Here is a 278,817-nt window from a genome sequence, read left to right on the forward strand (position 1 = left end):
AAAAGACAATAGCGAGACAAGTAATCCAACTCCTGCTGTTTCGGAGACACCCGTCATGCTGAAACCGCAGCTACCGGCAAAGAATCCAGGCGCTATAAAGAAGGTGATTGAGCCCCTTGTCAAAAAGAAAACAGATTTGAAAGGTAAGCTGCTGGGCAGAGAGGAGGGTGCCACGGCGAAAGAGCGCATCAAAACGATAGAAAAGTCAGCGATCCTTAAAAATAAAAGCAAAGGGACCCCTCTTAGGCAGCCCACCCTACCAGAATCGTTCACCCGCCCAGGCAACTCTGACGGCGGAATTACCAGCAGGAGTCCAGGAGTCCCCGGCGTTACAGAAACAGAACTTGATTCTGAAGTAAGTCAACAGAACGTCCTCGAGGACGCAGCGGCAGTGGCAGTAACGGGAACTGAGAACGTGATGGACGCCGAGACAGCAGTTGCCAAGCAACCGGTCGCGCTGACTGCTCCGCTCTCTGTAAACCTCGAGCAGGACGCCAGCAGAAGAAAGCAGGAGGTAGCAGATGGGAATGCGGGACAGAGGGCTGTGACGGGCGCTGGAAAGGAAGGAGGGAAGGAGATGCCACAGAGGGGATTGCTTGCAGAAAGGACTACCATGGATAACGAAAATGGTAAGGGAGAGCAAAGAGTGCCAAGAGGGCTGAAAAGACAAGAGAATGCTGACATGTTGCAGGCAATTATGCAGGTGGAGGCAGAACTAATGGCTAAATCTCCTAACCCCACATGGGGAAGTTCGGTTAGCTTGGTGGCAGAAAAGTCAGCACTCGGTCACCTCAAGGAGAAGGAAGATGTATGCTCATTGGCGGGGGGAGCGCTTCTTCTCAGTAGATGAGGATTCCGACTCTGTTCGGCAGGAGGGAGAGATATCAGATTTAGAGGAGGAAGAAGAGGCAGAGAAGGAGGAGGACGAAGATGAAGAGGAGGATGATTCATGGACGGCCTCTACCTCTTCTGAAACTGACATAGACAAGGAGTCTACACTAAAAAAGAAACAGATAAGGCGCCGTAGGCACGAAAAATCGCCCACAAGGGGTGCTGAGAGGAAACTGGATTGGGATTATTCGGCGACATCGCAGACGTACCAAGAAGAGCCAGAAACAGGTCCAAATCAGGATGATGCATTAGGAAGAGTATTTAACATGCTGAAACAAATACAATCCGTAGCGAGATCTACAAGTCGAAAAACAAGACAAGACTTTAAGAAAATTCAAACGACGCTCACGAAGACAAACAAACTATATGAAGGTCTGGCAGGGAGAGTTTCCGAGGTCGAGGAGAGAACAGGCAAGATGGAGGATGACTTTCGTAGCTTTAGCGAATTTAAAACACAACAGGAAAAGAAGGCGGATGATATCCTCTGGAAGATGGAGGATTTCGAAAATCGCCAACGACGCAATAATGTTCGCATTTTGGGAGTGGCGGAAGGGCTTGAAGGGCAAGATCCTAGGGGTTTTGTGGTCAAGTTACTAAGGGGTGCTTTCCCTGAGTCCCAGTGGCAGTGGGAGGCAGAGGTACAGAGGGCGCATAGGTTCCCCTTTGTCCAGCGAAAGGCATACGGAGCTGAGGGGGGGTCCAAAGCGCCTCTCCCCCGAGCAGTATTAGTGTACGTTGGAAACTTTCTACTCCGAGAGGAACTTATCCAGAAAGCCAGACCAGACAGTAAAAGAACGGTGGAGGGTGTTACATTTTTTACTAGACCTGACTTTTGTCACGTGACAGTAGAAAGGAGGTGGAGGCTCAGGAAACTGATCTCGGAGTTTCAGGCTTTAGGATCGGAGGCGTATCTGCTATTCCCAGCTAGGTTGAAAGTGGTCACAAAGGGCAAGGTCAGGATGTTTATGTCGGAAGTGAAAGCACAGGAGTTCATGCAGGATCTGGAAAGGGCGAAGAAAGAGGGTCACAGAGAAAAGGTACTATGCTGAAGAGAGGGGGGGCACACTGGAGATGATGGGAGAGGGGTGCGACTAACACAACCAGGAAGCGCCCACACATAGGTCATTTCTGACCTATTTGCCTGCAGGGAAGGGGGAGGGAGGGAAAGACAGGGGAGGGGGGGGGGGAGGGGGGAGGGGAAGGCAAAAAACAGTTGAAATGTATGGTTTGGATATGGCAGTTAGCACACATTGATTATGTATTTTGTTCATTGACTATATTTTTGAGTAAAGAAGGAGGGAGAAAGTTCGGAAGGGGGGGGGGGAGAAGGATTAAGGAAACAGCTGGGTTAGGAAGAGATGGCTTTTTTTCAATACACAATGTCATGTAAGATAGTCTCTATAAATGTATGTGGGCTGAATGATCCAAGGAAAAGGGCGAATGTAGCAGCTTATATAAGAACTTTACAAGTGGATCTAGTATGCTTACAAGAAACGCATATAGAGGAAAAGCAAATTTACTTAATGAATCAATTGGGCTTTGATGTACTTGCAGCCAGTAGGCAAGGATCTAGGACAAGAGGAGTTGCTATTCTGGGGAGAAGAAGAGATGTGATAGTTAAAAGAAAGAAAGAGGACCATTGGGGGAGATGGGCCATGGCGGAACTAAGCGTTAAAGGGCTCAATGTAACATTAGTAAACCTATATGGTTCCACAGAGGATGATCCGGAGATATGGCAGTTTTTAGATATAGAATTAGCACAGTGGCCCGAACCAGTAATATGTTGTGGCGATTTTAATATGCACGACCCTACAAGTTCATTTATGAGTACAGGAGTGGTGTATAATGGTAGAAAGAGAAAAGTAAATAGGGCTATTGCCAATATGGTTAAAAATAATCTTTTGGCAGATCCCTGGATAATGCAACACCCACTGTTAGATGGTAGCACTTTTTTTTCGGCACCTCATCAGGTGTTGGTGAGATTGGATTATTTTTTAGTCTCAAGGTCTTTGGTTTTGGAGACACAGATTGAAAAGCAACCAAGGACTATTTCTGACCATAGTCCGCTAATATTGACAGTTAAGGTCCCACAAGCACAGAGCAAGAGGTCTACATGGACGTTTGAGAGGAGTCTTCTTCAAGACCTCGAGTATAGGAAACACATGGATGGGTGGATTAGGTCCTTCTGGGAGATCAATCATGGAACTGCCTCTGTAGGGCAAACTTGGGATTGTTTTAAAGCAGGTGTTAGAGGAGAAACACTGAGCTATGTGTTGACCAGACGCAAGAAAGAGAGGTTAAAGAATGAAGCTACTTGTCAAAAGTTGATTATCGAAGAAGGAAAACTAGCTGCTGCAGTAAAATCCAAATCTAGCTTGGAAAATATATTATTAACACTAGTAGCATTGAAGGCAGACGCAGTAGAAAGTTTCTCGAAAAAGCTTGCTGAAAAATACCTGGTTAAGAAAGAAGAGACCTATGAGTGCAGCGAGAAAGTGGGCCACATACTTGCGGTTAAAGTTAGACAGCAGAGGGCAGCTGCGGAGATAAAAGATATTGGATCCAATGGGTGTCACTGTCACAGACTCAGATAAGATCAGAGATGTCTTTAGAGGTTTTTATGAAAAATTGTATACACAGGGAGACACAGAGGGAATAGTGGAAATTAGGAACTATCTTAGAGATATCTGTCCATCTTCTGTCACAAAAGAAGAAGAAGAAATGTTAGAGTCTACCCTAGGTCTGGAGGAATTTATCGATGCACTAAATAGTTTACCATCAGGAAAGGCAACCGGACCTGATCAAATCCCGGTTGAATTTTATAAAGTATTTCGTGATTGTTTGTTGATCTATATGTTTGAGGTTATGCTATATGTACAACAAGGGGGGCAGACACCGGATTCATGGTGTGGGGCAGATATAATTGTTATTGCTAAAAAAGGGAAGCCCGTAACTCTTCCTGGATCTTACAGACCCATTACATTGATGAATTCAGATAGCAAGGTATATTCTAAAATGTTGGCAAAGAGATTAGCAGGCTGTATTGAACACTTGGTGAGCCCATCACAGCATGGTTTCATACCCGGGAAGGGTACTACACAGCATATTAGGACTCTGATCACTATGATAGACGTGGCAGAAGTCACAGGCGACCCTATTTCAGCACTTTTTTTAGACGCCGAGAAGGCTTTCGACAGGGTCGCCTGGGAATATCTTTGGGAAGTTATGAAGTGGTGTGGTATTGGTCCAGGGTACATACGAGCGATACAAGCCTTATATAGAGATCCGGTTGTTAAAATTAGAGTAAATGGAGGGCATTCGGATCTAGTACATATACAAAGGGGGACTCGCCAGGGCTGCCCGTCTTCTCCATTGTTGTTTGCCCTGTATATAGAGCCATTATTACGCAAGCTAGAGGGAAACCGTGATATTCAGCCTATGTCATTAAATGGCTGCACTGTGAAAACTCTCGCCTATGCGGACGACGTGGCTATATTGTCTCCAAATCCGGATATAGCTATGGTGGGAGTAGAAGCAGAAGCGCATGAATTTGGGCTGATTTCAGGATATAGTCTAAATAAAACTAAAACCCAGATTATCATGAATAGGTTTGCAACAAGTTTGGATAGCAGGGTGGTCAATAACGCAATATACCTAGGGATTGATATATCTGCAAAATTGGAGGAGTTAGTCAAACGTAATATGGAACCACTGTTAGCGAAGGTTAAAAATGACCTGGAAAGGATAAACAATTTACATCTTTCTCTGGTCGGATGTACTAATGTGCTGAAAATGATGGTCCTGCCTAAATTTTTGTATTTATTCAGGTCAATACCTTTAATTTTTGAGAACAAATGGTTCAACAGGCTGGAGAGCGTAGCTAACAGATTCATCTGGGCACGAGGAAAAACGCGTAGGGCTTATAAATTCATCACTTTGCCAAGGGATAGAGGGGGCTGGGGTGCACCAGATTTTAGGTTATACTACTTGGCTGCTGCTCTCCAGTACATGCAGGGAATAATAGGAGGAGGCGAGGGGTCATCAAGGACCATTAATATGTCAATCGAAGCTTATACAGCGGTACTAGGAGAAAATACTGTAAATTGTTTCCTGTACTTTACAGATCTGGGCTATCTTAGAAGGCAGACATACAAGACTCTTAGGGCGGCACTTAAAATCTGGAGCACTTTTTTGAAAAAGACAGGTATGGGTAGATTTAATAGGTACACCAAAGTCTACAAAAATAAATCCTTCCCTGAAGAAATTTTTGCGGATTCAGTAATGGCGGACTGGGAGGATAAAGGGATACATCAAATTGGGGATTTAATAAATTCAGAGGGGATTGTACAATTTGAGGAATTGGTTAAAACATATAAAATAAACAGAAGGGACTTCTTTAAATACCTTCAGATTAGTTTCCTTAGAAATAAACAAGGGGGGCCGTTGGGCTTTCACTCAAATGAACTGATGGAAGGGCTAACTACGGGGGAGGAATACTCCATTAGGCTAATATGTGCTGCACTGGCAAAAAATAGAACAGATGATCTGGATAAGCATAGGGCTAAATGGGGGGATAGGATAGAGGCTACCCCTGAATCATTTAACGAATCACTGGAATTAGGCCGGTCCATGCTATGTTCTGCCCCCTTGCAATCCCAACACTACAAAATACTATTCTCGTTGTATCACACTCCAGCCAGGATTGCGAAATGGGGGGTACCGAGGGTATTACATGCCCCAGATGCAATTCTACTGAGGCAGATATTGTCCACATGTTTGCCACATGTCCTCAACTATATACACTAATTAAGGATATTGAACAATTTTTAGTCAACTCATTAAGGATAAGGATAACCTTTACAGTAAGCTTAATTATGCTGGGGGTAGACGCAGGAAACGTCCAAATGGATCCAGGTGATGCAATGTTTGTGTTTATGGCAGCGGCTGTCTTTAGATTAATGTTAGCCAGAGTATGGTTAGATAAGAATCCCCCAACCATGCAAATATGGTTATCAAATCTTATTGCTATACATAATTTAGAGAAATATATATATGCAAGGAAGGGTAGGATAGGGAGAGCTCGAGGTATTAAAATATGGGGACCATTGGAGAAATGGAGAACAGGAATAGGATGATCCAATTTTCTTTTTTTTTTTTCCTGATGACTTATGATTGTGTTTTTTTTTTCAAAATGTTATAATATGATATTATGTTGCTTTGGCCTCCCCTTTGGGTGTTTAAATAGTTTTGATTTAAAATTTCCGGTTATATTGTGAGACGAACAAATGTAGGAGGAAAATTTTGTATTCTTTTGAAATGTGTGCTTTTTTTTGAAGTTTAAAATAAAATATATTTTAAAAAAAAAAATGAAAACATACTTCCCACTGGATGTCTATTAAGCAGGATAAAACCTGTATAGAATTTGGGAGAATGTTTGATACTATAATATTACCTTGTTTAGGCAGTATCACTGTCTGAGTAACTACGTGAGCTGCATTGATCACAGGAGGAGCTCCACAGGGGCAAATTTTAAATTTGCACTCCAGTAAGAACTGAGAAAATATTTTTTTATTTGAGCTTTTCAAACAATAATGCTCTACAAAAGTTTGCAAGCAGGAAACACTGAGGGGGGGGGGGGTATGAACCAGTGGCGGTACACTGCAATGTAGTAAAATAAAAATTACATCTTATATACTCAATACAAATGTATACATGAATGCCCTTCAAGAAGGCTATGGGGACCATTTAAAGTGTAGTAGATTGACTGCAAACTCACCTGTTCAGAAGTGGGAATGGCCTCCAACATATATGCATAAGATCATCCGTCATGCTTAGAGATCCCCACAAAGCAGGGGCTATCTCTCTCTCTCTCTCTCTCTCTCTCTCTATCTCTCTCTCTCTATCTCTCTCTCTCTCTGTCTCTAAAAATAACATTTCATCCTGCAATCCTTATATCTAGACACCCCCTGATTTGTTTTATTTCATTGCTAGCTTTCTTCATTCTGAAAAATGTAATCAGTGCATTACTGTTTTTATTATGTTCATAAATTTTTCTGGCCTTATCTACAAGAAAGTGACTTAGTGTGGCACAACACCCACTTTGCACATCGATACATCATATTTACAATAATATGTTGAATCCCTGTGTTTTCCCCTGTGCTTGTGCACAATTGGCTGGCATTCACCAGCGCAGGTACCCGGGTGTCTGCGTTTTAGTGGAGATTGTTTTTGTGCACTAAACCAATCACAAGAGGTGATTTCCTCTTTATTTGTGTGCTGCAGAATGCAGCATGCATAGAGAGAGGAAAAAACGAGGAGAAAAGAAAAATGTTTTGCTCATTGTTCCTCCTTATGCCTCCTCTGGGAGGCATAGCTTTCTAATGCATTCCAAGGTGTATGCAAGGTTGTAAATCTGGGAATGTGGCAGAAACCATGAGTGTTGCGTGGGAAGACCCACAGTGAGAAGACCCACAGCAACACCCATGGCACACTCCTTTCACGAAAAGTGCTGCGTGAAATAGGCCATATTTGCAAGGACACAAAAAGCCACGCAGGGTGACTTTACGTGTCCTTGTAAATATGGGGCAGCAAAATGCGCTGCCGGTGCACCACAAAAAGTGCAGCACCTGCAGCACAAGGAGCTTGTAAAATGCCCCACTCCGTTTCTTTTTTATTTTAGTTTACTTTTATTAACTTATAGCAAGAGTGTCTTTTGGAAATTGCTGCTCAGACAGTGTTTGGTTAACACAACAGACAGTCCTATATGATAATTTACAGTTGTGAAAACGAGACCTTCCTATATGTTTCTTTCTTCCTCCTTTTGGTTTCAGTTTCCATCCAGACTTAATAAACCAAAAACAAAGGTTCACACTGAAAAAAAAAAAATAATAAGCAAAATGCCAAGCCATCGCTCTATACGGGGCCGGTATCTGGGGACACGCTGACGTTGGATCTCTCCAAATAGCTGAGAACTCGTTCATGAGATTTCTTCTATCTGCCCCAAAGTGTTCTTCCATCTACGCATGTCACGCGGAACTGGGAATCCCCTACATAGAGGATTTGATAAAAGTTCAGCCATTGTTACTCTGGAGACGCATTTGGTTATCGGACAAGAACATGCTGACTTAAAACATCCTAGAGGACTCAATGGCATTGGACCGTGCGCACAAAATAGCCTGGCTTACCTATGTCAGGTGATTTTTCACAGACCTGGGCCTGGAAAAATACTATCTCACTCCAGCAACTCTAACTGAGATAACTAAGAAAGAGTTGAAACAGAAAGCCATGAGTCATCTAGAGACTCTCAGAATTACTCTGCTTTCAACTAAACAATCTGTACAACATGCAAATATGGTACAGCTTACTCCACAAATTCAGCCCTATCTCACACTGGAAATCAGCACATATGCCAAGATGCTCCTGACTAGATTCAGACTCAACCTTTCCAACAGACTAGTGGCCTTCCCACAAAAGAACACTTGGGACTCAAAGCTGACTTTATGTCCATGTGATGAGACTTCTCCACAGACATGTATGCACACGATACTGTTTTGTAAATATTTTCACTCTCACAGAAAAATTTGGTTATTCCCATTGCTAAAGTCTTGGGGTTTCAGACAATGTCGCCCGGCTATGCTATCCCTACAGATGCTAGACTCTGATCGCACCTGTTACCATGTACTGAATTTTTTAAAATGCATTATCAGGCATCGGAATAATCTTTAAATTTGCGCGAACTTACCTCTCTTTCGGAAATCTTCTAAATGTACTGTGCTGCAAAAAAATTTTATTGTTGCTTTTATGGTTTTACTATGATAAAAACCGAATAAAGAATTTATTACTTACTTTAATTACATCATATTGTATAGCTAACTGCCCGTAGTGCGCGCTCGCGGTTGAGAGCGAACCTCGTGATGGCAGCAAGCATACATATGCCTCAAGTCGTCCCTCGTGGAATAGCGGTGAACCCCGGGATGGGGGAGGGGGGAAATAGAGGTGGAAAGGGGGGGGGGGAACTACCTCTCCTATATAACATCTTTGGGTCGCCAGCTGATTGTTCATAGGTCGGTCGTTCCACTCTGTCCGTCTATTGCAATTCCTGCCCCATCTGAAGCAGGAGAGGTCGCCCTGGCACGAGCCTATTGGAGAAATGGTTCCCAGATATCTCGGGGCTGGGACGCAGCAGGTATCAATTCCCAGTATGTTCCTAACTGTGTATGTCCGTATGTCACATCAGCTAACCAAGCACTGAAGGCAGGTAATTTCTTCCGCCCCCACCTAAGAGCAATCCGTCGTCTTGCGTACATAAATAACAATGCATGCAGTTTTCTAACCTTGGGCTCTGTAGCGATAACCAAACCCAACAGGCCTAAATGTGGGGAAGGGTCATCCGACCTTCCGACTATTTGGTTTACTGCCTCAAATATTTATTGCCAATAGCCAGCGAGTCGTGGACAGCTCCAGGCCTTATGTAGAAAGGTAGCATTCTCACTACTGCATCTCCAGCATCCAGCGTCCTCACGCAGGTGCATGCGGTAAAGACTCACCGGGGTTCGATAGTAGCGATGCAGGAATTTAAAATGTATGAGACGCAGCTTATAATTCGGGGATAGTTCTAACAGCTGTTTACAGCAAAACAACCATTGGTCGTCGGATGAGGGAGGGTCGAGCTCCTCATTCCAGAGTAGCATAGACTTAGGCTTCACAATCGGGGCTTGTTCTTGCATCTCATTGTACAATCTTGTCACCAGCTTCTTTGGGGAGGCAGGGGCCAACACATTTTGTAGGGCATTTAGCGTAGGAAGGGCCTCTGGAAATCCCTCCCAAAGGGACCTGCAAGCCGCTTTTAACTGGTGGTAAGCGAAAACCTCCCCAAATGGGATTGTCGTCCCCCTCCGCTGCCGCCTGCGGGCCCCGGAACATCCCATCTGGGTATAGATCAGCGAAAGTGTGAACCTGGGTGCCACCCAGAATCAACTGTCCTCCACAACTCTCTAGGCAGGCTAGCATCGGGTTGTTTTTCAAGGGTATGGCAGGTGCATAGAGGAGTGGGAGCCGTGCACGTTTCTGTAATTCGCGCCATGCCCATCGCAGAGTATTGGCAGAGTCTAAGTCGGTAGTAGGGCGAGGGCTCCTCTGATAGAGAGCAACCGCCAGGGGCAAGGGTGCCAGCGAGTCCTGTTCGACTGCCACATGTGGTTGGTATGGTGTGGGATACGTCCATAAGTGCAGAAATTGGGCCTGCGCGCATAAGGCGTGCAACTGCATATCCGGAGCGGCCAGCCCGCCCTGTCTTAGTGGCAAGGTCAGCAGGGCCCAAGAGACTCGAGCCTGTCCGCCCGACCAAACCAGAGATATCAAGTGGGAGTGAAGGCAATTAAAAAATTGCTTGGTGAGTGGAATTGGAATGTTTGCAAATAAATAAAGAAATTTTCGCAAGACTACCATTTTGGACAGAGCCACCCTCCCGGCAACAGACAGGGGCAATTTAGACGATATCGCCACTTTACTCTCTAGCCAATCCACCGCACGTCCAAAATTTAAAGTCCAAATGTCTTGGAGATTACGGCTTAGCCAGATCCCCAGGTATTTGACCTCATCAGCTGTCCAACGCAAAGGGAACTCCGACTGCACCTCAGGGTGTACCGTCCGTCAATGGAAAAATCACGGATTTGGCCCAATTGATCGATATACCCGAGAGTCCGCCGAATTTTACGAATTCCCTCAGCAATGGGTCTAGATTAGCTGAGGGGTCCAAGACGTATAGGGTGACGTCATCCGAGTATATAGATATTAGCAAGCTGTGGTAACTGAACCCAATCCCCCTGGCAGTGTGATGTTCCCTTACTCTCGCTGCAAGAGGTTCCATTGCAATAGCGAAGAGTAGTGGAGAGAGCGGGCAGCCTTGTCTCGTTCCCCTAGTCACCTCAAATGGTTCCGAGATCATATCGTTCACGCGCACTCGCACCGTCGGGTTCACGTACAGTAGTCGGACTTGGGCTATAAATAACGGGCTAAAGCCCATGCGTTCCATTATCCGGAACATGTAGGGCCATTAAAGTGAATCCAACGCCTTTGTGGCGTCTAAGAATATGGCTGCAGTGTGCACCGACGGGTTGAGGTAGTGCAGCCCCGAAAACAACGTCCTGAGGTTATGGGTCGTGGAACGACTGAGTATGAACCCTGATTGGTCCGGGAGGGCCACCATCGGAAGAAGAGGCTGGAGGCGTTCAGCCGCAATTTTAGCGTAGATTTTGACGTCGACATTTATTAAGGACAACGGCCTGTAAGAACCGAGTGTTCATCTTTGTCCGGCTTGAGAAATGTCATGATTAAGGCCTCCCGCATGGATGCAAGTAGGTTCCCCATCTCCGAAGACTCTGAATGTACTGCGTGTAATCTTGGCGCCAGCTCCTCAGAGTAGGCTTTGTAGAAAGCTGTCGTCAGGCCGTCAGGCCCAGGGGCTTTGTTCAGGGGAAGGCCATTTATCACTTTTCTGATATCCTCTACTGTTACCGGAAGATTCATGTACTTACGATGGGTGTCATTAAACCATACTAGCGCTATGGATTCTAGGAAGTCCTCTAAATGCTCTGGAGCCTTGGGTTGCGTGGTAGTGTACCGGTTGGAGTAAAAGTTTTTAAACACTTGTAGTATCTTCTCTTGACTGGATAAGTGTGGCGCACTGGTTAGAGGAGGCAGACCTGGATGCTGAGATCAGGCCTGGGACCAGGGTTCAATTCCTGACGCGGCAGGGTCTTGAGCCCAAAATGTCCACAGACTCGGTAATTCTCGCTTCGGTGCCTACTCGAATCACAGGTTCACACTCTGCAACTCTGGGCAATAGCTTGCTTAATCTCCACAACGGCCCCCTGTGGCGGGATGCCTGGCTTTCACCTTGGGGATACCAAGTAGGGGCTATCTCACAGGGAAAAACCAGGATGGGTTCCCAATGCAAAGCGCTTTGAGACCTGGCGGTGATATTGCGCTATATAAAAACCCATCCAACCAACCAACCTTGCCCTGTAACGGTATCCCCCTCAGAATTATGAATCGTGTGAATAAAGGGCGTAGTCCTAGTTTTCCTAATGAGTCCCGCCAGCGTTCGACTCGGCCTATCCCCTTCTCTGTACCTTCTAGCCTCTGCCTGTTTACCTAAGAATTTTAGTTCTCGCTGCGCCTCCTCTGCAAATTCTAGTAATTTCTCTTTAATTGCGGCTGCACTCTCGGGGTTAGGGGTGGTGCAAAAGGCACACTCAAGGTCTTTAATTTGCCCCTCCAGTACACTCAGAGTGCCTCTGATGGCCTTGAGCACGCCTGCCTGTCTCGCTATACATTGCCCGCGGATCACTGCCCTAAATGCCTCCCAGAGTGTGAATCCGTGGACACAGAGCTAGTGTTTAGGGTGAAGTATTCAGCAATGTCAGCTCTTATCTCCTCTTTAAAGGCAGCATCCAATAGGGCATGCAGGGGGAGCCGCCAGCTAAACGCCCGTTGGATTGCACTTGGGGGCGTCAATTCCAGGAGGCATGGAGCGTGATCCGATAAGGACCGGGCAAGGTGACTAACTTCCGTGGCCCAAATGGCAATATCAGGGGACGTAAGCCAGAAGTCCAGTCTGGGCCAGGCCGCGTGCTGGCTGGAAATGCATGTACCCTCTCGAGTACCTGGGTGACGCACTCTCCATATATCAATGAGATTCCCATCCAGCACTATGTCCCGGAGCGCAAGGCTTTCTTGTGGGTGTAGCTGCCTAGATGTCCCCTTTTGATCAAGTGAATCGTTCAGTACCACATTAAAGTCTCCCCCCCAAATAATTGTGGAACATCCCATTGCCTCAACTCGAGCCCAAACCTCCCTGAAAAAATCTGGAGTGTCCGTATTTGGGCCATACACATTGACTAATACCACTGATCTGCCACACAGCTGTCCATGAGCCACAACATACCTCTCCTCTGGGTCCACATGAATTAAAAGTTCCCTCCAGTCCAGCCCCCTGCGTATCATAATGGCAACCCCCCTTGCATAGTTGGAGTATATTGCGGAGTAGACTTCCCCCCACCTGCTGTGCTTCAACCTCACGGACGGTTTTGAATTTAGATGGGTTTCCTGTAGGAGGCAGATATCTATTGTGTGTCTCTGTGGATAGGCATGCATCAACCTTGCCTTTCTGCCATCATTCACTCCCCTTATGTTCCATGTAATTATCTTAATCACCTCTCTAGTCGCACCCATGGATTCTTTGACGTCAGCTCTCGTATTTCCCCTCTGGGACATTCAGACACATGAGTTTGTAGTTCTAATAGTAACCCAACTTATTGCCATCACAAACCCTCAATTAACCCCCCCCCCCTCTCCCTCCAACCCCCCAATCAGGTTGTGTGATAATCCCCCCGCTAACACGCCATGCGAGTGTGTAACTAAACATTGGGATACACCCCAGATGGGAGAGGATCCCCAGACATACACCCCTGTTTGCACAGGGTGGTCATGGAATGATTGTAGGCAGCTCCATTAGCCCCAGTCGGCGCCCTGTACTCTAACACTGTGTTACATCGTTCTGCCCAGCTCAGTCCGCCCTGCTTCAGTATAGCATCTCACTTTATGTCAGTTAAGTAGCATTTAAGAATATAATTACCCCCCGGTACATACATAGACACCCACTCCCTCCAGACCAATCTTGGAAACAACCCCAACAGATTTCAGTATCATCACAACAATATTTCAGTCATTATCACTTAGCTGATCTTCTGGACTCTGCCTCGCATTTGGACTTTTCTTTTTTGTACCGCATATGTGTTTAGCAAACTTAAGGGCGGACTTGGCGTCCGTGAAGAAATGTGCCGAACCTTCGTGCGTTACCTTCAGTTTGGCTGGGTATAGGAGCGCATAGGGTACCTGGGCTTGTAATAGCAATTGTTTAGCAGGCAAAAACTCCCTCCTCCGAGCTTGTACCATAGGTGTGAAATCCGGGTAAAATGAGACGTTATTGCCCTTGTGAGATATTTGGCCCTTCTCACGTGTGAGGTTCAGTATGAGGTCCCTGTCCTGATAGTTGAGGATCTTTGCAAGAATGGGCCTCAGCGTACCGCCCACCGGCGGTTTCGGGCCCAGCGCCCTATGCACCCGCTCCACCACAAACACTGGGGACAAGTTCGGGTCAAAGAGGTCATGGAGCAAGTCAGTGACATACGCTTCCATCTTTCCTATGTTGGTCGTCTCTGGAATTCCCGTGATTCGGAGGTTGTTCCTTCGGGAACGTGCCTCCAAATCATCGTTCTTTGCCTTGATGACCATAAGCAGCCTGTCCATGTGCAGGAGTTGTTCCTTCGTCTCGCGTTGAAACTCTACGCACTCAGTGTGTCTATTTTCAAGCCCATCTAGTCTGGTTTCATGTGTAGAGACTTGTGTTTTGACCTGATCCATCTGGGCGGTCAACATGTCTAATTTCGCACCAATATTCCGTAGACTGGAGCGTACATCCAACATCAATGTACGAAGGTCCTCCTCCCGATCGACTCCGAGTTCTTCGCCCCCAGTAGCCCCGGTCTCCACCGTCGATATCTATTTCGTAGGTCGGGCATTGTCAAACGATATCTTTGTCTGTCTCGCGTCGTTTCTCCCCATGTTGGTCGCTGGGTAGGGTACTCTCTAGCCTGGTCACCAGCCGAATCTCGGGCAACTTCCTACAGCTTCAGCTCTATCAGCACAAACACCCTCCCAGCGCTAAAGCAAATGGCCAGAAGGAATCAACACCTCGCTTCGGATATCCAAACCTTGTTGGGAGAAGGGGTCAACTACGTCCCATGTCCTCTCCTCCACCTTCTTAATGTCGGGGAAGCAGGGTATTAATGTGGCTCGCCGCTGGTACGGCAGGGGGGAAGGGGGACCTCCAGTACTGCTGGCTCTTTGTCCCCAAATCAGTAACCGCCCCTCCACCACCACACTCAGCCCTTCTGCAAGGGGAACAGCTATAAGATGGCTCTTGTGTGTCCTCCTATTATTGGATTGGCAAGATGGTGGCGCTAGTCCCAGCTGGTTGGCACGGGCCGTTTATCTAGATCTATGCGCGACCAAGTCTCCTTACTGCAATAATCCCGGCCACTCAGTCAAGCATACGGACCGTCTGGTGCAATATTGAATTGGCGCCCCAGCCACACAATGGTTACAGTGCTCCCGGGAGGAGCGCGACCTGCGGTTACTCGCAGCACCCTCAGACGGCTTCACACGGGGGGGGCGAGTCGCGCCGCACCTCCAAGAGCCCAGCACCGCACCTTCCTACCTTCGTCTGGCATCTGTTCGGTGCGGCAGTCAGATCTCTGCCCCCAGCTCCTCCGACGTTTTACCCGGGTCCGTGCTTCAATTCAAGATGGTGCCTCCGGTTGTCTCGGACAGACAAAGTCCCTCGCCCCTGCAGTTCACTGCGCTGGCGGGTGTTATATCGTCTTGCCGATCCCGCTCATGAGGGACACTGCCTTACTTTGTCTCTGTGGCCCTGCAACTCAATGGGGCAGTTCTCGGGGTCGCACTCTGAAGTCGGCGTAGGGCCCACGCGACTGCATGTTTTATTTTATGGCCTCACGGAGGAAGGGGGTTCTCCACTCCGGCCGCCAGCAGGGGTTTCACTCCGGGCGGTCTATTCGAGCTGAAATCTTCGCCGGAATGCACCGCCAGGGAGCCGTGAAGCGCTCGCCTCACTCACCAGGCAAGCAGGTTGCACAGGAGCCGACTGTAGTCTCCGGAGCCGCCAATTTGCAGGATTGTTGAAGGATTTTCTTCCATGGCCGGCGGAGCTCGCTCAAATGGTGGCCATCTCGCAGTCTGGCTAGCCACGCCCCCTCACTACACACTTTAACTCAAAAATGACAGAGGTTTTAGACCAAGTAGCTCCACTCAAACAACAGAGGCAAAACAAATCAAAACCCTGGTTCAACGTGGAGCTAAACGATGAAAGGCGCCAACTCAGACAAACGGAAAGTGCTTGGAGGCTTAACCCCTCGACCTTACACCTAACAGAACTTAGATCTGCTCGGCAGGCATAAAAAAACATTTTTTCAGGGAAAAGGCGTCCTTTTTCCGCAGCCAATTTGATCTGGCGAAAAACAGACCGAGAGAACTCTTCAGCATTGTCAAAAGCCAAACTAACGGCACCCCCTCTCAAGATATCGAAGCCACAAAAGAGCTATGTGAAGAAATTGCCACCTTCTTCACTAATAAAGACTCGAAAATTGATCAATCCTTCATACAAACCGCAAACACTCCTACCCTCATTATCTGCCCCCCGACTACTTCCCCAAGCAAAGAGTTCTGTACAAGGACAATCAGACCGGCCTCCAGCTAAAAAACAATGCGCACTGGTCCGACTTTGAGCTAATGGTGGAAAACGAGGTCTTCAAGATAATTTCTAATCTCAAACCTTCCTCCCACACCATGGACCCCCTCCCTTCCATAATCATAAAAGAACTCAACCACACCATTTCCCCTTTCTGGACAAAAATAATCAACGCCTCTCTCACCTCAGGCTGTGTCCCAGACTCCCTTCAACTAGGACAAATCACACCCATTCTCAAGAAACCAGGGGCCGACCCTAATGATCTGAACAACCTCAGACCTATCTCAAACCGCCCAATACTTGCAAAAACATTGGAGTCATGTGTTCTCCACCAACTCAAACACATTGATGAGTTCAACCTCCTTTACACCTTTCAATCAGGATTCAGGAAAGGCTGTAGCTCTGAAACAGCCATAATCAACGTCTCGGACGACATTCGTAAAGCCTTAGATGATGGTGATGCCAGCCTACTCATCCTTATTGACCTATCTGCGGCATTCGACACAGTTAATCATCCAGCTCTTCTAGAGACCTTGTCAAAGCGCTCTGGCATAAATGGTACTGTACTCAAATGGTTCACCTCTTTCCTCCAGCATCGCTCGCAACAAATTTAAATCAAACCCTGTCTCTCAAATCCAACAAAAGTCACACTTAGGGTACCACAAGGCTCAATCCTCTCCCCGTCCCTCTTCAATCTCTTCATGGAGCCCCTCACAATCATCTTGAAAAAAGCTGGAGTGAGTTACCACCTTTATGCGGACAACACCCAAGTCTATTTCAAAATAAGTCCCCCGATGACATCCAACACCTCAATACCACTCTAACGGAGATCCAAGCTTGGTTCAACATCAATCACTTAAAGCTCAACCCAGATAAAACTGTTGCATGTTTATCTAGGTTCCTGATCGATACTGTGACCTTATGCCCCTATTCGGCTATAAATCCATTTATTCCCTATATTGGCATAACCGTTCAAGTGCGATTTTCTGAAAAGTCATCTCTGGCCTCACACGAACAGAGCCACATTCCAGCATAGTTCCCTCTGCCACTTCCTTTGCGACCAATTAGTGCAATGACAGAGCAGCAGTCACTATCTGATATTCCTAGATAACACTCCGAGTTCTTCAACAAGATAAAAACTCAGCAAACCTGGAAATCCCCGCTTGCTATGTTTTGATTAGTAATGGAACTCTAATGAGCAACTGATAACTATCACTTCCTAGTGACATCTTTAATTGACGTCTTATGTCCAGCAAACTTGCGTCAAACCCGGCACCTGTCAGGTATAAATATTACCAACGTTGCCTTAAGCAATTGCTGTTGTGAGAGCTGTAAGCTGTGAACAGTGAGCTGCAAGACCCCGTGTTGGTAAATCTAGCACTCTGTCGCTGCAGCCTGCTATCCTGTGGTGGTGAAGCTGCTGATACCATTATCGCTGCCAAAGTGCGAGCTATGGTGCAGTACGCTTAAGGAGCTGAACAGCCGTCCCTCTGCGAAGACATCCAGCAGATTCCAGCTGCCCGCGGACGCTGTCCCCCCTCCTTCCTCGACGCGCTGAAGAGAAGCCGCTGCCTTTCTCGTGCAGAGAAATCCAGTCCCGGCGCTTCCGGTTTACCCTCGCGGGTGACTGGGATATCGAGAGAGACCCCTGAAGGAGATGCCAATCCTCCATCATTCTATTCAGAGGTATGGTGTTGACTAAACCCTTAGACGAGAATTCTTGAAACAAACCTTGGCAAAACCAACTTAACTTAAGCTACTTACTTACTCCCCTTTTCACGTGTTAGGCTTAGGTCAGGCACACTGGGGTAGGCTTAGTTAGAAGCACCAGTTGAGTATGTTAGCCTAATGTATATATGACTGTATATATGTTTTATTACTTTTAAACCATTGTATGGCTAAGAAACCATATCAATGCTTTTACAGTTCTATTTCGCAATACGTATCTTACTGTACGTACTTTTTATAATAACAATTATTACAATTGTGGCAATACATTTCTCTTGTACGAGAAGAAAGACTGTTCAATAAATGTTAACCCTTTATTGACAAACGCCCGTCTCTCTATTCTCTACATCTCGTGAAAGTAAACTGCACTAGACTGACTGAGTGAAATACAGGTCTATTGTTTCACACGACCCTAGAGATTGACTCTTGATCTGAGGAGCAAAGTTGTCATGTTGCACGGTTGTTGGAAAACTGAATCCCTTCTTGTCTGTGCCAGGGAAGCTGATCACTTCCTATGCAGAGAAGAAAGTTTCCAGTGACCTCTGAGCTAGTTGGTAACACAACCCAATTAAGTTTAGCATAGTCAGTGGAGGCCTGGAATATCTGCAGTTCCACGTCGATACTACTGTTTATGTTATTCCAATGCGCAGGACCTAGTGGGAAACTAGGAACTACACTACATGGCGCCCAACGTTTGGTAAGGCGATAAACTAACGCAAGACAGTAGAGTAACTCAGTCGTGCATATTTCACACAGACCCCTTTCTCCCGTAAATACTCCAATAGACGTCTGGAGTGGGTGAAAGGTTAAAATCCGCCCGACCTTAGTAGGAAGAGATTCCTATGTAAAGCTCCGGTTTGTTCAACGTTGAAGGATACAGTGTTCCAAAATATTGTGCACCTAATCTTTGTCTCCTTGGAGACCTACTCTGCAAACCTTGCATTTTTACAATGCCAGAAAACAACGGAACCTCTGGGGACGCAGTAGATGCGACTCAGCAAGGTCCCGAATACACAGACCCGGATGCTATAATCATCCCGGTCAACTTAAGAAGATCTATAACTTTAAAACTTATAGAAAACGGACTGACACCTCAAGGTGGTACAGTAATTTTCGTGATAGAGGCTCACGAGTATCGGCAGACAGAGGTATTCTATTCATGGATAAACTTTCCAGCGGCAAACGCTACAACACAAGAGTTTCACTATTACAAAATAGAGAAACCTCCGGGAGAGTACGCTCCTTTCGAGGAGATTGAAATCCGACTTAAATTTCAAGAGCACCTGCTCTGGTTTAATGGCGCCCTAAAAAACAATGATCACATAACTAGGCTCGGTCCTCTAGGTAGACCAGGAGCAACGTGGCCGGTTCTAGCCAGCTACACACCACATCCTGACATTGTAAGAATGTCAAGAGAAGAGCTGTTAGTACAGCTAAACACATTAATAAAAATACATAGGCAATTCGTCCAATATGTAATGCGGACTGCAACAGTCCAGCCAGCTGTTAATTCACACCAGCTGACCCCTCATCAGGGGAACACAAATAAAATTACACCACAGAACATACAGTCATGTCTTGGTAAAACACCCGTAAAACGGGAACAAATTCCTTTCTGGTTAGCACAGAAAATCACTCAAATAGAGGCAGTATTTCCTGATACTACCCCTATTGAGAAACACAGAATCTTGACCATCTGCCTTCCTATGGGAATCGCACCACACGTGGAGGACTGCGACACTTGGGGTACAGTCTTTGCTTCCATTTACACAAAAACACACGGTGTTCCTTCTATGGCGGTAATACCAGAAGTGCTAAAACAGATTCAAAATGAATTTGGTCCAGAGCCCGCTTTAAATCTAGGTATGAAATTACTGAAAGACTTCAAGCAGGTCTCGGCTATATTATTAGCCAACATTAAAGGAGAAGCAGCATCTGTGGCGATTCGCCAGAAGGTGAGGGAAACAGATATAAAAGATCCTGTTGAGCTTGCAAAAATCATAGAAAAATGCTATGAAGAATTAGGTAGAGACAGCTTGGGTGGGAAACCAGTAAAACCCCAACTGCTCGAAAGTCCTGAAAAATTATTTATTAAAAATAATTTAAACACTCCAAAAAAGAGCTGGGATGGAAATAAACAATCCACTCCCAAGGAAAAAGTTTTCCAGTCCAGAGGAAGGTCTCCTCGACGGAGGGAAAGAACTCCGACTCGAGAACGCCAGTCTCCCCAGCGGGAACACTCTGAGAAAAGATATAACCTTAGAAATAGGGATAATCTGAAAAAACCTGATAGATATCAAAGTATTGATACACGTCCCTCTCGATCTCTTCCACAGAATTCGGAAAGAAGAGGACGGTGAGACCCAGGAGAGCACACCAAGTCCAAAGACAAGGAACCTGCTCAGAGTAAAAAATCTCAATTTCCTAAAAAGAAGGTAGCCAGTATTAGAGTAATCAACCATGCCGAGAATACTGAGTTCACAGTTGAAAAACGGGGAGTGGGCATTGACAATGTTGGACAGTGCAGCAGAAATCAGTATAGCGCGCAAGAACTTGATGAGTCATCTGGAGACAGTGGACACGAATGAGTACATTCAGGTTGAAACTGCCGACACCAGACTTAGCGAGCCCCATAAAATATACGAAATAACATTGCGTATGGAGGGTGATAAGACTAGGAAAATTAAGGGTCTATTTTGGGATAAGCTCTCAAAAGGCTATGATATTCTGTTAGCTGAAAAAGATTGGCCCCCAGAGTTTGTCAGGGAGTGCCCTCGTGGCGAAGAAGTGATTATGCCTGCCTTCTCGAATCACATTCCGATTCATAAAAAATATACATATGTACGGAAATGGGCAGTAGCACAGGCACCTGCATTGTATAAAAATCATGTAGGATGGGATGAGGATTCACCTCCTCACAAAATCCAACTAAAAAGTGAACCAACTGCCCAACGGCAGTATCCCATAAAGCAAGAAGCTAAAAAACAGGTCAGGGAGATCTTAGATCAACTTGAGTACCAGGGGGTGATTGAAACATGCACCTCTCAAATGAACAATCCTTTGTTTCCTGTCTCCAAGCCAGACAATTCATATCGTCTAGTTTTGGACTACAGACATCTTAATACATGTTGTAAAACTTTTGCAGTACAAAACTCGCATAATGCAGCCCTAATGAATAACATAGTTAGGAAAAAATATAAAACGACATTAGACATATCTAATGGTTTCTTTTGTCAAAACATTGCACCAGAAAGCAGATATTTGACCGCTTTCTCCGCATTTGGGTCGCAGAAAAATTCTGTCGACTCCCACAGGGGTTCAAGAACAGCCCAGGACTATTCTCAGCTAGGGTAACAGAGTTACTACAAATCTATGATGATGAAGCATTATCTTACGTAGATGATATTTATCTCACAGACGACGACTTGGATACTCACTTGAAAAGAGTGAACACCATTATACTTGGGTTCGCAGCAGAGGGTTACAAATTCAACTTTAAGAAGTCCCGAATTGCCCATCTGACAGTACTATTCTTAGGGTACGAATTATCAAGTGAAGGGAAAAGCCTAGCGGACAACTTCTTAGAGAAGTGCGCTGTACTCCAAGCTCCAAAAACGCTGAAGAATTTACAATCCATTCTAGGTTTTCTGAATTTCGGAAGAACTTACATTCTAAATTACGCAGAGAGGGTTAAACCTCTCTACGAACTAATTAAACCTGATTTTAAACAAATCAATTGGACTCAAAAACACACAGAAATTTTGAGATCACTGCAAACAGACATGTTAGCAAAAACAAAATTAGACACACGTGACAACACACGTGATCTTGTAATCCGAGTCATCCCAGGAAGATGCGGATTCACGTACCTAACCTCTAATGAGGGAGAAAAGGTACCAATAGCTTACAAATCACATTTGTACACAAAGGCTGAAATAAAATTCAGTTCAACGGAGAAAATTCTAACTGCGGTTCAGACTGCTGTAGCGAAAGAAAGGCCCCTAGCACAAGGTAAACGAATAATAATCGTAACTCCTATACCGGCTTTAGAAGCGGTGACTAAAGCAAGCATTCCTAATGCTAAAGCTTTGCATCCGAGATGGATTCAGTGGGTTAATTCTCTTGCTGCAACAGACGTAGTTTACGAATTTGATCCTAACTTAAAAACACAGGAATTTTTACAATATGAATATGAATGTCCTCTGCCAATTGAAATCCTGCCTCTCGAAGAATACGGAAGTATTATATATACTGACGGATCAGCACAACCCGCAGTTGGGGGTAAGCAAGCTTACAGTGCTGCGTGCGCGATTGTAAAAGGTCGCTGGCACAAAGGAAAATTTAGACCACTGGTCACCAAAACACAATCTCTAGGAGATTGCTCGGCTCAACGAGCTGAATTAGTAGCATTTAAGATGGCGCTAGAAAATACCGATCGCGAATTCCCCACACTAATAGTGTGCGATTCTTTTTATTGCGTACAATCTTATAATGAATATTTGCAGAATTGGGTGGAAAATGGTTTCAAAGATGCAAAAGGTGGCACAATAAAGCATAAAATGCTTTGGGAACAGGTAGTTCTTTTACAAAAAGAACTACAAAAGACTCACGTGATACATACACTGAGTCATCAACGTGATGGCGTTCACGTTGCAGGGAATTCATTGGCTGATGAAGCCGCGAAGGCAGCTGTGCAAACGGCTTCCGTAGCTGCGATAACTCGGTCACAAACAAAAATAGACAGCGATATTCTACAAGCTGTCAGTGCGTCAGTAAAAAATGATAAGAAAACACTCCCAAAAGGTTTTCCAGAAAAGTACTTATACTTGACGGATACGAATAATGTTCCTTTTGCTCGAATCCCTGGAGTGGGGGATAGAGTAATTCCAAACAGGGAACACAGATTAGGACTAATCAAAGCGGCACACGAAGGGCTTGCATCTGCACACGCTGGCGTTTCCGCAACAATATCACTATTAAAACAGAGATATTGGTGGCCTCGCTTGGGAATACAAACTAAAACGTATGTATTAGAATGCGACATATGCCAAAGGATAAAAGTTTCAACAGTGAAACGACCAGCGCAGACACCCCTTCTCATCTCGGATAAACCATTTGCATGCGTTTACCTGGACCACTGTGGTCCCCTACAAAGGGACGGCAACTATAGATATATCATGGTAGCAGTGGATTCCTGTACGAGGTTCATATGGATGTGGCCCCAGCGCTCGGCTGACGCTAGAACGGTTATAAAAGATTTGCGAGTCTTTATCGGCACATACGCAATTACCACGTTCCATTCTGACCAGGGTCCCGCTTTCAGCTCTCGAGCTTATAAGGAGGCCATGGCTAGCATGGGAATTGGGTTGCGGTATTCTTGTCCGTCGCACCCCGAAGGGAACAGTGTGGTAGAAAGAAAAAACCGTGACATAAAGCAATCTATAACAGCGAAGGTATTAGGTTCAGGCGCTGGGTGGGTCAAACATTTAATAAGTGTCCAGACTAGTCTTAACAACATGCCAAGAAATTCTCTAAAAGGTTTCAGCCCATACGAACTATTGTTCGGAATTAGAATGCGAGTTCAGGACCTCGATAGTCAGATGTCAGTGGTACAAGAAGAAACAAAGCACTTTGATGTAAAGGATCATTTGGCTGTTTTACAGGAACTGAATGAAACAAGAAAATCATTAAGCAACATAAAGTTAAAGCAACAGCCAAGTACCACTGACGAGGCACCACCCGCAACAGCCCCAGCAAGGCCTGTCTGGATTCCAAAGATTGGGGATCTAGTCAGAGAAAAGATCGCGGTTAAGAAGGAATTTGGGCCTTCTTACAGAAAAGCAGTACCTGTCTTGGCAGTCACCGGAACAAGATCAGTTGTGCTACCGCCCCTTGCTGGTAAAAAGGAGAACAGAGTTGTGTCTATCGATCTGGTAAAACCACAAGCATGTGGCCTATAATCAACAGTAGGCCCAGTGGACTCCCAAGAAACAACAGAATACCCAAACTTGCAACAATCCAAGAGGTTCAAACTGAAAGACTCATCACATTCGATCAGCCTGCAGTGCACAATGAAGGACTATGCAATAATGCCATGGAACTTGTGCCTCTTGAAACACAGATTGAAACAGTTCGTCAAGAAACAACACCAGTCTACAATGATGTGGCATCAGAAAGTGCTACCGAGAGACAGATTGAAAGAACAATCCTATCAATTGACAGAACTGCCTCTGGTTATTTCATCAACTTCGACAACTTCTCTGAAGACCAAAACGACCCCGAAGTGATGCCAGACACAAAAAAGTATTCTAAAGAAAATACAACAGGACTCCTTCAACAAATCAAAGAATTATATCTGGATTCACCGTTGATTGAGCATTGGATTATCTCAGGGGTATTTATACTCCTACTATGCCTAATTTTAGTTTTAATTTTAGGAAAAGTTCATTACAATTGAATGGACACAGCAAGTCAGAACATCAACCTAGTCCTGAAACCACACAGATCATCCCACGTGAAGAAAAGAGAACTGTCAACAGTAAATGTCACAGCAATTCCAATACCTGGTGGGGTTGTATGGGAGAAAACAGACTATGAGATCTATGGTCCGGTCGAAATCCTGAAGTATCCTCATCAACTAAAGGTTTCCTTAAGTGACTTTGTGACACCAAGTACATTCTCTGATGATTGGGACTTTAACAGTATTAATGACATGATATCTGATTTAGTAATGTCAGCTAGATTCACAGATCATGATTATTTACAAGGTTCATCTAGTTATGAGCAATTATTCTGTTACACCCACTATGGGGATCATTACTTGCATAAATCTGCACAGCCTAGAAATGTTTTTTTGTATAATCAATGGGAACATTGTTCTACACCACCTAAAAGCAGTTCTAAAGCATTTTTTGAGAAATTCAAATACTTCTCAGGGTTTAACACCAGTAATGCAGAAACGTTTTATTACAAACTGTTAGATAAAACAGGAATGAAAACAATGCTGACAAATTCTAAATTGATATATTCAGAAGCATTTTATGACAAAATGATGACATTTGGTTTTGATTATTGGAAAAATAATATTGAAACGAAAACAATTTGGGGTACAAAAGGTTGGCAGGTGCAAGGCATTGAAGCACTATTTAGAACCTGCATGATACCAGAACAAATGTTATTTTTAAATGACACAATACACCAAACATCTTGTCTTGGCCTAGCTAAGAACAAGGACTTTAAAACACCGTCTATACCAAAGCCAATACCTGAAAATGCAACTGCAGATATTGAGTTAGACGTAACACAAATTTTAAATTTGAACAGAACACATCCTGATTGGAAAAAGTGGTTAATCTGGCCTACTGACACAAACAGCTGTCAAGATAGATTCCTGAATAAAACACAGGGGTTAAAAATGACCAGATTAGACTCGAGATATCCCCAGAGACAACATCCTGGGATTATAACAACATACAGTGTAGGGAAACTCTGCCTCAAATGGCTTACAACGTCCACACTGGCTGAAATTAAGCAACACTTGTCTTTACTAAAAGATGGTGCTGATTTGCGCGATTTCATTCTTGGACCACGCAAACAGCGTTACAAGCGTTTCATAGCGACCAGTATCTATGCTGCTTACAACGAGGCTTGGAAAGTAAAGCAAATTGAAACTGCTGAAAAAATACGAGAAATTGATCGTATTAATTTGGAGAAATCACTTTCTGTGGTAGACAATGGGTTAACGACTCTGTCTTCCAGAATATATTCGTTGGACAATATTGTATCCTCTGCCTTTGATGTGATAGACAGAGATTTGCTAATGTTACAACATGGCCAGTCTCAATTACGCTCTATTATAGAATTAGGCTGGACGCTGCAAAATCTTCGTTCAGGCTATGTGCCTTGGCGTTTAATCAACACAACGTCATTATTTTCCAGTTTTAACCTTACTGATAAACAGATCAGTTTGGCACAGAAAGGAGCAGACTATACAATCCTGAGCATCGAAAAACTCGAGAGATTACCATTGACAATGTCAGAGAGTCCTGTCATTGAATGGATAATACACGGAATTATCACAATTCCGATAACAACTTTCCGATTTAAAAAGTGCCTTGAGTACATACCTGCTGGCCAGTATGAACAATTGGGTAAAGGATATGTAAAATCCGAATGGAAATTACCATACACTCATTCTTGCTATAGTGACAGCGACAAAAATGTATTTCTTAGTGGTGAGAACGGTAAACACGCACTAAGTGGTATACTTTTGTGTCAAGGTATTAATTTACACGGAGCATGTGATGGAAATTCAAACAACCTTTCATGCCACCAGCTAGTCACACCTGCAACTCAGATAGAGCCCTTCTTTATGCAACTCGCAAACGGGAGTTACATTCTTAGAACGGATCACAGATGTTGTGGCCTCACGCCAGGGAAAAGTTATCTAGTAGAAGTAACGTCCATGGTCAAATGTTGTATGCAAGCATTGTTCCCGAGTGGGCCTCCAGACATAGTAACTCCCATCTGGCCTCATCTGAATCTCTATTCTATACGAATTGATACATTAAGCAAAATTAAATCTGTACTTTTACAGACAACAGTGCCTATAACGTCATCTAAAGAGACGTATGATCTTCTAGTTGCAAGGACAGCTACTGAAATTCATGACCTTTTATCAACAAATTGCCCCGTGCATTTCGTAGAAATGTTCAGCCAACTCCTTAACATGTCTAGTGCAACAAGCATCCCAGGCATATTTAAGACAGTCTTTACGGGACTGCTAACACCCTTCCAGGCAATTTTGGGAATATTTCCTAATTTTGTGCACTCCATTTTTGGCGGCATACCATTATTTTTGGGACTTGTCGCAGGGATTCTATTTTTGACCCTCCTGCTACGTTATGGCAAGCCTCGGCTCAGACATAGCTCCCATGGGAATGGAAGAGACAATCCTAGCAATGCGCTACCGGGACAGGATAACTAACGTCCTTGGATTGGCCAGGCTGAGAGATCTAAACATGACCTGGTTCCTTTCATTCAGACCGATATGGCAAAATTGCATTTTACCTGTGCTACGGTGTATGCTTTGCGGCGATGAATGCGTGTTGGACATCTGTCTTTCACTTCCATCAGCAGTACCAATGGACGTCGATACTTTGCTCGGTCCAATAACGGCTCACGCATTGTGTTGTCCCCAGCGGCTACCAATCCTGATGACGGCATTTGTGGAGACTCCTGTACTACAGCCAAGTGGTAACAGTGGAGCGAGTGACAAAAGCAACATCACCCAGGTACAGCGAGCTGTGAGCATTGCTGCTCCCGAATATGATGACAGCAATCATTCTCACACCTGCCAAGTTACAGCGCTATCTAATTTGGTTGAACTATCACCTGAATTTGTAGACCAATTCTTTGAGAGCCTGTCTGATACGATGTTCTCACCCATAGAGAAACAATAACTTTTAAGAAGCTTTCCGACACACAGTGTTCCCATGAACTCTGAATTCGGCCTTCAGTTTTGATCAACAAAAACTGCAATAAGCTTTGGAAATCTATTTTTCCCTGTTCAAGCAATAATTCTTTGAATTGGACAATTTTTCTAATATTGACCTTTTTTTGGCACGAACAATTCTTTGCTTAATGTAAAAACTATTCTTAGAGAACAGAAGCTTCACACTTCTATTTCTAAGCACATCTAGAGACATAACAACATTACACCAGCCTCTAGCACACATGTTATTACAATGCATTTTTATGTGATGATTTATCTCGCTTTTCTTCTGTCAGAGATACTTCATGTGTAATTCCTTATGCATAATCGTTCAATGATTTTATATGCAATAATCCTGTGAATGATTTCTATGCTTTTAAAAAACGTACAGTACCTATATTCCATGTATTACAAGTACGCCTATTTCGAATGCATTTATGTATTTTGGGGTGGGCAATGTTACACATGCATCTAATTGCTTAGTTTTAGTAATTTTGATGGACATTAACCCGTGGAGTGGGTGTTGCGTGTTTATCTAGGTTCCTGATCGATACTGTGACCTTATGCCCCTATTCGGCTATAAATCCATGTATTCCCTATATTGGCATAACCGTTCAAGTGCGATTTTCTGAAAAGTCATCTCTGGCCTCACACGAACAGAGCCACATTCCAGCATAGTTCCCTCTGCCACTTCCTTTGCGACCAATTAGTGCAATGACAGAGCAGCAGTCACTATCTGATATTCCTAGATAACACTCCGAGTTCTTCAACAAGATAAAAACTCAGCAATCCTGGAAATCCCCGCTTGCTATGTTTTGATTAGTAATGGAACTCTAATGAGCAACTGATAACTATCACTTCCTAGTGACATCTTTAATTGACGTCTTATGTCCAGCAAACTTGCGTCAAACCCGGCACCTGTCAGGTATAAATATTACCAACGTTGCCTTAAGCAATTGCTGTTGTGAGAGCTGTAAGCTGTGAGCAGTGAGCTGCAAGACCCCGTGTTGGTAAATCTAGCACTCTGTCGCTGCAGCCTGCTATCCTGTGGTGGTGAAGCTGCTGATACCATTATCGCTGCCAAAGTGCGAGCTATGGTGCAGTACGCTTAAGGAGCTGAACAGCCGTCCCTCTGCGAAGACATCCAGCAGATTCCAGCTGCCCGCGGACGCTGTCCCCCCTCCTTCCTCGACGCGCTGAAGAGAAGCCGCTGCCTTTCTCGTGCAGAGAAATCCAGGCCCGGCGCTTCCGGTTTACCCTCGCGGGTGACTGGGATATCGAGAGAGACCCCTGAAGGAGATACCAATCCTCCATCATTCTATTCAGAGGTATGGTGTTGACTAAACCCTTAGACGAGAATTCTTGAAACAAACCTTGGCAAAACCAACTTAACTTAAGCTACTAACTTACTCCCCTTTTCACGTGTTAGGCTTAGGTCAGGCACACTGGGGTAGGCTTAGTTAGAAGCACCAGTTGAGTAGGTTAGCCTAATGTATATATGACTGTATATATGTTTTATTACTTTTAAACCATTGTATGGCTAAGAAACTATATCAATGCTTTTACAGTTCTATTTCGCAATACTTATCTTACTGTACGTACTTTTTATAATAACAATTATTACAATTGGGGCAATACATTTCTCTTGTACGAGAAGAAAGACTGTTAAATAAATGTTAACCCTTTATTGACAAACGCCCGTCTCTCTATTCTCTACATCTCGTGAAAGTAAACTGCACTAGACTGACTGAGTGAAATACAGGTCTATTGTTTCACACGACCCTAGAGATTGACTCTTGATCTGAGGAGCAAAGTTGTCATGTTGCACGGTTGTTGGAAAACTGAATCCCTTCTTGTCTGTGCCAGGGAAGCTGATCACTTCCTATGCAGAGAAGAAAGTTTCCAGTGACCTCTGAGCTAGTTGGTAACACAACCCAATTAAGTTTAGCATAGTCAGTGGAGGCCTGGAATATCTGCAGTTCCACGTCGATACTACTGTTTATGTTATTCCAATGCGCAGGGCCTAGTGGGAAACTAGGAACTACACTACAAAACGGAACTGATCCTATTCTCTCCAAAAAGCAACCATCGTCCTATCCAAGAGTGGCTCAAGAAACTGGTTGCCCTGAACTGCCCCCTAGTTCTATCCAACTCGGTTTAGTCTCTAGGCATCACCCTTGACAAGAACCTATCAATGGAGGACCACATCAAAAACTCTGCAAAAAGTGCTCTTTTCTCTCTAAAACACCTCAAGAAATTGAAGCCTTTTCTTCCCCATGATGACCTCAAGACAGTAGTTCAATCTCTGGTTCTCTCTAAAATAGACTACGGGAACGCCATCCTTACAGGGACTCCAAAAGCTCACCTAGCCCCTCTAAGGGCAGTGCTGAACATGGCCGCTCGACTTGTATCTGGAGTAAAAAGATTTGATCACATCACTCCAGCTCTCAACTCGCTCAAATGGCTTCCCATGGAAGGGAGATGTATTTACAAGTCGGCCTGCATCACACACAAAACCCTCCACTCTCCGGCCCCCAACTACCTGAACAACAAACTGGTAAGAGCAGGTCAAGTCAGAACACTGAGAAGTTCCAACTCACTCCTCAGTCCGCCAAAAATGAAAAAGAAAACCAAGCAATACCAATCGTTTTCTAGCAACGCTCCCAGGATATAGAACGCTCTCCCGGGAGTCCTCAGATGCAACCCCTCCTCTTGTTTCAAAAGAGACCTCAAACTCCATCTCCTTAATAAATACTTTCCTGAACAACGTCAACTAACCTAGACCCCAATATCCCGAGTTGACTCCCATTCAAAGATTGTTGGCGAACGGACTATGCCAATCACCTTGTTTTTCTTTTTTCTCTCTCCCCCTCCGTTGCACAGTTATTTATTGTTCATACTGTATTCTTTATCCATGGTTTGCTTACTTACTGTTCAGCCTTCTAGGTAATGTAAGGCCCTTCGGCTTTGCACAATATGTATGTGAAGCGCTCCGATACCTACGAGTCTAGCTAGCGCTTACAAAACTTAAAAAATTGGTTACAAGATGACTTCATGTTGCAAAGGAACAGGGAGATAGATCGGGTGTTTCTTCTAACAAAGTAATGCATTTTGGAATTGTAATCTTAGGTCACGTCAGTGGCTCGGTCTTCCGAATCGCGTCCGTGGTTACAAACTCACATGGTAACAGTACCAAAAAGACGCCTTTCCTTCACAACGCTCAAGGCCGAGCGAGCTATCCCAATCACCCCCGGAACTATCTATAGCGGCTATACAGTCAGCGCAAAACGTTACCATTGTAGTTCTGATAGAAAATGATTACTTTAAGGATGGTGTGGACTCACAACTACACAGTAACACTGTTGAAGAGAACACTTGTTAGCCACTAGATTTTCCTCGTAACTCGTACCTTTCGCTGACATCAACTATCCTATCCTATTATCCGGCGACAACTGAACGCGTCAGTGGATGCGTCACCCTGTTGTCTTTCCGCTTCCGTTGGACTCCACGCATAAAATGGCTCCTGCCTATAAATATACTGTAGCCGTATAGTTTCGGTTTAAATAAATGAAGGAGCCCGGTCGTGAACGTTAATCGATCTAACAAGCTGCGCGATCAAGTACAGTCGTCGATATCCGACGTGTACGCGCGAAGGAATACAAGTTGTCCCACTCCTATTGAACTGGTTGCGCGTTCACAAAGAATTGTTCAGCCTCTCCCTACAGGCCGAGAGCGCGCCTCCTGATCCTTGTTTTATTCGGTGTAGGGTATGCACCACGCATGCGCACGTCCTATACAATTTGCAACCTAGTTGTGTCATTGGCTACGCACTAGCCTTGCCTAGATTCGTCATTTGCCGAGAACGCGCACGTCGCTCTCGCTCTCCCCTCCCCCTCTCCGGCAGTTCTATTCGTTCAGCAGCCTCAAACGAAGTCAGAGTTGTTTCCGGCAGGGACGGTCTGAGGAGGGGGAGTGAGGCCCGGGCCGGGAGTAAACGGTGGGCCTGGACACCGGCTGGTGAGCAGTGGTAAGTATAACGTTCTCTGTACAAGTTAGTTGTGTAATTGGCCTGATCTGAAGAGGCCTGGGCACGTTAACGTCCTAACTGATTGATCCGGAGGTGAAGTACAGCTGAAAGAGGGTGGGAGCTAGGAAGCCACTGTGAACGTGGGTGCTATGTTTTCAGTGGTGACTCGGGGGAAGATGTAACGCGTATATATGCTTCGGGCCGAAGAGACTGTAAGGAGCGCTAATTGTAATATTGTTTTTGCCAGACTTTGAGGGTTTGGAGAACAGGAGTGTGCAGGGAGTGGGTTATTAGAGTTCACTATTTGTTGTTGTCCTGGGAAATGCGATGGTGGACAGTGCGAGCGAATCCAGGGGCATTCGTGCGTTGTAGATAGTATAGAAACTGTGTAAGGGGCATCATGCTCACATAGTCTACCTAGGCAACGAAACCTGACATGTCACAGCTTATTTTAAGGGGTGGAGTCTGCTAGACCCCCCCCCACCCACCATCCTACTGCTGTTTTCAGGTGCACGGCTATGTGTGGACAGTGAGAAATGGAAAGAGAGACCCAAAGCTAGTGAGCAGTAAAGCAGTCTGTGCTGGATTTCATAACAACTTATGTAAAAACCATGTCTTCTTAACCAAAATGCAGCTTTCCAACAACATTTCTTCGTAATGCAGTTTGCACAAGTGAGTTCGCCCCGCTGATAACCCCTACATGTGCGGTTTCGTGTGCATTTCCACCCCCATGACTTTATCCGTCTCTGAGTGGCCTCTAGCCACAATTCATCTATGTAATTTACCATTCTAACATTATACAAAAGATTCATAGCTTCCCTTTTAAGAGAGCCCCTACACCCGCACCTAGTTGCCAGACTTGTCCGAATCCGAAAGCATTAGGCCATGATGAAACCTGCCATGTTTCCGATATACTAGCTTGAAGGTGTCCCTTAACTATCGACCACTCTCCTTAGAGAGATGCAGATTATTTGTATGCGACCTGCAAGTTGTCTTGAGCATACGTGGAGGTATTAAGCTGTTTGCTTTCTGTACGATATGTGCATTAAAGTGTTATAGATGTTTTGATAGTTTGTTGTGGGTTATTCGCTTTGCTCTTAAAAGAGAGTAGGCTTCGAGAGTCAGTGTCTTCGGAATGTTTACAAACTTTCGATGGGGTTGTCCAACTTTGATGTGTGGGAGTACGGATGGGTGACTGCTATTCTCGGCTGCAGTATTTGGAAGCTAAACATGTATTTAGCTCGGTGTTATTTCGATCCCAAATTGTTTTAAAGTTGTAACACTACTCTATGCTTTTCATTGTTGCAAAATTCAAGGCATCTCGATCGGTCTGGATGATGTGTGCTAGGTCCTCCTTTGTAGAAATTGGCCTTTTGCTTGGTAGACCACTGGGATCCTTCTTCCTTTGTTGTGTTTTTTATTTTTAGGAGAACTGTGTCAAAGTTGTATGCAGATTCGGCCCGGTTCCAAGAGTTGTTTTTAGACAACAGAGTAACGTGACATAATCTGTTGATTTGGCTCAAAGTATTTTACGTGTAACTGATTGCTTGGTTGTTTGATAATTCTAGATGTGTGCAGTTGCTTAAAGAGAGGCGTGCTTGTTCATGTGCATTGATTTATTGTTCAGACTGCAGGAGAGCTAGCTATGTGTGCACAGGTGGGCAACAGCTTGGTTTCTGAGTAGTGGTTCCTGAGCCAGGTATCTCTGGGAGTGTGGTGCTGAATTAAGTTGCTTATTCCAAGAACATGGCACCTACGATAGCCTTTCTAGCAGTGGAGAAGTGTGAACAGGCAAATCAAACCACACAATTTGGAACTCTCTATTATAATTAATTCCTAAAATTGACAGTTGTTTTCCCAGGCTAGAACTATTCACCACAGTTGAACGTGATGTGTGAGCAATTTTGCATGTTGGTATTTCCTAAAAGGCATTTGCATATTCTAGCTATAATTGAACAAATACTTGTTTCAGTTCAAACTGGGCGCAAGGTGTCTTAGTCATCCTGGACTGGACTAGGAGTATGTGGTACCTAAAACTACTGAGTGTTGTGCTTCGGTCAGGCTACCAGTTCGAGAGGACCTTCTGTCTCAAAACACAGGAGGGGCCTCTTGCATCTGAGCTACCAAGTATGACTTGTGCTCCAAAGTGGTTGATGATCAAGCCCATCTGTGCTGGGAGAAGTTTATCACCTGTGATGCCTGAAATGCCTCCACCCTTACAGACCACACTCTCAGATGCTCTTTTGCTGGTCTCTCTCTAGGCTGACATGGTCGTGTTGGTACTGTGAAGGGCTATGTGAAGGGTTGCATTTATACCCTCTTGGCCTCTCTCAGAGCTTACCAAACCATTTGTTCTTCTTAATGTCACTGTTTGTGATGTTTTTCATTAAAGGCTTGACCCATATGTAAGCCATATGCACCCTTCAACTTTTTGAGATGCCTCAGTGGGACCTGACACTGGTCCTGACATTTCTTATGTACACACCATTTGTGTCTCTGCTCAGCTTCTCTTAAGAGTTCCTGACGCTGAAGACTCTTATTGCCATCACACCGGCATGCCATGTAAGTGATCTACAGAAGTTGTCAGCTATTCACCATACACCATCTTCTTTCCGGACAAGTTGGTGTTTAAGACACGTGTGACCTTTCTTCCCAAAGTTGGTGCAGCCTTCCACGTTGGCCAATTAATCGCACTGCCACTTTTCTTAGTCTCACCTCTCGTTGCACTGGAGGAAGAGGGACCCAATGCCTTGATACAAAAGGGTGTTGAGTTTTTATATCTGCTTCACGAGAGACTATTTGGTCGATCAGCTCTTTTTCATGTTTTTAAGGATAAAGAAAGGTTAAGAGCTGTAAGAGTACTGTCAAAATCTCGGGGCGTATTCCATGAGGACCAGGGCTGCTACAACTGCATTGGCAAGGGGGGTGCCCGTCCTAGACTTCTGCTAGGTTGCAATGTGGGAGAAAGTACATATGTTCATGCAATATTACTGCCATGCTAGTCGGGTCTGGTGGAAAGGTCCCTTTGCCTGCTGTGTTGAGAAGTTTTTTGTTTGATTCCACTCTCCAAATCGTCCACCTTTTGAAGTATTGCAATGTTATCTATTCTAAAGGTGGTAAATCAGAGTTAGAAGTATCCATCAGAAGAATGTAATTGTTTTTTCTCCTCCTGGCTGATGCTCTTATCTTCTTTTAGATTCCTTACTGTCCTGCCACCTCTGTGTTCTTGTGAAGTGACATCCTTGTCACCTAAAAAGGTCTTAATTTAGGGACTGGCACATTCTCACATGCAGTTTGTGCAATGTTCTGTGCCTGAAGATGCGGAATGCAAAGCATAAATGAAACGTGCATCCGCATGCATTAGTAGCACTGGGGAAAATCTTTGGATCAAGTCAATTGCCTTGGATAAAGATGAGCAGTATGTGATTCGATACATTATTTACAATAAAGAAATTTCTCTCTGGTAAGTTAATCGTTCTTTTATGCCATGTTTTTCAAACTGAAAAAAGATTGACTGGAAAAAAGCAGAAGTAACAGTGACTGCTCCAGAGAACTGACAAAGCAGCCCCCTTGCTCTGCAGCCCCATTTAATTCCAACAGTACAGGTCCTTAGAATTTCAAGTTTGGTCTGTAAGCCACAATCCTTTCTGCCAACCAAAATGTTATTCTTGGGTAGTACTATGGTCCAGTGACTGACCTGAAACATTTAAGAGCCTGCTCCCAAAAAAATAATGTACTTTTGGGTTTTATGCTTGTGAAAGCATCCATCCTAATTTGTTAAGGCTTTATTCTGGGGAAGAAAAATGATGTCGTATAGAGAGGGCCTGTGCCTGTCAGCTGTCATCACACCACTTACAACTGTTTTGCCCTAAATGTTAGCTATTGGATTTGTATGCCAAACACAAGTTTGCCATTGTTACTGTTGTGCTTTGCAGTAAGTGGAGATAAAGGAGCTGAGATAAAATGGACCAACGTATGCCACTGTCAATCCTGCCGAACGTCTTTGAACCATCTCTTTCTGGCTCCTCGTCTCCTTATTTGAATAATTTGCCAGCTGGGCAAAGTAATTATCATGCCACAGGCAAACTTGCAAGCAATTTATAGACCAGAGTCTTCATAGATTTTTATGATCTTTCACTCTCTAGTTCACACTGGCAGCCTCCTCCTTGCAGGCTAGGACAAATTGCTCCAGGTATTTGTGGAATTGGTCTTCTCCCTTCTGACTAAACAATTTTTGTGAGCAAAGCCTAGCTTATCAAGTGGGTACACATTTCACTTAGAATCGTAAAGCTTCTTGAGAATTGCAACAGAGCTTGTGTTGATTTTTGTTTGCTACCCACCAGTACCAAACATTATCCAAAAGTAGTAGTGCCCTGATATAGGGCTCGGTTACATTGTCCCATATCCAGTTGGTAGGCTTTCTCTTGAAAGGCTTAGCAAAATGAGGCTTGTATGATTTTCATCATTTGATGGGAGACTGCTCCATTAAGATTTCTGCTTGTGGGACCCTTTGCACATCCCTGCCACAACAATCATTAATTCTGACTAGAGAGCTAAACATGATTTAAAGGAATGAAGCCCTCAGTCTGACCTGGAGTAATGCTATACTGCCTCTAGCTACTATCTGGAAAGAGAAGAAATAAAGTTGAGGAAAGTAGGCTATTGGAGGAAGGGCCACAAAGAAGAGGAGAGTCTGAGAGGTGAGGAAGGAATGTGAGAACAGGGAAGAGGAGAGGGCGAATTGAAAGAGGAATTTAGTAGCTTAATTTATTTGCCCTTGGAGCATAAAAAGCGGTGAATGTGTATTTATATAGTACTTCGTACAAATTGTGTGCCATTTTTATTATTTAAATGCGGTAATGGGTGTTCCTACCCATTCTCATGGTAGCTGTGAAGGTTACAATAGGCAGGAAAATAGGCAGAATGCAGAGAATAATGCAATTGGAAGAAGTATTAAATTAATCTGACAAAAGGGAGTGGCAATAAGGGGGTTTGTAATTGTGGATGGCTACCTTTTACGTGGACCCTGAACTATGGCCTTTCAACAAGGCTGCATGTGTGCTTTTGTGCATACTTTTTACAAATGTAAGTGGATCTTATGCTTACAGATAAACAAACCTGTCTACAGAAATTTGCGGATTCAGTCTGTATTGATGCACTTGAAAAGTCAATGTGATATGTTTGCTATCTTGCTTGCTGGATGTTGACACCCATGGCAGACCAAGGTTGAAGTAGGCTTCGGTGTGGCTTCCCACACTCTGCCAGGACATTGGGGAGACTATATTCCAAGAGACTTAGTTGCCCTTGGTACAGGTTGCCCGCGCAAAAATTGTGCCAACAATTACCTATGGCTGCGAGGCAGAGAGAGGAAGAGATGCTAATATACTTGATACTACAGTAACAGCTGCTTATAGGGTCATCTTTGGTCTGCCCAAATACACCTCGTCTGTGCAGATCAGGCTAGACTTTGGCATATAAAAACCATCTATTGCAAGACATGGGGCATTTATTATCACCTGGGACGAAGTGCGGAAAGCCGCTCCAGGAACTTTAAACGAATATCTATGGAATTGCCTCACCCACTGCCCTATATATGAAAAGCAGCCTGCATAATATAGGGCTGAATCAGCTCTGGGAAACACCTACAACTACCACCGCGTTTAAAAACCTGGTCTGGAAGACTGCCAAACATTTCTCATAGGTGGAGGATAATGCATCTCTCTCAAAGGGCACATGGATGGATGACTTTGAATACCTATACGGTGCCTGCCACTCAAAATTACTTTAATCTGGGGTATGCTAAAAACTACAAAAATCTAGTTTTTGAAGTACAGGCCTGGTCTGCTACCCTGTATACAGCACCTTCTTCCTTGGCAAAACAAAAAGCGGGCTTTACCTGCCGGTTATTCGGCTCGGTGCCAGAAGACTGCTGCACCTGCTATGGAAAGAACTCCAACAAGAACAGTTTCTAAAATGCCACTTCAATCAGCGAAGGGTATGCACCAGGAGACTAGCAGTCCTGGCATGCTTTGCACCAGACGATCCACAACTGAACTGCTGTTTAGTAAAGTTCCTGAGGTCATGCAAAAAGAAAAGGCCAGCACAATGGTCAATAATCATCTTCAGTCGTCTAGAACAAGCCGTAAGTCCAATACCGAGGTTCAAAGTGATTGCTCCCCACCACTTACTCTATTCTTGCCACTAATGCACGTTATACAACTCCAAAGCACTTCTCTGAACTCTAGCATAAGTATTGATGGGAAGTATGGACTCGAACTAAGTATGTTGCACCTAACGACCCACAACCGAACTACCATCTAGTAAAGGTCCTGAGGCTATGCGGAAAGGAAATGCTAGCATAATAGCTACTAACTATTTTAGTTGTCTGGAACAAGTAAAAGCCTAATACTATGATTTGCAGTGGATGCTCTCACAATTTACTTTGTCTTGGCACTGAAGCACTTTATTGAAGTTTATAGCACCTCTTTGCACTTTTACTGATGTCCGACATATGTAGTGAAGTATGGACCGGTAGGTAAACTTGTTTTACACTTGTTTGATTACAACATAGATTTAAAGAATTATAAATATAAGGTGTATAAATTGTGAATTCTTTTATGTGTATATTTGCTTTTTAAATTGAAACTGTATTTGTATTGCAACGGTATTAATTAACTATGCAAATAAAATAAACTGAAACTTGTTGTGAAACTTAATATGACCGAGAATGGAACAACAATATGAGGATCAGAATCTTCTGAGGTTTCATAAATATGTATGTGATCTACACAATGGGCAATATATTAATAAACTTCAAAGTTTGAAGTGTGGTTCGAAGTCATGAGTTAGTCCTCTGACAATTACTGAAGCAATTGAACTAACAGCTCCATGTTGAAATATTTCAGCATGAATGTGGTGAAAGCTGGGGCTGTCATGGAGCGAAAATCATGTTTGTAAAAGATGCAATAGTTTGAGAACAAGACATTGAATTTCCTATTACGATACCATTACCTGTTAAAGGATGCCCTCTTTACCTACACCGGAGCTTTGGTACGGCGAGAATTCAAATGCCTATTTGTATTGTATCATCTGAGTAGTAATTTAATAACCTAGTTACTGTCCCTTAACAGTTTTTATCATCCAATACTCAGCCTGGGCTTTTCCTCTACTAGCTGTCAGATTAATTACTTCCAAGACAGTGCTTCTTAACCTGGTTTAACCACAAGAAGCATATTTTCGAATGGTAACACGAATTCACCAACAGCGCAAACCTTTTTAGTTGTGGCATCCTGCATACAGCTAGGTCTTTCAGGTACTCTCCGTGTGTTTTATGACACTGAAAAGGCATGATAAAATGCATACTATTGAAACTCGAGGCCCCTGTTAACCGTTGCCATCAGGACACCATGCTATCTTAACAGAATCAGCATTTGTCCGTCAGTTCCTTAAAGGCTTCCAGTTTAATCCTGAAGAATGAGGAACAGGGGTGATGCATTCACTCGTACCTTAGTTTACTGGGAAAATAATTGCCTATATTGTGCTACCCTTGCTCATCCTTCATTTTTTGGGGTAAATAATGTGCCAAAAAGTACTAGGCATACCCCTTGATACTGAAATATATTGAACAAACTTTTATTTATTAAAAAGTGGGTTAAACCTAGACTATTTTGAACTTGTGGGAGAATTTTCGCGTCAATGAAAAATGTAATGTAATTCTGTAAGTTCCCCCCAAATTTATGCTCAGCCCTGCCTCCTACTCAAATACTATTAGGGCTGTCACATGTACTTAATCCTCATTGGCTAAGTACAGCAAAGTTGTACAGAATAAAGATGACACAGTGCGCATTTTCATTGGCATGTCGGAGGCCTGGCTCTGGGGACATGTCGTGATGTACTGTGAATAATGTCTTGGTTGTATACCTGTTAAGAGACCTAAGGGGTTCCCTACTTATCAGTGCCTTTTCTTTTAAATGGTCGTGCTGATAAATTTTACTTTATCCGTTCACTTTTTTAATTTCTATTTCTCTCGAACTCTGTAAAGGTCGTTTAATGGATAGATCAGACTTCATGAGTATTGCTGGTTATATCCATCCACCCATAAATTAATGAGTTTTGTTTTGTAATCCAAGTGTAAGCGTAACTGTGAGATGTCTGTCAAAACTGTCAACTCTACCCAGCACTACATATATTTACCCCATAGTTAAAAAGGAAGAGCATTGATGTATGTATACAGACATATAGATGTACATTTTAAATCCAAATCATAGCTGTATACATACGTGTCATGTATATTTGTGGCGAGATTTGGACAGAAGAAAACCTAATGGCAGAATTTACATATTGAAGTAGACTTCGTAGCATAGCACCAGAAAAAGAAAAAACTGTTATTCTGGAAAACAGTCTGCAATGTTTTGCCGGGTCCTGTAAACCAGTAACCAAACACTCCCGCTTGCGTGCATATTTCCCCTCTGTCATTACACCAGAGTTCCGGGTAAATAGTCCCTAGCAGTCTGTGGTGCACCCATTCATAAGTCGGGGTATCCTCCGCTCTCACCACCAATGATGTATGGGCGCAAGGATCATTTCACTGGCATCCCAACCCCAGGATCGGCTGCCACCCGTAGTTCCTTTAAATCAGATAAAATTGCAGACCAGGCTCACAAGTGGTCCTCCAGTTTACCATCTCTACGAACATGTTATTTGCACCTCTTCTGCAGCTGCCCATTCAGACCCATCAGTTAGCCATTCTGCATAGTGGGTGGCATCGTGCTAAGCCGCTAAATTGCTATGCGCCGCTTCGCCAACAACAGGCCTAGGAGGACACGTGTTCTGCTCAATTTGTCTTTGTGGGAGAGCGAATCAAGCCCAACACCTGATGGATCTCCAATGGTATCGCCCATCCTGAAGCTCTATTCGTGTTTTGCGGTGCCTCCCACCAATAAGGAGACAGAAGTACAAGATCATACCATATGCATGTATAAAATCTGCTGTCTGGGCCCCACAGCGTGTGCAACTGGCTCGTTCAGTAGCATAGAGAACATGCAAAGCTTTATATTGCAACAGCTTGAAGCGGGCATTGGAGCGGACTACTCACTTCCTTGTGCACCCTTAACCATTCCCCAGCGGTTGAAGGCCCGCCCCCCCCCCCCCCCCCCCCCCCCACCCACCCTATATCCTCCCATTTGCCCTGCGTGTGGAGTGTCAACATCAGTAGATCATCACGCAGCTACCTGTAAATGTGGGAGATCAGTCTACTGCCTTGAGCCATATCTAGTAGTGTCACCAGGGTGTTGGAGCAGACTGGTGCATCAGGAAAGCCCAGTCACAGCTCGCGAGCCGTTGTCAATATTTTGACATATTGGCGGTATTGCCCTGTAATGAATGAAAAGGATTCTGTGGCCTCAACTCTTGCAATAAACTTCCCTCCAAGGTTAAGGTTCTCGGTAGTATCACAACCCTGTCTTTCCATGTCTGCACTGACATGGAGTCGGTATGTCGATGGGAGGGGTGCACCATCCACAATGCCATTTCTGGGACGTAAGTTGCCTCCTGAACCACACGTTGGATCCACTCCCCCGCCCCCCCCCCTCCCCCCCCCCCCAGCCCCCACACTGGCACTGCTCACTAGTCAAACAATATAGGGGAGTGGACCCACAAACCTTTCTTTAGCAGGACCTGTAAGGAACACCATCATAGGTGCACCATAGGAGCTGTATTTCCCAGTTGTCCTCCGGTTCAAGCCAATGAGCCACATGCTGCAGGTGTGCCACCATGTATTAGAGTTCAAGATGTGGAACTTCAAGACCTCCCTGCCCCACGTCCTCTTTAGTGTGGCAAGCTTAACACAGGAGAGTGCACCCTTGTCTAGTACCCCTACTTAATCTCGCAGAGACCACTCCACTGGAATGCACCCTGGCGCATGGGCCAGAATAAAGGAGACTAATTAGTTTGACAAATCTTGGGGCGAGGCTCATTTTATGCAGCAGACGTCATAGGTAGGCCCAATTTAGGAAGTCAAATGCTTGCTCGTTGTTTAACCGTGTCGTAGGCATGGGCTAACAGTCGTATTTATATTCTGAAGGGTATTACGTTGTGGGATAAAGCCCGTATAACTGAATTCCATTAACTGAGGAAGTAGGCGAGCTTCAAGCAAACTGCTAAGAATTTTAACATCGATGTTAAGTAGAGATATTGGCCTAAGCTGCCATTGGGTCTCTACCGGTCTATAGTACCATTACAGTCTAAGTCTCCTGCATTGTTGCCAGTAGGCTACCGATGCGCGGAGCTTTTTTAAAAAACTGCCAGGAGTTTGTCGGCAACAATGTCAGCATATTTATGATAAAACTCCGGGGGCAGGCCGTTGCTACCCGGAGTTTTTGCAGTATTGAGGTGTCTGATAGTGGTAAGGATCTCCTCAAGAGAGTGGATCATCTTGGGTTTCCCTGGCTTTTGGGTCAAGACTCTGGAGATAGGTGTCCGCTAGAAATTCCTGTAGCCGTTCAGAAGGAGGTATAAATGTTCACTATACATGGGCGTGGAATACCTCCTTGATAGCCCTCTGCTTGCAGACCAAAGTCCCTGTGTCAATATATTAAGTTAGTATGGGGGACCTAGGGGACTACTGTCGGGCCTGCAGTGCTCCGGTTTTCATCACTCTCCATGTCGAATCTCTAGCAATAAGCTTGTTCCACGTGGATTTGAGGTCAGTGAAGCATATTGTTCGAGAGATTGGGAAAGAGGGGTGACATATATGAAAGTGTGCTTGTTCAATAACAACATTCACTTTTTTCATCCTCCCCTCATTCGGCTCTGCGGACCAGTCTCTCCTTCAGTTGCTGCGGCGATCACTGCCTGTTCACTTCAGCCAAAGAGACAAATCTTCTCTAATCCAGAAGAGATCTAAAAGCCTGGCTATACCCCCTTCCCCTAAATTATAAGCGGTGTTTTTAAGCTGTAGTATCTCTTACATTAGAATGTTTTCTAGTTTTGTTTCCAGTATACCTCTTTTTAGAGGTGACAGTTTGAGCTATATACTTAATGTAAATCTAATCTAGTTGGGAGCGGAACCTAGATTGAGTTTGAGCTGGGAGAAAACCAGTGATTGAACTCTGGCGTATTGCGGTTCTGATCGGGATTTATTGTAATTGTTTGAATGCTCTACTTTGTTACTGAGTAATCGTTCCTCAATCTGCTGTTGTGGCAGTCTCAGTTAAATGGACATAGCAATATCCAACTGTAGGAGCAGTGTCATGGAATCAAGGTAACCTGGATACATGTTCATCATCCTTATTATCACCATATTTACACCTGCTTCCACCTGTGATGTACATTCTTGTGAATCCTAGTGATTTAATTAAAGGTTGTGTACACAGACTTGTTCATTAGCTGTCTTTTAGCATCATCTACAATTAATTCCGAGTCACCCTCCCATCTCCTCTGGCAGTGTAGACTGACTTAACCTGCATGTCCTTCCTGAAGCTTCATCTTACCTCGAGTTGCTGGTGATACATTCTTGGTTAGCAGTGTATCCTGATGAACGTGTTCATCTTGGTTATATTGGTGCCCCTTTTGTCACACATAGTTTAATTGGCTAGATCGAATTCAGTTTTGTGTATTGTATCCGAGCAAATTATTTAATCATTTAGATTAACTATCACTTTGCAGCCATAGCAGAATATTAATATGGTCAATATTATCTACATTGCTGACTTTTTAAATATGACCATTGATGGCTTTCACTTCTAAATGGCGATATCGCATCAGTTTAAAAAAGAAATGCAAAAAGACATGAGAGAGTGGGCTTTAGATTGCCTCCTTTGGCTTTCTGGTTTGCTATTACTTGGACCTGCTGTCCATCCAGGATATGTAATTTCAAGATGCTTGCATTGGCCCATTTGGGTTCCAATTAGGCTTTGCGGGATGTTGGACCACATATCTATGTTGTCAAACTAGAGCCACTGTGCCCTCCTTGAAGTATTTACTTTGCTTACACAATGATATTTGAATTGGTTGTTAATATATTCTTTTTGTTTACGATTTTTGTGTTTGGAGGTCTTAGCTTTTATCAAGAGGCAGTACTAATCTCCCGTTTTTTGCATTCTTTGTTTTACTTTGCTGTCCTGTTTTATGTTATTGGATTCCCCCCCCCCCTCCCCCCCAAAGTAATCCACAAAAAATAGACCTGATTAGTACCACCCAGAAACACTGGAGTGCATCTTGCTGAGATTTTCGGTAGAACAAGTGATGGAGGAGATCAATTTAAATTAGTTTTCTGAAGATAAGGTCGTTGTCGGTGGGGTGGGGGGATGCCAAGTGGCGCACGACCAGCATGGCTGCATGCCTGTGAAGCTCCGGCTTCCTGGCTTAATATATTTCACTTGTGCGCTACCTTTGCAGAGATAATCTCAGGATTTCAGCTGAAATTGAAGCCTCCTCAACACTGCGCTGCCTCCGGTGCTGTTCCTTTGCTACAGACAGCTGCTTGAAGTGGTGATCTGAGCCGGCAGAAGTGAGCTGCGGAAGGTGGAGTTCACTGATCTGGGGCGCTGCCCGGGGCCGACTGCCACTTGAGAGCCGAGGCTCCACATGTGCGTGCAAGGCCGCCCGACCCGCACTGTGGCGGACACTGACGCTGAGCCCCGCTGATTTGCCGACCCACTGCAGCACAGAAGTCTGTTAGCTGGTGGGTGTGAGTGTCTAGTCTGGGTGTGAGGTGCACGGACCGAGCTGGCGCTATAAGCCCTTTATCGCGCTCCGAGGCGTGAAACTGATGACGGCGGAGACACAGCGGACATTAAAGCACGGCAACCGTTTACACTGGGATCAAAGCGAGGAGGCTTACTGCTGCTGCTGCTGCTGCTTGGGCATACTGCATTGAGGTCTGCTGTGGGGCGAGCGAGACTTAAAATCATTGAATACTGGCATGACCTCTGACATTGCCGAATTTAGGCCTACAATCGATATTGGCCTGGACTTTTATTGCGGCTGGGCGCTGGAGTTCATGCATACTGTACTATAATACGGCACACGCAGAGCTTGAGGGAGTAAATGGTACATTTGCCCCCCCCCCTTCCTCATCTGGAAGCGTGATCACGCTGCAGTGCCTTGCAACTGGGTGGGAGATGGGGCTAACACCTACCCTGCGATGTAGACAAGCCGACGAAGACAATTACCAATACCCTAACTGAATGGTGGCAGTCCAGTGTTCCTGATATCCTAGGCCGCACGACAGAAGCCCCGTAACGTGACAGCCCGGAGTAGAATCTGTGCCTCCTAGGCAATGGGCAAGCTGGATGGTAGACAATCGAAGCTGGTCTTCGGCAAGAAATTAGTCACACACTCCACTTCCGAAGATACACCCCAGGTTGCGGGAGACATGGATAACTCTCAATCGCCAGGGCAGGAGGACGAGGTCAAATCCTTACTACTAGCCCTGCAGCACAGCATGTCAGACTTGTCCGGCAAGATGGACACCATGAACACGCAACTGGATTTGCTGGTATAGAAAGTTGATAAACATGATGGCCAGCTAAAAGAAGCAGAGCGTCCCGTATAAGAAAATGAGGACTCCACCATAAAGCTGCAGCAACAGGTATCGCATATGTACAAGTTGCTTAAGGTTATTGCAGCAAAAAGGAGGACTTGGAAGCCCGTAGCTGAAGAAACAACATACAAATTATGGGTATTCCGGAAAGTACCAACACGGGCCGCATGGAGGACTATGTGGAGAAGCTGCTCCGCGACGCCTGTGATGAAGACCCCTTCTCTCCTCACTTCATCGTGGAGTGGGCTCACCACTCACTAGGCCCCAGGCTATCTCCCGGAGGACCACCTAGACCAATAGTGGCACGACTACTAAACTACCGGGACCGCGATGCTGCTTTGAGGGTGGCCAGGGAACACAACAATCTTCAGTATGATGGTGTGGAGTTAACTATCTTCCCTGATTTTACGGTGGCAGTAAAAGAAGCCAGAAGCAAATTCCTGGGCGTGAAAAAAAAACTCCTGAAGGCACAGATGGAATATGCTCTACTCTACCCGGCACGCCTGCGTGTTACCTATAGGGGGAAAAAAAGCATCTTTACGAATCCACACCAGGTGGAGGAGTTCCTCAAAACAAACCAATGTCCCTCTTGTGGAGGAGAGTCAGCTCCGTGTTCGTCCTCCCCATAAATGGGATTGACGCACTGTGAAAGACCTGTATGAGGAGAGTAAATAAGTTAGTCTCTGCAAGTAGCCCGAGGCGTCCTGACGGGAATATGGCACGCAAGAAACATTGAACAATGTACACGTATGTATTGCGTTGAGGAGGTCAGGTCTTAGAGCAAACATGTGCGTTAAACGCAGTGGACTACGGTTCAGTGACTACACTAGCAGTTGAATACGTTTCCCGTACCTATGCTTACTAATGACACTCATGCTTCAGCACGGCAGCTGGTAATGTTAATTGTTTAGCCAGGTGACCTCCCTCCTCACCTTCTTAGGCCGCTTTGACCCTCTATCGTAACACCTGTTAACTCGGCCTTCGACGGAGACAGGAGTGGGTTTGCATTCCGTGCTGCTCTGGTGACCCCCTATATGGGCATTCCCCTTTATTGGTTATTGGGTTTAATTGTCTCATTCCAGATATGTTTTCATGTCTTATACTGCAGCCTCGCTGATTTAAGACAGGAGTTGGTGGGTTGTTCCCCAAACGATTGGGGTGCTGAGGTGGGGGGGGGGGGGGGAAATGTTCGTAATGGTACTTGGCTAGTTCCTACACAGCACATCACCAACTCAGCACACAATCACATAAGCGTATATCAACCCCAAACTCCTCACATGCTATCCTACATTTGCTGTACAAAACATACACATGGTGTCAACCGCTGAACCCCAGAGAATCAATCTACTAACATAGAATGTCAGAGGGGTTGAAATTCCCCCGCAAGTGCCGAAAACTGCTATCTTACCTAGACAGGCATCATAATAATATTACGGCATTGCAAGAAATGCACACCACTACTAATGGGAGCACCTGCTTCGGCAGTAGGTGCGCATCCATGCGGATATTCTCCTCTTACTCGAACCCACGAGGCACTGTGATTTTAATTGAGGTTTCCCCTTTGTGTTGGGGAGTTCGGAGGTCGATGCTTCAGGTAGACAATGCTTATTGTGGTGCCAACTAGGTGCGCAATCATTGACACTGTTCTCCTGCTATGGGCCCAATGTGGATGATCCTAGCTGCTACACTTCCTTATGGGACCGGATCATACAACTAGGATCCACTCACATCCTTTGGGGGGTGGGGGACTTCAACACGTCATTGTGCCCAGCCCTAGACAGATCCCACCCTCAACTGCATCATTACACACTGACACAGGAGACGCTCTCACAACTCCTTAACGCTCATGGTTTGATAGATGCGCAGAGATATTGGCATCCAGGACAAAGAGAGGGTACCTATTACACGACAGCCCATGCTACATGGTCGCATCTAGATTACTGGCTGCTTAGCAGAGGGGTGGCACCCTGGATTCAGTCACTAACACATATGGCTAGAACGTTCTATGACCAGGCACCAGTACTACTGCAACTAACACTCCACCCATGCACAGTCGCTTCCCCCTTCAGTTGGAGGCGGATCCCCGAAGCGCTATTAGACACAGTATTTCAGACCGAGCTGGGGGAAGAGGTCTCCGAATTTTTTACCCAAAATAAGGGCTCAGTTCTAAGCATAGGCACAGTGTGGGAAGTTTTTAAAGTAACTATTTGGGGCTTCTGCTTGGCGAAAAGCTTTTGGGTGCTTAGACATTAAGCATAATCTATGCAAATTGGAGGGCGAATTGAAACAATTAGAAGCAGGCATGTGGCGAGACCTATCGGGGAAGAGCAGGGCCACGTCCCGGTCCGAACTTACTGAGTACACCGACCCTGCCGAAATGGGACGCGCTTTCGGGGAAAACACTTTACTGCACGCCGGTATGGGGAGGGGTGAAAGGCCGGGAAAGGCGCTTGCTCAGGACGTTCAAAAGCCTAAACTTTCTAACTATATCCTGGACATACTAGACGGAGCGGGCACCCACCAAAAAGACAGCCGAGCCATCCTTGGCGCATTCACCTCTTACTACGAGACACTTTATACCTAGGCATGTGGAGCCCCCAGATTTTGCTCCCTTTTTGCAGGATATCACCTTGGGTTGGCTGGGGGATTCCCAAAGGGAGTTTCTTGCAGAGCCTTTCCAGATGGACGAATTTCGAGAGGCGTGGATGCACTTGAGATCCGGTAAAGCACCGGGCTCAGACAACTTACCTGTAGATTTTTACAAGACTTACCTTGATCAATTTATGCCAGTCCTATGTGAGGTATACGAGGAGGCGCTGGAGTCTCAAGTTCTACCTCAGTCAATGAGAGAAGCCCTAATTATTTCCTTGCCAAAGGCAGATAAACCCACAGACTGCTGCGACTCGTATAGGCCCCTATCCTTGAATAATATTGAAGTGAAGATCCTGGCCAAGCTTTTGGCGAACAGACTTAGTCTGTTAGTGGAGAAACTGGTGTTACCAGACCATGCGGTCTTCATACCTGGGAGGGCTACCTCCCATAACCTACGCACTCTGTTCTCGGTCATGCACCGTGTGGACCCACAACTGGCGCTTGTGGCAGTCTTTTTAGACTCCACGAAAGCGTTTGACTCAGTGGAGTGGGACTACCTGTTCAGGGTGCTACGGTGTATGGGATTCCCGGTTCGATTCCTGTTGTGGATCCAGCTTCTTTACACATCCCCCACGGCCCAGGTGCAAATTAATGGTCATGTCTCGGCACCTATTAAGCTTACGAGGGGCACCAGACAGGGTTGTCCCCTCTCCCTGCTAATATTCGCCCTAGCAGTCAAACCCCTTGCGGCAAGACTCCGTCAACATCACCTGGAGAAAGCCCTCAAATGTTTTTTACGACCGGTCTTAGTCTCCCTATGTGCAAATGACGTCCCCTTTTACGTAAAGACCCAATACACAATCTCAACCCTCTGCTGAGGGAATTCATACGCTTTGGCGGACTGTCGGGCTTCACTATAAACTCGTCCAAGTAGCAGATTTTCCCGCTCATCTCGGTGCCGCAATCAATTGCCATTGATAACCCTATAGAGTGGTGTGATGAGGGGGTGAAATATTTGGGCATACAAATTACCAACGACCGCGATGAACTCTTGTGTAGCAATTATGGGAGTACCCTAGAGCATGTTACAAATTGTATAACTAGTTGGATAGCCCTCCCTCTTACCATGGTGGGCCGAATAGCACTTATTAAAATGGTCATTCTCTCTAAGTTTCTATACTTTTTTTTTCTTCAAACCTGCCTTTCCCAGGACGCCCCTTTTTAGGGCTCGCTGCCGTTCGCAGCGCGAAGCGCTGCCGCCGGCAGCGAGTATTATAGCTGCTACGTTGGCAGGGAAGGGAGTATAGACCAGCTACAGTTCGGTGCACGAGCCGATTCACGTCCGTGAACGCGCTTCCCGCGCTTCACATTGGAATCCGTGAACGCGCTTCCCGCGCTTCACATTGGAACAGCTTGTGTGCGTGTGCTCGTCTCCGGAAGACGTAGAATGGAGTGCGTCATCTTGTTTTTCTTTTGCAGCTTCAGTAAGATCTTTGCTGGCTTTCATACTGTACGGTATTTCTTATATCTTTCTTTACCTGTGATATTAAGTGCTTCTTGTTCAACATGAGTGCTACATAAAATTAAGAAAATGCACATAAAATGAAAAAAGTTTTCAGTTTGTAGTGTTTGGAATGATTTACTTGGGGCACTTTACCTTTTGTGTTAAAAGTAGAGATCACATTTACATATCACATTGGTGTCTTCCATTTTTTCAGACCACAGGCCTTGGGGTCAATGCAGCTTTCAGGTGAATGGGTTATTTCATATTTATAATTTTCTACTGACTTTGTTGGAGAAATTACTAAATGCACCTTTCTCATTCACGCTTCTTCACACTTGTAATGGACTTCACCGGACAATTTCTTTGATAATAATGCCACCTTCATTATGGCTGTTACTACCAATGTCTGTCTTTCCACATCGGTTAATGAGGCTACACTTTTTTCTCCCCATTTGCTATTTTGGCATACATGCTGCAATTTGGAGGTTCTTCTTCAATTTGCTGTAGTATTTCTTATGTAGCAGGAAATTACTTCCTAATGTGGATTGCAAACGTTCTTGTTTTTAAATTAATGGTAGGCGTTTTGTCTGTGCTTTTATTAGTGACTTCCCCCCTTCCACCTTAAATGCTGCTAATTGCTTATCATGGCATTCCTGGGCTGCTACAGTCAGTGCAGATCTAATGGCTTTTGTGAAGATATGTTGCTTCTGGTGGAATAGGCTGCTGCGTTCAAACAGTAATCTTCGCAAAATTGTTTGATGCTCCTCTGAAAGAATGCTGTTGCTGTAAACATGTAACCCACCACAGAACGAGCTCACCATGGCGCCTGTGAATGTGAAGCTGTTTGTGTAGATGATCACGCATCCCTGCATACCCCGCACAGTCAGCTGTCCTGCCTATGCTGACGGTAGGAGAGCAGGAAACAGGACAGGTTTAAAAAGAAAGGCGCAGCACCATGAGGTGAAACATGCCGAGGATCGGCCTTGCAAAACGACCTGCGTTACGGGACAAATATTTTTTTACGGATTCTGGGCAACTTCATCAATGAAATTACACCATATAAAGTATTGTATTAATAAGGATAGCAAAGGTGCTATATTTGATCAATGTATTCCCTGAAATAGCATTTAACAAACCACATATTACATGATTTGTTCACTATGTGGTTTCCCCACACATCCCCATATATTTTGGTTAAAACATCTTGCATGTGTGAACACCTTTCAAGCAGAGGGCTGCCAGCTTCTTCAGTGACACTATAGTTAATTTGTAGCCAGTCACTTCCGTTCATATACATAGCAATACCCAAATTGCTTTGCTAACATTTGCGTACATGTTTTGTTCATTGGACTATACCATAATTCTCAAACTCCGATTGGACTATACCATAATTCTCAAACTCCGAACGTTGCAGAATCTGCAATAGCTGTAAAGTTTCAGATTACCCACCTCTCCCGGTTTGCTTCTTTGCTCTCTCCTGCTTTTGCCTAATTCTTTTTTTGTTTGTGAGCACTGTTTTCTTTAATGAGTTTCTCCTACTGCAGGCACGGCATGCTTTCCTGCAACATTCAGCGCGCCATGCACATTTTAACTTTTTGAGCAGCAGGGTCAATGGCGGCCGCTTCTTTGAACAGGTCTCGCATTTACAAGTATTTGAGCGATTGGCATTGTAAATGTAAATGACAATGCCTTCTATTTATGTGTTAAGTAGCAAAACAGATAAATAAAAGGCATTGTCATTTACAATGCCAATAGCTTAAACTCTTGCAAATGCGAGACCTATTGCATTGCAAATGCTTGTTTACCATGCTTAAGTCCGAGCTCATTCGGTTAGTCTGGGGAGGCAAGCCGACTCTGTTGCAATGGGAGATACTGACCAGGCCCTATTCGCATGGCGGCTTTGATGTGCCAAATTTCGAACTGTATTACCTTTGCGCGCATTTAGCAAACTATTGGTTTCAACCCCCTAGATATACGCCTCGGGTTGCCACTGAGCATTGGCTTGCGCACCCCATACCACTAAACTGGGTCATTCTTTCTGAGCCTGAAAACATACCCGCAGCCCATCAGCTGTAGATTGTGCTGTGAAGGCCTGGCAATTTCTCCTCCGTATACTGAAAGCTCCAATGCTGTATTCCCTGCTACTCCCCCTTGCATATCATCCGCAGATGCCGGTGCTGGCAGAGGGACTATTCTCCAGAACTAAATCCAAATTTCATATCCAGACCTGGGGTGACCTTTATTTAAACAGTAAATTTAAAGACCTGTCACAGCTTTTTCAAGGTACATCTACCTCCTCCATGGACATATTCTTGTATTTGCGCTTACGGCAAGGGGTGAAGGCATACACGCCGTCCTACCCGCTAGAGCCCCCTACTGTTGCCTCACTGCATCATATGCTGCACGCCCCTATAGCCTCACATTTAGTGTCGACACTGTACCACAGTCTATACACGGAGACGGAATACAAACCATGTCCTGCTCGGGATAAATGGTGCACAGAGTTTGTGTGAGATCACAGATCAGCAGTGGGAATATTGTTGTAAACAGACTGAACTAGTCTCCTCAAATACCAGATTGCGTATTACACATGACAAATTCTTACATCGTATGTATTCTACCCCTGCCAGACTACATCGCTATGAGTTACGTGCGGTTGCGAGATGTGATAGATGTAGAGTGGGTGGCGCGGACTTTCTACACCTTGCAAGGCCCTGCCACACAATTCATAGATACTAGTAACAGGTGTTTGAAGCGCTGACGCTGATGACCTTACTGGAATTGCAGCCATCCCCTATAGTAACGTTGCTGGGGTATGTGGAGAAGATCCCGGTGGAACACTGTAAATTTGTCACCTTTAGTGTGGCGCTGGCTCGGCGACGGGTGGCGTGCAGATAGGGCAGAGAGCGGGCACCAAAATTTAAGGAGTGACTGGGTGACCTGATCTTGTGGCAAGAGCATTTTAACACATATGCAAAGCTGCTTCTAGACCTCTGGACATATGGGCCCCTCTCACAATGTATCTTCTAGATCACCCACTCACGTAATAATTGTGGTCTTCCGAGCACTCAATCTTATCAACAAAAGAGAGTCTTTATGTAGTTTTCATTCTTTTAATGTTCACTCTGCATCATCAAATCCAATTCTCCATCAAAAACGATTGCTTGCAGCCAACGCGCGTTTCGTCAAGTCCGTGTAGGACAATCTGACTTCCTCAGGGCTGCAACCCAAAGAATTACAATAAGTCTCATTCTTACAAAAACAACGCAAAGCAATTCATACATTGTTTGCATATTAATGTAAATCATACAAAACAAGTACCGTTCTAACCTAAGTTTAGGTCCAGTGTATATTCACTGCATAAACATATTATTATCCAAGAAGGACTATATTTGCCAAAGACATAAACTCAATATTACTATAGAACCAAAACTATTTCAAACCATCAAGTTATATACAAGTCACGTATACAGCGTAATAGGTATTAGGATTGTGGTTCCCGAAACCGCCAATGGTTAACAGGTCATATGTAAATAACTCACCTAGCTAGTAGTAATTGTCTACCCTCGGACCATCCAATTGATATTCCTCAGGAATTTCGGTCAATTTCCTCTCTACACGTTCTTAATCTATAATAGAGATTATTACGCATGTAGTCTTATTCACAATATTAAATCAGTAACAATAAATAAAGTTTAGAAGCTAGCTGGTGCAGATGGGTCCACCTATTCAATACATGAACTCACCATATAGTGGTAGGATTATTCTATGTCTCTCCAGCGCGTATAATATTGTCCAAATCCTCACTTGTAGTATTTCAATGTATTTTTCAATCAATTCCTAAAGTAAAATGATAACTGTGTAAAAAGTAGTCTCTACGAGTTATTTAGCCCAAAACATATATTTATTATCTATGCCTCACCTTATCTTGCAGTGTCTGTATATGTACGTTTTTATCTCACTGTATCTTCAAAATCCTCCGTGTTAAAAAGGATCAGTGACACGAGTCCGTGTCTAATAAGAGAGAAATTACAATAATAAGCTTCACATTATCCTCATCTATTAATACTAAAGTTACAGCAATATCCCGGCATTGCATCCGATATGCTCACCGTGTAGTCAGTATCGTTTTCCGTCTCTTGCTCTGGCGTTCAGCGTGGGCGCCATCTTTCAATAGCAATTTATAGTATAAGACATGGGCGACATCTTGTAGTGTCAAATGTGCCCGCAGTTCGGCAAATATTTTAAGGTAGCACTAGACTCGCTATAAATTGAATATTATTATAAACGTTAAAGATATTGTCCCTATTCCTTGTCCATATGCGCATCGTTCTTCATTTTATAGTTTGCTCATTCGGCGTTTCCGCGCGGGCGCCATCTTTTAATGGTAAATCGAGGCGAAGTACACGGTAGACATCATGTAATGTCTACGTATACCCGGCAGTATATTAACGCGATCCTATGCTTGCCATGGCTAAGATATCGCCAAAACTTGTTATTTGCTGTTAATCTTCACACATATTGTAAAATTTCAACTAGGGCGATCTGTATAAGAGCCTAATCGGCGAATTCATCACAACAGACGCCATCTTGTAATGTCTATGAATACTCATAAGCAAATAGTTGTGGGCTAAGTAAACACTAGTCCCTCCTTGATCATATAGGTACCCTTAGTACATTTAAGTCAGTATTCCTACTACAATTATTCAAAATCAGTCCCAATATCTTTCAGTCACTAGGGTAATTTCCACCCTTTATGGCAAGTTGCATCCCAATTTTATATTTTCTAGTCCTGTGAACCGCTGTTGTTCTCAGGTTGACCACAATCTTTTCCCTTTTTTTCAGTGTTTATCAAAAATCATGCATTGTCTAGCAAGTCTGCTCACTCTAAGCATAAGACATAACGTAGGGGCAGTGGGTTCAACAGTATTATTTTTAAGATTAAGTTACAACTTACTCTTGGTGGAGTACTGGGTTCATGTACTCAGTCAAACAAACCTTTTTTCTTTAATCATTTCCTTTTCAACAGAGTATGCAATGTTAGAAAGAAAATGGTAAATACTAGACATAAAACAGAGATATAGGCACCAACATTGTCAATTGCATTTTTCATTTCTACTATTCAAAAGTCTTCCCTTAGTTACCAAGGTAGAACTCATACTCATGATCTACATTAAGCCCACATTCAACCGCCTTCAGTCTAATCAGCCAGAGTACTTCTCGTTTTCTCAGTACCAGTACCCTGTTACCTCCTCGTGGGTCAGGTTTTATATGATCAATACCATGGTATGAGAAAATATGTTGATCCTTATTTTCAAAATTCTGGATTATATGCGATGCAATCGGATACCTTGTGTCACCATTCTTCAATGCTCTATAGTGCTCGGCAATTCTGTCTCTGAGCCTTCTCTTGGTACTTCCTACGTAGATTTTACCACATGTACAAGAAATCACATAAATCACGTATGTTGTATCTCAGTTAATGAACATGCCAATAGTATATGCGAGAAAACGAGAAGTACTCTGGCTGATTAGACTGAAGGCGGTTGAATGTGGGCTTAATGTAGATCATGAGTATGAGTTCTATCTTGGTAACTAAGGGAAGACTTTTGAATAGTAGAAATGAAAAATGCAATTGACAATGTTGGTGCCTATATCTCTGTTTTATGTCTAGTATTTACCATTTTCTCTCTAACATTGCATACTCTGTTGAAAAGGAAATGATTAAAGAAAAAAGGTTTGTTTGACTGAGTACATGAACCCAGTACTCCACCAAGAGTAAGTTGTAACTTAATCTTAAAAATAATACTGTTGAACCCACTGCCCCTACGTTATGTCTTATGCTTGGAGTGAGCAGACTTGCTAGACAATGCATGATTTTTGATAAACACTGAAAAAAAGGGAAAAGATTGTGGTCAACCTGAGAACAACAGCGGTTCACAGGACTAGAAAATATAAAATTGGGATGCAACTTGCCATAAAGGGTGGGAATTACCCTAGTGACTGAAAGATATTGGGACTGATTTTGAATAATTGTAGTAGGAATACTGACTTAAATGTACTAAGGGTACCTATATGATCAAGGAGGGACTAGTGTTTACTTAGCCCACAACTATTTGCTTATGAGTATTCATAGACATTACAAGATGGCGTCTGTTGTGATGAATTCGCCGATTAGGCTCTTATACAGATCGCCCTAGTTGAAATTTTACAATATGTGTGAAGATTAACAGCAAATAACAAGTTTTGGCGATATCTTAGCCATGGCAAGCATAGGATCGCGTTAATATACTGCCGGGTATACGTAGACATTACATGATGTCTACCGTGTACTTCGCCTCGATTTACCATTAAAAGATGGCGCCCGCGCGGAAACGCCGAATGAGCAAACTATAAAATGAAGAACGATGCGCATATGGACAAGGAATAGGGACAATATCTTTAACGTTTATAATAATATTCAATTTATAGCGAGTCTAGTGCTACCTTAAAATATTTGCCGAACTGCGGGCACATTTGACACTACAAGATGTCGCCCATGTCTTATACTATAAATTGCTATTGAAAGATGGCGCCCACGCTGAACGCCAGAGCAAGAGACAGAAAACGATACTGACTACACGGTGAGCATATCGGATGCAATGCCGGGATATTGCTGTAACTTTAGTATTAATAGATGAGGATAATGTGAAGCTTATTATTGTAATTTCTCTCTTATTAGACACGGACTCGTGTCACTGATCCTTTTTAACACGGAGGATTTTGAAGATACAGTGAGATAAAAACGTACATATACAGACACTGCAAGATAAGGTGAGGCATAGATAATAAATATATGTTTTGGGCTAAATAACTCGTAGAGACTACTTTTTACACAGTTATCATTTTACTTTAGGAATTGATTGAAAAATACATTGAAATACTACAAGTGAGGATTTGGACAATATTATACGCGCTGGAGATACATAGAATAATCCTACCACTATATGGTGAGTTCATGTATTGAATAGGTGGACCCATCTGCACCAGCTAGCTTCTAAACTTTATTTATTGTTACTGATTTAATATTGTGAATAAGACTACATGCGTAATAATCTCTATTATAGATTAAGAACGTGTAGAGAGGAAATTGACCGAAATTCCTGAGGAATATCAATTGGATAGTCCGAGGGTAGACAATTACTACTAGCTAGGTGAGTTATTTACATATGACCTGTTAACCATTGGCGGTTTCGGGAACCACAATCCTAATACCTATTACGCTGTATACGTGACTTGTATATAACTTGATGGTTTGAAATAGTTTTGGTTCTATAGTAATATTGAGTTTATGTCTTTGGCAAATATAGTCCTTCTTGGATAATAATATGTTTATGCAGTGAATATACACTGGACCTAAACTTAGGTTAGAACGGTACTTGTTTTGTATGATTTACATTAATATGCAAACAATGTATGAATTGCTTTGCGTTGTTTTTGTAAGAATGAGACTTATTGTAATTCTTTGGGTTGCAGCCCTGAGGAAGTCAGATTGTCCTACACGGACTTGACGAAACGCGCGTTGGCTGCAAGCAATCGTTTTTGATGGAGAATTGGATTTGATGATGCAGAGTGAACATTAAAAGAATGAAAACTACATAAAGACTCTTTTGTTGATAAGATTGAGTGCTCGGAAGACCACAATTATTGTCTGGACCTAGGTTTGCCTTGGGGACTGTGGTAACCAGCCCCCCACCTCTTCCTGAGCACCTACTCGATAATCTGTTTTGCTACATAAACCTTGACGTTGTGCTGTGCGCTCCTTATAGCCGTTACCATTTCACCCACTCACGTATCTCATGGCCAGAGATTCATACTCTAGAGGAAGCGGACACCCACACAATACTGGACAAAGTCTAGTATAATCTGCATGCCAGTTAAGGCTTAGTAAAGCTCATTCCCAAAGTTCACAAGGATTGTATTCTTATCTGGGGGCCAACTGTTTTCAGGAAATGTATAGGATTAAAAAAGGTCTATTGTTTAATGCGGCCTAGACATATGACTGCGGAGAACTGATCTTGATGCATGTGTAATTTTGTGTGATGTATTGCAACCTTTACATGTTGTAACTGTTCTGGAACTCTTCATTTAACATGTGAATTGATGCTGTACCAAATTTGAAAACTAATTAAAAAAAAAAGTGGTTGTCGGTGGATCTTATGTTGGGGGGGGGGGGGGGGGTTGAAGAGTTCTATAGTTTGGCTGCTTGAACAGAGAAGGATGTGCCACCCGTGGGTTTTTTTTTTTGTATCTTGGGATTTTGAGGCGAGATGCTCCTTTAGAGAGGAGGTTCTTCTGTTGAATATGTTTGGTGGTGTTATTCCTGATGAATAGCGGTCCCATTCCATGTATTGCTTTGTGGGTGAGGTAAAGCAGCTTGAACATGGATCTTCTGGCAACCGGTAACCAATGCAGGGTTTTCAAGGCAGGGGAGATGTGGTCTTGCGGTTTGATATGCAAGAGTAGTCTGGCAGCAGAGTTCTGAATCCGTTGTAGTCTATTCATGGTTGTTAAAGGTGATCCGTGGTAGGGCCTTTTGGAGTAATCGAGTTTGGACAGAACAAGAGAGATGGTATCTTGGACATTGTGTGGAAATCCCAAATAAGGGAAAAAAATGTGCAGCCTTTTTATAGTGACAAAGCTTGATCTTGCTAGTTTGTCCACTTGGTCATTCATCTGACACCTCTTTTACTATACAGATCCCCTAAAACAAACCTTTCTAAACTCTTCCCTCTGACTTCTCCCCTCCAAAACTCCTTTATACTCCTCCAAAAGCATCCTCCTACTGCTAAGACCATAAAAATCCTTCACTTTTTTTTTTTTTTTTTCATCCCTCCACTATCCTTTTCAATCAAAATTAAGACTAACATGTTCACTTCTCAAATTCCATATTCAACTATACTAATTCACCTCTAATCCTTTATAGGTTCCAGAGTAGCATGCTACTCGACTATCAAGCGTTTCGAAACCCCATCAGGGTTACAAGCGCTATATAAATGCAAACCTTTTCACTTGTCTACCCCTCCCCAACCCTTCCCAATCCAAATAACTGACTAACTTATCCACCACTAAAATTACTTTCATGTTTCACCATACTAATTCAACACTAATCCTTATGGGTTCCTGAGTAGCGTGCTACTTGCGCTTCAAAACCTCATCAGGGGTAGCAAGTGCTATATAAATACAGACCTTTTCCCCTCTTCTATCCACCCACCTACCCTCTCTACCCAAATAACTGAATAACATATCCACTACTCAAATTACTTCATATTTTACTAAACACATTTTCAACACTAATCCTTTATGGGTTCCGGAGTGGCGTGCTACTTGCCAGAAAAGCGCTTCAACAACCATCAGGGGGTAACAAGTGCTATATGAATGCAAACCTTTCTTCCCCTTTCATCCCTCCGCCATCCTTCTCACTCCAAATAACTGACTAATATCCACCACTGAAATTACTTTCATATTTCACCATATGAATTCGCCTCTAATCCTTTATGGGCTTCCTGAGTAGCGTGCTTCACCACCCCATCAGGGGTAACAAGCACTATATACATACAAACCTTTTTTCCTCCTCTATTCTTCTGCTATCAATCCAAATAACTGACTAACCTATCCACCACTTAAAAGGTACTTGCATGTTTCACTATACTAATTCAACACAAATCCTCTAAGAGTCTACTTTCCGAGAAAGTGATTTGTCGCCTCGTCAGGGGTAGTAACAATACATATACCTCAAATAAGGGCACTTTAGTGACTGATCTCATCTTCTACACAAACATAAGGGCACAGTGGAGAAAGGCCCTCACCTCTATACTGCGCTCAAAACAGAACAAAACTCCACATGGTTTCCGTTTAACCACACTCCCATCCACGGCCCTTATGGCGGAGCTGACTATCTCCCTTTACATTAATGTTAATGTCCTTATCCAAGCGTCAGATCTGAACCTCAAGCGTTTCAATTCTGTCTTTTTGAGGTTCAAGAACTCTCCAACACCTCCATTGACAGTCAAAATGTGCTAGTCAATGGCTCTGATACAGAAGCGATTGAGGGCCCCTCCTCCCCACTGCCCTCGCTCATGTCTGCTAACACGATCCCCTCAGCTCAACCCAAGTTAACAGATCCTATCTCAACCCCCCCACACCACATACTTGGAAAACCCACGTCTATCTTGTGCCGATGAAGGTTTAACTAACCAGATTACCCCCCACCTTGTTGGTAGCCGTACCAACGTTGCTCTTCTACTATGCCTCACTTCCCACCCTCAATCCCTGGTTTCACACACTATTCGTTCCAAAAACTGAAATGATGACCACCCTAACTATCAGACAGAATTGGATACTCCTCTCTTAGGCCCTGAATCTTCCAATCTCATGGCCAGGAACCTTGTTGATGTTTCCTACACATTAAACAATAACAGATACTCCCCATCACTAGCACCACACGCTTCACCACCCTCTACTCCTCGTAACACCACTCCGCCTCTCCCTACTCTCACTCCAAAGTCTGAACCCTATCTCTGGTATGACCCTATCTCCTTATGTAACTATGCCAATGGTCCTACCCAACCCTCTACTAACCATACCACAGCAGAACCTATCTTACCTGAGCTAGCGAATAAGTGCTTAAACAATCAAGGCCTTGAGAAGAAGATTGATGATATATCGGTAGTCAAAGAGCTGGTGCTAAACATTCTGCAGTTCTCATTGAAGATGGAGAAATGTAGGGTTTCATCCCCGCACAGAGATATGATCGCTTCAATCCTCAGAAGCTGTACTCTACCAAAAACATTACCCCATTCTGCTCCTATTTTAGCTCCAGCTGGAGCTCGAGGCCTCTGCCTACCACCTCTCTCTGCCCCACAGATCCCTACCTCAGTTATCTGATGGACATTCTCGACCTACACTGAACCAAAGATGATCTCCCAACCCAACTTTATTCTTAACATCCCCTCAATCGTTGCTAACTCTGATGGGAAACCAAGCCTTAATCTCAAAGTTGAACACAGAGAACCTACTACACATAAACACCTCGACTCAAGCAGTGGTCAATTCCAACCGGCACATCAACGCGATGCTAATCAATTGTTGATCAGCTGTGAAACACGCAGCTGATATTTCTGATCTCACCATTGCGTGTCATTTGGAACTTCTGATCATCACTGAAACCTGGCTCAGTAATACTTCCTCTCCAAATCTTGATATCTTAATCCCTCCTGTCCACTCTATTCTCAGAAGTGATCGCCTGGATAAAACAGGCGGGGCATTGCCTGCATTCATCGCTCCAACCTCACAATAAAACAATCCTATTGTACTGTCTTATCCATGTGTGAGCAGCTCGTCTCTGAAAACTGGAACAAAGACAGGAAGATTTGTGTGCTGCACTCGATATATCACCATACTGGTGACAATCTAGTCTTCACTGAGCAAATTATGGAGGTCATCAGCTCGAACTCAGACCAACTCTGCCACATATTCCTCGGAGACTTCAACCTTCATTGCAATGGCACAAATGATCCAATTGTCCATTCCTTTAAGACCTTCCTCTCTGAACTCCATTTCTCACAGCTCTGTAAAGGCCCTACTGACAATAAAGGCGCCACTCTAGATCTCCTCATTGACAAAGGCAACTTCATACAAATAGGGGAAATCCTACCCTGTGATTGGTCTGATCACTTTCAAATTCCCTTCCTCATCTTAGACAATAGACTGGATCGACAGGGGCTACCCCTTAGAGCGAAACACATTATCTGCAGTATGAAGGACCTCGACATTAACTTGATAACCTCAATCACCAAAAATAAACTGCAGCCCCCCTCTAATGTGACCAACCTTGATGACCTTTCTGAGCACTACTTTAACCCTTTTTCTAACATTCTTAACTCTGTTGCTCCGAAACAGCGAAAAAGGATCCCAGTCAAACTCTCTAAACCATGGTTTAATGTTGCCCTAAATCAAATCATAAACCTAAATCAATCTAAGGCTGTCGGAGAGACTCTGGAGAAACTCGCCTTCCATGACAGCACTCTCTCAATTGAGAAAGGTGAGAAGCGTTTACAACAAACACATACGCTTGGCAAAAATAGACCACTTCAGATTACAACTGGATGGAGCTAAAAATAAACCAAGAAAACTCTTCTAACTCCTTAAGGAACAAGCTATCCAATCCTCTAACCAGAGCTCTGCTCTGCTATCCCTGCTCCCTAGTGGTGGTGATTTTACAGCTCACTTCACTGAAAAAACTACAAAAATAGAGCTGGGTCTATTACCCACCGCCCCAACTTTATTATCCAAAATACCACCTGCAGAATCGGGGGAGTGGGCTGAAACCATGACCATTTACCACCGGCCTTTGGCCAGCTCTCTCAAAAACGCTGCTTCTTAGAGCAGTTTTCTCCTAACAGACTACACTGAGATACTTTGCAACATGCTATCCATCAAACCCTCCAACCACTTTGGAGATCCACTACACGCCAAGCTCTATAAAGATTTAATCTCAGCCGTTCTCCCTCTTTGGTCCAAGATCATTTATGAATCCCTTGTACAGGGAAAGATTCCGGACTGCCTAAAAGTTTGGAAAGTTACTCCCATTCCTAAGAAGCCCAATGCGGACCTATCAGATCCTAACAACTTCTGACCTATCACCAGCAGCATGACTAAAAATGCGTTCATTCACAGCTGTACAAACATATTGAGAAATAGAATCTCCTGGATCCTCACCAGTCAGGATTCAGAGCAGGACACAACACTAACTCACATCGTTGATGACGCCGTAAGAGCCCTTGACCAAAATGTCCCTGGCCTCCTGATCCTTCTAGACCTGTCCTCAGTCTTTGATACCATCAAACATGAAAACTTGATTGATCTCCTACAAAATAGGATGGGATTGTCAGGCCCGGTACTAAATTGGTTTGCCTCCTTCCTTCACAACGCAAAGGATCAAAGTTAATCATGCCCTATCTTCCAGTACCCCTGTCCTGATTAGAGTCCCCCAAGGCTTAATGCTCTCGCCTACTCTCTTCAATCTATTTATGGAGCCTCTTGCAGTCCTTCTGAACAGAGCCAACATTCAATACCACATGTATGCGGATGATACGCAATTGTACTCGAAGATCTCCTCACAGGAGGACATAAAAATTTTAAATGCTGCACTTCCACAAACTCAACAATGGCTATCCCAAAACAATCTTACTAAATACTCTCAAAACTGAATTTCTTTTGACCACCCCACCTAATCAGTCGGCTCCTACCCTTGACTGGATTAAACAACTAACTTCTCTGAACTGCACACCTCATGTTGTAGACTCTGCCAAATCTTTAGGTGTCACCTTGGATAAACATCTAAATATGCAGGCACATATCCGCGCTACTACTAGGGGAGCCAGTTTCTAACTCAACACACTGAAGAAAATCAAACCATTCCTCCCCCCGAAGTCCTTAGGCCGGCGGTACAATCCCTGATTACCCCTAGATTAGAATATGGATTGGTGACCCTCGCAGGACTTCACAAAGCCAGCTTAGCTCAACTCGGAGCTCCCTTCAGTCAGGCTTTTAACAGGATCTAGAAAATTTGATCACATTTCACCCGACCTGTTGCAGCTAAACTGGTTATCCAATGAAGCTAGAATCTGGCTCAAGGTTGCCTGTCCAACTCGTAAAGCCATACACCACAATACTCCACACTACCTATCAAATAAACTTGAGCTATCTGGCTCCAGCAGGACCCTCAGAAGTACGTCCGCCCGTCTCTTGAAGCCGCCAAGATTAAAAAAGAAAAGATCGTACAACTGTGCGTTCACCGGTCTTGCTACTAAAATCTGGAACTCCTTACCATCCGAGATCAGATCAAATCCTTCTACTACTTCCTTTAAAAAAACTGGTCAAATGACTACTAATGAACAAACTTAAATCGCACTGATCATGTTCGGGTGTTTTGTTAATAACCACATTCTTGACGTATTCTCACTGATGTTCTATATGGTTTTACCTTTTTTTTGCATTTGTTTTGTCCCAATCTTCGATAGCTCCTTTAACTGCATCATTTGTTGATTTTTGCTTGATCCCCATTTGTTAATATTCCTTGATGCTCATCGCACATCTTGGTTCCTTCTATTGTATGCTGTTTTACTCTGAGTGCTTTATGGCGCCTCTGATACACCCTACTCTTGAATGTTTTCCCATAGTTTGTACTCACTTACCTCCTTTATGTTTTGTGTAATGGCTGAAGACTACTCTGTACAACGCTCTGGTACCCATTTGGGTCTTGTTCATGCTCTATAAAACTTTTCAAAATAAGAAAAAAATTGTCCCTGTCGCATATGATCCTTGATTATATCCAGCGGTGTGGTAGAGAACCAGTGTGTGCTCTTGGGCCAAGCCGGGATCTTCACTGGTAAGGTCTCCAGACCTTCAGCAGCAAGATCTTGTTGTCCTGAGGAGACATTTAACCTAATGGTGTATTATTGTGATACCCGGTTGTTTTGGAGTATATATGTATATACTGTCGTGCACAGAGGACTTTCTTGCAACTTGCACAGTCTGCACTATTTTATAGCATTTGTTGTATTATAATTTTAAGAATAATGCAGTATCGTCAATCATGCTATGGGGAATCATGTTGAAGTCATTCTACTACCATGTTTCATTGTGATTGATTTATCTTTAGATCAGCAAATTCATTTAACCCATGGGACCATTAGACAATATATACCATGGTATTTGTGCACTGCAAGTGAAAATACTTTGCATTGTGTGCATTGAAATTTCTATCCAGCTGTTTAACGTTCGCTTTCTTGTGGTGATGCAACTTCATGTCTGACCTATTGCATGCAGTATCACAAATTGGGAAAGGTATTCGGTAGACTTCAACTGAAACATTGCAGTTATTACAATACTGTCCTATGATGTAATTGTTGCCATGCAGTATGTTACAACAGTGTCTCATTAAGTTGCAGTGGAGTGCACCATATTCAGAACTGTCCTTTTTGCATTGCTTAAGTCAGTACTGCATGCCTTCTATGCGCATGGTAAAGATGGCATTTTCCCCGATGTAGTTCCATCTGCATGTATCAAAACCGGCTCTTCAAAGCGAACTTTAACCTAGAGTGTCTGAGATTGCATAGTCCTGCTGTGAGATCAGTGAGTCCTGATAAATCGCTACAAATAGACTATACCTGCTTTTGTCAAATCAACTTCTAATCTGGAATCCGTTCTTGATATTCTTGTTTGCAGTGTTTTGTTTGGTGGTGCCTGGATAAGGGGCTGGGCACCAAGAATGTGTCAAGACGATTATAACTTTAAACTACTGATGTATTGCTTTTCAGCCTAGAAACACCATTTTAATATTATTTCTATTGTTGTAGAACACTTGCCGGTTTGCAAAATTAACGGAGTTTTAATCCAGTGAGAAGGGTCTCCTTTTTTGTTTCAGGAAGATGGTGACCTTTTTATTTAGCAAGTTGTAATAGTATTTATATAGCACTTATTACCTCCGACAAGTCATTGGAGTGCTTTTCACCCAGTAGCAGGCTACTCTGGAACCCAAAGGATTGGTGGTAGATTAGTATAGGGAAATAAAAATTGTTGATTTGTGCTGTGGACATGCAAGTCTGTTAGTTTGATTGAATAGGATAAAGAAGGGAGGGAAGAGTCTAGACCGTGATATTAGGGAGCTCATAGTAGTAAAATGAGGTTTGGGGGGAGTCAAAGGAGGATAGAGTCTAGGACTTGTTATTTGGCAGATCATAGTAGTAAAATGAGGGGAAAGGCCTTTACAACTAGGTCAAGTCAACTTACTTTTCGGTTAAAATTAATAATCATAAAAGCATACAACATAAAATGTCATACAACGTAGTTTTACACATAATTCCCAATCCAAATCTGGGATCCTTGTGAACAAGCAATAAGAAATCGATCCAACCAAAGGGATTTAACAATTTAAAAACAATAAAAAGTATGAAAGGCATGTAAAGATATGTTTAATCTAAAAAGAACATTTGGCAACATCAGTTAAAAATCGAGTTAATTGGATTTGGGATCGCCATAAAGTACTTCATACGGGAAAAAATAGCTGTGCTTTTTGGACAGTAATTGGGACGATATCCTTATCCTATCAGTTCAGCATATGTAAGCCATAGAGTAAGTCATAACGGTTGAAGGTAGGTATCCTGTAACTGCTCGGTCCAGGACCTCTCCCACCCTTCGAGTAGTTTTCCTCTGCACTCCATCTTGAGGGTGGCGGGTAAGCGATTCTGGGATAAAAATCGCACAGTTCTCTTGTTGCTATTGGCCAGTCTCCTGTTTGTGGCTGCCACCTACGAAGAAATGGGACGACCTGGTTATCCCTGAATTTTACAATTACCAGGTCTCCAGCTAAGTCCTTGGGACGGGGTCCTACCCACGACACCCTTCTAACATTTAGGATACTACCATCAATATTAGGTGGAAGGGGTCTATTTTTGGTTAACTAAAATGATACCTTGTTTTTAAGGTCCTGATAACCTTGAACTTTCCCGATTGTAAGCTCGGGCACTCCCGAAAGGACACACACAAAGGGTGCTGCCTCTGGAGGTAGGTTTATACAGTTAATTTTTCTTTGCATGATACCCTGATTAGCAAAAGACCCCCTCAGGAGACGTAGCTACTTTAATCAGCCCTGTTCTAGGAGCAGAACTCAGTACTTTTGGTGACTCTGTGGGTACTTCCTTGGCTTTTGAAGCTAATAATCTAGTAGCGACTGGTTGGCATTGGGCTATTTTGCTAGGCATATTTGAGGCAGCTAAATTCTGAGTTTGCTTGTGCCCTGACATTCTATTTGTAAGCATGTTTGCCTTGATGGATTCTTCTATCATCGTGACCTTTTTCCCTATTCTATCCATCCTTACTATCAGCTGGGATATTAAAACTTTAACCAGTTCAAGCTGGGCCAATAGTTTGGAGGATACAATAGATACAGGAGTCTCCAGTGTTGGACATGCCTTGGATATTTCTGGAGTGGAGGCAATGACTGGTGGGGGACTTGAGTTTATTTTCTGTTGTTTTGCTAGCCTCCCTATGTCTTCCCACCTTTACGCTTGTTGCGAAGAGGGACCTGAGGGAGTACTATCGGTTGATTGTTGACTTTGTCTATTAATTGGAGGTGGGTTTCTAGAGGATTTTTATGTAATTGGGGGAATGCACTAAACTGGGGGCTTCTATTCTCCATTGAGCTTACTGGAGCTCCAGATTGCTCCTTTTCCTGTTCTATTGAGGTATATCTGCTGTTACAGATTTCATTTAGTTCCCTCAATAAGGAGGAGTTAGCTGAGTCTGTTGGCATCGTGCGGGATCGTTAACTGGGTGAAATTTCTGTGGCAAAACCATGTTCTACTCTCTCTATTGCTGATGATACTCTCGTTAGATAGTGGTCCAAAGTCCCCTTAATTGAATCGTTCTGAGACACAATTTGTTTAGCGGCACCTTTAGAAGACCTGGTGCAACTAACTATTGTGCAATACACCTGAAATAGTCAGTTGGGTACCTTAATTACCAGTATTTAGTCCCTTGAAGAAACCAAAAGAGTTCTTAGGTAGTCTCTAGGTGCGTATCCCTTGGGTCGTATCCTTTGTCCCGCAAAACAGAGAGGTTACCCGACCTCCTCTGACCTCTGATGGCCTCAGATGGCCCGCCCTCTGCCCGGGCTCAGCCCGGCGCCGCCCGCGTCCTGCGACGCGGAGGTTCTCGCTGGACTTAAGAGCAGCTCCGGGGGCGGGACAGGGCGTGTGCGACTTCCGGTCGCGTGGGGCGCTGGGAAATGTAGTCCGCCGTGCCACGATGGCCAGGTGGTGGCAGGCGGCAGGAAAGCAGGAAGGCTGGTGGTCTCCACAGAAGCAGCACGGTAGGGCTGCGGCGCTCCTAAAACCCTCCAGGACTCCCAGGTCGCTGTCAGTGTCCGTGTCGGTATGTCCCCCAACTAGGTTTTTACCACGTTGTGACTTTACCACACGTTTTTAAGCATGAATGTTTTTATAACATGTTTTTACAATGGATTCCTTTACCACACATTTAAGGTAAGTTTGGGGTCTCCCCATACAAATACGTTGTTTTTAAATTAATAAACAATGGGTGGTAATGGCATCAGTTGTAAAAACATACACGTAAAAATGCGTGGTTATAGCTTGCAACCTATTTCCCTGCGTTGTTACATCGTACAACCGTAAAGTAGGTTTGGAGATAGTCAAGAAAGAATAGAGTGGCGGAAAAGTCTAAAAAGATTTAGAAGGGCTATCCTAGTAGTAGGGTGAGGTTTGGGCTGAGTCAAAGCGGGCTGCTATCCCTCAGTTTGGAAAAAAGCTATCATAAAACCCCTGCTTAAAAAAACTACCCTCGACCCCGCAGCCTCTGAAAATTACAGACCCATTGCCTGCCTGCCATTCCCTTCGAAGATTTTCGAAAAAATAATGATTAGACTATTATCAGAGTTTATTGATCACAACCACCTACTGGACTCAATTTGGGTTCAGGAAGGGCCACGGAACTGAAACGGCTCTCATCAAGGCAGCAGATGAGATCAGGATGATCTTGGATCAAGGTGGTGCGGCAGTCCTCATACTACTGGAATTGTCCGCCGACTTTGACCCGATCGACCACGTCACTCTTATCGACTGTGTCTCTTCCCTTGGCATTAACCACACTGCCAGGGCCTTCCTTGCCGATCGTACCCATTCAGTAAAAATAGGCAACTTCTACTCCCCATTCTTCACGCTCCCATGTGGCCTTCCACAAGGATCCTCGCTAAGTCCGACCTTATTTAACATCTACGTGTCTGACTTATCCAGGATCATGAAAACACATGGGATGAGGCTAACTTCATATGCCGACGACACCCAATTGGTGTTAGCAGTGCACAATGACGGTGAAACAGTGGCAGCAAGATTCCAGGAGGGAATGCTAGCCGTCAGCTCCTGGATGATGAACAATTGCTTAAAGCTAAATTCCAATAAGACTGAGGTAATGACCTTCGGATCCCTCACCCCAGGCTGGTCCCCCACCTGGTGGCCTAACGAGCTAAGTCCCCCTCCAGAACCCGTCACTAAATTCAGAAACCTAGGGATCCTGTTTGATGACAAACTTGTTTATTCACCACGCCAATGCAGCCACTCGGCAGCCAGAATCTTAGCAGGTATCCCCAAGTTCCAATCCATCTCACCCACCATCCGCGAGCTTCATTGGTTTCCCATCAAAAGCCGGACCAAATTCAAGGCACTATGCATCGCATATAAGGCAATCAATAATACGGGACTACAGTTCCTAAAACAATCACTAAGTTTATACACCCCCAACAGACCACTACGCCGCTCCTCAGCACACCAACTTCCGGTCCCTCGCAACAAGAAGGCCTCCTGGGGAGACCCGCATTTCCTAGTCGCCACAGCTAGACTCTGGAACACCCTTCCACTCCCCATAAAAACTAGCCCCACACTTTTCAAATTCAGGAAACCATTAAAGCCTTGCCTGCCAGTAGTCCCCACTCTCAACGATTATCCTCTGAATTTCTCCTGAAGCGCCGAGACACCCCAGGGTATTTGCGCGCTATAGAAGTTGCATAAACATAAACTAATGAAGCAAAAGTCAAGAAAAGATATTAGGGTGAGCATAGTAGAAAGAGGTTTGGGATGAGTCCGAGTAGAGGATATATTGAGAGAGGTAAAGGATGAGATGTAGAGTAGTGCAGTGGAGGGAGTTTTTCTTACCCTACGGTAGGAGTAAAGTAATGTATACATACCTACATAGATGCTATGTTATGTCAGTTGGTACACCTATTTCTGTAACCGTCACAGTGAAACGTCAACAATCTTGCAAGCCTATCATTAGTTAAGTCTGGAAAAAATAAGATTCCCTAGATTTTCTGAATTTGTGTTTTTTTTGTATTACACAGACCTTCCAGCTGGCTAGTTTACATTTTTGTCTCCAAAGACTTTAATAGACTACTCCTCCAAGCGCCCTCCTCACCCTCCCTGGAGCTTTTAAAACCTGTGGCATATATGATCAGACCTTGCACTGAGCTAAGACTAACATCCACCAACCAAGTTGGAAGGGACTCTCCTATGTAGTGAGGGACCATTTGATAAACAATTTTGTACACTATGTTTAAGATCTTGTCCCTTGCTGCCATGGTGCACAAATGTATCTTGGTTGCTGTCAAAATACAATGATTTTTCTTGAAGACTCTGAAATGGATATTGGCTTTGAATTGAGACACAACCCTACCAGTTTATAGGTGAATTGGAGAATGACCATGGTTGAGAAATTAATTGCTACTCATACAGTGTTCCTTCCTTTCTCTGCTAGCTCTGTTGTTGACTTAAACTAAAACACATGTAACACATTCATTGGGCTTGTATGGTTATAAGTCTCACTCAAGGAATAAGATGTGGCTGCCCAGAAAAGCACACAAGTTAGGATAGCTCCGCTTACCAAAGCAAATCATAACTTTTGTTCCAACAGCAGGCAATTGACAGCTGTTAACATTCTCTTTTAGATCATGGTAACAGCTGTTTGCGATCTGAGTGATTGCCACTAAGGCTTTATTGAAGACCTGCTTTAGCTTAGCTGTGTTTGAGTTCTTTTTTGCATCATAAAGCATTTTTCACTACTAGAAGCCTGGGATCTTACAGTTCTGATACTGGAGCAGCCTTTTCAAGACACCTTCTTAAGAGAAGGGGCAACCCTCTTTAACCACTGCCATGGGATTTCAATAAAAGTAAGTTGACATTTTCTGACCTTGTCCGAGATTTTAAAAATCGTGTGATCTTGAAGTCTGGAATCTCATCTAACCACTGTTAAGATGCTTGAGTCTCCTCTGGACCCAGTGCGCTAGATTTCCATCAGGCTGACCAACTAAAACATTCATAGTTTCATTAGACCTGATGATCGAGGTTTTATTAGAAAAACAGCCATGTAGCAGTAGTCCTTTTTACCAAGATGTTTGAGTAGCTGCTTGTGGCCTTGCAGCTATTTTTAGAGCTGTGCTTGTCCAATTTGAATGTCAAAGATATTACAGTAGTAAGACTGTAACTGATTGTGAGACTTTGACCCTATTCGATAGCCCTACCTACAGGGTGACCATTTAATCCAGTCTGAATGTTAGAGTTGCCTTGCAAACCAGTATTTGGGATCTAACCTCCAGGTCTCCAAGACATTCCGAAACTTTGGTCCCCCAAGTCTGCCTCATATCTAGTCTTTTGTAGGTTTATGGAGTACTAACCTTTGATGACGGAGAAAAGCTTAAGCTTAACTCTTTGACCACCGTCAGTCAGTGGCAAGCTCTGTAGACTTTTTATGTGGTGGCGCTTGCGGCAATTCGCTTAGTCTAACTGCCTGAAATTGCAATTGCTGCTATATTACAGTAGCAGTGTTCCTTTCTAACCAAAGATCTTGATTGCCCCACAGGTGGATTGGGTGGATGAACTGCGTGATCCCTTAGAGCAATCATGACCTTTAATAACTGGTGATTCTCCCCTGGGATCAGAGGAAGACAAACTTTGGGACATTCCCACACTTGAGTCCCCCCCGATAACCAGATGGACAGCTGACATCTTAGGTCTAAATGCCATGTGCTTGGAGCACAGGTTACGCGCCCTGAACGGCCGAACCCAATCAGACCGTGTACCCGCCATGACATTTAATAATGGTCGAAGCAAAAGTCGTATTGACTACGTTATTTGTAGTACATCGCTATGGCCATCCCTTATTGATATGGTAGTCACTGCCAGAATAGAAAGTGACCATGACCCGTTATGCGTCTTACATAACTGGTGGACATCTAATGTAAACCCCCCAACTAATTGTCATTTACTTGTGCCACCAACGATCACGCAATCCAATAATATGCGTAGGCTAAGATGGTCTGGTGTCAAGACGGACCAGCAGGCCCTGGAAAAGATAGGTGCAGCTGCAGACAAGGCCATTCGGGCTCTGGAAAATATCACTGATTTAGTAAATGGACAAGGTGAGGTTAGAAATGTTCATACGTCTCTTTTTGACGAAGTTAAAAAAAAATTCTTAAAGCCCGCACGAAACATCAAGGCTTGTCCATTTAAAACAGCAAAGTGGTATAACCAAGATTGCAGGAAAGCAAGATCGAAACTAGGAGCTGCAATTAAAAATAACATTCTGACTGAGACTCGGTCTGCTAGAAAGCACTATAAAAATTGTATCGCCAGGGCAAAAAAAGACTGGGACGAAGATCATTGGCAGAGACTGAGATGTGCTAGTGAAAGTAAAAATTCTAGACAATTCTGGCACATCGTCAAATGGGGACATGATAGACCTCCAGAGCCTCCTAATAATAATGTCCCTCACGATGCCTGGGTTACATTTTTTAAAGAGCAGTATTCTTCCAGGGGTCAGCCTGCAAGTAATGTTAATCCCACTTATCTGTTCGCAGACGAAGATGTTTTTATGTTAAGCGAAATCCTGTCTGCTTTGAAATCCGTCCATAGGGGCAGAGCCCCGGGTAATGATGGTGTTCCGGCGGATGTCTTCTTAGATGACATCGACCGGTGGAGTAAGTACATCTGCCTTTTGTTAAACCTCATAGCCAGAGGCGCTGAAATTCCGGTTTCTTGGAAGGGTGCCGTCATTATACCAGTATATAAAAAGGGGGACCGGGCGCAACCCTGTAACTATCGCCCTATCAGCCTAATAGATACGGTCCAAAAGGTGGTAGGACGTGTTATCATCAACAATCTGCTTGATTGGGCTGAGGAGCAGAACATTTTATCCCCTTTTCAGGCGGGCTTTCGCAAAGCAACAAGTACTGTAGACCAGGTTTTTCGCTTCCAACTTATACAATGGCGGACAGTGGTACTGGGTGGAAGCAGCCTGTATGCAGCTTTTGTTGACTTGCGGGCTGCATTCGACCTGGTGCCAAGGGCAAAATTGTGGGAGGTGCTGGCTGCCCTAGGGGTCCCGATGATTATCCTAACTTTGATTATGAGACTCCATGAGGGTACTTATGCAAAGATTCAATGGGGGGGCTATGGCAATGACACTATTGACTTCCCTGTCGAGCGGGGGGTACGGCAGGGCTGTTCAATGGCTCCAACACTGTTTACTCTTTTTATAAATGGAATTGTTCCCCTTATGCAAGCTGAGCCTCTAGACGCTCCCTCTCTTGCTGGTGCAAAAGTTCCAATTTTAATGTTCGCAGACGACCCCCTAATTTTATCAAAATCCCCAAGTGGTCTGCAAAAGGCATTGACAATCTTTGATAAATTTTGTTGTGATCATGGCCTGGAGGTAAATGCAGCGAAGACAAAGCTCATGGTCTTTAATCCTAGTAGGAAATTCAAACCCAAAATTACCTTGAGTGGGCGCTGCCTTGAAGTCGTGAACTCCTTTACTTATTTGGGGATACATATCTCAAATAATAACAGATGGAACCACCACTTAGACTTAGCCATATTAAGGCATAGACAGCTTGCTGGTACCATCATTAAGGAGCACGCGAAATCCTTAACTAAGCCAATTAAACCGCCACTGATCATTTATGAGGCTAAAGCAATAGGGTCTGCACTATATGGGGCAGAACTGTGGGGGCAAGAAAATCTCCAGGAGTTACAGAGGTCAGAGAATACTTTCCTCCGTAAACTAACTGGTACCCCACAGAGTACTCCCCTTCTGCCACTCAGATATGAACTTGGTAGAAAGGAAATTTCTGCAATGTGTAAACTTCGACCAATATTATATTGGCGCAGAATCTGGACCACCCCTGAACTGTCACAATATGCAGAAGGATTTGCTGATGTAATCAAGGCAGATCGATTTCATGAAATTAAATGGTTTAGATCTCTGAGAACTGCATTAAGTGAGTTAGGGTTGAGTGAACTGTGGTCGGATCCAACCGGGTCCTCCTTTCCACCTAAGTTGCTTATAAAAAATCTCTACTGGGAACATGTTGCAAATAAGAGCCTTCTTAGTAATAGTAATGGGTCTATGACGACTGCCTTCCTCGAAGCTAAGCTGTTTCCAATGTTTGAGATGTACTGGGATATTATATCTAAATCCCTGGATAGGAAACTGTTTTTCCAACTGAGGGCTGGCTCTCTACCTCTTGGGAATTTAACATCCAAATGGAGAAATAGAGGCCCAGCAACTTGTTTAGCATGTGGGGAAGGGAAAGAGACTCTGGGGCATTTCTTGTTTGTCTGTCAAGCATATTCTGTTCCGAGACGAGTCTGGTTGGCTCCCATGTGCAGGAATTTGGGTACTAAAAGTTCTATGGTAGCCTTACGTATCATTAAAACTACCCCTTTAAATTGGATTGTCATAGCAACTGCAAAGTATTTGGGGTGGGCGTGGGTAATTAGGCAGAGATTGCTAGTAGAGTGACTACTCTCTGCCTAGTTGTTCAGGGACTGCTAGTTTATCTATTCCCTGTTCCCATGCCTGGTGTCTTTCTGACGAAATCTTATTCAAATTAATTTTTAATCATGTATGTTTTTATAATATGAACTTTGCACCTTGATGTTTAAAACTTGATGAAATCCCTTTTTAAAAAAAAAGGGAAAAAACTTCCTTTTTAATGTGTCTGTGCTTAAAGTCATGCTGACTCTGTAATTTAATTGTATTTTATTATATGTTTGTTTGTCGCTTTTATGAGTAATTACTCGAATAAAGCACTTTTGACTTGACTTGACTTGCATATTGATGATTTTGTGACGTGACTGAGATGTTGAACAGAGCTCGCAAGATTCTTTGATGTAAGAGGTGGCATTCACAGATGTTGTTCTCTTTTGACGGGTAGAGCTACTCTGTGCTCGTCTGGGCTTTTGTAGGAAAATGGCAGATCGGAGAGGGGAAATTATTGGTCAGGCGCACAGCTGCCTTTAGTAGATGAGTGATGATGGCCTGTTTCAGTGGCTTGAATAGAGAACCTCTGTGAGAGATGCATTAAACATGCATCAGGTCCAGGACTTTAACATGTGGCTGCAAGTGTTTTTTAGTGTGGCACTGACATTTCTTCGATATTAAGAGTTAGAAGGGGTAGTTGGTCCAGTACCAGTGTTTTGGGTGGTCTCTGATGTAATACATGTTCTAATGTACTAGGGGCCTTTTAGGCTGGCGCCAGTTTCAATTTAAACAGGACTCTGCTTAGTAGTGGGCAACAAGGGCAAGCTCTGCTGGAAGGGGTCATGTCCCCACAAACCGGTGCTAGCAATAGCACAGCCAGGGGGAACAAGAAAGTGGTGTGCTGTTAAAAGATTGGAGTGTTCGGTGGTTGGGTAACGGGTAGAAATAGAATCTTGTATTCGAGTTTAGTAACTTAGATGAGAAAGGGGGTGTCTGGGTTTGGAGATGGTCGAAGAGGGGCAGGGTCGGCCGTCCCAGATGGTTCCTTAAACCTTGGCTTTCATGTGGTCCCTCAGTTCACACAGTCATTTTTGCAAACATGTCGTTTTTATTGGGGTTTTAGGAACGACATTTATACATCTGCCTTATGTTATATGTTCACACATCTTCTCCAGTGTTTCATCTCTTTAATCTCCCCTTATTCCCCTTCTCTAAACAAACCCGGACATTAAATAGTTTTTTAAAACTTTTATTTCAGGATGATCTAGTTCAAAACAAACTGATTTTCGACTACAATGGCACATTTAATTAGCAAGTGTCGCACAATAATCTTTCTTTATCCTACCCCACAACACATCTCCATATCTTAGGTTGATCCATGTTGCGGGTAGTAATCATGCTAATCTTTATTATTTTATTCACATCATTGCTTATTTACTTCCCTTGAGTAAGTCAGTGTGATTCATTCCCTGAGCTCTATGGGGAAGTAACAGAAGTAATCCCTGGGTTGTGCATGGGGACATGAAATCTGAGGCACTTTTTTTCGTTTACTGAGATGGCTCTGTGTGTTTGTGTTTTTTTCCCCTCCAATTGTAAAACTGAATTAAGATTTTACTTTGCCCACCGTTTTCAATCTGCACGGACTTTGTGATTGTGATCCCAGTGGCACCTAATTGCTCACTTTTTAAAATGTGTGTATGGAATGATGCCTCATTACTCTTGTTTATTTGAAACCTGGCGAGGAAAAGTGTGGGAAGTTTAAAATGCATATGAGCCTAATTTGATTTCTAAACATGAACAAATGATTCAGTTCCTTTAAAATATTAGCCAGTGACCTTGAACATCTGGAACTTCCAAGCCAAAATGTAGTCGGTGTTCCTCTTAGGCTCCTAGCCCTCTTATTCTCCTTGCCATTGTGTAAATGACTGACGTTCTTTTGTGTGATAGGCAAAACTTCTTTTCCTTCCCTTAATGAGATAGTAGTGTCTTGGGAGAGATCTGGATGGGGGAGAGTGGAGGACTGTTCCGATTCCCCAGCCACTCTTTTCCAGGCAGCGATTAACGAGGTCGGCTGAATCGTAGGAGGACCTCTTTGTAGCTGCATCTTCTCGATCACACACTCCTCTTGTTTTTCAGTGGTGCTGTCTGCCGGCTGAGGGAGAATGGCTGATATCAGTGATTTGGACCGACAAATAGAACAACTGAGACGCTGCGAGCTCATCAAGGAGAGCGAAGTGAAGGCGCTGTGTGCCAAGGCCAGGTGGGTGATTGTTGGCTCTCATTCAGCAGGGAGGTACTGCAACTCTAGCAATTTGATGATGGCTGTGGGATGCGGGGGTCGGGAGTGGGAGTTTAGGAGAAGGCAGAGGGAGTGCTATCTGTGGTATGTGCCAAAGGTAGGCCGGAGGGGTGATAGTTTGCCCACATTCAGCAGGAAGAGACTGCAAGTCTAGCAATGTGATGGCTGTGGGATGCGCAGTCAGGCTTTCGGGTTTAGGAAGAAGCAGGGGGGAGTGCAATTTGTGGTCTGCATGTTTAATATCTGGGAATGATGGCTAGGATGAGTTGCTTCCTGTGTGTGTGTGTGTCACATGCTGATAGGCGGTAAAAACGTGGAGGATTTACTAGCTGTGTCAGGAGTAGGGGGGTAATACCTCTGGGCACGAGCAGACTGTGGCTAGCAAACATCAACGGGATCAGGGTTGGTGAGCGTTAATTGGCTCTCGCTGAGCAAAGTCTGGGGTCCAACAGTTTCAGTATCAAAATGCTTGTAATCAGTAGATTATGACCCATCCCATATTTCAGAACCAATCCCTATTTTATCGATGTTTGTTACAAGGCTATTATGACTGTTATTTTTACTCTCACTTTTCATATGTCATTCCAAATGCAATGATCTTTCTGACCTTTTTTTGGGCCAAAGATAACGCGGCCTATTTGTATGCCCATGTAAGATCTGATCGTATTGTTATAGAAAATAGTGCGAAATCACTGTGCACAGCGGCAGCAGTTCTCCTGCATTTATTGTGATCACCTCCTGCTAACCTATCCTGATTTTTATGACCATTTCATAGGTTTCTTAATAAATGTTTCAAGTGACAATACCCAAAACAGAAACCAAAACTGACAGCAGGCGCACTTCGAAAGAGGACCTTGAAAACATTCAAGGAATGTAAACTTCCAGATGCTGAGCTAGTCGTTTGTGAATTCTCGCTCAGCCGTGTCAAGGTGAAGTTAAATGTCAGAAGTGGGAAAGTAATATCATCAGTCCACAACATGCACTAACAAAGTGTCAGTAAATAATCAACACAGTGTTGGTTATTATGGTGATTTCACAGCAATTTTGAGTAAGTTCCTAGTGGTCGTTTGGAAAAGTGCCCATCTCTGCGTTTATAGGCAGCCTTGGTCTGGGGAGTCTTTGGTCTCATCTGCGGTTCCAGTTTGTAAGTGTGCGACTGCTGTGTGTTATTGTTGGGAACCGCAGTTCCTCGGTTTCCATCGAGGCTAGTGGCAGCCGGTGTCACTTTGAATGGCCTTTATAGTGAGCCTTTCTCTGCATTGTTGTGTTTCTGCCCCAGCTCTAGCAGGAGTATTTGGTGTCTTCATCTTTGTGCAGCTCTAGCAGGAGTATTTGAGCGTAGTTCTGGTGCTCCTGCCTGACATCTTGGAAGTGTCTAGCTGAGACAGGAGGAGGGTGGAGTAGCTCTACAGAGTGGGTTGTGTGATGGGTGTCTTTGGTAATAATTGTTCTTGTGCCGTCCCATGCCTATTATGTGGGGAGTGTTGGCAGCTGGAACAGGAACATGATCCTTTGTGTCCCCGATGGACTCAGTAAAGTTGGCACCTGCTTCAGGTAATGAGCGATTTTTTGTTGTCTGCTTATCCAGAGGTCTGTGCTAGATATGAACATTAACTTAAGCATTGCTGTATTGTGTTCCTGCAGCAGCTCCGAGTAGCCTTTCTTACAGCCTCAGTGCTATGGCCCTAGAGCGCTTCTAATGCACTTCAATCATGTGCTGCAGCACTCTACACTCAAGTCCTCTGCTGCACGACCTCCACACGTCTTCCTTGACACCTAGGCCGTGCTGTACTGGGATGTGGCGTGCTGCATCATAAGACGCAGAACTCAGTGAGAAATGACTCCAGCATCCTTTTACTCTGCTTCAGGAAAGCAGTTCAATATCTGGTATCGCCTCTATCCAAAGAGGTTAAGTTATAGACCTAGTGATCCCGATTTTATGGTATTTATGTTGTTGACATTTCTGTCTGTATTTATCCATCTTTATTTTGTGCTTAGAGAAAAAAAAATGAAGTGATAGTGGGTACATTTCCACATTATTTAACTGTCAAATGTTTACTCATGTTTAAATGTCCAATGGATTGTAGCATTTTACAGTGAAATGAAAACATCATTTATAAGGCGCATGGTTACCCGGAGGCATCCCAGCGCTGCGAGCATTATCAGGCAGCAGCGACGTTATTCAAAGAAGAGCCCTGGTGTTATTTAGGGAAAAGCAAGGTCTTAAGCATCCTACGGAATGCCATATAATTAATTGGGTTTCTTTCTCAATTGAAGCAGGAGAGAGTTCCAAAGCTTGATTGCGTTGTATGAGAGAAGGCAGCCCAGCTTCTAGCGTTCTTGATTCTGGGGACGAGAGCCAGCCGTAGGTCATTTGAGCGTAGTCGCCTGTTTACATGGTAGTGCTGGATCAAAGAGGAAATAATAATTGGTCCTTTTCCTCCAATCAGCCTGTGGGCAACCCACAGGGCTTTGAATTGGACTCTTTTACGCACAGGGAGCCAATGAAGAGCCCTTAAAGCCGACTTGGCCGATTGACGGCTCCGAGTGCCCAGGAGTGTCCTGGCAGCACAATGTGCATTGTTTGAAGCTTAGCCAGGACCGAGCATGCGGCGCCTACATACAGGGCGTTTCCGTAATCCAAGCGAGATAGAATAAGCGCTTGGACTACAAGCTTTCTTGCTTGAGCGGGAAGCAAAGGGAGTATTTTGCGCAACATTCTTAGTATGCCAAAGCAAGATAAAACAACCCTTCTAGCTTTAGATTTGAAGCCAAGCTCAGTCTAGCCAGAAACCAAAGCTCTATCTCCGGTTTGGGGTCCTGGACGGGACCCATACATACTGGCCACGAGAAAGCTACCTCAGAAGGGGAGGAATTGCCAAAGAGTATGAGCTCGGTTTTCTCTCCATTGAGTTTTACAATGGAACATTGCATCCATCTAGTCACTTCTTCGAGGCAAGGGCAAAGACGAGTGGGGGCTGTGTCCTTCTCGTTTAATGTGACCACCAATTGTCATTTGAAAACATTTGATTTTTAGAACCGCTTAAACCGCTGTACTGCTGCAGTTATTTAAGCTTAATCAGGATTTGGTTTTTTTTAACTCCCATACCTGTCAATCTACACAGTTATTGTCCTATCACTCATGATTGACATTAGTATCATCCAAAAGAAAACCTGTGTTCCATATTAAGAAAATGTATTCAGTCAGGACAATAGTTTTTTTTCTTTCTATATTTGTTAAAAAAAATCGGTAAAAACACAACATTGAGAGCCTTAATTATAGTGTGCCATTTGTGGAAGGTTCTTAGTTCTGCTTTACTTTACTATTCTTAAGGTATTCCGTTCTTTGAGACAGAGGGGGCGTTGACCTGGAGAAGAAAGACTCCCTAGTCCATCCCAAACACCTGGCAGGTCTGCTTTTGGGATTCGCACTAGCGACTCAAACATTGCAGAGGAAGGATAAGCCAGATTTTCAGGACTTCCTCAATGAATGCTGGTTTTACAACCAAGTAATAAACGCTGGGGCTGACTCCTCAGACCTGGTTTCTTCAAGGTTACTGTCATGGTTTAGCATTCGGGTCAGTGCTTGACATGATGAGTTTGAAGTCTGCTGCTCAATAATGAATCGTTATTGTTATGGAATATCCGTTTATTACACTATTATGGTCCTGATTAACACATTAACGAATACAAATACATAAAATACATAATTTTTATTCCATCTTTACAGTATTTAAAAAAAAGTTGGTAGTGGCACTTCTGGAGATTCTGTATCAAATAAAAGCAGCATACTGGATTTTCTATTTATACTGCATTCAACAGGAATTTTACCTTCTCATTTAAAGCATTACACCCCACCCCCCCCACACACACATCCCCCATGCGCCTGCCCACATGCCCCGCAACCCCCCACACACCACCTCCCCTCCCCCACACACCACCCCCTCCCCACACACCACCCCCTCCCCACACACCCACCCCCTCCCCACGCATCCACCCCACTCCCACGCACCCACCCCCTCCTCCCACACACCCCCTCCCCCAACTCCCGCACACCCCCTCCCCTCCACACACGCCCACACACACCACCACACAACCCCACACACACAACCTCACCCCCACACCGCCCACCCCACATCCAACCCCACACCCAACCCCCACATCCAACCCCCCACCCACCCCACCCCTCCCTCCCACACACACACCTTCCTCACATACTCCCACCCACACCCACCCACACACACACACACACCCCCACACACCCCCCATACACACCCCCATACACACCCCACACCACCACCACCACCACCACACACGCCCACCCCCTCACCCCCTCCCCTCACACCCATCCCCTCCCACCCATCCCCTCCCCGCACACCCTCCCCATACACCCACACATGCATTTAGGTACCAAAATCCAACAGGATTTAGGCTCACTGGTTCTAAGAACTGTTTCAGTTTGTTACCATGCCTATCAAGCCCCATATTTTTCTTTTTATCCAGTTTGAATCCTACTTCAAGAAGCAAGTTCTATTGTCTCTTCATTCCCCATTGCTTTAACATGCCAACCAAGTGTACAGATGGGACAAGTTACTACTATTAATCTGATCTCTCGAAGCAAACCACAGATGTTTGAAATTATGACAAGTTTATCTTGGATCTTATATGTTTATCATCTCACACTGAACCTTTATTATTGACAATCAAAATTTAGACCGCATTCACACTTCTAAAGATAACGTTGAGTTCACTTTGTACTTCTTTACGGTTTAAGAATGTCCGCACTCTCGAGTGATGCCTGAGGACACCTTAACTGCACTTTGCTGATGACTTAACCATTTTAGACAGTCAGTCTAACATGTTTCTTGATTTAGCAGTATATCAATGTTTGAAAAAGTATCAATCTTGTTAAGCCACCACTTAATGCTGTGAGTGTGCCATTATAGAATTGAAGATGGACTGGCCTCCCTAATTCTTTCTAGGGGTATGACTCAAAACTTAAAAGAAAAACAGAGTAGTGATTGACAAATTGAGCAGACTTTTTCAAGAGCACTATTAGAAATGTTTGAACCTGATTGGAAGTTACAGGAGCAGTTCTTTCTCTGTAATCGCAACATTCAGAAAAATAAAGGTCTGCACAATTTTACAGTGAGCCAAACCTATGTATGGTACTGCAGGAGGTAAGTTTATCTTCAGTCATAGTAGAGTTTCTCTCGAACATATCACTCATTTTAACGATTCCTCCAGAGCTTCTAAAGTCATTTTTATTATTGCCCTAAAAAAAGGGTCCTCTATTGTGTCCTGCAAGGATCCTTTTGAGGGTCTTAATATCATCTGAAATACTGTTAAAAAGAATCTTCAATTGAAATTTGCATTTCTTTCTTGTCATTCCTATAGGCAGAATCCCCACTTGAGTATCCTTATTGGTTATCATTGAATATTTACCCACCTTTGGTGCAAATTTCTCATGATTTATTTTTATGTGAGACAAAAAATGGAATAAATACATTTCCCACTACCGTCTCCGTTATTCTTTTAACCGGTTTTATTCTATTTTTGTACATTAATATTTTGAACCCCATCAGCCAGCATTTGACCAAGAAAACACCACTCTGACTGCATATACAACCCAGTTATAATGTGAATACCTACCTGCACAACTTGACACCCACTAGGTTAAAGTGATGTAAAGTTTGTGAGGTTTGGTTTTTTTTTGTGAGGTGCTAGAAAAATATTCCCTTTCCAACAGTATGTCCATAATCTCGCGCTATTTTTGGTGATCATCTGATGGTTTTTCATCTGCATGCACCATCTTTAACGGGATTTCTTCTGCTAAGAACTATTCCAATATTTGTACCACATTTGCAAGGAGAAGCACTGGGGCTGTTTCCAGTGTCTTACGATTCCATGTTCTGCAAGGATCAATAGCTAGAATGCAGATTTAAACTGAACCGGGACACACGCAACCTAGGATCTATTTTGCCCTTGTTGGGGCTCACCACCCAAGTATAGCTTTGTTCCAGTGATTCAGTTTGCACTGGACCCATGTCTAGGCATACCCGTCCCACTTAGGACCAGGCTATACCTGGCTGATGAGCCCTAATAATGGCGATACCTGCCCTGGGGTACCGTTCTTCCAGATCAGGGCGGACCTCGCCTGGCAGTTCAAGCTGGACTGTTACATTGCAACAGGGTCCAGACTGATTTGCATATGGCTGGGTCAAAACTAAGGGGACATGGTGTTCAAACTTAGGATGGACCTGGATGCTGCCTGAGTAATTGCCAGTGGCTGAGATTAATTCGAGCATAATAACAGACAAATAAACGGAGGGTCCTAGGGAATATTTACCGACCACGCAGTTACAGCTCCCTTAAAATGAACAATACAAAAAAGAGTAACTGTGGGTCAACTATGTGTCGGAATGTGTCTGGATGACTGAAGTATGTTCTTTGGAGATGTTAGGAAAGCACACAACAAGATATCGCTCTGTATGGGAAGATATCCATCAGTTACTCGCCCTTTGCCGCCCTTTCATCATTTGAACCACTTCCCAGAGTGGAGAGTCTTAGTTGTTGCCACCTTCTGTGGGAAAGGCTGTTGTTGTGAGGTTAAGGGCTTAAAGGGAAGTGTTGTGTAGTAACTGAGGAGCAGTGCAAAAAATAGTTGTGAGAACCAAAAAGGAAAGAATGTGCTCTATGATAAAATTGAATAATGAACGCAAAAAAACTTTATTCTGGTGCCGTTCATTTCCAAAGCTAAAAACAATTCAGTGCAAAGTTGCCAGTGATTAACCCTAATAGTCACTGGCCCGATGTGATGGTCGACATGTTTCTGCGGTAACTTAAAGATCAAAAGTATCTCCCGCTTCTTCAGGACCTATAACATTTGCTACTGCTCGACGGTGCGATATATAAAAGGATTTATGATACAGACACCTGTTCAAACCTGGGTTGTAATCTGTTCAGTGGAAAGGTGGTCAATGTATCAGTTCTGCAAAATACTGTTGTGGCAACATGCAAAAAAGTTCACAAATATTTTCTAGGAGTACGATTTCCTGGCTTACTTCTGTAAGTTCTTGTGAATTCACGAAAGGCATAAATGTTCACTAATGCAAGGACATACCATAGGTGCAATTTTGTGAATTTCTTTAAGAATCAGGCCCCATATTAGATCTGGAGGTAACCAAGACCTTTTTGTTTTATTAAAATTCTATCCCTCTATCTTTAGATAGACTGCCAACCGCTCTTTCACAAGGAGCTATCAGCACAGTTGTTTTGTTCAGTGCCAGGCACTGCTGTGGTGATGTGTGCTTCTTGAGACCAAAAAGTATTAGTGCTTTTTACTAATGTTTGTTCTATTGCGGAAGGCCTGGCTTCTCCCACAAAGTATTACAAAAACCATATCAAAACAAGACTCTTTGACAGCCAAAAGGCTGACCACCAATACCAAACCTATTGGTTTGCCAATGCTTGTTTATGTTCATTTTCCCATTATCTTGATACTGGTTACAATGATTTTCCATTATGAATATTCTCGGTAAATACTAGCGTGGATCCACACATTTTACTAAATGATGCTTCAAAGAAATGTTACAATGTCACAGTTTAGCAAAACGTGGTTTTTCTTAGTTGTATTTTTTTGGTAAACCTTTTATTTCGAAACAAAGGATCATTTGCTTTCAAGCTCCTACAGACAGTTGAATCGAAATAGAGAGCATTCTGGGAGAAGTGCAAGTAGCCTCATTGTTAATTTTGCAAACTTGGAACACATTTTTACACTGGAACCACGGTCAGTAGTGCAGTCCGAGCGTACAACATTTCCTTAAAGCACTCACCCGAATTAGTAATGCTTTGTATTAATTAACCATGCATACAAGTCCGAACAGTATCAACACGTAGACACATATATTTCCTTAACTGCAGACAATGCCTTTCCCTGATCCATAATGTGGTACTGTAAACTGGCAGCCAAAGGGTTTGTGCTGCAGGGGTTTGGGCCAACGTTTCTCAAGAACAAAATAAATATGAAAACTTGATGTCCTTGACCCCAAACATTGTCCTGGTAGTTTGGCTATATAAATGCCACACCCCTGTATATAGCAGTCACACCCATCTCATAAAATAGGGCCCAGAGTTCATTACCTCTAGTATCTGGAACATACACTCTGTCAAGAGTAGCAAAGGCTTTCTTGAGATCCGGTGAAGCTACTTCATAATCCAGTTCTTGTGTGCAAATGATAATCTAAATGCACCAGCCTTAAGAAATTTAACATAGTTACTCAATTCCGATCCCCGTGGTCCCACACAGATGTACCTTGCGTCAATCAGAAAGCTAGCAACTTACTAACGAATTTAGTGTCCATGTTGATCATAGATAAGTTTCCGTAAGACCTCAATCTCGCCAAGGTTTTTTCCTGTCTTGGTTATCTTCAACATTAGTGGCTCCCTAATCGTGCTTGGCAGGCAGTCTTCTCGTTACAGCTCCTCTTCATTTTCCAGCAGTTTATCCATCAGCTGACTTGGGGCCAGACAATAGAATTCAGGTGAAACTGTCTTTACCACGGGTCTTCCAGTCTAGAGATCTCAGAGTGCCACACTCCATTCCTTGCCGTCATAGGCTGATCTAGAACTTCCCTACTAGCAAAAGTCTTCATCCAAATCTTGACACATTTGTTCTTTCCAGCGCAATCTCACCTGCATACACCCGCAGCAAATGATCCAGAAAGGCACAGTTTATGGGCTCCTGTGTCCTATGACTGTGTCCCCCAGTGTCTAGATTCTTTCCGGAGCACTCAGGCTAGCATTTCCCCGGATTTGTCCCCTTCACTACTCAGTCTGTCATATTCCCCTTCCAAAATGGCCGTAGCCTGCCCAGCATCCACCTCTGTATTACCAATAGCTGTTCCTCGTAAGACTAACTTTCTCGCCTTCCATTCAGTAACTCTTGGTTGTCAAGCCCTCAATTAACACCAATATAATCTGTTATGTCTCTCCCATCTAGGAGATCCCCAGTCCTCCTTATCCATGTGGGTATATAGGTTTTCCTGTGACACTGTTTAAATGTCAGCACCCACCGGGGAATGGTCCGAAAAAGTCGTACCCATATAGTCTACATACTGGCAGTCCATGCAAATGTCCAGGGTAAGAAAGTCGTCCAGTCGATTGTAGGAGCCATGTTTTGGCAAATAAAAAAAGAATATATGCATGCATTTGCCTTTCCCTGTACATATTGGTCAGTTGTCACTGGTTGATCTCCACTATTTGACTTGAGTCTCATTTTTGTATGTGTCTGCCTTTCTTAGGTGACATCGCACCATTAAAATCCTCCGCCCATGACTGAGAAATTCCCTGCATGTGAAAGTGCCAGGTCCTGCAGTTTAGGGAAGATGTCCTATCTACCAAATTGGGGCATAGATGTTCAACATAGTGCATAGCAGACACATCGCTAACCAGAAGAAACCTCTCATACGGTCGGACCTCACATCTATAGATGCAAACTGGACTCTACCTGCCACACAGATTGATGCCACCTAGCATATGAGTAAAAGACCGAATAAAGCCATCCCCTCCCACTTCATAGCCAGTGTAATATGTTACTGCAATGTCAAACATGTCTCTTGCAGAATCAATATATATCGCTAAATATAGAGAATCCTATGTCGCTTAACAATTTTGCAGCGTGTATCTTTCTGGATTCACTATGCTGTGCATTATTCCGCGGTCTAGTGGTTTAGTCCGGAATCGTAGTCTTTCCTTTTCGTAGCCCAGGTGGGTGTTGACGTTCCACCTTTTGGTGGACTTTCTGTGACGTCGGCACGCTTCCTGCAGAAGCTCCCACCTTTGGGTGCCATCTTCAGATTCTTTATTCCGCCGTTGGGTCTGGATCGTCACTGAGAGGCTCCAGAGTTTTTTGGAGGAAAGAAGAGGAAAAAGGTGAAATTCTCACAGAAAAGATTGGAGAAGATACCGAAGAACAAGATCACCAAGCCGGGACGACTAAGAAGGAGGAGAACTTCGAGATCTTAAGACGTCGAACGGAGAATACACACACCGGGGGGGCCCCTGAGCGCAGGAATGGACAAAACACCCTTTAAATTCTGCCGTAACTGCCACCACAAATACGCACAGAAGGACCAGCACCCGGTCTGCAACCTCTGCTTACCGGTCTACCACGAGAGCAAGGATTGCAACGCCTGCTTCGCCTTCACCCCGAAGACACTCTGGGTTAGAGAGAGACCGAGGAGAGGCAACTACAACATGCAAGGCAAAGGCCAACCTCCGTCGCTTCGGGACCTGGGCCTCTCCAGCGACGAAGAGGACAACATCGCTGAGGGACCTGATGACTACACTGTCGTAGAGACCGATAAGAAAGCATCTAAAGAGGTAAGAGAGACGTCGACCCCTAAACCCCCGGCAGACTCTCGCAAGCCCGATCAGGACTCTCGAAAAACAGTCTAAGTCCTCTAAGGGAGCACTGGCGCTGAAAACCTCGGTGGCCGCAGCTGCATCCAAGGACAAACAGCTCAGCGGATCCTTTGAAAAGGACTCCCAGGCGGCAAAGACCAGCGAAAAGCCAAGGTCGTCGAAGCACGTCCCTGAAAAGGACCGCTCGACTGCGAAGAAGGACCCGAAGGTCGCTTCGACGTCGACGACTAAGTCGAAGATATCGGCCGAAACACTCGACGCCAAGCATGCCGCCGAGATGGAGAGAAAAAAAGAGAAGGGCCGAAATGGAGAACATCTTGCCAAGGAAGAAAGAGTTCGACGAGAAAATGAAAAGTTTCATGATTCTGTCGAACGCAGACTACGATCGTCCAAATAGAGGATGAGGAGTTCGACGCCGAAGGGCCGCCGAAAATTCCGAGCCCCAGGAACACCTCGATGGAGAGGGCCTATACTATGAGGAAGAAGGAGACGATGACCAGCAAACTACTTTCGGCTCTGCATCCTCGATGACTCAAGACCTGGAATGGCAGGAGGTCTTCGCCACCAGATGACCTTGGGGCCTATAACGTAGTCATTAAGAACGAGGCAGCGGCCTATGGAATCAAATTTGAGGAGGAAAAACCAAAGGCATGTTTCCTTTTAGAGACCCTGCATCCCACTCGGCTTCAGTTGCTCTCCATGCTTCGGAGTGTCATGGACCAAGGGAGGGAGGTGTTCAAAGACCCGGCAACCTGCAAGTCTGTCACACAGAGGACGGAGAAAAAATACAAACCCTCCTCTCAGGATCCTCTCTACATCCAGGGATCAGTCACAGCGGACTCCATTATTGCATCAACAGCCAGAAAGAGGGCAAACGTCCCAACGTAGTCAGGCCCACCACCAGACAAAGAGTAGGAGATGGCCCTTGCTGGGAGAGAAATAGAGAGAAATGCAGCAGTACACCTGGCGCATGCCAAACTCAAATGCGCTACTGAACAGACACCAGTACCAGCATTGCGACGAGATGGGGCAACTGCTCAAGCACCTCCCAGAGGAATACCAACAAAGGGCATCACACCTGGTGGAAGAGAGGAAAAATATAGCAAATGCTTGCCTGAAAACGATCCTGGATGGGGCTAACACATCCCGCAGACTTATGATGATAGGAATCACAGAAAGAAGGCAGGCCTAGCTTAGGATCTCAGGACTCAAGCCGGAAGTACAAAATTCTAAGCACTCCATTCAATGGAGAGACACTGTTCAGAGCACCGGTGGATGAGAAACTCACCCAGCTCAAGAAAAAATTGAAACGGCAAGGTCCATGTGGGCCTTACAATTCAGAGGGATGAGAATGGGTACCCCAACACAAAGACCAAACGGAAGGGGTGGAAACCAGCCGGGAACGTCACACCAGACATTCCAGCAGGCGCACCAGGGCGACAACCAAACCCAGCGGGGGCAGCAAAAGCAAATCTGGCAGTACCAGCCTCGGGGCAAGTCCTTTTGCAGGAGGGCGAATGGACGAGGGCAGACCAGAAGAGTGGGCCAACAACCCACCTCAAAGCGACTCAGTCACGCCAAGTGTGCCCACCCACACAACCCCTCCGAGGGTATAGCATAACAAGGACAACAAGAGGGAGTTACACGGGCCAAACATTGACAAACATGTAACACCAGTAGGAGGCATGCTAAGACATTTCTTCCAGGAGTGGAAGAAGATGACTACAGACAGATGGATACTCAACATCATACAGTTTGGATACAGTTTGGATACTGCATAGAGCTGGAAAAGAAACCACCAAACAGAAAACCGAAAAGGAAGGCGCATTCAGGAAAAGAACTAGGGCTACTCCTAGAGGAATCACAAGAACTCCTCCGAAAGGATGCCATCGAGCCAGTTCCAGTCAAAGAAAGGAACAAGGGAGTGTACTCTAACTATTTCCTAGTTCCAAAAGTGGACGAAACGCTAAGACCCATCCTTGACCTAAGGTTCCTAAACAAATACATAAAGACACAAAAGTTCAAAATGACATCCCTCCAAGAGGTCATTTCTCAGATAAGGGACGGTGACTTCATGTCCACCATAGACCTCAAGAATGCCTACCTGCACATCCCCATGAACAGGCAGCACAAACATCTACTAAGATTTACTATCAACAAAGAACACTACCAGTTCACAGCCCTAACCTTCTGACTAAAGTCCGCACTAAGGGTGTTCACCAAATGTCGTGTCAGCGTACTTGCGCAGAGAAGGGATTCATGTATACCCTTACCTCGACGACTGGTAAGTTCACCCAAGACATGCAAGTAACACACACAGCGGGTCACAGAGACCCTGACAGACCTGGGATTCTCCATACACTGGGGAAAATCCTCAATGGAACCAGAGCAAGTGAAGATCTTCCTAGGAGCACAGATCAACACCATACAGAGCAAGGTGTTCCCCAGCGACAAGAGAAAGCTTGCCCTGCTGAAAGAGACATTCCACTACCAGAAGGGGCGACCTCTGACCGTGAGGACAGCGAGCAAGATCATGGGGATGATGGTGTCCTGCATACACCTGGTCCCAAATATACGGCTCCACATGAGACCATTCCAGGAATGGCTACAACAGCAATGGTCACAGGAAGTTGGGAAGATCTAGTAGTTGTAACTTACACAGTGCAGGAGGAGATTACATGGTGTAACAGGGAGAACATAACAAGGGGGAGGCCCTTAACACCACCAACCCAACCCAAACGGTGACCATCACCACAGACTCATCCCAGATGGGATGGGGAGCACACATGAACAAACTCAGTGAGGGGTCTGTGGAATCCAGCAGATACAGTCAGACACATCAACTACCTGAAACTGAAGTCTGTGTTCCTTGCCCTTAAGGCATTCCAGAAACCACGGTACGACCAGGGAGTGTTGATACAAACAGACAACACAACAACTATGTTCTACATCAACAAACAGGGAGGAACACAATCTGTCGCACTGTCCAACCTAGCGCAGGAAATATGGAGATGGGCTATCTCACTCAAAATAGACCTGCTAGCCATACACCTATCAGGGAAGGACCATGTGGAAGCGGACTGGCTCAGTAGACAGGCTTTAGCATCCCACGAGTGGGAGTTCAATGCACAGGAAACGCAAAGGCTATTCATGAGTTGGGGAACGCCGAAAATAGACCTATTTGCAACACACCAGAATGCAAAATGCCGACACTTTGCATCTAGGCAACCAGAGGAGAGATCCCAAGGGAATGCCCTATGGTTAAGCTGGTCGAAAACATTTGCCTACGCTTTTCCCCCCCCGATACCACTGATACACAGAGTAATCAACAAGTGCAGAACCTGCAACATGCCACTGATACTGGTGGCACCCCAGTGGGCCAGGCAGACCTGGTACTCACAGATAATGGAAATGGCACAGGGACCACCCCACAAGTTTGGGAAAAGGAAATACTTACTCTCCATGCCAAACGGAGAAGTACTACAACCAGAGCCAGAGAGCCTCAGCCTAACAGCATGGCTCCTGAAGACATAGAGTTTGCACACCTAAGGTTTTGCAGCGTGAATCTTTCTGGATTCACTATGCTGTGCATATTCCGCAATCAGGTGGTTGGGTCCGGAATCGTAGTTTTTTTTTTTTTTTTTTCGTAGCCCAGGTGGGCGTCGACGTCCCACCATTTGGTGTACCTTCGGTGACGCCGGCATGCTTCCGGCGGAAGCTCCCACCCTTGGGTGCCATCTTCAGATTCTTTTTTTTCCGCCATTGGGTCTGGATCGTCGCGTGAAGCTCCAGAAGTTTTGGTGGAGAAAAGGAGAGCAATAAGGGAATTTCTTCAGGAAAAAACTAAAGACCAGTAGAAGATCATCAGAGCCGGGACGACTAAGAAGGAGAGGAACCTCAAGATCTTCGGCGTCCGACAGAGATTGCGCACACAGGGGGCCCCCTGAGCGCAGTAATGGACAACACACCATTTAAATTCTGCTGTAATTGCAACCACAAGTACGCGCAGAGAGACAAGCACCCGGTCTGCAACCTCTGTCTGCCTATCGACCACGGGAGCAAGGACTGCAACGCCTGCTCAGTCTTCACTCCGAAGAAGCGGAGGATTCGGGAAAAACAGAGGATAGCTCACCACACGATGCAGGGCAAGGGCAAGGCCCTGTCGCTCTACGACCTGGGCCTCTCCACCGACGACTAGGACAACATCGCCGAAGGTCCAGATGTCTCCACGGTCGCAGAGACCAATAAGAAATTGTCAGACAAGGTAGGAGAGTCTACGACCCCGAAACCCTCGACAGGGCCTCAAACCTGAGGCTGACTCTTGAAAATCAGAGTCTAGAACCTCTAAGGGAGCACCGGCGTCGAAATCTTCGACGACCGAAACTGCGGTCCCCGAAAAACAGCCCAGCGGAACCTTCGAGAAGGTCTCCCAGGCAGCAAAGACCATTGAAAAGCAAAGGTCGTCGAAGCAAGCTCCCAAAAAGGGATCTTCGACAAAGGAGAAGAAGCCGAGAGCCGCTCTGACGTAGTCTGGGCCGTTTAAGAGGGCGGCCGAAACGCTTGATGCCGAGCTGGCCGCACAGATGGAGAGAAAGAAAAGAAGGCTCGAGGCCGATATGAAAAACCTCATCCAGAGGAAGAAGGACTTCGAAGTCAAAATGAAAAGCTTCAGGGTCCCCTCGAAGCCCACGGCGGTCCTCGAAGAGATAGAAGAACACTAGGAGTTTGACGCCGAAGAGCCGCCGAAAACTCCGGAACCCTCGGAGCAGGGAGAAGAGGAGGACCTATATTACACAGAGGGTGATTATGGGGGCCTGCATTCGAGCTACGACTCAGGATCCTCGGCGGCTCAGGACCAGGATTGGCAGGACATAGAGGCCGAAAACCCGGAGGAGGCTGTGGAGACATACCCCTGGAGGCCTTCGCCGCCAGATGACATTATGGCCTACTATGAGGTCGTCAAGAAGGCTGCAGCAGCTTATGGAGTCAAATTTCAGGAGGAGAAGGCTAAGGCAGATTTCCTGCTGGAAACCTTGCTCCCCGCACAGACAAAAAGCCACTTCCTGCCCATGCTGAAGAGTATTATGGCACAGGGCAAAGAGGCGTTCAGAGAACAAGCTACCTGCAGGTCAGTCATGCCAAGGACGGTGAAAAAGTACAAGTTCTCCTCCCAGAACCCCCCTTACATCCAGGGGACAGTTTCAGCAGACTCGATTATAGCCGCAATGGCCAGAAGAAGAGCCAATGTCCCAACATCTTTGCCACCACCTGACAAGGAAAGCAGGAGGATGGAACTAACAGGCAGAAAAATTGAGAGAAACGCAGCAATGCACTGGAGGATGGCAAACTCCAACGCCCTTCTCAACTGGCACCAGTACCAGCATTGGGGCGAGATGAACCAATTTCTCAAGCACCTCCCAGAGGAACACCAGGAGAGAGCCGCTCACCTCGTGGAAGAGGGGAAAAGCATCGCAAACTCGTGCCTGAAGACAGCCTTGGACGGGGCAGAAACATCCAGCAGGGTGATGGCTATAGGAATCACAGAGAGAAGGCAAGCCTGGCTCAGGATCTCAGGCTTCAAGACGGAGGTTTAAAACATCCTGAACACCCCTTTCAATGGAGAAACACTGTTTGGAGCCCCAGTTGATGAGAAACTCACCCAACTGAAGTAAGACAACAAGACGGCAAGGTCCATGGGGGGGGCCCTGCAATTCAGGGGGATGAGAAGAGTCACTACTACGCGGAGGCATAACGGAAGGGGGTGGAAACCAGCAAGGACAACCACACCAGGCGTTCCACCAGGGTCAACAGAGTGACAACCAAGGTCACCAGGGTCAGCAGAAGCAAAACTAACTACCAGAACAGGGGCCAGTCCTTTCGCGGTAGAGGAAACGGAGGGGGCCAGAGAAGGAGAGGCGGTGAACAACCCCCCTCTAAGTGACATCACACAGGAAAAGGTGCTCACCCACTCAAACCCTCAGAGGGAAGAGCACGGAAAAGCAAAGAGGAGAGGGCTACACGGACAAGACACAAAAGAACATGTAACACCAGTAGGAGGCAGGGTGAGATTTTTCCTCCGAGAGTGGAGAAAAATAGCCACAGACAAGGGGATACTCAAGATCATACAGTTCGGATACTGCATAGAGTTGGAAAAGAGACCACCAAACAGAAAGCCAAAGAAAAGAGAGCACTCTGGAAGGGAGCTACAATTGCTCCAAGAGGAAGCTCAAGAACTCCTCCTCAAAGAGGCCATCGAACCAGTCCCATTCAAAGAACGGAACAGGGGAGTGTACTCCAACTACTTCCTGGTGCCAAAAGTGGACGAAAGCCTAAGACCCATCCTGGATCTACGGTTCCTAAACAAATATGTAAAGACTCAAAAATTCAGGATGACCTCCCCACAAGAGGTCATCCCACAGATAAAGGTCGGGGACTTCTTGTCCACCATAGACCTCAAAGATGCGTACCTGCTCATCCCCATGAACAGGCAGCACAAGCACATGCTAAGATTCACAGTAAACAAGGATCACTACCAATTCACAACCCTGGCATTTGGTCTAAAGTCCGCACCAAGGGTATTCACCAAATGCCTCGCAGCAGTGGCCGCACATCTGTGAAGAGAGGGGATACACGTGTACCCCTACCTCGACGACTAGCTCGTAAAGGCAAGCTCTTACAGGACATGCAAAGATCATGCAGAACAGGTCACAAGAACGCTAGCAAGCCTGGGATTCTCCATACACTGGGGAAAATGCTCGATGGAAGGTGAAGATCTTCCTGGGAGCTCAAATCAACACCGTCCAATGCAGGGTGTTACCCAGCGAGAAGAGAACACTCAGCCTACTAAAGGAGAAACGTCACTACCAGAAGTGGCGAGCTCTGACAGAGAGGACAGTGAGCAAGATCTTGGGAATGATAGCGTCATGCGTACACCTGGTCCCAAATGTACACTAGCAGATGAGACCACTCCAAGAGTGGCTGCAACAGCAAGCTACAGTAAGTTGGGAGGATCTAGTGGTTGTAACGTACAAAGTGCAGGAAGAAATAAAGTGGTGGACCAAAGAAAGGATAACAATAGGGAAGCCTCTAACGCCACCGGACCCAACAGTAACCATCACCACAGACGCATCCCAGAAGGGATGGGGCGCACACATGAAAAAGCTCAGAGTGAGGGGCCTATGGAGCCCAGGGGATGCGGTCAAACACATCAATTATCTGGAGCTGAAAACAGTGTTGCTTGCCCTCAAGGCCTTTCAGAAACAACTGTACAACCAGAAGGTGCTGATACAGACAGACAACACCACAAAGATGTTTTACATCAACAAGCAGGGGGGAACACAATCATTCCCTCTGTCAAGCTTGGCACAGGAGATCTGGAGATGGGCAATACCACTCAAAATAGACCTGCTAGCCATACACCTGCCAGGGAAGGACAATGTAGAGGCAGATTGGCTCAGCAGGCAAACTTCAGCATCCAACGAGTGGGAACTCAACATACAGGAAACAGAGCGACTATACAGGAGGTAGGGCACTCCGACAATAAACCTGTTTGCAACACGCCAGAATGCAAAATGCCAGTACTTTGCATCCAGACAACCAGAGGCACTATCCCAAGGGAATGCCCTATGGATAAGCTGGTCAAAAACATTTGCCTACGTTTTTCCCCCCCGATACCACTGATTCCCAGGGTTCTCAACAAATGCATGACGAGCAACATGACGCTCATCCTGGTGGCACCGCAATGGGCCAGGCAGACCTGGTACTCGCAGATAATGGAGATGGCACAGGGTCCACCCCACAAGTTCCCAAAAAGAAAAGACCTACTCTCCATGGAAAAGGGAGAAGTTCTACACCCAGAGCCGGAGGGCTATCAGCTTGGTTCCTGAGGACTTAGAGTTCGCACATCTGAAACTACCAGAGAGCACCCTACTGGTGCTGCGAGAGGCAAGGAGGCCCAGCACACGCAAGTGCTATGGGGAAAAATGGAAAAGATTCACTCAATGGTGCTGCAAGAAAAAACTCAAAAGAAAGCTGACCAAGGAATCAACGGTGTGAAGATCACTCACGCACCTACTGAAAGCAAAACTAAGTTCATCCTCTCTAAGAGTACACCTAGCAGCGATAGCCTACACAAGAGGAGAAACAGGGAAGAGCTTCTTTACATCACAGATAGTAAAGGGATTCCTGGAAGGGGCAAAATGGATCGCACCACATGAGGATGCAGCCACCGGCATGGAACCTTAATTTAGTCCTAACAGAGCTCATGAAAGCGCCCTTTGAACCCATTCATAAGGCCTCCCTAAAAATGCTGAAAATGAAAACAGCCTTCCTGGTGGCAATCACCTCGCTGCGCAGAGTAAGCGAACTACAGGCGCTAACGCTACAAGAACCCTACATCCAAATACACAATGATAGGGTGGTAATGAGAACTGACCCACACTTTATGCCGAAGGTGGTGTCAAGGTTCCACATCAACCAGACAGTACAAATACCAAGCTTCTTTCAGAAACCATCCACAAGTGCAGAGGGGGCACTGCACACTCTGGACGCTAGAAGAGCAGTAATGCACTACATAGAAAGAACCAAAGTGCACAGGAAAACAAAGCAGTTCTTTGTGTCCTTCGCAAGCAGTTTCCTGGGTAGGCCAGTAACAAAGGGAACTATCGCAAGATGGATCGCACAAACTATATAATTCTGCCACAGACAGGCAGGCCAAGAACTAGCAGAAGGGGCACGAGCCCACTCTACCAGGAAAAAAGAAGCAACAATAGCCTTCCTTGCTAACCAACCCTTTCAAGACCTATGCCTGGCAGCAACATGGGCTTCAGTGCACACGTTCACTAAGCACTACTGTGTGGATATACAAATGAGCAAGGAAGCACAAGTAGGACAGAAGGTGCTTCAAAATATATTCAACAACTAACGCTCATCTTCCACCCAGCCACCCCAAACATAACGTCTATGCACAGCATAGTGAATCCAGAAAGACTCACGCTGCAAAACGAATAGTTTCTTACCTGTCGGTGTAGTTTTGCAGCTTGAATATCTTTCTGGATTCACTAGCGAACCCACCCACCTCCGCCAGAAATATGAGGCAGGAGAAGAAGGTGGTAACATAAGGTGAATAGAGAAACAGACACCTTAAAGGACAAAGCGGAAAAATCACTTACTTGAAGAAGAAATAGAAAACGTTGCCAAATGATTGACAAACACAATACAAGAAAAAAAAAATCCGAAGATGGCGCCCAAAGGTGGGGGCTTCCGCAGGAAGCGTGCCGACGTCACCGGAAGTCCACCAAAAGGTGGGACGTCGACGCCCACCTGGGCTACAGGAAAAAAAAAGTAAGGAAAGACTACAATTCCGACCCAACCACTAGACCGCGGAATAATGCACAGCATAGTGAATCCAGAAAGATAATCAAGCTGCAAAACTACACTGACAGGTAAACTATTCGTTCTTGAATATGCTCACATTCCACGGGAGTGCTTTAATGTATTTATGCTTTTGCCCCTTTCCAAGTATAATCAAAGGAGATAGTCTGTTGGGTCTGAGCCGTGCATATTGTCACATATAGTGACAGTCACCATTTAAATCTGTACATTTTATGTAGTGTAATGGTCAGTTGAGTACTTAAAACTATGCAACACACATTAAGTTTGATTGTGGGTGGAATTTTGCTTCGAATGCTGCACCTCGCAGGGAAATGCCCACCACCAGATGTTCAGCAAATCCGTAATGAAGTGCAGCATGCATTGTCGATGTATTCTCCTTTGGCTGCAATGACTATCCGCACTCTAGTGATAAAGTCGACAAATCATGAACCTCTCCTTGTCAGGCAGTACATTTTTTTAAATGTCATGGTGATGAGATGCACCATAAGAAGACCGATTGAGATATTGAAAGTGGTGGTCTTTTAAAAAGCAAAAGAAGGTAACATCATTCTAAGCTCTTTGACAGCTTTTCCTATCCCAGAGATTGCAAACACCTTCGTGGCCCCAGGAACATCAGCAGCAAAGCCGGCCATACCACTAATGAAAATTTTCTATGGTAGAGGTGGCCACAATCTTTTGCAGTAGTAGGAAAACTGTCAGCTCAGCAGTGACTCCTGTTTTGCCCCCTTCTGTTAGCCACTTAAGTTATTTATTTATTTATTTTTAACATTTCTAAAGCGCTGCTTATACCCATGGGCGTCTTGGCGCTGTAAACCAATTATTTGTAAATGCCTCTGAGCTGATTGACTATTGAGTGAACAACCAGGTTTTCAAAAGCTTACGGAATTGAAGGAGAGTGGGACTTCGCTTGACGTTGAGAGGCAAAGTATTCCAAAGCCTGGGGGCGGCCACCAGAAAGCGGCGATCGCCCCAGGTAACAGTTTTGGTACGGGGGGTAACTAATTGGTTTAGGGTGGCTGACCTTAAGGCTCTGTAAGGTTTGTGCAATTGAAGTTGGTCTCTTAAAAACTGGGGGCCTTGGTTGTTAAGTGCCTTGAATACAATGCATAAAGCTTTGAATTGGATTCTTTTCTGCACGGTGAGCCAGTGAAGGTCTTTAATGCTATTGGAGATGGATTCATATTTGGTTTTGCCAGCAAGCAGGCGTGCTGCGGCATTTTGAATGGTCTGCAATTTGGTAATGACTCTGGCTTGAGCATTTAGAAAGAGACCATTACAGTAGTCCAGGGAGGACAAAACAAGAGATGTGACCAGTGTCTTAATGGCTGATTCAGGTAGAAAAGGGTGTATTTTCCTGATCATCTTAAGCTTTAGATGTGCCGAAGACACCGTTTTATTGGCATGGTCGTTAAAATTTAGGGCATCATCGAAGTGGCTGAAAGTTTTACAAACAATTACCCAGAGTGGCAACAAAAAAAACAAACGCATGTGTGCTGATTACTGTGCAACAAGAATCTCCTGATTCAATCAGGAGCTCCAAAAACTAGGTGAGCACCCTATTGGAGAAACAAGCAGTGTAGGAGGACTCATCAAAAAGGAAAGGTTTTGTATTCCTGTTACTTTCTCACTCGAAAAATGAGAACCAAACCGGAGTTTAGGCCCATTTTCCATCTTAGGAAAGCAAGCAAATGGATAAAGGACAAGTTAACCACTATCTTGCGTCCACTTTTTCCACAATTCTTTCAGAGGAACTTTTTTTTGTCATTTGTCAATATGCAGAACCATCAGAAAAAAGATCCATTTCTACTATGACCGGGGAACCCGATCTCTCCGTAAAGAGGAGATATTATAAACATCCCAGGTAGTTTTTAAGGGTTTTATCCACCCCCCCCCCCGAATCCCCCCCGTCCGGTCGAAAAGGTCTAACTTCACTGAAACAGGTTATTGATATAGTGGCATTAATGAACCGAAAAACCTGTGTAGCATATTACTAATCATAGTGTAGTGTAGTTACTATATTCCCAATAGGCTCTGCGCATTGGAATAATACATCCTATAGTTTAGACATAGGAATGAGGTCGACTAGGTCTCTATCGAATATATTAGACTTAATTGTGAGTGCCAGCTAGTTCAGAGGTCACTAGAAACTTTCTTGAATTCACAAGAAGGGATTCGTTTCTGACGACCGCATAAACATGACCACATTGTTTCCCCAAGATAAAACTGATCTTCAGAGTCGTGGAAAAAATAGATATATATTTCACTCAGTCAATCAATGATTTATACCTATATAGGGGCATGAATCGGGAAAATCACAATAGGGTCCTAAAATCATACATAACAATAGGACCAGATGTTTAAAAAGAGGGAAAAACAGAAAACATCAGAGGGCAAAAGAACCAAGGACCCATCATGGGTAACAAGTGCTATATGAATGCAAATCTTTCTTCCCCCTTTATCCCTCAGCTATCCTTCTCACTCCAAGTAACTGACCAATATCCACCACTGAAATTACTTCATATTTCACCATATTAATTCACCACTAATCCTTTGTAGGCTTCCTGAATAGCGTGTGTCAACAAGCGGTATATAAATACAAACCTTTGTCCTCCTCTATCCTTCTATCATTCCAAATCCAAATAACTGACTAACCTATCCACCACTTAAAATGTACTTGCATGTTCCACTATACTAATTCAACCCTAATCCTCTATGGGTCCCGGAGTAGCGTGCTACTCACCGAAAAAGCGCTTCAACGCCTCGTCAGGGGTAGTAAGCGCTATATAAATGCAATTACAATACAATACTAAATTCTAAGTGAGAGTAAACATGACTAAGTTTTGTCTAATTTCTATATGCTTCTAACCATTTATCCCAAAGTTATCAGAACCTTGTTTTCCTACTGGACCTAATCGCTCGATCAAGGGTTGCCACCCTTTGAACTGAAAGGATCCATTCTGCCTCTGTGGGGCAACATTGAAATATCCATTAAATTCACAATTTCCTTCTTGCCATAAATATTAAAACAAAAATGATGAATTTGCGTTAGTAAAATTACTGTTATCTGCCGCTCCCATTTAGACCCCAAAAAATGACAATATCCAAGCTCACCTCTAGTTGTTGCTCTAGGACCTCTGATATAGTCTTACCCACTTTCTCCCTGAAGGACTCGATCGAGGGACACTGCCAGAACATATGAACTTCATTCGCATTATCTTCACCGCAATTAGGGCATTTTCTTACTGTTCAGCTGCCCATCTTAGATAGCCTCCGAGGTGTCCAGTATACCTTGTGGACAGTAAAGAGCTGTTTTTTTCTTAATGGGACAGATCTCGTGTAACGCCATAAATGAGCCATAGATACTTGCCATAATAAATCGTGATCTTTATCTGGCAGCTCCCTCTTCAAGCTTTCCGTAGATGCATTCTGGACCCCTTCCTCTGCCTGAATAAGCAGCCAGTACCATTCTGCAATTTCTTTCTGTAGCTTGGGTCGTAGTTTAATCCTAGATTCAGAATCGAAATTCCTCTCACACTTTTCATCCAGTGTATTTGCCCAACTGGCTAATCGATAGTATTTAAATTTGGAAACCGTGTTATTGGAAACCTCAGACAATCTCTGCCATGATTTTAATTTTGAATTTACCAGCAGTTGACCCCAATAGTTAATCCCACTCTCTCGTAGCGGGATTGCTAGCGAGTCCAAGAGGCAAGCCGGGGTGCCCGGAGAGGTCCAAATGGGAGCGGAATCACAATAATATGGTATTTGTAGTGTAAGTCTTATGTGATACCAGGTCTTGTCTGCATTCTAAAGTATTTTTAGTTTACCTTTTTTGAAAAATTTAGGGTGGCCAACTTTGAAGAGAAAATATTCTGATTAATCTTGGGAGCCCTTTACTAGAGCTTTTAGGTGGGGGGGGGGTCTAAACTGGAGCTGTCCTTTAAAAGCTGACGCAAGTTCTTTAAAGGTTTTTTTTTTTTTTCCTGCATAGTTTTTTTTAAGGCAATTCTGGGACTTTTATTTCCCCAAATAAAACTGATAAACCCTCCTTGTATTTTTTTAAACCATACTTTATTAAACTCTAGTGGGATGGTGTTGAAAAAGAAGGAAAAGTTTGGAAGCACAGACATCTTTAAAAGGTTAGATCTGCCAAGAAAAGATAATGGCAGCGCTCCCCAAGCCTGCAGTTGTTTTCTGACTGATCTGACCAACTTATCAACGTTTATCTGTGCTAGTTTTTCCAGATTGTGGAGGATTTGTACCCCCAGATATTTTATTTCTTGCCTTGGCAAACTACTGCTGTGTTGCGTGTTCCATTGCATCAACTCTTTTTTTTATTGGTTTACAGAATACCCTGAAACACTTGCGAAAAGATCTAACATTTCCCAAATAGCCGAAAGGGAGTTGGAAAGGTCTCCTATTACGATCATTAGATCGTTGGCATATAGACCAATTTTTTTTTTGACCATCCATTACAGGAAAAAGGTTGGTTTGCCCTTAATTTACAAGCCAGCAGCTCGATATAAATATTAAAGAGGAGGGGGGAGCGGGTGCAGCCCTGTCTAGTCCCCCTTTCATTCTTTATTGGTTTAGTTTAGTTAGGTTCCCATTTACTAAGACCTTTGCTAATGAATTTTTATACACTGCCTTGATTACTGCTAAGAAATTTTCTCCAAGGTTCTATTCTATACAAAAATGCCCAACTTACCCTGTCGAAAGCCTTAGCAGCGTCTAGTGTCATCACTGTAAGAGGAATCCTGCTCGATTTCGCCAGGTGTCTAGTTGCAACAAGTTCATGCGGTTAACTTATGAAGTTGCCTCCCTCTTATAAAACCTTTTTGGTCAGTGTGAATTAAGGCATCTATCACCATATCCAATCTTTTGGTTAAAGCCTGAGTAAAAAATTTGTAGTCACTGTTGAGAAGAGAAATTGGCCTATATGATTTGCATGCCCTCTGATTTCTGTTTGGTTTTAACAGTATGGTTATGGTGGCCATATCCCAGGACAACGAGAGACTGTCTATCGAAGAGAACAGAATTGAACAGTTGTAGTAGTGTCGGAGTAAGTACATCTATAAGCAAGGTATAGATCTCATTTGGAATCTCATCCGGGCCTGCGGATTTCCCCTTTTTTAAGCCTTTGATGATGGGAAAGATTTCATCGAGACTGAAAGGACTGTTCAATTTAGCAATTTCCGATTCTTGCAAAGACTGAAGATCTGTATGTTTAAGGAAGTCCTCAATTTTTTTATTGTTCACTTTAGAATCTTCCTTATAGAGATCTTGAAAAAAGGAAATAAATGCATCCTCAATCTCTTCTTCGTTGGAGATTAAGTCGACAAAAGTTTGGCATCGGAGGTCTCCGATTTCTTGCATCTGAAAGAGACACGTTAGTGATAGATCCCATACCTTAGAATATCCCCAGGCGTCGGACTGGATTCTGAAAATTTTTGCGTAGCAGTACCCTTGCGTGTCGGTAGGCGTTGCCTGCGGCTCCGCGTCCGTCAGCGTCGTGATGTCGTCGGAGTACTTAGACGCCGGCTCCGCGTGCTGACGTCAGTTCTTCTTTTTTCCGCGCCAGCAAGCGCAGATCTGGAAAAAGCAGTAACCCTTAGTCAACTTTTTACTAACTTTTTTGGATCCTTTTGATCATTTCTCGAAGTCTTTGCGACTCCGATCGGTGCCTAGGGATGCCTGGTTTCAAGCACTGCGAGGATTGCGACCGCACGATGTCTGTCACGGATCCTCACCACCTGTGCCTAACTTGTCTAGGCGTCGACCACGACGACAAGGCCTGCTCCGACTGCCGGGCCCTCTTCGAAAGCCAGGCGGGAGTGGTCCCGCAGGCGACTCAAACTCTGGCAGTCGGCCCGCGCCGTGAGAGGTCCCGGTGCCGGTCCCGGTCATGGACCCACGGGAGGTCGAGGGACAGGTCGCGGGGACGGCACCACTCCTCCGGGTCGAAGTCGTCGTCGTCGTCAGGTAAGAAACACAAGAAGTTGAAGAGGCGTCATGGCTCTTCTGACTCCCTCCCCCCTCCCTCCTCTCCCCCTCCCTCCTCTCCTCTCCTTGACGCTCGCGTTCGGGTGACACCGCCCACAGGGCGAAGGCGTCGCGACCTGCCCCACACCCTCCGGTCCCTGGGCGCGACGCGGGGGGGGGGGGGGGGGGGGGGGATCAAGCGCTTCCTCATAGCCATGAGGAATCTCTCTTCCCCGACGGGCTCCGCGGCGCCTTCGGGCCCAGCGGACCCGTCTGGGGCCCCTAGCGGGTCGGGGGCTTTGGCGCCGCCGGCGCCTTTGGGCCCGGTGCCGCGGGACCCCACTGGACCCACTTCGGGATCTGGGTCGTCGCCGTTGGACGCTTTAAGGACTCCAGGGCTACGGCCAAGTCCTTGGGCCTCTCGTCCCCACGCCAGCAAACGGGTGCCTTTCGTGGCCAAGGAAGGGGCGCCCCCACACGTGCTGCCAGCCACACGCCGCAGACTAACATCCAGCGCGGTGGCAGCCGTGGAAATCGCCGTGGAGGCGGTCGGGGACATCGGCGAGGCCAGTCCACACCCTCCCCCGCAGTATCCGCCTCTAAACCCTCCTAGTCCGTGCTTCTCGGCCCATGTGACGCCAGTTGGGGGGAGGTTCGCCATCACCACTCTCACTGGCGCACTGTCACTTGGGACAGGTGGGTGCTACAGATCGTCCGGAGGGGCTACTCCCTCCCCTTCAAGACCACTCAAGCCATGCCACCGCAACACCACCGCGTTTCGGGGGATCATTTGCGGCTTCTGCAGGAGGAAGTTTCGGCCCTCTTGGCCAAGGGGGCCATTGAGCGTGTTCCTGGGCCAGAAGTGGGACGTGGTTGCTACTCCCACTACTTTCTGGTACCCAAGAAGGGCGAAGGGGGCCTACACCCTATCTTGGATCTACGGAACGTCAACGGCTTTCACCGGAAGGAGAAGTTCAAGATGCTGACTCTGGCTCAGGTCTTAGCTGCCCTGGACCCAGGAGACTGGATGGTGGCGTTGGACTTGCAGGACGCTTATTTCCACATCCCCCGTCCTGCCGGCCCACCGGCGTTTCCTACCGTCCAGGCCACAAGCACTTTCAGTTTACCGTGCTCCCCTTCGGCCTTACCAGCGCCCCACGGGTGTTCACAAAGGTGATGGCGGTGGTCGCAGCTCATCTGTGCAGGTTAGGGGTTTCAGTCTTCCCCTACCTAGACGACTGGTTGTTGAAGGCGGGCTCGCCCCAGACAGTCGGCAGCCACCTCCAGACGACGGCAGAACTTTTGCACTAGCTGGGGTTCTCCATCAATGTGCCGAAGTCACACCTGTGCCCCTCTCAGAAGCTCCCTTTCATCCGAGCGGTTCTCGACTCGGCGCGGTTTCGGGTTTACCCACCCGAACAGCGGGTTTGGGATATACAGGCTCTGATTCCGATCTTTCAGCCTTTATCCCGAGTTTCGGTCAGGTTGACGCTGCGGCTTCTGGGGCTGATGGCTTCCTGCATCCTTCTGGTGCATCACGCCTGTTGGCGGATGCGGGCTCTGCAGTGGGACCTGAAGTTTCAGTGGTCCTAGCATCAGGGCAACCTGTCCGACCATGTCCTGATCTCGGAGGGTACTGCAAGACAGCTGCAGTGGTGGCTCATGGACCGCGATTGGGTCAGCGGCAGATCCCACTCCCTTCCCCAACCGGAGCACGTAGGTGTGATGGACGCATCCCTCCAGGGCTGGGGAAGCCACATAGGAGAGGCGGAGCTCAGAGCCCTCTGGTCTCCGGCGGAGTCCCGGCTCCATATCAACCTTTTGGAGCTGCGGGCGATGTGTTTTGCACTGAAGGCATTCTTCCCCTCTGTCCGGGGGAGTGTAGTTCAGGTGTTCACGGACAACACCACCGCCATGTGGTACTGCAACAAACAGGGCGGGGTGGGGTCATGGACCCTCTGCCAGGAGGCTCTGCGCCTCTGGCAATGGTTGGAACATCAGGGAGTGATCCTGGTGGTTCAACACCTGGCAGGTTCTCTGAACGCCAGGGCGGACGAACTCAGCCGCCGGTGCATGATGGATCACGAATGGCGTCTGAACTCGGACGTGGCGCAAGGCCTCTTTCTGCAGTGGGGAGAGTCTTGGTTAGATCTATTCGCCACCGAAGAGAACGCGCAATGTCATCAGTTCTGCGCGTTGGAATTTCCAAGTCGGCACTCGCTCTGAGACGCTTTTCGTCGCGAGTGGAGTTGTGGTCTTTTGTACGCCTTTCCGCCTATACCACTTCTGCCCAGAGTGCTGAAGATCAAGCGCGACCGGGCACAAGTCATCCTTGTGGCTCCGGACTGGGCACGAAGGTACTGGTATCCCGAGCTACTCAGAATGTCAGTCGGTCCCCCGGTTTGTCTGCCTCTTCAGGAGACCCTTCTGTCGCAGCAGCAGGGGGACGATCCTCCACCCGAACCTGTCCAGTCTCCACCTCCATGCTTGGAGATTGAGCGGCGACAGTTGAGGCCATTTGACTTGCCTCCTGAAGTCAGTAACCTCATTCAGGCAGCCAGGCGTCCCTCCACAAAGTCGGTATACGCCTGCAGGTGGAGCAGATTTGTGGCATGGTGCACAGCAAAGGCTGTGGATCCCCTCAATGCCCCTCTTTCTGAGGTTCTTCTCTTTCTTCTTTCTGTTGCCCAGCAGGGCTCTGCTCTGGGCACTATCAAGGGCTACCTTTCTGCTCTTTCAGCCTTTTTGAGGCTGCCTGATCAACCCTCTTTGTTCAAGTCCCCTATTGTTAACCGATTCTTCAAAGGCATCACGCATATGTTCCCTCCTGTGCCCTTTGTGATGCCTCAGTGGGACTTGAACTTGGTCTTAACTTTTCTGATGTGCGCTCCCTTTGAGCCACTTCACAACTGTCCTCTTCGCCTTCTTACTTTGAAGACTGCCTTCCTGGTAGCCATCACCTCTGCCAGGAGAGTGAATAAGCTCCAGGCTCTATCCTGTAAACCTCCTTTCCTTTCAGTCCATCCGGACAAGGCCCTCTTTCCTGCCAAAGGTAGTTACAGCCTTCCACATTGGGCAGTCCATCACCTTGCCCACCTTCTTTCTGCCTCCGCATCCCTCGAGAGAGGAAGAGAGGCTCCACCGTCTGGACCCAAAACGTGCGCTCTCGTTTTATCTGGATCGCACACGCCAGTTCCGGGTGGATGACCAACTCTTTGTTGGTTACGTAGGCGCTAAGAAGGGGAAAGCGGTGCCCAAGCGGACCATCTCGCGGTGGATCATCTTGTGTATTCAGGCGTGTTACTCCTTGGCTAAGAAGGAACCCCCTGTTGGGGTGAGGGCTCATTCCACTCAGGCCACAGCGACTACAACTGCCTTGGGCCGAAAAGTGCCCTTGCAGGACATTTGCCAGGCGGCTACGTGGGCCTCGCTGCACACGTTTGCAAGACACTATTGCCTGGACAGCCAAGTCCGGAGGGTGGCTTCTTTGGCCTTTCCGTCCTCCAGGACTTTCTGGTGTGATTATTGGTTTGCAGACCCACCACCGTGGTTGGTATTGCTGGGGTATCTAGTCTAAGGTAAGGAATCTATCACTAACGTGTCTCTTTCAGATGCACAAGTTACTACTTGTAACGATATATCTGTAAGAGACATTAGTAAGTGATAGATTCCTTACCGACCCCCCCCCCCCCTGTCTTAACCCCCCCCCCCCCTGTTCTGCGAACCGATATCTAGGGATAAGGTCATCCCCTTTCAGGGTCCTAGTTTCATGGCACCATTTTTGATTTTTGACCTAGCTCTGCATTTCTGGCGCGGAAAAGCTGTGTCTAAGAACTGACTAGCACGCGGAGGCGGCGTCTAAGTACTCCGACGTCATCACGGCGCCCACGACGACTGACGCGGAGCCGCAGACGACGCCTTCCGACGCGCAAGGGTACTGCTACGCAAACCTTTCTGGATCCAGTCTGACGCCTGGGGATATTCTAAGGTAAGGAATCTATCACTATCTAAGTGTCATCGACCCTTCGGGGTCTCAAGGGGGCGTCGACCCGAAGAGCGTGGCGCCAAAGCCTGTCTCTACAGTCAAGCACGTTGCATTCACGCCGTCAACGTCTAAACATGGCGACACAGACAAAGGACTCAAGGCTAAAAAGACTGTCGATCCGAAGCTTACAGCTTCCAAGCCAATGTTGAGCAAAGCCTTCGAGTCGAAAAGCAAACCCGACCCGAAGGAGCATATCGCGTTGAAACAAAAAAGCGTACCTGCTGCGCACCAGGAGCTAGAGTCGACGCAAGGCCGCAAGCCAGCTGGTGATCAGACAAAGGTGGTCGGATCGAAGACGGCGCCACCCTCTAAGGTCGTTTTGTCTCCAATGCTTGCGCCACCAGTTAAATTCGGACTACCCCCGACCGCTCGACCCAAGGCGTTCGAGCCACAGAAGAGCACCGACACGTCCAAAAAGGTGTCGGTAGTTTCGAGGTCTCAATCGATTCAGGAGGATGTAGTGTTCCAGCCACCCTCTTATGACAATCAGTCAAAGCTGTTCATCGACTCAGATTCTGGCAGACTCACCATCCACAAAAGGAAGATCGCTCCAGAACACCCTTTAGAGTCATACAAAATCCCTCTCAAAAAGAAAAGGGATTCTGCCACCTCACCTGTTCTTTTTGAACCTGTGAAGTCCTATGCCCAAGACTATGCCTATTCTCCCACACGCATTAATGAGGATGTGGGGGAGGGATACAATGAGGATGAATTTACTTATCCCACTGACACAGATCAAGAGGAACCTCAAACCTGGTTTGACCCTGATGAGCCTCACACCACGCCTGACACTCAGTCATACACGGTCAAGACCTCTCCTACTGAAGATACGGCAGCGTTCAACGTAATGATTGAAAGGGCAGCCAATAACCATGAAGGGGGAATGCACGCAGACCCAGTGGAGGAAGACTTTCTGTTCCCAGGGTCACGAAGCGAACAGTGTCCGTTCGCTGGCTACTTGAGGGCAAGAGACAAAATGGATGCCGTATCCAAAATGGAACCAGTGGGTTCAGATGAAGAAACCCACGAATAAGACGAACGGTTCAAGCTAGTGTAGCGAAAACGCGTACACCCATTAAACTCGTCATTTGCGGTTCATAGATACCAAACTCGTCCATATTCGAGCGAGTCGAAAACACCACTTATAATTGTCACGGAACCTCACACTGAGACAGCGAAATCCATGGGAGCTCTGCAGTCGCAACAGTTCAGGGGCGGTTCTTTTCGTCGCTCCCGTAACAGGGGAGCCTCTAGAGGTCCAGCATCACAGCAAGCCCAATACAACAAGGGGAGCACGCAGGCCACCTATATCGAGAACAACAGGGGTGGATATTGTGGGAACACCACCAAGGGCAGAGGACGTGGAAATAATAATGCCAGATCCTCCGCCACCAATAAACAGTGACGCCTTGTCACTGCCCCCAGACCATTTAACACCGGTCGGGGGAAGACTTCAGCAGTTCCTGCCAGTCTGGGAAGGCATTACCATAGACAGGTGGGTGAGACAACTTCTACAATACGGCTATTGTCTGGAACTAACCTCCACTCAACATACCCCCAAAGCACCTTCCTATGTCCGCAGAGCACATGCACTTATTGCAGCAAGAAGTTCTCTGCATGCTGCAAAAAGGGGCCATAGAACTCGTGCCTTTAGAACAGCAGGGTACAGGGGTGTACTCACTGTACTTCTTAATCCCAAAAAAGGACGGGTCTCTCCGGCCCATTCTAGACCTCAGACCCCTGAACCAGTACATCTTGTCAGAACACTTTCACATGCTAACTTTACAGCAGGTTCTACCATTGCTCAGTCAGGGGGACTTCCTAGCAACCCTAGACCTAAAGGACGCATATTTCCACATCCCCATTCACCCAGGACACAGGAAATATCTCAGGCTCACCATAAACAACCAGCATTACTAGTTCAAGGTCCTGCCTTTCGGGTCACTACTGCCCCCTGGGTGTTCACAAAGTGCTTGGCGACAGTGGCTGCGCACCATCGGAGACAACACATCCATGTCTATCTTTATCTGGACGACTGGCTTGTCCTAGCAAAGTCAGCCCAACAGTGTGCCAGCCACATGTCCCGCACGATTCACCTCCTACACAGTCTGGGATTTTCACTAAATTATCCAAAATCACACCTTCAACCCGCACATGTGCAACAGTACCTAGGTGCGACAATAAACTGACAGCAACAGCGCAGCCAAACTCTGCCAGAGTCAACAGCATTCAATTGCTGATTCAGAAATTCAGGCCCAAACACTCACTCCCAGCGCAGGTATTTATGCAGCTGATAGGTATGATGGCCTCCTGCATCTTCATAGTCCCACACGCGAGGCTACACATGCGTCCCCTTCAAGAGTGCTTAGCACGACAGTGGAACCAGGCTCATGAACATCTAAAAGACCTAGTGTTGGTGACTGGTCGTGCATACAACTCTCTGCATTGGTGAAACACACAAAACCTTTGCAGGGGACGACCGTTCCAAGAGCCTGTCCCACGAATAGTGCTAACAACGGACGCATCTCTCCAGGGCTGGGGAGCCCGTGTCCATTATACCGTGCAGGGACTATGGACAACGCAACAGCAGAAGATGCAGATCAACCTGTTGGAGCTGATGGCAATCTTCATGGCAATGAAGGCATTCAAATAGCATTTGTGCAACAAAGTCGTGCTGATCCGGACGGACAACATGACTGCCATGTATTACATCCAGAAGCAGGGAGGCACACACTCTCCACAATTGTCTCATCTAGCCCAGAGCATGTGGAAGTGGGCCATTCAGAGGAACATGTTCCTCATGGCGGAACATCTCCCAGGCAAGGACAACCAGATGGCGGACCTGCTCAGCAGGCACAGCCATCAAATGCACGAGTGGGAGATAATCCCCTCTGTGCCCCAACCATATTTCCAGCAGTGGGGTCATCCAGAGATAGACCTATTCGCAACAAAGGAAAACGCAAAATGCCAAACCTTCGCCGCCAGGTTCCCACACCCGCAGTCTCAGGGCAATGCGATATGGATGAACTGGTCAGGCAGATTTGCGTACGCTTTTCCTCCAGCACCGCTCATCCCGCTAGTGGCACGCAAACTGCTACAACACTCCATGATGCTCATCCTGGTTGCTCCAACGTGGACAAGGCAGGCGTGGTACACCACATTCCTTGAACTTTCAGTGGTGCCTCCCCAGCGACTGCGCCTCACTCCCAGTCTCCTCACTCAGAGCCATGAATACCTTCAGCACCCAGTTGAGCCTTTCAATATGGCTCCTGAGGTCATAGTTTGGCTACCTCAACTTGCCCCCTGATTGTATGAACATCATCAAAGAGGCAAGGAGACCTAGAACCAGGGCATGCTATGCGGCCAAATGGAAGCGATTTGTCATTTACTGTTCCAATAATGACATAAATCCACCTGATGCGTCCACGCAAAACATTATCTGTTATTTGCTGCATCTATACAGATGCAATCTGGCATATAGTTCCATCAGGATACATTTGGCTGCCATGGCAGCTTATCTTAAAAACAGACGACCTCTTTCTCTTTTCAGGGTGCCAGCCATTAAAGCTTTTATGGAGGGACTCAAAAGAGTGATTCCTCCCAGACACCCTCCTTCACCTTTCTGGAATCTGAACGTGGTTCTCACCAGATTAATGGGACCACCCTTTGAACCTCTTCACTCTTGTGAGATACAGTTTCTGACCTGGAAAGTGGCTTTTCTAGTAGCAATCACATCGCTAAGAAGAGTTAGTGAGCTTCAAGCACTAACTATTCAAGAGCCTTTCATACAGGTTCATGCTAATAGGGTAGTGCTGCATACCAACCCTAAATTCATGCCTAAAGTGGTGTCGCAGTTCCACATTAACCAAACCATAGAGCTGCCCGTTTTCTTCCCAAATCCAGATTCAGTGGCAGAACGAGCACTGCACACTTTAGATGTTAAAAGAGCTCTCCTGTATTACGTTGACGGGACAAAAGATTTCAGGAAAACTAAGCAACTGTTATTTGCCTTCTCTCCACAACACAAAGGCAACCCCAATTCCAAATCCGGTATAGCCAGATGGATTGTTAAGTGCATACAGATATGTTATCAAAAGACTAAACGCACGTTAACAGTTCCCCCACGAGCTCATTCCACACGCAAGTTAGGGGCATCCATGGCTTTCCTGGGTAACATTCCTCTAGAGGATATATGTAGAGCAGCCACATGGACCACCATACATACATTTACCAAACATTACTGCGTAGATGTACACTCCAAACAGCAAGCTGCTGTAGGACAGGCTGTTCTCAAAACTCTTTCTCCGACTGCTGCAGCCAGCACGGGCAACCACCGCTAAGGAGGTAACTGCTATTTATTCCATGCACAGATATGAATTCAGCAGCCCACATGCCTCGAACCGAATATGCTACTTACCAGTATGCATCTGCTGACATTCATATCGCCCGCCCTCCTCCCCGGTGCCTGTCACAGCTGCAGCACTCAGAATCATTCTCAGGCATGGTCATCACTTACTGTATTACACTCCATCTCTGCACACAATGGCGAAAAACAATCTGATGATGGAGAGGATGCCCATGCGCACTGTAGTCCAGGGGAGGAGCCGCCTATCTCGTGATACGTCGAAGGCTCTTCCAGGACAACAATGTGCAATCATCCGGACCAACACTAGGCGGCGATCTATGCACAGATATGAATGTCAGCAGCCCTACATGCCAAGAACAGATGCATACTGGTAAATAGCATATTCCTTACAGGTAAGTAACTTTTTCCATATTTTTGCAGACATGACTGCCATGTGGTACGGCACAAACAGAGTGGTGTTGGGCCGTGGGTCCTGTACTAGAAGGCTTTACGTCTCTGGAAGTGGCTGAATGCTCTGGGTATATTCCAGATCGTCCAGCACCTAGTAGAATTTTTAAATGCCAAGACAGTTTTACTCAGGTGAGGTTGACTAGCAGCTCACAAATGGCAGTTGTACTCAAAGATGGCATAGGACTTCTTCCAGCACTCGGAAGAACCCTTGCTCGATCTATTCACCACCGTAGTGACTGCGCAGCGTACAGACTTCAGTGCTATGGAGTGTTCAAAGTCTTGTCTCACTCTGAAATGCCATTTGTCTCAACAGGTGCTCAAGGGTGCCTGTATGCCTTTCAGCCCCTACTTCTCCTGCCAAGAGTACTGAAAGACTAAAAGACCAGGCTCAATGTGTCCTAGTGGCTCTGGACTTGGCAAGGACAGTGTGGTACCTAGAACTTCTAGCTATTAACATCTTTCCCTCACTACGACTGCCCCTTCGGGTGGACCTATTGTTGCAGTAGGTGGGTCTGGTCGTCCACCCGAACCTACACAGCCTATACCACCATGTGTAGAAATTGAGCAGCAACAGTTGATGGCTTTCAACATCCCTCCTGAAGTAGGGGATATGTTTCTGGTGTCTAGGCGTCTTTCCACCAAAACTGTACCTGCAGGACACCGGGAGAAATATATTCTCTTGTATTCTCCCCATGATATTTATCTTTTGCAGGCAAAGTTGACTGACCTCCTATTGGTTTCCTTAGTCTGGTAAGCCTTGCTTTGGCAATAGTTAAGAGCTACATTTTGGCCTCTTTTGGTTTGCCAAAATTGCCATCTCTTTTCAAATCACCTTTTTTGATGCGTTTCTTGAAAGGGCAGGTCCACATGAGTTGCTTGCTGGCATATTCTGATTTCTTTGGACTCTGCATCCGATGGCCTGGACCGACATCAGAAAGAAACTCTTGTCCGTGTACGAAAGGGTGCAGATATACCAGCCCTCTACGTTTAATCTGCAGCAGGACAGACCTGACATGGAGACACACAAAGCCCCTTACTGACCAGTGAGGCAATTGCTATTAAAAATTCTCTGGATCCAGTCTGTTGCTTGGGGGTATTCACAAGGTGAAGAATCTACAGGTTTGTCAATAGCAGAAAAGGTGTTACTGAAGGTAAGTAACAGTGGATTTGAGCTTTCGACTTGAGCCTAAGTGCCTCTAGTCTCCAGAATTCCTTGACCTGAAGAGACTCCGACATCCAGATTGGAGTCGAAACGTCAGCAACCAATAAAGTATAGTCCTGAGAATACCGGAACACATGTTTGAATCAGAATTCTTAATGGAAATCCTTTGAATTCCAATAACCTGCCTTTTAATATGGTCACTTCACTGGGGTCACATAGTCACTTTCCTCTACTTCTTTCTTAAGCGTATATACAGTATCAATTTATGTTGTGTTATGTGAGTCTGTGCTTTTATTAAGAATTTTGCATGTACAAATAAATATCACCCACTTCAGCTGCCGTGAGTGCTAACGATTTATCCCTGGGGCTACTTTTCTCTAGTTGAAGGACGAAATAAACACAATGTGGAAATTGATTTAGACCTATTGTTCAGATTACTTCTCTTGTCAGGCTTGACAACGTCGTTGTAAAAAGTCATGTTTTAGCAAAAGTAAAAAAAATAAAAAATGTGTCTCATATTATTCTGAGCTATTTTTCACTTACTTTTATACCTCTAATCCTATAGTTGTTTATAGAGCAATGTGTACAAAAGAAGCTGGGATGATCTCATCTGATCTTTTGAGAGGTCATCTGTGATCTCATTAATGAGGTCATAGAACATGTCATGAGTGATATATATAATCTATATTAAAGTTGCACCACTTTCCAATTGTATACAATCAAAAAATCAATTGATATGCAGTCCTTTTTGAAAATGAGGGTTGAAATTCCTTCTTTATTGTTTTTTCTCTTTTTAACACCTTCAGCGCGGCGGGAATTCTCGCGCTGTGCTGTGCTGACGGTTCTAAGGAGCCAACGGGCTCATGACGGAACGGTTCAGTCATGAACACAGCTAAACCGATGCTCATGACTGAACCGTTCCGTCATGAGCATCGAAGGGGTTAAACGCGTTTCGTTCTGTAAACAGAACTTCTTCAGTACCTGGACTGTGTTCCCTGGGGTTTTAAGGGTTCGGAGGAGTGGGGGGGGGTGCACAGACCCACTCCTTTTTCAGTAATTTTGTTCGAGGGGTGGGCTCTCTGGGGCCTTTAGGGGCTCAGGAAGGAGGGTGCCCTCTCCTCCATTATTATAGAAATTAGCCCGGACAATGGGGTTCCCGGGGGCCTCAGGAGACTCTAAAGCTCAGGGGCGTCCATTTCAAAATCAACAGCCCCCAATTGCATTTTGCACGTCTCCAAGTCACAGAACTCCTAATTAGAAGCATACCATATGGTAAACTTTTGCAAATGCGTAGAAGTTGTTCCAATGACAAGAATGTTTTAAATCGTTATAAAGAGGGAACCAAGAGGTTGCAAATAAGATGTCAAAAGGGGTCTTGTTAGGGTAACACAGAAATCCTTTATGCAAACACTCCTAACCAAAAAAAGAAGACTCTAGCATACAGCAGGCTACAACTGAGAAGACCAATTTTACCATATAGAAAAGAAAGTCGGCAAATGCAAAAACTTTTGAATAGACATTGGAACTTAATCAGCCATGATCCATACATTGGAAGCATATTGGGACAAAGACCACTCATATCTTTCAGAAAAGTACCATCTCTTAAAGAAAAATTAGTCAGAAGTCACTTTTAAGGACCGTAAACCATAGGATTGGATCACCAAATCACAAACCGGCTTTATCAAATGGAATGCCTATAAAGCTTGCAAGATTGGAAGAAAATATGTGACCAATAATGGAAAGGAATAACCATTTAATTCAGAGTACATTAAAAATCACTTGTGACTCTAAATATGTGGTATATGGCAGGGTGCCAGTATGGCCTCATTGTAGACCCTCTTACACTGCCACCCTAAACACATACCACTATTTACTCACTCTAGCTGTCTTAGCATTGATTAAAGTAAGGTGCTGACTGAGCATATTTCTGTGAATAAAGGCTAGTAAGTTGTCCAAGCACATTTAGGCATGGATGTGGGCAGTGGACAGTGACTGTCACTGAGACGCAGGCCTTTAATTGCTCTTCAGTCCTGGTCTAGAACACTCCCTACTTTTCCACACAACTCCGCCTGTCTAATTTGATCGTTCCTTTTAAGTTTCCTTTTTATTATAGTATTTCGATCACCAACCACTCTGCTGATGCATTTGGAGGTTTAACACCAGGGCTGCTGATCATGTGAATAAGTGAAAGGATTTATTGGTCTCTTGAAGTCTGTCTTAAGGTCAAACTACAGGAACAATAGAGCTTTTTCTTCTGCAAAGCTGAACAGGTGGCCTTTGCAATATAGCAGTGCTGGTGGAGTCTTGGACTGACACCTCTCTTTTTGAGAGTATTTGCTTCATTAAGGGAGACATCCTTTACCCTGCATGGGTTACTCCACATGCCATTTCCCTGCATGTTATACGCCGCAAAATCTTTTATAACGCAGGGCTTTACACCGCAAACTATTTCTACACATTCCCCAAAGTAATACCCAGTGGAGTTAGAGTAGTAAATTGCATTGTAATGGGGGAATGTGTTGTAAAAGATTTTGCGGTGTAAAAACGGCTGGGTAATGGTACGTGGAGTGAAAGTGTGCAGGGTAAAGTTTCTTATTCCTTCATTATAAATGGTGGAACAGGCCGGTATGTTGCTGATCTGGTGGGCTGCCTGTACTTGTACAATAATTTATAGCCTGTCATTCCTACAATTAGTTTAAAGCACACATACTTAAAACTATGTTCGTGACTGAGGGTATGGGGAACTTCAGAATGCATTTCTGTGAGGAACCGTGGTCTCCTCTGCTTGTGCATTTACACACACTAGTCTTCTGAATTCTGAATTTGGCACTTAGTTGTTTCCACTTGCAGTTTCTCATCTATTTATTTTGTTTTTCTCTTCCAGGGAGATATTGGTGGAGGAAAGCAATGTACAGCGAGTTGACTCTCCAGTCACAGTGAGTATGGCTTTTATAATACAAGCAAATATCTGTGAAAATTCTTTAGTGCTTCTGCCGTTTGTGACCTAGATATGGTTTGTTAAATGAGCTGCTGGATACAGGAGTGGCTACACTTTTATGGATGTTCTTATTTCTTTGCAGGTATGTGGAGACATCCATGGCCAGTTCTATGACCTTAAAGAGTTATTTAGGGTGAGTGCTGGTTCTTTCCTTTTTCGTGTTTTAAGTCCATCGCTCATTCCATCTTCCCATATGCTGGATCTTTTTGGGCTGGTAACAGCGTGGCCCTTCTGAAATGTAACACCCACAACCCCAACCTTCCACCTTCTGTCATTTCTCCCATCTCGTTTTCTTGTAGGTTGGAGGCGATGTTCCAGAAACCAACTATCTCTTCATGGGTGACTTTGTTGATCGTGGTTTTTATAGCGTAGAGACCTTCCTTCTGCTGCTAGCGTTGAAGGTATGTAGCTGCTTCGTTCTGCACTCTGACATAGGTCTTTAATGTAGGAGTCATTGGGATAGCATTGTTCAAGGCTAGGGATTGACTAAGGCGACTAATGCTTTTTTTGTTGATGCTGCAAATGACCGAGTTTAGTTTTAGAGTTTTTAGATAAACTGTGATGCCTATTCCGCCCCAGAAGCCTAAACAAATGGGGAAATGGTCCCACCGACTTTCCTTGGCTCTTCTCATCCAAAGTGCTTTGGTAGTGTGAAACTGGAAAATGTTGTGTTGGTAGATGCTTGAATAAGTACTTCAAGGGAGATATTATGATGAGTAGAGGTAGACCCAGTAATGTAACTTTTTTAAATTTACCACAATTGTATTGTTAATTGAAAAGCTCTTTAACAGTACAACCCATCCTTCCATGAATAGCAAAATGAACATGTTCTGTGCGCTCACAAGTGCATTGGAACCACATGGTTGTCCAAATGGTACCACCATACAGCACAATCTTGATGCTTGCCACCATTCAAAGGTACGCCAGAAAACAGCTCACACTCATGCACACAGTATACCATGGGTTCCAATGTATTGGCTGAGGGATTACATCTACCAGCACAATAATCTGCCATCATCCTACTGAAACAAGAAACAGTAAGGACCTACAGCTAACTTCCAAAATATGCATCTCATACAAATTGGAAGGGAAGTCTCGTGAGACATTCTTAAACAATATAAAGAATAGGCCCATCTTTTTAGCAGACAGTTCACTCGTTATATACTCTACCTTGACTACTCTCTCTCCCGGCTGCTTCACTTTTCTACATATGTAATCTGTTGCTTCATTGGGGCTCTTTTTGACCTCCTTTGGCTTATTGTCATTTTACCTTAGCTTGGCATTATTCTTCACTATTTTGAACTCTGCAAAGAGGTTGTATAGCTGGTTGCAGCACCCTGTTACTTGTCGGTCCTCTCCTTTCCCCTCCACTAGTCAGATGCTGCACAATTTCAGGAGTCCACAACTAACTATGTGGAGATAAAAACCACTATCTCTTCTCACACAATGCTAGCCCTGCACATGTGAAAGTGTGCGTTGTCACAGAGCGGCGTTCTATCCTTCCCGAGACCTCTTGCTACAGAGTGGAGAACGATTTTGTACATGCAAGCTTTAATGTGTACATGTCTCATTAGGAACCTCTTTATGGTTCAAACTTTTATACCTTGGAGATTCTTTTAAACTTGAAGGGTTCTCTTGAAATTATCTGAGTCTTTGAGATTAGTCAGATGGAAATTCATATTTGTATCGCTGGTGGAACAAATCGGGTTCTCTGAAAAGGAGCAACTCTTCTTTTCACTGTTTAAAATGCTTTCTAGTAGGTATATTTTGGTCTACTCTTGGAAGCAAAATCTCTGCCTTGCCCATCTGTTGTATGATACTGACACCATCTGGCCAAAGTTTTTCCATTTGAAGATAATCCCTGGCAGTCTTAAACACAAAAAAACTCCACGCATGATTTATCCAGAAACATACTTTACAATACAATTTTTAGGTTCAGGTTGAATGAAAATATGCCTATTGGTAGAAACGTTTTGGATCACATTTTTTTAATTTAAAATCATTTTCTCCTGTGTTTTTTTCTCTTCAAGTAGACCCTTCATGAGTTTCGCTTTTCATGGCCACTTGTGCCTATAGTAGAACCTCTTATCTGAAAGAGACGCGTTAGTGATAGATTCCTTACCCTAGAACAGAGGTCTTCAAACTTTTGGATGCCGAGACCCCCCTGTCAACATTTTCAAGCGTAAGGACCCCCTCCTGACAAAAATTTCGAAACCTGTAGGTTATGAGGAAGGTGAGGACCAAATTATGCGACAGGCTTCACTAAATTGTGTGAGTAGAAAATGTAAATAATGTTCTGTGATGCGTATTTTGGGGTAGCATTGCTTTATTATTTCGAATATTTTTAAACACTAATACTGAGGAAAGATTTCACCCCATCAGTACCAGTTTATAACCAAAATACAGCAATTAACATCAGAAAGATGTCTAGTCAACCTCTGTGAAGGGCCTCCCAATCGCAGGAATACGCAATGCCACATTAGAAGCTCACCTGGCCATGGCCGGGAGCAGCAAGGGTGCATTCAAACCGTGGTGGTCTTGTGCAGAGTTAAGCAGTTTACCCATGCCCCTTTCCTCTCACCCCCTTCCTTCCATCCCTCTCTTCTCTCCCAACCCTGGATCCCGCTCTACCATTGCAGGCAGATGGTTATTGGCCCCAGGACACCTTTTGGTAACGGTAGTGCCCTACAAATGTAAATAATAGGCAGAAGCAGGGGATCCACTAGACCCGAACTTCGTGGTGGTGGGGGGGGGGGGTTAACACTCCCAGCCAGGGCTTGTCCAAGCAATGGTCGCACACGGTGCAACAGTCTTTCCAACTTCTCCATTATTTCCCTCACTACCACTCACCAACAATACACCTCCTCTCTCTAAAGCACCTGTCTTACAAACATTTAATTTTTTTTATAGCGGTACTCCTAGTTTACTCACACTCAGTTCTGTGATGTGCATGGTGCATCTTCTTTGTACCAGGCACTTTAACCTTCTGCACTGTGTGGGTGACAAGAGTGCCCATGTGACTGCATGGTGAGCAATGCAACAGTGTGAGAGTAGGGTAAAAGGAGTGACTGCAGGGTGAGTGAGGTGACCTTATGAATTTGGTGCTGCTGTAAGTGCAGAGTGGGACGAATTAGTGCATGGTTAGTGATGGCCTTGTTTGAGTGAGCTACAGATTGAGCAGTAAGGGGGGGACAGGTGAGTGGAGTGTGACATGAGTGCAGGGTGAGAAGTGTGCTCGTGTGACTGCAGGGTGAGGTACAGAGTGAACAATGCAAGCACATTTTTTGTGCAGAGTGATCACTGTGAGAGCAGGGTGAGCTGGTGAATGTTGTGAGTGCATGGTGATCAGTGTGAGTGCATGGTGATCCGTGTGAGTGCATGGTGATCCGTGTGAGTGCATGGTGATCAGTGTGAGTGCATGGTGATCAGTGTGAGTGCATGGTGATCAGTGTGAGTGCATGGTGATCAGTGTGAGTGCATGGTGATCAGTGTGAGTGCATGGTGATCAGTGTGAGTGCATGGTGATCAGTACGAGTGCATGGTGATCAGTACGAGTGCATTGTGATCAGTACGAGTGCATTGTGATCAGTACGAGTGCATTGTGATCGCTGGGAGTGCAGGGTGAACGTGAAAGTGAAGGCGAGAATGGGAAGTGAGTTGCTGGAAAGCAGGGTGCATTCCCAGAAACTTGAAACGTAGGGTTTCAGATATAAGTTAAACTATTGCTATAATGGCATTAATCAGGGTTCGAGGGTGGAGGAAAAAAATAATGTGCTGATCCTGCAACAAACTTCCAGTCTAATGATTAGGGTTACCAGCTCATTATTTTGATGGCCCAGAAATAAGCAGTCACCTACAGCTGTATTTTTTGCACTTATCTGTGAATATTCAGAACAGCAAATATAAATAGAAAGCACTTTTAATTTTGTTCTAGGGATGCCTCAATGATCCATGACTAATAATTAAAGAGAATAAAGACAAAAAAGTCACATCACTAATTAATACATACTTTTTTATTTATAACTCAATTTAGTGTCAAGAGCAGGTCTCTGCAGGATCTTTAAACATCACATAGCAGGCATGTTTCTTTTGGCAACCCAACTTTATATTTCTTTTCATTAAATGCATTCTCACACTACAGCAGTAAGTGTAAAAATACAAATGTAAGGAATAGGCAGTGTGGGGGCCCAGGGGTACTGGAACCATTAAAAAACTAAGCTTTGGTAATCGGTTAACAAAGGCATGTAAATATGTTAATTGTCTTTAAAGACCTGTGAAAAACTCTGGCGACTCCAGACACTGCCCAGCCAGGCCCCAGGAGCGAGCTGCACTGCAGCAGCCCGGGCTGAGAAACAGGATGGGGGAGGAGGGGAGCTGAAGCCCTGGAGGCCAGGGCAGAAGCCCCACAGTTTGAAGACCCCTGCCCTAGAATATCCCCAGGCGTCAGACTGGATCCGGAAAGTTTTTTCATCAGCAGTACCCCTTGCGCGTCTGTAGGTGGCGTTGTGCGGCTCCTTGTCCGTCGCTGGCGTAAGCGCCGAGATGTCACGGAGACTACTTAGGTGCCACCCACGACGTCAGTTCTTTCTTTTTCCGCACCAGTAAGCGTAGATCCGGTTAGAGCTCGTACCCTAGTCACTTTTTGACAATCTTTTTTGAGACTTTTTGTCTCCTGTACTTTTAAATCTAATCTTGTGCATGTAGGTATGTCTGGTTTTAAGTCTTGCGGGGTATGCCGTCTCAATATGTCGGTGGTGGACCCCCACAACGTCTGTCTCTACTGCCTTGGGTATGACCACAACTCCCGGTCCTGTTTGGACTGTCTGGCCATGGCCATAAAGGCATTGAGGGAGCGGCGCGGGAAGTTGCTTGAGGTCCGGCACCCGTCCCTGCGCCGTTCACGGTCCATGCGCTGCTCCGGAGAACGATCGCTGGGCCTCCGTCATCGCTCCTCTGGTTGCAAGTTTTCACCCTCTGATTTTGGTAAGACACAAAAAGGTTGAAAAAGCGCTGTCGCTCTCAGACGTCCCCCCTGTCGGTCCACGTATGCGTACGTGGGGGACAGGGGTCTGACCCTAAGGCTCCTTCGGAGCCTGGGAGTCCCGCGGCCTACCCGCTTTACCCGGGTCCGTCGGTGACTCCCGCTCAGGTGCAAGAGTTTCTTGCTACTGTGGACCACCTGTTTAGTCCTCGGGCTCCCGCCGGTGTGCCCTCTGGCCCCACGGTCCTGTTAGGATCCTGTTGTGGGGCTTCGGCGGCTCCGTCCACGGCGCCACAGGATGCTGCAGCTCCGGCGCCACAAGGTCCTCCGGTGCCAGCTCCAGCCCCAGCGCCACCCTCTGCTCCTCCTCCGGCGCCGCAGTGGATACCATTGGTTCCACCCCTGCCCAGGTTCCAGGACAATTTTGTTCTGCCTGGGATCCGCACTGGGACACAGCGCTGGTTGACCCCGGCCGACGCAGTTTCTGACGTAGTTTCCAACGCAGTTTGTCCTTTCTCCAGCCCTGCTGCCGCAGCCTGTACCACATACGGAGGAGGTGTAGGATGACTGAGAGGGGTCAGAGGATCCCCTTGCTCGTCAGTGTGACTCTGAGCAGGACTGGGCAGCCTTGATGTCTCCTCTGACCCGTGTTTTACTTCTCCACCTACCATGGAGGAGGGCACCTCTTACATGGTGGTGCTCCGTCGGGTAGCTGAGGTCCTCCACCTTGACCTCCCAATGGTGCCCCTAACAACTAATCTCCTCACTTAGGTGCTCCAGACGGCGTCCAGTTCGTCGGTGCCCATACTGCCATTTAATGACTCCCTCACTGATGTCTTACTGAGCACTTGGTCGTGGCCTGCCACAGTAGCCCCTGTGGATAAGAACGTCACCAGACGTCCTTGCGCGGCGGCGGGTGACCATGGCTTTCTGACCACTCATCCTACGCCCGAGAGTCTGGTCATCCAAGCTTCGACGTCCCAGGGTGCCTTTCCCACGGACCCGCCGGATAAGGACTCTAAGAAGCTGGAGCAGTTCGGCAAGCTGTTATTCTCTTTGGCCAGCTTAGGGCTGCTGTCAGTGAACACTGCATGCCTGTTGGGCTGCTATTGCCACGGTGTGTGGGATACAGTTGCGCAGGTGTTACCTCAGTGTCCTGAAGAGACCCAGGCTGTGGTGTCTCAAGCTGTTGCCAAGGGTAAAGATCCGGCTAAGTTCGCCATTCGGTGTGGCTTGAACACCGCAGACTCACTGGGTAGAGCAATTTCTAAGACTGTGGCGCTTCGACGCCACGCCTGGTAGAGGTACTGGGTTTGTGCCAGATGGCCAAAGCTCTCTCATGGACCTGCCCTTTGATGGCACTCGCCTGTTTGGCGATAAAGCCGACCGGGCACTGAAGCGCTTCAAGGACTCTCTAGCTACGGCCAAGTCCTTGGGTCTTTCAAACTCATGCCTGGCCACGTCTCTCTTTTCTCCCTTTTGTTGCTTTTGTGACCACGGAAGAGGTGCCCCAGCATTTTTGTTCAGCCAGAAGCCCGCGCAGAACAACCTCAGCGTGGATGTGGAGGCTGCTGTGGCGGCACAGGGGGCCAACGGGCAGGTCAGTCCACCTCCGCAGCATCCGCCTCAAAGCCTTCCTAGTCCGACCTTTGGAGTGCACCCCACGCCTGTGGGTGGCAGGAATCATCATCACCTCCCTACTGGCGTTCTGTCACTTCGTACAAATGGGTGCTGCAAATTGTCCGACGGGGTTACTCCCTCCTTTGAGTCTGCCCCCACAACCATGCCACCTCAGTTCCAACGCATGTCGGGGGATTACTTTGCGCTTCTCCTACAGGAAGTCATGGCCCTCCTGGCCAAAGGGGGCATCGAGTGCTTTCCTGGGCCAGAAGTAGGACGTGGCTGTTATTCACACTACTTTCTGGTCCCCAAAAAGGACAAAGGGAGCCTGCGTCTTATCTTGGACCTCAGGAACGTCAATCGCTTCCTCTGGAAGGAGGAGTTCAAGATGTTGACTCTGGCTCAGGTCTTGGCTGCCCTTGACCCTGGAGACTGAATGGTAGAGTTGGACTTGCAGGACGCATATTTTCACATCCCTGTCCTGCCGACCCACTGGCGTTACTTGCGGTTCACGGTAGGCCAGACTCATTTTTAGTTTGCTGTGATCCCCTTCGGCCTTACCAGCGCCCCTCGGGTGTTCACCAAAGTGATGGCGATGGTCTCAGCTCATCTGCGCAGGTCAGTGGTGTCAGTCTTCCCTTACCTCGACGACTGGTTGTTGAAGGCGGGCTTGCCCCAGACACTCCTCAACCACCTTCAGACCACTGCCGACCTCCTGCATTTTCTGGGGTTCTCCATCAACGTGCCAAAGTCGCACCGGAGTGCCTCTCAGAAGCTCCCCTTCATTGGAGCGGTTCTGGATTCGACGCAGTTTTAGATTTATCCTCCCGAGCAGCGAGTCTGGGATATTCAGGCTATGATTCCGATCTTTCAACCTCTATCCCGGGTTTCAGTCAGGATGACCCTTCGGCTCCTGAGCCTGCTGGCCTCCTGCATCCTATTGGTGCAACATGCCAGGTGGCGTATGCGGGCTCTGCAATTGGACCTGAAGTTCCAGTGGGCACAGCATCAGGGAAACCTGTCTGATCATGTCCAGATCTCGGCGGGCACTGCACGACAATTGCATTGGTGGCTCACAAATCTCGATTTGGTCAATGGCAGATTCCCCAACCGGAGCACACAGTGGTGACGGATACGTCCCTCCTGGGATGGGGAGGCCACTTGGGAGAATCGAACATCAGAGGCCTCTGGTCTCCGGCAGAGTCACAGCTCCATATCAACCTTTTGGAGCTTCGGGCGATGTCCTCAGTTCTGCGCAGTGGAATTTCCAAGGCGGCACTCGCTCGGCGACCCTTTTCGTTGCGAGTGGAGTTGCGGTCTGTTGTACGTCTTTCCTCCTATACCACTTCTGCCCAGAGTGCTGAAGATTTGGCGCGACTGGTCCCAAGTAATCCGTGTGGCTCCGGATTGGGCATGAAGATACTGGTATCCTGAGCTACTCAGCATGGCGATCGATCCCCCCGATCTAACTGCATCTTCGTGAGGATCCTCTGTCGCAGCAGCAGGGGACGGTCCTCCACCCAAACCTGTCCAGCCCCACATCCATGGGTGGAGATTGAGCGGCCACAGTTGACAGCTTTCGATCTTCCTTCCCAAGTCTGTGATGTCATTCTGGCAGCCAGGCGACCTCCACTAAGACGGTATACGCCTGCAGGTGGAACAAATTAACAAATTTGTGGCATGGTGCACAGCAAAGGCTGTGGATCCCCTCTCTGCTCCTCTTTCTGAGATCCTTCTGTTCCTTCTATCTTTGGCCCAACAGGGCTCTGCTCTGGGCGTCATCAAAGGTTCTCTTTCAACCATGTCCGACTTTTTACGGTTTCCAGATTAGCCTTCTCTTTAAGTCCCCAGTTGTTAATCGTTTTCTCAAAGACATTACTAACACGTTTCCGCCTGTGCTTTTCATAATGCCTCAGTGGGACTTAAATCTGGTCTTGACCTATCTGATGTGCGCTCCCTTTGAGCCCCTTCATAACTCTCCCTTACGTCTTCTCACTCTAAAGACTGCTTTCCTGGTAGCTATCACCTCTGCCAGAGGAGTGAGTGAGCTCCAGGCTCTTTCTTCTAAACCTTCTTTCTTTTTTTGTTCATCCGGACATGGTGGTTTTAAGGACCTGTCCTTCTTTCTTGCCAAAGGCCCTTCCACATCGGGCAGACAATCACTATGCCCACCTTCTTTCCGCCTCTGCAGCATTCAAAAGAGTAAAAAAGGCTCAACCGGGGGGCGTGGCTAGCAGCCGAACATGGCGGCAGCATAGTCGTGAGGCTCCGGGAGTAAGGCGGCCTTCCCCGAATTATCAGCACAATAATCCGATACCTCACAGCCTCGGAAGAGTGGGAGCTGGGTTCGGGTCAGAGCGGCGTCCAACCAGAGCAATGTTGAATTGTGCCGCAGTCCGGGAGACTATCATCACAGCTCCCGATCGGTGAGGGCCTGAGAGCGGCCAACAGCACCGAGCTCCAGTGGTTCCTGAGGCCGGGCAGAAGTGGCTGGAAAGTGGGAGGAGAGAAGCCGGAAGTCCGAACTTGTCTAGGCATCGACGACAAGATCTGCTCCGACTGCCGGGCCCTCTTCGAAAGCCAGGCGGGAGCGGTCCCGCAGGCGACTCTAACTCCGGCAGTCGGCCCCGCACCGCGAGAGGTCCCGGTCCCACAGGAGGTCGCGGGGGACAGGTCGCGGGGATGGAGCCACCACAGCTCCGGGAGTCGGCACCACTTCTCCGGGGCACCACTTCTCCGGGTCGAAGTCGTCGCCCGGTAAGAAACACAAGAAGTCGAAGAGGCGTCATCGCTCTTCTGACTCCTTTACCTCCCCCCCCCCCAACGCTTGCGCGACGCGGCCGGGGGTTCGGGTGACACCGCCCACGCGGCTCCGCCAGAGTTGCGGTTGTCACGACCTGCCCCACACCCTCCAGTCCCTGGGCGCGACGCCGGGGGAGATCGAGCGCTTCCTCGTGGCTATGAGGAATCTCTCTTCCCCGACGGGCTCCGCGGCGCCTTCGGGCCCAGCGGACCCGTCTGGGGCCCCTAGCGGGTCGGGGGCTTCGGCCCGACGCCGTCGAGTGCTTCGACCCCCGACGGCGCCGCTGGGCCCAGCGGTTCAGACGCCGCCGGGGCCTTCGGGCCTGGCGCTGTGGGACCCCACTGGACCCACTTCGGGATCTGGGTCGTTGCCGGTGGACCTTACTACCCCCCCCCCCCCCCAGCGTCGATCCGTCAGGTGTCACCTCCGGCGCCGTCGTCGGGCGGCGCCGTCCCCGATGCCTCCCTCGCTCCGGTTCCGACGTCGGAGCGGCGCCGCTGGACGCTGTATCCGACGGCGATTGGGGATTTTTACTTCAATGAACCGGCCCCATTGGTTGACAACCCTGAATTTCAGGAGATGGGAGACGAGGCGTATTGGGAGGGGTCTGAGGACCCTCTGACACGCGATTGTCAGCCTCTAAAGGACTGGACAGGTGACCTTGGGGATGCCAGTGGTCTGGACACCTCTCCAGACACCGGCTTTGTCTCGCCTCCTACCGTGGCTTCGGAAGAGGGGGCAACATACGGAGTGGTGTTGATGAGGGCCGCCAAGGCCTTGAGCCTTTAGCTCCCCGTTGTGGCCGTGAGGACTAACCTCACTGAGGTCCTTAAACCGCAGTCATGCCCATCGGAGCCTCGTCTGCCGTTCAATGAGGCCTTGAACGGCGTTCTTTTGGGCACTTGGTCCAAGCCCGCTACGGGTTCGCCCGTAGATGGGAACTTGGCCAGACTCCACCGCCCGGCCCCGGGCGTCCCAGCTTTCCTGTCCACCCACCCCACCCACGAGAGCCTGGTCATCCAGGCGTCCACTTCCCAGACCGCATTCCCGTCTGCTCCGCCGGACAGGGACTCCAAGAGGTACGAGATGTACGGTAAAAAGGTCTTCTCCTCCCTTAGTCTGGGACTGCGGTCTTCCAACACCGCTTGCCTCTTGGGCCGCTACACCCTCTCTCTGTGGGATGCGGTTGCGGAAGTGCTGCCAGAGTGTCTGTTAGAGGTACGGGACAAACTCTGCCAAGCCCTTGTGGAGGGCTGGGATGCAGCCAAATATTCCATCCGGTGTGGGCTGGATACCACCGACTCACTAGGTAGAGCGATGGCAACGACCGTGGCGATTAGACGCCACGCCTGGTTAAGGTCCGCCAACTTTTCGGCTGATGTCCAAAACACTTTGATGGACATGCCGTTTGAGGGCCGTCGCCTTTTTGGCGACAAGGAAGACCATGCGCTTGATCGCTTTAAGGACTCCAGGGCTACGGCCAAGTCCTTGGGCCTCTCGGCCCGCGCCAGCAAACGGGTGCCTTTCGCTCCTTTCGTGGCCAAGGAAGGGGCGCCCCCACACGTGCTGCCAGCCACACGCCGCAGACTAACATCCAGCGCGGTGGCGGCCGTGGAAATCGCCGTGGAGGCGGTCGGGGATAACGGCGAGGCCAGTCAACACCCTCCCCCGCAGCATCCTCCTCTAAACCCTCCTAGTCCGTGCTTCTCGGCCCATGTGACGCCAGTGGGGGGCAGGGTTCGCCATCACCACGCTCACTGGCGCACAGTCACTTCGGACAGGTGGGTGCTGCAGATCGTCCGGAGGGGCTACTCCCTCCCCTTCAAGACGACCCCTCAAGCCATGCCACCGCAACACCACCGCGTTTCGGGGGATCATTTGCGGCTTCTGCAGGAGGAAGTTTCGTCCCTCTTGGCCAAGGGGGCCATCGAGCGCGTTCCTGGGCCAGAAGTAGGACGTGGTTGCTACTCCCACTACTTTCTGGTACCCAAGAAGGGCAAAGGAGGCCTACGCCCTATCTTGGATCTACGGAACGTCAACGGCTTTCACCGGAAGGAGAAGTTCAAGATGCTGACTCTGGCTCAGGTCTTAGCTGCCCTGGACCCAGGAGACTGGATGGTGGCGTTTGACTTGCAGGACGCTTATTTCCACATCCCCGTCCTGCCGGCCCACCGGCGTTACCTACGGTTCATGGTAGGCCAGGAGCACTTTCAGTTTACCGTGCTCCCCTTCAGCCTTACCAGCGCCCCACAGGTGTTCACAAAGGTGATGGCGGTGGTCGCAGCTCATCTGCGCAGGTTAGGGGTTTCAGTCTTCTGATGGTTTTATATGTCCGGGATACTGCCTTCCCGGGGATCTGTTCCTGTAAGAGGCGACCCACCAGCTGAGCGTATTCGGGGAGTGCCTCCAACGATGCTCCCTCTGCCCTCCATGCATGCCTTCATTGCATATATTTAAAGAACTGGGAGCGGTTGAGCCCATATTCCTTTTGGAGCGACGTGAAGGATTGCAGCGCCCCCTTTTTAGTAATTTCTCCCAGAGTAGAAATGCCATTGTCGTCCCACCCCTGGAACCCCTTCAATTTGTGTAGTTCCTTCAGCCAGGTGCAGTGCCACAGCGGAGTTTGCTTCGTTGGTTTGTGTTCCCACTGTATTGCCCTTGTCGCCCTCTTCCATGCCCCCAGCGTGATTCTAGTAGCCAGTGTCCCCTCCCTCCATATATGCAGTGAAGACAGGTGCGGGCACCCATCGTGTGCCTTTCCAGTGCACAGGTGGGGTGTGTGGAGGGCGCATGTATCCATTCATTAATGGGGGCCAGGTGTTCTGCCCAGTAGTAGGCCTCCAAGACAGGCAAAGATATCCCACCATCATATTGGTGTCTCTGCAGGGTCGAAAGAGCTACTCTAAGCTGCTTACCCAGCCAGAGATAGGACCTCTGTGCCGCATGGATGTCTAGGAACACCTTACACGTCAAGGGGAAATATTCATTCTGGAATGCATATAAAAATCTGGGGAGCGTGACCATTTTAATCATAGCTGCCCGTCCCAGAATCGTCAGGGGGAGTGATTGCCAACTACTGGCAACTTCTGAAAAATTGTGTATGACGCGGCAGATATTACGGTCGTAGGAGAGGTTGCCATCGGTTGTGACAAATATTCCTAAGTACATAAACACCTCTCTAGTTGTCTGCAATCTCCCGGGCAGCGTGGGCCACTCCTCCTTGCCCTGCGGGTCATATAGCGTAGACTTGTGCCAATTAATCCGGTACCCTGAGTTAGTTCCGTATCGGTCTATTTCCTCAAATAGTGCCGGTATAGTAGTTTCCGGTTGCGTAACATAGAGCAGGACATCATCTGCGTACTGGGACAACATTTCATCCGCTGGCCATATCCGGAACCCAGTGATCCCTACATTTTGTCTTACCGCACAGGCCAGCACCTCAATTGATAAAGCAAACCGGGGAGATAGGGGGCATCTGTGAGAAGGTGGCCTGATATGCAGTGGTCACTATTCTAGTGCCCACTATGTATCAGTCCAGCAACCCTTATTGATGATTGGTTGTAAGTCAACCTTATAGACCAGCTATCCTAGTAGCATGGATACGAGCAGTCTAAGGCTAAAGACTCGAGAGGGCGTGTTAAGCCAGCTGTTTACCACACATATACCCCTTGAATACCCAGTGAAAGGACACCACACAAGTGTTATGAAAATAAACAGTTATTTATTAAAGATCACAACAGCCCTGTACTCTTTATGAGGACAGGGTACTAAGCACAAACCAAAAACTCTTACAAAAATACTTAAGTTAGCACAGTATATACAAATGCCCGAGGGGCACGGAAAACCATATACTCTAAAAGTGGAATGTGAAATTCCTAGCAGGTAAGTACAGTACTAATAGCTTTTGGAATCGCTAGGACTTGACTAGGGAATCGTTAGATTACGACTAGGAGGCCTAGGGGACTCGGGTGCAGTGTGTGCACTCTCACGCGAGATGCGGACAAAAGTCTATGGTAGCTAGGAAATAGAAAGTTAGTGTTCTCGGGCGAACCCGACCTGGTAGGGAGAAAACGAAAGTAGATTCTGACCCTTGGATAGTGAGGCTATGCTGGGGCACCGAAATGCCGAAGTTACCTAGCCCAGGGGCTGCAGCTGCATAGGTCTGAAAAGACGTCGGGAATCCTCGTAGACGGACCAGGAGCCGGAAGAAAAGATGCTGGCCGGTGACCAGTGAAGAAAGTTCAGTTGGATCCAAGCCTGGATCTCGAAGATAGATGACACCTGAAAGCAGAGGGGACCAAGTTCGAGACTACTAGCCAGTAGTCAGTGGGCACCAGGAGGGCACCGGATGGTAGCCACCTCGACAAGGTGAGTGGGTGACGCTTGACTCGAAGATCTCACGGACCAGGAGGCGTTGTCGGCGACCAGGATGGAGGATCGAGCTGTCCCACGAAGATAGAAGCTGTCGGCGTCGCTGGACCCAGGATTGGGCAACAAAGCCTTGGCAAATTCAAGCCCACGCGGTGGACCTAAAATGGCGTCTGGAGTGGACCAGGAGGGTCCGGGGTGCCTCTCTTGAAAAAGGAAGCAAGGGCCAGCCTGGAGCAACCAGACCAGCAGAAGAGTTGTCGTCGGGCGTCGTTCAGAAGGCCACAAGCCAGCCGGCTAGTAGCCAAACAACGCGGTGCACAGCAAACAGCAGAAGGGCCCCACGCCGATCGTGGAGATGCAGGGAGGCTGACCTTGGGTGCTGGAGCTGCGCTGGGTCGGGGCTTCTCGGACCCCAAAGCACTCACCAGTGGAGGACACGGTGGGCTTGCAGTAAAGATGCCGTGCAGTCTTGGCGATCGTCGGTCCCTCGAGGTCTCGTCGCACTCACGGTTCTCAGCTTTGCTGTAGAGGTGAGTAGAGGTCAGAGGTGCCAGGGAAGCCGGGTCTCGTCGAGCTGGGTCGTCGGATTCGTGATGAAGGACTTGCAGCAGACCGCAGTGTTCTTTTAGGATGGTGCCTGCGGATGCAGGGTGACTACTCCTTAGCCACAAGGGAGAATGTTGAAGAAGAAATCGTGAAGTCCTTTCGAAGAAAGTGGTATCTTGATTCCAAAGATGATCTAATTTGAACAGGGGGCCCGCTCCTATCTTTATACTAAAAAAGGGGGCTGACCCGGTGACTAGGTCCTGCCTATGGGTGGGACCAGGAGGGGGGTGGTTACACCCCTCTCCCCTGCCGGACTTCCCCAGGCCAGGGGCTGGTGTGCCCCTGGAACTGGTTCTGACTGGCCTATGCGTAGTGAGCACCGGGGTGCCACTCAGCAGTCACCTTCCTGAAAAGCCCTGCCTACCCAGGATACACAAAACCATGTCTGGGACGGTGCTAGCACCGCCCCGGACAGGAAACCCTTTGTCCAGGCCTCCCTCGCTGGAAGGACTCCCAGCAGCAGGAGGTCAGACTCGTGTCTGTGGTGGCAGCATCCATTTTGTGGAGCTGAGGCTTCAGTTAACTTTAACCGGGGTTCACAGTTACATACATGTCGTGTCCCTCTAGAAGGGTGGAATGCTAACCCCGTCGCCAGAATTGGCGAGGGGTTAGTATTCCAATTCGTATGACACCTTACTCGACATGTTTTGATAAAGCAATACCAAAGTTAGCATTTAACCGCGAGGATTATAATGCACTTAAGAGTATATGGTATGCGATATCATGGAACAGCTATTAGGACTTGGTTCCGCAAGCTGCAGACAGGCTCAGCTCATGCCAGAGCACCATCTCACACGATTCCAAGCACTCTGCCTTCAGGATTGTCAAGGCCTGCCATAGGAGTGACTGATAGGAATCTGTGTGTCCATTTTAGGGTTAGGTATAGGTATACTACACCTACAGCAAAGGGTGATTACACGACTTTGCCCCAGCTGTCATGCAGCCAGTTGTGTCAAATTTAGGAGGCCAGCCAGGGGTGGCATAATACATGCTGCAGCCCCTGGCAGCCCTGGGTACACCTATGCCCTGAGTTACAGGGTCTGATAAGGTGGCCCAGTACCAATTGGTAGATGCACCTAGGGTACATGAGGTAATTTAGAAAGAGAACAGCCAGGCTGTGGGTCTGATTGGCAGGCCCACAGCCAGAGAAAGTCGTAAACCAGTGAAACAAAAGCAAAAAATCTGGGTGATCATAGGATTGCAGACCCTACTCTCCTACAGCATCCCTGCCTGGTGCCCCGTTGTATCGGAAAGGCCCCCGATAGCGTCTCGTTAACCCTAACTCTAGCACTAGGGCTGGTATACAGGAGACTAATCTTATGCCTCTACTTAGGCCCGAATCCCATGCGCTCTAGCACACCCTCTAGAAAAGGCCAGTGAACAGCATCGAACGCTTTCTCAGCGTCTAGGGATAGGAACCAGTGAAGTTCAGTCCTGCCCTCTACATCCCTGAGCCAGTTCATGGGTCCGACGTAGATTATATCTGGTGGCCCTTTCCAGGATGAACCCAGTCTGGTCAAGATGGACCAACCCTGTTACCACCCGTCGCATGCGAAGTGCCAAGATTGTGGCGTACAGTTTCGCCTCTACATTTAGGAGGGAGATAGGGCGGTAGGACGAGCAATCGTCGGCTGGCTTTCCCTGCTTATGAATTGGGATAATTGTGGCCTGTCTGGTCCAGGGGGAACTATCCCTCCTTCTCAGCATCAAGAAATAGACCCAGCAGGTGGCGGGTCAGAAGATCGCCTTTTTTTTTTAAATTCCGCTGGAAACCATTTGGGTCCGGGGCCTTCCCCGGTCGAAGATTTCAGTGCTACCCTAACTTCTTCCTCCGTTATATCTGCCTCCAATTATGTTTGGTCAGCCTCTCAAGCTCCGGGAGGTTTATATGTGCCATGTACTGCAGTGCATCCTCTTTTGAGCCCAGTTTACGCGCTTCATAGAAGGCCTTATAGAACGCAGCTAATGTGTTGGCCCATTCCCCCCTGACCATCTTTTACCTTGTCTACCCAGCGGTCGTGCCTCTTTCCTGCTGAGCCATGCCAGGAGCCTCCCGGATTTGTCTCCCACATCGTAGAGGCGGAGCAGTGTAGCCAATGCCTGTGTCTTTGCCTCCCCCGTCACTAATTGCTTATACTGGGTGTAGGAAGGTGGATACCTGACTATGGTTGCCCCCAACTTTTTGCCTGGTGTTTTGCTGGTTTTCTGACTTAGTTGACCTGGGGCCCTGCCAATCAGGACCCCAGGCCTACTGCTCTCTCTCTAAAATGGATTCCATGTACCTTAGGTACATTTCCAATTGGTACTGGGCCACCTTATCAGACCCTGTAACTCAGGGCATAGGTGTACCCAGGGCCTACCAGGGGCTGAAGCATGTATTATGCCACCCCTGGATGGCCATCTAAATCTGACACAACTGGCTGCACGACAGCTGGGGCAAGGTGGTGTAATCACCCCTTGCTTTAGATATAGTATACCTATATCTAACCCTAAAATGGACACACTGATTCCTATCAGTCACTGACTCCTATGGCAGGCCTTGACAATCCTGAAGGCAGAGTGCTTGGAATCTTGAGATGGTGCTCTGGCATGAGCTGAGCCCGTTTTCAGCTTGCGGAACAAAGTCCTAATAGCTGTTCCATGATAACGCGTACCATATACTCTTAAGTGCATTATAATCCTCGCGGTTAAATGCTATCTTTGGTATCGCTTTATCAAAACATGTCGAGTAAGGTGTCATACGAATTGGAATACTAACCCCTCGCCAATTCTGGCGACGGGGTTAGCATTCCACCCTTCTAGATGGACACGACATGTATGTAACTGTGAACCCCGGTTAAAGTTAACTCAAGCCTCAGCATCACAAAATGGATGCTGCCACCACAGACACGAGTCTGACCCCCTGCAGCTGGGAGTCCTTCCAGCGAGGGGAGCTTGGACAAAGGGTTTCCTGTCAGGGGCGGTGCTAGCACCATCCCAGACAGGGTTTTGTGTATCCTGGGTAGGCAGGGCTTTACAGGAAGGTGACTGCAAGTGGCACCCCGGTGCTCACTACGCATCTGCCGGCTAGAACCAGTTCCAGGGGCACACCAGCCCCTGGCCTGGGGAAAGTCTGGCATGGGAGAGGGGTGTAACCACCCCCCTTCCTGGTCCCACCCCTAGGGCAGGACCTAGTCGCGTACCCACCCCTTTCTTTAGGATAAAGGCAGGAGCGGGGACCCTTCCAAATTAGATCATCTTTGAATCAAGAAACTACTTTCCACGAAAGGAACTCTCGACTCTTCTCAAGATTTCTCCCTTGTGGCTAAGGAGTAGTCACCCTGCACCCGCAGGCACCATCAAGAACTCTGCGGTTTGCTGCACGTCCTTCCTCCGGAATCCGACCGACCAGCACGACGAGACATGGCTTCCCTGGCACCTCTGACCTCTACCTACCTCTACAGCTAAGCTGAGAACCGTAGATGCGACGAGACCTCGAGGGACCGGCCATCATCAGAACTGCACAACTTCTTTCCAGCACGACCGCCGAGGGATCCTCTGGTGAGTGCTTTGGGGTCCGAGAAGCCCCGACCCTGAGCAGCTCCAGCACCGAAGACCAGCCCCCCAGCATCCACGAGATCTGCGTGGGGCCCTTCTGCTTTTTGGCTGCTCACCGCGTTGTCTGGCTACTAGCCCGCTGGCTTGTGGCCTTCCCGACGACCTCACCACTGCTGGTCTGGTTGCTCCAGACTGGCCCTTGCTCCCTTCCAAAAGAGGCGCACCCCGGACCCTCCTGGTCCACTCCAGACGCCATTTTAGGTCCACAGCGTGGGCTTGAATTTGCCAAGACTTGTTGCCCCAATCCTGGGTCCAGCGACGTCGACAGCATCAACCATCGTGGGACAGCTCGCACCTCCATCCTGGTCGCCGACAACGCCTCCTGGTCCGTGAGACTGCAGAGCCCAGCGTCGCCCACTCACCTGGTCGAGGTGACTACCATCCGGTGCCATCCTGGTGCCCATCTGATCACTGGCTAGTGATTAAGAACTTGGTCCCCTCTGCTTTCAGGTGTCCTCCATCTTCGATCCAGGCTTGGATCACTTCGAACAATCTTCACTGGTCGCCTGCCAGCAACTCTTTCTTCAGGCTCCTGGTTCGTCAACGAGGATTCCCAGCGTCTTTTCAGACCTATGCAGCCGCAGCTCCTGGGCTAGGTAACTTCGGCATTTCGGTGCCCCAGCATAGCCTCACTATCCAAGGGTCCAGATCCACTGTCTTTTTCGACCTACCTTATCGTGTTCGCCCGAGAACACTAACTTTGCTTTTACTAGCCTCCATAGACTTTGTCACGCGTGAGAGTGCACACTCTGCACCCGAGTCCCCTAGGCCTCCTACTAGTAATCTGAAAGTTCAGTAACGTAGTCCTAGCGATTCCAAAGCCTATTCGTCCAGTACTTACCTGCTAGTAATTTCGCATTCCACTTCCATAGTATATGGTTTTTCGTGCCCCTCGGGCATTTGTGTAAATTGTGCAACTTAAAGTATTTTCGTAAGAGTTTTGTTGTGTGCTTAGTACCCTGTCCTCATAAAGAGTACAGGGCTGTTGTGATCTAAATAAATACACTGTTTATTTTCATAACACTTGTGTGGTGTCCTTTCACTTGGTGTTCAAGGGGTATATGTGATGGTATAACAGCTGGCTTAACACGCCCTCTAGACTTTAGCCCGAAGACTGCTCGTATCCATGCTACTAGGATAGCTGGTGTGAGAAGGTGGCCTGATATGCAGTGCTCACTATTCTAGTGAACACTATGTATCAGTCCAGCAACCCTTATTGATGATTGGTTGTAAGTCAACCTTATAGACCAGCTATCCTAGTAGCGTGGATACGAGCAGTCTAAGGCTAAAGACTCGAGAGGGCGTGTTAAGCCAGCTGTTATACCACACATATACCCCTTGAACACCAAGTGAAAGGACACCACACAAGTGTTATGAAAATAAACAGTTATTTATTAAGAATCACAACAGCCCTGTACTCTTTATGAGGACAGGGTACTAAGCACAAAACAAAACTCTTACGAAAATACTTAAGTTAGCACAGTATATACAAATGCCCGAGGGGCACGGAAAACCATATACTCTGAAAGTGGAATGCGAAATTACTAGCAGGTAAGTACAGTACTAATAGGCTTTGGAATCGCTAGATCTTGACTATAGAATCTTCAGATTACTTCTAGGAGACCCAGGGGACTCGGGTGCAGAGTGTGCACTCTCATGCGTGATGCGGGACAAAGTCTATGGTAGCTAGTAAAGACAAAGTTAGTGTTCTCGGGCGAACCCGACCTGGTAGGAGGAAAACGAAAGTGGATTCTGACCCTTGGATAGTGAGGCTATGCTGGGGCACCGAAATGCCGAAGTTACCTAGCCCAGGGGCTGCAGCTGCATAGGTCTCAAAAGACGTCGGGAATCCTCGTAGACGGACCAGGAGCCTGGAAGAAAGAAGTTGCTGGCAGGCGACCAGTGAAGAAAGTTCGATGGATCCAAGCCTGGATCGATGATAGAAGACACCTGAAAGCAGAGGGGACCAAGTTCGAGACTACTAGCCAGTAGTCAGGTGGCACCAGGAGGGCACCGGATGGTAGTCACCTCGACTAGGTGAGTGGGTGACGCTGTGCTCGCAGATCTCACGGACCAGGAGGCGTTGTCGGCGACCAGGATGGAGGAGCGAGCTGTCCCACGAAGATTGAAGCTGTCGGCGTCGCTGGACCCAGGATTGGGCAACAAAGCCTTGGCAAATTCAAGCCCACGCGGTGGACTCAAAATGGTGTTTGGAGTGGACCAGGAGGGTCCGGGGTGCCTCTCTTGAAGAAGGAAGCAAGAGCCAGTCTGGAGCAACCAGACCAGCAGCAGTGATGTCGTCGGGCGTCGTGTAGAAGGCCACAAGCCAGCCGGCTAGTAGCCACACAGCGCGGTGAGCACGCAAAAGCAGAAGGGCCCCACGCAGATCGTGGAGATGCTGGAGGGCTGATCTTCGGTGCTGGAGCTGCTCAGGGTTGGGGCTTCTCGGACCCCAAAGCACTCACCAGTGGAGCACACGGTGGGCTTGTTACAAAGAAGTCGTGCAGTCTTGGCGATCGTCGGTCCCTCGAGGTCTCGTCGCACTCACAGTTCTCAGCTTTGCTGTAGAGGTGAGTAGAGGTCAGAGGTGCCAGGGAAGCCGGGTCTCGTCGAGCTGGGTCGTCGGATTCGTGAAGGACTTGCAGCAGACCGCAGTGTTCTTAGGATGGTGCCCGCTTGACGCAGGGTGACTACTCCTTAGCCACAAGGGAGAATCTTGAAGAAGGAAATCTTGATGCCTTTCGCAGAAAGTCGGGTCTTGATTCCAAAGATGATCTAATTTGAACAGGGGGCCCGCTCCCATCTTTATACTAAAAAAGGGGGCTGACCCGTTGACTAGGTCCTGCCTATGGGTGGGACTAGGAAGGGGGTGGTTACACCCCTCTGCCATGCCGGACTTTCCCCAGGCCAGGGGCTGGTGTGCCCCTGGAACTGGTTCTGACCGGCCTATGCGTAGTGAGCACCGGGGTGCCACTCAGCAGTCACCTTCCTACCCAGGATACACAAAACCATGTCTGGGATGGTGCTAGCACCGCCCCGGACAGGAAACCCTTTGTCCAAGCTCTCCTCGCTGGAAGGACTCCCAGCAGCAGGAGGTCAGACTCGTGTCTGTGGTGGCAGCATCCATTTTGTGGAGCTGAGGCTTCGTTTAACTTTAACCGGGGTTCACAGTTACATACATGTCGTGTCCCTCTAGAAGGGTGGAATGCTAACCCCGTCGCCAGAATTGGCGAGGGGTTAGTATTCCAATTCGTATGACACCTTACTCGACATGTTTTGATAAAGCAATACCAAAGTTAGCATTTAACCGCGAGGATTATAATGCACTTAAGAGTATATGGTATGCGATATCATGGAACAGCTATTAGGACTTGGTTCCGCAAGCTGCAGACAGGCTCAGCTCATGCCAGAGCACCATCTCACACGATTCCAAGCACTCTGCCTTCAGGATTGTTAAGGCCTGCCAAAGGAGTGACTGATAGGAATCTGTGTGTCCATTTTAGGGTTAGATATAGGTATACTATATCTACAGCAAAGGGTGATTACACGACTTTGCCCCAGCTGTCATGCAGCCAGTTGTGTCAAATTTAGGAGGCCAGCCAGGGGTGGCATAATACATGCTGCAGCCCCTGGCAGCCCTGGGTACACCCATGCCCTGAGTTACAGGGTCTGATAGGGTGGCCCAGTACCAATTGGAAATGTACCTAGGGTACATGGAATCCATTTTAAAGAGAGAGCAGTAGGCCTGGGGTCCTGATTGGCAGGGTCCCAGGTCGACTATGTCAAAAACCAGCTAAAACACAGGGCAAAAAGTTGGGGGCAACCATAGTCAGGAGGTACCTTCCTACAGCTGGTCTATAAGGTTGACTTACAACCAATCACCATAAGGGTTGTTTGGACTGATACATAGTGAACACTGAATATCAGGCCAACTTCTCACACTGGGTTTTCAGATCGGACAAACGCCGAAGTTTCCCCAGGTCTCTGGTACGCAGATGTTGTTTTTCAAATGTCAGAATCTGCGTTTCCAGTTCCTGTACCTCAGCCTGGACTTTCTTCCTGTCTTCCGCCAGTCTACAATGAGCCGTACCACTTTAAGTGCCTCCCAAAGAATTACTCGTCAGTCCACTGTGTCAACATTTTCTGCCAAGTACACCCTCACGTCTGCTCTTAGGCCCCTCAGGAGTTCTGCGTTTTGTTGGTCCCACGCCGACAGTCTGAGTGTCCTGGGCCCCTCCCTCCTCTTCCTACCCACCTCAATCAGTAATGGGGAGTGGTCAGACACCCCACGTGCGCAATACCGCTGTATCCGATAATTGCAGTGTCTGCCGTGCCATAAAAATGTAGTCCAGGCGGGAGTACTCCTTGTGGGCCCTGGAGAAGAAGGAATAGGCCTTAGCACCCGGATGGAGCCATCTCCACACATCAAGTAGACAGAGTGCGGACATAGATTTGGCCAGCGGTGTTGCATGTAGAGGTCGATCACAATCACCTGTCCGATCCTGTGTAGGGTCCATAACGTCATTAAAGTCTCCCCCAAGGATTTGAATAGTGTCTGCTGTGTTGAGAATATCAGACTCCCCATAGTGTGCCTGCCTGGAGTTTGGGCGGGACGTACACTGAGACAAACGTGTACTCCTACATATGTTCCCTGTGGGTCTGGCCAGACCTGCGCTATTGTCAGAGGTGGGGGCTTTCTAATCAGGATTGCTACTCCCCTGGAGCCTAAGGTGAAGCCTGCGTGGGCCTGAACTCTATATTGCCCCCTCGACAGGAAGGCGCATTTAGTACCTTGTAGATGCGTTTCTTGAAGGAGAATGACATCTGCCCCTGATCTTTTCACAGTTATTGACCAGTCCCCGTTTAATCTTACTGCCCAGGCCGTTTACGTTCCAGGTTGGTACTTTAACACCTTCTCTAGACACATTTACTCTTTCTGGGTCCCCCATGACCATATTGTGTAGTAAGAGCTGGTGGCATCTCGTGTCCTATGTCGAGAGTCGTGGTGAAGTGTGTGCTTGTGCTCAACATGACATGACAAAACAAACTCCCCCTCCCCTCCTCCCCCCCCACCATTCCCCTCCCCAAATGAACTTGGTCTTCCCCCCAACAGCCCCCCACCCCACCGCCCTCTCCTTCCAGTCCCATCAGCTACCCAAACTGCCTCTAGGACTTTCTGGCGAAGGAAGATCTTTCGCCCCCCACTAGCACCCCCCACAGAGTTCTTTGAATAACCTAGCAATTAAGCAGAAAGCATAATTGTCCCCCTAGTATAACCATGAAAAAGAAGGGCGGGGGGGTTTATCAGTAACTTGCGTGCAGTCCGGGGATGAGCTGGATCTTCCATCACCTGTATCATCCCATGTCAAGAGTGTGAGTTCTGCGTATCACCCTGAGTGCTCCCAGGCCGTTGGGCTTTGTCCTGCTCCATCTCGTGGATAGCTACGACCAAGGGGGGCAAGGACGGTGCATCCCGTGTTTCATCGCCAGAGGTTGGGGTCTTCATGTTCCTCTTCACCTTTGGATCGGGCCGTCTTCTCCAAACAGCGGAACCTGGATCCCTCCGCGCCGTCTCGGCCCAGCGAGGCAGTCTCTGTCTCGGCCCAGCGAGGCAGTCTTTCCGTTGCCTGCTCACCGCTTCCCTTGGAGGATATGGTGTTGACTGTAGGTGTCTTCCATTTCGCAGGCCTCTTCGTCTTTGCGACCTGGGCTGCCCCCATTGGGATCCGCCATCCGGAGGGGTTGCGGTCCCCAGACGTGCTTCGCCTTCTGGTCTTCGAGGCGCTGGGTGTTCCTCCAACCATTGCCATGCATCAGCCGGGTGTGTGAAAAAGTGTGTCTTGTCCTTGTAGATTACCTTAAGTTTCGCCGAGAAGAACAGCATATATTGAAGATGGAGTTCTCGCAACTTGGCCTTCACCGGGTCGAATGAGCGTCTGTTTTTGCACCTCCTGACTGTAGTCCGGAAAGATCATTATTTGTGCATTTTCAAGCTGTATTTCCCCTAGCTTCCTAGCCTCTTTCAGAAGCAAGTCTCGATCGGCAAAGTTAAAAAATCTAGCGATGATCGGGCGCGGCCTCGCCCCCACCGGAGGTTTTGCCAGCAGCGCTCGGTGGGCTCTTTTCAATCAGGAAGCAAGTAGAGAACTGCGTTGTTGGGAAGGTTGTTTTAATCCAGGAATATAGGAACGCCACTGCATCCTCCTTTTCAAGACCCTCCCTAAAGCCCACAAAGCGCAGGTTGTTCCGCCGGGCCCTGTTCTCAGCATCATCTACCTTCCATTGCATTTAGCGGTGAGACACCTGCAGCTCCGCCATGTCCTTCTTGAGGGTAGTGAGGGAGTCCTCGGTTTCACTGACTCTGTTCTCCACCTTGGTAACCCTTTCGGTCAAATTTCGAAAGTTTTGTCAGAGCAGCGTGACTTCCGAGCCTACTTCCCCGATTTTAACTTCAGTGCTGCGCGGGACGCCTGAATATCCTCTCTCGATGCTTGTATGGCTCCCAGTAAGCGTTCTGTGTCAGAGCGTGGGCTTGGTATGGCCGTGCCCACGGAGGTGTGAGTCGCTGCATAGCGGTCCATTGTCTCTTGGCGCGGCGTTTTTGAGGCTGGGTCTTTCTTCCACATCGTGATTGCCACGGCCGAATATGCGTGCGCGGCCGCTCCGCTTGTAGACCCACAATTCTTATCTATAGGTATGTTCGGCTACGTGGCCCGCGCTCTATCCGCTGTACTGCGGCGGCCTCAGAAACTTCACTGGGGTCGCCTTCAAGATGGGAGGATAGTCCCCCTCCCGAGCCTGTAGTAGATGGTTTGCGCGTTGTAGCCTCTAGCGTCCCCTTCCACTCTCCACCTGCCTTGGTAGTTGGCCTCTGCAAGCTCGCCCTGAGGGGTTCCCCTATCTCTGGGGGTCCGCTGCTGCAGCTCCCTGTCAGTGATGTGTCCCCCGCCGAGGCCCCACCCACCGGCGGACAGTTGGGGCACCCCAAAGCAGTGTCTGGGTCATGTTATGTTATGTTATGTTATATTAATTTATTGTGCGCACAGCTACTCCAGCCAAGGAGCGTCCCGGCGCATAGACAAGGAGTAACATAACACAACAGGAAAGGATAAAACATAAAAGGGACAGCTAAAACAATAATGTTTTTATTGATCTCCGAAAAGTCATAAGGTCCTCTAGCTAACGAATTTCAACCGGGAGGGAGTTCCAGGTTAATGCAGCTTTTACGCTGGAAGAACGACCCCCCATGCGGCTGAGTCTGAATCTGGGGACTACAGCAAGGGCCTGGCCTTGAGAGCGGAGGTTACGGGTGGGGACATAGAAGGAAATACAACTGGACAAGATTTCCGGGCCTATACCTCTCAGGATCTTGAAGGTCAGACAAAGGACCTTAAAGAGAATGCGCTTCCTTACTGTAAGCCAGTGTAGGGAGCGGAGGACACTCTGCACCGGGCAAAATCTGGGCAGGCCGACAATGGCTCTAGCCGCAGCATTTTGAATCCGCTGCAGGCGAGTTAACTCAGCCTGGTTGGCCCCAGCCAGAAGAGAGCTAGCGTAGTCCAGGCGAGAGATGATAGTTGCCTGGACTACAAGCTGTCTGGTTGGGGCATCAAAGAATTTAAGTACTGGTCTTAAACCTCTCAGCAGACCAAAACAGCAGGCTGCTGTTTTTTTGGTATGTCCTACAAAGGTAAGGCCTGCATCCAACCAGACCCCCAGATTGCAAGCCGGGATCCCACGTGCTCACCTTCCCTGCAGCTGCTGTGAGTAGTGATGCTTCAGGCCCAGTCTCTGGTCCCCGGGTGGCCTCAGCTTCCCGTTCTAGCTCCACTAGGCCATATCAGGCCCGGCTGGATTGAGTCTGCTCGGGGCAAGGAGTGTCTTGTCCACACTCCGGGTCTTCACTTCACGCCCTGATTGCCGCCCGCAAGAGTTCTCTGTAAAGTTCCCCCGGGGTACCCAGTCAGGTCGCCTGCCTGCCGTCCCACGAAGGGGTGTCTTCCTGGCTGCAGACACTGCCTTGGTCCACCTGTAGCAGGTACGTTGTCTGGCCCAGCCGCTCTCCTTTAGTGCCTCCCCCGGCCTGTAATGGGTGTTGGAGGCCGGCCGGATACCTCGGCCTGCACTGCGCCGTGTGGTGCCCCGGAGGCACAGCCCAAGTCTCTGACCTTTTTCGTGACCGCAGGGGGCCCGACCGCTCCAAATCCGGGGTTCCGTCGCCTCACTGCTGTCGGATGAAGTGGTGAGGCTCTTGGAGTGGGGCTCTCAGTCAGGTGCAGGCCAGGCCTTCTTCCACCGACCTGTGGTGAGCGTCGCCGACCGCACGCCTCTGCCAATCCCGCGCCGACCAGTGCCCCCGGGGCACAGCCCAGTCCTGCCTGTGATCGTGGGCGGCCGTCGCGGTCCCTCCACTCCAAGTCGGGAAGTCGCCGCCTCACCGTTGCCCGCTGGTGTGGCCCAGGTCGCGTCTCGTGACGTTCAGCAGGACGTAGGCCGGTCGCGGGGCATCCGTCTCGCTCTATGGTCTTGCCGCCATCTTTGGCCCGCCGGACGCGCCAGAGCCAGGTTCCTAGCAGCCGTGTGATCAAAGCTCCTGACCAGGGGCACCAATGACCGCCTCTAGTCGATGTCTGGACCTTCTGCCGGGTAAGAAATCTGGACTTCATATGGTGATTTATACGTTAGATTATGATCAGCTCCACGGAACTGCAGAGGTAAGTGTCCTAACCGTCCATGCTGTTGGCCACGCCCCCGAATCAGGAATCATTCTGGATGTGTTCCAGATTTAAAATTGGACATAAATGAGTTCTAAAAACGGAATATAGTGCAAAATAACAAAGTGCTTAGTGGACTGTATGGACACTGTCGCATGGATAACGGGCTAAAGAAGCAAATGTAGTCCCAGTAAGAGGAAAAGCCACTAAAAAAATGAATCCTGTTTACTCGAAGGAGAGTTAAATGGAATCTGTTTTCAGGTGCCTTTATCAATGAGTGATAGGGCTCAATGCCATCTTAGGTTGCCAATGGAATATTTAAATGGACAGTAACCGTAACTAAAACATTCTCTAATCACATCTTGCCTGTGTGGGCATGATATGTGTTCCATACTAAGGCCTTCGTGTATGGGCTCATCTCACTAGTATTCTTGAAAAGAATCCTTGATCTTGAAGAGTGTTTTTTATTGAATCGTTGGATAGCTAAGCTAACATATTAGTCTGTTTCAGGCAATACTCCACTAATTCCGAGTAAAACTCCGCTCCGTGCTAGACCAAATTTTAACCCACAGGGAAGGTAAGGAATCTTTTTGTAAGTATTGGTGCATTCGGAGTTAAACCATGTTCAAACACCATCCATGGTTTCTTAATTCATAATAAAGCAATCATTGATTTACAAATAGTAGAGAATTTCCCATATACTTGCTGGCTCACCATTTTATCCCATTCAGTGTAGAATTTCCATGTAATTATTGCTCACCATTTCTGTGAAACTTTCACTACTGTCAACATGTTGCCATTTTCCAGGTACCCCTTATTTTTAGTAAAGATCATGAGCTGGGAGTTACCACGCATAGGGGAAACTAAGTATGCAAGCAAGAGTAACAATAAGATGATAATCACTAAAAGGGGAGAGTCGGACCCTACTATATTTTTTAACAATGGAACCAGGTTATCTGACACTAGAATATGGTCAATGGTGCTTCCTTTGCCTTTCTCCATATGCAGAATGTGTGAAATGACTAACAGGATCAGCCAACTCCTTATTGATTCCACAGACATGGCTCCCACTAAAGATGCATTTACATATATTAAAATCACCCGCCCATAGAAGAGAAACCACATTTGGTTTTTCAATTCAACCCAGGAGGATGCGTTTAGATCCTCGATAATTCCCACCGGTTGAGTCTCAAAATAATGATAATAAAAATCGATTACAATTATGTTAAACTCTTTAGGATGAGATATCTTCACTAGTTGGAAATGAGGTAAAAAACTGTTCCTTTACTTAAAAATTCCCAGCAGCAGTTGATACAAGGACTTAATGTTCCCTTACCAACCTAATCGCCACCCCCGCCCCTCCTTCCTCCAGCAAGTCTTCCAGCTGACGAGGGAACTGCAGGTGGAAAAAAAGACCTAAACCCATTAATTGAGATGTGGTCAGAGGCACATTTCTCCTATTAGCATAAGATGTCAAAAGCTTCAATAAAACGTAACCATTCATTGTTGGAAATCTTTTGTCTGATCCGTGCCACATTCCTGGAAAGAATCCACAAACCCTATAAACACTGTGGGAGGGCTGTCTTCAACCTATATAGATTCCTTTTGATTCAAGGGAGGTTCATTTGAAATGGTCATAAGTGCCTTACTGTAATAACCATATCCTGCCCTCTGTTGGGCTACAGGTGGTCCTTTTATGGAAGAGCAAAATATTTGGCTCCAATCTAACAGCGCCCTCTCAATGGCTTATGTTGTACACAACACTAGACATATCAGATGGCAACCTGTCAGTGACTTCCTATGTAGTCCAAGATGGAGCAGCTGTGATTTGCTTATAATAGCACCGTTCAGTTCTTTTTAAATCAGAAGGAAGCAATTTCAGTCCCCGGGTTTGCTAACAGAGAGGGAAGTAAACAAGTAGTAAACTAGAAATTCGACATTCTGAATTACTTTTTATTCACCTCGAAAATCCACTATTTCATGCCTGTTTCTTTCGAGAGTGCCAGATGTAGCTTATTTTCATCAAAAGTACATTAGCTCATTGTTGCTCGAACGATCTTTGTTTCGCTCCGGACTTGTTTAAGACCTAGAAGTTTATACACAGGTAGTTCTATACTTCACTGCTACTCTCAAATTAAAGAGTAGGACTATGAAGGGTAATTCATCAGAACGGTATTGGATACAAATTTCGCCTGCACACCGCTTGTCCCTACTATTTTTCAGAAAAAAGCTCACTCTTCTGGGTCAACCAAAAAAAAACTACCCTACTCTTGGAATTATATAAAATTATCGTACACAGGACTGCCCACAAGTTGGACTAGTACCCTGAAGAAGTCCCGTGAGAACAGGGACGAAACGCGCAGGCTGTTCCCAACTGCATTTGTCTTTTTGTATTACTATATAATTTGAGAAAATAAAGAACAAGCATTGGAAATGCAATAGGGCTCGCATTAGGAAAGTTGGAGCTGTTGGTATTATAAATGAAATTTGTTTCATTTATGCGTTATTTTGTAAAATAGCTAAATTAATAGCTTTGTCATTTGCGTTGTGGCCTAGTGACATGGCTGTACATGGTCACCATTTTTTTTTTTTTTTTTAAATATTTTGTCTTATCAGCGATAACGCAAAGATGGTATGCATCATGGTGGGATTTCATAGCAGAGGCGACGGGACATTGAATACAAAAAATGTCAACCTATGACATTACAAATCTTAGAAAAGAACTTTTCAGCCAAATGTTATAGCCTACATATGTAAATTACATAGTTTTAGATGTATAGTTCTTCTGCAAGTCTTACACAATTAATATTCTGCAATTTTCAGTCATTCGCATATTGTCTGAGCCTTGCTTTCTCCCTCTGCGAGTTCACTCGTTCTCGTTAGTTGCGCATATTCAGCCATTTGTACAGCGTCTACATCGGCCATTTAAAGAGTAATAAACTTTGCAAAACTGGGCTAGAACATGACGGGAATGGAAGCAAAGAGGGGTAGTAAAGACGATTAGCTCACGACAAGCCTTCACTCAAGGAAGCAAAGCAAACAGCTGGAGAAGAGAGAAAACTGCAGGAATCGAAGTAAAGAGGAGGATGCAAGGAGAGGTACAGAGGGAGTTAATGATAGTAACGTTGAAAGTTCACCCAGACCAGCGGGAGGAAAGGAGAGAAGAGGTGGAGAATGAGGAGAGGGACAAAGCTCCGTGGGAGGGGGAGCAAAGGTTTCTAAACACAGATGTTTTTAGTGCTGGGATGCACTGTTCACCTTGCCCTGTCTGGTGCAATAAACTTTAAACCAAATGCTCAATTTTTTAGCCTTCTATCACATTAATTACACTGTTCATTCAATTTTTCATCAAATGGTGTCAAAAATTAGTCATTCCATACTCTTACTTAAAGGTCATGCCAATTGACCATGTATCATGAAATAAAACAATTTGCAAAAACCAGTTGCTTAATTCAATGCTTCATTCAAAAAACAGAAATGTGTTCAATTTATAGAATACAAAATACGTGCTTCAATTTACAAATCATATAAATTGCACAAGTCACATGCTTCAGTTCAAATACGATCCGAAAACAACATAGAAAAGTTCTTCTCATATTCTCATATCTTCCCAATGCATTTCGGTGCCTCGCACCTTCATCAGGGGAATTCTGTTAAAAAGCAAAACATGAACATAATGCTGATATGTATCTATATTCTTTGTATCCTTAAAACTATTGAATCACCTTTTCATTTCTCCACCTGTGCATACAGTGCTGTTTCATATATTGCATTCTGTGCTATGAATATTAGTTTATATCTCGGCCTCACCAGCTTTAGAAACGTTTGAACATGCATGTAGGACCTAAACTTATACATGCCACCAAAGTGCAACTAGTGCTCCCAGCAGGACATCGTGTGCGTATGTGTGTGTAGTGCGACCTTACATCCTGGTTAAAACCACGTACTCTCAGCGTATACCCCATGCATATTAGGATAGACAAATGCATGTCTTTACCTCTATGGCTCGCAGTAAGTGTTACATGCTGCTTGCACTAACCCAGCTTGTCAATTAACCAAGGACCAAGGGATCTGTAAAAATATGCACATTACATCAATGACGCTGTGTGGAACCTTTGTGCAATCTTTTAACAAAGCGCCTAAATTCAAAAGCGACTTACTTGTCGCTGAATGTTACAAGGTGGTGTTTCAGTGTAGCGAAAATTAAAACTCGCCGATATTGATCCAAGCTGCAAGTAAATAAATAAGCCTTCTCAGTAAAGGCGTCCAACCGTGATAATGTCAATGCCCCGGTGCCCTCCCCTTGTTGCTTTCTCATACCTTAAGGAACAGCTGGTAATCCCGTTATTTTTTCTCTTCAGTATTTCCGCTGCCGCCATCAAAAATGAAACGCCAGTACTGGCGTGTAGACGCCATGGCCATAGAAAGGGTTGCACCGATTGTAAAAAAGTTTGGATTAACATATAATTAATCGCAAAATAAGGTAAAAAAAGGTGTGCAGGTTACCTACAGATGAAAAGGGGGAGCAAAGGGAAACACGAGAAGAGAAATGCAAACCAAAGTAGATGCATAAAAGGAGACGCGGCCGTGAAACTGAAAGTACGGCCGGCCGGCCGTGAATAATTAGGAGATGAGCGCACGCTGAGAAGCTGCCTTTGATGTGGTAATGCGAGGCAGGCAGGCAGGCGGCTAGTGGCATTGTGCACGCGCTTTTTAGGGCTTGCGCAATGACCTAAAAAGCACCTGCACTGCAAGAAATCGCCAGTGGAATCGTGCTTGGTTAAATGCTGTTTAAGCCCCTATAGAGCTTCGCCAGCTGTGCGCATGCGCACAGCAGGCGAGCCCTAAACAGTCTGACAATAGGAGTTTTATGAAAGTGGTATAAGTTTTCCTGCTGTAATTTAACTGATCTAAAGTAAGTCATTTGCTGTCATTTTGCTTGAACATAAGCGGAATATAACCGTTGATTTAATTTGGATTAATTTCGGACTCTTTGTGCAAGAAATAAATATATAGTGCTCCTCAAAATTGTGGAATAGTACTAGGACTGCTTTATAGCGCTTGTTTCCATGACTTTCAGCCATGCTGCTATACCACATCTCTAAAAGACCTTGGCAACTGCAATAGCTTTTGGATTGCCAAGACCTATTTGCTTTGCCAATGTTTATTTTTTTGTTTAAGTGCATTGGGGGGGGGGGGTTGTGAATCTGACCTTTTGATACAAGTGGAAGAAAGCGCGTGTTCGAGGCATATGTGTTGTAGATTTGCATACTCATGCCATCTAGTGTTTGGTCCGGATGTATGCAAGTTGTTTTTCTTCTAAGAAGACTTTCCAGTCACATAGTAAGGTGACTCTACCTTCCGGTGATAGAGTGCAGAGTCATCGTCTCTATTGTTAGTTTGTTTTTTCGCGGAGTCTGACTTTTAAAACTTTTAAAGCATCGTGTTTATTTGCAGTCCACACATATGCTATGACAGCTTACCAATTTGGTGACTTCTTGTTTGCCTGAGTATATGCAGACATTTTTACACAGCTTGCTGTAGATTGTTTCAGTTTGTTCAAGTATATTGCTCTTTGGCCTGGACACCAGATGCAAGGGCAATTCATGGTCCAATGTGGCAAGAACTGTCCTTGCTTGGATGACCGAACAGTTAGCTGTTCAGATGATTTGCGGACAAATTTACTAGATATCTCCTTTTGATAGAGAACACAGTTTATGGTGAAATAAGTGCACATTTTCTCCCATTGGATAACAATACTAGATTTTCTCTGAAAAGTTTCTGTGAACTTTTAAAATACCTTTTTATTCCTTAAAAAGTATTGGAATAACCAAAACGTTTTTACTAAACTGTTTTCAGCTTACACCCCAGGACTGAATCTAGGATCCAGTCCTGGAATTACAAAAGTAATCTACAAAGTAATTAACTGGATTTTTGTAGAAAAACCCATTGAGCTCCATGTTAAATTGTGTTTAGAATTGTGTTGCCTACTGCAACCCCTGTACCTATTGTGTTTACTAAGTTATTACCTTTCTGCAAAGCAATTACCTGAGATCACTCCTAATTAAGAAAAGTATATTTTGATACCTGTTGGTTCTAAAAATAAAACAACTATATCTTTTTGATATGAAAACAATTGGTCTGGCGTTCAGTCCTTGAGTGTGTGAAACCTTTTCTGACTGAGTGTGTACAACAAATGCTTTACACTGTCCTCTGGTACTGCCTTACTGCTCGACCAAGACACCACGTTTGAGAGTACGGTCAGCCCTGACTTTAACCTCTGTTATACCTCTGGGGTTGGTGGCCTCTATACACCCTGTACCTTACTTTGGTACAGTATATATAGAGCCACTTTCTCACAGCAAGCAAGAAATTTGCCTCTCCCATACTTTCAGATGTGTATGTATTTATTTATATAAAGTTTTGTATAGCCCGAACAAGACCCCAAAAGTTATGAGTGCTTCACAGTAGAGGGGTGAGGAAACAAAGGAAGGGGACATTGAAGAGAGGGTAAGGGAGGCTAGCATGCTGAGCTAAACAAAATTGTACATGGATGCGAGCAAAACGTTACATAATAAGGTAGGCGGAGGACATTGACATTGCAAGTGTAAGGAGAGAAGAAAAGAAACATTTAGCAAACAAATAGGCCATTATCCAATTCAGGCAGGAACTTGTTCATTAGGATTGATTTTTACTTCATCTTTGAACGCCACCGTGGAGAGGATTCTGCGAATTTCAGGTGGGAGAGAGTTCCAGATCTGGGAAGCCGCGCCAGACAAGGCTGAGTCTCGTTTTCTTTTTGCGAAAAGTCAGAGGTTTCAGAAGTTTCAGAAGTAAAGAGTTTGCACTTCTGAAAGGTCTGCCCCCTCCTGATAGTTCCAGTTTTTGAGCCAGGCATCCAGGGGTGTTGGAGTGTAGGGCTTTATGCGTCAAACAAGCAATCTTAAAATGAATGAATTGCTTCATAGGGTAACCATTTTAGAGATCTTAAGGCTGGGGAAATGTGCGAATTTCTTTTTGTCAGTGATCAGTCTGGCCACAGCATTCACTGAGACCCTGAATTGGGGCCAAGGTATATTTTGGGAGGCCACAGAGTGTTGCACTCCCATAGTCTAGCCTCAGTAAGACAAGTGCTTGTACCACCTGCTTGAAATCCTCTAGAGGGAGGAATGGTTTTAGGTTTCTAAGAATCCTTATTTGGTGATTCACACCCTTGCACATCTTACTAATATATTTTTCTTCATGTTCAAGTGTGAGTTTAGAGTGATGCCAAGAGATTCAGCTGAGTCGATGTTAACCGGGGGGCAGTTAAAGGTTGAGAGGTGTTTCATCCAGAGGAATCTTGAGGGTGTGCTTGGGATGGGAGATGAGAAGGAATTCTATTTTGGTGGTATTCAGTAGGAGACTCTTTTTAGTTAGCTAGTTTTGGATAATCATCAAGGAGGAGTTGAGTGAGATGAAGTCTTCAGAGGAATTGATTTTCAGATAGTTGCTTGTCCTTCACATACAAATGAAAAAGAATGTTGATGGATGTTACTCCATAGCAGTTACAATGAGTCTGGCAGAGTAACCGGGGCTCTTTCCTAGACACTATTTTATACTTATTTATTTATATACTGCAACTCTGAACTCCCTCATTTACAGGATCACCCGCCTTCTTCTTTTATACCTAATCCTTGAGCTTGTTCCTCTGTTTTCTTTTTGCATTTTACTTTTGGTCCTCTATTTGAATTCAGAATTTTGACCCAAATTACCAACATTCCTTATTTTACCCCTTCCCTTTTCTTAAGATGTAACATTTTATGTGTCTATTTCTCCACTTTTCTTCAGGTGCGATACCCAGACCGTATTACCCTGATTCGGGGGAACCACGAGAGCCGACAGATTACCCAGGTCTATGGCTTTTATGACGAATGCCTGCGCAAGTATGGCTCAGTCACAGTATGGCGGTACTGCACTGAAATCTTTGACTACCTCAGCCTGTCTGCCATCATCGATGGAAAGGTAAGCAGTGTTGGTAGACATCAGTTTGACTGCAGAATAGGCTCCTTTTTAGAGGGGCCACTGTCATTTAATTGAACAGAGCAGTGCATTTTGTGTGGAGGACTCGGTAACAAATGGAACCTCTGAGCCTCATTCTTGTACAGTAGGGCGGGGCAGTAATCATTTAATTCATATATGTGCCAGAAAAGAGCAGCACACATGAGAATTTCCCAGTGTGACTGAATTGTGTAGAAATGGTATAAAGCATCGTCCCCTTGTCACACAGTGAGCAGTCCATGTATGGTTTCAGTTTGATTTGAATAATATTTAACAAGAGAAGCCTACAACTGCCTGCCTAAAATATCTGATCTTAGCTACAAGGCAGCCGCAGAGTAAGTGTGGGTAGGTAGTGTGCAAAGCAACATTACTATCCTGCCATAGGAAATCCAAAAACTTGCACAGTCTACTTTATACCTAGTTTAAATAGATAATGTATTGCGAAAAATACATACGGACACAAAATGGTAATGAATGTTGGTCAAAGTAGACCAGTAGAGCATAGATGGTCTGAACATAAAAAGTAATGTGAGACTTGGACAGGATAAATTGACAATAGGTTTTTAGTTCTCGCACCTGCGCGCAGCATTTCTCGCGCAGTGAGAGACCACTTGTACAGATTTTCAAAACTGACCCAGGAATCGCACACCCTTGTGCTTTTCCTTCTGGCCTTCGCTATTGCCTATGCGTGCGTCTTTTTATCAAAGACAGCTCGCAATTGGCCAAATGCGGGCGCATTGCTCCACCCATGGCCTATTGGTGTCTATTACGCGCACCGCTACCATGTGGTTTCAATCATCGAACCCAGACACGGGTGCGACAATTGAAACCACATGTCTCGCTGTGGCGCGTGTGCGCGCACCACTCGCAGGATTGTTCCTTTTTTGGATCCTTTTCACAGGGAAGCAACTATTAGAAGGAAAGAGAGGTAGGGAACCGTTTCTTCAAGTCACAGTTGCTTTTTTTTTTTTAATGGCGACCTGCACTAAGCTACCTGGGTGTAGCATTAAGAATGTGTTGCTGTTCGGGAAGATGAAATGTGAAAATGAGTCTTTCAGCGGTGATCTCATCACATACATGCACTTCTGACACTCGTGCGTTAAAGAATGGTGTTTGTCGATATGCTCTAGCGATCAGAGGAGCCCATGGGAACCGATAAGTGGTTAGCTCTGAAAAATAGTAACATTGTGGCCGAAGGCTTGTACTCTGTCTTCTGGGATGTTGGCTCAAGAGGCCAATGGTGTTAACAGTCACTTAAAGAAAGACACTGTAACAGTCCCGATCAGTTGGCTGGCAGCTCAAGGAGTTCAGTGCAGAATGTTCTCCTTAGTATTGTCTTATTGATGAGACCAATATGACGTACAACGAAATAAACACATGACATCCTACCAAGAGAAAAACGTCAAGAACACGTGTTATGTTTAGCAGAACCTCTCTGCGGCCACCACCACCACCACCACCATCCTCCCTTTGCCTCCTCCAAACCTCGCCTCATGAAGTTACTTGCCCACACACCAAATGAAGCTGCGATTCCAAGTCAGTGCAGAATGAGCATTGGTTCTGGGTAACAAGCAGGTTTATGAACAACGGTTAGGGTTTGGTAAGATCATTGTCACAGGGTCTGTTAATAACTGACCGCGGTACATACGGTTGCGAGTGCTCGTGTCTGATCATTTATATAGTGCTTAATGGAGATTTACCGTTACAGGCACTCATGTGTTGGCTGTCTCTCTCTGTTTAGGACCCAACTCTGAGGCTTCCAGTACCTATACTATGGCTTTGCCACTCTTGACCAATTCACGGGCTGTGCTGCAATGGTGTATGCCCGTCTAGGGCCCGTGGGCACGGGCCAGGCCGCCATGGGCCTATGCCATGGCCGCCGTTAGCAGGCGCAGGTGATATTTCTTAGAGGTGTGGGTAGAAAAAAAGCACCGGAGAACCGGCTGGAGAAAGCCGGCAGCAGGCACCTTACGTAGCGCGAACATCAATGTACTTATTTGTTTGATGAACTAGGTTCTCGGCTTTCAAAGAAATAAGCATATCTAGTACATTTTGCAACAAGGTAGACTAAACTCTTACATCCTGTCAATGCACTAGGGTAGCAAAAGTTTTCATTAGGCAGTTCTTTACAGTCATCGGATCATGACAATTAAATCTTCATAATAGATTTTAAGGGATGTAAGTGATCTTTACAGTGCCCTTTTAACATGGCCACTCGCTTACTGATGGTATGCATTCTCGAAGTACTTACTTCCCACCACCTCCTCCAAAGCATTAGGCAGACAAACAGCATTTTGAAGGTCTAGGAAAAAACACTGCGATACAAATGTCAAACTTTTTTCAGAAGTAACAGTTGACAATACACAGAGCTGCAGTAACGGTCCCAAGCACAGGCAGAACATTTCCTATGTCAGTAAACACAGCCATCAGACAAGTGCCAAGAAGCTGCCTCCTCTGCATACCGCGCTATATGAATTGCCACAACTCACCTCTGCAGGAAGGACTGGTAATGAAGCACCGGAGAAGAGAGCTGGCGGATGTACCAACAAAAACAACCAGCGAACGAGACGCCACAATTTTCCATAACCACTCTCGGTCTTCCGCAGACTGGAAGGAAGGGCCCAAGAGGAGCGGGGGGCAGCAGACAACCAGCTCCCATAGAACAACATTAAGCGTGCAGTGGGCGGTGCAAGCTGTGGCGTGCGTGGAGGCACTATATATATGATCACCCTTACTATTGCAGAGCTGCCGCACCTGCCCAGCAGTGGAGGAAACTTGAATAAGTACAAAAACTGACAGCAAAACATACTTCTCAGTCAAGACTACACAGTCGTCCAGCGGCTGCGGCGGTGAGCCGCACAGGGTGACTGCGGTGACTGGGCCACTGGCCCAGGTCTACGTGAGGTTATATCCGGATTATGGGCAGGCCCCGCCTCTGGTTTTTAATCGGCAGAGTGTCGGCTGGAAGACAGCCTGTCTCACCGCGCGGCTCCACGTGTGGCCCCTGGGAATTAATTAATGCAGCCAGGCCGCAAATATAACATTGAAGCACTGCAGCCAGCCCTCTCAGTGACTCACTCAGCCAGAGCAGAGTAGCACAAGAATTTAACTGTTTCTGTAGTAGGGGATCTCTGTGTATAGTCATAATCTAGTGAATAGTTCTGCTCATGTGCGGGGACCCCGGAGCAATCAAAAATAATCTCGTAAGCTGTCTTCTTTGCAGTATTGCATAGACACTTAAGAGAGAATTAAAGACAAATAATGCAGCCTATACATGCAAGGCTACACTGTCCAGTAATTCAACTAGAAATGCAAGGATATTCCCAAAATATCCCACTTTAGACCTGTCTGCCAGGTTTAACCATGGTAAACTTCCCCCCCCCCCCCCCCCCCCCCCCCACCCACCCCACCCCACCCTTCACCAAATCCTTGGAATGATAGAGAGAAAGGACAGGACACACAAGCCCCCATAGGCTGCCATTATGTGGCTTAAAAAGGGATACCGTGCCTCTAAGGAAACTTTCCAGAACTCTCCTGTTATCCCAGAATGCACAGCAACTCCCTCCACTTTCAGTTTTTTTTCCGGCTCCTGCTAGCGGGACCCTGGAGCATTGAGCTCTCCTTTTTTTGGGGTTTATTTCAAAACTGTGCACTTTTAAAGTGTTTGAGTGTTCACTCTGTGTTTTTGCCTTTTCTACATCTGACTGGAGTTTCTCTGCTGTTTTGGCTGTTCCTTTTATCAAATATGCCTGCTTTGTTTGATAACTGTCCTGAGTGCTCCAGGAAAAAGGCAAAATCGGATCCTCACAGGGTTTGTATCCTGTGCCTGCCTTCTTCTCATGTTCCTGAGGAGTGTGACATCTGTCTGCAGTTTCCTAAAAGAACCCTCAAAGACAGGGAGAAGACCAGGCTCCCAGGCTTGGAGCTGAGAAGGCAGAAAGGACTAGGTGGGTCTGGGCATGAAGGGGCTCCTTCTCTGCCCGTGAGTCGGCCTCTGGGGGGCTCCCCAGTAAAGAAAAGGCCAGAAAACGCCACCGGTCTCCGTCGACGTCGTTAGCCTCGGCGTCGAAGGGAATGACCACAGTCTGTTCTCAGTCTCCCCGGGGCTCCATGTCGAAGCGACGTAGACGCTAGACGTCGAGGGGACTGACTTGGACGTCGAGGACTGGTTCGTCGTCGAGCTATCATCGACTCGAGAGGGGTCAAGACGCCGGCGCTCGCCGTCGAGGCGACACCGTCGGTCACAGTCGCTGTTGACACGTAAGTCTGCGACGTCGACTAAGATCAGCGTCGAGACTGAGGTCTTCGACGCCGACGAGGTCACTGTCGTCTGAGACGATCGACGTCGAAACACCGCTCGTCGTCGAGGAGACGGCCGTCGTCCTCGTCGAGACGACATTCGTCGACATCAAGGAGACGGCTGTCGACGTCAAGGAGACTCGACGTCGAAGGGACGCTCAGCGTCGAGGAGGAAGACTAGAGGTTCTAGGACTAGTCCCCAGCTTCAGCGAGCACGCGGTCTCGGCAGCGCTGTCGCTTCTCCACGAGGGAGAGGGCCTCTAGATCGCCCCCCTATGGTCAGAAGAAGAAAAGAGTGGGACGGTCTCCGGACTCTAAGTACTCTCGTCTACTCACCCACCAAACCGAGGTCGCCTACGCCGCCTCCTTTACCCGTGGATCCTCCCCCACGGACCCAGACTCCTCCCCCACGGACCCAGACTCCTCCCCCACAACCTCCTACACCTCCACTACCTCAGGTTCCTCCTCATCGTCCTCCTCCACCGGCTCCGCCGAGGTCCACCTCGCTGCCTCATTTGCCGCCGCAGCCTACTAGGGCTTCCCAGCCTAGGCTTTCCGCTCGGCCTACACAGCGCCCTCCTGTCCAGCCTGCAGACCCCCCAAAACCACGGAGATCGAGGTCTCGCCCACGGCGGAGTCGCCATCGCTCCTTTACAAGGTCCAGACGACACCATAGGAGGGACAGATCTAGATCCCGCCACACGGACTCGTCCAGTGCCAGGGATTACTCGCCAACCCTGTTGGACTCCCCTCGGACGAGGGTGTCCCCGATAGACTATATTGTCTCCTTCCAGGAGGTGTTGCTGCGAGGAGCGGCTAAGTTGGGCATCACGCTCACTATGCCCACACCCTTGACGTATCGGGCCCCTGACACGGACCCTGCGTTCCTTCGCTTGGACCCTGTGACGGCGGCGAGGAAGCAGCACGCAACCACCCCATCGACAGTGCCTCCTGATAAGGAGAGATGCTGGACGGATTCGGCAGGCATGAAGGTCTGTGGGACGGCAACCACGTCTATGAAGGCTGCGAGTGCCGTGGCCTTATTGGGGCGTTATGATCGGTCCCTCTGGGAGTCCCGAACACGGTTCGTGGAACGTCTTCCAAGGGAGGCTAGGGAAGATTTCCAAGAAATCCTTAATGAAGGACTGATGGTCTCCAACCAGGTGATCAGCTCTGCTGCGAATTCCTCCTTCCTGGCAGCACACTGATACTGTGTGTTATCAAAAGACTAGCTTAAATATGACCAATATTGTTTGGACTCTGATTAGATTTGTCATGTCACCTCGTTGGTGAGTTCATTAAGCCCTCACCCACCAACCTAGTTGGTGGCATGCTTCATCATTGGGCCCACCCAGTGACACCTAATGTGTCCCGGGTGTGCTGCGACGCCTGATTACAGTGGAGCTGGTATTATTACTGAGAGTGCAGTGTGAGGTGTAAAGTGAAGTGTGAGTTAAAACGGCTTGGCGAAGGTCCCAGTACCCGAGTGTAAATTAAATTTTAATAATTGGGCCCCCGTCAGCGGTTAAGATGAGGCTTGGGGATGTTTAATGGAGGCGAATTACTACCCCCTACATCCATCAGTTGGTTGACATGTTTCAGCCAGTTCCTTAAATTAAATCTGGCTTTCCTCAGGACCTTTTTAAAATAGTGTAGTGCAGGTTAAAAAGGAGTGTAATCCAGTCTGTGTTACACTCACTAAGGTGTTTCTCTAAGTATGAGAGGGGATTCTCTTCTCATATATGCCTGTACCGACAACATTGAAGACCTAGACAAAAGATGTAAGAAAAGGAGTCAAAATGGCGTCTTCGCCACATAGTCATATACATAGGATGCCGAATCTACAGTGCACAGTGGGTAGACTACAGTCGGCAAAAGTGTAATGGCACTGGTGGTACTATTATTGTTAGAGTGAGAATCGCAAATAATTGGGGGTGGTGTCACTAAAACACGAGTATCACACATATGCATGAGGTACAAAGTGTGATGGGGCGTAAGTAAACAGTTCGAGGCATGTGGGCTGCTGAATTCATATCTGTGCATAGATCGCCGCCTAGTGTTGGGTCCGGATGATCCCACATTGTTGTCCTGGAAGAGTCTTCGAAGTATCACGAGATAGGTGGCTCCTCCCCTGGACTACAGTGCGCATGGGCATCGACTCCATCCTCAGATTGTTTTTTTCCGCCATTGGGTTCGGATGTATATTGGTTAATCTAATCGGAATCGATATAAAACTTTTCGTCGGTATTGTCTTGCGTTCGGTGCCCGATTCTTCCAGCTCAGTTTCGAGCCGGATTCCAGAGAGCCGCGTGCTTGCGACGCTGAAGGCCCAGTCGACGCCAAAGACCTTATCGACGGACCATCATGGAACGGAGTACGTTCAAGAGATGTCCCGTGTGCAACTCCAAGTATCCCCACATCGACGTCCACCCGGTGTGCAACAAGTGTCTGTCGCCGGATCATGATGAAGCAAGCTGCATGGCTTGTTCCCGATTTCGATCCAAGAAGACTCTTATGCATTGTCGCGCCAGGAGACCCAGCAGACTGCACCGGCGCCTGTGAACATATTCGATGCCTGGGGATGATGAGGGAGCTGACCGGGAAGTTAGCGAGAACCTGTCGAATCCCGCGTCGGAGGTAGACTACAACTACGACGCGGACGTTGAAATGCTCGAAGCGGAAGAAGTCGTCGACGAGGTAGGAGACGACTATGGGGCCTTTGGGCCATGGAAGATAGCTCGAGCGACGAGCTATCTCAAACTGACATTGGGGCCGAAACGCTTCAAAAGGCTCAGGTCGAGGGATCGCCACTAGGCCTTACCCAAGATCTTCCAGTGGGTTCTACGGCCCCGCCTTCGGGCTCGGCTATGGACATTGCTATTGAGCCGTACCCTGCGAGACCGAAAGTGAAGACACCGGTCTCGACGCAAGTGAAAGCACTGGTGCCCCCCTCGAAACCAAAAGTGCGTATTACTTTGGCCGGCTCAAAGCCCTCAGACCTGTCGGCACCGACGAAGCAAAAGGGCGTTATCGACCCGAAGAAACAGCTCAAGGGCGTCGAGACTAAGTCTAGCACGCCGAAGACAAAGGTCAAGGCAGTCGAGCCGAGCAAATCGGCGCCGAAGACGGTCGACACCGACAAAGGGCTCGGAGAGCCGAAGGTTCTCGAGACTCCGCGTCGACAGACCAGGCCAAGAGCGGCCCAACCCACGAGTCCACGTCTAGTGGTGCCTCGAAGGATTCCGTCGACTCGACACAGCCGTCCACCGGTTTCTCCAAGCAAGTGGCAGACTCCCTGAAGCGCATCAAGGACAAGGCCTCAAGTGTCGGGCCAAAATATCCTCCACCTTCGAAGCCTGTCGATAAACGTCAGAAAGCGTTGATGCCAATTTACTTCACGTTCCCGCGGAAAGTGGCGCCAAAAATCTTCCACCCCTAGAAAGGTCACCAAGGTGCCCTCGGTGCCGAAGTCTACAACGGTGGTCCCGGCCTTAAAGCATCGACAATCTTCGTTGGAAGAACATTTTATCGATGCCGAAACCGGCAGGCTTTCCCTTCATAAGTGGGAAATTGCCCCGGAACAGCCAATGGAGTCCTATAAAATTCCACTGAAGAGGAAGAAGGATTCCACTTCGACCCCTGTTCTTGTGGAACCAATTTCTCCACATGGCCATAATGTCTCACACACTTATTCAGATGTGGACACTGTGGAAGGTGATGAGTACAGCTATCCTGTCTACACTGAGCCAGATGATACCAATGAACCCTGGGCAGCTGCTGCTAACCCAGGTGATCCTACACCAGACACTCAGATGTATGCTGTAAAAACGTCGCCTACAGAGGATTCAGCTGCGTTTAATGCCCTCATTGAAAGGGCAGCTAAAAATCATGACGTCCAGCTCCATGCTGACCCCATTGAAGTAGACTTCCTTTTTGACACCTTTTCCGTCTCCGAGAGGACTGTCAAGACTCTGCCTATGTTGAAGGTTGTCTTGAAGCATGCTGGGGAGATCTTTAGAGAGCCTTCGAGAGCCAGGGTAATAAACCCTAGAATTGAGAAGAAGTATAAACCGGCACCTGGTGACCCTATTTACATCAATGTTCAGTTGCCTTTGGACTCTCTTGTTGTTTATAATGCCCGGAAGAGGCTAATTCACAAACAACGGGTGATGCTCCTCCCCCAGATAAGGAATCTAAGGTTTTTGAGGCATCAGGGAAAAGGGTGGCAGCTCAAGCGGCCAATATCTGGCGCATTTCAAATACACAAGCACTTCTAGCAAGGTATGACAGGGCACATTACGACACACTATAGACCCTGTTACAGCACCTGCCAGACGAATACAAAGAGGCAGCTGAGATGCTCATCCAGGAGGGGAAGCTGATATCAAATGCTTTGATTAAATGTGCACTGGACGCGGCTGACACCGCGGCCAGAGCTATCAACACTAGTGTCATGCTGAGACGACATGCCTGGCTCAGAATCTCAGGATTCAAGCCGGAGATACAGACCACCATTCTCAATCAGACAGTAAACCCTGATCATCTATTTGGCGGAGAGGTGGACACCACCTTGGAGAAAATCAAAAAGGACACAGACTGCTAAGTCCATGGGGGCCCTGCAGTCCCAGCAGTTCAGGGGTGGTTCTTTTCGTCGCTCAAGCACTAGAGGTGTTTCCAGAGGCCAGCTCTCCCAAACCACACAGTACTATAAAGGCAACACGCAGACCACATACACCAAACAGAGTCGAGGTGGATATCGTGGAAACCGCGCCAAAGGCAGAGGTCGTGGAAACAACAACCCCAGATCCTCCGCCACTAACAAACGGTAACACCTTGTCACTGCCCCCCGACCACGCAACACCTGTCGGGGGAGACTTCAACAGTTCCTGCCAGTTTGGAAGTCCATCACCAGAGACAGGTGGGTCACACAGCTTATACAGTACGGTTATTGTCTGGAGTTAACATCCACTCCACCCAACATACCCCCAAGACACCGTCCTATGTCCGCCGAGCATTTGCACTTATTGCAGCAGGAGGTCCTCGTCATGCTGCAAAAAGGGGCAATCGAGCTCGTGCCTGTGAAAGAAAGAGGCACAGGAGTTTACTCACTGTACTTCTTAATACCAAAAAAGGAGGGGTCCCTCGGACCCATACTGGACCTCAGACCCCTCAATCAGTCCATCCTATCGGAGCACTTTCATATGCTGACCCTGCAGCAAGTCCTACCGTTACTCAATCAGAGGGGATTTTCTTGCAACTTTAGATCTGAAGGATGCGTATTTTCATATTCCGCTACACCCGTCACACAAAAAATACCTCCGGTTCACCATCCACAACCAACATTACCAGATCAAGGTTCTGTCTTTTGGGGTCACCACGGCACCCAGGGTGTTTACGAAGTGCCTGGCAACAGTGGCAGCACACCTAAGGAGAGCAAACATTCACGTCTACCCTTATCTGGATGACTGGCTTATCCAGGCAAAGTCGGCCCAGCAGTGTGCCGCCCACATATCCCACACCATTCACCTTCTTCACGTCACTGAATTAACCAAAGTCCCACCTGCAACCCGCCCACATACGGGGCAGTATCAGGGTGCGACAAACACTCTGGCAGCCACAGCACAGCCGAATTCAGTGAGGGTCAGCAGCATTCAATTGCTGATACAAAAATTCAGACCTCAACACTCTCTTCCAGCACGAGTGTTCATGCAGTTGATAGGCATGATGGCCTCCTGCATCTCCATAGTCCCGCACGCGAGACTACATATGCGTCCGATTCAGGAGTGATTAGCACGTCAGTGGACTCAGGCTCACGGGCAGTTGAAGGACCTAGTGTTGGTGAGCGGTCGGGCATACAACTCTCTGCATTGGTGGAATCCACAAAACCTTTGCAAGGGACGACCGTTCCAAGAGCCTGTGCCACAGATCATCCTGACAACGGACGCTTCTCTCCAGGGAAGGGGAGCTCATGTACTCGACTACACTGTGCAGGGACTATGGACACCACAGCAAAGGAAGATGCACATCAATGTTCTAGAACTGATGGCGATCTTCCTGGCACTGAAAGCCTTTAAAGTACATCTGTGCAACAAGGTCGTGTTGATCCGGACGGACAACATGACGGCCATGTACTACATTCAGAAGCAGGGAGGAACACACTCTCCACAGATGTCTCATCTGGCTCAGAGCATGTGGAAGTGGGCCATTCAGAGAAACCTCTTCCTCATGACAGAACACCTCCCAGGCAAGGACAATCAGATGGCGGACCTGCTCAGCAGGTACAGCCACCAAATGCACGAGTGGGAGATGCATCCACCGGTACTTCCAAAGGTGGGGTCATCCAGAGATAGACCTGTTCGCCACAAAGGAGAACGCAAAATGCCGAAGCTTTGCCGCCAGGTTTCCACACCCACAGTCGCAAGGCAATGCGATGTGGATGAACTAGTCAGGCAAATTTGTGTACGCTTTTCCCCCAGCACCTCTAATACCGCTGGTGGCACGCAAGCTGAAGCAGCACTTGATGACTCTCATCCTAGTTGCTCCAACGTGGGCTCGCCCACGTTTCTGGAACTGTCCGTGGTACCGCATCAAAGGCTGCGCCTCACACCCAGGCTTTTGACGCAGAACCATGGCGACATTCAGCATCCAGATCCGCAACAGCTCAACCTGGCCATCTGGCTCCTGAAGTCTTAGAGTTTAGCTACCTCAACTTACCTCCTGACTGTATGGACATCATCCGGGAGGCAAGGAAGCCCACCACCAGAGCATGCTATGCGGCGAAGTGGAAGCGGTTTGTCATTTATTGTGCAGACCACAACATTAACCCGCTGGATGCATCTATTCAAAACATCATTTGTTATCTCTTACATCTGTACAAATGTAATCTGGCCTATGCTTCCATTCGTATACATTTATCCGCAATGGCTGCTTATCTCCAAAACAGACAGCACCTCTCACTTTTCAGGGTACCTGCCATTAAAGCCTTTCTGGAAGGACTCAAACGAGTCATTCCTCCGCGGACGCCACCAGCTCCAGAGTGGAACCTCAATGTGGGCCTCACCAGGCTGATGGGTCCCCCTTTTGAACCTCTGCATTCCTGCGAGATTCAATTCTTGACATGGAAAGTGGATTTCCTTATAGCGATTACGTCGCTACTATCCAAGAGCCATTTATTCAAATTCATTCTAACAGGGTGGTGCTTCGCACTAACCCTAAATTCCTTCCTAAGGTAGTGTCTCAGTTCCATATCAACCAGACTATAGAACTACTTGTGTTCTTCCAAAATCCAGAGTCACTTGCGGAGAGAATGCTCCACACACTTGACGTCAAAAGGACCCTAATGTACTACATTGATAGGACCAAAGATTTTAGGAAGACTAAACAACTATTTGTTGCCTTTGCACCACAACACAAAAGTAACCCCATTTCCAATGCTGGTATAGCCAGGTGGATCGTTAAATGTATTCAGATCTGCTATCAGAAAGCCAAGCGCACTCTCACCATTCCACCACGGGCCCACTCCACCCGAAAGTTGGGGGCCTCCATGGCTTTCCTTGGAAATATTCCTTTGGAAGACCTATGTAGAGCAGCCACATGGTCTACCACAAACACATTTACAAAACATTACTGTGTTGATGTGCACTCCAAACAGCAGGCAGCTGTAGGGCAGGCTGTTCTAAAAACACTTTTCCAAACTGCTGCAGCTGGCACGGGCGGCCGCCGTTAATGGACGGACTGCTATGTATTCTATGCACAGATATGAATTCAGCAGCCCACATGCCTCGAACCGAATGTGCTACTTACCAGTATGCATCTGTTCTTGGCATGTAGGGCTGCTAACATTCATATCGCCCGCCCTCCTCCCCGGCACCTGTAGCGGCTGCAGCATTCACACATACTTCTGGCATGGTCATCATTCACTTAGTTTCACTCCATCTTGGCCACAATGGCTAAAAACAATCTGAGGATGGAGTCCATGCCCATGCGCACTGTAGTCCAGGGGAGGAGCCACTTATCTCGTGATACTTCGAAGACTCTTCCAGGACAACAATGTGCGATCATCCGGACCCAACACTAGGCGGCGATCTATGCACAGATATGAATGTCAGCAGCCCTACATGCCAAGAACAGATGCATACTGGTAAGTAGCCTATTCGTTCTTACGCTTAGATTTTGCAGCCAATGCTTCCAGGAGTTAAGCGGTAAGGGGTTGACCCTGTAGGGAAATAATGTTGGCCACTGGGAGTTAGAGACCTGTAAGGAGGGAAAAGCGCTTACCCAAAGATTGTTGCTTGGAGGTTGTCATACTCACAGCTTTTCTGGTCAGAACCTGCCTTATACCTGTTGCACCGTCCTCGTACTCCGGTAGAAAGTGCTGGAGTGTCATGCTCTTTTTTATATGCTTGCTAATTGGATTAACTATCGGCACCTGTAGCGGGGAGTAAGGGTAGAAAGACTTCCCCGGGTGTGTCCCTAGCTGTCTGTTCATGGGCGGTGGAAAGAGACTAGTTTCTAGCGCATGCGCGGGTCTGTTTGTGTCTAGTGCGCATGCGCGGAGGTGAGAGACTAGTTATAAGCGCATGTGCGGGTGTAGGTCTAACACGGCAGGGCATGTGCCGTGTTGAACGGGGGGGAACTATTGTAGTAGTATGCAATCTGCAACGATCAATAGTCCGGGCTAGGATTTTCAAGGAGATAGTGACCAGTAATTGGTTAGATGCATTTGCTCGGGGATAGTGCAATGGATCATCACAGAGTGCCGTAGGAGCGGGAGACTATGGCTGGGTATGGAAACTTGTCACAACCCATGGGGGCAACCTGAGGCGCCACGCCTGGCTGCGTCTGACGTCCTTGAAGCCTGAGGCGCAGCAGATAGTGGCCGATCTACCCTTCTCGGGTGAGACCCTGTTTGGTAAACAAGCAGACGAGGAGATGGCCTGTATGAAGGCAGAGGCGGAGACCTTGACGGCTGTCGGACTGGAGAAGCTGAAGGAACAGAAGAAGACCTTCCGCTCTTTCCAGAGACTGTACGGGGCGCAAGGTAGAGGGCATGGTCGCCAGGCTGGACAACAACAACTCTAACAAAAGAGAGGGACCCAAACAAACCAATGGTGTAGGGTACCAAAAGACAAATTGTCAGAAAAGATTCCCCTTTGGGTGAACTTTTAAGCTAACCTTAGTTTAGAAACACACATTCATAATCAATACAAATATCACAACTCAGGAGCAGCAAATGATGTAACCGATAGTCATACAAAAAAAATGTACATTTTATTTTGATATATTAAAAACAAGGTTAAAAAACAGATTTAAAAAACAATATATAATGGGACAATACATGAAGAAAATAATTCCTAATTCATAAGAGGGAAATAAAATAGTCCTAAATACTATATAGGATCACACTCCAAAATGTATAGTTGGTCACTTTGAAAGGAGTTCTATGTCCAATGACTTAGTGTATTTCCACCCAGCAAAGCATTGACGCGTTTCGGTTATGGCAAATATTGATTCAGAGCCAAAAACCTTCCTCAGGAGAAAACAATAGTATCCCACTATAACCATGTATCTAGAATAAAAATATATACAATATAAGATATACACACTATACATTGCATGACTGATCATAACACTACAAACATCATTCCCAGAATTCTGCTCCTACACATGCATACACTCTATATTTAATCACTCGCAGTGGTCAACAACACATTGTTCCTTGTTGAAATAACAACATGTTGGTGTGCAAATAAGTATTGGCACAATCTATATTTGATCATTAGCAATGGTCAACTGCATATTGTTCCCTGTAGAGATAACATGTTGGTGTATATAAATATTGTCACCTAGTTGCCAATATAGTTTTAATGGGCAAAAAAATCTCCCATCTAATTAGAGGAGAACTTTGTTAATCACGTACTAATTAACTCAGAAACGGGACAGATTGAATAGCCATTTCTAACATACACCGCAAAATGGGGGGCACAAAACGCTCCTAAGTGAGATAAGGTTATTATTTATAGTTGATTACCTTTAGTAAGGTCAAATGAATTCAATGTTGGTGCTGCTGTTATATTCAGCTACCTTCAGCTACCATCTGGTGCCTAAAGAATCAAAGCAACATGAAGTTTTAACAATATAAGTTTTGCGACCTCTCTAGTTGTCACATATTATGCTTTAAAGAGTGAAGGTAATTTCGTAGGCATACATAATTTCTACGTCAATAATGGCGTTTCCACTATTGACGGTTGTAGCCCTCACTTTTGAAATTCCTTATTATATTCGATGGAAAGTGGCCCAGTTGTATTCATGTTTTGCAGCGTGAATCTTTCTGGATTCACTATGCTGTGCATTATTCCGCGATCTGGTGGTGGGACATTGCACTGTTTCACCAGCGATGTTTAAGTTCCGTTGTTCGTCTTGAACGTATTCAGTCCTTTCTATAGCTAGACCGCCTGCACTCTAGGGATATTAGAAGAACAAAACGGGAAAATTAAATTTTATTTATTTTAAAAGTTTTATATAGCGCAAACAAGATCCTTGCAGATATCAGAGCGCTTTACAGAGCATAGAATAACACCAGGAGGGTGAATAACAGGCCATAGGGTACATCACAGTTGTAGGTATAGGTGGGGTGGGGTATGTACATGGGGGAGCATAGTAAACAGGTACATCAATAATGCAAGTAATTAAAATAGTTGTAAGCATAGACAGTCTGGTAATTCAGTAATGCAAGTAATACAAATAATCGAGGGATCATAGATAATAAAGATCGGTGCAGAGACTTTTAAAATTCACGTTAATAGATCAAGTGTGTTTAGCCATGAGGATAGCTTTTACTTCTTTCCTAAAGAGTGTGATGGAGGGGATGAGTCTAGTTTCAGGAGGGAGTGAGTTCCAGATCCTGGGTGCCATTCCTGAGAAGGAGCGTTTATAAGTTTTTTCCTTCCGGAATCTTTGAGGTTTTAGCAGAAGATTATTTGTGCCTCTAGTGTTTCTAGAGCCGCCAGAGATTGTCAGCTTCTGGGCGAGGTAACTGGGTGAGCTCAGGTGAACAGCCTTGTGTGTCATGCAAGCGATTTTCAGATGTATTCTGGCTTCAAAAGGCAGCCAGTTCAGAGCTTTCAAGTCAGGTGAGATATGCGAGTGTTTTTTTGACCCAGTGATGAGTCTCGCTGCAGCGTTTAGAGAAGCTCTTAGGGGTGCCGTAGTAGTTAGAGGGAGACCGCAGAGGGCAGTGCTGCCGTATTCTATTCGAGGGATGACTAGTGCTTGTACTGCAGTTTGGAAGTCTTTGGCTGGGAGGAAGGGTTTAAGTTTCCTCAGTGTATTGATTTGATAGTTCGCACACTTCGTTGCCTTGCTGATGTGTTGCTGCATGTCGAGATTGGTGTCGAGTGTTATGCCCAGAGATTTTGCTGAGTCCGCGATGGTTGGTTGGACATTGAGTGCAGTTAGGTGTTTAAGCCAAGTTTGAGTGGTAGAGATCTTCGCGGGAGGTGCGATCAGAAGGAACTCTGTTTTCAAAGCATTGAGTTTGAGATGATTATCGGCCAGCCAGGATTGGGTGCTTCTGATGGTTGAGTTCAGGCGAACAATGTCTTTGGGGGATTGCACTTTGAGATATATAGTTGGGTGTCATCTGCGTACATGTGAAAGAATACATTGGATGTTTGTAACAAGGTGGTGAGAGGTTCCATAACTAGGTTGAACAAAGTTGGGGATAAGGAGGATCCTTGGGGGACGCCTAACGACACAGGTATTGGCGAGGACAAAAGGTTGTTGCACTTGAATTTCTGCGACCTGTTGTGTAGAAAGGAAGCGAACCACTTGAGAACATTTCCAGATATACCCATTCTTGTGTTTAATAGTTCGAGTAGTTTCTCATGTTTAACGGTGTCGAATGCTGAGGAGAGATCAAGAAGGATGAGGAGGCAGGTATCATTTTGGTCAAGGATTTGAAGGGCGTCGTCAATTATGTGAGTCATAGCGGTTTCTGTACTGTGTCCTGCTCGGAAACCTGATTGGTGGGAGTTGAGGAGATCAAACTGATCAATGTGTTTGGTCAGTTGTAGTTGTGCGCATTTTTCCAGGAGTTTGGCGAGAGTGGGAGTATTGGTAATGGGACGGTAATTGTTTAGATCAGATGGGTCGGCTGTAGGTTTCTTTAGTAATGGTGTCACTTGTCTGACTTTGAGGGTGTCAGGGATGGTTCCTTGTTGGAGTGAGCTGTTGATAATTTTACTCCAGAGTGGGAGGAGCAGCGGGGTGAAGTCTTTGACAGCGTTAGCAGGGAGGGGGTCCGTGAGGTGATTGGATGGCTTTAAGGTGCTGAGCAGTTTGCCAATTTCCTCTTCAGAGTAGGTGTCAAAGGATGACCATGTAGCATTGTTTTTTGGTTCAGTGGATGCAGTGCAGTGGGGTTTGGGGTAAAGGCTTGCGTCAATGAGGAGATCGCTGCTTTCTTTACCCAAAAAACTGACAACATTAAGAGCGAAGTCTTCACAGGAGGGTGCTTTGCGCACAGTGATGGGTGGTTGGGGTTGTTCCTTAGATTGTGTTCTGATTAGCTCAAAAAGTTTTCTCGGGCGGTTTTTTGCTTGGTCGAGCTGAAGGCTGAAGAAGGCTGATTTTGAGCGCTTTATTTTCCTGAAGTAGGCGTTTCTCTTTTCCTTCAAAGTTTTTAGGTGCAGTGTAGAGGGGGCCATTCTCCAAGTGCGCTCTGCCAACCGCATGGTTCGTCTCTCCTCATTAAGACTCCCGCCATACCATGGTTTGGAGATTTTGGCGGAGACTCTTTTTAGCTGCATGGGTGCAGCCTCATCAATTATTGTGGTCATGGCGTTGAGATAGTGGTCGGTCAAGGATTGGACGTCCGTGGCGCCAGTCGGAGGGAGTAGGAGGTCATGACTGTTCGGGGGTAGGGAGTTTGGGTTGAGTTTTTTCAGGTCTCTTTTCCAGACTTTAGGCTTGGAGGATTGAACCTTGCTCAATTTGACTTTCTCCTTGATGAAGAATGTAACAATATGATGATCTGACCAGTCACAGGGTTGAATAGACTCAAGTTGGATAGCGTCCTCTTTGGAGATGATCAGGTCGAGGATAGAGCCTTTCTCATGGGTCGGGCTGTTGCATACTTGTGTGAGGTCAAGGGCATTGAGGAAGGTTTTAAAACTGTTTACCACCCCATCATGGAGATCATTCCAGTGGGGGTTGAAGTCGCCAAGGTAAATTTGAGTGACCTGTCCGGAATTGGTAGAGATCAGATCCATGATTTGTTGGGCGAAGGTGAGGTTGTCCCTGGGTGGGTGGTAGATGCTGTGAAGAGAGCATATCGGTTTGCCCTCACTGATAATGTCGAGGCATATGTATTCATAGGAAGTTGGGGAGGGTAAGGAAGGTGCGGTGACTTTCAGAACGGAAAGATTGTTCCTGTATATGCATGCAATTCCACCACCTGTCTTGCCAGATCTGTCGAGTCTAATGATGTGGTAATTGGGGGGAACCAAAATGTCCATTATAGGTGTAGAAGATTCGGTTAGCCAGGTTTCAGTAAGGATGATTAGGTCAAGGTCCAATGTTAAGATGAGATCAGCGATGGCGGAGGAGTGTCTAGAGGCCGATCTGCAGTTGAGGAGAGTGCACTTGAGTCGGGGTGTGACAGGGGAGGTAGAGGGTTCTAGGGTGAGGGGGACTTTTCTGAGATTCTCAGGGACGGAAATTCTGTTTAGAGTGGGGGGTCTACGGGGATTTGAGTGTATCGTGGGAATGGAGAGGTGTGTGGCGGTTGTGTGGTTTGGGGGAACTGGGTCGTAGGAGCGGAGGAGGGTGAGTGTGTCGAGGTCTGAAAGAGGGTTGCATGGGCGATGGGGGCGGTTGTTGCGATTGTGGACAGGGATCGCGGTCCGGTGTGAGGGGTGCAGAGTGGGAGAGTCGTCCGGAAGGGTGGGGCGCAGATTGGGGGGGGGCGTGGGGGGGTGGTGGTGTGTGAGGCTTGTCTGGGGTGTGTGAGGAGTAGTTCTTTGATGGTGTGAATGTCTTCTTTGGACTCTAAGGGATCGTATTTACATCGCGTACCTGCTAGTGACAATTACGAACGGTCCGATGGGGTTCTGGCTCCTCGTGATGGCGGCACCTATCACTGGGCGCTGATTCCAAGAGTTATATACAGAAATTTTCGCGCGCATTGTTTTGCGCGATCAGTTTTAATCAGAGGCGGATACTTCCGGGTCATGGTATCCCATCCACACTCCTAAGCATAATTAGATGACGGACACGAAGCCCAACGTCATGTGTCATACTGTCATCAGTATATTCTCGTGTCTAAACTACTTTTTAAATTACAAATGACCGATGTTGCCTTCCTAACAGTGCGGTATTACAGCCCCAATAACCAGAGAAGGAAATTACACTCAAAAATATTATTATATGCACCGAATTTTCAAATGAAGTCTTACTAACCACATTCTTTATGATTTAATATTTGTTTGACCATATTCATGCTAGTCCAATTTGGTTTACAAAAATCTAATGTTAAGGACTATTTACTCCCGTAATATTTTCAATGACGTTGGGCTTCGTGTCCGTCATCTAATTATGCTTAGGAGTGTGGATGGGATACCATGACCCGGAAGTATCCGCCTCTAATTAAAACTGATCGCGCAAAACAATGCGCGCGAAAATTACCCTCACTCTTTAAAGCATAATATGTGACAACTAGAGAGGTCGCAAAACTTATATCGTTAAAACTTCATGTTGCTTTTGATTCTTTAGGCACCAGATGGTAGCTGAAGGTAGCTGAATATAACAGCAGCACCAACATTGAATTCATTTGACCTTACTAAAGGTAATCAACTATAAATAATAACCTTATCTCACTTAGGACCGTTTTGTGCCCCCCATTTTGCGGTGTATGTTAGAAATGGCTATTCAATCTGTCCCGTTTCTGAGTTAATTAGTACGTGAGTAACTAACAAAGTTCTCCTTTAATTAGATGTGAGATCTTTTTGCCCATTAAAACTATATTGGCGACTAGGTGACAATATTTTTATACACCAACATGTTATGGTGGCGACGAGTGATGTTGTGGTGGCTGCTTTTCTCCCAACATCACTCGTCGCCACCACAACATCACTCGTCGCCACCACAACATCACTCGTCGCCACCACAACATCACTCGTCGCCACCACCACGTCACTCGTCGCCACCACCACGTCACTCGTCGCCACCACCACGTCACTCGTCGCCACCACCACGTCACTCGTCGCCACCACCACGTCACTCGTCGCCACCACCACGTCACTCGTCGCCACCACCACGTCACTCGTCGCCACCACCACGTCACTCGTCGCCACCACCACGTCACTCGTCGCCACCACCACGTCACTCGTCGCCACGTCACTCGTCGCCACCACCGCGTCACTCGTCGCCACCACCGCGTCACTCGTCGCCACCATTCAACAACTGGTTCAAATAGGTTCTTTCAATGTTTCAAGCTTTATTACAAATGTCACAAAAAGATAATATTTCACTTCTGTTCTTGGATTTTCATCACAATAAAATACACTGATCATAATCTTCACAAAAGTTATTTACAAAAGTTTAAGCTATTGCCATTCTAAATTACAATCACTTTTATTTAACTATTAATTATTTAAAAAAATTAAAAGCCATTGTTATTTGTAATATCAATACATCTAAGTCACGTAAATACAAAACATGTTGCATTACAAATGCTATAGGTGTCACATTTGCGAAAGTTATAACTATTGGCATTGTAAATGACAAAGCAATTAATTTAGCTAAATTTTATTCTTGTGCTAAGTAGATTTTGTATAGCAATGGTTTTAAGTAACTGTGCTAAATTAATAGAAACTTGAAACTTTCATTTAGCTATTTTCAAAATCAACACATACATAAAAAAATTGTCATTTACAAGACCAATAGCTCAAACTTTCCTAATGCGCGACCTATTGCTTTGCAAATGCTTGTTGTCTGAGTCACCAACCGGATCTGAGATACTCACTACAGTTTCCTGTCCCCTCTGATAGTCTGGTCACTTTGGTCTAGGCTGGACCGCAGCTTCAAACAATATCTCGAAAACCTTGAGGGTTGGAATAGTCCAAATAATTTAGGCCTAGTGTGGCGTGAGTGTCATTGTCAAGCAGATAATCCTCGCCAGATCCTGTTGTCCATTTCTTCTACACTGGTGTGATGGCTTCCTCACAGTCCTGACAATTATTGTAGGGGTCCAGTACTTCTATTCCTTTGGTAGTCGATGCTTGATGCCAGAACTAACTAGCAAGTCTGAAAGATCTGACAAATCTTTAAATGTTGCAGTCTTGTAGGAGCATCCTGTTGCTGGGCAGATTATGCATGATTCTGAAATTGGAGTTCAGTTTCACCTTTGAGACCTTTTAATCTACTCCTGTTGCTAAGTGAGGTGAAGTGGGGTATGGACGAGTTCTAGCCAATGGAGGGGGAAACCTACTCTGGCCAAATGAATATGGGCAGGAAACCTCCCATTCTATTACTGGGTACAACATTTCAAGAAGGTGGACAGTAAAGGGTGTATAATTAATTAATAATTCAAGCATTTAAAAATTGAGCAGCTTTCCCGGTGTCCCGGCGCTGGGGGCTGTCTGGAAGATTAAGCGAGCTATTAACCAGAGTCACAAGGTGCTGGGCTAACCAGGTGCCGGGGATCGAACCGATTAGCCCCTGCCCCACACCTCTTCGTTGTGCAGGCAATGACGTCTGAGTGGAATCACAACCTCTACATTCTGAAAACGATCCATCTGTGTCTCTCACACTCGCCTCCCCGCCAAAATAGTGGTGGCAGTACCCCCCACCCCCAAGAATGTGCACTTTGGGAGCACAGCTCTAATCTCAATATGAACCAGAAGTGACATGGTCTCGCATGTTTGTCAAGTTCTTTCGAGTTAAAAGCCTAGGCTGTTTTTAAACACCTAAAAGGACCCGATGGCTCAGCTTTCCTAAGACATAAGGAAAGCTAAGACAGGATAATCTTTTGGGAAGATTTCCAATTAATTTTCCTGAGAGGACTGAAGTGGCATGATTGAGGTGCCTGTACATTAGTAACTTTCCTGGATGTCCTGGGGCAAAGTCCATGTGAGAAACTGGCATTCATGGGTAATTTCCATGGTCTAAATGGGGCCAATGATCTGCCTGCTTTCTAATGATATTGGAGTGTGTCAAACTGCATTGTCTTTAGATGTTCTCACTTATTCTCTCCATAACTCCTGCCATTCTTTATGCAAGCTTGTCAATCCTTGAAAGTGTCAAGCTGTGACAGGTTAAATTGTGTGGCTAGCAGCTTGGTGTATGTTATAGACTCCGAGGCAACTTTCCCAACCTTACCATAAGATGAATTCGTTTATTTAATATTTAAGTTAAAAATAAAAAAACGTTTTTGGTTAACTCTACATAAAATATGAACCCTGACTTGTGATTGTTCCTCATCATTTCTTTCCTTCGAGTGACCCATTCCTTTCCCACATCCTCTGCAAACTTCTTTCTGAGTATATCTTACTCGCATGCCTGTTTGTCTTATCCTCTAATATATCTTTGCATATTGCCCACACCTCCTTTCCTAGATCACAACAATTATTTTTAAACTATATCCCTGAAATGTATCAATACCTAATCTCCTCTAGCCTATCCATTCATCCCACCAAACATTTGCATTATCTAACATAGCCTCCATTATTGATCACAACTAACTTCTATTAATTTGACCTCCCACAAGGAAATTGAAATGAATTCATTGAATAATTTCCTTGAGTGCACAAGGTTATCCCAATATACTCCTAAAGAATTGGATTAACCACAAACCTTGGGTTCCGGAGTAGTGTGCTATTCGCTGCAGAGGTAGTATGTGCTATATTAATGCAATTGCAACTTATGGTATGATAGGATTTGTGGCAAAGAGGTTTTTTTCTGCTGTCCTCAAACATTACTTACCCCATGTATGGCTATTTCATTTTTCATAAGTTCTGTAGTTTGAAGGTGGTGATTGAGTGCTTACCTGTGAATGATAGACTCAGGACTAATTTTACAGGTAAGAAATGTTATTTGTTTACAACCCCCTGATTATGCTGATCATGTAAATAGCAGGAAATTAGCAGGTGAGATAAGTGTCTTCATGGACTTTCACAGTCTCCGAAAATTGACTTTTTTCAGTGCTGGTGTACCTTCCATCGATGGCCCTTAATTTTTTACGTTTGTTTTTACTTGTTGTGTTGTACTAGTTGTGTGCTGTCTCTGTGAGTTTCAGTAGGTAGGAAAGAGCTTTGTACTTTTGTCCAAAAATAACCTTTTCTTAAAGTACTTTTTACTTTGACTCCTCAGATATTCTGCGTACATGGTGGCCTGTCCCCATCTATCCAGACCCTCGACCAGATCCGCACGATAGACCGGAAGCAGGAGGTGCCCCACGATGGCCCAATGTGTGACCTACTGTGGTCTGACCCCGAAGGTATTGAGCATCTATGTTTTGTTACGGGTGTTATATAGCAAACATTCTGCCATTGGTGTGGCCTTACACATGTCTGGAATCCAGTGACTTTCCTGTCTGTTTCCGAGATGATCTTTGCAGACCTGACTCCAGTTCAGCTTATCATTTGCTAATTCCAAACTAAAAATTTTATGATTTAAAGGGAATTTGATCCACCTTCCTATGAAATGCATATGTCTTCAATCTCTGAATCGCAGTCTGGACCTCATGCTTCAGAGCTTCAAGATTAAATAGGGGTGCCTTCAGCTAACTTAACATCCTTTACTCCAATGACAGTGGAACAAATGGAGCTATATCTCCAAAGTATAAAGTCGGGGTCCTCTTTTGAGCCTTGCCCTCCAAATATAATACGTGTAGTAGCGAATAATATTGCTCCTACCCTGACCTCTATTATGAGTAGTTATTAGTACAGGATGCTACCCTCTTCTATAGAAAAAAAGCTGCAGTTAGGCCTCTTCTAAAAAAAAAAAAAAAAAGCCAGATCTGAATCCCACTGAATTAAAGGGAAAAAAATAAACTACTACCCCATCTCTTTGCTTCCTATACCGGCAAAGACTCTGGAAAAGCATCTAAATGTACAGCTCATGTCCCATATGGAGGCACAGGATATGTTGGATGTCTGTTTTGTGTTTGGGAGCAATCAAAGCACGGAGACTGCACTGGTGGTAGCAGTGGACATTATCAGATCAGTGGTTGACACCAGTCCGGCTGCGGAACACATCTTTTTGGACTTTCCCGCAGCCTTTTATACCATCTTCCCCCTCCAGTCTAATAGGTCGACTTTAGGATCTAGGGATTAAAGGCTCTGATTTAGAGCTTGCAAGATCCTTTCTCACAGATGGGTCTCAGATGGTGACAATCAACCAATTAAAGTCTGACTCCTCCCTGCCATGTTGGGTTCCTCAGGGATCTTCCCTGAGACCAACGTTATTCAATTTGTTTATCCCCACCAGCGAAACTGAATCTGACATTTGGACTACAGGCACTTCCATACGCCGATGACACCCAAATTGGCTCCATTTAAAAAATTTAAAAAAAATTAAAAATTGGTTTCAGCCAATTTCAACCATTGTATGAAGACGGTAGCCAAGTGAATGAAAGATAACTGTTTAAAACTAAATGGAGACAAGACAGAGGGCCTAATGTTTGGCAATGAGCCATCAATATGGATTATCAACTGGTGGCCAAAGATGGTAGTATCACTGCTGAACCCCTCTAACTCGTTAAAAAATCTAGGGGTGATAGTGGACACAAATCTGGCCTTTGACCAGCAGGTTAATCAGTCTTCGCTTAATTCTGCATCAATAGGATCCTTTCTATATCTTTTCCATTCATCCCAATATCTGGGCGTAAACAAGTGGTTCTAGCTCTAATATCGTCCAGGCTTCACTCTTGTAATGTGCTCTATCAGGACTTAAACAAATCTCCTTTAATCATTTTGCAAAATGCAGAAGCCAGATTGATAGTAGACATTGTAAAGTACCAGTCTGTCTCAGCCGAGCTACTTCAGCTACACTGGTTACCTGTGAGAGAGCGCATTATGTTTAAGGCCCTGTGACTTGTCTGTATGGATCAGGACCTAGAGCATTGAGATCTATGTTCCAGTGGTATGTTTCTGCCAGACAACTTCGTTCAACAAATCGAATTCTGGTAGTTGTCCCCAAATTTCATAATACAAAATTGCCGTATAATGCCCCTTTTAGCATTGTTGCCCCCCACTTGCACCCCACTTTTTGCCTGTTGAAGCGTCTTGGGTTCCTGCCAACCCGGTACCCAGGGCCTGTGTTCTTTCCCTGTACTGTTGCACACCCAAATTGGCAATTCTCTGGCCACAAGTAAGTCCCTTGTAAAATATACCATAGGCACTGTGACTAGGAAAGCTTTCTTAAGGGCTGCAGCGCTTGTTTTGCCACCTTTAGCGGCCCTGTACCTTTACACCCACATTGTGAGAAGTTGGCCTGATATGTGATGTTTCAAATTCTGGAACCACCTTGTATCAGTCCAAACAATCCCTTATGGTGTCTGGTTGTAAGTCAACCTTATAGGCAAGCTATCCTAGTGGTAGCATGGACTAAGCAGCCTTAAAGGCTAAACTCAAGAGGTCGTGTTAAGCGAGCTGTTTTACCAATCACAATCCTGTAATACCAAATGAAAGGACACCACACAAGTTATATATAAAAATATATGTATTTATTTCTAAAATAATCCTCTGTACTCTTTATGAGTGCAGAGGCACAAGCGTTAAAACAAAAGCACAGTTAAACATATGAAAGTTGCACCATTATGGATGAGGCCGGGGGGCCACGCAAACCATATATTTGTTGTTGTTGTATAGCTTTATTTCGAAATATTTCATTTCATAAAAGCATTACAATAAAAAATCAATGTAAACATGAGAACAGTTATACAATTTGGCCATCGAAACTGACAGATCTCAAAAGGACAATATAAAATATACAACATAGTAAATAGCATCCATTCTAAAAGCATTTATACAAACACGTAATTATCATCTTTGGAAAAAATAAAGGAAAGGGGACGCAACAATAAGCAGCGGGGCCGATAGAGTGTAAGTTGGCACCCTTACTGGAGGATCATTCTCCTCGCGGTTCTTATCCTCCAAGCCCACCCCAAGAATTTTGCCAGGCCACAAGCAAGCAGTGGGTGAGGGTCTGATCTTAACAACTGTAGGGCCTCCGAGTGTGACCGAGTGCCCAGCCTCATGCAGAGCGGTTTCAACCATCTGCGACGAGGAGCAGCATAGGCTGGGCATTCGAACATCAAATGGGGAATGGATTCATCCCTGGTCGCACAAAAAGGGCAAGTTTCTATGGTTTGCCAAGGTGGTTTCCATTTAGCTGTCCTTGTGCCTAAAGGCAAAACCCCAACCCTAAATTTAAAATACAACGCCCTCTCTACTGGATTCAAAATCACATCAAGGTAAGGTTCTCTGAAAGGACGGCATTTAATAGCCAAAAACTCCGCAGCAGATCTGCACAGATTCGAATGGGTCGCTCTCTCATTATCCACCCACATCCAGAATATTTTCTTTAACAGCTGTTTGGGTGGTGAAGATCTATTGGCCCAAGCGTCATCCAGGCCTAAATCGCAAAGAAGGCGCTTTACTCCCAGGAGCCAACCGATCTTACACCAGCCCGGGGTTGAGAGGAGTTCGCTTAGTGCATCCGCATAACTTGAAAGTTCGGGGACATTCCATATACGGGCCCACAAAAAGAGGGGACGTAACTTGGCCTGATCAGCTATGGATCGTGTTCCTGTTTCAAGTAGTAGAGGTAGAGTGGGAGAGCTGTGGGGGAGCCTCATTAGATCTTTGTGGAACTTGTTCTCCAGATGGGATAGAGTATCAAATTTCTGGGTACCCCACAACTCAGCCCCATACAATGCCGCACTCACAGCTTTTGCCTTGTAGATATCAAGTATCACCCCGATGGGTTTAAGGGATGAGGCGCGATGTTCTTTTAGGAGGGCGCCCGTAACCCTCCTATGTGTCAAGATTATTTTTTGGTGGTGCGCCTTCCAACTCATGGAATCACAAAGTCTGATTCCTAGGTAATCGAATTCCCTAACCCTTTCAAATGGTACTGAGTCCAGAGATGGCGGGTGGACTGTCTTCCTGGGGGGATTCAGCACAAGGAACTTGGTTTTACTGATGTTGATAGCCAAGCCCCTTGCGTCACAAAAGCCCTGGAACCTCGTTAGCAGGGTTTGGAGGCCCATCGGGGATTTCGAAATCAGCAGGGTATCATCTGCGAACAGGAGCGTTGGTATCTTCCTGCCCGCCAGGGAGGGAGCATCTGCTGGTAGTTGGAGAAGGTGCTCTACCACTCCGTTTAGGTAAAGAGAAAACAGAGTGGGAGCTAGCACGCACCCCTGGCGGACACCCCTGTCAACAGGAATCCGAGAGGTTTTTTGGCCCTGCAGACCCCATCTGATTTGGGCAAAGTTGCTTTCATGGAATTTGATGGTTAAGGCCAACAAATACGCGGGCATACCCATACCCTCAAGTACAGCCCACAGTTGGTTACGTGGGACTAGGTCAAAGGCAGTCCGCAGATCGATGAAGGCGAGATACAGACTGCCCTTGCCTAGCTTGACCACTTTCCAATAAAGCATTAGGAAACGGAATGTCTGCTCAATCGTGCCGGTTCCGGATCTGAAACCGGCCTGAAAGTCAGACAAAACCTGCATTTCCTCAGCCCACTGCAGAATCCTACCCAAAACTACCTTCCCTGCTACCTTCTGGGTGGAATCAAGCAGACTTATGGGTCGGTAGTTGGCAGGGTCGTCCCTGCAGCCTTTTTTGAAAATGGGGACGACTTCCGCACCCCTCCAAGAATCCGGGAAACCACCACCCTCCAGTGCCTCATTCAGGAGTTTAGCAATATATAAGCTCCACACCTCTGCGTTGCTTCGAAGCAAGTCACCGGGGACTCCATCTGGGCCTGCCGCCTTATTAGGGACGATACACCTAATTGCTATTTCCACCTCCCTAGGTGAAAAAGTGGGGCCAAGGTGAGGGCTATTATCTGGCACTATATAACTAGAACCCCTACTTGGACCCAAGACCCCCAAGGAGTTAGAGTAGAGTTTTGAAAAATGGGCCAGCCAGACTTCCCCTGTGATGTTACATGTTAGCAGGGAATCAACAGGCCTGTCCCTGCCTCTAATCAGAGCCCAGAAAGCCCTTGAATCCTTTCTGGAGCCAGCCTCCATTAAATCGCTCCAGAAATTAGTTTCGTGCGTGTCCTTTGCCACAGCTTGGGTCTTTTTGTATTTTTTCCTACCCAATGAGATCAAAGCTGGGTCTTTAGTGCTGACCGCCAGGATAAGCTCACTTTTTGCCAGACGGCAAGCGGGGGAGTACCATTGATCTCTGCCCCTAGTCTCGTTTCTCCGCTTGGACCCACCCCTCCCCTGAGGAACCAAAAATAGATTGCTAAGTGATACAATGGTCTCCACAAATGGCACAAGAATGGGGGTGTCGGAATCCAACGTGCCTACGACACACTTTGCTTCCATCATTATGGTCTTTACTTGAGCCATTCTTGCATCGTCAGAAGCAACCTTAGCCCATTTCAATCGCCTCCCGCAGTTAGATGGAGCAACTTCATGGGATGATTTCCAAGTTAGCCGGGGTAATGCTGAAGCCCCTATCTCCCACGGGTGAGCAAGCGATAGGACCAAGGGATTGTGGTCACTATCCGTGGTTTGTTGGACGACCATATCAAGGACATATTCCCACAAGTTGTAGTTTAGCAATACATAATCAATTCTGGAGGTGTGACCAACCCTGTTGAATGTGTGCACACCCCCAGTATCTGACTTGCAACGGCCATTAGTGGCTCTGAGGGCATATTCCAAGCAGAGTGCGTTAATATCAATGGCATTCTGTGTCCATTTCTTAATGGGGTCAAGAGCAAGCAAGGGAATACCTCTCTTGACGTCATCCTCCCATGTGTCCAAAATGTCATCACTGGCCAGTGGCTCAAAACAACAATTAAAATCCCCGACCAAGACAATGAAGGAGTCATTATTGCAGCCAGTGAGCTCCTCTTCAACTCCAGTTGAAAACAAGGGGGAAGAGTTCCCCACCCTGGCCCCCCTGAGATACAGATTAAAAAGCTCTAGAGTCTTGCCCCCCGGGCATTAAATAGTGAGTCTCAGAAGATCTGGGGATGGGGTATTTATATGTTTTACAATAAGCCCCAACGATATACTGACCCAGATAAGAAGGCCACCAGAAGGACGGCCTTTACTGCCTTTGGACCTGGAGGCTGGCACAGAGTAGGTCGTAAAGCCGACCCTGTGCACAGGCTCCAGGCACCAGGTTTCTTGTAGGAGGCAGATCCCAAAAGGCTCCATAAAAGAAATCCAGTCTGGTTTGTCGAAGTTCCGGGCAAGCCCTGCCACATTCCAGCTTATAATCTTAAGCTGGGAAATGCCTGCCGAGATCTCGCCAGACTGGGGCGCAGAAACTGGAAAAACGGCATGGATGTCACCATCCCGGAAAGACTGGAGAAGAGCTGCAGATGGCGAGGAATCGGGGGATATCATGCTTAAAACTGAGGGGATATTAGAAGAGCAGTCAGCTGTGGGAAGGTGCACCAGATCCTGTACAAGAGAGACCTGGGTTAAAGACTGGGTCGGAGGGGCAGTACTAGTCGCGCCCAAGGTAGTCGACAGAGAGTATCTCCCAGCCTCCAGTGTAAGGCTATTGGATTTAATTAGTAGTGCTGGTACTGGGGGCGTTAGGAGTCAGTCGACATCCTCAAGGCTGCCAAACCTATTTGAAGTTGCAATACCAAGCCAACCACTGTTTGGATTATACACCTTGGAAGGGTACCCCCAACTGGGCTGTTGGGGGACCGTGGACCAATTACCCCCCTGCGGGCATACAGCACGGGGAGGATAAAAGAATGACAGGGACCTCGGGGCAATAGAAGAGCCCCAATCTTGATTCCCACGAGAACAGATGTGTTTGGCCGTATAGACATCATCAAAGGTTACGACTATACAGTCACCGGGGGTCGATTTCCTTGTGGTTCCCACCCACGGAACTCTACGTACCATTAAGACTCTGCTCCTCCTACCATTGGGGATAGGTCTATAAGTATTGAGCCAATGCATGACTTTGTTATGTAGGGAATGATGGTGTTCGTGATGGCCACTCTCTAATTCCGGGACACCCGTCAAAACCACCACATAATCATTAGCTTCAGGAGGAAGATCGATGTAACCTCCTCGAAAATTACTCCTGGTATGAGGACCCCCAAAAGAACGAGTAGGAGATTTATTCTGGGGGGCCTGGGCAAGTCGGGAACTAGAGCTAACGGAATTCTGTGCTCTCGGGGCAGCTGACTTGGTGCTAATATGTGATTGTGTTGTTGGAGCATTTGAGGTATTAGCCCTGGGCTGAAGGGGCGGATTTGCAGTAATAAGACTCCTGGTGCGGGGTTTAGGAATAGGCTGGGTAGGACAAGGCACGATAGAATTAGGAGGCAAACCAGGAATGACTGTGGGAGGTGGGGTAGGAACCTGGGGGACCATGTTACTGTCTATCAAACCCTGGCGTTCAAGGCCTCTCAGGCCAAGAGTGGCCAAGGCAATGATGCTTTTCTCCATCTCGAGGAGGTTGTTCTCTATTCGAGAAAGCCTTAAATCCAGGGGAGATAGAAGATTTTTTAGAGAATCCCAAACCACTCCTATAAATTCCCTCTCCCTCCCTTCTTGGTTATTCCAACCCGGATCTATTCTCTCAGTTGGTAAGGTGCTTCCAGAATCTACAGGGGCTTTCCCCACATTATTTTCACCACAAAGAGCCAGTGGGGAAGAATAAGACTTATCGGGACTGCCATCAGCTATTGTATTATCAACGATGGACAAGTTACCCCCCTGCGTTGTCATTTTTTTCCGTGGGGAGGTTGGACTGGGGGAACGCTTTCTCTTGTTTAAATTCACCGGGATACTATCAAGGCCACCGTATGAAGTGGAAGCCGAAGAGGTGTCAAAGGATTGTAAGGTAGAGATGGGGGGGAACGGGAGGGCTACCCACAACAATGGGCAAGCCGTCAGGCAGAGCGGGTGGGCCTAGAGATGTGGGGGGGATGAACGAAGCAGGAATATCGTGAACATCAACCAACGTTACAACACCCTCCCGATTACAAGTGCGATTAGGAGAAGTAACAGAAGCTATGTGTCCAAGGGATGATTTCTTGTGGGAAGCAAATTCGAGTGACAGCTTCCTAGCCGCTTCCAAGTCAAGTGACACTCTAGTTTGCAATTTGTTGATTTCGTGATCTATCGCCTTGCTTGTCCGTGTGATGAAATCGTCCATGGGCCCATTTTGGACCAACCCTCCCTTGGCCGCCCTATTACGTGTAACGCGGGTACACATGTGGACTAACTATGGCTAGCAACCAGGGCAACAAGAATGGACAGACACAAATCCCAAGTTGCAGGGGAAGGGCGAAAGAGGAGGGGCCCAGACCAGACCGCTCAGACCTCGAACGGCCTCAAACGGCCCGGTCTTTGCCCTGTCTTCGCCCCGGGCTTAGTCCCGCGCGCGTCCCGCGTCGCGGAAGACCCGGACCTGGATATAAAGACCGTTTGTGGGCAGTGGGCGGGCCACGGGGAGAGCGGACCGGAAGGTCTTACAGGTCACGCAGGGACTCCTGGACAATGGAGTCCCTGCACACGCTCGCAGCCCCGCTGCGCCTCGCTCCCACACCCAACTCCAGGCTCCTCACCAAAGTCACGAAGCAGCCCCCAGCCAAATGGGGCGAAGCGGGTACGGCAAGCAGTGGCCACAGGAACAACAGGCTACAGGAAATCCAACAGCAGCGCCAGGAACAGCGCTACAGCAAGCAGAAGCGTCCCAAGGAGCTATGCAGCAGGAGGAGGTAAAGTACCCTCCTGTGGGCGGTGGGCGGGCCACGGGGAGAGCGGACCGGAAGGTCTTACAGGTCACGCAGGGACTCCTGGACAATGGAGTCCCTGCACACGCTCGCAGCCCCGCTGCGCCTCGCTCCCACACCCAACTCCAGGCTCCTCACCAAAGTCACGAAGCAGCCCCCAGCCAAATGGGGCGAAGCGGCACCCGCGAAGCGGGTGCGGCAAGCAGTGGCCACAGGAACAACAGGCTACAGGAAATCCAACAGCAGCGCAGCGCCAGGAACAGCGCTACAGCAAGCAGAAGCGTCCCATATATTAAGAAAGTGCTATAAGAGATACCAATCGAACAGTGGTTAGGCCTAGGGCCTAGTGAATCGCTAGGAGAAGTCGGGTCTAGCAATGCTGAAGTCTGGAAAAGCCCACAGGATTCGGGTGCAGCGCTTAAAGCACAGGCATGCACCAATGCAAAGTCAATGGTGCGTGAAAGTTATAAAGTTATAGTTTAAGGAGACTTCCGCTTAACCTAGCAAGATGAAACTTTAGACACATACACTAGAGGTGTGTACCAGTGTGGGAACACCGGCGTTGAAGAGTTACCTCACCCACAGGAAGCGGGTGCATAGGTGCGAAGTAGTGTCTGGTTTTGCAGCGTGAATCTTTCTGGATTCACTATGCTGTGCATTATTCCGCGATCTGGTGGTTGGGTCCGGATTCGTAGTCTTTTTTTTTTTTTTTTTTTTTTTTTTTTTTTTTTTTGTAGCCCAGGTGGGCGTCGACGTCCCACCATTTGGTGCACCTTCGTGACGTCGGCACGCTTCCTGTGGAAGCTCCCACCCTTGGGCGCCATCTTCAGATTCTTTTTTCCGCCGTTGGGTCTGGATCGTCGCATGAAGCTCCGGAGAAGTTTCAGGAGAAAAGAAGGAAATAAACCACGTTTTTGAGGAGAAAGGACCGAAGGAAGTCGGAGAAGAAGACCTCCTAGAGCCAGAACGAAGAAAGAGGAGAAAACCTCGTGATACTCGACGGCCAAGGAGAAAGCGCGCGCAGGGGGACCCCTGAGCGAGCACATGGACAACACCCCATTCAAGTTCTGCCGTAATTGCCACCACAAGTACGCGCAGAAGGACCAGCATCCGGTCTGCAACCTCTGCCTGCCGATCGACCACTCCAGCGAGGATTGCAACGCCTGTTCAATCTTCACGCCGAAGACTCGGAGTTCGAGAGAGACAGAGGGTGGCCCACCACACGATGCAAGGGAAAGGGACCATGCCGAGCCTCTACCAGCTGGGTGCCTCCTCCGACGAAGAGGAGAACATCGCCGAGGGACCAGGTGACTTCACGGTCGTAGAGACCGATGTGAGACCTTCAAAAAAGGTAGGAGAGTCTACGACCCCGAAAACCCAGACAGGGCCGAGAACTTGAGGGAGAACCCTGAAAAGCAGAGGCTAAGTCCTCGAAAGGAGCGCCGGCGACGAAAGTTTCGACGTCCGAAGCCGCATCCTCCGAAAGGCCCAGCGGATCCTTCGAAAAGGACTCCCAGATGGCAAAGACCAGCGAAAAGCAAAGGTCGTCGAAGCAGGCCCTTGAGAAGGGACCCTCGAGCGAGAAGACGCTCAGAACGGCCTCGACGTCGAAGGTACCGTCTAAGAGACCTGCCGAAAAGCTAGACGCCGAGCAAGCGGCAGAGATGGAGAAAAAGAGAAGTAGGCTCGAGGCCGAAATGGAGAGTATGCTCCAGAGGAAGAGAGCCTTCGAGGAAACAAGGAAGAACTATACGATTCCCTCGAAGACCTACTCGACTCCCTCGAAGACCGCTGCGACCGCCGAAGAGGTGGAGGTGCAGGAGGACTTCGAAGCCGAGGAGCCGCCGAAAACTCCAAACCCCACAGAGGAGGGAGAAGAGGAGGATTTCTACCGCTCGGAAGGAGATTACCTCCGCGAGAGCTACTACTCAGAATCCTCGGCGTCGCTAGAGGAAGAATGGCAGGATCTCGAGGCCGATAACCCAGAGGAACCTGTGGAGACATACCCTTCGAGGCCTTCGCCGCCAGACGACATCGGGGCTTACTATGAGGTCGTTAAGAAGGCTGCAGCAGTCTACAATGTGAAGTTGGAGGAGGAACAGACAAAGGCTGATTTCCTGCTAGAGACTTTGCTCCCCTCACAGACGAAAAGCAGCTTCCTGCCCATGCAGAAGAGCGTCACGGTCTAAGGGACTGAAGCCTTCAAGGAACCGGCCACATGCAGGTCAGTGACCACGAGGACGGAGAAGAAATACAAGTTCTCCTCCGAGGACCCCCCTTATATCCAGGGCACCGTGGCAGCTGACTCCATAATCGCGGCAACAGCCAGAAGAAGTGCCAACCACATCTGGGCCACCACTTGATAAGGAAAGCAGGAGGATGGACCTCACTGGAAGGAAAATTGAAAGAAATGCCGCTATGCATTGGAGGATGGCAAACTCCAATGCACTCCTGAATAGACACCAATATCAGCACTGGGATGAGATGAGCCAGTTGCTGAAACACATGCCTGAGGAGTACAGGCAGAGGGCAGCCTACCTCGTGGAGGGGGGAAAGGACATAGCAAATGCATGCCTGAAGACAGCCCTAGATGGGGCAGAAACATCTAGCAGGCTGATGGCCATAGGCATCACTGAAAGAAGGCAAGCCTGGCTCAGAATATCAGGCTTCAAGGCAGAAGTGCAAAATAACATCCTGAACACCCCCTTCAACGGGGAGACGCTGTTCGGGGCATCAGTAGATGACAAACTGGCTCAGCTGAAGGACAATGAGACAGCCAAATCGATGGGAGCCCTACAATTCAGGGGGATGCGGAGAGGCACCCCCACAAGGAGACCAAATGGTAGAGGGGGAAACCAGCAATCACACTCGCAACAGTCGCACCACCATGGTCATCAGAGTGACAACCAATGGCACCAGGGTCAACCGAGGCACAATTGGAACTCCCAGAATAGGGGCCAGTCCTTTCGAGGGAGAGGAAACGGACGGGGCCAGAGACGGAGAGGTGGTGATCAACCCCCCCAAAAGTGACTCCGTGAAGGAGGCGCTCACCCACCCAAAGCCTCAGGGGGGAGAGCACCAACAGCTAAGGGGAGGCTTACACGGACACGGCTCAAGAGAACACACAACACCAGTAGGGGGAAGGTTGAGATTTTTTTTCTACACGAATGGAGAAAAATAACCACAGACAAGTGGATACTAAACATTATACAGCACCGGATACTGCATAGAGTTGGAAAAATATCCACCAAGCAGAAAGCCAAAGAGAAGGGGTCACAAGGGCAAAGAACTGCAGTTGCTCCAAGAGGAAGCTCAAGAACTGCTCCTCAATGAGGCCATAGAACAAGTCCCGCACAGAGAACGGAACAAGGGGGTGTACTCAAACTACTTCCTAGTACCAAAGGCGGACGAAAGCCTAAGACCCATCTTGGACCTACGGTTCCTGAACACCTACGTAAAAACTCAAAAGTTCAAGATGACTTCCCTGCAAGAGGTCATCCCACAAACAAGGCCCGGGGACTACTTGTCCACGATAGACCTAAAGGACGCATACCTGCACATCCCCATGAACAGGAAACACAAACACATGTTAAGATTCAAGGTGAACAAAGACCACTACCAGTTCACAACCCTGGCTTTCGGGCTCAAGTCAGCGCCAAGGGTCTTTACCAAATGCCTCGCGGCGGTGGCCGCACACCTACGAAGGGAGGGTATACACGTGTACCCCTACCTGGACGACTGGCTCGTGAAAGCAAGCTCTTACACGAGATGCAAAGCTCACGCAGAACAGGTCACAAGAACGCTCACGAACCTGGGCTTCTCCATCCACTGGAGAAAGTGCTCCATGGACCCAGAACAAGTGAAAATCTTCCTGGGAGCCCTGATCAACACGGTCGAATGCAGAGTGACACCCAGCGAGAAGAGAACACTCAGCCTGCTGAGGGAGAAACGTCACTACCAGAAGGGGCAAGTTCTGACAGTGAGGACGGTGAGCAAGATCTTGGGGATGATGGCGTCATGCATCCACTTGGTCCCCAATGTTCGGCTAAAGATGAGACCACTACAGGAGTGGCTGCAACAGCAATGGTCACAAGCAGAAGGAAGTTGGGAAGATCTAGTGGTTGTTACGCACAATGTGCAGGAGGAGATGAAATGGTGGACGAAGGAGAATATAACGATGGGGAAGCCTCTAACGCCACCGGACCCAACTGTGACCATCACCACAGACGCTTCCCAGAAAGGATGGGGCCACACATGAACAGGCTCAGAGTGAGGGGTCTGTGGAACCCAGGAGATGCAGTCAAGCACATCAACTACCTGGAACTGAAAATAGTGTTGCTGGCCCTCAAGGCCTTCCAAAAGCACCTTTACAACAAAAGGGTGATGATACAGACAGACAACACCACAACGATGTTTTACATCAACAAGCAAGGGGGGACTCAGTCATTCCCTCTGTCGAGCTTGGCTCGAGAAATATGGAGATGGGCGATCCCACTCAGGATAGACCTGCTTGCCATACACCTGCCAGGGAAGGACAATGTGGAAGCGGATTGGCTCAGCAGGCAAGCATCGGTGTCCCACAAATGGGAACTGAACAACCAAGAGACAGAGAACCTGTTCAGGAGGTGGGGCACACCAACTATAGACCTGTTTGCAACACGCCAGAATGCAAAATGCCAACACTTTGCATCGAGGGAACAGGAACCAAGGTCCCATGGGAATGCCCTATGGATAAGCTGGTCAAAGAAATTTGCCTGCGCTTTTCCACCGACGCCACTGATCCCCAGAGTCCTGAACAAGTGCAGGTCGAGCAACATGACTCTCATCCTGGTGGCTCCCCAATGGGCGAGGCAGACTTGGTACTCTCAGATAATGGAGATGTTTGCAGGGCAGAGCACACAAGTTCCCAAAAAGAAGAGACCTTCTCTCCATGGAAGGGGGACAAGTTCTACACCCAGAACCAGAAAGCCTCTGCCTGTCAGCGTGGCTCCTGAGGACTTAGAGTTTGCTCATCTAAAACTGCCAGAGAGCACACTTCGGGTGCTGAGAGAAGCAAGGAGACCCAGCACGCGGAAGTGCTATGGGGAGAAATGGAAGAGGTTCACGCAGTGGTGCCACAGGAAAAACCTGGAGAGAAAATGGACTAGAGAGTCTACAGTACTCAGATACCTCACGCACCTGATCAAAGCTAAACTAAGCTCGTCCTCGCTGAGGGTTCACCTGGCAGCGATTGTGGCATACACAAGAGGAGAAACAGGACGAAGTTTCTTCACTTCCCGAGTAGTGAAAAGGTTCCTGGAAGGAGCAAAGAGAATAGCGCCACCCAAGAGGATGCCGCCGCCGGCATGGAACTTGAACGTGGTACTGACGAAACTCATGAAGCCACCGTTTGAACCCATCCATAAAGCGTCACTACAAATGCTGACAATGAAGACAGCCTTTCTAGTAGCAATAACATCGCTACGCAGAGTGAGCGAGCTACAAGCTTTGACGCTGCAAGAACCGTACATACAAATACAGTGACAGGGTCGTGATGAGGACAGACCCGCATTTCATGCCCAAGGTAGTATCTAAATTCCACATGAACCAAAGTATCCAGATACCTAGCTTCTTCCAGAAGCCCACGTCAAACGCGGAGAGGGCGCTCCACACTCTGGACGCAAGGCGGGCAGTAATGCACTATATAGAAAGGACAACAGAACACAGGAAGACGAAACAATTCTTTGTGTCCTTCGCAAGGAGTCTCCTGGGTAGGCCAGTGACTAAGAACACCATAGCAAGATGGATTGCTAAGACAATACAGCTCTGCCACATGCAAGCTGGTGAAGAGCTCACGGAGGGGCCACGATCGCCTTCCTGGCAAACACGCCCATCCAAGACATATGCCTGGCGGAAACATGGGCTTCAGTGCACACTTTCACTAAACACTATTGCGTAGATGTGCAGATGAACAAGGAAGCACAAGTGGGCCAAAGAGTGCTCCAACATATCTTTAACAACCAACGCTCATCTTCCACCCAGCCGCCACATGAGTGACAAAACCGCTACGAAATCTATGCACAGCACAGTGAATCCAGAAAGATTCACGCTGCAAAACGAATAGTTTCTTACCTGTCGGTGTAGTTTTGCAGCTTGAAGATCTTTCTGGATTCACTAGCGAACCCACCCACCTCTGCCAGAAAGATGAGGCTGGAGAAGGTGGAAGGACATGGAGTAAGATAGGAACGTTTAACTAAGACAAATATACGTGAAGAAGTTTGCGTTGAAGGAAAGTTTAATACACATAGCCATGGATTCACCACAAAAGAGAAAAAAAAAAAGAATCCGGAGATGGCGCCCAAGGGTGGGAGCTTCCGCAGGAAGCGTGCCGACGTCACGAAGGTGCACCAAATGGTGGGACGTCGACGCCCACCTGGGCTACAAAAAAAAAAAAGAGAAAAAAGACTACGAATCCGGACCCAACCACCAGATCGCGGAATAATGCACAGCGTAGTGAATCCAGAAAGATCTTCAAGCTGCAAAACTACACCAACAGGTAAACTATTTGTTTTGTCACGCTGGTTGATGGTGCTTGGAGCTGAAGATGCTGCAGGAGTCGAAGTGTCCGGTGTGATCCAAGGGTGGATCGAAGATAAAGATGATCTGAAAGCAGAGGGGACAGAGTCTGGGTCACTCAGCAGTGACCAGGGTGGAACCAGATGGAACCAGGCAATGTCGGGCGCTTTCAGGTCACTGACTGGTCGCTTCTCTCCGCTGCCACGTGGACACTGAGGATGTCCAGGATTGGATCACGAGCTGTCCCATTAAGGCTCTGTCGGCGGTGTCGGCTTTCCGGATCTGAGTCAACAACACTTGGCAAGGTCAACCCACGCAGGATTCGAAGATGGCGTTACACTCGGACCAGGAGGGTCAGAGCGAGCGCTCCTTTTCAGGGGAGCGAGTGCAAGTCTGGAGCAACCAGATTCACAAGTTGGTTTTCAAGGTTCGTCGGCACAGGGGCCACAAGCCAACGGGCAAGTGACCGGGCCAACGCGTTGAGCCAATCAATCAATCAAAGCATTTATATAGCGCACTACTCACCCAGAGGGTCTCAAGGCGCTAGGGGAGGGGGGTCCGCTACTGCTCGAACAGCCAGGTCTTGAGTTGCTTCCTGAAGGTGAGGTGGTCCTGGGTCAGGCGGAGGTGGGTCGGGAGGGAGTTCCAGGTCTTGGCGGCGAGGTAGGAGAAGGACCGTCCCCCTGTGGTGGCTCTTCAGATGCAGGGGACGGCGGCGAGGGCGTGGCCGGTCGATCGAAGCTGGCATTTGGGAGCGTAGAAGTTGAGGCGGCTGATGAGGCATCCTGGGCCTTAGTTGTGTAGGGCTTTGTGTGCGTGGGTGAGGAGATGGAAGGTGATTCTCTTGTTGACCGGGAGCCAGTGCAGGTCTCTCACGAGTCCGGAGATGTGGCTGCGACGGGGGATGTCCAGGATGAGTCGTGCTGAGGCGTTCGGGATCCGCTAGAGTCTCTTCTGGAGTTTGGCGGTGGTTCCGGCGTAGAGGGAGTTGCCGTAGTCTTGACTGCTGGTGACGAGGGCCTGGGTGACCGTCTTCCTGGTCTTGGTGGGGATCCATCAGAAGATCTTACGTAGCATGCGCAGGATGTTGAAACACGACGAGGAGACGGTGTTGACTTGTCTGGTCATGGAGAGGGAGGAGTCCAGGATGAAGCCTAGGTTGTGTGCGTGGTCTGTTGGTTTGGGTGCGCTGCCTAGGGTGGGGGGCCACCAGGAGTCGTCCCAGGCGGAGGGTGAAGATCCCAGGATGAGGACTTCCGTCTTGTCAGAGTTCAGTTTCAGGCGGCTGTTCTTCATCCATTCGGCTACCTCTTTCATCCCTTCGTGAAGGTTGGCTCTGGAGGTGGTGGGGTCGTTGGTGAGGGAGAGGATCAGCTGGGTGTCGTCGGCGTAGGAGATTATGTTGAGGTTGTGCTGGTGTGCGAGGTCTGCGAGGGGGCTCATGTAGACGTTAAAGAGGGTTGGACTGAGCGAGGAGCTTTGAGGAACGCCGCAGATTACTTCGGTGGCTTCTGATCTGAACGGGGGAGGCGGACTCTGTGTCCTTCCAGCAAGGAAGGAGATGATCCATTCTAGTGCCTTCTCTTGGATTCCGACGTTGCTGAGGCGCTGCACTAGGGTGCGGTGACAGACAGTGTCGAAGGCAGCGAAGAGGTCTAGGAGGATGAGGGCTGCTGTTTCTCCGTTGTCAAGCAGGGCTCGGATGTCATCGGTGGCTGCGATCAGGGCGGTCTCGGTGCTGTGGTTGGCCCGGAAGCCAGACTGCGAGAGGTCGAGGGATCCGTTCGTCTCGAGGAAGGCGGCCAGCTGCTTGTTGACGGTCTTCTCGATGACTTTTGCAGGGAACGGGAGCAGCGAGATGGGGCGGTAGTTCTTGAGGTCGGTGGTTCTTGAGGTCGGTGGGGTCGGCTGATGGCTTCTTTAGTAGAGCGCTGAGTTCGGCGTGCTTCCAGCTCTCCGGAAAGGTAGCGGTATCGAAGGAGGTGTTGATGGGGCTTCTCAGACCCCAATGCACAGCTTCGAGGATCACTCGTGGGCTGCACGGTCAGCGTCTCATGGTCTTTCCAAGATGGCGGACCCCACGCTTCCGGTCGCCTCCACGGGTCTCCGCTCTACAGGGACTGTGGATTGGGCTGTTGGAAGGCAGGCACGCTTGGTCTTGTCGAACTCTGTTGCTCGAGTTCCGGCGGGAACTGCAACAAAGCAAACGTCGAGGTGCTGGATGGTGCCTGGTTGCACAGGGTGGTCACTCCTTGACAACAAGGGAGATTCTTCAGTCTTCTACGTCGATTAGGATATCGAACGGTCCAGAGTTTCGTTTCATAAGTTTGTCAGGATAATCCAAGTGCTTTGGCACTGCTCCCATTCTTATACCAATCTAGGGGGCTGGATTACCTGCTAGGTCCCCTCCTATGGGTGGGACCCAGGAAGCGGGTGGTTACACCCCTTTCCCTTTGTCCAGGTCGCGCTGGGGCTGGTGTGCCCCAGAACCGGTTTGACCGGATTATGCAAGGGGAAGCCTTGTGCTCCCCAGGCACTGTCTTGTTTCTTTCAAACCTCCCTGCTACAATCCACTATCTTCTGTCTGGGGTGGTGTGACACCTCCCTGTGACAGGAAACCCTTTGTCCAGGCCTCCTGTGCTGAGTTTCGGTCGGCAGCAGGTGGTCAGACTTGTGTCTGTGGCAGAAGCGTCCATTTTGTGATGCTGAGGCTCTTTTAAAATCCACCGCGTTTTAGCAAAGTAACATGTCTTCTCCCTCTAGAGGGGTGGAGTGCTATCCCCGTCGATAGGACTGTCGAGGGGATAGTATTCCAAATCGTATGACACCTTACACGACCTGTTTTGATAAAGCCAAACCAAAGTTGACATATAACCGCGAGGATTATAATGCACATAATAGTATATGGTATGGCATTATCCCGGAACAGCTTAGGGAGTTGTTCCCGACAGCTGCAGACAGGCTCAGCTCATGCTAGAGCACCATCTCACATTAAACCACGCACTCTGCCTCCAGGATTGATAAGGCCTTCCAATGGAGTGGCTCACAGGTTTATATGTATCCAGATATAGGTTTAGATATAGGTATACTATATCTAAGCAAGAGGTGATTACACCAACTTGCCCCAGCTGAGTGATCAGCCAGTTGTGTCAATTTAAGAACCAGCCAGGGGTGGCAAAAGATATGCTGTAGCCCCTGGTAGGCCTTGGATGCACCTATGCCCATGGCACCTATAGTGCACTATATAGGGGCTGACAAGATGTCCTGTACCAATCCGGTTATGCACCTAGGGTGCATGGAGTCCATTTTAAGGAGAGAGCAGATAGCCTGGGGCCCTGATTAGCAGGGAACCAGGCCAACTAAGTCGAAAACCAGCTAAACACAAGGCAAAAAATCTGGGGTAACCATAGTCGGGTATCCACCTTCCTACACACATACTAACATTGCCGGCTGAATGTTTATGTGCAGAACAAAGTGAAGAGTCGACATGGCACACATTCCTGTGTGCCATGCCTACAGCCTACTGCCCATGGCATAGGTCAGCCACCCCTCTAGCTGAGTGCACTATACCACTGGAGAGAGTAGAGGTGCATGAGCCCTACAGTGTCGATGTCCATTCTTAGACATTGTAAGTGCAGTAATGCCATTAAGAGTATATGGTATGGGAGTTCAATTACGAACTCCACAGCACCATAATTGCTTTACTGAAAACTGGGAAGTTTGATATCCAACTTCTCCACACATTAAACCCACACTGATGCCAGTGTGGGATTACATGAAAAATGCACTCAGAGGGCATCTTAGAGGTGCCCCCTGAAAAATGACCTGACTCTAGTGTCCTGGCTGAGTGGCTGCTCGCCTGCTTCCACCGCAAGACATGTTTCTGGACCCATAGGTCGAGACCCTGCCGCTCTGGGTCCTGAAACAAATCTCATCCTGGGTCGAGGTGCCAAGCCGCCTCCCCATGGATGGGTTGAGTCCATGAAGTGGAAGCTTTAAAGGCTTGCCACCTTTGTAAGCTGACCCAGGCGTATTGCTGCTCCCAGCAACTGGCCACCACTGGTTCTGACCCCCACATGTGAACGGGAGAATCAGTGGAAAAACCAAGGTAGGAGGGGAGCTGTGCCCACCTTGACCAACCCCATCCCTCAGGTGGGGAGGCGAGTCTAAGCACAATTCTCAGTCCCCACTGTCTTGAAGAGTGAGCCTTATGCCCCTCCCACTGGAGGGTGGCATAATAGGGTGTGTGCCCGCCCCATTGGTTCCAACCTGTGCCTACATGAAACACCCTTAAATTTAGTATTTAGGGGCAACCCTGAACCTTGCCTCCTCAAACAAGAAGATGCATGAAGAAGGACCGAAGAGCCATGCTGAAAGACCAAGTGGATGACACCAACTGACTTGGTCCTGCCCTACCAGCCTGTCCCAACCTCCTCCAGTGAAATCCTGGTGTCCTGCAGCCAGAACTCTGAAGACCTGCCTTGCTTTCCCCAGCCAGACTTTGTCTCCAGTGAGCACAAGATTTGCTCACCAACAGATTCTGGCTCCAGCCAAATCTGCAAGTCTGCACCACTCTGCACCCGACACTCACTGCCTGAGTTCGAGTGGCCCAACGCCAGGAGGTGGTCTCCCTGGCGATCCTGACCTGAGATCTGGTGATCCCTGACCTACCTCCAGTCTCCCACTGACTCCTGCATTCCCATTCTGGAGGATAACCACAGCCGCTAAGAAGAATAGGCGCTAAAAGACACCCCTGCACCAAACACCCCACAACCTTGGGTGGCCAAACTGATGGTGTCCCTGCATCCCACAACATCCCAACTTACTTCCCCAACCAGTGGCCGCCTCCAGAAGATCTTTGTGACCAAACCTGCAGTGAGAATTCCCATTGAAAGTAACAGGGCACCCGACGCCAAAACAGCATCCCGCACCAGGCCACCCTATTGCCGCTGTGGGTGCACTTTGGGTGCTAACTTTATCGCCTTTTGCCCTGAGCTTAAGTCCAGGAGCTTTGCTCCCTAACCTTGTGGCCTGCTCGTGAGCAGCCACCAACCGGAGGCCCCCTATTCCCCATTAGATAACATTGGGCCTCAGCACTCTGCACTATGTTGCCCTAGTGCCACTGAGCGTGCTTTGAGAGTACATCCTTTACCCTGGGGGAACCCTAGTTCTAAACCCAGAAACTCACCCCTCAAGACCATTTACTTACCTGCAAAACGATAACCCTATCTTCCTCTATAGGATTGCATCAACTGTTTTCCTCTGAAAAACTTCAGTGAGGAGGGTGTTTTGTATGGGAGCCTAAAACTGTTATGAGAAACTGTTCTACTTGCCTTTTACCTAGGAAATGTCCCAGTGTGATATCCAGGCATATCCCAATGAGTAAGAAAAGTAATCTGAAAAGTAACGTAAAGTAATCATACAGTACCTGCAAAGTAACTGAAAAGTAATCTCAACAGTTCCTAAATAATTGACCGATCTTTATACAAATCAAGTACATACAACTGTATTGTTGCAAGTATTATTTCAGTTACCTGCACTATACCTGGCTTGGTTCCTGAAATAAAATACAACTCAATATTTTTATACTAAACAAATCGGTCCGGGTTCAGTCTTGAGTGTGTGAAATCATTTCTTGCCAGTGTGTGTAAAATAAATGCTTATCTGAAAGAGACACGTTAGTGATAGATTCCTTACCTTAGAATATCCCCAGGCGACAGACTGAATCCAGAAAGTTTTGCTTAGTAGTACCCTTGCACGTCAGTAGGTGGCATCCTGCGGCTCCGCGTCAGTCATTGGCGTCGTCCGCCCCAAGGTGACATTACGGAGAGTACTCGGCGCCACCCATGCACGCTGATTTCAGTTCTTTCATTTTATGCGACAGTAAGCGCAGATCCGGATTGAGCACGTACCTTAGTCACTTTTTGACTGCTATTTTGAGACTTTTGTCTCCCCACTTTTTCTCCTGGTGACCGTACGGATGCCCGGCTGTGACTTGTGAGTCGGTGGCGGACCCCCACGATGTTTGCCTCTACTGCCTGGAGACAGATTACGACTGTTGTACCATGTCCCCCATGGCCTTGCGGGAGCGGCGCCGGAAATTGCTGGAGGTCCAGCATTTTTAGCTTCCCTGCTCCGGGTCTAGGGGCTGTTCCCGGGGCCGCTCGCGGGACCAGAGCCGTCGCTCCTCGGACTCCAGGTCTTCGCCTTCGGAGTCCGGTAAGTGACGCCGTAAAAAGGTCTAAGAAATGTTCGCTCTCAGACGTCCCCCCGTCGCTCCTCTGAGGCGGACGAGGGGGACAGGGGCTTTGCCCCTTCGGCTCCTCTGGAGCCTGGGAGTTTTGCAGCCTACCCGCTATACCCTGATCCGTCGGCGACTCCCGAACAGATGAGAGTTCCTTGCTGCCTTGGACCGCCCTTTTAGGCCTCTGGCTCCCGCAGGCCGTTTCCGATGCGGTTCGTCCCTTCTCTGGCTCTGCCGTCGCTATCGGCCCCCTCTATGCCAGAGGTGGACAAAGACTGGGAAGGGTCCGAGGAATGTGACTCAGAGCAAGATTGGGTGGACGACTTGGAGGATGCAGGCGACCTCGATGTTTACTCTGACCTGGGGTTCGCCTCTTCTCCCCGCCCCCCCCCCCCCCCCCCCCCCCCACACCCCCAACTCTCTACGATGGGGGAGGGTGCCTCCTATCCAATGGTGCTCCGTCGGGCTGCTGAGTCCTTCAACCTTGACCTCCCCACAGTAACCCTCAACACCAACCTCCTCACTGAGGTGCTCCAGACGGCATCTACTTCGTCTGAGCCGTTGCTTCCCTTTAATGACGCCATTACAGAGGTATCCTCTTAGGCACCTGGTCGAGGCCAGCCACGGGGGCCCCAGTGGATAACGCCACCAAAAGCCGGCGCCCGGCAACCCTGCTTCCTTGACGTCTCACCCTGCGCCCTCAGAGCCTGGTCATTAAGGCCTCGGCGTCGCAGAGTGCCTTTCCCACGGCCTCGCCAGATAAGGACTCTAAAAGACTTGACCAGTTTGGGAAGCGGTTCTCTCCTCGGCTAGCCTGGGGCTGCGGTCGGTGGACACTGCCTGCTTGTTGGGCCGCTGCTCCCACGCGGTGTGTGTGATGCCATTGCTCAGGTGTTGCCTCAGTGTCCTGAGGAGGTGCAGGCTGCCCTTTCTCAGGCGATTACTGAGGGTAAGTTCGCCATTCAGTGTGGGTTGGACACCGCCGACTCATTGGGCATGGCGGTTTGTACGACTGTGGCGTTGCGGCGCCACGCCTGGTTGTGTTTGACTGGTTTCTCGACCAATGTCCAGGGCTCACTCATGGGCATGCCTTTTGATGGCACCCGCCTATTTGGCGACGAGGCTGAGCGTGCACTGGAGTGGGCTATGGCCAAGTCCTTGGGTCTTTCTACTAAGAACCTGGCCACTCCTGGTTTTTCTTCCATTTCGTGGCCAGGGTAAAGGCACCCAGGCACGTCCCTCCACCAGGCCTGTCCAGAACCAGCCTCAGCGCGACAGTAGTCATGTTTTCCGCTTGGGCAGGTCAGGGAACCAGCGTGCGGGTCCGTCCACCTCCACCCCTGCTGTTTCTACCTCCAAACCTTCCTAATCTGAGCTTCAGGGAGCACCCCACGCCGGTGGGTTGCAGGATCCACCACCACCTCCCCCACTGCGTGAGATTACATCAGACAAGTGGGTGCTGCAGATTATCTGCCAAGGCTACTCCCTTCCCTTTCAGTCCTCCCCTCCAGTCATGCCACCTCGGTGCCACCGCATGTCACCAGATCATTTGGTTCTTCTCCGATAGGAAGTCACGGCCTTGCTGGCCAAGGGGGCCATCAAGTGTGTTCCTGGGCCAGAAGTAGGGAGTTGTTGTTTTTCCCACTACTTTCTGGTCCGAAGAAGGACAAAGTGGGCCTGCGTCCTATCTTGGACCTCCGGGACGTCAATCGCTTCCTCTGGAAGGAGAAGTTGAAGATGCTGACCCTGGCTTAGGTCTTGGTTGCCCTAGAGACTGGATGTTAGCGTTGGACTTGCAGGACGCACATTTTCACATTGCCGGCCCATCGGTGTTACCTGCGGTTTCTAGGTAGGCCAGGAGCATTTTCAGTTTACCGTGCTCTCCTTCGGCCTTACCAGCGCCCCTCGGGTGTTCACGAAAGTGATGGCGGTGGTCTCAGCTCATCTGCGCATGTCAGGGGTGTAGGAAGGTACATCCTGACTATGGTTGCCCCCAACTTTTTGCCCTGTGTTTTAGCTGGTTTTTGACATAGTCGACCTGGGACCCTGCCAATCAGGACCCCAGGCCTACTGCTCTCTCTGTAAAATGGATTCCATGTACCTTGGGTACATTTCCAATTGGTACTGGGCCACCTTATCAGACCCTGTAACTCAGGGCATAGGTGTACCCAGGGCCTACCAGGGGCTGAAGCATGTATTATGCCACCCCTGGCTGGCCTCCTAAATTTGACACAACTGGCTGCATGACAGCTGGGGCAAAGTCGTGTAATCACCCTTTGCTGTAGATATAGTATACCTATATCTAACCCTAAAATGGACACACAGATTCCTATCAGTCACTCCTATGGCAGGCCTTAACAATCCTGAAGGCAGAGTGCTTGGAATCGTGTGAGATGGTGCTCTGGCATGAGCTGAGCCTGTCTGCAGCTTGCGGAACCAAGTCCTAATAGCTGTTCCATGATATCGCATACCATATACTCTTAAGTGCATTATAATCCTCGCGGTTAAATGCTATCTTTGGTATTGCTTTATCAAAACATGTCGAGTAAGGTGTCATACGAATTGGAATACTAACCCCTCGCCAATTCTGGCGACGGGGTTAGCATTCCACCCTTCTAGAGGGACACGACATGTATGTAACTGTGAACCCCGGTTAAAGTTAACTAAAGCCTCAGCTCCACAAAATGGATGCTGCCACCACAGGCACGAGTCTGACCCCCTGCAGCTGGGAGTCCTTCCAGCGAGGGGAGCCTGGACAAAGGGTTTCCTGTCGAGGGCGGTGCTAGCACCGTCCCAGACAGGGTTTTGTGTATCCTGGGTAGGCAGGGCTTTACAGGAAGGTGACTGCTGAGTGGCACCCCGGTGCTCACTACGCATAGGCCGGTCAGAACCAGTTCCAGGGGCACACCAGCCCCTGGCCTGGGGAAAGTCCGGCATGGGAGAGGGTTGTAACCACCCCCCTCCTAGTCCCACCCATAGGCAGGACCTAGTCACCGGGTCAGCCTCCTTTTTTAGTATAAAGATAGGAGCGGGCCCCCTGTTCAAATTAGATCATCTTTGGAATCAAGACACGACTTTCTGCGAAAGGACATCAAGATTTCTTCTTCAAGATTCTCCCTTGTGGCTAAGGAGTAGTCACCCTGCATCCGCAGGCACCATCCTAAGAACACTGCGGTCTGCTGCAAGTCCTTCCTCCGGAATCCGACGACCCAGCTCGACGAGACCCGGCTTCCCTGGCACCTCTGACCTCTACTCACCTCTACAGCAAAGTTGAGAACTGTGAGTGCGACGAGACCTCGAGGGACCGACGATCGCCAAGACTGCACGACTTCTTTGCAACAAGCCCACCGAGTCTTCCACTGGTGAGTGCTTTGTGGTCCGAGAAGCCCCAACCCTGAGCAGCTCCAGCACCGAAGATCAGCCCTCCAGCATCTCCACGATCTGCGTGGGGCCCTTCTGCTTTTGCCTGCTCACCGCGTTGTTTGGCTACTAGCCGGCTGGCTTGTGGCCTTCCTAACGACGCCCGACGACATCACTGCTGCTGGTCTGGTTGCTCCAGACTGGCCCTTGCTTCCTTCTTCAAGAGAGGCACGCCGGACCCTCCTGTTCCACCCCAGACGCCATTTTGAGTCCACCGCGTGGGCTTGAATTTGCCAAGGCTTTGTTGCCCAATCCTGGGTCCAGCGACGCCGACAGCTTCATCCATCGTGGGACAGCTCGCTCCTCCATCCTGGTCGCCGACAACGCCTCCTGGTCCGTGAGATCTGCAGAGCACAGTGTCACCCACTCACCTAGTCGAGGTGACTACCATCCGGTGCCCTCCTGGGCCACCTGACTACTGGCTAGTAGTCACGAACTTGGTCCCCTCTGCTTTCAGGTGTCTTCTATCATCGATCCAGGCTTGGATCCATCGAACTTTCTTCACTGGTCGCCTGCCAGCAACTTCTTTCTTCCAGGCTCTTGGTCCGTCTACGAGGATTCCCGACGTCTTTTGAGACATATGCAGCTGCAGCCCCTGGGCTAGGTAACTTCGGCATTTCGGTGCCCCAGCATAGCCTCACTATCCAAGGGTCAGAATCCACTTTCGTTTTCCTCCTACCAGGTCGGGTTCGCCCGAGAACACTAACTTTCTGAAAACTAGCTACCATAGACTTTGTCCCGCATCACGCGTGAGAGTGCACACTCTGCACCCGAGTCCCCTGGGTCTCATAGAAGTAATCTGAAGATTCTATAGTCAAGATCTAGCGATTCCAAAGCCTATTAGTACTGTACTTACCTGCTAGTAATTTCGCATTCCACTTTCAGAGTATATGGTTTTCCGTGCCCCTCGGGCATTTGTATATACTGTACTAACTTAAGTATTTTCGTAAGAGTTTTGTTTTGTGCTTAGTACCCTGTCCTCATAAAGAGTACAGGGCTGTTGTGATTTTAATAAATACACAGTTTATTTTCATAACACTTGTGTGGTGTCCTTTCACTGGGTGTTCAAGGGGTACATGTGTGGTATAACAGCTGGCTTAACACGCCCTCTCGAGTCTTTAGCCTTAGACTGCTCGTATCCATGCTACTAGGATAGCTGGTCTATAAGGTTGACTTACAACCAATCATCAATAAGGGTTGTTTGGACTGATACAAAGTGTTCACTAGAATAGTGAACATTATATATCAGGCCAACTTCTCACAAGGGGTATCAATCTTCCCCTACCTCGACGACTGATTGTTGAAGGCGGGCTCTCCCCAGGCAGTTGTCACCCACCTTCAAACTACGGCCGACCTCCTGCATTTGCTGGGGTTCTCCATCAACTTTCTGAAGTAGCACCCGAGACCCTCTCCGAAGCTCCCCTTCATCGGAGCAGTTCTGGATTCGATGTAATTTCAGGTCTATCCTCCCGAGCAGCGAGTCAGGGATATTCATGCTATGAATCAGATCATTCAGCCTCTATCCCGGGTTTCAGTCAAGATGACTCTCCGGCTCCTGGGCCTGATTGCCTCCTGCATCCTATTAGTGCAACACGCCAGGTGGCATATGCGGGCTCTGCAGTGGGACCTGAAGTTCCAGTGGGCACAGCATCAGGGCAAACTGTCTGATCATATCCAGATCTCGGAGGGCACTGCATGTCACTTGCGGTGGTGACTCACGAATCTCAATTGGGTTATTGGCGGACCGCTCTCACTTCTCCAACCGGAGCACACAGTGTTGACTGCTGCATACCCCTTCTGGGATGGAGGGGCCACTTGGAAGAGGTGGAGATCAGAGGCCTCTGGTCTCCGGCGGAGTCCCGGCTCCATATCAACCTTTTGGAGCTTTGGGCGATCCGACTTGCACCCTAGGCATTCCTTCCCTCTGTCCGGGTAAAGTGTAGTGCAAGTGTTCACAGACAACACCACCGCCATGTGGTATTGCAACAAACAGGACGGGCTGGGATCCTGGACTCTGTCAGGAGGCTCTGCGCCTCTGGACATGGCTGGAACATCAAGGCATTACCTTGGTGGTTCAACACCTGGCAGGTTCTCTGAATGCGAGGGTGGACAAACTCAGCAGCCGGTGCTTAATGGATCACGAATGGCGTCTGAACTTGGACGTGTGGCGCAAGGTCTCTTTCAGCAGTGGGGAGAGCCTTGGTTAGATCTATTCGCCACCGAAGAGAATGCGCAATGTCATCAGCTCTGCTCGTTGAAATTTCCATGGCGGCACTCTCATGGAGACGCTTTTCATCACAAGTGGATCTGCAGTCTGTTGTACACCTTTCCGCCTCTACCACTTCTGCCCAGAGTGCTGAAGATCAGGCGCGACCGGGCCCAAGTTATTCTTGTGGCTCCGGACTGAGCTTGAAAAGTATAGTATCCCGAGCTACTCAGTATGAGCATCGATCCCCTGATCTGACTGCTTCTTTGGGAGGATCTTCTGTCGCAGCAGCAGGGGGCGGTCCTTCACCCAAACCTGTCCAACCTCCACCTCCATGCGTGGAGATTGAGCAGCGACAGTTGCCAGCTTTCGATCTTCCTCCCGAAGTCTGTCATGTCATTCTGGCAGCCATGGATCCCTCCACTAAAACTGTATACGCCTGCCAATGAAACAAATTTGTGACATGGTGCACAGCAAAAGCTGTGGATCCCCTTTCTGCCCCTCTATCTGAGGTTCTTCTGTTTCTGCTGTCTTTGGCCCAGCAGGGCTCCGCTCTGGGCACTATCAAAGGTTATCTTTCTGCCATCTCCGCCTTTCTGAGGCTTCCTGATCAGCCTACTCTTTTTAAGTCCCCGGTTGTTAACCGTTTTCACAAAGGCATTACACACACGTTTCCACCTGTGCCTATCATAATGCCTCCGCAGGACTTGTATCTTGTCTTGACTTACCTGATGTGGACTCCCTTTGAGCCCCTTCATACCTGTCCCTTACGTCTTCTGACCTTGAAGACTGCTTTACTGGTAGCTATCACCTGTGCCAGAAGAGTGAGTGAGCTCCAGGCTCTTTCTTCCAAACCTCCTTTCCTTTCAGTTCATTCGGACAAGGTGGTTCTGAGGACCCATCCTTCTTTCTTGCCTTCGGACGCGGCGTTCCCTTGAAGGACATTTGTCATGCAGCTACGTGGGCCTCGCTGCACACGTTTACAAAGCACTACTGCCTTGACAGTCAAGTCCAGAGAGACAGCTTCTTTGGCTGTTCTGTTCTCCGTGACTTCCTGGTGTAATTTTGTTCGCAGACCCACCACTGGGGTTGGTATTGCTGGGGTGTCTATTCTAAGGTAAGGAATCTATCACTAACGTGTCTCTTTCAGATGCACAAGTTACTACTTGTGTAACAATATATCTGTAAGAGACATTAGTTAGTGATAGATTCCTTATCGCCCCAGCCATCCTCCCCTTTCTGCGAACTGATTACTAGGGTTAAGGTCATCCCCTTTTAGGGCCCTAGTTTTATGCACCAATGGTCAGTATCTTGCATGGCTCTGCGTTCCTGGCGCGGAAAGTCGTGTACAGAATTGACGTCCGCGCACATGGTTGGTGCTTAAGTACTCTCCGTGACGTCATCTCGCCGCTGAAGACGCCAGTGACTGACACGGAGCCGCAGGAAGCCACCTACTGACACGCAAGGGTACTGCTAAGCCAAACTTCCCGGATCCAATCCGACGCCTGGGGATATTCTAAGTTAAGGAATCTATCACTAACTATGTCTCTTTCAGATATATCGTTACACAAGTAGTAACTTTTGCAGCACTACCCTCTGATAAAGAAATACTGCTCGCCCACACTAGCACAAATGAAGAGTAAGGTATTATATACTTTAGCTTCTACTTACCTTTGGGATCCACTGGACTCTGTGCACACTATACCTTACTTTGGTATAGCATATACAGTGCCAGCTTCCTACAAAGATGGGGAGGTAGAGCCTTCTCAGTCGCTACATCCAAGCTATGGAACTCCCTTCTGCGACCGGTCCTTCTTTTGAAGACACATGCCTCCTTTAGAAAAGCACTGAAAACTTGGCTTTTCAACTCCCTAGACATAGAACTGAGAGTGTTTTCCCTAGTTAATTTTCCATACAAAGTCTTTAGGTCTTTGAGGCCTCCGGGAATTTGTTCGCTCTGATAAATCTAACTTAATTCATTACCTGGAATGTCATTTGGTCCTACCTTTGGTCATTTGCCTCTTCATTAAACTGGGTGCATCTTTTGTTTTTGTTTAAAGGTTTACTGTATGGCTTATTAGTTGCATAAGCAAAAATCAATGTTGATAAGCCAATTTCCCACCAAACGAAGTGGATGGATGGCCGTTTGATGGATGTCCAGAGTTCTTTTCTAATGACTTCAATTATGTTTTTAAGGTGTAGTGTATCATAGGTGCTAAGGCTGTTTTGAGCGTGTTAATGCTTACTATGTGGCATACAGGGCTTGGATGGATGTGATGCTTTATATCTAGTGGTCATGTTAAGTAGTAATGCTTCTTGTAATCTCCATACAGATGGTACTCCCCATTACCCGAGTCACTCAAATGGCTCAGTTTAGTTATGCTGATGGATGAAAAAAAGACTGCTAATCATCTTGAGCTCAGTTCCTAAGAAGTAAAAACTAGCCTCATTGAGGAGCTCCGAGCTTGCTGTTGGTAGCTTATTGCTCAAACAGCATGCCTGCTCTAGACAAGTGTGTTTATTTTAGCAATGCCAAATCTATATTCTAATCAAATAAAAAAGACCTCCCCAAATCAATTTTGTAAAAAGAATTATTGAATCAGAGTGCAAAAGATTCCCCAGGTATGCTGTGGGGGAGCAACGGTCAATGTTAGTCTTTGTGCACTTCCAAAACAAGTACCTGGAAATAACTCTTACACTAAAGAAGGTAATCCACAAAGTGCTCAGCCTCACATAGTCTCTAAGAGCAGAGTTAGTTAATGTCCAGGCTTTTGTGCGTATGCTAATAAACTTAAAGAAGCTCTTCTGGGGGATTGATGCAATAGGTTGCTGTGGGAGAACATCTCCTCGAGCCATGTGCTTCAGGGCTGCTCCAGTCCCAGCTTTCTAAGACTTTTTACAAAGTCACCCTCTCAGGCTTCATTGGGCTGTTGGGGCATCCAGCCTCAGAGCAAAAGGTTTGGGACTTTTCTACCCTATTGCTTATTTATGTCCAGAGATAAAAGTCTTGGCACACTGGCCTTAATGTTTTCTTTCATGGTGGCAAAACGTTGTGGAGTTTCCTATGGAGTAGAGGAGGACAACAGGTCTGACCCTTGAATCATTTCAGTGCTTGAATAGGATTAGGAGAAGGTTAGCATGCCTGTTTCCTCTGTTGTATAGACTTAATCTTGTTTCTTTCCTTGTCCATTTTTAATGCCCATTGGTCTAATTTTCCTTGGTTTGTGATCCCCGAGGAAAATTGGTTCCACAGCACTTGTTGGTGGAGACCCCGGAGCTTGTCAAAAGGGCTTATTCTCAAGTCTGTAGCAACTTTGGCCTACAGTAGTACAGAAATTCAATGGCCACTCTGAGGCACGGTTTTGAAAGTTGCTTGTGTGAGTGATGCAGAGTCACATTGCAGCTTACATGTGACATCTGACTTTTATGCCTTAGGAGCCGTTCTCGGAACAACTTTTCTGTTTCTTTACCTATAGTTTAAATATGCCAGTTGGGTTTAGTCCAGCATTCTCCTACGTTCGGGGACAGAACACACCTACTGGGAAGTGTTTGGAATTCTCCCAGAGCAAACCATGCCAGCAAAACCCATTTAATCTAGTTTTGACTACAAATACTTAAAAAAAAAAGAGCTCACCTGTGGTTTAAACTGGAAAAACCTAATTCAAATTGAGATGCAAAATAGCTCCTTATACATTAAAGTGCAAGCACCAACATGATGTGCCAATAGCATGAGGTGACGGATACTCTTCATGGTGGAGCCAAAGCTCACTTTAACTATATTTTAGGTTTAAAGTATTTTATTGAAGCAGGGTAAGGAAGGAAACAACAGGACAAGAAAAAGAAAAACCACAGGAGCCCCACAATCAATGCGTACAATACAGTAGATACATCAAAGCAGTTATGTCTCTTCAGTAGGCACCATCCGGCTTGGGAACACAGCTTGTACGCCTGTGGTTAAAGATAAAAAAGAGGGGGGGGAGGGGGGAGGGGGAAGGGGAAGAGGGAAGGGAGGGGAAAAAGGAAAGGGGGGGGGGGAACAACCCTGCTCCATAACCTACCTAACCAACAAAACCCCCCAACTACCGCACCCCAACCCACCCCCTGTACTGTGCCAATGACCATCTGCTCTCCCCTCGTATCGACCCTCCGGTTGACTCCGCTACTCAATGCCAACTCCGACCAATCAAACAGGCGGGTCCGGTGGCGGCATCAGCCGTAACAACCTGAGATATCTAGGGCAGGTGATCTCCCTGAACTCAGAACACAACAGGCTATGGAAAGGCGCCCACAGCTCCTCAAAAGCATCTGTATCCCCCAGGGCCACTAAGGACATCTTTTCCATGCCAAGGACATGCCACAATCTATGCAGCCAGCCGACAACAGTGGGGAGTGTGGTGGAGCGCCAGTGTATGAGAATGTTTTGCACCGCTGACCCTAGAGCTATCGCAATCTGTCTACCCCTTCTAGACCTGAGGGGGTACATCAGCCCATTCGGCAAACCCAGTAGAACATAGGCAGGGAACCGAGGCAGCTCTATCTCAAAACATTTGTCCATCTCACCCAGAACCTCCTCCCAATAAGAAGCCAAAAGGGGACAGTCCCACAGTATGTGTGTAAGCGTGCCAGTCTGGCCACAGTTACGCCAGCACGTCCCCGGTATTGACCTATCCATCTCATGTAATTTCTCCGGAGTGCGGTACCAGTAGGTCGAAATTTTGGTGAAGGTCTCCGTGAGCCCCATGTGATAGGCCGAGTGGCGTGAGCGATAGGAGATGTGGTCCCATTCCGTGTGGCTCAACACTCGTCCGAGCTCCCGTTCCCAACGCTCCCGGCCGGGGTTGTGAATGTGAAAGGGGGGGGGGGGGGGGCTGCAGCATCTTATACAAATCGGAGATTAGTTTAGCGTCCGACGGGCGAGTGATTAACCAGCGCTCACACACCGTGATCTCCCGGTCCGCCTTTTCGCGCACTTGGGGTTGTAGTGCCCAGTGGCGCGCCTGTATGTACCTCATGCGCTCCGTCTCTGGGAAGCTGTAGTCCCGCTGCAAGTCCTGGAAGGGGATGACACCCTCAGGGCCGTATAGGTGATACAAAGTGCAACAGCGGGCTGCCCGCCAGCGCTCGTAAGCACCAGGCTCCGTTCCCGGACCGAATTCCGGATTGCCAATTAACGGCGTGAAGGGAGAGGGAAAAGTAGTAAGTTCATGCCTAGTGGCCACTGAGTCCCACGCCCGAAGCGGGACACGCGTCACGAGAGATGCGTAAAGGTTAGGGGGTCGATGAGCCCGCTTCAAGAATGGGACCTCCTGTAGCGTCCTGCCCGCTACCGCCTGGTCCTGGAACAGCCAGTGTTTGTCTGACTCCCACCGGCTCCATTCCACCAGATAGCGGAGTTGGGCGGCCTGGAAGTATTTCCGTAAATCTGGTATCCCCAGCCCCCCAGATTCAGGCGCCAGCGTAGCGATGTTCCTCTTAATCCGCGGTCTACGGCCCTGCCACACAAACCGCGCAATGGCCGATTGAGTCTCCGCGAGCCACCCTGTGGGGGGCTGGAGCGGCAACGCCCTAAACAGGTATAGTACCTGTGGCAGGAGGGTCATCTTCACTGCGGCCACCCTACCTAGCAGCGACAACGTGCCCTTATCCCACCGACACAGTTCCTCTCTGATTTTCGTGCTCAAAGCCGCATAATTGGCCGTGACCATCGCCGGAAGGGAGGGCGCCAACAGGATCCCTAAATACGGAATCCGGTCCCTGGACCAGCTCAGAGGGTAAAGCCTCTGCAGTTCCGCCCTGGTGGCGCTGGTGAGCGAAATGTCGAGGGCAGCTGATTTCCCGAGGTTCACCTTAAAGCCCGCCACCGCGGCGAAGAGGTCCAATTCCGCAATGTAAGCCGGCAGCGACCTCCGTGGGTCAGCTAGCGTCAAAATGACGTCATCTGCATACAGGCTAATCGCGTGATGAAATTTGCCCATCTTGACTCCGACGATATCGGGGTTCTGCCGAACCCTTTGAGCAAACGGCTCCATGTAAAGAGCAAAGAGCAAAGGGGACAGCGGGCACCCTTGTCGCGTACCCCGTTCTATGGGAAAGGGCTGGGAACTGCCTCCGTTCACTCGGACCACCGCGGACGGGAACCGGTAGCAGTTGAAAATCAGATGACAGAACTTCTCGCCTATCCCGAACTTGCCCAAAACCCTCTAGGTAGGGCCAGTGCACCCTGTCAAACGCCTTCTCCGCGTCTATGGAAAGGAGCATCCTTTCCCCGGGGATCCTGGAGGCCTTAAGAATATGAGTCCCTCTCTTCGTGTTGTCCACTGTCTGCCTGCCAGGCACAAAGCCCGCTTGATCCGAATCGACCATGCCCGGGAGATGAAGTGCCAAGCGTGCTGCCAATATGCTGGTGAACACTTTCAAGTCCGTATTCTGCAGCGAGATTGGACGATAGGACCCACAGGCAGTCCTGTCCTTGCCCGGTTTCGGGATCACTGAGACCGTGGCCTGAAGGAATTCGGGGGGGAATGGCACCCGGCTCCACGAATGTGTTGAAAAGGCGGGTCAACAGAGGCGCCAGCTCCTGACAGAAGGTCTTATAAAACAGAGGATGAAGCCATCCGGTCCCGGGGCCTTGCCCGGCTTGAGCCGGGAGATCGCCGTGACCACCTCCTCGATATGGATCTCCCGTTCCAGATACTGAGCCTGATCCGGCGTTAACGACGGGAGCGGCACCGACTCCAGATAGTCCGCCTCCGCCTGGGCGGAGGGGGCCTCGCCAGTGTAGAGGTCTGCGTAAAAGCTAAGGAAAACGTCCGCTATTTGCTCATCTGCCGTGACAGAACCTCCGGCCGGGTCAACCAGCTCCTTCACTCGGTGCTGTTGGTGCTGCACCCTGAGCTTGTTGGCCAGGAGCCGTCCGCATCGGTCGCCACCGGTATAATACTTGTGCTTCAGACGAAGCATCGCGTACTCCGCCCGGTCCGTGTCCAGGGCAGACAAGAGTTTCCTGGCGGCTTTCAGCTGCCTCCAGACTCTGGGGGCTCCCGTTCTATGATGAACCTGCTCCAGCTCCCGCACCTGCCGGGTAAGCTCGTCCCTCTTGAGCTGTCGATCCTTGTTCTCCGCCGAAGAGATAGCAATAAATTCGCCCCGGAGCACAGCCTTCAGGGCTGCCCACTGCGTCGCGCGAGAGGTGTCGTCATTGTCGTTTACGCGCTGGAATTCCGCAATGGCCGCGCGAATCTGGTCCACCGTCTGTGCAATAGCGTGTCCCGGAGCCGCCAGACCCCCCTCGGCCGAGCCACCGGGGGCAGATTGAAAGTACCCTCCACCGGCGCATGATCGGAAAGAGAGAGGACCCCCATATCAGCGTTCGAGGCCAAAGCTAGCATCGGACCCGACACATGTAGATGGTCTAGTCGCGCATAGGACTTGTGTGCATGTGAGAAGTAGGAGTACTCGCGGGTAGTAGGGTGGAGGTGGCGCCACATGTCATGCAAGTCCAGCTCCCCAAGTCGGGTGCGAACCGAGCCCGAGGGCTCCCCCAACTGATGGCGCCGTTGCACAGACCTGTCCAGAGCCGCGTCGAAAACTAGATTCAGATCTCCCCCCAACACTATGTGCCTATCAGAGGTGGACGCCACGTCCTCCAGCGCCCTGTGCAAGAATTGGTCCTGGCGGTCATTGGGGCCATAGATAGAGCCTACAGTCAGCACCAAGCCTCCCACCCTAATCCTGTATGCCAAGAGCCTCCCTTTCTGTTCCGCCACTTTGTGTAAGATCTCCCCCCTGAACCCCTTGGAGAATAGAAGTGCCACCCCCTGCCGTTTTAGAAGCGCTGGAGGAGAAAAGCTGCGTGGGGAATTTGGGGGTACGCATTCTGACAGTCTTTGGCCAGCAGATGGGTCTCTTGTAGCAGGCAGATATCAGCCTGGGAGTTCTCCAACAGAGACAATACCGCCCGCCTTTTAACCGGATTATTCAGTCCTTTCACATTCAGAGTAACAACTTTAAGAGCCATCAAGGAGGGGAATCATTGAAACACACATAGGTGGGCAAGGCCCAGCAAGCGAACATGGAGGCCATCTCACGAAACCTCAGCGCACAGCAAACACAGACATCCCTACGGCACAGTACAGTCCCCGAACCCCAAAACCCCACAACTAGAGGAACCCCCCCTTCCCCTTGGAACTTCACACACCCGACTCCGCACCACTCCCAACTTCCAGCCCCCTTGCAAACCCCCAAACTCAAAACACCCCCCTGCTGTTCCCATTCCCGCTCCCCGCTTCTCAAACTGTGCAAAGAAGTCATTGTCCCAGTCCGGTCCTTATCGGACAAGGCCGTGGAAAGTCAATCTAGTGGACGTCCAGCCACCACCACCTGCACTCGCCATCCTGCCCCACCCACCCCCGGAACCCCGCACCTGCAATAAGAAAAGGCTAGTGCAGACTCCCCCCGGAGTAAGTTCAGGCCGTCAGGGCCACTTCACCAGTCGCCGTCGCTCTGGAGGCCTCCTGAATGGCGGCCGACATGTCCGCCCGAATCGTGGGCGAGTCCGGTCGCTCCGGCAGTGGGGATCGCCTCTCCCCAGCCTGCTGCCAACCGCCCCGAGTGCTTCGTCTGCGGCGCGGCGCCGGGGTGTCCGTATCAGATGCTGTGATGCCCAACACCGCGCAGACATCCTGGAGGGACCGGAGCTGGTGCAATGTTCCGTTCCACCTAAAAATCAGGCGGAAAGGGTGCCCCCAAGAGTACTGCGTCCCCTGCTCCCGGAGGAAGTCCGTGGCGATTTTAAAGGATTTTCTCTTCTGCAATGTGACCGTAGATAAATCCTGATATAGGGCCACCGGGTGGTCTCGAAATCGGAAAGGCTGCTGCCTCCGTGCCTCGCGGAGGATCCGCTCCTTCAGGGGGAAGTCCGGCAGGAAGGCCAGGATGTCCGGGGGGGGTGCTGTAGCCCTGCGGGGGCGGCCCACCCGGTGCGCCCTATCGATGCGAACTTGAAAGTCTTCTGACTCCCCTAAAATTGCACGGAAGAGGGCCTCCAGGTATGCGGTCACGTCTTCACCCTCCTCGCCGGACGGGACGCCTCGGGCCCTGATGTTGTTCCGCCTGGACCGATTTTCGAGGTCCTCGGCGTGGGCCTGCAGCTCAATCTGTTGCTCCCGCAGCCGCAGGACCTCTTGCTGCAGGTGGGTGATCTCCTCGTCCCTGGAGTGACCAGCTTCCTCCACGGTGTTGACCCGCTCCCCCAGGGAGTCCACCTCTCTCCGTACCTCGCAGACCTCCCCGGCCACCTCCTGCTTCAAAGTTTGAAAATCCTCCCGCAAGGAGCTGAACAGCGACTCAAGGAATGATCGTGTCACCGGGGGCTCTCCACCATCAGCGCCCCTGGACGGGGCCGGGGAGGTCGTGGCGGTTTGGTTCCCTCCGCTGCGTAGGGCGCCGCGCCCCAACATGTCCGGCAAAGTCCGATCGCCCCTCCTTTGTCCCCTAGCATTCGACATCCTGGCGGTACAGGAGTCAACGATGGCCGTCGCTCGGCGAAGAGGTCACCAGGGCCAGGGCAGCTATACACCGGCCAGGAAGCACCGCCACACAGAGATCCCGAGCAAGGCCGAGCAGCTGGGCCGGAGTTCACAAAATGGCCGCCCGTTACAGTCAATGGGCCAACGCCCAGGGAGTGAGACCTACCCCTGTCGCAGGTCCAGTGGCGAGAAACACAGCCGGGGGGCAGGCTCGCGGGGCAGGGGCAGCCGGGGCCGGCACTCCTAGGGGAATATCTGCTCCGGGGGCGCAACACCACTCCTCCACAACCGGGGTCGGGCCGGAACGGCCGCCCGAGGCGAGTACTCTCAAGCCCCGGACTTGCGTAGCAGCCGGATGCCGGCTCCGCCTCCGTTGTTCAGCTCCGTTCTCGTCGACCTCCTCCGGTCGGCTCCGCTCCGCTAGCGAAGTCCCCTTCGGCATCCACTCTGGCACCGCTGCACAGGCACTTCAACGGGTCACTCACAGGCAGCAGAGCCCACCGTCGAGACCCCAAGCCTGGAGGTCTTGCGGCCTCCGGATCGCACACAAGCCGCCCAGCGGGCTCCGCCCCAGGCTATCTCGATCAAAATCGCACCTCCGGCGGGGCAATCCAGGCTAAACGATCACTCCACACCACCACCGGGGTCTCCAGGCTCAGTCACCGCTTGATCCGGGGGGGAATCAGCGGTTACGAGCGGTGCAGGGTTTCAGGGGCCCGGGAGCACTCGGCAAGTGCGACCTCTCAGCCCGCCATCTTGGCCACGCCCCCCTTTAACTATATTTTAAAGTAGTGGTCGTATATTAGGTGTAGTAGTCAGCTGCGCTATCAAGCCATAGCTAAATGTAAAAGAACCACGCAAAAAATTCTCTATCTTGAAAGTATGTTAGGAGCTTCTAGTAATGTAGGCACAATATTGCTGTTAACCAGTACTTTCAGTTTTTAGCTCACCAACCATAGCAAAATATAATTAATTGTCAGTGTATTAAAACTGCTCTTTCTTAACATATGTTCCACTAGCCATGCTGTCTCGGTAAGCAGTGAAAGCAATAAGGAATTTATTTTTCTCCACTTGCTGTATTGACGCATCTTGTGGACCTAATTAAGCTCCCCAGCTGCATCTCTTCCAGCAAGTACTCTACTTGGATCCGCGAGGAGACCACCAACATGCCGAGTAAGCTCTATCTGCAGGATGTCAAGTTGTTTGACATTTGAGTTCAATTTAGTGCCCTCAAATGTTTGTTTCAAATGAAGACCAGTTGTGTACAGCATCAGCAGGTTCCCACCACTAGTGTTCAGTTCATTGAATCTTCACCTTTTTAGGTCTCGCCTAGACGAAAGCAAAAGCGAAGCTTTTGCTGTCTAGGGCGAGACAACTTATGTTATCACTTTTGGGGGAATGTGGACAGCAGACTGACACGCGCTTCTCCTGCCGGAGATTTGACCTCGTGGGCGCGCACGTCGCGGTGCCCCTCTCGTGCCTCATATTTCCGTGCGCGCACACAGCCAGCCCCACACCCCTGCACACAGATTACACAGGCACACGCTGCAGCCCCCCCACCACACACACACATACAGACACGCACGCATACACACGCCGCTACACCCTAGACTCCCCCCCCTCCCCCCCTGCACAGACACACACCCCCGCCCCATGCATCGGGAGATCTGCCATACCTTCAGGGGAAGGACCGAGAGTGGCTGCAAAACCGGCAGCTTCCCCCAGACCGGGGGCGCATCCCCGCCAGCCTCCGCCAACATCGCAGAGAGCAGCGGTTGCAGGCCCCCAGCGTAAGAAACAGGCCCCTGCGGTGCGCACACTGGGAATAGCAAAAGGGGACGAGATCCATGACACGCGACACGGCACAGGGAGGCGTGCGCGCCACGCCTCCGTCGCTGCCTGGAACGTGTGCGCGTGCTCCCCAGCCTGTCGCGAGCACGCCTCCTTCTGGTTGTGGTTTGTAAAATAAATATATTTCCCAATGTTGGATGCAGGCGGATGCTCTCACTTTTAACCACCTGTTTGATCTCACTACATACATTCACCGCATTTTTTGTACCAAGGATTTTACTTAAAATTCTAATCGCTAACAGATGTCTCTTTGGCGCTTGAGCGAGGATACCACGTTAGTTGTGACAAGCAACCGCAGATGATTTTGGTGTTTATTTTCCTTGCCGGCTGTTTTTCAGTTAGCCCCGCTCGGGGAAGCCGTCTGAAGTCTATTCTCGGGTGTGTAGCTGCAGGGGAAGTAGAAAGAACGTACTGAATGCAAACAGAACGGAACAGGCTTGCCGATAACATCTGCAGTCTGCAAGGTGATCAGCTTGTATTTATTTATTTCCCCCTCCACTTTTTACTTTACTTTAATAAGCGCGGCGCTCGCTTTAGACACCACGCTCACTTTATTTATTTATTTCCCGCTCCACTTTTCTCGTGAAGCCCAACGCTCCATTCCTCTCCCTTCTCAACATACTCTGTTACTGCCCAGACATGAGCTGTTGGAATACAAGGGCCCAAGGTTACGCCCAGCACTGCAGCACCCCAGTAGCAGAGGCATGCCCGAGTCCGCTGGAAGACTTGGGAGCGCCGCCATCAACCGACAACAAAGAGCTACTGCGTGGGGAGACTACGGAGCATGTCCCAACCTGTGAGGGCGAAATAGAGCGCTCTCCTGCTTCCCCCCAGAGACTCCCCCGAGCCCCGCAGGGAGCACTTCGACAGGCTCATCAGGCAGTCTAAGCTCTAATGTTATGCAAAGGGCTGCAGTGCAGATGGGAAAGAGTTCCGCCTGACCTTCGGCAGGGCTCCTGCCTACAAAAGAGCTTGCAGTGGCGGCAACGGCAGCATCTCATAAATGAACGCTAAAAGTAAGTTTCCCAAGGGCACCGAGCCGGTGAGGCAACAAAGCCGTTGCCGCGCTAAATTACAAAGATTTCATTAAAGGTAAGTCTTTCACTTATATATTCTCTCTGTTCGTGACATTATTCTCACAGTGCATTTCCAGTTAAGCATTTTAATTTTAATTTTAAGCCTTTCAAATGCTACAGTAGTTTTGTTAAACACATCTCTGAAGTTGACTACAGTACAAGGTCCATGTTGTATTGTTATGCCACCTACTGTTGTCACCTCTGCCCCCTCTCGTTTCTGTCCATCCTGTGCTCCGATAGTGCTTCCACCCTGCCTACCCACAGTCTTCTGTCCTTTGTGCTCTCCCTCTCGACCCATGTTCACTTCTACCTCTCACTTTTCTGTGCTCTCTGCCCTATCCTGAATTTTGACAATACTGTCGTGCTCTCTGCCCTATCCTGACTTTTGACAGTACTCTCGTGCTCTCTGCCCTATCTTGTGCTCTCTGCCCTATTCTGACTTCTGGCTGTACTCTTGTGCTCTCCGCCCTATCCTGAATTCTGGCTGTAATCTTGTTCTCTCTGCCCTATCCTGACTTCTGGCTGTACTCTCGTGCTATCTGCCCTATCCTGACTTCTAACTGTACTCTCGTGCTCCCTTCTGCTACCTGCCCTTAATCCTTTGTGCGCCGTCTGCTCCTTTCCTACTGTCACATTCACCCTCATGCCATCTGTCTTCTTCGATCTCTGCTGCCCCTTTTCTCTCTGCCCTATGCTCACTTCCCGCTCCTCCCCGTTCTCCTTGTTTATTCTGCCCTCCGACTCTCTCGCATCTTCTCTCTGCTCACTGTCCCTATCCTGTCTGCCCTCCCCCTGTCCTCCGTGCCTGTTCTAACCTTGGTGTCTCTTCCACCTCTCCTCTCTGCCTCCACCATTTATACCCTCAGGGTTCACTGTGCACTGCTCCTTCACGTGCTCTCTGCCTCTGCTTACTGTCTGTCCTGTCTGCTTTCCCCCTGTCCTCCGTGCCTGTTCTACCCTTTGGGTCTCTTCTACCTCTACTCTCTGCCTCCACCCTTTATACCCTCAGGGTTCACTGTGCACTGTCCCTTCATGTGCTCTCTGCCTCTGCTTACTGTCTCTGTCCCGTCTGCCCTCCCCCTGTCCTCAGTACCTGTTCTACCCTTGGAGTCTGTTCCACCTCTCCTCTCTTCCCTGCAGCTCTCAACCTCCACCCTTTATACCCTCAGGGTTCACAGTGCACTGTCCCTTCACATGCTCTCTGCCTCCTGCACTTCCTGTCACATTCACCTTCACGCTGCCCTTGGTTTCTGCATCCATTCCTCCCTGCCCCGACCCCTCTGCATAGTTTCCTCATTCTCAGAGTTTGACCCTCAGCAACAGAGAGAAATAGCATTTGCAATGCAAGAGGTCTCGCGTTTATGCGAGTCTGAGCTATTGACAATGCCTTTTATTTACATTTTAAAAAACGAAAAGTAAAATAAAAGGCATTGTCATTTGCAATGTCAATAGCTCAAACTTGCGTAAATGCGAGACCTATTGCATTGCAAATGCTTGTTCTAAGACTCAAGTTAATTTCGGAATCGGCCCTCCAGGCCATCGGGGCTCTACTTCCTTAACGGAATCCAGTTTCCTTTTAAAGTCCATAGCAACAATTCTCCCTTTCATGGGCAGTTCTCGGCCATGTTGCTGACTTCGCCCCTCAGTTCCCTTCAATAGTACCAAACGCCTCCATAAAACTGAATTCAGTTGCCACCGTCCAGTCCTCCAGTGGACCACCGAGTAACATACGAAGACGGGCAGGATTGGCCCAGTCGTGCAGGTCTCGGACATTCGCCATATGCTAAATCTGGCTTACTGTTCTTTTCATATAATTAAACCAGGCTGCATAAGTCTAATATGGAATAAGTCTTTCCTTTGTGTTTTTTAACGGTTCGAATGATTAAAGATTTCATGGGGGGCATTAAGCAGGTCTTCACAACTTTCCAGGAACACTAAATCTATTTTTGACAAATTTGATTAGCTCTGCCAGTGAGCTTCTTCATAAAGATTTCTTTATAGTTTTTCTGTGAGAGAAGGGTCCTTCAATTTTATTTACATAAGGCATGGCTAGGCTGACTGTGCCCATCTTTCTTATCCGTGATCCGCTCGAACGTTAGTCCTGCCCCGCCCAGTACTGCTGTTTCTTCCTTCTTAACACCTTGGCTGCTAGGGAGATTTTTCTCCAGTGCTGATATTTCATAACTCCCATTATTCATGACGAGCTCAGCTCGTCATCAGCACAGCTCCACTGTGCCTCATGACGAGCTGAGCTCGTCATGAGCATCGAAGGGGTTAAAGTTTAATTTTTAGAATTCCTGGTCAACTGTTTGCCTTTGAGTGCAAGAGGCTCAGAGTGTGCAGCCCTTTTTACATTTTCATTGTGAAGCTGGTTGATCTATTGTGTCCACTTTTGTGACCACTCTAAAGTTGGGATTTGCTGGCCCTCCAGCTTTATATTTGTGTTTGAACTTTCAGCTGTTGTTTTAATTAGGTCTCCTTTAATGACTGCTTTAGCTGTTCCACCAGCCGCTTATTTTCTCAAAAAAATACATTAAAACATGCAGATAGGTGTTTTGGGTGACATGCACATGGAGTGCAATTGACAATATGGTTCAAGCCACTATACATCATACGTAGAATGGGGCATGGGGTTAGCTGCTTTAAGCAGTTAGTCCTGTTGGAGTGGTCACAATTGGATCAGCCTGCTAGACAGTCCCGCATTGTGCAGGTTATCATACCCTCTGTATTGGACTGCACTTTACGTAGTCACTTCCATATCTGCTCAATGAGCCCTGTTAGGAAACTAGCCTTCTTCACTGCCTGAGCTGTTAGGCAAATCCTTACTTTTCCAAGCATCCCGCATCTCCCCAGCTAGTACTACCAGGCTGCATATTTAATGTGTAGTGCACCTGGCAGACTGTGCCAACTCCATTTTATACTTTGCAGCTATCACATCTACTATCACCATTACAATTTCCACCACCATCATTACCTCCTTCTTCACAACCACCACGTCACTATTTCCAGTACTACTACTACCATAACCGCTATCAATGCTACAATTTAAACCCCCAACTCCATTGCCACCACCAGCTTCACCATCACTACTACTACAGGTATTGGACAGCTCCCATTGCTGTCATCATGGCAAATTCTCCTACCATCATGATACTTGCGTATTTGTATGTGTGTGTGCAGGGCATATTATGTATTACAGCATGTAAGATGCATGGGTACTGTTGGTATTTTTAAAAAGCCAGACATATTGGCTTTGCCAAAGCTCATTTGATTTTTTACTTTTTTTATTTTTTTGGGGGAGCTGCAGCATTTGACCTTTTAAGATTCATGCGCTTGTTCCGGATTTTTTAGGACTTGCCTGAGACAGCTCAAGCACTGTTTTATAAGGAAGGTGCTTATAGTCCCCTATCGCTTATTATTGGTTTGCTTCGTTGTTCAATTCTTTACTTCAGTCAAAACGTGCCGGCTTCACTGCCTCTGTGTGTTTGTCCGTTCCTTGAAGTGTGGCCCGAGTAATGCTTCCTTGCAGCGCCCAGTGTCCTTCCTTTGCTTGCTTGCGTGCTTTCAGAGGTTTTAGGTTTTGCAGTGTGAATCTTTCTGGATTCACTTTGCTGTGCATTATTCCGCGGTCTAGTGTTTGGGTTCGGAATCGTAGTCTGTTTTTTTTTCCATAGCCCAGGTGGGCGTCAACGTCCCATCTTCTGGTGTCCTTCCTGTGACGTCTGCACGCTTCCTGCGGAAGCTCTTACCTTTGGGCGCCATCTTAAGATTCTTTTTTCCGCCGTTGGGTCTGGATTGTCACCGAGAGGTTCCAGAGTTTTTGGAGAAAAGGAAAAGACTGAAATCTACCGAAAAAGATTGGAGAATACATCCAGGAACAAGTCCACTGAGCCCGGACGACAACTAAGGAGGAGAACATTGAAGACTTCGATGTCCAACGGAGAATGCACACACAGGGGGCCCCATGAGCGCAGGAATGGACAGGACGCAGTTCAAATTCTGCTTCAATTGCCACCACAAATACGCGCAGAAGGACTAGCACCCGGTTTGCAGACCCTGCCTGCCGACCACGAAAGCAAAGATTGCAGCGCCTGCTCCGTCTTCACCCCGTAGACTCTCCGGATTAGAGAAAGGCAGAGGATAGCCAACCACAGCATGCAAGGAAAAGGCCAACTTCCGTCGCTTCGAAACTTGGGCCTCTCCAGTGACTAAGAGGACAACATCGTTGAGGGACCAGATGACTTCACAGTTGTAGAGGCCAATAAGAAAACTGCAAAAGAGGTAGGAGAGACGTCAACCCCATAAACCCCGACAGACTCTCGAAAAACAGAGTAAGTCCACGAAAGGAGCACTGGCAATACCAGCCTCGGGGTCAGTCCTTTCGCAGGAGAGCAAATGTACGAGGGCAAACAAGAAGAGGGGGATAGCAACCCACCTTAAAGTGACTCCGCACCACCAACCATGCCCACCCACACGACGCCTCTGTGGGAGGGGCACAACAAAGTCCTAATTATGACCATCACGCTTTAAGCGCCGCCTTCCCCCACGCAGCGCGGGGCCCTCATTCTGACCATTATCGTACTTAGAGATTGCTGCTGACCCGTTGATGTGTATGCCTTGCGGGTGGAGACATAGTTGCGGTGCCCTGTGTCATTGCCCTGCTGGGACTCGTCGTCCCAGGGTGCATCTGCCGATGAGAGGCCCAATTGATCCCAGCTGTTGCTGCAGGGGGAGGCGCTGCCATCACGCTTAAAGCGCCACCTTCCCCCACGCAACACGGGACGCGCGCAGGGCCGGGACAAGGGCGGGGTCGTCTTCACCTATGTCGCACACTGCATACAGATAGGCAAACACAGCCACTGGGAAAAAGGGATCATGGCAGCTTCTCAGTAATGGACACATATCCCCAAAGATTGGACCAAGATATACGAATTGTCCAGAAGATACAGTATAATACGGTGATATGACTTACTTATCCCCTAAAATATTGCACACCATTCATCCATCAAGGGACCCAGGCTGTCCTCTCTGGAGCCTCTGATGCAGATTTTCTACATATAGTTTGGCTCTGCCCATTTATTCTCCTACTGGTTAAACTGTTGGCCCAGCTTTAGAGCGCAACAGACTGGAATGTCCAGGCAAGATATGGATTTGGGCTCTTAACTGAAGACCCGAAACAGCAACTAAGCAGGCGCTTTACAGTACCTTACCTTGTGGTGGCGAAAAAGTATATAGCGATTCCTTGGCTTCACATGCAACCCCGACAAGGGAAACTTTAAGAGAAAGATTTACTTGACTGCTTGGGGCTAATGAGGCACATATGAGGAGGACCAGATGGGATGAGAAAGCACAGGATGCCCTGTTAGCTTGTAGTCCAGTGACCAATGAACTACTGGAGCCTGCTTATCAGGATCACACTGACCAACAAAGCGAACTGTCAAGTTGTTGAATCCTCCGTGGTAAGCGGTTGCCTGGTATCTTGCACCTCATGAGTAACTGCAACTGGCAGATTTGTAATACCTAAGACTGCGCACAGCAGTCAAGACATCACACAAGATGTACCCAATTGAATGCATGGAAGCTACAGGGGGTTGGGTTGGGTGGGAGGATTGTTGAACACCAGAACTGTTGTTGGGCGATGGTTATGCTTGTTTGGATCGTGACATGTTGTTTCTGCGTCTCCTGTTTTCCCCTGGGATATTATATTAAGCAATAGCAATATTGATTGGAATGAAGGACTGATAGACTTCCATATCCTATTGTTGTATGTAGTAGTACCAAGGTCTGCTCTGACATATTCTGTATGTACATGGCGTAACAATAAAGAAATGTATCTAAAAAAACAAATTGCACTCTGTGCTTGCAGATTAGTGGGGAAAACACATTGTAAGCTCTGAGCCCACATAAATGCAGTGTACTGCTACAAAATAAAAAGTTGTTTGACATAGCTGCTTTCATGATTTTGCTCTTAATACATTTGAAACGTATATTGAAAAAGAGGGTATCTGGAAAATAAATCAAGCAATTACTGTGAGGTGTGAAAAATCAAAACAAACATGTATGCATAAGGATTGCTACCCTGTAAGCATCTGTTTGTTGCAAATAGTGCTGTAGATTCACACGCTCTGCATACTCCTGCCATCTAGTGTTGATCTCGGATTGCATCTTTATTTTCTTAATAGAAGTCTTTTGAATCCAAAGGTCTTGATGACTCCTCCTTTGGTCTTTAATGCCCATAGGCACCAACTCCATTGTTAAATAATTTTTCGATCAATGGGCGGGAATAGGTATGGACTAGTGAGTATAAAACCATAGTGGCCATGCATGAAGGTAGAGCATCATAAAGAGTGAAATATATCTGTACAAACACTGGCTTATGGAGAGCCGGGGGGAATAGGAGACTACCTTGGGTAAGAACTTAGTGTTGGCTTTAAGAACCATCCTGTTACTGTGGTCTTGGAAAAAGGGTCCCTGTAATGTGTGGGCCTGTAGTTTGCTAATATGTCTAAAAGACATAATGGCAACTAGGAAGACCACCTTCCAGGACAAACTGCGAAGAGCACAATTGCCAAGATGGCCACCGGCACGGAGCTCTGAACTGGAGCGCCCGGGCTTTGGGATCATCTTTGTTGGAAATCCCTATGTGGTCCGGCCCACCACCGACCGAGTTCTGTGACCCTACTCACCTCGTTAGAGTCTTCCGATTCCTCTCCGGAGCCTCAGAAAAAGCAAAGGCTGGCCCCACCACTGCCGATCGAGTTCTGCGACCCGCTCGCCTCGTCGGAGTCTCGTGATTGCTCCCCAGAGTCTCGGCAAAGGCAATAGCTGAGCGGCCCGGCCATCGTGCTGCTCACATGAGAGCCTGACGAGCCAGGGGCAATCCGCACAGCACTTGAAACCAGAGCGACGACTCCCTGGAGGCTCGGGAGAGGCGACCTACCTGGAGTCTCAGCTAAGGCAGAGACTGATCCCCCCGATCATCACCCTGCTCACATGGGGGCCCGGAGCTGACTGCGCCTGGGTGAGGGGATCTACCCCGGGAAGCTCCAACAGATGGAACACCCTGCTTGGCTGGCACTCCTGCAACTGGGCGTTCTGGAGTTGGACCCCCCCCCCCCTCCCCCCCCCCCCCCCCCCCCCCCCCCCCCCTTGCTAGGAGTTCACCAACATAGTCGGCCACTGCGGGAGCGCTGCACTCTGACAACGCTCGGCTGAGGGTCTTGGTGCAGCATAACCGCAGCAGATAAACGCAGAAGGCCCAGCCCCAGGTTAGTCAAACATAGGTTGGCAATCTTTCTCTGTTAGGGGATGACTGCCATTTTGACACTGGGAAATAGGATTTGGATGTCCACACTAGATGCCTGCTCTTGGTCAGCTGAGTAGTCTGAATGGATGAAGCATGCACAGGATCTCACTGAATTTGGTAACAACTGTCCTCTCGCTCGCTTACAATACACCTCACCCACCAAAGGCCGCCATTTTAATCTCTGCCCCCAGCCTCCGTGCACCATTTTAACCTCAGCCCTCTGCCTTCACATCCTCCTTGCACCCAAAACTGACAAAGGACTAAAAAGCCCTGATAACTCCTCTCTCTCCCCTTCCTCTCCTAACAACTGTTACGAACAAATGACCACTGTTGCCTTTCTACTACTAGTACTCCTTTTATACCGTGGCCATCTTGGAATGGCACAGCCCTTATACTTACAATGGACCAATAAATCACTGATGCTCATGTATTTTACCCCAATTCACTTAAAAACTATTACCTAACTTCTAAAGTATTTTCCTCTACCAACCTTCATAGAGCTAAACTAACAAGACACCAAAGAAACCCTAACCCATTGTATGTACCCCTGCCACACCTCAGCAGTTACCCAACTTCTAAGTAACCTAAGCCCCCAACCGGGCATACAATTTTGCGACTATCCAGGTCCCTCAAACACTCATAAGATTGCTGCCCCATGTCAAGGATTCAGAGAATCAAAGTATGCAGTAAACACTCTCCCCTAGGGAGCATTCCAGCTTTAATTTAACCTCTCATCCAATCGCCAACAATGTTCCCCCTCAATCCCTCCATCAATGTGGCTCTCGTGCGCTATGGACCCAACTCATGAACCATAACACACCCTGAAAATATGTCCACTAACGCAAATACAAATTTCAAGCACAGAATTTTGAAATGGCACCCGGAAGCACTTATAGCGGACCACTCCCACAGAGCAACAAATGGCTATAAGAAAACCCAACTTTTGTCTTCTACACTAAACACCCGACAAAATGGAAAAACATGTTCCTTCTCCAAGTCATCAAGTCAACCAAAATACCCTATGGTTAAAAAATATCCACATCTGCCTTTCCTACATTTAGAGGGGAACTCACCATTTCCACCTTCAGAACTGGAATACTTCTCAAAAAGGCCACTGACCTCATCTTGCCTTTTTTGACCTTCACTTCCCTACACTACTCTCTGCATTAGCTCAACAGAAGCACCTAACCCACTCTCCTACACCCTCCTCCCCAGACTACAAATCCAGAACCGACCCTTTCCCCCTCAGCCGACCCACACTTTAACACAAACATCTACCTTTACTCATTACACTCACAATTCCCCCATTACCTCACTCCCCCGACAAACTTCCACCCCAATGACTGTAATAAACCCCACCCAACAAATGCTCGGTTAATAAACCCCCCACCCCCTCCCCCAAAGCTCATCCTGCAATAGGCAGATCGGACACCAACCAGTCGGTCCACTAGTGAACTCTCCTTAGGCGCTCCCATCCAGACCACATTAGACCGGACTCTGCATGCTCAAATTATCTCTAGCCCAAAGACCCTCCTCTTGCCACACGCCGGAACCCTCCTAACTACCAAAGCCACTGCTAACTCAAAGGACACTGACCTCCCTCAGAGCACAGCATACGTGCATGACGCTGACCCAAGACCCCCATCGCCCCCTCCCAACCCTAAGCCTGAAAGCATCAATGACCTGAATTCACCAGTGCACCCAATCCCCATTCCAAGTCCCAGTAACACCATCCTTCCACATAATCTAATACCCAAAGTACTCTCTCCTGCCACCGATCCTAAACAGACAATACGCCCTCCGAAGGCTAGGAGCTCAAATTGACTCATACAGTGACTGATCAGAATGGAGAAAACAATTGACTATCTAGCTGCTGACATCCTCCTTCTTAGACAAGACCTTCCTTGCCTGATTAAACCACCCTGCTCACACACTCAGGGTAGCTACACTCCGTCCCACCTATACTGACACCCGTGGCCCCACAAGACACCACATGGCTCCCTACTCCTTTGGAGGACCAAGCCCAATGCCCCCCCCTGTGCGCTCCATCCCTTTTCAATTGCGGAAGCTGATCTCAACAATTCTTACCAGGTCTCTCCTCAATCCCGGTAATACACGGCACAAGCAGAAACCCCAGAACTGTATTCTCCCAGACCACCGGCTCAAACTACTAACCGTACAGTAAATTCCAGCGATGGCTATCCTTGTACTATATCATACATGCTTCTCAACTGTAGATCAGCAGTATTACACGCCACAGATATTGCTGAAGTTATACTCCATGAAAAAAATCTATATAGCTTTCCTCACCGAATCCTGGCTCAATGACCACTCTTTCCCCATCCTAGACATACTCGCACCGCCAGGCTACAATATCAGACAGGACGGACCGAATAGAACAGGTGGCAGATTAGCTATCATTCAAAAAGAAGGCATACAACTTGCCACATTAAAAAATGCAGAATACCTGACGCTTGAATACCTTGGTGTTGAACTTACAACCAAAGGCTCTGCGCCCATCAAATTCCACACCATCTACCACCCTCCAGGTGAGCATGCCCACTTCGCTGAAGAACTAACTGACCTCGTAACACGATTCTCACTAACTGATACAAAAGACGTGTCCCAACCCACCCCCCACACGCCTACTCGCACTGCCGCGGACCTCAAAGCGAGTTTTAACACAACAATGACTAAAGTGTTGGATCAAGTTGCTCAATTAAAACAGATCCGTGAAATCAAACTCTTGGTTCAGCAAGGATCTCAATAATGAAAGACAACTCAGGCTGGCAGAAAGGACATGGAGACAAAACCCCTCGACTATACACCTCGATCTACTTAGAGCCACTAGGGTGTCCTATAAAACAAGCACTGGCGTTGCCAATAGGTCTCGCAGTAGGAAAGTTGGAGCTATTACAATTGCAAATAGCAATGCCTTTTATTTTTGTTTTCATTTTAAAAACATAAAGGGCTTTGTCATTTACAAAACCAATAGCTCCAACTTTCCTACTGCGAGACCTATTGTGCACTGCACAGTGTGGGTTAAAGTGGCACTGCGTGGGCGTGAGTGCCTTTGGGTGAGTGGCGTTGCGTGGGTGAGTGGCGTTGCGTGGGTGAGTGGCGTTGCGTGGGTGAGTGGCGTTGCGTGGGTGAGTGGCGTTGCGTGAGTGGCGTTGCGTGGGTGAGTGGCGTTGCGTGGGTGAGTGGCGTTGCGTGGGTGAGTGGCGTTGCGTGGGTGAGTGGCGTTGCGTGGGTGAGTGGCATTGCATGGGTGAGTGTGGCGTTGCGTGGGTGAGTGGCATTGCATGGGTGAGTGTGGCGTTGCGTGGGTGAGTGTGGGCTTGCGTGTGTGAGAGTGGGCTTGCGTGTGTGAGAGTGGGCTTGCGTGTGTGAGAGTGGGCTTGCGTGTGTGAGAGTGGGCTTGCGTGTGTGAGTGGGCTTGCGTGTGTGAGAGTGGGCTTGCGTGTGTGAGAGTGGGCTTGCGTGTGTGAGAGTGGGCTTGCGTGTGTGAGAGTGGGCTTGCGTGTGTGAGTGGGCTTGCGTGTGTGAGAGTGGGCTTGCGTGTGTGAGAGTGGGTTTTCGTGTGTGAGAGTGGGCTTGCGTGTGTGTGAGAGTGGGTTTTCGTGTGTGAGAGTGGGCTTGCGTGTGTGTGAGTGGGCTTGCGTGTGTGAGAGTGGGCTTGCGTGTGTGAGAGTGGGCTTGCCTGTGTGAGAGTGGGCTTGCCTGTGTGAGAGTGGGCTTGCCTGTGTGAGAGTGGGCTTGCCTGTGTGAGAGTGGGCTTGCCTGTGTGAGAGTGGGCTTGCCTGTGTGAGAGTGGGCTTGCCTGTGTGAGTGGGCTTGCCTGTGTGAGAGTGGGCTTGCCTGTGTGAGAGTGGGCTTGCGTGTGTGAGAGTGGGCTTGCGTGTGTGAGAGTGGGCTTGCGTGTGTGAGAGTGGGCTTGCGTGTGTGAGAGTGGGCTTGCGTGTGTGAGAGTGGGCTTGCGTGTGTGAGAGTGGGCTTGCGTGTGTGAGAGTGGGCTTGCGTGTGAGTGTGGCGTTGCGTGTGTGAGTGTGGCGTTGCGTGTGTGAGTGTGGCGTTGCGTGTGTGAGTGTGGCGTTGCGTGTGTGAGTGTGGCGTTGCGTGTGTGAGTGTGGCGTTGCGTGTGTGAGTGTGGCGTTGCGTGTGTGAGTGTGGCGTTGCGTGTGTGAGTGTGTGGCGTTGCGTGTGTGTGAGTGGCGTTGCGTGGGTGTGTGAGTGGCGTTGCGTGTGAGTGGCGTTGCGTGTGTGTGTGAGTGGCGATGAGTTGCGTTGCGTGGATGAGTGGCGTTGCGTGGGTGTGTGAGTGGCGTGGGTGTGTGAGTGGTGATGAGTGGCGTTGCGTGGATGAGTGGCGTTGCGTGGATGAGTGGCGTTGCGTGGATGAGTGGCGTTGCGTGGATGAGTGGCGTTGCGTGGGTGTGTGAGTGGCGTTGCGTGGGTGTGTGAGTGGCGTTGCGTGGGTGTGTGAGTGGCGTTGCGTGGGTGTGTGAGTGGCGTTGCGTGGGTGTGTGAGTGGCGTTGCGTGGGTGTGTGAGTGGCGTTGCGTGGGTGTGTGAGTGGCGTTGCGTGTGTGGCGTTGCGTGTGTGTGTGTGTGGCGTTGCGTGTGTGTGTGTGGCGTTGCGTGTGTGTGTGTGTGGCGTTGCGTGTGTGTGTGTGTGTGTGGCGTTGCGTGTGTGGCGTTGCGTGTGTGTGTGTGTGTGGCGTTGCGTGTGTGTGTGGCGTTGCGTGTGTGTGTGTGTGTGGCGTTGCGTGTGTGTGTGTGTGTGGCGTTGCGTGTGTGTGTGTGTGGCGTTGCGTGTGTGTGTGTGTGGCGTTGCGTGTGTGTGTGAGTGGCGTTGCGTGTGTGTGAGTGGCGTTGCGTGTGTGTGTGAGTGGCGATGAGTGGGGTGTGTGGATGAGTTGCGTTGCGTGGATGAGTGGCGTTGCGTGGGTGTGTGTGGCGTTGCGTGTGTGTGTGTGTGTGGCGTTGCGTGTGTGTGTGTGTGTGGCGTTGCGTGTGTGTGTGTGTGGCGTTGCGTGTGTGTGTGTGTGGCGTTGCGTGTGTGTGTGAGTGGCGTTGCGTGTGTGTGAGTGGCGTTGCGTGTGTGTGTGAGTGGCGATGAGTGGGGTGTGTGGATGAGTTGCGTTGCGTGGATGAGTGGCGTTGCGTGGGTGTGTGTGGCGTTGCGTGTGTGTGTGTGTGTGAGTGGCGTTGCGTGTGTGTGAGTGTGTGTGGCGTTGCGTGTGTGTGTGAGTGGCGTTGCGCGTGTGTGTGTGAGTGGCGTTGCGCGTGTGTGTGTGAGTGGCGTTGCGCGTGTGTGAGTGGCGTTGCGCGTGTGTGAGTGGCGTTGCGCGTGTGAGTGGCGTTGCGCGTGTGTGAGTGGCGTTGCGCGTGTGTGAGTGGCGTTGCGCGTGTGTGAGTGGCGTTGCGCGTGTGTGAGTGGCGTTGCGCGTGTGTGAGTGGCGTTGCGCGTGTGTGAGTGGCGTTGCGCGTGTGTGAGTGGCGTTGCGCGTGTGAGTGGCGTTGCGCGTGTGAGTGGCGTTGCGCGTGTGTGAGTGGCGTTGCGCGTGTGTGAGTGGCGTTGCGCGTGTGTGTGTGTGAGTGGCGTTGCGCGTGTGTGTGTGTGAGTGGCGTTGCGCGTGTGTGTGTGTGTGTGGCGTTGCGCGTGTGTGTGTGTGTGTGGCGTTGCGTGTGTGTGTGTGTGTGTGAGTGGCGTTGCGTGTGTGTGTGTGTGTGTGTGTGTGTGAGTGGCGTTGCGTGTGAGTGGCGTTGCGTGTGTGTGTGAGTGGCGATGAGTTGCGTTGCGTGGATGAGTGGCGTTGCGTGGGTGTGTGAGTGGCGTGGGTGTGTGAGTGGCGATGAGTGGCGTTGCGTGGATGAGTGGCGTTGCGTGGATGAGTGGCGTTGCGTGGATGAGTGGCGTTGCGTGGATGAGTGGCGTTGCGTGGATGAGTGGCGTTGCGTGGATGAGTGGCGTTGCGTGGATGAGTGGCGTTGCGTGGGTGTGTGAGTGGCGTTGCGTGGGTGTGTGAGTGGCGTTGCGTGGGTGTGTGAGTGGCGTTGCGTGGGTGTGTGAGTGGCGTTGCGTGGGTGTGTGAGTGGCGTTGCGTGGGTGTGTGAGTGGCGTTGCGTGGGTGTGTGAGTGGCGTTGCGTGGGTGTGTGAGTGGCGTTGCGTGGGTGTGTGAGTGGCGTTGCGTGTGTGGCGTTGCGTGTGTGTGTGTGGCGTTGCGTGTGTGTGTGTGTGGCGTTGCGTGTGTGTGGCGTTGCGTGTGTGGCGTTGCGTGTGTGTGTGTGTGTGGCGTTGCGTGTGTGTGTGGCGTTGCGTGTGTGTGTGTGTGTGGCGTTGCGTGTGTGTGTGTGGCGTTGCGTGTGTGTGTGTGTGGCGTTGCGTGTGTGTGTGAGTGGCGTTGCGTGTGTGTGAGTGGCGTTGCGTGTGTGTGTGAGTGGCGTTGCGTGTGTGTGTGAGTGGCGATGAGTGGGGTGTGTGGATGAGTTGCGTTGCGTGGATGAGTGGCGTTGCGTGTGTGTGAGTGTGTGTGGCGTTGCGTGTGTGTGTGTGTGTGAGTGGCGTTGCGCGTGTGTGTGTGTGAGTGGCGTTGCGCGTGTGTGAGTGGCGTTGCGCGTGTGTGAGTGGCGTTGCGCGTGTGAGTGGCGTTGCGCGTGTGTGAGTGGCGTTGCGCGTGTGTGAGTGGCGTTGCGCGTGTGTGAGTGGCGTTGCGCGTGTGTGAGTGGCGTTGCGCGTGTGTGAGTGGCGTTGCGCGTGTGTGAGTGGCGTTGCGCGTGTGTGAGTGGCGTTGCGCGTGTGTGAGTGGCGTTGCGCGTGTGTGAGTGGCGTTGCGCGTGTGTGAGTGGCGTTGCGCGTGTGTGAGTGGCGTTGCGCGTGTGTGAGTGGCGTTGCGCGTGTGTGTGTGTGAGTGGCGTTGCGCGTGTGTGTGTGTGAGTGGCGTTGCGCGTGTGTGTGTGTGAGTGGCGTTGCGCGTGTGTGTGTGTGTGTGGCGTTGCGCGTGTGTGTGTGTGTGTGTGTGAGTGGCGTTGCGTGTGTGTGTGTGTGTGTGTGTGAGTGGCGTTGCGTGTGTGTGTGTGTGTGAGTGGCGTTGCGTGTGTGTGTGTGAGTGGCGTTGCGTGTGTGTGTGAGTGGCGTTGCGTGTGTGTGTGAGTGGCGTTGCGTGTGTGTGAGTGGCGTTGCGCGTGTGTGAGTGGCGTTGCGTGTGTGTGTGAGTGGCGTTGCGTGTGTGTGTGAGTGGCGTTGCGTGTGTGTGTGAGTGGCGTTGCGTGTGTGTGTGAGTGGCGTTGCGTGTGTGTGTGTTGCGTGTGTGTGTGTGGCGTTGCGTGTGTGTGTGGCGTTGCGTGTGTGTGTGTGGCGTTGCGCGTGTGTGTGTGTGTGTGTGTGTGTGGCGTTGCGTGTGTGTGTGTGAGTGGCGTTGCGTGTGTGTGTGAGTGGCGTTGCGTGTGTGTGAGTGGCGTTGCGCGTGTGTGAGTGGCGTTGCGTGTGTGTGTGAGTGGCGTTGCGTGTGTGTGTGAGTGGCGTTGCGTGTGTGTGTGAGTGGCGTTGCGTGTGTGTGTGAGTGGCGTTGCGTGTGTGTGTGTGGCGTTGCGTGTGTGTGTGGCGTTGCGTGTGTGTGTGTGGCGTTGTGTGTGTGTGTGTGGCGTTGCGTGTGTGTGTGTGGCGTTGCGCGTGTGTGTGTGAGTGGCGGCGCGTGTGTGTGTGTGAGTGGCGTTGCGCGTGTGTGTGTGTGTGTGGCGTTGCGCGTGTGTGTGTGTGAGTGGCGTTGCGCGTGTGTGTGTGTGAGTGGCGTTGCGCGTGTGTGGCGTTGCGTGTGTGTGTGTGTGGGGGGTTGCGCGTGTGTGTGTGTGGCGTTGCGTGTGTGTGTGTGTGTGGGGTTGCGCGTGTGTGTGTGTGAGTGGCGTTGCGCGTGTGTGTGTGGCGTTGCGCGTGTGAGTGGCGTTGCGCGTGTGTGTGTGTGTGTGAGTGGCGTTGCGTGTGTGTGTGAGTGGCGATGAGTGGGGTGTGTGGATGAGTTGCGTTGCGTGGATGAGTGGCGTTGCGTGGGTGTGTTAGTGGCGTTGCGTGGATGAGTGGCATTGCGTGTGTGTGTGAGTGGCGTTGCGTGTGTGTGAGTGGCGTTGCGTGTGTGAGTGGCGTTGCGTGTGTGTGTGAGTGGCGTTGCGTGTGTGTGTGAGTGGCGTTGCGTGTGTGTGTGAGTGGCGTTGCGTGTGTGTGTGAGTGGCGTTGCGTGTGTGTGTGAGTGGCGTTGCGTGTGTGTGTGTGAGTGGCGTTGCGTGTGTGTGTGAGTGGCGTTGCGTGTGTGTGTGTGTGAGTGGCGTTGCGTGTGTGTGTGTGTGAGTGGCGTTGCGTGTGTGTGTGTGTGTGTGAGTGGCGTTGCGTGTGTGTGTGTGTGAGTAGCGTTGCGTGTGTGTGTGTGTGTGGCGTTGCGTGTGTGTGTGTGTGTGTGGCGTTGCGTGTGTGTGTGTGTGAGTGGCGTTGCGTGTGTGTGTGTGAGTGGCGTTGTGTGTGTGGCGTTGCGTGTGTGGCGTTGCGTGTGTGTGTGTGAGTGGCGTTGCGTGTGTGTGTGGCGTTGCGTGTGTGTGTGTGGCGTTGCGTGTGTGTGGCGTTGCGTGCGTGTGTGTGTGTGTGTGTGTGTGAGTGGCGTTGCGCGTGTGTGTGTGTGTGTGGCGTTGCGCGTGTGTGTGTGAGTGGCGTTGCGTGTGTGTGTGTGAGTGGCGTTGCGTGTGTGTGTGTGAGTGGCGTTGCGTGTGTGTGTGTGAGTGGCGTTGCGTGTGTGTGTGTGAGTGGCGTTGCGTGTGTGTGTGTGAGTTGCGTGTGTGTGTGAGTGGCGGTGCGTGTGTGTGTGTGAGTGGCGGTGCGTGTGTGTGTGGCGTTGCGTGTGTGTGTGTGTGTGTGTGTGTGTGTGGCGTTGCGTGTGTGTGGCGTTGTGTGTGTGTGTGTGTGTGTGGCGTTGTGTGTGTGTGAGTGGCGTTGTGTGTGTGTGTGTGTGAGTGGCGTTGTGTGTGTGTGAGTGGCGTTGTGTGTGTGTGTGTGTGAGTGGCGTTGTGTGTGTGTGTGTGTGTGTGTGTGAGTGGCGTTGCGTGTGTGTGAGTTGCGTGTGTGTGTGAGTGGCGTTGCGTGTGTGTGTGTGAGTGGCGTTGCGTGTGTGTGTGAGTGGCGTTGCGTGTGTGTGTGTGAGTGGCGTTGCGTGTGTGTGTGTGTGTGTGAGTGGCGTTGCGTGTGTGTGTGTGTGTGTGTGTGTGTGGCGTTGTGTGTGTGTGTGAGTGGCGTGTGTGTGTGTGTGGCGTTGCGCGCGTGTGAGTGGCGTGTGTGTGTGTGTGGCGTTGCGCGTGTGGTGTTGCGCGCGTGTGTGTGTGTGAGTGGCGTTGCGCGTGTGTGTGAGTAGCGTTGCGCGTGTGTGTGAGTGGCGTTGCGTGTGAGTGGCCTTGGGTGTGTGTGTGAGTGGCCTTGGGTGTGTGTGTGAGTGGCGTTGCGTGTGTGTGTGAGTGGCGTTGTGTGAGTGGCGTTGCGTGTGTGTGTGAGTGGCGTTGCGTGTGTGTGTGAGTGGCGTTGCGTGTGTGTGTGAGTGGCGTTGCGTGTGTGTGTGAGTGGCGTTGCGTGTGTGTGTGAGTGGCGTTGCGTGTGTGTGTGGCGTTGCGTGTGTGTGTGAGTTGCGTGTGGCGTTGCGTGTGTGTGTGTGAGTGGCGTTGCGTGTGTGTGTGTGTGTGTGTGAGTGGCATTGCGTGTGTGTGTGTGGCGTTGCGTGTGTGTGTGTGACGTTGCGTGTGTGTGTGTGTGTGAGTGGTGTGTGTGTGTGTGTGTGTGTGAGTGGCGTTGCGCGCGTGTGAGTGGCGTTGCGCGCGTGTGAGTTGTGTTGCGCGCGTGTGAGTGGCGTTGCGCGCGTGTGAGTGGCGTTGCGCGTGTGTGGCGTTGCGCGCGTGTGTGTGGCGTTGCGCGTGTGTGTGTGTGAGTGGCGTTGCGCGTGTGTGTGAGTGGCGTTGCGCGTGTGTGTGAGTGGCGTTGCGCGTGTGTGTGAGTAGCGTTGGGTGTGTGTGTGAGTGGCGTTGGGTGTGTGTGTGAGTGGCGTTGGGTGTGTGTGTGAGTGGCGTTGGGTGTGTGTGTGAGTGGCGTTGGGTGTGTGTGTGAGTGGCGTTGGGTGTGTGTGTGAGTGGCGTTGGGTGTGTGTGTGAGTGGCGTTGGGTGTGTGTGTGAGTGGCGTTGGGTGTGTGTGTGAGTGGCGTTGCGTGTGTGTGTGAGTGGCGTTGCGTGTGTGTGTGTGAGGCGTTGCGTGTGTGTGTGGCATTGCGTGTGTGTGTGAGTGGCGTTGCGTGTGTGTGTGTGGCGTTGCGTGTGTGTGTGTTGCGTGTGTGTGTGTGGCGTTGCGTGTGTGTGTGTGTGAGTGGCGTTGCGTGTGTGTGTGTGTGTGTGTGAGTGGCGTTGCGTGTGTGTGTGTGTGTGAGTGGCGTTGCGCGTGTGTGAGTGGCGTTGCGCGTGTGTGAGTGGCGTTGCGCGTGTGTGAGTGGCGTTGCGCGTGTGTGAGTGGCGTTGCGCGTATGTGAGTGGCGTTGCGCGTGTGTGTGTGTGGCGTTGCGTGTGTGTGAGTGGCGTTGCGTGTGTGTGAGTGGCGTGTGTGTGAGTGGCGTTGCGCGTGTGTGTGAGTGGCGTTGCGCGTGTGTGTGAGTGGCGTTGGGTGTGTGTGTGAGTGGCGTTGGGTGTGTGTGTGAGTGGCGTTGGGTGTGTGTGTGAGTGGCGTTGGGTGTGTGTGAGAGTGGCGTTGGGTGTGTGTGAGTGGCGTTGTGTGTGTGTGAGTGGCGTGTGTGTGAGTGGCGTTGGGTGTGTGTGTGAGTGGCGTTGGGTGTGTGTGAGTGGCGTTGCGTGTGTGTGTGTGAGTGGCGTTGCGTGTGTGTGTGTGAGTGGCGTTGCGTGTGTGTGTGTGAGTGGCGTTGCGTGTGTGTGTGTGAGTGGCGTTGCGTGTGTGTGTGTGTGTGGCGGCGTTGCGTTGTGTGTGTGTGGCGTTGTGTGTGTGTGGCGTTGCGTGTGTGTGTGTGTGAGTGGCGTTGCGTGTGTGTGTGTGTGTGTGAGTGGCGTTGCGTGTGTGTGAGTGGCGTTGTGTGTGTGTGGCGTTGCGCGTGTGTGAGTGGCGTTGCGTGTGTGTGAGTGGCGTGTGTGTGTGTGAGTGGCGTTGTGTGTGTGTGGCGTTGCGTGTGTGTGTGTGCGTGAGTGGCGTTGCATGTGTGTGCGTGAGTGTCGTTGTGCGTGTGTGCGTGAGTGTCGTTGTGCATGTGTGTGAGTGGCGTTGCGCGTGTGTGAGTGGCGTTGCGCGTGTGTGTGCGTGAGTGGCGTTGCGTGTGTGCGTGAGTGGCGTTGCGTGTGTGTGTGAGTGGCGTTGCGTGTGTGTGTGTTAGTGGCGTTGCGCGTGTGTGTGTGTGGCGTTGCGCGTGTGTGTGTGTGTGTGTGTGTGTGGCGTTGCGTGTGTGAGTGGCGTTGCGTGTGTGTGGCGTTGCGCGTGTGAGTGGCGTTGCGCGTGTGTGTGCGTGAGTGGCGTTGCGTGTGTGTGTGTGGCGTTGCGTGTGTGTGTGTGTGTGGCGTTGCTTGTGTGTGTGTGTGTGTGGCGTTGCGTGTGTGTGTGTGTGTGTGTGGCGTGTGTGTGTGGCGTTGCGTGTGTGTGTGTGTGTGTGTGGCGTGTGTGTGTGGCGTTGCATGTGTGTGAGTGGCGTTGCGTGTGTGTGAGTGGCGTTGCGTGTGTGTGAGTGGCGTTGCGTGTGTGTGTGTGTGTGTGTGTGAGTGGCGTTGCGTGTGTGTGTGAGTGGCGTTGCGTGTGTGTGTGTGTGTGTGTGAGTGGCGTTGCGTGTGTGTGTGCGTGGCGTTGCGTGTGTGTGTGTGAGTGGCGTTGCGTGTGTGTGTGTGGCGTTGCGTGTGTGTGTGTGAGTGGCGTTGCGTGTGTGTGTGTGTGAGTGGCGTTGCGTGTGTGTGTGTGTGAGTGGCGTTGCGTGTGTGTGGCGTTGCGTGTGTGTGTGTGAGTGGCGTTGCGTTGCGTGGATGAGTTGCGTTGCGTGGAGTGGGGTTGCGTGGATGAGTGGGGTTGCGTGGGTGAGTGGGGTTGCGTGGGTGAGTGGGGTTGCGTGTGTGTGTGTGTGGCGTGTGTGTGTGGCGTTGCGTGTGTTTGTGTGTGTGGCGTGTGTGTGTGGCGTTGCATGTGTGTGAGTGGCGTTGCGTGTGTGAGTGGCGTTGCGTGTGTGTGAGTGGCGTGTGTGTGTGTGTGTGTGTGTGTGAGTGGCGTTGCGTGTGTGAGTGGCGTTGCGTGTGTGAGTGGCGTTGCGTGTGTGTGAGTGGCGTGTGTGTGTGTGTGTGTGTGTGTGAGTGGCGTTGCGTGTGTGTGTGTGAGTGGCGTTGCGTGTGTGTGTGTGTGTGTGTGAGTGGCGTTGCGTGTGTGTGTGAGTGGCGTTGCGTGTGTGTGTGTGAGTGGCGTTGCGTGTGTGTGTGTGTGAGTGGCGTTGCGTGTGTGTGGCGTTGCGTGTGTGTGTGTGAGTGGCGTTGCGTTGCGTGGATGAGTTGCGTTGCGTGGAGTGGGGTTGTGTGGGTGAGTGGGGTTGCGTGGGTGAGTGGGGTTGCGTGGGTGAGTGGGGTTGCGTGGGTGAGTGGGGTTGCGTGGGTGAGTGGGGTTGCGTGGGTGAGTGGCGTTGCTAGTAAGCTTGACCTTTCCTTTTTCTCATTTTTGACTGAGTCTGACCTCTGAGTTTAATGTCCCAGGACAAGAAGAAAAGATTGTTGCCTTCTCTCAAGAATCCCTTGATCAAAGCCGACCTACAGAAGGATTGCCAAAGGGCTGTACAAACGCTTTCAAATGTGTTTTCCTACTGTTCCTCGGTGCTCTCGGCTTGTAAGCCAGCTGTGTTTACTGGCAACGAACACAAGGAAAACAAGTAGCAGTACTCGAGGAACTGCTGAGACCCACATCCCGTCGCCACAAACAATGTGTGATCCTCCCACCTCCAAAATGATCACACGAGTTCAAGTATTGGAAAAAGGCTCTGCAAGTAAAAATAAATGCACGCACGGAGACAAAGTGAAATAAAGAATGGCAGCCGAAGCAAATACAAACAAGCAGCAATTGGCCACGGCCTGCCTGCGAGGCTCAAAGTGTTAGAAGGCAGGTCTTGGGCAGAGGCAGAGTACTGACTTAGGAATGACTGTGAGGCGCATTGGTGTGAAGCACATCGAAGGGCTTCTCCTCCCCTAATTAGGTGAGGAGAAGCCGTTTCGGGAAACTGAAAGTACGGCCGGCCTGTGGCCGGCCATGAATAATTAGGGGAGGAGAAGCCCTTTGATCTGCTGGGCTGGCCCTGAATGCGCGTGCATGTTTAATCACGTGGTTCACGTGAACTGCATGAAAACCGCGGGGCTGAAAGCCCTTTGGTTTGACGATGTTTTCGCCACTTGAATTCTCGCTCCGCTCGATGCGCTTGCGCACATCGATAGGTCGCGAGACCTAAAAAAACACATCTTCAGAGAATAGGCATCCTTTTTTCGCAACTAGCTTGACCAAGCTAAGAATAGACCCAGGGAACTCTTCAACATTGTTAAAAGACCAACTAATAGTGCACCTTTGCAGGCTTAATAGCCAACAATGAACGCTGCAAAGAAATCGCCAGCTTCTTCACAGAGAAGATCACAAAAATTGATCAATCCTTCTTCCAAAGGTCGAGCCTACCTCTTCCCTGATCTTGCCCCACCATGCTCGCCTCTGACAAACTGAACTAATTCCTGCCGAGGATAACAGGATACCCACACATACGAAAAATGATGCCTACTGGTTGGAATTTAAAACAATGTCTGAAATAGAACTCTACAACATTATGGATAGCCTGAATCTCACTTTCAACACCAGTGTCCCCCCTCCCTTCCACAACAGTACAAAATCTCAATCACATCATCGCCTCCTTCTGGACAAAAATCATTAACTCCTCTCTCACCCCAGTCTGTGTGCCGGACTCCCTCCAACTTAGACAAATCACACCTTAAAAAAAAAACCAGGCTGACCCGAACGATCTCAACAACCTCTAATCTCCTGTTTCTAGCTAAAAACCCTAGAGAAATGCATCCTCCAACAACTTAACAAATAAATTGACAATTTAAGCCTTCTTGATTCCTTTCAATCTGGTTTCAGAAAGGGCTGTAGCACTGAAACAGCCATGCTCAGTCGCTCCGATTAATATCCACAGATCCTTGGATGAAGTTGAAGCTTCTCTTCTCCTCCTTATTGACCTATCTGCGGCATTCAATACAATAAATCATACAGCCTTACTTGAAACTCTAATAAGACGCTCTGGCATTAACGCTACAGTACTAAAATGGTTTACTTCCTCCCTTCAACACATCACAACAAATTAAAATTAACTCCTGCATCTCCTAAGCCTTCACGAGTCCCGCTTGGGTGTCCCCCAAGGCTCGATCCTCTCCCAGGCTCCTTTCAAAGCAAATTGGAGTTAATGTTATGTTATGTTATGTTATGTTATTTATTTGTTAAGCGCAAACAGCTGCCCCAGCAACGGAGCGTCCCGGCGCTGATCCTAACCAGTACCTGAGGGGGGGGGGGGGAATCAGCAGAGGGATTAGATGACAGTGAAAAGATGGGTTTTGAGTGCTTTCCGGAAAGCAATCAGATTGGAAAGGGCGCGGATGTGCGGAGGTAGGGAGTTGGACCCTTCCCAAAACGGCTTCAGGCCAGGTCACAGCACTGAGTCGGCTCTGCTGACCACTACGGAGCACCTTCGAGGCATCCTTGACGCCGGTCAAAGCGCCGCGCTGATCCTGCTGGATCTCAGCTCGGCCTTTGACACGGTCTCACACAACATCCTGCTGAAACGACTCGAAGCCGTTGGGATTGGCGAATCAGCCCTTGAATGGTTCCAGTCCTAATTATCACCTATATGTAGATAACACACAACTCTATTACAAAATCAAATTTCCCAATGACATCAGACACCTCAATGACACGTTAACGAAGATACAATCATGGTTTTGCTCGAACCACCAAAAGCTGAACCCTGATGAAACTGAATTAATATTGTTCTCTCTGAAAAATAAACACCTACCAATACAAGATTGGCATAAGAACGTGGATGCCCTAAACTGCTCCCTTATCCTCTCCTATTCCGTAAAGTCACTAGGCATTACCCTGTGGTAAATAAAATTACCAGGACATTTTTCTATACATTAATAACAATAAGGATAGCTCATATAATGAGAGGCAGAGTCCGTGGTATCTGAGTAAAAGGGCTTTATTTCAATGGCTCGAGCCAGGGGAGAATCAGGTTCCATCACCACTAAGGTTCAGGAAGGGATATCCAACGTTTTATTAACATCACACATTATATATAGTAAAACCACATAATTGCAATGAATACAGTAGGCGTAACACTCCAGGCGGAGCAAGTGAAAAGAGAGGGATAAGAACACATAGGCGTAAAAGAAGGCGTGTAAAGAGGCGTACACGTGGATGTTCACTTGATGAGTCATAGGAGTGTCATAGGATCTGATCATGAAGTGAAATGGACGTGTAACTGGGGAGAGCTGGGGGGTTGCCTTTAGCACTAGAAGAGGAGTCTGGAGTCTGGGATGTCAGAACGACCTGCACCTTTGGTATATCTGATATCTTGTGTTTGGAGGATGTATTGTCTGAAGTAAAGGTCTCTCGAGCAGAAGTCGTTCATCACTAAATGCTAGTGTGTGCATATGTTTCTTTGTGCATTGCGCGGGGCCATGGGCCTACTATGGCAACGGGTTCAGTAAATCACTTGCATGGAGACAGGAAGGCTGGGCCCTATGCTCTGCAGGCGGAAATATGTTTACCTATTTCACTAGACTGGAATGTATTTTTGCGGAGGCTGAGCAGATAACTGTAGGCAAAATACCTTCTTGGCAGGCAGGCCAGGCCGGTCACCTCTCGGCTGGGTAGGGAGTAAGGGAGAGGTCCGGGATGCATACCTAAACTGCAGCATTTCAGAGGCAGCAAGAGGCTCGGAGCCTGAATTCAGGGCCTGGCTCGGCTGGGCCACAAAAACGTGTGCTTCTCGATATTTAAACGTGTACCATGTAAATGTATTGGCAACGTAGGCCTTAGTGCAGAATTAACGTTTCATTCGTGGAAGGTCCTATAACTGACATGCTAACATTGGACGGAAATGCAGGGACATTATTGTGACAGGCACGAGAAGGGAATTACATGATAACATGGACATACATAGGGCATAGGTACGTGGATAGGGTGCGAGTGGGGGACACACTGACCACATAAAATTTCTGTTTCCTCAACCCTGGACAAGAACTTGTCTAATGAAAGACCACGTTAAACAGTCTGCAAAAGGTGCACTGTACTCCCTAAAACAACTCAAGAAAATTAACCATTTCATCCCCCAGGATGATTTCAAGACAATAGTTCAATCCCTAGTTCTCTCTAGACTGTACTATGGGAACGCCACCCTAATAAGGACACCAAAATTCCACCTAGCCCCACTAAGGTCAGTCCTCCGCATGGCAGCCCAACTCATCACAGGCATTAAACGGTTTGAATAATTCACACCAACGCTTAAATCACTCAACTGGCTTTCTATTGAAGGTAGATGTATCTACAAGTCTGCATGCATCACGCACAAAACCCTTTACACACATCCCCACAACTACCTAAACAGCAAACTTGTGAAAGCAGGAAGAGCCAGAGCTCCGCGAAGCTCTAACTCACTGCTTCTCATACCTCCGAAATTGGGGGGGAAAAACACCCAGTCCCGATCCAAAAGGGACCTGAAACTCCATCTTCTCGACAAATACTTTACCGGCAAAGCCAACTGAACCAGCCTCTTGACAACCCAGTTCACTCCTTACTACCAAGGCCTTAAAGGATTGGTGGTCTTTTAATGGTTTTCACCTACCTAAGCTACCTCTTGACTCACCCCTCTAATGTATTGGCTCAAAATGTTTGATCAGCATATCTCCTCATGTATCCTTATACCATGTTTTTCACTACTCTAATAATTCATGTTGTAAAGCGCTCTGATACCCACGGGTCTAGCTAGCTCTATATCAAACTTATAAAATAAAGAAAATAAAAATAATAAAAGCATGAATGTAGTGGCTCAAAAGGAGGTGCCATAACTCTGGTATGGATAGGGTTGAGATTCCAGATTGGTCCTGGAAGTGCTCTTGGTGAAGGGCTTTGTTTTAAGGCCCTGAATAGAAGCTTTGATTACTGGGATTTTGAAGAGGAAAGAGTTTCCTACTCTCCATGAACGCAGCAATGGTGGCTAGGTGTAGCCAAACTGATGTGTAGTCTAAACCAGACTTTTGTAAGTGGTGGAGGTAGCAAACATTAACTTGCACCATAGGTGTAAGTAGATCTGTGTGCATTCACAGACCAACTTAGCGTAGCAGATGGGTGTAGTGGTTCTAAGGGTTTCCCTGAATATGTCCATACACCCTTGAGGGTAGACCAAGGTACCAGAACTGTAGGACCTGAGAAGCCAAGTCGCTCGTTGAGCTGCCTGTGCTCTGGTTGTCTGACTTTGCCATAGCTCTGTGTGGGAAGGTCCGGCCTGTTTGGTTTTTCTTGGAGGGGCAATGGACCTTTCTAGAAGAGTTGATAACTATTGTTGTCAGGCCATCTGGCCCACATTGGAGCTGCGAGGACAAGGGTAAGGGATGTTCGCCTCAAGTTCCTGACCACGTATCATATCAGTGGGAGCGCCGGAAAGGCGTACAGAAAGATTACTGACAAAGCATCCACAGATTATTGCCCATTTCACGTTTCGTATGTGTCTGAGTCTGTTTTGGGTGTCCGTTTCTGAAAGTAGGAAACAGAATAATTGCCAATACTTGATTTGAACAATATTGGCAATTGTTCTGTTTCCTACTTGGTCAGTGGCTTGGCCTTACTGTTGGGAGCCCAAACCCAGTGGTGGTAGTCATTTCTGAAAGTAAGCAGGACTTGTGGGTGGAGTTCTCATTCATCGATTTGCTGCTGTGTTCTGCTGACTAAGCATGCAAAGTCGTCCTCGTATGGTAGTTAAATTGCAACAAGAGGAACCTGGTAATTTATATGGAAGTGGATGGAGTAGGTAAAAAAAGAGGGAGAAGCTGTTGGGATGGCTGCATCCTCTGGGTGCAGAGTAAAGCTTTGTCCACAACTGTTTAGGACTGACCCTAGAAAGGTTTGAAGTTGGAGTGGCTCTAAGTGCGTAAATGTTTACTGTGAACTCTAGGCTGTGCTGAAGGGAGACTTCGGCCTGGGTGTGGGCTAGGCATTCCTCTTTGCTTAAGCTCTTGATTTGCCTGTTGTCTAGGAAGGAGACATTCATTCCTCCCCTCCTGAGGTGAGTACTATTACCATTAAACACAAGGGCCATGGTGACACTGAAAAGCAGTATCTTGAACTGGTAGTGTGGTGGTTAGGGTAGGGTGGTGGTAACCAGAGCTTTACATCTGAGCATAAAAACATTTTTAATAAGTTAGTAGAGAAGCACATTGATGATGATTTTGCTTCTTGTAAGAAATTGTTAAATTAGTTGGGAGGGTACCTATCCACCTCAAGTAATAATCGATCAGTCACTAAATTAACCAGAGCTCAACTGTCCGCTTTGGCACAAAACAGACAGACTTTACTGTAGAGGCAATGTGCAAAAGTATTTATCCATTACGACATTACAAGCACATTAATAAAGTTGAAATGCAAAATAATAAAAAATCTCTAAATTAATTGGGGAAATAAAAATTCCAAAATGAATTAGAAAAAGAAAGTGAAATGTAATAAACTAAATCCAATTTGAGAACCGTAGGTGGGAATTTTTCATTTTAAATGGAAATAACATCAAGAGGCGCAAAGTGCCGTGAATCAATGGTTGTGGTAGAACAGGACATAGGCACAATTTGAGGGCTGACTGTTATGGAGCGTGGGTCTGACAGACTAACCAGGTTCATCCTGGTCAGAGATTTTACCTGCTGACGTCAGAGTTTTAAGTCCCAATCTACCACAGGGGTACACTTCTAAAGCTCCCCAAGACCTTAGGGGAGGCCCATAGAGACTCCCAGGGTGTTGAGTGGAAGCCAACAAGAGGTCCAGTCCTGATCCAGGTGCCACTGGTCAATGGAGTAGATGCATAAATAGGCCTCTTGTAGCTTGTGACCTGTAGCCTTAACAGAAGGTCAGCCTTAAGGTCATTGGAGTCTACTTTCGTCCGGTCTTCTAGGCTCTTCTTAGGTTTCATAAGGCCGGTTCAGTCCTCCTCTAATCTTCCTAGGGTGTTCTGAAGTAGGTGCCTAGAGATGCCACATTTATGCCTGACATGAGCTAGTGGGTGGGAATGCTCTAACCAATGGGGTAAAGGTTCCAGAGGCTAACCTACTTTGAGCGTTTTGAAGATGGCTGAAGTCTTCGGCCAAACTAAACCTGGTCTCTGAGGGCTCGGAGTGTATCTGGGGAGTATACTGTGGTAATCCTAGTGTTGTCCCATATCTACCATTGCATTCAGTTTTAGGCAGTTCCGCTACCACCAGCAAACTCAGAAGTCTGGTATAACGGAGCTTAGCTTTCAGCAACTAAGCAGTGGGTAGACACAAATTGTTTTGCCGTTCTGTTTCCCTCCTTTGAAGTGCGCCTCAATTATTATATGTAAACCAAGCACACCTTTCAAGCTGGCTTTGACAATTAAGAAGGATCGAACACTGTGATATCAACAAGAGGCCCACTTTGATGGAGGCCGGTTGGTTTGAGGGGCAACAGAAGGGTGCAGGCCTGGGAGTTAGCTACATCTGCTTGTGACAGGGTAGGCCTCTTTGAAGTTAATCAGGTCCTTGGACCCGGCCATCATTTCGGGCTCATAGCGCGAACACACACACACACACTCCCTCACTCACAGCAATTTCAATGGTTTTGTATGAGTGAAATGTATGTGAATGAGTGAAACTATAGCACCCCTAAAACCTATAGTTTTTTGAGTGAAACAAAACCACCCCTTTCGTTTGGCTTTGCTTGTGCTCATGAACATTTTTTATATTTCTTTTTAATGCATTTTATGTTCGATACCTGCTACTTTGTCTCTAGCTTGTACAATTAATTCACATACTTGTACCTGCACTACCATGGTTGCAAACGTGACGTAAACCTATTTGTTATTGAATTTAGCAAAGGGTTAAGCAAGCTTGAGGTGGGATTTTGCTGTTGAGAATGTTTTCCATATACTGGCTATATTTCTTTTCACTTTGCTCTGCTTTTTTCTCTGCATTCGCTCTCGGCCATGTTTGACTGGACTTTTCTCTTTCTCCTATGCTGCAGACACGACCGGGTGGGGGGTGAGCCCACGGGGAGCTGGCTACCTCTTCGGCAGTGACGTAGTGGCACAGTTCAACGCGGCCAATGACATAGACATGATTTGCCGGGCCCACCAGTTGGTCATGGAAGGTTACAAGTGGCATTTCAATGAGACTGTGCTGACTGTGTGGTCGGCACCTAACTACTGCTATAGGTGAGTATCCTAAATTTCTTTTAGTTTGTAAAAAACCCACAAGCAATAAGGACACAGCAAAATAAGTGTTGCCAAAATACACAGAGCACAAAATGCTCACAACCCATTGCTCGCCTGTCATATAAATGTGGGATGTTGTGTAAAGCAGAATGTCTCCAATTAATCCCATGAAACACTGCAGTGATTTCAGCCCAAAGTACAAACCCTTGAGGAAAAGAATCAACTTCAAGGACCAGACCACTAAATAAGATAAATAAAATGCTCAACATTCTAATCTTAAACTATTCAAGGTTAAAAACTATAGTTCTAGTTAAGTGACTTTTTCATATATCGATTTAAGTCAGTCAGTTTAATACTTTGGTTTAAGTTTGCACGAATCCGTCAGTTTGCCTAATTTGGATTTCTCTATGCAACTGAAAGCTGCTTTACAGTGCTTCTTGGTGCAATAGAATCAAAGGTAGACTACTGCAAATACATTGGGTGCAATTCTTTAAATAAATCTGACCCTAGTGACAACATGGAGATCTTGATTAGGAAGGCATTTCAATTTGCTAGTTTTCAGTTTCCTAATGAATTTGTTTGCTGTTTTCATATTTAATTATTAAATCGTGCATGTGTTTTGGTTGGGGATGCATTGCTATGTTTAAGGGGATGCTGGTATTTAATGTTATTTTGTAGTTCCATCTCTGAAGTCCTGTGCAAAGGATGCACAGTGTATTTTGAGTTGCACCAGCGCAGGAGGCTGCCTGCGTACACATTCCCTCCAACCCTCATCAAAACAGCCCCCATCACTGCATATGTCCCATTTTCTTCTGCCAGTTTCAAGATTCTACTTTAATAATGATATTTTGCATTTGTGCTAGTTGCTAACAATGTGCACATTTTTGCATTCCAACCTTTCCATAGCTTCTCCTTCACAGGTCTCTGGTTTGTGCCATTTTAAAGCTGGCTGTTAGCACTGCAAACATTGCAGTAGCACATTCCCACCCATCATGCACATGACAACTGTATTTCATATCCGGGTTTGTTTTCATTAGATTCACATTTAGAGCTTCACAAAAACTTAGTGATCTTTGCGTTTCCCTTATGCCAATCTACTTTGAAGAAATAATTTGTGTACTCACTTCTGTCTTTTCTTTACAGATGTGGTAATGTGGCAGCTATTCTAGAGTTGGACGAGCACCTCCAGAAGGAATTCATCATCTTTGAGGCAGCACCGCAGGAGACCAGAGGCATCCCCTCCAAGAAACCAGTGGCAGATTACTTCCTGTGACCTCGGCAGCATCTCTTCTGCTCTTATCCTCTTAATCCCTTTCTGTTCCCTTATCAGCTGGAACTGTGTCCAATATTCCAAACACTGTAGGGAACATGCACAGGTGCCTGAGAGCGGGCACCCCTATGCTCTTTCTGTGCTGAGCAGCAGTCCCGCCCTCCCACCTACCACACACTCAAGAACTCAATCGGACAAATATTTTTTTATGACTTGGAAATAACCCGGTTTGTCCTAACAAGGGTGTGTACCCTTCAAATATTAGCCATTCCCTGCAAACCCTCCTGTTGGGTTTCCTTACTGCCTCGCACTGTTCTAAGATTGTATTTTCAAGCCCCATTTCTGTTGCCCCAGGGGTAGGCTTTGTTAGTGTCCCCCGTCCCCTAAACCTTCCCTTGTTTCCACACTTAATTAAAAAAAATACCACTCATTGTCAAGATACAAGACGTACAACAAGAATGGACAACTGACCCTACATTTCGATTGTTCTGGGGAGAGATGTCTGTAGGCGGTGTTTGTAGCCCAAAAGCAAACTCATCAAATTAGACCAATATTCCTTTTTCGCTTTCTCTATGCCGGTCTCTCTGGGATGTGCTCACTTTTTAATACTTTCTTCTACGTGTTTGCCTTTTTAATAAATATTTTCATATCTGGAGTACTCTCCGTCACCTTTTCTTTTTAATTATTTAACTTGTGCTTCTGTTGGGTGGCTGGATGAATCCTCTGCTCAGTTCCAGCTCTCAGCTTTTTCATCCATCCATCCATGCCACCTGCAACATATGAGCACAGAATAGTGACTTTGAAGGGGCCAAACCGCCTGGTGCACTGCACCCTTCTTCTGTTTCACAAGGGTGAGGATGGAGACATAACTCTGCAAGGGATTGGGGTGTGGCGGGCCTAAATGGGCCGGACACATCTTGTTGCACCCCAACTTGAGCATTGGTACAAAAAACCTTGTACACTTGCGGGGTGGAGGCTAGCGATCTGAGTGCTCTCTCATTCAACAAGAAGATTCCTGTGCCATATGCTTTGTATTTTACTGTCTAGCATCTCCATCACATCTACACCCGCATTATTTTAACTTATTGCGTTGAATATTTTTTTCACTGTACAAACTCCTTTTTATAGCTTACTCTCATCAAGGAGTGCCCAACTCTCTCATCTCCATAATCATACCTTTTATGAGGTAAAATTCCCTTATTCTGCACACACCAGTTGTCTCTAACTGTTCATCTCTAAAGGGGTTGGGCTTCCTTGAGGCTGGGGCTTGCATTTCTTACTACTTAACAGGCCGACACAAGAAATTCTGAAATCTTGATACCAATGCTCTTTAGTCATCATGCGTCTATTTATGTTTTTCTGTCTATTTTTTCCAATTTAATGTTTTGTTAGATACAAGAATCTCCTAATAAAAATAGAAAACCCCTTTTTAAAATTCTTGCATTTTTACTTTTCTTGGACAGTGGCTCAAAAGTTCCAGAAGTTGTGATCTTTTTGCTCTTAACTACATTTTCTAACCTTTAAATTACATAGTGACTGGATTTTATAGGCAAATTATGGTGTTACACAGTGATTGTTATAGATTCATATCATCTGACAGACATCTAAATGCAGATTCCTTACCTTTGAACTTGCAGGCATCATGCTGGATCTGGAAGATTTTTCTTAGAAGCACCCCTGCGTGCCGGTAGGTGATGGTCAACTCTGCATGATGTCATCGTGATCGATGTGACGTCCGACCTTCGTCAATATAACTGCCATTCTGGTGCACTGACGTCAGTTCTTTTCTTTACGCTCCAGCCAGCGCCCATTCATTGAGAGCCACCCTCTGTCACTTTTTGACACTTTTTGTGACTTTTTGTTGACTTCTTTTGGTGTGTAGGAGTCATGTCGAGTAAGAGACTTCGGAGTTCAAGCCGTGTGGCGCCTGTCAATGTGCCGGTCAAGGACCCCTACTTGGTTTTTCTTTCGTGTCTGGAGCGCAATGACCGACTCCAAGTCGTGCTCTGACTTCTGGTCAATGGTGCCTGAGGCTTTGAGGAAGTGGTCCCTAAAGTTGCTCGCGGACTGGCGCAGTGGAGATCGCCTCGTCCATCCCGGTCAAGCGGAAGGTCCAAGGTGAATCAAGGTCTCTTCGTCAGAGTTGTCTGTCAGTTAAGGGGTACCCCAAAAAGTACAAGAAGTCGAAGCGTGCTTCGACTTCACCCTGCCAGTCTCGTGATGCGACGGAGGAACCTAGGCCTTCAAGGCCCTGTTCCACGGGTCGGCTCTTAGCTTCCCAGTCTTTCCGAGATCGACACCCATCCTGCTTAAAGAGTTTTCTGATGCCATATTTGGGCGGTCTTACCCTGCCAACTCGCATTTGGACCCCGCAGGCTCAGATAATGGAGGAATCCCCATTGGCTCTGCGCCTGCAGCTCTTGCCAACGGCGCCACTGCATCAGTGGACCCATTCCTGGGTCCAGACTGGCGCTGGTCACACCTCTACAGTGACCTTCCCCGGTTCCACGTCCAGCGCCGAGATCCTCTGTGTCGCCAGAGGCGACTCCCCTATTCTCATACCCAACGACACAGAGCAGGTCTGTCGTCCTCCGATGCAGAGACTCGTTTAGACTGAGCCATTGGGTGCCATGTCATTCAACCTGCTCTATTCTGAAGGGTTAGGGATGGATGAAGAGTATGGGAGGGGAGCAGAATCCCTTGGAAATCGAGCACCCACAAGAGATGGCCTTGTATGAGGAACTGGGTGACACCATTGGTTTGAACACATCCCAAGGATCAGGCATGCTGTCTCCAGCTACACTGTTTATTGAGGAGGGGGCATAATTTGCTATGTTGGTGTGTAGGGCTGCGGAGGTCCTGGACTTGCAGCTACCTATGGTGCAAGTCAAGACTAATGTCTTGACAGAGGTCCTGCAGCCTGGGCTCTCCAGCTCTGAACACTTGGTGCTTTTTTATTGACAACTAAATTCACCAAGGAGCCTGAGGGGTACTATATAAACCAGGTCAGCCCCCCACTCACTGAAGCAAAACACAATTAAGACCTGGCCTAAATGCTAGAACCGATGCATGTGGACCTAATATCAGTCTATAGCTGCCACAATCTTGTGTGCTGCTTGGGCAGTGAACCCTACACTGTCTATCTCTATAGGTCCCTGTTCGGTGTATATAAATGTTCCTGGATAGTGCAACCCAGTGCTGAATGTGTTAAAGACTGTTGATGCAGGTGAATACCACACTTGCCCAAAAATGTGTGAGGGGTATGGGGTAATCACACAGCACCAGCGTTTCCCGGGCTAACAGTAGCTGGGGCTAGATCCGCCACAGTGATAAAATGGAGAAAGGAGGTCACTGGTATGCTCAGACTGAGCACCTAAGAGGAATACATTTATTTGTGAAAGAAAGAGTGGTGGTACTGACTCATGCCCTGAAGAAATTGCCTTTAAATCAACAGGCAATGAAACGTGTTGGCTCTCTATGATGTGAAGAGACAGCAGAGTGTCCTTTTAATGTGAGCAAACCCACAGCACAGAATAAAGGTGGTTAGCTAGTGTTGGTTTTAGCTCATTTTTAAAACATAAAGTGGTCCCTACATGCTAGGATCTACTTTATGGGGTCAGTTTTTTAGTACTTGGAGCAACACTTAAGTACAGTTAACCAGTAAATGTATTACTGGTTCTATTGCACACGTGCACTTCACCACTATTATTCATTTTTTCTTTTAAGGTACGAGTGTGCTGATGTTGAGAACCTGAGTCCTCTGGTGAGAACCAACCGGTGGACTCCCATGGTGGTACTTCAGTGAGGCACCCCATACCCCTCACACATTTTTTTGCACGTGTGGTATTCACCTGCATCAACAGTATTTAACACATTCAGCACTGGGTTGCACTATCCGAGAAAATTTTTATACACAGAACAGGGATCTATAGAGATAGACAGTGCAGGTTTCACTGACCAAGCAGCACACAAGATTGTGGCAGCTATCGACTGATATTAAGTCCACATGCATTGGTTGTAGCATTTTGGCCAGGTCTTAATTGTGTTTTGCTTTTTTGTTTCAGATCTATTTTATTTTCAGACCGAAACAAAAATAACAAGTCCGACTGTACACCGCGTTAAGCCTACAACCCTATATAGGGCCGGCCGCGTAAGGAAATGTGTCAGCCACTGAGAGCAAGTTGTAACACTGCGTATAGCCTACAACCCTCGAGGGGCCGGCCGCGTGGAAGGATATTTAGAGGCAGAGCTATAGGGCATAACGTACATAAAGACCCCATAGGATCCGCAGCTACATCGGACAGGTAACAAGCCTAGAGATAACGGACAGATCTAAACAGGAATGAGAGCCATGAGGATAGGAAAAGGAAAGAGAGACATTAGAACAGACCAGAGGACAGAAGAGTGATGTGTGCGGGTAGAGGAGATGTATGTCATCACATGCGCTAGCAGGAACCTGGTCCAGGGGGGCACCGCAAGCAAGCAGGTAGGCGATCAATGCGCTTATGGGAGCAGTCTGCCAGGGTCGGACGGAACAATCGCATCTTCAAAGAGGCGCAGCTTCCTAAGCCTGGCGGGCAAATAGCACGCACGCTCAACCACGCAGAGATATGTAATCAGAAGTTGCCAAACAGCCTTCAAGTGGGAATCGCTTGCCTGCAGCTGTGCTGTGAAGAGCTCCATTGCTATGACATGCCATCAACGCAGAAACCAAGCGGCAACTGGGGGAGCCTCAGTCCGTTTCCAATATAAGGCTATGAACTGTTTAGCAGCCCCCAGCATGTGGAGCGCCAAGATCCAGTCACTCAGAGTGAGTGCTTTCAGACCGGCGGGTTCAATGCCCAATAGAATCGTGTTCTTGGCCTCAGGCAGAGGGAATCCCAACTCCCCCCTAATGGGACTAAGGACCTCCTTCCAGAACATGCTCCACACTGAGCACGCCCACCACACATTTCAGAAGTCCCCAGATACAGTCATACACCTCCAACATGAGGGAGAGGACGCAGGAAACCTCCCATGCAGCCGCAGCTGAGTATAATGCCATTGGGTCATTACTTTATATGCATTCTCCCGCTGTGGGATACTGTGATAGATTTTGGGGATATCTTGCCACAGCCGGCTCCAATGCGCAGGCGTAATGTCCGTTGCAGATGTCAATTGACATTGCTTATGATACGGATGAGTGGGCACTACTGGAGGGTGTTGCAGGATCTGATATATCCGGGATATCCGTCCCTTGGATTCATCAAAGGAGCGAACCAGCCTTTCAAAGGGGGTGAAGGTGCGGGTAGATGCCTGTCGCATCTCGGGCCCAGAGACCCAGTGCCTCAACTGCGCGTACTGCAGGCTTGTCTCTGGAGAGACACGGAACTCCTCCCTACATTGTGCAAAGGTCTTAAACACTCCCACCTCATACAGGTCACATACCACCCTACATCCTCCCACTCAGCAAAGGCGCGCGTACGGTGAGCCGGCGGAAAGAGCGGATTCCCCTCCAGAGGGGTGTGTGGAGAAGGAAACGTTGTGAGGCCTCTGCGCTCTGCCACCTTGTGCCCTACATCCAGTACAGTTCTGGTGGGCACCGCTATATACGCACTCCTAGAGTGCGCCGCCCGATGCAGCCATGTAAGGTCCCAGATGGTGCGCCCGTCACCTCCCGTTCCATATGCAACCACGCCTTCTCACTTTCCGTCGTCGTCCATTCCACCACAAAACGGAGGTACGAGGCCCAGTAGTAATCCACTATGTTGGGACAAGGCAGCCCCCCCCCCCCCCCCCCCCTATCATGTGGTGACCTAAGAAGCTTCTGCGAAAAGCGTGGGCGGCGTCCGCCCCAGATAAAGGCAGTTAGGTCTCGTTGGAGACCTTGTATATGATGCAAGAGGATGGGCATGGGGAGACATTGAAATAAATATAACATTTTAGGGAGGATCGACATCTTAGTGGCGTTGAGGCTACTCATCCAGGAGATCGTTAGGGTTTTCCAGCACCGTAGATCCTCCAGGACTGCCTTCCAACACTCCCGCCAGTTTACTTGTGTCCAGAGAGGGAGTCAGCTGGAGGCCGAGGTAGTGAATGGAGTTGGAGGCCCATTGATACGGCGCAAGCTTCTTAAGTACAGGAATCTCCTCCTTTGGGATCTTGAGATTCAGGGCCCAAGATTTGTCGTGATTAATTTTAAGACCGGAGGCCTGCTCGAAGAGCCTCAAAGAGTGGAGAGCTGGGAGGGATACCTGAGGTCGCGTCAAGATGAGGATAAGGTCATCAGCAAAAAGCGCTACCTTATTTTCGCGTCCTCCAAGACTGATATCATGAATGTCCGATGCCTGCCGTATCAATTCCGCTAGGGGTTCAACTACCAGGGCAAACAACAAGGGTGATAGGGGACACCCCTGTCGAGTACCCTATGAATGTAGAAGGGCGCTGTGAGACACCCATTTACCCTAATCCTGGCCTGCGGGGCGAGATACGGTGCCATGACCCTGGCGATCATATTCGGGCCGAGCCCGATCTTATGTAAAACCGCTCGCAGGAAGACCCAATCTACCCGGTCGAATGCCTTCTCCGCATCTAGCAATAGGAGGCAGGCCAGTATATTCCAGTGGCGGGCCTTCCCCACCAGGTGTGCAATTCTATGCACATTATCCGCACCCTGCCGATTGCGGATTAAGCCAACCTGATACGGGTCTACCAGCCCCGGCATGTGGGTCTCCAGGCGCTTCGCCAGCAACTTAGTATAGATTTTGAGGTCAGTGTTTAGCAGTGCTATGGGGCGGTAGGATGCACAGTGAGATGGGTCCTTTCCCGGTTTGGGGATGAGCGCTATCTCCGCCATACCCATATCAGACGATGGGCCATCTGCATCAGTGAAAGATTCGTACAGCCGCAATAGGTGCAGTTGGAGCTGCGTTTGAAACATGCGGTAGAAAGACAGGGGGAGGCCATCTGGGCCGGTTATCTTCCCAAGGGGTAGATCCCTCATGGCCTACGTTATCTTCTCGTCTGTGATCGAGACCTCCAGGGTATTTACATGATGGGGTGTATCGGCGGCCACGGAAAGCGACTCAAGACATCCGCCACCAGGTCCGAAGACTGTGGCTCGGCTTGTACAATGCAGTGTAATAAGCACCTCGCATTTATCCTTTTCCGAGGTAAGCCTCACCCTGTCCGACAGCTGGATGTTGGCGATATGGTTCTTGGCCGCCCGCTCCCTCAGACGCCTCGCCAGTAGCCTGCCCACCTTGTCTTCCCCCCTCAAAGTACTGCTGCTTCAGCGCTAACAGTGCCTTTTCAGCCCTGTTTGTGCGCAGGATTCTCAGCTGACCCCGAAGATTATCAAGCCGCCGCCTTGACGCCAGTGAGGAGCGATCCTGGTCCCTCCTTTTCAGCTGCTTTGATATCTTCTGTAAGGTTAGTCTCTAAGAGTCGAGCCTCTCGCACCCGCGCAATCGATAGGGAGGTAATGTGACTGAGGATCATAGCCTTGAAGGCATCCCACACCACGGGAAGGGTGTCTCCGGGAGGTCATTGTGAGCGAAGTAAGAGTCAATGGCAGTCCGCAGACTGTCCACGTCGGCTGGGTCCCGGAGAATACTCGGCGGCAGGCGCCACAGCACTTGGCGGGTGGACCAAGCGGCAGGGTCCTGCAGGAGCAGTTCGACATGGGTGTGATCCGAGAGCGGATTTTGGACATGGAGGCCCCCAACATGTCTTGTATCAAAGTGTGGGAAACAAATAAATAATTATACTGGAATACGAGCGATTTACAGGGGAGTAGTAAGAGTAGTCCCGAAGCTCCGGTAAATGGTTCCTCCACACGTCCAGCAAGCCCAAGTGCGTAATCTGATTGTGCAGGGCTAGCGACATAGTCCTCACCCCGCTAAAGGAAGATGCACTACGGTCTTTATTAGGATCCCATACTAAATTAAAATCTCCCCCCCAATATAATCGAGGAATCACCCTGCGGCACATGGTCGCTTAAAAGAGTTAGGAGGTATTTGTTGTGCATCTGGTTGGGTGCGTACACATTACACAATGTAAATTGGCGTCGTCCAATCCCCACTGTGACCCTAAGGAAGCGACCGTCCCCACTTCTAAAGGGTTTAACCTCCCACCGCCTGATGCCACTTCTACACAGTATTGCCACACCTACTGTCTTGGTATCCGCTGCAGCCCAGAATTGAAGGGGGTATTTAGGGTGTGCCATACGCCGCTCATCAGCTTGTAAGAGGTGAGTCTCCTGAAGAAATATGATGTCAGGACTGTGCCGGAGCAGATAGTGCCACGTCTGTCTCTGTTTATTGGGGGAGTTTAGGCCTTTGACGTTAAGCGTCAACTTTCAGTGGGTCAGGTAGATCCCCAGTCATGGTGGGTCCCAGGCCAGCTAGCACAGCAACCCCCCAGCGCGCCTCAAGGTGAACATGCAGATGTTAAGGACCCCCTCCATCTCCCCACGCATAGCGCATCGCAGCTGCAAAGGCCCCCACCCGACACATCCAATAGACAGAATAGGACAGAAAGAACAGGCCAGAAAGAGAGACGGAAGTAAGAGCAGAAGAGAAGGATCAAAAGGCGGCCAACAGGGCCATACAATCCTGTTCCATGTTCGGGATATCCTACACCCTAAGGTCAGACAATCCCTGAGATGTCACTCCCACCCGGACAGCCAAAAAGAGGGGTAGCGCCCCGTAACCAACTGAACCACTACAGGAGCCCAGCCCCCCCAACAATGCAATCAAGTGGCCCATAAGGTGGCTGGGAAGGAGCTCTCATACCTTCGCCGAAAGGAAGGGGAGACTACCTCCAACGCCTAAAGTGGACCTAATGCACCCACAGGTGAATCAATCATGGCGTTTTCGGTTGTTAGGGCCAGCCGCATACCCCTCCAGGGATCTGATATGCTCGATGTTGTCCTGCTTTGCCTGAGACGCCATCTGCTCATCTATGGGCGGGGACCTGCGGCGATGTCGCACCCTGGACCAGTCTGGCCTGGCAGGGATCCTTGTCGTGGTAGGGAGTCTCGAGTGGCTGGCCGGGGGTGAGGACGGCATGCGGAGTAGCTGGGCCGCCTCCCTGTAAGAGCGCCCCACCCTGCGCTTGGTCTCCCATGTAAAGATGAGCGCAAACTGATGCCCCCATTGGTAAGGGATTTCCAGACTTCGCAGCTTTTCGGTGATGGCTTTGAAAACTCGCTGTCGCCGCAGTGTGTTGGGCGCCAAATCTTGGAAAATCTGAATCCGGTGACCGTCCTATGTGAGATCTTGCTTTGCACGCGCCGCCTTGAGAATGGCCTCCTCCACAAAAAAGTGAACCCTGGTGAGTATGTCCGGCAGAATTCCTGGGTGCCCAGTTTGGCCCAACATCCGATGAGCCCGATCCAGAGTTGGCCGGCGAGGCATCTTCGTCCCCCCAGACTTCGTGCAATAACTGTGCCACATAGGTGCCACACCACCGGCCCACCATAGCACCCACCAGAGTAAACAGCAGTGTTAGGAGACCAAAGGCACTAACTAGAGAAGCCCCCAGCCCGCCAAGACTTCACCAGCTAGAAGTAGTGCATGCTGGGTCCCCAGCACCCTGGTAGACCACCCCCCCCCCCCCCCGGTAGACCCCCCCCCACACACCCCCCAAACAAACCAGATTCTTCAATACACAATTGTTGTCGAGTGGGGCACCAATGTGGCAGGTCTCCCCCACGCCACAGTAAGGAGTAGCAGTTGTGACTGCAGGCAGGCCCAGGCCCCCCAATTCTAGCTCCGGCCCACTCAGAAGTCCCCTGTCCAGGGCCGCAACGACCGCACCAAGTGCTTCCAAACAAGGCCTCAATGCTAGCTTGCCAGGCGCCCCACTTCGCACCGCCAGCAGGAGGGCAGCAGAGACGCTATGCTCAAAGGGAAGCTATGAAGACCCCGCAAGGTAGGTAACCACTGTGACGGCAAGATCAGTCCAGTTCTTAGTGCAGCACCAGACCTGGGGGGCCCCAGCACGACCAGTGCGTCCCCAGATGGGTAGTCTCTTTACGCAGCTATTACCATATAGGTCGCCAAGGTGGCAGCTAATAATAATAATAATAAAAACATTTATAAAGCGCCTGGTTAAACTAAACAGTGTGTCCCCGCGCTGAGTATGCAGTCCACTAGAACCACTAAATGCAGACACACAATGAAGGGGGGGGGAGAGTGGAAGGACAGAGGCCGGCCTCAGATTTTGTGTTTGGGGAATAGATAGGTTTTAAGTTTAAGCCGGAACCGATATTCTGAAGGTTCCTTCCGAAGTTCAATAGGAAGTTTGTTCCATTGTTTGCTGGCTAGGTACCTAAAAGAACGGCCACCCATCCGCGCTTTATGGATAAGTGGTGCCATAAATTGCATGCTACCCATGGATCTCAAAAGGCATTTGGGGCGGTACATAGTCAGCATCTTTTGAAGGTAGACTGGACCTTTGCCCTGTCCAATACGATGGCCCTTGCACATGGTTTTAAACCGGATACGTTCCCGGATAGGGAGCCAGTGCAGGGTCAGTAGAGCACGTTTCCCGGACGACTTCCTAGGCAGATTCAGGACAAAGTCTGGCCGCCGCATTTTGGACGCAAATAAGTTGGTGCAGACCTTTTTTATTCAGGCCGCAAAGTAGAGAGTTCCCATAATCTAGATGAGAAGTGACCAGGGCGTGAACTAATGTTTTCCTAGCTTTGATGGGTAGTAGATCCAGGATTTTACGAAGAACCTTTAGTATGCCATAGCATTTACCCGACACAATTCCAATGTGTTGGGCATACGAGAGATTGGTGTCAAAAAGTACACCCAAGTTCTTCACAGTAGCTGAGGGGGTAGTGTGGGACCCAGGTCAGAGGGCCACCAGGCCGACGTCCAAATAGAAGGTAGAGGACCAATTACTAGAAGTTCGGTCTTATTCCCGTTGAGGCGGAGGCAATTAGTCGTCATCCAGCCAGTGAGATCCACAAGACAAGCGGAGAAATTAGCTGCTGTCTCAACTGGGTCATGAGATAGAGTAACCACCAGTTGGGTGTCATTGGCATATGACACGATTTCCACCCCATAAGATTCCACCATCCTTGCAAGGGGCTCCATGTACAGATTAAACAACGTAGGGCTCAATATAGATCCCGTAGGGACCCTTGTCTAAGAACGGGGCGTGGATTTAAAAGGGGGGCAGTGTACTTGAAATTTTATGTCCACAAGAAAAGAGCCCATCCATTCATAGGCTGACCCAGCTAACCCAGCCTCACTCAGACGGGCAAGAAGCCTAGAGTGCGACACAGTATCAAAAGCCGCACTCAAGTCCAGCAATATCAAGGCAGCGGTCTGTCCCTCATCCACTTTTTGTCAAAGCAATTCTGCGGAGAAGAGAAGGGCAGTTTCTGTAGAATGTTTCGCTCTAAAGCCTGATTGGGAGAAATGAAGAAGATTACTATCCTCCACAAATTTCACCAGCTGGCTGTTGACCAATTTCTCTACCACTTTGGCACAAAAAGGCAGGAGAGAGAGAGGACGAAGATTGTCCAGCTGAGATACGCTCTGGTTAGCTTTCTGTTTTATAGGAACCACCTGGGCTAGTTTCCATTCTTCTAGCACATGACTTTCTTGAAAAGATAAGGTAGCCAGATTACCTATATGGTCGCTCAGTAGTTCTAAATGACTCCTGAGAATCTTAGGGGGGAAATCCGTAGGGGGTACTGATTGGATGCTAAGAATTAGTTTTAACAATTCCTCCCTCGGAGGAACCGTTAACTCATTAAGATATATTTTCCTTGTGTGCCTCAGACAACTATCCGGGACAGGGATGTCATCAACCGGATTCTTCTGAAACAACAAATTTATCTTCTCCACTTTATTCACAAAGTGATCAGCAATCGATTCACATATCTCGGTGGAGAACAGGTCTTTGGTCACTGTTCTCGAGTGACGTTAGCTCCTTATAAATCAAGAAGAGCTCTTTGGAGGAATTCTCGGATGACTCAATCCTCTCTTTAATAAATTTTATTTTTGCCTTCTTAATCAGACTATGGTACTCCCTTAAGCTGTTCCTGTATATCTCTTTGCGGGTAGTATCATAGTCTTTGCGCCAAGAGCGTTCCAGACCTTTACATTCAGCTTTGGCTGCACGCAATTCCTCATTATACCATGGGGCTGACCTAGTCCCACGTACAGGGGTTTTTTGGGTCCATGGTGCCACCTTATCCAATGCATTAGACACCCATTCCTCATAATTCTTCCATGCTTCCTTAAGAGTCATACTAAGCGGCGGGCTTTCCTGGTTTAAAGCAAGTTCGAACGCATCATGGCTACATTTTTTCCAGTTCCTACGTTTTAGTAGGATTGGTCTCTTAGGTTTTTCCCCTCTGGGTTTGCCCGTTACTAGGAACGGAATTAGGTGATGATCTGAACAAGGGATCCTAATGGGATGGAGCACCTTGATTTCTTCCCAGTTGGAATAAATGGGATCTATGAGATGTCCCACTTGTGCGTGGGCATCCCAGCAGAGAGTTTAAGCATCAGGGACTCCAAAGAGGCAATTACTGATTGAGCCTCCAGGCAGTTAACATCTTCAAAATGCAGGTTAAGATCGCCTAATATGAGGAATTTACTATAGCGTAAGGCCGGTTGAGTCACTGTTTCCAAAAGGCTCTCAACAAATTGTGTGGACCTCCCTGGGGGGGCGATATATAAGATAGCCATTAATAGTGCACTCATGGGAAACTTTGATTGAAAATAAACCTGCTTCACTGTTACTAATTTTCACCTGCTCAAGGGAACACGATAGCTCCAGTTTATGCACCATAGCAATTCCACCCCTTCTCAGGGTCCCCCTGTCAATTCTTAATGGACCATAGGCCGGCGGGAGGGCCTTCAGGATCTCCGGAGCTGAAGCCTTGTCTAGCCAGGTCTCCGTTAAGAACAACAGATCAGGCTGATAGTCGATTAGAACATCATACATTTCTAATCTGTGTTTTTTAAGTGAGCGACAGTTCACTAGAAACATGGTGAATTGATCTCCCCAACCCAACCCCCCCCCCCCCCCCCCCCCCCCCTCGCATTCTCCAAGGCCATTACAGAGTCAAAATGACATACCTTGCACTGTTGGGGAAAACTTTCAGGCAGCATACTATGTTTACAGGCGGCATTGGGGGTAGGGCGTAATAGTATTAATTGTTCACGCTAGTACAGCGAACCTTTCAACACCTCAATAGATTTAGGAGCAGGGTTTATGGCCCCTGGCCGCGGACGGGCGCAGACTGGCTTGCCTGCTGCGCGGCCGTAGTCTTCCCCTCATTAAGTAGGGATGGGACAGCAATAACTAGAGCGCTGACCTGATTCCTGAGGAGGCAGGAAGTGGTGGGTTCCTCACCCTCCGCACAAACGCCCACAATGGACGCGGCGGACCGGGGCGGGAAAAGGAAACCGGTAAAGAGATCGCGGGTCAAATAAGAAGCGAGCTAAAAGTTATGTGAATTAAAATTTATTAAGTGAGTTAAAAAACAATACATTACAAAATATATCCAACAGTACACAGGCCAAAAGTAGCGCAGTAAACCTCCCACTTCTCGCCCCAGCCCTGTTTGCTGTTCAATTAGTTCTAAATGGATGCGTCTGTCGCTGCCACAGACAGGCTAGCATCCACGGCACAGCCTCCGTCCCGCCCTCATTAAGTAGGGATAGGACAGCAAGAACTAGAGCGCTGACCCGATTCCTGAGGAGGCAGGAAGTGGTGGGTTCCTCACCCTCCGCACAAACGCCCAGCTCACCCCCACGCAGCTGTCCGTGAGGCAGCGAGCGAGCCAATAAGCAACTCCAGCTCACCCGGGCTCCACTAGCCGCGTTGAGGTCTTCTGCCGCTGCCTCCCCCAGTCGCAATCAAGGCGTCCACCAGCACCAGCAAACTGGCAGGTCACTCGAGGCGTGCACCGGTTCCCCCAGCACAGGGCCTGTCCACAGCCCCCGCTCGTTCCCAGCAGCACAAGCACCAGACATTCAAGCCATTAGGGGTGAAAAGCCGTGGGAGGCGCAGCGTGCAAGGGCCCCTCTCTCTCTCTCTCCTCAGGCCCCCTCGTCAGCAGCCAGAAAGAGCCCCCAGAAGGCACGTGGGCTCCAAAGCAGTGCCGACGGCCCGGCAAAGATCAGTGGACAGTCTTAGGGGGGGCCCCAGTTCCCCACTCACCGCCGAATGCACTCATGACTCCCGCCAGCTCTGTCCCTCATGCGACCAGGTCTTCCTGCTGCAGGGCAGCAGCGGCCGTCCAAGCAAAATGGTGAGCCGCCCCCACTCCGCGGGAGAAGATGGCGGATGCGTCCACCGGCAGACAAAGTTCCCCAGTCCGCTGGCACTATAGGGGCCCCCGCCGGCACAGCTTTTCACCGCTTCCGGCAGCCAGCTCCCCAGCGCCGGTGAACATCAGCCCTCCACAGCTCCGGGGTGGCTCCCGCACTTCTCTGGCGGCTCTGTCCAGACCTGCTGCCGGAGACTGCCACACCGCTGTAGCCTTCTCCCACATAGGACAGGAACAGCCTGGCACCCCCTCCGCCCGGGTGCCGCCTCCGGTGCCCCTCGTTACGGCCCACTCTCAGCAGAGCCCTGGAAGCCGCAAGGAACCAGGCACAGGCCCGCAAGATGGCAGCCGGGTCGTACCAGGAGCTGCCACTCGCCCCCAGGTAAGGCTGATTTCTGTCCAAAGCAGAGTCCACTGTAGTCTCTAACCAGGTCCCGAAGACTTCCACCTGTCAGGTGGCTCAGTCTGCGCCCCCAAACACCACCAGGCTGCTCAAATCACGCTGAAGACGTTGGTGGCAGGCCGGAGCTCCCACGACACGCGCCTCACTCCATTGCTGGTCAGGCCACGCCCCCGTGTTTTGCTTTTTTAATGAGGCCTTAACAGACGTCCTTCTGGGCACCTGGTCCAAACCCAGCACAGGGTCAAATGGACAATTGCCCGCCGCCATCGCCCTGCACCGGGCGACCTAATTTTTCTCCCTAACCACCCCACCAAGTTTAGTGGTCCATGCTCCCACTTCCCATGGCACTTTCCCTTCCGCACCCCCGGACAGGGAATCCAAGAGACTGGAGAGTTATGGAAAGGTTTTTTCTTCCGGCAATTTGGCATTGCGGTCTGTGAACACCACTTGCCTTTAGGGCCGTTATTCCCATTCTATATGGGATACGGTTACGCAGGTGCTGCCCAGGGTCTCTGAGGAAAACCGGGCAGCACCGGCAAGCAATTTCCGACCGGATAGATGCAGCAAAGTTCGCCATCAGATATGGCTTGTTCACTACAGACTCAATGGGTAGAGCGATTTCCACGATGGTGGCGGACCGTCCGTCGCCATGCCTGGTTGAGAACCTCTGGATTTTCGGGCGATGTCCAAGCTATCCTTATGGACATGCCTTTCGATGGCTTCCATCTCTTCAGAGACAGGCAGATTCCACCTTCGACTGCGGGCCACGTCCTTGGGTCTCACCACAACTCCCCGGGCTGCACCTGCTTTTCGCTCCTTTCGTGGCTACGGAAAGGGCTATCAACTGCACCAACTCGCTTCTGACCAGAGGGCACGCAAGCTCAGCAGCCTTTACAGGGCCATGGATTCAGTTTGCCCGACCCTGCAGGATAGGAGGCAAAATGTTGAGCCAAGCCACAATCCTTTCCTATAACGCAAATCCTTCGTAGTCCGATCTTCCAGGATCATTTACAGCCAGTTGGTGTCAGGGTACACCATCTCTACCACTGGCGGGACACCACGTCCGAAAGGTGGGTGCTGCAAATTGTCCGAAGGGGTTACTCCCTTCACTTCAAGACTACCCCTCATTCTATGCCTCCAGTATAAGATCGGTTGATGGAGGATCACCTTGCCCTGCTCCGCAAGGAAGTCAAGACTCTTGGCCACTGGAGCTATAGAGATGGTTCCTGGTCCAGAAATAGGCTGTGGTTGTTATTCCTGCTATTTTCTGGTTCCAAAGAAGGACTAAGGCCTTCGTCCTATCCTAGACCTCGGAGCCCTCAACTACTTCCTCAAAAAGGAAAAGTTCAAGATGTTCACCCTAGCTCAGGTCCTGTCTGTTCTGGACCCAGGAGAGTGGATAGTAGCATTGGACTTTTTACATCTCTGTCCTGCCTGCCCATCGTCGCTATCTGTGGTTTACGGTGGGCCACAAGCACTTTAAATTTGCAGTGCTCCCTTTTGGCCTCCTCAACACCCCTCGGGTGTTCACAAAGGTGATGGCAGTGGTTGCAGCTCATCTGCGAAGATCAGGGCTTCCTGTCTTCCCCTATCACTATCAACGTGCCGAATTCACACCCGACTCCCTCTCAAACTCCCTTTCATTGGAGCGGTTCTTGACATGGTTCAGTTTATGGCCTGTCCTCGCCAAACGACAATGATACCGATGTTTCAGCCTTGCTACTGGATTTCGGTTAGAATGACTGAGGCTGTTGGGCCACATGGCCTCCTGCATCCTGCTAGTGACACATGCACGGTGGCACATGCAGGCTCTGCAGTGGGACTTGAAGTTCTAATGGGCACAGCGTCGAGGAAATCTCACCGACCGGTTTCAGATTTCAGAGGGCAATGCGAGAGACTTGCAGTGGTGGCTAACAGACCGGGATTGGTAGAAGGGCAGACCCCTCTCCCTTCCCCACCCGGAGCTCACAGTAGTGATAGATACGTCCCTTCTTGGGTGGGGTGGCCATCTGGGAGAGGTGGAGATCAGAGGACTCTGATGTGGAGCTTGGCTTCCGCCCGAGACCAGTCTGTTGATGCTTTAAGCCTTTTTGTGAAGGGAAGGCTCGTATAAGTGTTCACGGGCAACCCTATCGCCATGCAGTACTGCAAGGAACAGTTCGGAGTGAGGCCTTGGCGGAAGAGCTCAGCGTAAGGTGCCTTGCAGATCACGAGTGGCGTCTCCATTCGGAGGTGGCACAAGGTCTATTTCAGCTATGGGGAGAGCCTTGGTTAGATGTGTTCGCCTCCGAAGAGAACTCTCAATGTCAGCAGTTTTGTGCTTTGGAGTTTCCAAGGCTGCTCTTGTCAGCTAAGCATTTTGTCGGGAATGGAACTCAGGCTTCTTATACGCCTTTCTGCCCATACCACTGCTGCCCAGAGTGCTCAAGAAGATCAGGTGCTACCGGGCACAAGCAATTCTTATGGCTGTGGACTGGGCCTGGAGAGTTTGGTATCCCGAGCTTCTAGATATGTTAATCGATTCTCCAATGAGGCTGCCTGTTCAGGAGGATCTTCTGTCACAGCAGCAGAGAGCGGTCCTCCACTCGAACCGGTCCACTATCCGCATCCTTGAATGGAGATTGAGCGGTGACAGTTGACAGCTTTTGACCTCCCTCCCGAAGTCTGTGAGGTTATTCTGGCAGCCAGGAGTCCCTCCACGAAATCGGTATATGCCTGCTGATGGAACACATTTTGTAAATATTGAACCGAAAGGTCCATTGACCCCTTGTCTTTCTCTCTGGCAGATATCCTTTTGTTTATCTTTTCCTTAGCACAGCAGGATTCTCCTTGGGCACACTGAAGGGCTATCTTTCGGCCCTCTCAGCTTTTATTTGGCTGCTAGATCTGACTTTACTTTTCAAGTCATCTCTGGTGCAGAGGTTTTTGAAGGGCTTAACCCACTTGGTTCCCCCTTCTCCTTCTCTTATGCCACAATGGGACCTTAATTTGGTCCTCGCCTTCTTGATGTGCGCACCATTTGAGACGAGCAGTTGGTCACCTTCACACCACATTCTTTTTTTTTTTTTTTTTTTTTTTGTAAAACATTTTTTATTAAGAAAAACAAATCTCAGCAATAGCATTGACAGTACAGAGGGAGCAGTACGATAGGCATTATTGATACAGTAGGCAATATTACAAAATATAATCACGCATGATGGAAGGTCTAGGCTGATGGGGTCATCCAATGTAAGGGCCAAGGGGGGCTGACACATTTCTCCACAATAGGAGTTCCACGGGCCCCATACACAAGACCACTTTTTGGGATATCCATGTGATACATATACAGTCTTTTCTCTAAACATTGCCCAGTCCAAGTCTTTTTCCCAGTCCTGTCCTGTGGGTGGGACCAGTGCCCCCCATCGCTGGGCGATATTTCTCACACCACATTCTTGGTGGCAATTACCTCTACTAGGAGAGTGAGTGAACTGCAGGTACGGTCATCACAGCCTCCTTGCATGACAGTTTTTCGGGAAAACGTGATGCTACGAACTAGGGCACCCTTTTTTGCCCAAGGTTGTAACTCCCTTTCTTCTGGGATTGTCCGTTACCCTGTCCACTTTCAATGCACCTCTGCATCCTTCCAAGGAAGAGTAGCGTCTCCACCGCCTGCACCCCAAAAGGGCGCCATCATTCTATTGCGATTGCACTTAAGTTCCAGGTGTATGACCAACTCTTAGTATGATACATGGGAGCAAAGAAGGGGCATGTGGTTAAAAGAGGATAATCTCCCATTGGGTCATCCTCTGTATAAAAATCTTTTACGCCTTGGCTAAGAAGCAACCTCCTGAGGGCCTTTGGGCTCATTCAGCCTGGGCAAAGGCAGCTGCCACAGCCCATCAGCATGGAGTTCCGATTGCTGATATATGTCAAGCTGCCACGTGGGTGTCTGCACACATTTGCCAGACACTACTGCCTGGATTCTTTGGTTCGCAAGGAAGGCCCGTTTGGCCGCTCTGTCCTGCAGGATTTTCTAGTTTAAGCTTTTCCTCGGTCTAGGTATATGTGTTACTTACTTTTGGTAACTCCTTTTCTGGTAGAGACATGATTAGCCACAGATTCCTTACCAACCCACCCATCCTCCTCGCACTGCGGAATTGTTTTTAGTGTCCAGGCTTATCCCCTTCAGGGCCCTAGCTTCTTTTTAACATACCATGGTCAGTCACTTCATGGCTCTAGGCTTCTGACATGGAAAGTCATGAAAAGCACTGACATCAGTGTGCTGTAGTGGCGGTTATATTGACAAAGCAAACGTCATGATATCGACTATCACGACGCTAAAGATGTCACATGGAGTCAACCGACTCCACCTACAGGCACGCAGGAGTACTGCTAAGAAAAACCTTCTAGAGCCATCCCGATGCCTGGAAGTTCCAAGGTAAGGAATCTGCGGCTAGATCATGTCTCCACCAGATAAGGCATTACCGAAGGTAAGTAACTTCTCACTTTGGATTATCTTGTTGTCTTTAAGTTGGAAATTTCCCGGCAGCACAAACGCTGGCAGGAATGGCATCTAATCAGGGGCTTTGGTTCTGAGAAACTGGAAAAGAGTTGGGAAGCTTCCTCCCATCTGCATTTCAGGCACTTGCTTGTCTAGAAAATATCCTGCTTTTCTAATCCATCCAGATTAATGACATCTGCATATTTCACAGCACCACAGGAACCCTGTGGCTCATTTGTTTTAAAAAATGTATTTTAAAATGTTTCCCTTTTTTCTTTTCTTTTAACCAGATATCAAAACGCTTAGCCTTCCCACAATTACGGGGTATTTATAGCTCCCAGAATACCTAGCACCAAGCTAGTCTTTCGTTTTTTTGCCACTAACTTGAGTTCTCCAGATTATTGTGTTTTTGAGAGCGTTCATTTTCAACTGCTTTTTATGAAGATATCTTATTGCTGGTGACTTTTTTTTTTTGTTGCTACTTGCCTCTGGTAATTTAGATCCAAGCTGTTTCCTTTCCTGTAGTGTTAAGAAAAAGGGGTAACCCTGTGTCCCTCAGGACCTGGGTATTTATGGTTTAAATAAAAAGCGGTTCTGTTGGGTAGGACCAATTACTTGTGAAAACATTCAATTAACGAGAACAGAAACAAGAACTCTGATACAAGTCCAACAATTTGAGGAATAAATCAATGAACACTCAAAAGCTTTAAGTCATGTATTCAATCAATTGTATTAAAGGCTTTTCAAACATTTGGTATGGTAGGGTCTAATACAACATTAAAATCGCCTCCACAAATAAGCGCATCCGGTGGTAACCGGTGTATTCTCCCCCACAACAGTTCGTAAAAGCCAGGGTCGTCTCAGTTAGGTACATAGACATTAACAATAGTTAACAACGTACTGCATAATTTCCCCTGCACCACAACATAGCGGCCCTGCCCATCCTCATCCACATGTAAACATTCAAAGGGGATATTTTACCTGATCAAGATTACAACCCCTCTAGCATATGAATAGTAGGACATCAAACGCACCCCAGCCCATCTATTGGCCACTGTTGCCTCTGTATGCTTAGTAAGATGAGTCTCCTGCAGGAGTGCCACCTGGACATTATGACTTCCCAGTAAGCTAAGGCTGGTCTATTTTTTTCGGATTATTAAGACCTCTGACGTTCCATGTTACCCAGGTTATTTTGCCATCCCTGGAGTCTGCCATGCTCAACTTTGAATAACACCCTCGCCACTGCGTCTGTATCTATACTGTTCCCAACGCATTTTGATTGTTATATTGACATATCCAGAACAAACCTCAACACAACCCCCCCCATTTCAGCATCCCAAATATGTTAAGGACCCCCCCAAAAAACGAACAAAGAAAGCCTATTAAACAACCACCCCTCCGCAGGCAGCTAGTCTGCCCACAGTACATAAACATGAACTATGTGGGGCGTACCCTCTGAGGTTGCTAGTTTCCCTTAGATTTCCCTCCTCCTCCTCCGTATAGCAGGGGGGGGGGGGCACAATTCTAATGTGTTCTCCCAGCCTGCTTCGGTTCCACATATAAAACAAGCATTTACAATGCAATGGTTTCGCCTTTGGAAAAGTTTGAGCTATTGGCATTGTAAATGACAAAAATTTTATTTTTGTGTTGGTTTTGAAAACAGATAAATAAATGGCATTGTCATTTACATTGCCATTAGCTTAATCTCTCGCAAATGTGAGACCTATTGTACCCTACGGACGAGCTCAGCAGACAGCAATTACTAGCACACACAGCCCCCCCGGCCCCCCCCACACACACACACACACACACACACACTTCTGCAGTGAGGGTGAATATGCAGTGCTGCAGAGGAGGCCACAGTGTGCAGTGCTGCAGAGGAGGAGACAATGTGCAGTGCTGCAGAGGAGGCCACAGTGTGCAGTGCTGCAGAGGAGGAGACCGTGTGCAGTGCCTGCAGAGGAGGCGACGGTGTGCAGTGCTGTAATTAGAGTCGGTCTGGGCAGTGATGTAATGATTATCACCTTGCAGTGTTGCCCTCTAGTGCAGTGCTGCTGAGGGGGGTACTGTTTGTAGTGTGGTAATGAGGATTATTCTGTGCATTTCTCCATTAAGCGCTTTGTGTAGTACTGCACGGAGGGCTGTTCTGTGCAGCCCTGCAGTGAGGGTCACGCTCTACAGTGAGGTCTCTCCAGTAATAATGGCGGTCCCTCTGTGCAGTGCTGCTGTGGGGGTGTCTTGGTATACTGGAGGGATGCTGTTCAGCCCTGCAGTGAGGGTCAGGCTCTACAGTTCTGCAGTGAGGTCTCTCCAGTGCAGTAACAATGACTGTCACTCTGTGCTGTGCTGCGGTGAGGGTGTCTTGGTATACTCGAGGGACGCTGTGCAGCCCTACTGTTGCTTGGACACTTCACCTCTAGGCTCCAGAATTGAGCCCACCTTCTCTGCTTCGGGGAAGCACCTAGAAGCACATCTGTTGCCCAGTGCGTAATTTGAGCCAGTGGTTTCCGGTGCTCGGCAATGGCACTTAATGTTTGGCACCAGCATTTAATTGTATGCACCGACATGTAATTGCCGACACTGGCACTTATGACAGCCACCACATTATGATGCTGTTTGTATAAATTAGAGATGAGCAAACAACAAATGTTTAATAATTCAGTACGCTTTAAAAACAACAAATACCTGCTGCCCAAGCTATTTTTATATCTTTGGGGGCCTGGAATAGACTGAATTGTCGCACTTGCAGTGTGCTAATCAGTAGTAGTTGTGTAGGTACTGCCATTGTTCAACAAATGTTCTCCCCACTCAGAAGCCACGACCTGGTCTGTGTTCCACCTCCCAACTTGCTTGCTTGTTTCCAGGCATGTCTTTTGTAATTGTGTGTAACTCCAGGGTTATATGTAAAGCATCCTAGCAACTGTTGGTGCACACAGACACGCTCTTGCCCCCCATTGCCTGTCACTTCACCGTATCTCCTTTCCTTTCTCCTCCCCCTCCTACATCTCTCCCCTTCCAGTCTTTCCTATTTTCTTGACCCTGACTCTCTCATCCCTTGCCCTCTCAAACCTTACCGTCGCCCCTTCTTCCATCTTTCTCGCAACCACTCCTTCTATTCCCACCCATTCTGTCAGTCTTTCCTGGGGATGGAGGGAGTTTTATGTAGCGTGAACTCAACTCGAAGGTGTCAGAGCACTTTATATGAGCACCCGTTGCGTTAAAGAGGGACCCATTAATTGTGTTATGCACGGGGAGATTAAATGATTTGCCCAGAATCACAGGTGAGGTTGTTGGGTGTCCGTGCAGAGACTCGAACCCCGTTCCTCAGCTTCGAGGCCGAAGTTTCTTGTCGGAAAGTGGTCCCATTTCATACATTTTTATCAGGCTCTGCATTTTGCCTATAGCCCGCACTCTGCCTCCATGCACCTTGGTGTGTGTGTCTGTGAGGGAGGGGAGGGTGCTGGGGGAGATTGAATGGTTCACTAGAGGTAGAGATTTAAAAAACAAGTCAATTGTATTAAAAATATTCATGTTCCCTGCTTTCAAATGTTGGTGTGTACACAAGACCTAAGTAAGTGACATACGGGAATCTTAGGGACACCTCGGTATATTTCGCAAAGGATCTGTCATTTTAAGCTGTGCCACTGCAGGTAGAAATGACAGCATTAAATCTAAAATGTTGCGGAGCCTGCAGCTGGTATCTATTGACCCACCTCAGTGAACCAAATCGGAAAAATACATTTGAGAAGTTAAAAACTGAAAAATAAAACACAACATTTTTTTTTCATTTAAATGACTAAACAATGCACCGGTCGACTTTAACTTTGGGAGAGATATGGATGGCTTTAGTTCACAATCAAATTTCTTTCATGCCCCTTTCCTTATTGGCGCAATTATGGTAGGTATAACGCACAAGCTCTGCCTTGCTGCCTGTTAGCGCAGGGTTTCATAACCTTCAAACCGGAAGAAACAGGGAGTGGAAAACAACAGGCTCCTCATTGGAAGGTAAAAGGACGGAGCAACAACGTTTGCACCTTTTCCTCACAAACAAGGAAGCTGCAATCACATTACTACGGCCACCGACTGCCAGATCAGAAGGAGCCGACTGTTTTTTTCCTGAGCTTAAAAAACAAGCGCTCGAGTGAGACGCGCTAGAGGAAAATTTATGAAGGGACACCCACCGTCCGCCCTGAGCCTGTAGAAAGCGCTAGAGAGACAACCTGAAAAGGGCGCTCACTCATCTGATGGCTGGCGTCGGGGAGCTCAGTCTAACACGATCCTATCTAATGCCCGAATCAGTCACTCGAGAGCCTTTAGAACTGTGCTCGAACGGATGTTGCTAATCTGCCAGAACGGAAATCAGCGGCGAGGCAGGAAAAATCTTAGCCAGCTCATGGTGCTCCGTAAGATGAAGCAAAGTGGAGGAGGAGGATGACACAGGTTTCCTTTAAACAGGAGCTCACATGACACCACAGGCATCTGTTGCACAGAGCGAGTCAAGAACACATTACAGCCCGTGCGTGGCGCGTGCAGCAACTCATGGCCGCCCGTGCCGATAGAGGAGAGGTGTGTTTAGCTCTCTACTGCAGGGGGCGGCTCTGAGGTGAGGAGGGGGAGCCTGCTGCGCAGCCTACATTGTGCCACCCAGCTGGTGTATAGGTGCCCCTGTTGAGTGTTTGGTGCTTCGGAGGAGTTAGGTGCTTGATGTATGACTGAGATTCTTCCTATAGTATTTAGCAAACTGCTGTTTAAAACAAGCACCTACGGGCACACGGACAGCCAGGAGGGGGGGCGGGAACGGGGACACGAACAGCGGGAGGGGGGGCAGGAACAGGCACACGGACAGCGGGAGGGGGGGCGGGAACAGAGAGCGGGACATCGCGCAACCCACCCCTGAAAACGACACTTAGAAAAATGCCGAAAACAAAGCTGGAAAAAAAAAATAAACAACCCGCCCACCGCCGAGATGACGCGCACAGAGGGGCGGAGAGGGAAGAAATTGCGGGAACGCCCACGAATCTGTTCCGGCCATGACGGACAGATCTCTGTTCCAATGGCTAGCCTCCATTTATGGAGCTAGCCAATGGAACAGAGGGGCGGATTCCCAAGCCACACTGTTCTAACATTAGATTTCGCCTGCGCCGAAAAGCTGCGCACGAGGTGAAACCTAAAAAACAGTACCTACATTTACCCTGCATATGAACGGCACCAACATTCGGGAATAACATTCAGTAGTAAGTACCAGTACCTTTGGCTGAGGCTTGGTGTGCCATCAAGGTACTAAACATGCATAGTTTACGTGCTAGATCAGCTGTGTTATTTTAACAATTCAACCATGTGATCAGAATATAACTATCTTCGGAGCACCTTCACCACAGGTGACACTCATCAGCCTCACCTCTTGGGGCGCAATATCAGTAGTTCGCATATAGTCCCATAAGTAGGTCCAGCTCCTTGTCCACCACTGCCATAACAAACCGTATGCTCAGCTTCCTAGAGAACATACAATTCAACACCCCAACTGCGCAACACCCCAATCCCTTCAGTAAATAAACTGGAACACCATTCATGTACTATGTGTCCGACTTATTGCTATTCAGTGAGATAGAGCTCCTCTCAGTTACGTGTATAAGGTGAAGATAACATAAACAACAATACCGATCTGGACAGATGGTCAGAGAAGTGCATTGATCCTCAGTATCAGCATAGTCACCAGCCAGTCTAGAAGATTCTTGTCTCTCCAGCTGCCGCATTAATTGCATTGCGTCCTTGGGGGATGTAAAGATCCTGGCTCTGCTCTCATATTGTAGCCGCAGACACGCGGGGTACAACATTTTGTATTGCAGCTTTAACTCCTGGAGTTCACTTGTTGGAATTCCCGTCTCGCCTGCTGCACCGCTGCTGTGAAATTTGGAAACAGCACCACCTTCACCCCTACCCCCTGGCACGTGGTTTTGCCTTTTTCCCTTGTCAGGCGAAGTGCAACATCTCTATCGCAATAGTTGAGTAGCCTAGCAATGATGGGACGTGGCGGCGCCCCTGTGTTGGGCTTGGGCCCAATACCAGGAAATTTGAAAAATGTTCTGCCCCCAGCATGGTTATCAGCATCTCTTCCACGTACAGCTCCAGTTTACCTGTATTTGTGGTCTCCGGCACACTTGTAATGTGAAGGTTGTTGGACCGGGCCTCCAGGTCTTTGTTCTTCGATTGGATGACCGCAAGCAATTTGTCCATCTGGCTACAGGAGTCTGTAAGAGTCTCACCTTGTCCTCTGTGGTGGAGATGTGCTCCTCAGCCTCCGTTAACCACATGCCATGCTTGTCGAATTTAGCTGTTATGTTGTCCATGCGCAGGTTTAGGTGTTCAATTTTACTATCGATTGTTTGGAGACTTTGTTGCATGGCCAGCATCATGCGTTCTAGTTTGGTATGGCTGCCCGCCTCTAGGTCAGTTTCGGTATCTGAGGCAGCCTAAGAGCTTTATCTGTCACAATGCGCACCACTTTCCCTGCGTGTCAGCAGGGAAGGCCCCAACAGTGATCGCCCGCAAGTGTTGGTGCCAGAGACGCAGTTGTCTTGTCTAGTACTCCACAGACAACCCAACTGCCCCACCACTGCACAATCACACAGCCTGTCCAAGAGTGTTTTGCGCCACCAGTATCTTCAACTCACCGCGTCTAGAGGCCAGAGTCCACCGTCCTTCGTCAGCTGTGCAGCAGAGGCGCTCTACCTTTCAAATGCATCCCGCACAGGTGCTCTGCAACTCGAAGATCGATGGAGAGCGAGGAACTGCACTGCCCGTTGTTAAGAACCACTACATAGATTATAGTAGAAAGTTCCTTTATTATACAAGCCAACACGTTGGCTCCTACAACGTCGGAGCGGAACTGCCAGTCAGCTCGGCGATCAGCTGGAAACTGTCAGTGGCGCAGTTGTCAGCTGATTACCTCACTACAGGACGGTGCCCTCGCAGGGACAATGGCAAACACTAGGTACGGTGTCCGGTAGTGGACACCAGTATACTAAACACAACACATCCCCTCCTGTAGGGAGAAAAACAGAACTAGGAACAGGAAGGTGCAAAGGGCTCCATTATCCACGTATATAGTCCTTAAGATTAGCCGGCGGTCCTAATAGTCTACCAGCCCTGCTTCTGTCAATGGGTTGCGCCGGTTCACCCACCGGGACGGCGGATAACATGCGCCTAGTGCCTGCTGATCTGGTTGAAACAGTTGCACGGTCCTCGGGTTGCGTGACTGTGCATACCTTCATCACTCCGCTCCCTTTGGTCGACTAAGGAGACAGGGTCAGATTCAGTGTCTGAAAAATATTGTTTAGCCGGACCTCCATTCTGCGTTCGTGATTGCTCATCAGTAGGTTCGTAAAGTGTCATCCTCCCTTCTCCCCTAGAGGATGTTTGTGAGGGGACAGTGCTGAGAAATACCAAACCTTTGCATCACTCAGGCATGCCGAATTGCAATACACCTCTCGCACGACCAGGGGTTTGGTGTATCTCTCTAGACCCTTGCTGATGTGTCCACTTCTCTTTACCTTTACAGCATCTCCAGCCTTGATCAACACGTCCTTGCAACCATGTTTGTTATCGTAGATATGAGTATAAAAAGAGGAGGGAGGGAGAGAAAAAGTGGATTCGGTCTCCCCTGGCAAATTACATAAACAAAACGGAATCCACTCTGGTAGTGGTAGTGATCCCTACAATGGTGGGGAGCACACAGTGTTGTTTTAAATACCCCTCACACACCAACAGGCCCCTTGGTGTCATGCTTCATCATTAGGGTCTTCGCACCCCTCTACGGGATGCGGCGTGCTGCGACTCACGACTACGTAGGAGCACTGAAAGTGAACTATGTGTTGGTGTGTGTGAGGTAAGTAAGTGTGAGTGGTGAGGTGGTGAAATGTGGTTGTTAAAAGATACCTGGCTCGTAGGTGAAAAAATAATTTAAAGTTTTTATTAAGCCCTCGGCTGGTATCGTTAAAAGGGTGCATGGTGAGGTTGTTTACTGCACATTAGGGTACATCAACCTCAGAAAGTGCGTCGACATGTTTTGGAGTGTAAAAACTCCTTCAGGACGAGGATATGCATAACTATCCTTACCTTACTCACATGAAATGTAGATGTAAAAGTGAACTCTACAAAAAATAAAATAGGTGAAATGTACCTAGTAGTGTTTAGAAACGTAGTCTGTTGCGCCCAATTGGCGTTAATAGAACAAAACCTGAAAATAGACAAAAAACATGATAAATCATACCATCACAATGGGAAGTCGGTTTTGATCAGGAAAAATGAACTGTTCAATATAAAAAAGGGTAGAGTGGAACACAATGAGGTCCAAAACCCTGTAAAGAAAAAGGACATGGACATACAAAGACAAAAACACACATATTTAGGAATTGAAAACGCCATGGGCCTGTTGGTGTGTGAGGGGTATTTAAAACAACACTTTGTGCTCCCCACCATTGTAGGGGATCACTACCACTACCAGAGTGGATTCCATTTTGCTTATGTAATTTGCCAGGGGAGACCAAATCCACTTTTTCTCTCCTTCCCTCCTCTTGTTAAACTCTTGTCCTTGACAGCGCACAGCTGTGGGAGCCCCTCCTTTACTTGGACACACATACATATACGCCACACACACACTACATCCAACGCCTTACCCTTTTCCCATACAAACATCAGAATGGAGGACGAACACGGCCTTACCTTCAGTGAGGACGATATTGACAGGATTCTTGCAGAAGTCAATCCCTTTGAAGGATTGAGCAATAATGACCCAGGGTCGGCAGTGGCAGACTGGGATGAATTAACAAATCTAAGGAAAGTCCAGATCAGGGCTGCCTTACATGGTCTCCTTATGAGGGAATATCTAAGGAACAAAATAGCCACTCAAGGCCTCATAGTGAAAAACGAACCCTTTATTTTTCAGGATGATCTCGTGTTTAAGAAAGCCTGGTCCCTCATCTCCTGGCATTGTACCAGAGATTGGCTGCTATTGATAGTACAGACAGCCACAAGAATATCACAGGAACTCAAGGTAGAACTCAAGGTAGAGATTCAAAAACTAGAGATACAACTCAAAACATGCATTTCACCTGCATCCCTGAAGAAAGGACTGATTTTGAGATCACACTAAAGCAAAGTAAGTTTAACAAACTTAAAAAAGATAAGGATCGTTTCACGGCAGAGAGGGCATACCCTTATACAAAAGCTGATTATGTGGCAAAGGGAAACATAAGTGACACTGACAGTGTGAGCTCAGATGGCAGCTCCACCAGCAGCAACTCTGGGAGTTTCCAACAGAGAAGACCGCAAAGAGGAGGTTACCGCCAGCAGAGAACTAAATTTCCACGCCAGAGAGGCTGGAGAGGTTTTCAAGGACCGCCACAATTTAACCCTTATCAAGGCCAATTCCAATTCCTGCAATATCAATACGGCCCACTACCAATGGGACCAATGTACCCACAATGGAGGCCAGATCCAACTGCCGCACCGCAAAATCCTCAGCCTTTTTTATCGTGGGGCCAGGGACCCCGCAGGGGCAGGAACAAGAAGGGGAACAACGTCACCTGGCAGCCAGAGGACGAGGCAGACCCCAGGGTCCACACCAGGAGCATGACAGCGAATCAAGCCTCCACAAGCAAGAGGGGAACTTAGTTATTAACATATCCCTCTGGCCTTTAACAGAACTACAGAACCAGGTACTCAATAAGGGTCTGGGTTATGTTCCTACCAACAAACCGGACTCCTTCCGCCTACACAGAGATCCAAGACTTTGTAAGAACTATCAAGTTGAAAGCATTCTTAAAAAACCAAGAGCCTACCCCGGATCCTTCAGACACGGGTTTGAGGTCGAAATCCACTTTCACGCCATTGGACAACCAACTTCCTGTTGACGTCCTGGCATTTGAGAAGGCCATTATGCTCGAACTCAGCAAACTAAACACCAACCAGAACGTTTTTCAGAATATGAGCAGACTGGAGAACGAAGCAATAAGGGAACTCTCGCAGAATAAACAACTGACTATAAAACCAGCAGACAAAGGCGGGGCAGTGGTGATCCAAACTACAGCCGCATATGATCAAGAATGCAGGAGACTCCTATCTGATAGGAGAAACTACCAGGTCCTTTTGGATGACCCCACCGAATCCCTACGTGTACAGATAGGGGCAATGATTGAAGAAGCACTGGCTCACGATTGGTTTACAAAGAAGGAGTCAGAATTTCTGATACAAAAGAACCCTCGTACACCATACTTTTACACGATACCGAAGGTTCATAAAAGTCTACAAAATCCACCTGGCCGTCCCATTGTGTCAGGTATTGCGTCAATACTAGAACCACTGTCCAAGTTCGCAGACGCTGTTTTGAGGCCTTTGGTACAGGCACCAGACACATACCTGAGGGACACAAAAGCAGTCCTGCAGTTACTACAAAATTACCCATTTGACCCAGACTCACAGATGTTGTTGAGTTTAGACGTAGAAAGCCTCTACACCAGCCTTCCACATGATGAAACCCTCCTAATTATTGAGGAGGTACTACATTCCCACTCATGGAAATATCAAACCCCACGTGGAGTGGTAATGGAGTGCATTTCCATATCACTAACCAAATCTTTTTGGAATATGAAGGCACCCTATATCTGCAACAACATGGAACCAGCATGGGGAGCACTTTCGCGCCGAGCCTTGCACCATCTGGAGTCTACCAAGATCCTCCATCCTAGTAATCCTTTCAGGGGCAGAATCCGCACCTGGCGATGTTACATAGATGATGTCTTGGTCATCTGGGAGGGTGACGGCCAATCAATTACAGATTTCATGACTTTGCTGAAGACACAACGCATTCCTAAAATTCACCCACTCGATGTCCAGAGAGTCAATGGTTTTCTTGGACCTAAACATCTACCATGAGTCAGGGCTTCTAAAGACAGAGACTCACTTCAAACCAACGGTGAGGAACTGTCTTCTCAGGTCTGACAGTTTCCATCCTTGACACCTAAGAGAGAATCTACCATATGGACAGTTCCTTCGACTACGCCGCAATTGTAGCGACATAGCCAAGTATTAGTCCCAAGCCCAAGATCTGAGCAAGAAATTGAAACAGAGACAATATCCAGACAGGGTGATAAACAATGCAATGAAAAGGGCACGGAACAATAACTGAGAGGCTCTCCTGGAAGACAGAACTGCCAGAGACAATACAGCGAGCATAACGGTCTGTGTTACAACATACAGTTCAGTATCTAACCAGGTCTCCAAACTGGTGAACAAACACTGGCGCATACTAACTAGTGGCACCCTTGATTTGGAAAAACCTCTGTTTGCCCACAGGAGAGGTAAGAATCTTAAAGACATCCTTGTGCATACGAGACCTCAAACCGCAGTGACCCAACAAACCCGTTTGCAAGGGTTATGTGGACACCATCCGTGCGTTAACTGCAACAGTTGCCACCTAACTAAAAAAAAGTCAGACCCTCACCTTCAGGAATGGTACAAAGTGGGAACAACGAGTGTTCACTAACTGTAACAGCAGGAACGTTGTCTACCTCATCATGTGCCCATGCAATATGGAGTACGTGGGCATGACTACACGAGCTGTGAAGACCAGAATAAACGAGCATAAGACCAAAGTAAGGTGTAGAAAATCGACCACAAAAATGGCAGCACACTTTTTGGAGGCACAACACTGTGTCAACGAATTACACTGGACTGTCATTGAACAACTACCAACAGATGTTGGTCTGTTTGAGAAGGAGCAGAGGTGGGTTTTCCGTCTTGGCACGGACACCACCGGACTCAATGACTCCATTCCATGGAGCCAGTTGCGATGACCAATGGGCTCACAAACCTAGATTTCTTATTTTGGGCACTAGCTAACACTTATCCAACCTATGAAACGACCCCATTAACATATCACTTAATCCATCCATCTAGAAGTGATACCCCAACTAACCCATCCTGAATCCTTGCCTTAATATGTTCGGTATGGGCGGACCTTGATACATACTGGACAAGCCTGAATAGCAGCTGGTGTACGTTGACACAGCGCATATTCTTGAAAATCCTCTATTTTAATAATGTCTACTTCCTCCTTTCTATAACTTGGTGGCGATTAAATATCAGTGCAAGTTTTTTTGTAATATCCCCGAAATTTGCATTTGTTTCGCCGTCTCTGTGGTCCAATATTATTACCATGGCCCCACCGCACAGCACCTGCGCGGTTAGCTAGCGTAGGTTCACGCAGGCACAACCCGGGACAGTAACTTGAACACACTTCCCCTACGCGCATGCGCATTAAGACTGGGAAACGCCCACCACTTGCGTGCAATACCAGAACATCTACAGAATCTCACACTCCTTCTTTGGGCTTGATCCATTTTCAATCATCCAATTAAGCAATAATGAACCAATATTTGGCATTATATAAGGGGGCAAGTCTAACCAACTCGACATTACGTCGGAGCCGCGTTGAGGGGAAGGCAGTCCATCAGGTCTTGCAGAATCCATGAGTTGGGCACTTTGTTGTTCAGGGCAGTGGTATCTACATTACCCGTGAGTATGAGCTATAAAATCCTGAATTGAGCTTTTCAACATCTTTTAGGTTGCCTTACTGAGCAGGAAGAGAGAACCCCCAATACCATGCATAGGCTCATGGGGCCAGCTAGCCTTTGTCCATAAGTAAGCACTGTCTATAAACATGTTTTTTTCCCTCCAGAAATCCAACTTAGGGTTTACCATGACGTTTTCAATTCCTAAATATGTGTGTCTTTGTCTTTGTGTATGTCCATGTCCTTTTTCTTTACAGGGTCTTCGACCTCATTGGGTTCCACTCTACCCTTTTTTTATATTGAACAGGTCATTTTTCCTGATCAAAACCGACGTCCCATTGTGATGGTATGATTTATCATGTTTTTTGTCTAATTTCAGGTTCTGTTCTATTAACGCCAATTGGGCGCAACAGACTACGTTTCTAAACACTACTAGGTACATTTCACCTATTTTATTTTTTGTAGAGTTCACTTTTACATCTACATTTCATGTGAGTAAGGTAAGGATAGTTATGCATATCCTCGTCCTGAAGGAGTTTTTACACTCCAAAACATGTCGACGCACTTTCTGAGGTTGATGTACCCTAATGTGCAGTAAACAACCTCACCATGCACCCTTTTAACGATACCAGCCGAGGGCTTAATAAAAACTTTAAATTATTTTTTCACCTACGAGCCAGGTATCTTTTAACAACCACATTTCACCACCTCACCACTCACACTTACTTACCTCACACACACCAACACATAGTTCACTTTCAGTGCTCCTACGTAGTCGTGAGTCGCAGCACGCCGCATCCCGTAGAGGGGTGCGAAGACCCCAATGATGAAGCATGACACCAAGGGGCCTGTTGGTGTGTGAGGGGTATTTAAAACAACACTGTGTGCTCCCCACCATTGTAGGGATCACTACCACTACCAGAGTGGATTCCATTTTGTTTATGTTATCGTAGATACTCTTGCTCTTGGATTGTGCTGGAGTCAGTCTTTCACTCACCATCTTGGATGACCAGTTTACCCTGCGGGCAGCCTTAACCCAGCCCACATTATCCTTTGTGAGTGGAGTCCGTCTGCGCATTAGTTCAAATGGACTGTGACCAGAAGACTCACATGGCGTAATTTTGTAAGCCCACACAGTTTTCATTATTTCTTTCTTCCAGTCCTGTTGGTTTGAGTTGGCTATTTGAATAATACCTTTCAGTACTCTGTTAAATCTTTCTATGGCTCCATTACCAGCTGGATGGTACAACGAAGTTGTTTTCTGTTCGATGTTATGCTTCTTCATGTATTCTTTAACCCGTTTAGCGCGTCGAACATTCCGCCCCAGTGCGGACGTTCGATCGTGCTAACGGGATTCGGACGTCCAACGGTCGTGCGCAGCACTAGCGAGGTAGTGCACGCGACGACCGTTGGACGTTCGCAGCACTTAAAGGGTTAAACAGATCAGAGGTGAATTGGACTCTGTTGTCACTCACCACCCGTTTTGGTAGTCCTTCACGTGTGAAAGTGTCCTCTAAGAATTGTACCTGTGAGTCAGCCTTCTTGATGATTCTTACTTCAGGCCATTTGGTGTAGTGGTCAATAATGACAATTATGAATAGTTGTTCATTGTCGTTGAGTATCGGTCCCATTATGTTAATGCCAATTCTTTCCCACGGCATGGATGGGCACTGTATTGGATGCAGAGGTGGTTTAAAAGTTACTTGTGCCTTGTCAGAGTCTAAGCACAGCTTACAACCTCTAACCTTCCTTTCTACATCCAGGCTGACACCTGGCCACCAATATATGTTCTTCACTTGCTTTTGCTTTTAGCGATGCCCAGGTGTCCCTCATGGCATATTTCCAAAATGTTCCCCCTGATAGCGGTCGGCGGTACATATCTTCTGCTTCTCATATGTAGTCCTTTCTCTATTGATAATTAGTCTTTACTTCCCAGAAGGATTTCGCTTGATCTTTTAACTTGTTTTTGCTAGACCAACCTTCTTTGATCATTTGTATTATCATTCCAATGTCTTTGTCCTTATCCTGTTCTTCCAACCATTCTTCCTTCGTTATTCCACTGGAGCATTCCCACAAATTTGCAATGCACGAATCTTCAATCTCATTGATTTCAGTGTTATTTTTTGATTCCAGTGGCATTCTGCTTAAAAAGTCTGCTACCACATTCTTGACACCTGGAACATATTGTATGTCGTACATGTAATCCAACAGGCGCATCAAAATTCTTGCAAGACGTGGAGAAGCTGTGCGCAGACCTTTCGTGGTGAGGACCTTCGTTAAAGGTTTGTGGTCCGTGCAGAGGTTCACTTTCCTACCCCAGATGATTTGTCGAAAATGCTCGAGGGCCCAGACACCGGCCAATGCCTCCCGTTCAATTACTGAAAATTTTTCTTCAGCTGATGTCAGCAAACGTGATGCAAACGCAATTGTGTACTCTGCTCCCTTGGCATCTTTCTGTGTTAGTACGGCACCTATGCCTTTGTTACTTGCGTCAGTTGTCACATAGTTTTGGAGTGTGGGATCAAATCCTTGCAAAGGTAGTGTTTTGCACATATCCCGTTTGAGGTCTTGAAAGGTACGTTCGCATTCCTCAGTCCACTCAAATTTGTTTTTTAGTTTCAATTGTTATCTTAATGCGTAGGTTTTTGTTGAAAAGTTCCTGATGAATTTTGCATAGTACTCCACCAATCCAAGAAATGACCTTACTTCGTCTTTGCTGGTGTGTACTGGTGAGTCCTTAATAGCTTGAATTAGGTCGTTCTTAGGACTGATGCCTTCACCAGTTATCTGATGGCCCAGATAGCTGACAGAATTGCTTGCGAATTTACATTTCGAATGCTCAGCGGTTAATCCTTTCTTATTCAAAATGTCTAGAACTTGCTCCACCCGACTGTCATGTTCCTCTCTTGTTTTCCCCATCACTAGGATATCTTCTTGGAGCAACAATTTTCCAGTGACACCTTCAAAGATGTTATTCATTAATCTTTGGAACATTGGAGCCGCAGAGGCTAATCCGAATGGAACGCGGGTGAATCTAAAACATCCAAACGGTGTTACAAAGGTGGTTAATGACTTGCTCTCACGGTGTAGTTGCACCTGATGGTATGCAGATTTGAAGTCGATGGTGGTAAACCATTTGACACCCTTGGTAGTGGACAGCATCTCGTTTATCTTTGGGAGTGGGTACTGTTCCACCAAGATATTTTGGTTCAGATCTCGTAGGTCAATGCAGAGTCTGAGTTTCCCGTTGGGGCGTTTTGCTACGACGAGTGGTGCAACCCACTCTGACGCCTCTACTCTCTCAATTATTCCGTCCATTAGTAATTTGTCAAGTTGATTTCTGACCTCATCCCCTATGGCAAATGGTATGTTCCTTGCCTTGTGTACTGTGGGTGTGGTGATGGGTTACAATTTTATCTTATGTTGGTATCCCTTAAGTACACCTACATTGCCACTGAATACCTTGGGGTATTTTGTTAGTATTTGACTAGCATAGTTGTCTGTGTCAGACAGACTCAGCACAGGTTCATTGCTGTTTGGATCCAGCTCGATTCCCAGACTTCCCTGGTCCATCCAACCGAGTATAGCTGGTCCAACTTTTGAAACATAGAGTTTACATACGGCTTCTCTACCCTTGTATATGAATTTCAAACTTCTGTAACCACGTACTTCTATAGGTTTGCAATTTAATGATTTTATTGCAATGTCTGGTTTATTGAGTCTTTCTCCAATCTTCCCTTTGAATTTGGTTTCCCAGACGTTCTCGTTCACGAGGGTATAGGGTGAGCCTGAATCTGCTACTATGTTTATTTCCACTCCACCTATTGTCATGGTACATACTGGTTTCTTAGTCTTAGCTTTTAATTTGGCTCCATTATCTTTTTCCTGTTCTTTGTCTATGTTGAGAATGTACATGTTGATGTCTTCCTCATCATTTAACTCTTCTTCATCTTCCACTGCTTTGACACGTTGGGGTCTTCTCCTATTGCATGCTTTGTTAAAATGCCCAATTAGACCACAATATGTGCATTTAGCTTCACGGGCTGGGCACTTAAAGTCATACACCATGTGAGCTGTGCTGAGGCATCGGTAACAGTATCCCCTACTCCGTGTCTCATTCTTCCTGTAAGTTTGTTTTGGGTCTTTTGTTTTCACATACTGCTTACTAACCTTCCAATTTTTTTGATCTGATACCTTGTTGACATTCTCGCCTTTCTTCTTTACTTTATCTTCTTTTAGCACCTCTTTAGCGCATCGTCCCGTGAGTTCAGCCTTCCTCGCTATATCTATTATGTTCTGCAGAGGGTACTCTCCCTTTGCCTATAGATTATCTTTTTTTTCCACAACTTTTTTATTGATAAAATCGCATAGAAGGCACAGCAGTCCGCATTCTGGAGAAGCTGTAGCAAGTACAGTACATCAGAAGCAGCAATTTATTTTCATTAGAAAATTTCCCCCCTGCCCCTTGCCCCTTTCCCCAACTCCCCAAGACCCTCCCTCCTTCCCCCCCCCTTTGCACAATGTCTCACCGATGCCGTCTAACATATATATATATATATATATATATATATACAGCGTAATGAATACTTCTTAGCCTCCATATGCCCATCAGACCCGCTCCTCCTCACCTCCCGCCTGTGCTGGGGGCTCAAGACATAGGCCCCTGTAGTCCGCCCATCTTTTCCATATTTTATAATGTTTTTTTGGGACAGCCCCTGGCCTCGAACACCGGTCTCTCCAGTCCCATGCAAAAGTCTAGTCCTCTTTTCCATCTGACCACTGTGGGGGGCCTGGGGTCTTTCCAGGCCTGGGCTAGATCTCTTTGCCACTGTAAGGCCCAGCAGGAGCAGATGTCTTTTGTAAATGTTGCCTCCTACTCCCTCCAAAACATGTAGCAGCCCCAGCCTTGGAGTACGAGGGAGGTCCCACCCCAGCACATCAGACAGACAGTTCCATACTCCCGTCCAAAATCTCACTAGGCCACTGCAGCCACACACTGTATGTAGAAGGTCACCTGTCTCCCAGCTACACCTCAGACACATCGGAGACTCAATCATGCCAGCCCTCCACAATCTCTCTCTGGTATAGTAAGCACGGTGTAGGTACTTAAACTGTATCAGGCGCAAGCGCACAGCAATAGCCGCCCCCTTTGGGGATTCGAGGGCTTCTCGCCAGACTTCCTCTCCCACAGCTCTCACCCAGCAATCACGTAGGGGCTGCAAGTCAGAGGAACAATGTGTGACTAGTGTCTGATATATACGGGAGATTTTCTTCTCTCCCAGGTCCCCCATGAATACCTTTGCTTCTATCGGGCTGAATTCTGGCAGGGTGTCTAGGCGTTCCAGCGTGGGGGTGATGGCATGTCTCAACTGTAAGTATCGAAAGAACTGCGTGCGGGGCATACTGAATTCTTCACTGAGTTCCTGAAATGATTTAAGCGTAGTGCCCTTCAAGATATGCCCCAGTGCGGAGATTCCTATTGAGTCCCAGCCTCCAAAGCCCCGCAGCGACGCCAGCTCCGGGAGTTGCCCATTATGCCAGAGCGGGGTCTCCCTCGTCAGTTTCCCCCACCATCCCATACGGCGCAGTGTTTGTCGCCAGAGCTGGAATACCACCTGCGTCGCTCTTGGCAGCCCTTTCCTCAACCGCGCTGAGTACAGAATAGTGTGTAGCGTATCTGGGTCCATCAGGTACCTTTCGAGAGCGTAAGCCGGGTCTCCCCTGTCACCATACCACCAATCATTTAGCACTACAAGGTGTGATGCTTGGTAATATGACAACATATCTGACATCGCCAGTCCCCCACAATATGTGGACAAAAAGCAGGTACGCAAACCCACTCTCGACGCCCCTCCGGCCCATAGAAATAGGCCCAAAGCGGAGTTAACCTGTTTGAACCATTGCGATTGGATTGGGTACGGGTGATTCTGCAGCTGGTACAACATGCGGGGGAGGGCCACCATCTTAAATATTGCTGACCTGCCATATATATTAAGAGGCATCAGAGACCAGCACTTCAGCTCCCGCTGTACCTTGTCCCACACTGGAACTATATATCGTTCCCAGGCAATAGCTGGCGAGGTCGTCAAAAACACCCCTAGAGGAGGAGCTACGCGGGCATCCAAGATGGTCGCGTAAGCAGAGGGCTCCCGATACCCGCGCCGCCCTCTCGCGACTATCCTCGAAATATCTTGGTTATTATTATGGGCTTTTGCAGATCTACTCTTGCTGACTCCACTATCCTTTCAAAAATTGAATTTGGACATCTGAAGCCGATTTTACGTCAACTTCATCTTTCTGGCCCACCCCGATCGAGACCGGGGACTCTGCTGCTTCGGTGGGCCGAGGAGTAAGTCAACAACAACGGCCTTAGGGGCATCTTCCCAGTCGGCCTCATTGTCGCTTTCAGTTTCGATTTCTCCTCGACCCCTTGAGTGACTATTCTACGAGCGGATTGGCTCCCAAGTCGGTGCAGCTCCGACCCGTTGTGTTGTCCTGCCATATCTCTCTACCCTTGACTTC

The 278,817-nt window shown here is 48.0% G+C and overlaps 1 protein-coding gene across 2 annotated transcripts; it reads left to right on the top strand.

Moving 5' to 3' along the window:
* The first annotated feature begins 30,926 nt into the window (after positions 1-30,926).
* On the top strand, positions 30,927-241,211 carry PPP4C (protein phosphatase 4 catalytic subunit). Of its 2 annotated transcripts, XM_086949117.1 has the most exons (10): positions 31,350-31,470; positions 65,638-65,717; positions 75,618-75,741; positions 114,488-114,539; positions 114,684-114,734; positions 114,901-115,002; positions 149,124-149,297; positions 172,002-172,128; positions 239,097-239,286; positions 240,430-241,211. In XM_086949117.1, the coding sequence occupies exons 3-10, from the start codon at positions 75,644-75,646 to the stop codon at positions 240,557-240,559; spliced, it is 924 nt and encodes a 307-aa protein (XP_086805243.1). In that variant the 5' UTR covers positions 31,350-31,470; positions 65,638-65,717; positions 75,618-75,643; the 3' UTR covers positions 240,560-241,211. The 2 variants fall into 2 exon arrangements, with proteins under 2 accessions (XP_086805242.1, XP_086805243.1); XM_086949116.1 differs by lacking the exon at positions 65,638-65,717 and having other exon boundaries at positions 30,927-31,470.
* Positions 241,212-278,817: the final 37,606 nt, after the last annotated feature.

Source organism: Lissotriton vulgaris, unplaced genomic scaffold (assembly GCF_964263255.1).
Source record: "Lissotriton vulgaris unplaced genomic scaffold, aLisVul1.2 SCAFFOLD_890, whole genome shotgun sequence".
Lineage (NCBI taxonomy): Eukaryota > Metazoa > Chordata > Amphibia > Caudata > Salamandridae > Lissotriton > Lissotriton vulgaris.

Excerpts from the sequence above, each read along its gene's own strand:
- PPP4C (XM_086949116.1), top strand. The coding sequence starts at position 75,644 with ATGGCTGATATCAGTGATTTGGACCGACAAATAGAACAACTGAGACGC. Across the intron at positions 114,540-114,683 it reads GAGTTGACTCTCCAGTCACA|GTATGTGGAGACATCCATGG; the intron begins GTGAGTATGGCT and ends ATTTCTTTGCAG. Across the intron at positions 239,287-240,429 it reads GCACCTAACTACTGCTATAG|ATGTGGTAATGTGGCAGCTA; the intron begins GTGAGTATCCTA and ends TTTTCTTTACAG.